At 41.8% G+C, this 229,087-nt stretch overlaps 1 protein-coding gene across 1 annotated transcript; it reads left to right on the top strand.

Annotated features, from left to right (window-relative positions):
• Positions 1-27,507: 27,507 nt before the first annotated feature.
• AFF2 (ALF transcription elongation factor 2) lies at positions 27,508-185,792 on the top strand. The gene is made up of 17 exons (XM_046672537.1): positions 27,508-27,591; positions 32,689-32,725; positions 33,011-33,044; positions 74,515-74,611; positions 91,471-91,508; positions 139,282-139,441; positions 141,278-142,294; positions 143,858-143,979; positions 147,875-148,097; positions 153,359-153,648; positions 154,719-154,782; positions 158,225-158,361; positions 166,176-166,247; positions 166,596-166,689; positions 169,012-169,064; positions 175,278-175,468; positions 179,912-185,792. The coding sequence occupies exons 1-17, from the start codon at positions 27,508-27,510 to the stop codon at positions 180,031-180,033; spliced, it is 2,835 nt and encodes a 944-aa protein (XP_046528493.1). The 3' UTR covers positions 180,034-185,792.
• Positions 185,793-229,087: the final 43,295 nt, after the last annotated feature.

The raw sequence follows: 229,087 nt of genomic DNA, 5'->3' as shown, positions 1-229,087 counted from the left end.
ACCTCCTGAGGCCCCAGAAAATATAGTAAATTATCTCATTTATTTGCCCAACTAGATAAAATGCGATCACTGTTTCTTCCTTTTTAGTTTTAGTTCCATGTAAGATTCTAGACAAAGAGTCCTTTCCTGTACTTGGCTTAAAATGGCAAGTGTTAAATTCCTTCAATCTCCTAATCTCACCAAGCTTCTGTCCCATTCTCTTTCCTTCTGAATCTTTCTTTTGAGGTCTGGACAGAGGCTCGCTACCTTCTTTAGGGAACTTTGCCTGTTCAAGCATCCTGCCCTAAATCTTTGCCTTTCTGCTCTAGGGAATCTCAAGTCAACTTCTCTGCTGCCTCCTGCTACACTGTTGATAGCACATGGGTATGGAGATTGTGGCCTGTAACAAGGGGGTAAGATGTGGGAGGGTGGATGGGAGGAGAGGAGGAGAGAGGAGAATGATGGTAAGTTGTGGGAAATGTTACTAATGGAAGTGAATTTGTGTATGAGAAGGGCATGGAGGCAGCACAAAGTTGCAAAAGGTGGCAATAATCTCTCCCAAAGTAAAGGATGAAACCAAAAGGAAAAACCAAAGCCCAGCCAGACAAATGCATCTCCTATATCTGGCTGTCGGCATCATAAGGCAATATGGTACAGTCATGTGTTGTTTAACGACGGAGGTACATTCTGAGAAATGTGTCGCTTGGTGATTTTGTCATTGTGTGAACATCATAGAGTGTACTTATACAAACCTAGATGGTATATCCTACACACCTGGGCTACATGGTACTAATCTTATGGGATCATCACCGTATATGCAGTCCATCGTTGACTGAAACATCGTTACATGGTGTGTGACTGTATATGAAGAACAGGAGTAAAGGGAGTGAGTTCCAGTCCCGGCTCTACCTTTGTCACTTCTGTGATTTGGACAGATGACTTCATATCTCTGAATCTCCCTTCCTTGTCTGTAAAAGAGAACAACAATACCTGTCCTAATTCCCTTATAAGCTGCCAAGCTGTATATAAATGCTCATTATTATGATAAATGATGATCAGTGTGGCCATGAGAAAACCATGCAGGCTTTCTGTTGGGGAAAGAAAACAATCTGTGTGCCAGTGAAAATTCTGTACCCCCTTTCCTCACTTACCAAAGTCACCCCAACTGCCCTTGAGACTCTCCCTAGTAAGTGCCTTCTCAGCAGCCCAGTGTTTGAAGCAAACCCTATGAAAATGCTGCTAAAGGAATAATAAAGATCAGAGAGCTGTTTACCATTGAGTCGACTGGCCACTTGTTTTCACCTGTTGTGGATATTTGTGCACCTTTTTCAGCCCAAGAACATTGTTATCGACTATTAAAGAGATGAGTCCTACCACTCTGATCAGAGGCTAGACTATATGAATTAGGGATATACTGGCTACTTTTGTAAGAAGAGTGCCCAGGAACCCCTCAGTCGTCTCTCCCTGGAATCCAACGGTTTGGGTGGAGGGTGGGCGGCTGTTGTGAAATCCACAAGTGTGATGACCCTGGAGACCCAGTTGCTTGCTCTTTCCATTGGGTAGAGATAGGTCACACACACCAAATACACAAAATCCTTGCTAGCGCTTTGGCTGCCTTCCATAAAGAAAGCTGACACTGACAGAAACTTCTTACTCTCGTCTCCACAGTAGTCTTGCTTTTCCAAATGAAGTCAGTGGTCTTTTCTTAAGTCCCAAAGAAGTGCCAGACCCATTTCAAAATCACCCCCTAATTTGTCAAACTTGGAATTGTCTACTTGAGAGCAGCCTGGCGCTGGTGCCTAGGTGGTTCACACAGTGACTAAGCGAGGGGAGCCGGTGAACACCTGTCAGAAGCTGGCGACTCCAGTCTCCTAGAGAAGCCACTTAGAAAAACAACAGAATGTCGCTTAAAGATGGGAAGAAGCAAGTTGCCTTAACAAGCTCATAAAAGATAGCACCCTTTGAGAAAGTAACAACAGTCCTTCTGTCGTTCTTGAAAGAGAACCTGGGGAAATGTCTTTTTGTTTTGTTTTGCTTTTGAAGGGCTATAGATCCTATAGAATTCTGTTTTGTCTTTTTCCACAGCAACATTAATGAATGGGCTTTCCTTTATTGAAGAGTGACATGTTTCATTCCCCATGCTTAGAATAAAAATAAGCTTTCTGAAATTTATGTCCAAATTTTATGACTAATTCTTAAATTTTTATAGACCACCTTACACGGCACAACAGGGTGCTTGCTGGACATCTTTGTTATCACATGTTTGTGTTCCTGTTGCTTTGTGGCTCTCAGAGCCCCGTGGATGGTTCCACAGTAGCTCTGTTTGTTGCCTTCCTCCCCACCTGCCTCCTTCTTAGGGGCGAAGTAGCTGTTCTCTTTCTCTCTGCCTCTCTCTGACCCCCTCAGTGCTTTTCAAGCTAAGCAGAGTCAAGAGCGAGGTCATCTTCTCTCCTTCACTGAGTGGAGCTGCTGGGTGGAGCTACATGGAGGAAGGAGCTCTAGCCCAGGAGCAGGAAGAGCTGGCCTCCGATGGCTTATGACATTCCGCCACTTCCTAGCTGTGTGGCTTTTCAATCTCTTCATCTAGAAAACAGAGGGTAATCATTCACCCTTCCAGCCCACCACCCCTTGCAGTGAAGGAAGCTTTGAAGTGTGCACAGTGTTTGTGTGTGTGACATGGAGATGTCAGGCTCTTTGCTCTCCCAACTCTCCCACCTCCCTGAGCTCGCCTTTTTGTCCCTCTACAGGCAAACGCGTGCAAAACCACTTCATCTCCCATTGGGACAGACTTCTTTTATTAACCAAGTACAGCACAACTGGCCTTTCGCCACCCCCAACCCCTCAGTCCCCAGGCAAAGGAAATACTTTTGCCTAATGCTTTTTTATTTTGTCCCCCTTTTTCCAAACGCTGTTCAAATTCAAACCAGTTGGCTTTCTTTGAAAGTTCCTCTCACCATTCTCTGATAAGGGGCTTGGCTCCCTTCAGAGCAGTGCTTCCACTTCTCTTTCTTTGCAGTCCTGGATCTCAGAGTAGCCTGGAGCCCAACTTGTCTGGTCTTCTAGGGCTGACTCGACCTGAGCTGGCGACCTTACTTCCCTGTAGCATGTGACTGCCTTTCAAAGAACTTGAACATCATTATCTTATTTTATAGGAAACATGGTAGTCCCTTATTATTTCAGGAAATTGAGGCCTGGAGACATTATAAATGACCTGCAACCAAGGGTGAGGCTCGTGTATGGCAGAAGCAGAAATAGAACCTGTTCTTTGTTTTGCACAACACCTGTCAACCACCCTATTGCCAACCTGTAGTGAGAGTCTCTGGATTTAAAAAACAATGCCTTACATGCCAGCTGACTCACTGCTAGCAACTTTAACTGAGAATATCAGCAAACCAACATAATTTGAGCAGGTCTTAGGAATTAATTCTTTCTTCCTGACATTCTTTTTTTTCCTTTTGGTGAGGAAGATTGGCCCTGAGCTAACACCTGTGCCAATCCTCCTCTCTTTTGTATGTGGGATGCTGCCACAGCGTGGCCTGATGAGCGGTGTGTAGGTCCACACTCAGGATCCAAACCTGCGAACCCCAGGCTGCTGAAGCAGAGTGTGCGAAATTAACTACTATGTCACCGGGCCAGTCCCTTCTTCCTGCCATTCTGAATACTTTCAAATCTCATTTCACATAATGAAAAAAAACCACACATTACTGCTACTAGTAAAAGAATTAATAGTAGTAGTGGGCCACTTACTGTGTGCCTGGAAGAGTAGTTAGCACATTATCTCATTTACACGTCACAACAACCCTGAAAGATTGTATGATTAGTTACATCTTACCGAACAGGAAAGAGTGAAACCAGAGAGGTTAGAAAATTTGCCCCCAGGTCTCTGACAACCGTCATGCTATCCATTACTCCTGTTCCTGTTGGCTTACCTGAATCCATCCTTATTTCACAAGCTCAACTCTACTTTATGATTAACATTGTAATGGCATCAACAAACAATTCATTTCAGCTTCTGTTTTTTTCTTCATTCGTACAAATTCAAATATGCCAAAATAATTTCAAGTCGTTTTTCAAATAGACCAGAATTCGCCAGCGTATAACACCTTCCCACCAACTGCCCTTCTCCCATGAAACAAGCTGCATAAATTCAGATATGTTTGCTACTTGTCAAGTATGTTATTACTTATTAGAAATTTTCCCAATCAGAAACTCGCGGGCAGCAGCCTGCACAGTGCAGCCCAGCCTGTGTAGCCGCCTCCGTCAGCATGCCATTTTTCCTTTAGAGTCAAGCTCCCCTCAAGTACAAACAGAAATGAAAAATAATAACAACTCTGGCCCCAGTGATGGCGCTTTGCAGCTACAATTCATCTGTCATATGAGGGATTCCTAAGCTGCTCATATGTAATAATGTGGGCAGGCGCAGCAGCTTCTTTGCTGAGCTCCACGGGATTTTATGAGTCCTAGAGTAATCATTTCTGGAAGAGTTAAGCCAAGGAGAGCAGCATGCACTAAATGCTACTAGCTAAAGATGGATGTTCAATGATTATTTGCTCTGCAGTCGCATGATTTATTTGTTCCTAGCAAGAATTTACTTAAAAATATCAACAAACTATCAATTAAATCCTTTCTAGAGTCAAAAATGCAGATCGAGCGTTTCTCTTCGATTTGACGCTGAACAGATTGTGTTTCCTAGCAAAGTACCTAGTAGTTGATAATTTCATAGGCCAACATCTGTAAGGGTAATTCACTGGTTAGGAGGGATGCTGAATTTGCTAGCTAGGATTTAGGGAACTTGATTTGATAAACTGTACCCGTCTTACAGATCTCCCCCTGCAGTATGGATCAGGTTGGTAAACACCGGCACGGGCCCCTCTTTCGGATTACGGCATGATCTGTGTTTACAGCATTCGAAATTATGGCAATTCTACTTATTAGGTCTGTGTTTAAGTTTACAGTTTTAGCATGGAAAAACTTACCAAATAATTACAGGACAACCATGTACAGTACTTGCTATTTTTTACTATTAAAGAGGAAACAAATGAAAAAGCCCATCTTAAGAGTGAGAAAAAAATGGATCAGGGAACATAATTGGTCAGACAATTATGTCTGAAAAGAAATTTGATTATATTATCATAACTATGCAGCATAATCAAGCACCTTTCAGTAGAATTTCTTTGATAAATTTAACCAATAATTAGGCAATTGATTTTATATCCTGTCAAATTAATGTCTAAATAATGTTGAAATTGGAAACATGCAAACGATTTTCTATATAGTTGTCTTAAATACTAATCCTTCTGGAATGTTTCAAAAAGCATCTATCCTATTCTGCTGTGGACTTTTAAAATTATAGTTTCTTGAAATAGCAATATAGTGTTCCGTCCAAGAAAGACAACAATTGCTAAATATAATTTAGACTATAATTAATGTTAACATAGATGGAGTCAAATAAATGAACTAACTAATGATTGCACCCTCTGCTATTCTGATGACTAGCTCTTACCTAATGACATTGGGAAATATGTAAATTTGTCACCAGGTGAAAATGCCCTTGACTGGGTAAATTATATGGAGTATTACCTTTTCTGAAGCTAATTCAAAGCACTAATGCACTTAATACGTAGGATACATATGTGAGGTGAGCTATTCATGGAACCAAATTAGCCCATAAGAGATATTACCCCTTATTTGCTTCCCAGTAATCATTTCCTCTTTTCTCAAACACAACCCAACTCGGAAGAAAGATGCTAAATTTAATTATAAGAACTATTACATGCACAATGTAGGTAAGCCATCCAGTGTGCTTCCAAATGCACTTAGAGCCTGTCAAGCAGTTTAAATATTTTCATGTGGAATCTGGGGGTTTGCAGCTAGTATATGATGTGAATTTTAAATGATTATACAGACGTCATTGGGAAAATGAGTAACGTGAGTAACGAGGTGACTGGCCCAGTGAATCATGGGAACCTGTCAAACACGGGATATGTCAGGGAAGAGATGATGTCAAATACCAGTAACTTAGCAACTCAGCATTTAACTGTCCAGGGAGTGAGCAAGAGTAGCCCCTTTAAAATAGCTGAGTAAATATATGAGTCCCTATATATCTTAGGTGTGCTATAAAAATAAGTCTGTTTTCTGTCAACCTGTTTCTTTTTGTGAACATAGTGGTTTATTATTTTCTATTGAATTGAATGAAAGCAGGTGAGAATTTAAGCCACATGTAGAATTTACACCTGCTTTCTGTATCTTGGTGTACAGAGAGGGTAATGAAACAATGTATTGGTTTGCCAAAAAGCAGTCAAGGCTTATCTGAAAGAAGTAATAGCTTCCAACTGGTGTTTGAGAACCAGCCTTTTTGTCCTGACTTTGCTAGCAGACTTGGGTTGGGGAAGAAAAGGGTAATGTAAGCAAGTATAACCATTCCATTTGCATCTGTGTAAAGTGTCCCTGGAAAATAGATCCAGAAAGTGGCTTCTCAGAATCAATTTGGTAGGCATCTTCCTGTTTTGAAATGAAAGAATAAAGCAAGGCTTGCTAATCACCTTCTCTTGTTATTCACCAAAAGCCTTATGGAGAATGAGAAAGAGAAATGTAAACTCCATAATTGATGTAACCAGAAGACATCCATAAGCCAAAATCACAATTTTTTTGTGTGAAGGTCAAACAGGGAAAAATCCAAGAGTTGATTTCCGTGGCCATGGATCTGGGGCATAGGTTACGAAGCACTGAGTTTCAGGATAAGGAGCACACCATGAAAAGCAAAAACAATATTGGAATAATGGGAATGGGTGTGAAGGCTTGTGATGGGAGCTTCCGTGGACCAAGTCTGGCACATACATATCTGAGAAGTGAGAAAGGCAGAATTGAATGAGAAGTTACGTAGCTAATCCTCATTTGTGGAAAGCACTTTGTAGCTGAGGCAGGAATAAGATGCTGCTTTGTGAGCAGCCTGCAGGGCTGATGTCTCTTGATAGACAGAAGTAAAGGCCAGAGCGTTTGGGCATACACTATCGTGTTCAGAAGAGAATCCGTGCTAGTCTGGGATTGAGCCACAGCCTCCATTGCCACAAAGACGTCCTGCAAATAACAGTCCAGGAAGAACTCTTGTTACTAAAAAATTAGTAATAATCAAAAAAGGAATCTCTATGAGAGCTATGCAAATATACAAAAAAGAAGCCTGTAAAAATGTAACAGAAAAAAATGTTGTTAGGGAATAAATTAAAGCTATGACCAACATAGTGGCATGAATTGTTAAAAAAATGAAGCAATTTTACCTAAAAACCAAGAGCCAAACAGTGACACAAGAGCTTAAAGATGCTATTTAAAAAGAAGATAAATCAAGAGCTGCAAACTAAGAAATTATGAATAGAAAATCATTAGAATTAGCACATTTAAGATGTTTTTTCCTAAATAAAAGAGGAACAGCAATAAATAATTTGTTAACCTCATCAAGAATAAAAGAGAAAAGGCAAAAATACATAAAATAAGGAATAATACAGAGAAATAACCTCTCAGATACAGAGAAAATGAAAATAATCGTGTGTGGCAATTTATTCACCCCTGACAGATAAACGTAGGCATGTAAATAAGATGAACAACTTTTCCAGTGAAATATAATTGACTGAAACTGATTCCAGAAGAGGGAAAATCTAAACAGACTTATCACCATCAATGAAATGGAGACGGGTCTCCCCCATTAATGAAATTATCAGTCCCAGTCCCATGGGGTTTCATGGGGCTCTTCAACCAAACCATTAAAGAATAATACAGCTCAGCTGTGCCAGAACATAGACAAAAGAAGAAAAGGTGGCAAAGTATTTTTTAGAAAACCCAAACTAGTACATAATATCGATCCAAAATCTGACAAAAAGATCATACAAAAAAGAAAATTATGGAATAATATAACCTATGAATATTGATGCAGATGTCCTCAATGAAATACAAACAAACAGAATCAGACAGAACTTTAAAGGATATGCGCCATGACCGAGTGAGTTTTACTCCAGGAATGTAAAGCTGGTTAAATATTAACAAATCTATTAGTATAATGCCTTTTATGACTAGAATAAGAGAAAAAACTGCATAATCATCTTCATAGATACTAAAAGACACTTGACAAAATTCAACACTCATTCTTGATAAAATAGAAATAGGTGGAAACATCCTTAATGCGATAAAATATATCCATCTCCACCCAAAAACTACTGTCTCATTTCACAGAGAAACTCTAGAAGCATTCCCATTATAGTTAAGAAAAAAGACTAGATGCTCTTTATTGCCATTATTATTTAATATTATTCTGGAGGTTAGCCAAGGCAATTAAACAAGCTAAGGAAATAAGAGGTATTAAAATGGGAGAGATTGTGTAAGACTATTATTTGTAGATTACATATAGATTGTCTTCCTGAAAACCCCAAGAAAATTAACCACAACATTATTATGAACAATACAACAATTCAGCAAAGTTTCAGCGTGCAAAATAAATATATAGAATTAATCTTTATATGTAAAGTAACCAACTATGAGATATAATGAGCAAAAAGGTTCCATTTATATCTTATGAATTCATTTAACAAGAAATGTGCCAGAACTATGTGAACACACCTAAGTCACTACGAGAGGTGCCAAAGAATATTTAAACGAATGGAAAGGCATACCATTCTTGGATAAGAAGATGATGTCATAAACATTTCTGTCTCCTCTAGGTTAATCTTGGGTCTTTACTCACACCATACAACAATGTTATTTCCAGATGTATTACAGATTAAAAACCAACACAAAAATATTAGAAGTAAATATGGGAGAATTTAAATTTCCAGCCCAAGTTTACTAATAAGCCGGCAGGGTACGGTAGGAGGCAGTCAGGGGAAATTTCAGAGGTTTGAGGAGATTGGAGAAGGTTTGAAATAGTCATTGAAAGGGAGAGAGAGGGCTATCTAAGGAATACAATAAGATTATGAGGCAATGTCAAGAAGCCAGGTGATATTGAAGACATAAAATGTATACAGGCTCCAGTCTGTAGATTGGGTAATTTTCTCCAGCAGTGCTTAGTTCATTACCCAGAGACCACTGACTAATGAGTTGAGGGCAGCCTGGAGGCCTCAAGGTTGAGTAAATTGCCCAAGTCACGTAATCAAGCAACTACTAAGCAGTTGAAACAGGATTGGAACTCAGGTTGGCCTGAATTGAACGTATGCACTAATAATAATATCAAACAGTTACATAGCAATTTTTTGCACCTGGCACCGTTCTAAGGATTTCACATAGAGTGACTTATTAATCACCCTACCCATGTCAGGAAGCAAGTACTCTTATCATCCCCCCAGTACAGATAATGAAATGGAAGTGCTTTGAGTTTAAGCGACTTTCCAAGTTCAACGGCTAACCAGTAGCACAGCCAAGATCTCAACCCAGGCAGTATGGCTTCAGAGTCCACGCCGTTAACCATTATGCATTCTGCCTTTCCCCGTAAAGATGTGGGGCTGAAGGAGTAGGTTCTAAGTGATTATTACAGGGCTCAGCCCCTGACCCAGTGGATAGCAATGAAGCTAGACGTCATTGCTAATAATACCATGTGTCAGAATCAGGAAAACAGCTCACCAGATGGATCAAATCTAATACAATGAAGTTTCATAGGAACGTAACTGCATGGTTATGCACTTGAGTCCACCAATGTTTAGAGGAGACAAGAACAAGTTTAGCAATAATAGATATTGCTGCTCAAAAATATAATAGAAGAAGACAAAAATCTAGAACAGGGATTGGCAAAATTTTCCTGTAAAGCACTAGATTGTAAGTATATTTGTCTTCTTGGGGAGTATAGTCTCTGTCTCAACTACTCAACCCTGTTGTTTGAGCATGAAAACATCCATAGACAATATGTTGAAGAATGCCTGTGACTGTGTTCCAATAAACCTTTATTTAGAAAACCAGGCAGTGGGCCAGATTTGGCCTGTGAGAGGCAGGTTGCTGACTCCTGATCTAGAACACCTGGAACTGAGAAGGGGCTAGAATCCCTCTGCTCTGTTTTACTTAGACCAGCCCCGGCTTGTGGCATTGATTTCTAGCCACACATTTTAACAAATTACATTCAGGAAGATTTATTTATTTACTTCTTTTAGTTACAGTCCTATGAATTTTAACACATGCATAGATTCCTGTAATTACCACTTGTAACAGAATACAAAACAATCCCAATATCCCAAAGAATTCCCTCATATTACCCTTCTGTGATCAGACTGTTCTCCCCACCCCCAGCCCCTAGCAACAACTGATCTGTTCTCTGTCCCTCCAGTGTCGCCTTTTCCAGAATGTCACATAAACAGAATCATGCAGTGTGTAATCTTTCAGTAGTGATTCTTTCACTCAGCATATGCCTTTGAAATTCATTCAGGCTGTTGCATGCAGCAATAATTTATTCCGTTCTATTCCTGAGTAACATTCCATTACATGGATGTACTACAATTTATCTATCCATTCGCTCATTGAAGAACATTTGGGTTGTTTCTAGTTTTTTGGTGATTATGAATGATGTTGCTGCTAATAATAATGTACAGATTTTTGTGTGAACAGTAAGTTTTCACTTATCTGGGGTATATACCTAAGAGTGGGATTGCCGGGTCAAGTGTATGTTTAACCTTATAAAAAAAGTGCTGAATCGTTTTCCAGAGTGGCTGTACCATTTTGTATTCACACTAGCAGTATATGAAAGAACCGGTTGCTCACATCCTTGCTAGCACTTAATCTTGTTTTTTCTTTTTTGAGGAAGATCAGCCCTGAGCTAACATCTGCTACCAATCCTCCTCTTTTTGCTGAGGAAGACTGGCCCTGAGCTAACATCCCTGCCCATCTTCCTCTACTTTATATGTAGGACGCCTACCACAGCATGGCTTTTGCCAAGCGGTGCCATGTCCGCACCCGGGATCCGAACTGGTGAACCCCGGGCCGCCGAAGCGGAACATGCCAACTTAACCACTGCGCCACCGGGCTGGCCCCTGTTATTTTTTATTTAAGCCTTTCTGATAGATGTGTAGTAGTATATCATTGTGGTTTTAAATATTATTTCCCAAATAGCTAATGATGTTGAGCATCTTTTCATATGCTTATTTTCATTTTTGCATATCTTCTGTGATGAAATGTCTGGTCAAATCTTTTGCCCATTTTTAAAATCAGGTTGTTTGTTGCCTTATTGTTGAATTTTGAGAGTTATTTATATATTCTGGGTATAAATCTTTGGTCAGATACGTAATTAGCAAATATTTTCTCCCAGACTGGGCTTGTCCTGTCTTTCCATTTCCTTGATGGTATCCTTCTAAGAGCAAAAGTTCTTCACTTGATGAAATCAAATTTTTCCTTTTTTCCTTTCATGGATTGCGATTTTGGTGTCAAGTCTAAGAACTTGTTGTCTAACCCAAGGTTGTAAATATTTTCTCCCATGTTTTGTTTTGAGCTTTATAGTTTTATGTTTTACATTTAGGTCTTTGATTCGTTTTGAATTAGTTTTGGTATATGGTGTGAGGTATAGGTTGAAGCTTCGTTGTAGGTGAAGTTCACTGTGTTCCAGTGCCATTTGTTGAAAGGACTGTCTTTCTCTTTTGAATTGATTTTGCATTTTTGTAGAAAGTAGATTGACTTTATTTATGTGGGCCTATTTCTAGACTCTGTAGTGGATTCCATTGGTCCATGTCTCCGGCCTTTCACCAATACCGTAATGTCTTGACTACTGTAGCTTTCTAGTAAGTCTTAAAATAGGACAATGTGAATCCTCCAGCTTTGTTCCTTTTCCTTAGAATAGTTTAGCGATGCTAGTTCCCTTTCGTTTCTGTATGAATTTTAGAAACGTGTTGTCTGTATTTACAAATAATCCTGCTTAAATGCTGGTTCATATCGCATTACATCTATCAATGTATAGACCAATTTGGGGAGAATTGATGTTTTTACCTGGTTGCGATTTTCAGTTCATGAACACAGTTTGCTTCTCCATATTTTTAGCTTGGCCACCCTGTTTTTGCAAGGATATTAGTAATCTGTCATTCCATTTTAGGGAATCCATGCTGTGGGGGAGATCCAAACTCCCAGAAAAAGTTCATGAACAAAGTTATTCATTACAACATTATTTGTAAGAGCAAAAAAAGCTACTATATATCCAACGATAGGGGAGTAGTTGAACAAACTCTGATTTATATACTCAGAAAAATAATTGGCCTTTAAAATGGCGGCTTCGAGGGTGGTGTAGCGACATGGAAAAAAAAACCTTACGATATAATCTCAAGTGATATAACCAGAATATAACATTTTATGTACTTAATTTTTATAGCTATGTAAAAATATGAATAAAAAGTAAAGGAAAATATTCTGAACTAATAGTTCTTGTTTTGTTAGAGTGACAGGATTATGGGTGATTTTTTTTCTTTTGTAAATTTTCTCAAGTTTTATAATTTCTATTACTTTCATAAAACATTTTAAGAAGGATGCTGCTGAGCTGAAATGCGTTTAGCGAAGAGTAAGCAGGATAGTGAGTGGATTCAAAGTAGGAATGGCCGAAGACATAGGCTAACCAGACGAAAACTGAACTAGAAGAGGGAGCAAGCCATGGCTGCCTGAGGGACTTACCATTGGAAGCGAGACTCAGAGACCGCATTTGGGCCAGAAGGCCCCAAATGGTGGGACCCAATCCCTGGAGTGCTTTTACACAAGGATAAATATCTGAGCAATACAAGGAAGGATGTTCTAGGGACACATCATGGTTAAGGAAGTGGAGCTTCGCTCTTCTCACCAGCTGAATATTCTTGGGTAACTTAACCCTTCTGGATCTCATTTACAAAATTGGGATAATACTGCTTAATTTTCAGGATTAGTGGGAGGATTGAATGAGCTGATGTATGTGAAACCCCTAGAATAGTCCTTGGAACACTCAATAAGTATCAGATCCTTCCGCTCTTCCCTGTCCTAATTGGTGGATCTGTCAAAGGATATAAGGGAGGTGAGGTCTTTGTCACCAAAAGTACTTAAGCAGAGGTATTGTGCTTCCCCAGCGCCTAGAGGATAAATTCCAAAATCCTTATTTTGGCAGTCAGGGCCTCTCCTGTTTGCCATCACTCCTGCCTACTCATCTCTTGCCACCTTTCCTGGTTATGTGCCCTTTTCTCCATCTTCCTTGGATTTCTTTCCCTTCCTCAGATATGACACACACACACACACACCCCACCACCTCTGTGTGGCACCTCCCTCTGCCTGGAACTGCATCTACCCTTGTCGGCCTGGAGAACTCCTGTTCACACCTTGTGAGAGCCAACACAGAGAGCTTCTTCTCTGAATCCCTAACACTGTCCAAATGAGATGAATCTCTCTCTCTCCTTCTCCTGGGTCCCCTCAGCACTTTATACATCTACACTTGTCACCTTTGTATGTTGGGGGTGCTGCCTCTCATGGCATAATGTGAGGTCCCTAAGAGCAGAGTCTGTGTTACACTCATCTTTCTTTTCCTTTGGCCTAGCCCAAAAGCACCACGCCCTGACATGCACACAAAGGTGACAAGTGTAGATGTATAAAAAGTGCATTGAATAAGTGCACCGTGTTTGTTGAATGACTTAAATTTGCAGAGGAACGGTTAGAGAAAATTATCTCATAGTGTTATTCCCTCCCATGGTAAAATAATTATTTGATTTTCCATGAAGATATTGTAAGTTAATAAGCAGATAATAGTGTTTAGTGAGAATGGTATGCAAATAATAGGCACTATAATGACTCCATTTCTTATTTCTCCAAATAATGTATTTAGCATCACCTTTTGTGCTGTTTCTCTATTGCCAAGTATTATTTAATACCATTGCTGTAGCCTATTTTTAATATTGCCCCTCAAAGTACAATAATGTTGGCCTTATCACTTTAAACACAGCATTGATTAAAGCCCAAAGTGAGGCTCCCTATGCTGCTATAATCAGAGAGAGGAGAGATGATTCAAGTCTCTTGAATAATGTTAAAGGGCCTGATTGGGTCCATTCACTGTGCTTATCATTGCAGTCGTAAGAAAGAGGCTTCCATGAGATGTGTTCTTTCCTCCAGAGTGAGTTTTCCATACCTTTTTGTGGCTCAGCCTGTAGGTTGCTTCCATTAAACACTCTCAGCCTCACAACAAAGGTTGTGTCGAAACAGAGCGTTCCCCCAACGTCGTCCATCCTGGGATGAACACACTGACACAAACAGACTCATCCAGCTTTCCCTGGCAACGTGTTAATTAGAAATTGCTGAATCACAAACTGGAGAACTAAGATCCATCTAAAACTAAGGCAGATGAAAGCTTCCTGGCTGTCTGGAACTCTTGATAGTTTTTTATTCAGTTCCCTTCCAACTCCTCAGTATCTGTTGGAATTGGAGGAACCCCGAGAAGCTTGTCCACCCTCAAACTCTGCAGCTTCTTTCCTGCTCTTTAACCCAGGAGCCCCCAGCATAGCCTCTTTCACCCAGTACTTTTGATCCAAAACTGAGTGACGGTCTGATCTGGAAGCTCCACCCCAATGTTGTCAGAGCCTGGTCTGTGTTACAGAGCGAATACCATTAAGCACTAGCCTGTGGAATAACTGTGGTTAAGAGGAAAGCAATGTGACAATGACACTGGACTGGGCATCAAGAGCCCTCAAAGCTAGTCCTGACCCTTCCACTACCTTATTTTGTGACCCTTGGCTACTCTCTTAACCATTATGTGCTTCAGGTTTTCCATCTGTAAAATTGAAGTGTTGACTGTTTTGTGCTGTCCAATACAGTAACAATAGCCACATAAAGCCAGTTATTTAAATCTAAAGTAATTAAATTTTAATAAAAGTTCAGTTCCTCAGTCCACTAGACACGTTTCAAATGCTCAGTAGCCACGTGTGGCCAGTGGCTATCACTGAACAGTCAAAAATACGATATTTCCACCACTGCAGAAAGTTCTAGTGAACAGAGCTGCCCCTAGATTATCTCTTAAGATCCACTCTAGGTCTTTGTTCTGAGTCTTATCATTAAGTAAAACCAAATCTTGTTCTACCTTTTCAGCTCTGTACCCTTGACCACGTTTAGAGTTTATCTGAATAATTTATTTCCATCCTGAGGCTTTTGTAGAATATATTGGTCAAATGCTACTCCAGTTCTGAGCACTGCCTTTATTGTATAAAAAAAAGAACCAAATATCAGTCTGAGTAGGTAGAGATAAAATGAGTGTTCCCACAAAAGAGAGAAGAGGAGAGAAATTTAAGGCATATACACTTGGCCTGGAGGGCAGTGCAGGGAAGTAAGTGCCCACCCCTAACCCAGAACTCAGGCAGGGTCCCTTCCCTGTGTTCAAAAGGAGTGATAATGCCTTCAGCCCCAGGGAAGGAACAGGTACATGAGACCCTGGAAGGGTCCTTTCCAGAAAAATGGTACTGTAAAAACCCAGTGATCAGATTCACCCTCTCCTCTCCCACCCTTGCACTCTCCCTTTTCTACCCTCTCCAGCTTTTCCGTCTCTTGAGATACTCACCTAAGGTGTATCGTCAAAGGAAGGGTCACAGCCAGCAGTTGGACAGCTCCAGAGACTTTAGATGACGCCTTACTTCGTAGCATAAGTTGCTCACCTGCACTTTGATCTACTATTACAGGGACCCTAGATCTGGATTATTAACCTTAAAATGGTCTAAGTCCTGTGAGCAGCCCTTCATTGGATTGTATTTTGGTGACAAGACACATTGAATATATCTAGACCTCTCCTTAGAGGCAGACTTATGTTCTTTGATTTGCCTCATCCAGGTTGTGTGACCCACACACGTGACAATGAATTGAGAAAGTGGCATGAGTAAGAGCAGTGGTTTCAAAACAATTATAAAGTGGCTCATTCAACCACCAAAATATGATTGGCATACAGAAAGGTGAGAAAGCCTGGTTCCTGCTGAACATTCTGCAGTGTTCCCTTTTAGAGAGCCCATCCTATGGAGAATGGTGGTGGCAAAAGTCCAGCGCGCAAAGCCAGACACCTGGCTGGAGAGCCTTGATCTGTGACATGCTGGCTGCATGACTTTGTGCCCGTGGTTGCTCTTCTGTGAGATTCAGGTATTTGACCCGTGAAATAAGAATAAGAGAAGCAACTTCTCTGGATTCTTGAGTGGATGAAATATGGTAAGATAAATGAAACATTCAGTGAATTCTAACCCCTAAATGCATGCAAGCTTCTATTGGATGTTATTGTGATTTGTCTGATTGTCGTTCAACAATTCCAAGTATTTTCAAAGTGGGACTTTGAATTCCATATTTCATCACTTCAGAGACTCCCAATCTGATTTGGCCGAGGAGTTTAAATTGTCCCTGCAATGGTTTTCTTAATTATTAAATGTGTAAGCTTCTTTCATATCTTTAAGGCAGTACAAGGATTTTTTTTCCTTTTTCATTTTTGACCACTCCATGGTTCACAAGGCACTTTGCAGCTTTTTAAATTGTCACATTCGTTTAATTAGCCCAGAGACCCTGCCACGTTGATTTCTGTCAGCTGTATAACAGTCTCTGTGGGTAGCTTGCAAATCCCTGACCAGGATTTTTTAAAATGATTTTGCACATTTCTTTCCCTTTTCAAAGCAAATGAAGGAGAGACTAGATGAGCAGGAGCCAGTGGAGGGGAGGGGCGGTGTGCTGTTGCACTGGGAAGAAAGATGTGACTAGAGCCCAGTCGAAAACCTCTGCTTGACGGTTGGCTTCTTGACAAGAGATACAAATTGATGGCACACCACAGTCTGCAGCCCACGCCTGAGAGAGGCAGGTTGAGGGGAGAGAGTCTCCCACGTGCTGTTTATTTACCTCGAGCCCAATGTGACCTTTGCTCATTGGAACTGTTCCAGCAGAGGGTTTGACATTGTTCTCTTTGAATCTTCTCTTTGGTGCTTTACTAAATTTATAGCAGGAAGTAAAAGTATCGATCTGGTTACCCCAAGAGATGGTATAGGCTGAAAACAGATATAGGTTTAAAGAGGGTTTAGAGACATCCATGGGCAATGAATTCCCACAGGGCTATTAGGGAAGGTTTGGGTGGGGGGAAGGTGGAGGGCATGCCTTCCTCGTGGCAAGCAAATGCTTTAGAGAACAGGCGTGGGTGCCTCAAAGATGTCAATGGGAGATTCTTAATAAAAGACCCTTTGATAATAGACTCCAAGTGTCATTGTTACCTTTTTATTTAAAAAAATGATTAGGTGGTAAAATGCAAGAATCAGATTGGATTTCTGTTTAGCAAATAGTATATAGTATTTCCATGGTATGATTTCCAAGTATGTGTCATATCAGTAGCTACTCCTAGCTTGTGCCATTTGGCAAGTGGCTGTTTTCACCAAGGCAGAGAGGGCCCTGCCTTCCTGATTTTAACACAGGATTGAAGCTTTATAGCATGCCTATGGGGCTAGGTTTTACGTCCATGCTGCCTGGCCCCTAGAGTGTTCATGTTGAGTTTAGAATGTTCTCTTTCTCCATTAGTCAAGACATGCTTTTAGAAAAAGATATAGCTCTCACTTGTGCTGCTTCTTTGCCACTCTTAATATGGAATAAAGAAGCTATTTATTTCCCATTATTTGAAGTAATTGCAGAAAAAAACTAATCTGGAGAGAGGAGCAACTGTCCAGGCATTCAGGAATACTCAGCCTGTTAGGGGCTTGGAATATTCGGAGGGGGCTTTCTGAATCAGTTTCGCTGGGGCTTAGTCTTGGTTTTGTTGTTGTTAAATTCAGGCAACTGCCAAGAGTTGGATGCCTCTGTTGGTTTATTTTGATTTTTATTGGGGGGGGGGGGGGGATGGGGGGGGGGGGGAACTGGTGTTCAGTAGTTAGAACACCGACACCTTGTGATCGATTTGTTAGTTAATTTCATGTGAATGGAACAAACTAGTTCTGTTTCATCCCCCTGGAGCTGTGATCCGAAGATTCAAAATAGCTGTTTGAGAAGAAAGACAATTCCATGCAAATCATATTGGTTGGAGTTTCAGCTATAGTCGTGGCCTGGTGCCTTATTTTTACTGAGCTTGGGAATAATGAGAGAGCAGAGCTACAGCCAAGTTGTTCACTGGAGGCCTCTTTCCATGAAAATAGATATTACTTCTTTTTTTCTCAGCAATTGAGCCTTTGTTCCTTCTAAAAGCAGTTGTCATGAACTCCTCATTACCATTTTTCTTAATATGATAAGTGTAAACTATAAGGAAGCTATCAAGTTTGAAAAGCTACAGCAGCCCTTAGAAATGGAATCCTAGCGCCTTGTGCCGTCTTTGAAAAGGCTTAGACTGGGGATTGTGAGGAATGTATCATTCTGCCTCCCTTTGCCCAGAGTTGTTGTTCTCTAGTGCCTTTCACGTATAGCATAAGCTGGCTTTATAAATGACTGCTGTGTTGCTGCATCTGCACTGTGTATCTGTCCAGCAATGTGAGAGCATCAAACCCCTTTGGTAATTTCTGAAATATGATAACAAATTGCATGTTACACTTACAAAAAAACAACAACTCTGACAGGTTTATTTTTGTTCTACATTTGAATGGTAACTAATAATTGTCATTATCTTACACTAGTTCCAGTTATGAATACCTTAGCTACCTAGAGCCTGGCCGCACCCTGTTCTTGGACCTAGTCAAGCCACCTGGCTCTTAGATGCCTTGCAGAGAGTAGACACTCAATAAATGTTTTTTGAATGAATGAAATTAAATGTAGATCACTAAAGATGGTGCTGGGGGAGAAGCCAATGAAGATGTACAAGTTTTGTCAAATTGGTTTAGCGGACCTGGAGCTAAAGGAGCAAATTGGAGGTTAACCATAAAGAAATATCTCATGCTACGAGGATATGGCATGTTGTTCCATCCAGTAGAGTGGCTCTGAAAACAAACCTGGCTGTAATATTATGAAAGCCTGGGGAATTGTTTCAAGCCAGCGCATCTTAAATGATGGTCATTTGGATGTAGCTGATGGCAAAATAATTTGAGATAGAAGAGGTAGAAACTCAACAGCGAAGTTAAAAATCACTTTTGAAAGGAGTAATAGTATCGAAATTAGCTTACGAATGAAGGAAACAAGTTCATGGGTTAGAAAGGTAAGAAACGGCCTTCGAGAAACCTCTGATGGCTGAACTGGATCACTGAGCAGAAGCCCTCTACCTAGGTTTCCTTTTTGTTCCAGATCTTTGCAAAACGTTTCTCGATGGCTGGGTCTTACATTTCTTACCCTTGAACTTGTGCTAATTTTGCAATTATCCAAAGGAGGCAGTTTCAATCTGACAACATTTCCTAGAGGGGTGGCCAATCTTCTGTTCTGATTGCTTCAACTAATTGAGACAAATGTCCTGATAAGTGTTGAAGTTTACAAGGCAATCATCTGTTGGAGAGTCAGACCCCATTGGTTAGATGGGCTGTGGCTTCAAGTTGCTGCTGACACAAACATGTGCGGAACTCAGTGGGTCTGGTTGAATTCTGCCCAGTATGTCACTGTGGTGGTCTGTTCCCTGCACATGGCCATACACATCCCTCTTATATTTAGTAGATTTTGGTATATTTAGTAGATGAAATAAAATTGATTGCATCTGGCAATGGCAAGAAGCTGGATTGACTGATTGTCTGAATGAGCACACAGAGAAGCTTCAGGGTCACTGGTCACCATGCTGCACAACTATAAATTAGAATTAAGCTCTTTTAAAGTGGTACCTTGGTTTGAGGGCTGCCAGGATGAAGGCAGCCCGTGTGAGCAGGACTTTTTGCATGTACAGTCCTGGGGCCAATGGAGAAAATTTCCAGATTCCCTGAAACAACTGCCAGCACTAAAGAGTTTTGAATAAAGCGGTCAATTATTTATTTGAAGAAATATTGCCAGGCTTTTTATACCATGTCAATGAAATCATAACTCAGTGTTAGAAACTTTTAAAAAAATTAGCCTTTTTTTTTTCTGGTGGATTGCATTTTGTGTTGGCCCATTGTTGGGAAGTTATGTTTAATGTAACAGTTGATTTTATACTTCTTCCCTTCTAGCACTTGCATAGAAATCAGAGATGCAATCTCAGGAGACTGTCTTGAGAGCATTCCAAACAGAAGAATATTCATTCAATTGAATGACACAAGGTTTTGAGACCACTAGAGAGGCTTGGCGGGAGTATTAGTGATCAAGCCCAGGAAAGACTATGGTTCCACTCTCGTTAGACTTTCCAAGAGCTGAGTAAACAATCAGACAAATTGGGCTGTTCGGTGCCTCACTGTGAGACAGCAGGCTCCCCCCAAGCATTGTCCTGCCGACCATCCCTGAGAGAATGATGAATTTCCTTAGCCAATTTGGTCAGCCATGTTTATATGTCATGTAAAAAAAACAAAAACGAAGACCCATGAACCCTGGTTCAGATTCATTTTTTTTATTGAGGTCGTATTGGCTTATAATTTACCGTAAATTTCAGGTGTACATTATTATTTATCAGTTTCTGTATAGACTGCATCGTGTTCACCACCAATAGTCTAGGTTTTATCCATCACCATGCACATGTGCCCCTTTATCCCTTTTGCCCTCTGCCCACCTCCTTCCCCTCTGGTAGCCACTAATCTGTTCTCCTTATCTGTGTGTTTGTCTTCCACATATGAGTTTTGCATTTTCTCATAAATATCACTGACTTTACAGAGACAAACAATATGATCACATGATTATGTAAGGTAGTACTGTTCCCTCTTCCCCACCTTCTAAAGCAGTAGGCTGCCTGATTGGAAAGCTCACATGATTGGAAATTCCATCTTAGTTTGAGATAAAATTGGTCCCCTGATTAACTTCTACCCATAGGGCTAGTCCCAACCTCTTGGTCCACAAAGCAGGTCCCAAATCTCTTGCATCTGAGAGCCCTTCAGGTATTTGAACGTACCTCTCAGACGTTCCTCAGTCTCCTTTTTCTGTAGACTAAACTTTCCCTGTTCTTTTAAAGTGCCTGTGTCATTCATGTATGTGATGAGCTTCGCACGTGCTTACAGTTCTAGTAGCCATCTCTTTTAAGAAATTGCGGTGTTCCAATGCTCCTGCTGAAACGGGGCATATGAGATGGCACACTCTGTTTCAGTTGTGGTCTGTCCCATACAATGTACTGTCATATAATCAACTATTGCCTTCCACGTTCTGGGTATCATACTTAGCTTAATATCACCTGAATTGGCCTTGGTTCTTTTGGCTGCCAGACCCCCTCAAATTTACTTGGGGCTCAACTAAAATCCTTGAGTTTTTAGTCCATGAATTATAGTCATGTCAGGTGGTCTTTCTCATTCTTCAATTTTACACTTGGTTTGTGGAATATGATTGCAGTTCTCGTATACCTCTGTTAAAATTCATCTTATTGGCTTCAAGCCAGTTTTTCAAGATCTTTCTGAGTTTTAATTACACATAGGTTAGTGTCAGCTGCAATTTTGATAAGCAGACATTCTATATGTTCTTAAGTTATTGATTGAATGAGATAATGTTTCTGAAAGCAATTCTTTCAGCTAAAGAGCCCAATAAAAAGTAAGGCATTATTATCATTATGAAAAATGGTAAATAAGGAAGCTACGAATGACAGAGCCCTGTGGCCTCCCTCTAGAGACTGCCTTCTAAGTTGACGTTGCTTACTCAGCTTATTTAGTGTAGGCTTATTCAACTGCACTGTAAATCCCCCTTAGTACATCATAATGCACCTCATGCATCTCCATCCTTAGCTGTAAGGGTTATACATGAACTTTGGTAAATGCCTTGCTGAGGCCCAGATGTACTATGTCCATGGCAATTTCCCAGTCTGCCAGCTAAGATCTCATTTCCCAAGTGGTATCAATGTTCTCGACTATGGTCTGGCTAGGCTTAAAAAGGCCCTGGAGCCCTAAGTAGACAGCGTGTTTTTGAATGAGTATCTTTAGGGCAAACATTCTGGGAAACATAATGTCCATCCTGGGAGTGCCCAGAGAGGGGAAAGAGAGAAGCCAGTAGCTCTTCCCATGAGCCCCGCTTCCTTGCATGGAGGATTTCATATACAACAGCCAAGTTCGCTGACCCTGGCCCAGGGCTCCATCCTCCAGTCCTTGTCCTCCCAGGGCCTGCCCAAGGAAGGCCTACCAGGAGAAGCAGGCAGGTGCACGTTTCTGCAGGGGCCACACAGCAGTGGGGCTGTGTTCTGGTACGCCACACTGGGAGTAGCAGCCTGTGCAGACCACAGTCAGCATGGGAATCCTTTTACAGCTGACTGCTCTGCTCCCTCCAGGACCCATCCCAGGGCCTGCTCCAGCTCCTGTCCTCCGTTTCCTATTTAACAGCCCTACTGCTGCTGCAGCTAACATACTAATGCCCCTGCCTGGCTTTCCTCTCCTATCAGGGAGGAGCAGAGCCAGGCCAGTTAGCAATTGGTAGTGGATTGAGGGCTAAGGAATGATTTGGTGCTGTTCTTCTGAGGCCCAAGTCCCTGGGCAACCCCTGCTGGGGATCCTAAAGGACCCTTGTCCCTTATTCCCTGGCAGCCCCAATGCCGAATTCCACCCCACCTCCCATTTCTGGTTCTTCAGAATGCTGTCAGGGCCCATGCATACAAACCATTTATTGAAATAAATTAGGTTTTTTTGGTAAATTATTGACACCTCCCCAAACATGGAGGAGGGAGAGCCCTTTAGCTAAAGAAGTAGATTGGACTGTCTAGTGCGCAGACCTCACTCACGTAGACGGGACACATGTACTCAATATTTTCAGGTTTCAATTAGTTTTTGCGAAGGGAGGATGCTGATGTTCCTGCATCTTAGGCCATGGTGGCATGCAAGACTGCCCAGGGTCTATATTTACTTTCCTATTACAGTACTATTTGGGAGTATACTTCCTGGAAGAAAAAGAAAGTAACCTCTTCCCCAAAGGAAGTCAGAGACCAAGGTCAGTTATCATGACTTGGGAGTCAGTTAAGTATAAGTTTCTGTGAAAAATAAACTCTAACCTGATTGTGTGGATTTCTTCTCCATCTATTCAGTCATATTTGTATTTTAAAACTGCTCAGCTGTTCCCACTTATTATATTTCTTAATCCAAGGAATTTGTAAATACTTCCAAAATTGCGGTTATTACATTCCTGGCATTTCAGCAGAGGGAAGGGGGAAAGGTGTCCCTGGCCTCTCTCATCAAGAGCCCGAGTCACAGCCTAAGGAGCCTGTTGGCTAAGCAGGCTCGTGCTGCCAATGCTGGAGCTGAGCTTGTGGGGCTAGTAGCAAGCAGCTTGGTATGAGTACGGCGCTGTACAGTTTCTCAAGCCCTTGCACATGTGCTAGCTCACCTTCCGCTGTGGAGGCCCGGGGGCGGCACAGAAGAGGTAGAAGCAGAGCTTAACAACACTGGCAGCTGGGAGAACCCCTAGAAGCCATCTGAGCCAAATCCCACACCTTACAGGTAGGAAAACTGAGGCTCAGAGAGGGCAAGCAACTTGACAGCGGTCACTCAGGTAGCTTTTGGCAGAAGTCAGATGTGAGTTAAGCCTCTGTACTCTTAGTCCATGGGTCTTTGGGGAATCCCTCTGACTCTAACAACAACAACAACAACACTGAAATACGCAAGATACCACCATTGTTTGTATTTGTTAGGATGGTTATTTGAAAAATTGCTATAGTTATCTTTTCAGTTTGAACCCTTTGAAGTAAAGACCTTAATATTTATGTTATATTATTTGGCCTAAACATGTATTGTTTGAACATCTACTATGTGCCAGGTATAACGTTAGTCTCTGAAGGGGACACACGGACACACACGCACTCATACGTGCACACACACTGCTCCTCTCGCCTCCCCTGTGAAGCCTTTCCCAAGTGAATTCCTTGCACAGTGCATTCCTCCCTGACAGCTTTGCACATTCCCCCCTCAAAGTGGTTAGCATGTCAAGCAGAGTGCGCTCTCCGTGGGCAGGAACTTGACTTTTTATCCTTTCTAGATCCCAGTGACTGGTACATAATGGCTGCCCGATACAAGATAGTAGAACAAAATGCAAGGAATTCCCCAGAGAGACTCTGCTGTTTGCAACCGTGTGGCCTTGGGCAAGTAACTTCACCTCTTTGTGTCTCTGTTTCCTCATCTGACAATTGAGTCTGATGCTAACCCCTGCATCTTTAGTTTGAGGCACAGAAAGACCATGTATGGGCGGGGAGTGCCTGGCGCACTGTAATCACTTGGTAAATCTTAATATTATTATTATTATCATTATTAGTAGTAGTGGTAGTTCTCACACAGAAACTTCAGAGACTAATAATAATATCTCATATGAAGCAGTTACTACGTATTAGACACTGGAGATACACAGTTGAATTAGGCAAGGCTTGGGAGAACATACTAGTAACTTAAAATACCAGCCATTCAAACAGCTCTGTGTTAGGTGAGTATAGGATGCATTTGAGATTAGCAGAGTCTGGAACTCAGACTGTCTTCTGCCCCTCAGCATGTGGGGTGCCCAGCTTCTGTTTCTAAATTGGGCAAAGCAGGGCTCCCCACAAGTTGTCTTGGATTCCTTAGAGTCCTAGCCATGAGCCATAGTATGAATAACACGGTTGGGAAATAATCGTTGGTGGAAAATGGGCCTTATCTGATTTTTCTGAGTTTGACTGGAGTCTTCAGTTCACATTTCTGTAGCATCTGCCCCTTTGTTAGAATTACGTAGAATGCTCTATTCCTTGTGAAACGTATTCTTTGTCAAATAGTGAAAAATAAAGCATCGTTACTTCCTTAGTCCCTTCTCCATTAACCATGTTAGTCAACCTTACAAAGGGGAGGAACATCTGGTATAAAGGAAAGAGTGTGCGCTGGGGAAGCCGTCACCAGGATTCACTTACGACTACCGCGAGGCTGTGCACAGGTGGTCCCACCCTCGGAACCTTCATTACTTCAACCGCCCGGTGGGGATATGAACCCCTGCTTTGTCTCTCTCTCAGGGAGGATCAGAGGAGCAGAGATGAAGCAGTTTCAGACCAACCTCATGTGTGAGTGTGTGCGTGTGTGCGTGTGTGTAGGATTTTGTTGTTAAATGGAGAAGTGCTGCATGGTGTTGAGTACAGGCACTCCGCACTGCAGCCTGTTGTCAAAGCCTTGGCAACACTGTGGAGCAGGTGCTCGTTTCCTGCCTGATGAACAGGCAAAGGATTAGTACAGTTGGATAAGGGTGTATGAGTGTTCTTATCTTGAGAACAGCAAGAACATAAAAATAGATTAATATCCTTTGAGTGTGAATGAAGAGGATAACAATGGAAAATCTGCTATGAGCTTTCCGCACTTTACAGGTCTAACTCATTTTGAGAAGTGAAAGAGCTTGCTCCAATGTTCCTTGCTGACGATATCCTTTCAGGAAATTATATTCCTTTCAACTGCATCTTCCCTACCTTAATCACACGCGTCCATGGTACCATGGAATCAGCCTGCTGTTTCACGAAATCTCGCATTTTCAAATAGAGAGAATCAGTTGTAATTGAAAGCGCAAAAGTGTGTGCAGTTCTGTGGGGATTGGCCAGCAGGGTGGTGCACCCAATGGTAATTCAGGATAATCCGATTCTGCCACAGAGTAAATACAGAAGACCTGGGAGAGAAGGTCCACCTTTGAGAAGTGAGTTTATCCATCCAGGTGGCTGAAACACCTTTTAATAAACCCAGAGGCACACCTCTAAGGCCAGTGGTGAAAAGGAACATAACTCAGGCTCTCATTGATGGAGGCACACTCCCTAGTTGCTGAAAAGAGATAGCGCTCCTCTCCAGGCTGGGGCTTACTGACCCTTGGTTGACTCTGGCTAAATAGGACCTGTATCTTTTAAATGACGGGACTAAATTTTGAGAATACCAGCCTTAATGAGGAAAAACTATCTAAAATTTAGAAGAAACAATTGAGTATTTCAAAGACACAGAGTAATTGGAATTCGGCTTTAAACTGTTGTCACTTAGAGTTAGTTTGGGCCAATTTTGATGAATATATAAGTAGCATTTGTCACGAACGTTATCAACTGCATGCAAATGCGCAACTCAAAAACACTTGGAAATAGTCTCTCTCTTAAGTAGGTTAAGCATCCCCTCTAAATCTTGTATGCATTTTTAATGTACTTACTGCTTCCTTTTAAATAGTGCTAGGTAAAATCCAATCTGTGTCAGCGTTTGTCTGAATCATACTTACAAATTCTGCTTCAGCAGTGCCACCGTGAACGAATCTATAAAGTATCTCCTTGCATTACAGCCCTTCATACATCAAAGACTCTTTTTGAACTGGATAATTACAGAAGGAAAAAAAAAACATGTTTTAGTGCTACCTGAGAGTTCTTATTAATACTATCTTTGAAATGACTAATTATGTTACCCATAAAGATTGCGAAAACGTATTATGTAACTGCCTCATTACAAAGGCCCTTCATAAACTTTGATCCCCTCCACCCCTCCTCAAAGCTCTCCTTTATTTCCGTCATCGCATTGATTTTTTATATTTAATGTTTATATACCAAAATGTTTGATGAACGCAACACATGCTGGCACCCACCTGCTTCACAAACTTTGTCATCCCTCTGGTGCTGGGATGTTGAGCATGTGATTTAATTATCCTTCCTCTTCAGGTCAAGCATGTTGGCCATGAACCCTAAGACTTAAGCAAGATTTGAACAGCACCTCTTTTCAAACTGAGTGTTTGAAAGAACTGAGAAGGTGTGCCTGCTGATAACAGAGAGTAGGAGACTGAGGGGCTTTTCCTACACTGAGACTTGAACTCACAAATACAGTGTGTGTATGGCTGGGCAGGACAGAGCTACCAGTCACACAGTAACCTTCTTTCTGAATGAGAAAGAATTCTCCTCGGCTGCCTCGCCTTTGCATGGAAAAATCAACAGCATGTGCGTAATCTTGCCACTAACTGTTAGGCTACAGCAAGAGAAATGAGTATCAGAGTATCCAGAATGAGGGTGGTGACAGTGCTGCCCTCCCCTGAGCTGGCACATCACACCTGAAACAGGATACCATGAGTTGGAAGAGCCCCAGGCGATCAGGAGTCCCTCCTGGGAGCACCTAAGATAGTGACAGAATGCAGAACTCGAGCATTAGAAGATAAGTTGAAGGTTCCCAACAAATGAATGAACAAGCGGTGGATGTCTCAGCCTGGAGAAAAGCGAACACCAGGCGAGAGCATTGCTGTCTTCCCACAGCTGAAGGCTTGTCATGCAAAAGAAGAGGAGGTGTGTTCTGTGCAGCTCCAAAGTATGATCCATAGGTAGAAGCTCCTGGGAGACAGGCGTTTCACTTCCAGGAAGAATAGTCTGGTCAGGCTGTCAACATGGGACAGGCTGCTTCAAACAGTAGTGAGCTCCATGTCACCAGTGATGTGCAAGTGGGTGCTGGATGGCCCTTTGTATCACAGATAGGCTTCAAGCACCAGTGTGGAGCAGGGGGATGGAACAAATGACTTCAAGTCCCCCTGAAAAAAATTAGGCGAATTAAGTCAGTAAGTATTTATATAGGGCTTACTATGCTTAGTGCTAAGAAGGTGTTTAATTTTCTAAGTGTCCCCAAATAAAATTGCTTTGTTTTTCCTCATCAGGAGATGACCCATCCCTGGCCTACTCCTCTCACTGCCATGCATACTCCTGGAAACCCTGAGCAGAACACATTTTCCATCCCAGGACAGGTCAGTTATCTTCCTTCTTCCATTTCCTTTATCTTATTTCAATTATACTAATCCTCCAATTAGAGTCTTAAAAAAGATGGCCTTGGTGTTCTAGTGCCATAAAATCTAGACTCTCTCTTGCTCCTCAGGATGTTAATATAAATATTTTTCTTGAAAGGGAGTCTTTAAGAGAATATTCACACAGACACTGGCATGTGTATCATACTGCTTAGAGCATTGCCTTTGTGCAAGCCACTGTGCCCAGAGCTGGTGAATCAGAGAGAGGAATGAATTCATCTTAAGAAAGACCAAATAAATGATGTAAGTACAACATCCAAGATTTTTTTAATTAAAAAACCCTGTACTCTTCACTCGAATGGATGGATTTTCGTTTTTGTATATCACCTTCCAGTCCTTGCTCACAAACAGACAAATCTTTGCACACCAACGCATCATATTGACAGAACTTTTTCTTCTACAGGTCTGTTGTCAAATATTTAGTATAAGTTCTTCCTCACCTGCTCCCAGTGTGAATTTTTTCTTATGATCAGTTTTTTAAATGCCTTTTAAAAATGGCTATTCTAATAATACACTTTAGAGTGGAAAATGTCTTCCTTTATTCTTTCTTCCCATCCAGTTAACCATTCATCCATCCATCCATTTATTCAGAAACTGTTTACTGAGGACAGACAATAGACTTAAAGTTAGGAATGAAGAAAAACTCTCTACGTCTTATGAGTTAAAGGACAAAGCAACGTAGAAAGTGTCTTCATAGAGAATATAAGGCTCATAGAAGTATCTAACACTCCCTGGGGCATTGAGGAAGGGTCACAGAGGTGGCAGCATTTGGAGGATGCCTACAACTTTGACAGGTGGAGAAAGCCTCAAAGAGGAACACTGCATGCTGAGGATCAGGATGGGCAAAGGCACAAAGAGATGAGGGATCATGGTGTGATCCATACTGATATGGTCTCGAGTGACTGAATCAGAGTTTGTGTGATGGGGAGTGGAGAGAGGTAAACCCTAGGCCAATAAGCGCATCTTTGTTAAAAGGCCTTGAATACTAACCAAGGAGTTTGGACTTTATTTGTAGAAGGAGAAACGCAATTAGATCCTTTAGTTTTTAGGGTCATGATTTCGACAATAACATTGGCCTAGTGTTTAATCATCCCCTCCCACCTTAGAACGGGGTCAGAACTAAGTGAGCAGCAGCCCTCTCTGTCCCTGTCCAGGTGTGTGTCATTCCCTGCTGTGTCGCCACTCTCCCTGCTTAGGCTGCTCTGGGCTTGGTATCCTTCTCCCTAGCATCCCAACCAAGGGATCCATCCAGCCATTTCAGGCGTTGAATCCAGCACTTGTACAGCAATTGCAGTGTCTCAGCTGTGTTCTCCAATTTTGGAGATAATTTGTGCAAGTCGCAATTTTGACATTTACAGGTGTATACAATAGAACTGGTTATTTAAATAGGCTTTTGTAGTAAGCGCACAATTTGGCATCAGGCATAATTTGCAGGTTCTGCCAATTATCTGTGCTACCATCAACTCCATGATAAAGGTAGAAGCAAGTGAGAGAAAATGGTGAATCCAGGATGGCTACATACTCATTCTCTTGTTTCTCGAGATTCCTGCCAAAATGTTGGTTTGGAAGAAAAGTAAATTTTAAATAACAATAATAACATCAGCAACAGATATAATGCTGTGATGTAGCCTCGCCCTATTCTAAGCACTTAATACATAGTAAATAATTCAGTCCTCACTGCACCCCAAAGAAAGTGGTAATTTGACAGAGGAGGAAACTGAGACACAGAGTAAAGTAAAGTGCTCAGAATCACCCAGTTAATAAATGAGGGAACCAGTCTTCAGATCCAAGTGTTCTGGCGATGTGTTTATCACACAGATTTACAGATGCCCCAGTTCAAATTCCGTCTTCCAAAACATGGGTGTCTCCAGTAAATACGTGTAGCCGAGTTGATTGCCATTTCCTCAGTGATTGCACCACAACTAGGTGACACCACCCTCTTAGAAAGCATCCATTTCTGACATCCGTGGCAGAACTTGCACGGTGAAAAGGGTGCCGTCTTAGGAGCTGCAGACCTGGCTGCTTTTAATCCTGACTCTGCCATTTGCTGGCTGTGTGGTCCTGTTCAAGCTCTTCTGAGCCTCGGTTACCCATCTCTACTGTGTGTGTGTGTGTGTGTGTGTGTGTGCGCGCGCGTGTGCATGTGTATTTGTGTACTATATAATCCCAATGGATTTTTCAGGTGAGTCTATGATTCTTTAAACTTATAAAAACAGATACAGTTGAAAATTCTCAAGTTACTTAAGTTTACTTATCCATCCCAAATTGAAAATATCACATTTTCTTGAAGAAAATTGAAAAACTCACAAGGAAGGAAGTATGTTGCTAAGCAGAATTGAGGGAGCTAGTAATGTCTTCAGGGAAAGTTTAGTAAAGTTTTCACAGAGGTAAATATCCTGCAGAACAGAGGTTGGCAAACTACAGGTTATGGGTTTTTAGATTTTTTAAGTGGTTAAAATTTTCAACAGAAAAAGAGCCTGAATATTATTATGAATATTATGAATAATATGAATGATATGAAATAATATGATATGAAATTCAAATTTCAGCGTCTATAAATCAAGTTTTCTGGAATCCAACCACACTAATTCTGTATTGCCTATGACTGCTATCACCAACAATGGCAGAGTTAAATAGTTATGGCAGTGACTGTATGTCCCCCAAAACCTAAAATATTTACTATCAGGCCTTTTCGAGAAAAAGTTTGCCAACCCCTGCTCTAGAATCTAGATCCTATTGGAGCCTCTGATAGTAGCATTATCATCAAGGCTGTTATTTACAATAGCCTCACATAAACAATTGGGCATCATTATATTCTAGTGCTAAAATTACCTATATGACATGTTTATGAAAGAAATGCAGAGATGAAAATCAGACATTTCTTAAAAATTTGTATTACGTCCATCACCAATTTTTATGTGAACAATGCAGGAGCTTTCCACGACCAGTCTATTTCCAATTGGAGTTGAGTAGGTAAGGAAAATAGGTAATATCCAAAGGTGTTTCATTTGTTTGGAATTCTGGTTTTAAAAAGTCTTACCTAGCTTAACATTAAAAATTGTATCAACAATACATAACGTTAATGACTCAAATTCGGTAAATGACATAACCGTTCAATTTGTTTCATGCATCACTGCCTTGATGCCCTGAACAACTGATTGTTTGGGTCTAAAGTCCAGGATACTTGGATGAAGGTTAAAAATTCTCTCTAGATCTCCGGGACCATGACAAAGACTGGTTGCATGTTTCACTCTCTAATCAGATATTTGGTTTATTTGACTTTGGAACTTGTCATTTGATTCATAAAGGTTTACAAGACTAACCTTACAAGACTATGCAATTGTAATGAAATCCCTTTAAAAAAAATAGCAGGTAGAAATAGTGGTATATAGTTGAGGATATGCAAATGGTCGACCACTCATTTATCTGGAACTCTGGGAAATAAAGTGTTCTGCATAATTGAAATTCTTGGACAACCAGAGGTTATCCTTCCATAGAAATCATGTAATAGGAATTGTTTTGAAATGTAATTAATATTTTTCTGACTTCTTATAAAAATTATACTGAACATGCTTTAGTCTTTCTTGATAGCTTAGACATTATGATAAGCATCAGTTATTGTACTGTGCTGTAATTGTGCCCTCGGGAGCTATTAAGATGGGTAGGAATGCTTGCCCCTATATTAAATGACCATAGACTTTTGTGCTTTTTAAGTTTGGACTTTGCTGTGTCATTTTCTTCGCCCCCTCCCGCTGTCAGTTTTTGTGTCTCAATGTTCCTAGTGGCTGTGCCTCTGGAATTGTTTCCACTTCCTTGCTGTCTATGATTTGTTGAGGGGTGGGAATCAAATAGCTAAGCTTGTTAGAGTCCTTTGCCAAAAGTCAGTTCTCTATCAGTGTGGGTCCAGAAGCCTTTGAGCAGCAAACTGCACGGGTTTTGTGACAGCTCTTTAGCTGAGAGGCCTTTTCCATCTCTTGTGGAGTTTGTGGTTTTCTTCTGGAGTAGTGATCTTGCCAGAAGATTAGTCTCTTGGGCAAAAGAAAACTGCTAAAACGATTGAAAAGTTCACTTTCGATTAAAGCACAGTGTTATGTTTTTGCTTACTTCTTTTAAAGATAAATTATGCTGTGATCCCATTTTTACTCTATAGTGTGGCAAGATTAGGCCTAAAGAGGAGATGACTTGCAGCAGTGATGGATGTAACTAGCTCTTGTGTTTACTTGAGTTTATCGTCTCAAGTTTGGGAACGCTTGCTTTGCAGTCGATATTCTCTCTTCTATCTGTGCAGTGCTGGGTCTGCCCTGTGCGTCATTGTGGTGCTCTGCCCGCTGGTTTTGTCAGGATGCACACAGGTGTGCCACAATCGCAGAAAGCCCAATGTGGGTAAATCCGGATTTCTCAAAACAGTGAATAAATTGTGTGTAGGGTGACTTCCAAATCAAATTTAAGTCCCTTTGAATAATGCACTACACTAGCATATTTCAAATTGATTCTTATATTTCACCAAATTTGTAATGAAGTTTTAAGAACACTCCTCTTGTGAAAATGAGATATATCTATTGCATATTTGTCACAGTTAAGGTAGAAAATTGGAGTTGTTTCTATAAAATGGAACAACTGAGCAAATTTATTAATTACAGTCTTGTTTACACTTCTACAAAAACCATGAGCATTTGTTTGTTTGAACCAAGTCCCCTTTCCTTCCTTAGAGTCCTCATTGCCTAGCTAACTGAGAAATTATACACCTGAATTTCACACGTGTGTCATTTGTTCCCATGTCGCACACATTTCCAGATAGATACCAGTCTTACTTATGATTCTGATGAAATGACTGTTATGGTCACGTTCTAGCAGGTCTGGCTAGCAAACATTTGTCCTTCAAATAGAGCTACAGACAGAAGCCTAATTAATGGAATTGTTAACAGTGGTTTCCCATTTGCAAACATTAGTCAAGTTACATGTGTATCAATAACTGATATACTTTTTGTTCCCCTCCTAGCATTTAACTAATGTTTGTATTGTCTGTGTTCTTCCTTATAGGAATCCCAACATCTGACCCCAGGATTCACCTTACAAAGTAGGTGTTTTTAAGAAATTCTTCTTAGTCCAAACATTCACGTCCTCTCCTCTCTCACTTTCTTCCTTTTCCTACCTAATATCATTAAAACATAAAATAACGGTAACAAAAAGTCATATTGTGATGTATCCAATTAGCTCCTTTTTTTTCCATCTGTTATTCATGGCAGGATGCTTTGAAAAAGTATGACTGGAAGAGCTACATGTTTCAAGACCAATTTAATTCAGCATAATCATTTGACAGTAGAACACATGGATGGTAATTGTGTGTGCCCTTTCTTTTCAGAGTGGAGTGACCCGACCAGCAGAGCTGCTACGAAGTCAGTATCGTTCAAGTCGTGAGTACTTGGGTTTCCAAAACACGCTGCTTCAGGGGCATTTGGCAAGGAAATGGTGCCTCAGTGCTGAGAGAATCTTGTTCTGTCTCCTGCCGCTTGTAAATATGAACCTTGACTAATAATAATATGGACTTGGGTTAGAGGGGAGAATGAGATTCCCCACCATATGCAAGTAAAAGTAAAAAGGAATGAGATCGCCATTAGACTCTCTAATAATGTAGACACAGGCTGGGTCAATACCTGGGATGTGAAAACAACTGTGATTCCTGACTAATTGTTTGAGCATTGTGTAACTTTAGCTACGGGCACCATTATACACAATAGTCAGCCACTACTGACTCGGATGGAGAAAGGACACGTCTAAGCAGCGATGAGTGGACATGAATTGTTGAGTGGATTGCTATGGCCAGTCAGCCTGAGGCCTTGCTGTTTGCAGGTCATCTGGTGACTATATATTAAAGACAAACAAGGGCAGCCAGGAAGAGATGGAATAAGAGATTACATGATGCTAGGTTGAAGTTCAGAAGCCACGGCCCTGCAATTCACTCAGCACTGTCTTCTTTTTTTATTAATGTTAACTGAAGGAGAAGTATGGAGAAACCAATTTCCTCAGATTAACTATTGTAGATTTTGTAATATCCATTTGTCCAAGAGCATATCAAGGGAGTATTTCTCTCACAACTTCTTTCATTCCTAATAATAGAAAATGGAAGTCGACTTTTCTGTGTAATAGTCACATACTTGAAAATTTTCAAAATGAAATAATTTATGACTTTCAAGTGGCCTAATGGCACACTTGAAATGAATTGCTCACCTTTTGGAAGATCACGAATAATTGCATAAAACAACTGGGAATGACTCCCAAATAGACAGAGGCTCTGAGCAAGGCAGTGGCATTTCCATGAGCTTGGTTCTGTGTAGCAGCAAAGCCCCCAAAGCCATGACCCCAGCACTGGTATTCTCATTTGGTTTTCTGGCCTGATCTGTGCCTTCTAATTCACAGTTCAATTTCCACACCCAAGAATTCTCCATTTAAAGAAGCGAAAAAAAAAAAAAATAGGAGAGGGGGATAAAAAACCGTGCCCTGATTTTAGGATCAAATTATATGGAAATCAAAATCATCTTTGATATTGTTCATTTCAGCTTTCCCATTAATCACATTTTGAATTGCCTTTCCTCTCGTTATCCTAGTAAACAATAGATCTTATCCTCCTACGTTGTCCCACTCCCATTGAAAAGTCAATAAAATTCACACACACACACTTGAGCATTTAGGAAATCAATAAAGTTTTCCAAACATGAAAAAATATAAAAATGTGTTTCCCACTATAAAATTCTCTTGCATCTAAAGCAAGAGTATTAGGCTCCAGCTGTGAAATATGCTGATTTCCATATAGACTATAAAACGCAATATTTCAGTAGTTTGTAACTAACAGATATAAACTCACCAATTGTGGTTTGTATTTAGAGGCGGCATTTCCACAGAACAGCACTTCATAGCACAGGGGTATATAGTTTATTCAATAGGACTAAGGTTCGCTATAGGATGCATTGATAAAACTAGACGACAGTGAGTCAATTTTGTGAATGAGCTGCTCACTTTTTAGCTGCTGATCCAAAGTCCAAGCATTGTCCATCAGACTTCAGCTGGAATAAGTTCCCTTCTTATTGATTGATTGGTTGACTTTTTTTTGTGTGTGTGAGGAAGATTGGCCCTGAGCTAACATCTGTGCCAATCTTCCTCTATTTAATATGTGGGACACTGCCACAGCATGGCTTGATGAGCAAATGGTGTGTAGGTCCACGCCCAGGATCCGAACTCACGAACCCCATGCCGCCTAAGCAGAGCACATGAACTTAACCACTACACCATTGGGCTGGCCCCAGGTGCCCTGCTTATGGTAGGATATGGGTTTAACACACGACAGATCAGAGCTATAATGATGATTTTTTAATTTTTAGCTTCCAAATTATTATCAGCTTAGTCATTACTATCATCCTCCAATATTTTACTACAATGCGCTTTTTAAGCCAGCTTCAAGGATTTTCCATTTGGCAGGGTAATCCTCCAGGTGACTAAGAACATTCTGAGTGTAGACAGACTGCTGGTAGCCAGTGGTTGGTGGGAAGCAACCCCTAAGTTAGACCTGCTACAGGAGAGCCACTTTCCCAAGGCCAGCAAATGTCCTGGACACACTCCTGCTGCTTAACTGCAGTAGAGAAAGATGAGAGTCTTATAAAACAGAATCGCCTAATTACTGGGGTGCTTTATTAGTTTCCCCCATCTTGGCTTCTTTTCCCTGCTTGACAAAATATGGATATTCCATTTGAGTCTGGATTGTTTATAAGGACTGTATGCACGGGCACCAGATCTGAAAACACTGGCCCATGTGTGCCTGAGTGCAGGCTGGAAACCAGCCAGGCTCCTTCTGTGCTCTTGACGTTCGCTGCTCTTTCCCAGCCTGACCCCAGCAGTATGACTGGCCTTTTGGAGAACTGGATCTTTCCTCATTCAGATACTCCATTGACATATAGTGCTTTTTATGGGGTCTCCATCCACGGAGTGGCATCCTCCCGGCTCCAGCTGGGACCCTGACTGCCCATGAGGCAAGAGCATTGGACTGGGGGAGTTTCAAGACTTGTGTTTGAGTCTCTGCTCCATATCGGTTATGGTATTTGGGGGAAAGCACTGACCCAGGATTCAGGGCATATGAGTTTAAATCATGGGGGAATTTATTTTTAGTTCAAAGAACACAGATAAAGCCCCCTAAGGGAAATTAAGTAAATTAATTTGCACATGCATATACACATACAGGTGTGTGCACAAACACTTGTCAGAATTCAAATGTAAACAGTTATACTCTTTAATAATTAAACTAAACAGCATAAAATTGCTTTTAACTCTTAATAATTTCTGGAGGAAAGAAGACCCAGCAGTTCTTCTTCCCCTCAACCTGTATGAGTAGGAGCTGTATTACAGTCTTAGATCAGGCCTCACCTGGGTCTTCTAAACCCAATGGATTTTCTAGCCGCCTTTAAAATAGGTCTTTGCCCCGGAGAAGAAGGTGGGGCATGGGTTTATGAAGGCCAAATTCTATTTTCAGGCTGTAGAGTTGTGTATTTGTATAGTAATATCATGTCCATTGTGCTTCTAAAAGATCCATTTATTCCAATTACAAGATTCCAGTATTGAATGGACACACCAGAAATTGGGTTACTTTCTAGTTTCTTAATGAAGCCAGTGACAAGTGATAGAGGAGAAAACTGAAACCAAACCCAAATAACTTGGATTTTCTTTGTTAAGTTGGATTGCTTCATCTATTTGATTATAACATGTTCTCAATTACTTGTCAGTACAGCGGCTTTACAAAAATACGTAACCTTGTTGGTCTTTTTTGAGCCATTCTAAATAGGAACAGATAAGATGTATTCAGTTGCCCCAAGACGCATTTTCTGACAGCATCCGTGAACTCAAGGATATGCATCTAGTCAGTCCTTGACTTTGGCTAATTTTGCGAGTACTGTTGAGAAGATGGCAGCTCCAAATATCCAGTTCTTTTGTTATACTTGGTTGTTAGCATCTGGACTCTGTCCAGTTGGAAACCATCCAGACCCCCTTTTAATCAAGCAGCTCCTGTGTTTTAAGCCAGGCTGTCAAGAATGCCTGGATAGTTTCCATAAAAGCCCAATATAAAGGCACATGTAGCCATAATGCTCTTCTTTCCTTGTCATAAAACCAATTCTTCCAGTCATGGTATTAGCTACAGGCTTGAAAACATCCCAGCCATGGACCCAGAGAGTTGATGAAAGGCCTTATGGAGACAGACTAGTTGTGGACAGCCTCAGTTTCCCTGAACATGACTATATACACACCATGGGGACAAATCCTTGGCTGTAGCAGTAGTTAGGAGGAAAGGAAATTATACTATTACAGGAATGTCAGAAGTCTCAGACAATAATCATTGTGCTACTGAGCATATGTGCCAGGCCCATGCCAGGCACTTTTATATACATCACCCTAGTATGCTCGCCACTGTCCTGGAGGGGCTTCAAATTATTCCCATTTTACAGATGAGAAAAGCAAAGCTAGAGTACAGTCCCTTCCCATGAAGCGTGCATAGTCCAATGGGAAGGCAAACTGCGTACTCATCTTGAATGTACATTTTGGCTCTGAGTACACAGCAGGGTCAGGAAAGTTACACTGTTCCCTGATGGGAAAACCTGAACGGAGCTGAGGGCTGTGGAGGCCCAGAGCCCTCTTTCTTCGCACCAGGCCGCCCTTCCTCATGAGATCTGATGAGTTCAGGGATCTGGCACACCAAATCTGGCCTTTTGAACCTGAACACAACCTTCAAATAGACTTGTAGAGCTTAAGTTGGTGGGAAGGAGTCCCACAAGAAATTATACCTCTCTGTTTTAGATGACACAAGACTGGGTCAAAATTGCTTAAATAAAATTATTTCTAAACTTTTCTCTATGCGGTTTGAAGATTTAATTACCATAGAGAATAGAAAGATTATTCAAATGTTTTCCAAGTTTATTATATCCGGCAATATCATTACATTCATTTTTAGATGAATTTTGAGATTTTCTTTTTATCGGAAAAAAACCCCTCACATTCATTAGAACTCTGACCATCCTTTTACCAAAACTTTCATCATCGAAACCATTTCCTTTGAGAATCTGATTTGAGATTTGAAAACTGCCGTGCCTTATTACAGAGCAATAACCCTCATCTCTAGCAATTTCGTATATTCTTCCCTAAGTAAATGTTTGGTCTGCTACTTAGATACAATTTCGGTAGCAAAGTGACTGTGTAATGAGGCAGGGGAAAAATTACCATTATTTTCTTAATCATATTAATTCTTAATCAGAATACATGCTCTGGTACTTGGAATTGCGAAATGCTACTCATCAGTTTGAGGCATACAGAAGCCAAACTAAACTCTCCTCATAAACTGATCATCTCAGCAACTTTCACTAGTTGCAGCCATTCCAGTTTTCAAACCAAGATGCATGCCAACTCCTGCCTTTAACCTGTCTTGTATGCCCTGCATCTCGGAGCTTGCCAACTTTTCCTAAGGACTTAATATATTTTTGGAAGTTCTCCACCACATCAGGGGCAGCCACCTGGGAGCAGAGAAAACAAAATTTGGCAGCCTGTTCAAGCTGCGAATTAAAGGTAATTCACAGTTTGAAATGAATCAGCATGAGGTCCTTAAGAAGAGTAATCAGACATCAAGAGGATTTTATTTTGAGGACTGTATATTGGCTAATGTGACAACAAGCAATATTGGCATTTGGAATGTTCGCGTCAAGAAGCGCTGAAGCTGCTGGTGCTCCTCAGACGCCAAGACAGAAAACTAGGGCTCCTTCAACGAGAGCTGTGGATTTCCACTTTCATTACAAAAGCTGAAAACATAGATGTTTTTGCTCAGCCAGCATAAATCTTGAACGATCAGATTTGGTTTTTGTGTTGTTGTTCATGTGGCCAAGATTCATGTTTCAGGTGGATTTTGAGACACCTCTGTAATTAGAAGCAAATGTTTCTCTCTCTTTCTCTCGGGGAAAAATCAAGTATCCCTTCTTTTCTATTTGATTGGCATCCATATTTATATTCATTCATTCAAGCTTTCATTCCTTTCAACAAAAATGAATTAGGCTCTATTATGCAAAAGGCCGTGTGTGAGGTTCTGTGGTAGCTCAGGATGAAACCCCACACATCCTTCCTTCAGGGGGCTCACAGGTTAGTGAAGATTAGACGTTGCACTGATAACAGCAGTACCTCACTAACTTGTATTTACTGAGTGCCTACTATGTGCCAGACACTTTCTCTCTTTACAATAAGCCCATTGGAGTCACCCTTCTTACATTCCACAAAGGCAGAGACATTGCGTGGGTTGCCCAAAGGGCCACAGTGACAAAGCCAGAAGAGAATGGACTCCAGAGTGCATAGTCTTAACCCGTACAAAAACATCTCGTGGGCACTTTAGAGGTGGCCCTACTGATTTGGAGTCAGGTGTGATCTTGCCCAGGCATTAGGCCTAAGTGCACTGACCACAATGCAGGCCAAAATGGTCCGTGCCATTTTGAGTTAGATCATGGAAAGTATTAGATCTGAATACTGTCATTGAGTTAGGTCTCATAAATACTGCATGTGCCGATATGGACTCTCTGTGGGCAATTACAGGTCCATCCTCAGCTCAGGGCCCGCAGCCAGATTGTGTCACCATGCCTGGAAGATGCTTCCTTCGAGGAGGCAGAAGGATCTGTGCCTGCAAGGGACTTATACCACCAAGCAAAATCCCTATAAGGTTGATTTCAGTGGGCTATGATGGGAACATCTCTCTCCAGAAATCTCTATTTTGCTATATTCAAGTGAAAAGAAGAGAACTGATATTTAGGTCTGTTTTTATGAGAAGTTCATCCATCACCTTTCATGCTTACCAATGTGATTGATAATTGGAAAGTTGCTTTATATCCTCATGGTGGAATAGTTTTAAAACATGTTCCCAATGTTATCAACCAATGGCTTGTTTCCAAGTTCTCCTCGATGTTTTGAACAGTAACAGCATTATTTTGAAGCAAATAATGCTGGTGGAAAGCACTGAAGTTAATAAGCAAGGGGCCAAAGTTAAAATAATTCCAGTTGTATAATTGAACATAATGTTGTGATAACACACACAGATGCACATGTGCACACACACTCTCTGTGTCCCAGAATATCAGGTCTGTTTAATGCTGTCGCATCTAATGAGATGCACACACACACATGCACACTCTTTTTTCAGTTACTAGATTGTAAAATGCTATGGCCATGGCTACTTTTCATGTGCACAGTGGTTGATTATTATAAAGCACTTTCACACAACGTGTTAGCCTCCTGTGAATGTCACAGCAATCCTGTTAGATAGCCAGGTGAAAAGAAACCAGGCTTAGGGAGGGGAAGATATTTGCCCAGCGTCCCCCGGCTAGGTAGTGGCAGAGCCAGGACTGGAAGCCAGGATTCTGCATTCCCATTAGAACATACTGCTTTGTCCCCAGATTTCCCAGATGGCTGCAGGGCCAGAACTCATCAGTCAGAGCACTGACAAGTCTTCCAGGCCTAGGTGAAGAAAATATAGCAGCAGTGTAGACAAGCCCCATGGATCATTCCTAGAAATTAAAAAGAAAGAAACAAACAAAAACCCAACTCAGACTGGAGCAGATGAGAAGGAATATCCCACCCTGCTTCTACACTATTCATTCTGCTTTTCCATCCTATCAAGCATTTCGCAAACAGCCAGATCCTTTGCTACAATTACATTATCAGGAATGTTATGTTTAAATGGTCTTCTCTTGACACCCTCTCAGAGCTGCTAAAAGCCCTTGCATTTTACTGTGAGTGGGAAGCAGCGTTGGTACAATACCACAGATGCTTGCACCATTACAGCTGTAAAATCATTTGAGAAATCTGACAAATGCCTTTCTTTGCGGTTCGTCTCTCCACTTTAATACTGAGGATCAAAAAAGGAAAAGGTCTCAAACTCTTTGATTGACATCTCCAAATATGCTGCCAAAATGGGACAGAGGGATGGAGTAGGGCGGGCTTGGGGTACAACTAAAATCCTAATGCACAAAATTTCTTTTCTTTGCTACTCTATGAGATTGTGGCACCCAATATCTACCAGTAAAACCCCTAGTGCACTGCCTAGTCCTTAGCTAAGGTTCCGTGGTGCCTGAGAGAGCGAGGAGGGAGAAAGGGGAGTGGAAAGTAACGATTTCCAGAGGAGCCATTCTACAATTCTGCCACTTCCATTTCCTAATTTCAGGAGTGACCTCATTTCTGCATAAGTTGTCCACTTTTGTAATCCCGGATAGGTATCGCAATATTATAACTACATGGGATATTTCCAGATTTTCAAGAGAAAAATCTGAAAAAGTATGGAATCCTCATAACATGTAGGAATTGTCTAGGATATCTAGAATTTGAAAGGATCATTCTGGGTTTCTCCAAAATCACTTTCATGTATCATACAATACAGAGAGAAAGGAAGCAAAGCGACTGTATGTGAGCATTGTGCTTGGCTCATCATCGCTACCACTTCTCAACACCTTCTATATGCTAGGCACTGAGGCAAACGGTTTACAAGCATTAGCTATTTCATCCTCACAACCACTCTGTGAGATGGGCTGTCATCATCATCACCACTCCCATGGCTGTCCTCTCAAGGGCTCAGAGAAGTCACCTAACAAACACCCCAAACACCCCTGGCCGCACAGCCGGTGCCAGTGCTAACACTGGAAACCAGGCCTGCCTGGTGCACTTTGCGCTGTGCCATTTCTCTGGCTCACTCATTTCATCGCCTTCCATCCTCACAGCACCTCTGTAAGATTATACTGATTTCATGGAGAAGGAAATTTCATCTCAGAGCAGTTAAATGACTTGCTCAAGATCACATAGGTAGTTATTGAAGGAGATGGAATTTCATTCTAGGATTCTTGGATTACAAATCCCAAACATTTTTTTTTTTAATTTTTTTTGTGGAAGATTAGCCCTGAGCTAACATCTGCTGCCAATCCTCCTCGTTTTGCTGAGGAAGACTGGCCCTGAGCTCACATCCATGCCCATCTTCCTCTTCTTTATATGTGGGACGCCTACCACAGCATGGCATCGGAGCCTGGAGACAAGAGGAAGGAGTTGTTGTTGCCCCTGAGAGACCTCCACTGCTTGACCTCCACTTCTGGGTGGCTCAGATCTCAGCTCTCTCACTTCCTGTCATGTGACTTGATGAAGTCACTAGGTGCTTTTCTGAGTCTTTGTTTCATCATATATAAAATGGTCTGCAAAATTACTCAGACTCCGTAGTGAATTGTGTTGCCATCAGATGATTATGAATGGGCTTTGCAGTCAATTACTCACGTTACTTCTCTCCCTTCTTTAGGAGTGAGGAAAGTGCTGCCCAGATGGCTTAAGGAGGTGCCCAATCTCATACAACTCGTAGTGTTGTCAAGGCTGAGTTCTGAACTCCTTGACTCCTGGTTGAGTGCTCTGTTTACTAATATCCGCTGTTACATCTCCCGAGTGTTGTATTGATGTGGTTTGAATCAAAGGATCAACTCCCAATGCTAACAGAGAGCAATTGACTTGAAATCAATCACTATGTGCACTGCTCCTCTCCTAGCTAGATTAGGTATCCCCGGCACGTTTCTGGATGTTTCACCATGTTGAGAAGAGTGAGTGCATTTTCCCACCCACCTGCTCACACCCAACGTATCATTATTCGATTTAGTGACAGTTTGAACATTTGTAGAATTTGAAAACTTTTAAAAAAATCACATACGTTTTACAATCTCACTATTTTAGAGAATGGAATTTGAAGTTAGGTCCATGCTTTATCTTTGTGCTTTTTTTGGGGTGCTCTCATATTCTAAGATTGAAGAGGATCTAAAACCGGTGACCTGTCTTGACCTTTACTACTGGACTAAAATTTCAGGTTGCTACTATGGTAACTATTCCTTGAAAATTAGATCCTGACAGTCACTAAGAAATTTGAAAGTGCACTGCTGCCATGAACTTTGAAGAAAGGTTGCTTACAATTGTCAGTGACAGCCTCTTAATTGAAATAATCTGCCTTTCCGTCTGCTAGAAAGAATTTTTGTGTTGGGGGGTGCCCACGAAAAGATTATATCTCGATGGACTTTTTTTTTTTTTTTACATAAAAAATGGCTGTGATTTGAAGCAGAGCAGTTTTCTGCGTGAAATTGAAATCAACCTCAGCTCAATTTATGCTATTCAGAAAGAGCTGTGATATTTAGGGTGGCATGAAGCCAAGATGCACAGTAAAGACGTGAAGATACTTCTGGGGGTCCATCCCGGACAAACCCCAGTGGCCCCAGGGTCCAAATGGCAGCCGCTTTCAAGCTATGGATTGCTGTGCCCAGGGCTCTGTGCAGTAGGAGAATGCAGAGCAGCCACATGACAGACTTTCAGATCAAGAGGGCAAGCAGCCACTGATTTGCCCAGTGGCATAAAGAGCTTGAAATCACACTGATGCTCCCAAAGCCGGGGAAATGAAACAAGCTGTATAGACTATCTCACCTCTGAGGAGGATGAGATGAGGCATTTGAAATCCCAGGGATTCTCCATCTGCCCTTCCTTTTTGCATTTCTCTCTCAAGACTAGTACATCATGGTGAGTCTGGCTTTATAATTAGTTGTGGGCTATGTCTGTGGTTCCATAACACGATTCTCTTTTGATTGGGCTTTTTTTTCTTTTTTGTCAGGCTCATAACAGGATTTTAATGTGTTTCTTATGCAACATATAGAAAATGTCTCTTTAACTCTCTGAAGGGAGCAATTTCAGACCAGAAGTGATGATCTCACTCTGAGAAAGTTGGCATACTCTTTCCCACACAACAGATAGCAAATATTAAGCCCGTTGGACAATATCAGGTAGTTGGGAGTGGGGGATGTGGAGAAGAGGAACTCTCGTCCACCACTGAGGGGTAGCTCTGGCTGAAGACCTGGGGAGGATTGCCTCTCACCTCACTTGAGAGCCTCTTCATTCTGGTTTGGTCAGTCTGTGTGCTGAGGAGACTGGGCTAGTGATGAGTGAATTATAATATTCCTCCAAACCTAAGGAATGCCAGGAAAGCCCAGTAAACACCACCAGTGTTCTACTTGTGAGGACTGTCAAACCTCAGGTCGCAGCACCTTTGGCTCTCCTGACATCATAAGTTCACAAGTGTGTGAACTCCTTAGCGATGGGGTGTTATGGATTCACCTGTGTTTCCTCAGCAACTGGTATGGGACCTGCTACACAATAGATAACCAGAAAATGTTATTGAGTGACTGGTAGGTAATGAAGGAAGGATCCAGAAGGTGTCAGTTTTTCTGAATTAATATTAACATTTTGATATATTTTATTCTTATATTCTCTAATTCATATTAAAAAGGTAGTATTATAAGAAGAAATATAAATGCATGAGTGTGTGTGCATATGTGTGTGTGTGTGTGTGTCTGAGTACAGTTTAGTCATGGAAAACAATCAAGTGGACAGGCTCCAGAGCCAGATTGCCTGGGTTCCACCAGCTCCACCATCTTTTAGTCTGGGTCTTGGGCAAGTTACTTAGCTTATCACTCCATCTCCTCATCTGTAAAACGGAGATAGTAATAGCACTTAGATCATAAGACTGAGCAATTGAAGTACTTATCACAGTGCTCGGTACATAGGAAGTTCTCAATAGACATTAACTATTGTTCTTAATTATGCTTATAATTAGTCCTATCATTATTACTGAGTGCTCGCAGTCAGCACTGACTGTACTACCTTGCAATCTTCAGCCACTTGGGGAGCTTTTCCCTCCAATCCCTGATTTGTCTCAGAGGTTCCCAGTTGAAGCAAGAACTCTCCAGAATGGGCAAACTTGGTCTACATTGAACATTTCCTCTGTTGCCTCACCTCCCTCAGCCCCCAAGGATAGAAATGAAGAATGGCTAAAATGTCTTAAATGCATATGCTTTTGGTACTAGGCACATTCTCCTTCTTGGAGCTTATCACAGCCACAAGTATACGTTTAATTCTATGATTATTTTAAAAAGTAGAAGCCGGGACTTATTAAGTGCCAGGCACTATGCTGAGTGTTTTATATCCACTAGCTGATTGAATATTCACAACCCAGTGAAATGCAGGCACTATTATTACCCACATTTTACACCAGAGGAACTGAGGTTCATGAATTGAAACTAAGCTCTGGAAGCCAGCAGCAGTGGGTTCATGTCTTAAACCTGGCTGATTCCAGTAAGAGACCCCTGAACTCTGGCCTTCCTGCCCTCGCATGGAATGTTGAATGGCAGGATCCACCTGGACTGAGTTGTCTTGGGAAATGGCACCACCTCCTCAGAGATAACAGAGGGCTAGAGCTTGACCAAAGACATTTTCTTCCCTGATTCCCAGGATAGCCTCTCATCTTTTGCAGAATCACCTCTGGAGTAATTTCCCGAGTCATAATTGTAGATTGCTTGGTTCACATATACAGGTTTCCTCCACTATCCAAAAGTTTGCTTTACACCACTTCGCTTTTCTGAAAGACCTACATTAGTACCTGCTTTTGCTAACTGAATTGTTGCTTTTCTGAAAAAAAGCAAAAAGCAAAGTAGCCCTCAGCGTTTGTTCTGCAGGGAGCCATGCGCGCACCAACAGCAGCGAGAGTGGCGCCTCCATGCTCCTTCCCCAGGAATTACGCTCAGTATCTCAGCATCAGGCCGACATAGCCTTGAACTGTGTGAGCATCTGTGCTTTATCTCCATTTATTTTGATAGGTTATTTTTTGGGTCTGGGAATGCTGAAAAAATTTTCCCGTATGTATTAATGGTAATTCTTTCTTTGCTTTATGCCATTTCAGCTCACGAAAGCTTTCATAGGCACTCTCTACTTTCAGATAGTGAGGGAAACCTGTATATGAATAACAGCTTCTGAAATATTATAACAAGGACGCTGGCAGTTTTCTAATCAGGGAGAACAAAATCCTTTTCTGAAGTCCCTTTTTTTTTTTTGCGTGCATAAGGGGATTCCTCTGAATAAGAAAACATGTGAATAAAATTTCATGGACTGGCCCCTGCCGTTCTGTGAAATAAACACTCTATTCCCTTGCCTGGGCGAATCATTCCTGATGCTGCATATCTGCTTCTGTTTCCTTGGTCTAAAAAGACATTTCAGACTCTGCCTTTAATTATGATCAGGCTTGACTATGAATCCCTTGAGAAATAAGCTTGTTTTTGCTGGGAGGGAAGGTAAAATAACATTTAAATAGGTTTTAAAAATAAGAATGAAATCTCAGAAGACACACTATTGTAGAACATACTGTATATCAAAATATATAAGCATGTAGTTGCAACAGTGACTTAGTAAACACATTGCTGAGTGAACTATGAAAAATAATCCACCGAGGTCCTATTTCCCTTACTCCTAAGCACTGAGTTAAGAGAGTATTGCCGTAAAGGAGATATGCACTGTTTAGAAATATTTGTGTGTGTTTTTTTAGAGTATCTCTTTTAGGCCCAATAGACTCATCTTTTCTCTTCCCTTGCTAGGAAAAGTACACTGTAAGGAATTTAGTTAAGTGATATATTAAGTGAAGCTCTAAAACAGTTCTAGAAGATAACAATTCTGAGCAAGGAGATGTCTTTGACAGTTTGATTCTGAATGTGACATAAATTAACTATAAAATAGAATCGAAGAGGTTCAATGAAATCTTTCTGATCTGTCATATAATTTAGAATTTGACACCCATTGTATTTACTACTGGCGCCTTTTTTATTATAAGAGCCTGAAACTGTAGGTAAAATAAATATATCAGTACAAGTAAATGAATTTCCGTGTTCTGGAAAGTGATCTTTCTCTTGACAGCATGAATTATCTTGGTTAAGAGGCCACCTCTGTGGAAGAGCAACTCTCTCAGAGACCATTCTTTGCCTAAAGTTTTACGTTCAGCTCCTAGAAGCCCTGTCCCGAAATTGTAGAGTAATAGGAGGCATACATCCCTCTATTGCTCGTGCTAAAACTTTTAGATCTAAAGTAACTTGACGTGTTAAATCATGTTTCAATTCAGGTTTGTTGTCTTTTAATTCTGTGTAAAAAGTGTTTGATGAGATATGATGAGACAGTTCATTATGCACCTCAGAGCATGTCAAACCATTTCCAGTTTAAAGCCATTAAATAACTTCCCACATTTGAACCTATGGTATAAAACTCTTTTCTTGGTTTAATTCCAATAATGTGAATGGTGCTTACGTGGAAAGGTTTCAAAGCAATGTTTCTCATAAATAACATTTCAGTAGCTCCTCCTTTTCAAAAGAAGGCAAAGGACAAAGCACATGAATCATAATGAAAAAATGGAGAAAATACACACCCCTGGGCCCACTCCATTGCAGTGTAGTTTGGCTGCATGTTGGTTATCACTAAATGATTATAACTCACAATTTTACGTGGGAGAGAAAAAGAAAAGATGTATATAGATGTTTTCCCACTTGAAGCAAGCCTGTCACAAAAATTCTAGCATGTATTTCCAAACACATAAACAGGTAATTTTTCACCCTTAAAAAGAATCCTTCACTTTGAAAATGATTCACCACAGGTTTTCCCTAAATAAGAAGCTCATCTCATGCATTTACAATATGGTTTGATTTTCAAAACATCAATTTACATGCATTTTCCAGAAACAAATCTATTGTGCAAAGTAATGCTTCCTTGTATAGCATAAAAAGGTAAAAATATTTTTTTAAAAAATTGGGGTCCACAGTTTACAGAGTATGCTCATCGTTAATATTAATTATTTATAGTCCAGCAGCTTTTGCTAACACACGTAGAGATGGAGATGCCACAGGCTGCCTCAGAGGTAGTTCCATAATGCTCATTCATAATTAGCGAAATGCCGTATTTCAGCAGCAGTCAATCAAACCCGGCCTTGTTCTTGTTCTCATGGGAACCTAATCCTTCAGTCCCTTCTTTCCCCTTCACTTTGCCTGGTTCATGGACGCATTCCATGAGCTGAAAATCTAACAATAAAATAGTGAGAAAATTAGAGCAGTTTTCATGACTAACATTTGAAATGGAATGTAATGCTTGCTGTGCAGAATATTCACAGCCAACGTGAACTGGACAGATCAGTAGCTGGAGACACGGCCTAGCATCTCTCAGAACGTGAATTCTCTAAAGAACCCTGGCAGCCGGTGTGGAAAGGTTACCAGGAATCATCATTTTGAGTAGAGCAAAATGCCAGTGGAGAGGGAGCCAGGGATGAGCTGTGCAACATCATATGAGATCTGTTCACGCAGGAACTCTGAGCACATCGCGAATACGGAAGACACACCTCCCCGTTTTCTCCGGGATGTTTTCAATAAGGTGCTGGATGGCTTGGCTCTTAAAAACAAGTGTGTTTAATCTGTGTTGAAGAGAGGGTCACACCACACAGGAACATTTGCAGCAATACAGAGATTGACGTTTTGTGGCTTCCCTGTTCTTCTCAGATACTTTCTTTGGGAAACCTGTCTCCCTCTGCATGAAAATTAACAGGCCCTGAAATAAATGCATTTAAAGCCCTCACCCAATAGCTCGACTAAACACAGTTTTGAACTTCCATATGGAATTCAGCTTGAACAGTTTTACCAAAGGTTTTTCTGAGCTGATTATACAGGGTTAATCCTGGGTCTTTTATTTGTACAGCAGTATTTTCAGACTCTTTTTGGAGTGTAGTTGTCTCAGATAATTTCCTGGAAACACATTGAGCTTCTCAATTTTCAAAAGAGAAAGTCCATTTCTGCGTTCAATTGTGACCACCGGGCAAGTCAGCAGGAGAGTCATGAATGTGGCGCTGGGTGATTATTTTGAGAATTTTAGTATATTGATTCTCATCTCCTAATTGAAAATCAGGTTTTTACTCTGCTTTTTAAGAAAATTTCTTATTAGCGTCAACCCACTTTCCTTGGGAGCTTTGGCTGTATGGTCTTATTTATGCCATGCAAATGATGTGAATATTTGAGGCAGATCAATTCAGAGGGAAAGAAAATAACCTCATTTTCCTGTCAATTATGTGGATGTGTAAGGAAAAAGTATTTTAGATATGAAATATCTAGATTTCACCTTTCCTGAGTGCTTTACCATAAAATATTGCCATGGAATACTAATTGTTATTCAGAGAAAAAGGACCTTTATGTTCCAGTATATTTGGGAACCAGTGGGTTAAAAATAACCTAACAAGTCTTGTCATTGTCAGAATTCTTCGAGCCTTTAATATGCTAATGTCCACTGTGTTTCTACAGGAGGGGTGTAGAATATGAAGTGTTTCCCATAAAGTTTTTCCCCAGAATACCTCCCAATATCATGTGGAATCACTTCGGCTGCATCCATCTGGATCCCTCCTTCATTCCAGAGTTCTCTGTGCATAAGTAGACTCAGCTTCAATATCTACCTGAAGTGGAGATGCTCATTATTTTTCTATCTTGCCACTCCACTCCACTTTTCCTTTGTTTGCCCCACCAGATCAGAAAGTATGTTTTAAATTAAATGTCCCTTTTAAGCAGCTTTGTGAAATTACAATTTGTATTTAAAAATCATGGAGGCTTCTTGTTGTATTGATAATATAGAGGGTGTTCTGAAATCCCACCAACTTTCACCCTGAAGATTTCTTTGTGAGGAGCCTTTTGTCCCTGGGTTTTTTTAGCCCGGACCACCTGCAACTTTAAGCTGTCTCCTGGGTACTTGCCTCCGATCCTCCGATCATCTTCCCTCACTGTGAGGAGAAAAGCTGGCTGCATAGAGAGAGAAATGCTGCATACTCACTGAACATTCTTGGGAGATAATTTGCTGCCACGTGTTATAAAACCAGGAACTGGATGTGCTTAAGAGCTTTTTATTAGATATTGCCGAGAGAGATAATAGTCCTATTATCCTGGTGACTTTTGAGACCATTCTGAATGCTAGTATTATTGAGAATGCAGTAATGAAGTCAACTCTCAAATCTAAGCTTGTGGATTGCCCACTTCAAACTGTGTCTTCCCTAGCTGGCAGCTCTGGGCTCCCTTTCCCCTACCCACTGTGGGAATGTGTTTTTGAAATGCAAACTTGCATAATGTTAGATTGAGAAAAAACACAATCAAGAAGATAATTTTTTTTTTTTTAATTTTGAGAAAGAGGTTGCATCACACTCAATCCAGAGTCCAGAGGAAAGGATTTCCCATTTGACCCTGGTTTTCTGTGTGCTGCTTCGCCCTATCAGCACCAGTAAGCAGGAGCTGATGCATTCCCTCCTAAACAGCCACATCGTATTTTCAACAAGACCAAGAATATGTCCTTTATTTAAGCACTTTCTCGATAACGGATCTCCTGTTATGAGGAGCATTTACTAGGTCGTTAAGCTGGTATAAACCCCTACCCTGGGATTCATGGTCTTCTGATCTACGCAATTAAAGATGTTTCTGTTGACATAGTGCTCCATTTAATTTTCATTTTTAGTTACTTTATTGACTTAAACATTAGTTTTGAACACATTTTACCATAAAGAATATAACATACAAGTGATTTATAATTTTCATTATGTTTTATCTCATTCACATTATCCAAGACTTGCTGGTAGATAATTATTGGTTGATGGGATATGAAAGTGCCCAAAACATTGACGGGTAGCAGAGATGAGTTCTGATTACTTGGCTCTTTCTGCCTTCGCCAATTACATATTGCTCTTTGTATTTGTTTCTGACGTATACTCAATATTAGTTAATACACATCTTGTAAAATGTGTAGAGAGAGAGATGGTTCAGTGATTGTACTTGGAATACATTATAACAGCTACTTTATAATATAGAGGAACTCAAATATTGAAATTTTTATTTCTGGGATTAAGTTTTTGCTTTTGGATTTTCTCATGCATCATTATCACCACTTATTTTATGCATGCATATGAGACACATTTTTGCAAATATCATGTTTCTCAGCAAATCAGTAGCATTAAATTAAGAAATTCAACAATAGAAGAATGATCCCCCCCCCCCAAAATAACAAAGATGAAAATACAAAATCCTGAGAGGCTGGCACAAAAGTATGGTTTGTAAGACTGTACAGTCTTCCAGGTTGGAAGTTGTTGGGGAGAGATGGCTGAAAATCACACAGCTAATCTTGTTAAATTCACTGTCCATACATCAAACTCTTCTTTGCATTATCTTGGTTACCTGAACTAGGAAGTGACCATCCAGCTGCGTTTAGTATTTGCAAAATCTGGTTGACTGATTGCCTTTTCACTGGGTTTGAGATCTCAGATTGAAACATCATCCAGGCTGTAGCAAGTTACTTTTTCAAGGACGTTTAAAGGCACACCAGTAAACTTCCAATCTAAATTCATGGTTATTCTTTGAGGAAATACCAAGAGTAGATACAGATGCCCAGCTTATCTTCTCAAGTTGTAAAGTCATCATTTTGTAGGGACACTTTTCACTGTGAGTTGAGCCTTCTCTTGCTGTCCTTCTATTTTTCTTTGTCCACAGGGAGAAAGGGGAGGATGGGATTGATGCTGGAAATCGAGGTGGCAATGTGAGAACGAATGTGTATTTTCATCTACAAAGAGAAGTAGAAATTAGATTCTTAGAAGTCAGAAGATTGTTTTTTTGCCATAAGATAAAGTACTACTGGCAAATCAACCCCAGGTGGACCTGGCCTTGGGGTGGGAGATCCTTATTTTGCTTTTCTTTCACTGCAGCTGAGTTCTGATGAAAGCCAAGAGAGAAAGAAATTGAAAAAGTATCAAACAAGGGCTCAGAGATTTGCTGAGGCTGCACTGTGTGTTCTTTGTTAAGGTCCAGTGCCCTCTGAGCGCATCTTCATCATTTGGTGCATGGCCAATGAGGGATGTTTAACTCAAAGAGAAGCAGGCAGAATACTGATTGAATTCGACTCTGCCAGTTGGCCTACCTTGAAAGCCCAGAGTGGATTGGCTTCAAATGGATAACTGATGCAGTATTTCAAAACTATGTCCAACTCCAACTGGTTGGGGATCCAACTCAGTGACTTCAGATCAGCCAAAAAGGGTGGAAAGGCTTCTCTGCATCTGTCACTTCTGATTTAACAATTGAGAACTAGGAGTCTTGTTGGTGATACGGTTAATATAGACAACGGGTGTTGCCTCTGAGGAGGTGAGCATTGCTGTTTGAGGTGAAGCCCAATGGTTTGACGTTCACCCAAATTCCGCAAACGTGACAGTCTGAATGTATTTCTTTTTCACGAACACGCATCCCAGTGTCCTAGAAACAGGTCTAGATTTATGCAGATTAATATGGCATAGTACAGCAAATTGCTGCTGTGAGATATATTTTAGAATTACTCCCTAGCTCAGGGTAATGGCTAGAATCAAACAAAACATAAAAATAGGTTTACGTAGATTGTTTTATAAATCAGATAAAGCTTTGTGCTACCTACCATTGGAAGTGGACGCTTTTTGCAAGCAACATAAAGGTTGTTCATCTAATACTTTCATTATTTCCAGCAAGAGGAAAACAAAATAGAAACAAGTCCATTGAATTTAGCCACCATTAACTACCATTAACTGTAATTTTTCCTGACAAGCTCTCTCTCATCTAATGATGAGTGAAACATTGGGAAAAGTCATCTGAAAAATTGCATAAATGCTAATGAAATATGCCCTTGTATTTTAAGTGTGCCCAGTTCAGACATTTAAAATAGAGCAATTTATAATGTGTTAGCAGCAAGAGCTCCATCTTGTTTTAAATAAATTTATTTTTCTACTTCTTGTGAGACTCTAACTCACTCTGAGGAGACTCATGACATTTCGCTGCACTAGGCGGGTCACAAATTGAATAATGCAAAATAACGTTATTAGAGAACTGAAGAAAATGATATGTCAATAATGCGTTTTACAGTAAAATTTGATAGTCCTCTAAAGATCAATGAGTGTGTTTGTTTACTTTGAAGTGAAAGGACAAAGGTTTCATAATGGAATCCAGAGAAACACCCGAATTAAAGGGATCTTTGCCAGGTGAAACGAACAGCTCTCCTAGTCTGCGGTGAATTCAGAAAATATACCATATACTTTGCAGTAGGAAGAAATAGCCTAGGTACTGTCTGTGATAACATGTCATTATAAAGCTACCCTGGAATGAATGAAAGTCCTCTCGTGGCCACACAGAATAAAACAAGCTGCGAGTCGTAAGGGTCTTGTCCTGTCCCAAACATGATTGAAAGGGCACTTTATAAAGGGAGAAAGAAACAGCGGGGCACTTCATTTGCATCACCAAACACTAATGATGGAGGCGCTTTTATGGACACACTGTGTACCACGAATAGGTTCAATTAAAAAGAAGCTATTTTACACTGGCCTTTACCCCACCAGGATTTTAAAAAAAGAGACCAAACAAAGACCATTTATCTAGGTAACAATACATTACTTTAAAAACAAAAATGAGGCAGAGCGCAGAATATAGGGTAAGCAAGAAGCGGAGGTCTCCCATGGATTTATCTCGCCACTTCTCAACCAGTGCATCTTAGACCTCACGAAGACATATCTTTATCAAAATAAGAAAAATGTGAATGACGATTAGAGTGTTCAGGAATAGAGTAGCTGACCCTGATGCAGAAGAGCAGGATTCAGAACTTCTTAGGAGTTTAAAATAAAGCTGCATTAGCAGGGACCAAAATGAATTGCCGTCTGAAATTTTCAGCCTTGATAAAATGAGTTGGGGCTTTGAGTTCAATGCCTATGGACAGATGTTCCACAGACAAAAAACGAGGCTCTTAATTGGCACTAATTAGCACCCTTGTTGGCAGGGAGGGATTGACAAGGTTATTTCTATGGCACACCCCCTGCCGACTCCCAGAGCTGTTCTTTCCAGGACAAGGGGAGAGCAGTGTAGGTAAACTTATGCTTTCAGCCTTCAAAGATTGTTTGTGCCCCCAAACAAAGAGAGGCTTCACATTTCTAAGCTGTCAACTTAGTAAGATTCTTTGCCTAGGATATACATTGGCTTTTATTTTTAATTAAATAAAGCATAATTAGTAGGAAACAATCAATATGATAGAGTGACACGCACTTTTTTGTTGGTGTATTTGTCCCTGCTTAAAGAAACAGAAGCAAAAAGAAAAAAAAAACCCAAATGGCTGTATTAAGGATGAGAAAAACAATCTCAGCACATTCTAGATGTTCACACTAGTATAGAATGTCGCCGATGTTTTGTACTGGCACGGATCCCCACAAGCTGCTGTGCGATACATCTTTACAATGCTCTATTTCTGACCACTCCCATCTGTAAAACGGGAAGGACCACCAGCCTCGTAAGAGGGCTCAAGTTTTGCTAAAATGACTGATGGCGGAGAGTTAGTGTGTGATGAAGAAGGAGCCTGTGGCTGCATTCTAATAAATATTAAGCAAAGCTCTGTGGAAATATGCTTTAACTTTCTGCAAATGCTCCTTGCTCTATAATTGCAAGCTTGGGAATTATGCAAAAGTGGTTATTTTTGCATTTATTCAATTTAGTGCTAATAAGGAACTCAAAGAATGGATTAAAGCTGTTTTTAGTAACATGGCAGATTTTCTTATGCTGTAGCATGATGGTGTACATTTCTGAAGAGATAGAGAAGGTATTAAATCTAGATTAAGCACTTTTTTTCTCCAGGAAGACTAAGGGATTAGATCTCCAAAATGAAATAGACCCGAAGAATTCTCATCAACAAGCCCCACGGGTGTGAGAAATCATATCTGGAGTTAGGGAGTCGGACGTCAGTTTCCTTAGAAGCAGAACCTGACATAGGCATTTTCTGAGAACATGCTTCAAAGAAGGAGAAACCTGTCAGGAAGTGAAGAGAGCAGGATAGGGCAGGGAAGACAGCCAGGCAAGGCTCTGGTCCTGACTGGAGCCTGCCTTTGGCCTGATCCCACGGGGGTCCTTTTGTTCCTTGTCAGTTGGTCATTGAATAGGGGCTTCCTGTCCAAGAGCAAGGTGGCTCTCTTTCTGCCAAGGGCAGTTCTCTGGAGAAGAGCCCATCTGGAGGGTCATGGAGGAGGACCCAGAGCAGCTAGAGGACCAGGGCACCAGCCTTGTGACAGGGATGCTGGGAAGGCCCTCCACTACAAGGCCTCGGGCTGGTGGAGCCAGGTAGCTTTCTCCCGAAGCAGAGCCTTTCTGTTACTGAGCAGCTTTCAGAAGAACAAGATTTTATTGAGCAGAATGAAGTCTATCCCTGAATAACAGAATTAAAATATCCTTTAATGATCAGCAACAATATGCACAGAAATGGGCTAAACAGTGTTTTCTTTAATGTGAATAGTTCTAAGTACAAGAAGACAACACATTAATCTGGGTTCTTATTTGTTCGTATGCTATAGAAACGTAGGAGTTGTTGTCAGTTCTGCAGACAAGCTCTTCTCTTTCATACCTGTCCATACTTCCATGGGCCTCATGTGGCGTGCCTTCTGCCTACAGTGCTCTGGAGTCCTTGTCTTGTAATCATCTCTCAGGATCACACACAAACACCCAAGCCTCCCACCAAGAAGTCACTCCACATGTACACAAATACCCCTTGTTCCCAAAGCAATAGGCTTTTCCTGCCCTTCCCCGAGGCCATCTCTCATAGCTTCTCCGATTCCCTAGCCACACCCTACAGCCTAGGGCCCAGACTCCTCCCAGCCCTCACAGACTCTGTGCCCCTCAAGGCATTTCCCTTCTCTCCAAGCACTACCCTGAGTGGAGAAGTACATGCCATCAGGCCCCAGCAGCCCTCCCAGGTTCCTCCTGCATCCTCACCAGGAACACCTGGTGGCATTTTCTCATCAGCCTGCTCTGATGCTGACAGCAGATTCCATTCCAGTTCCATACACTGCCCTGATACATCATGGTACCACCTCCCCACCCCCTACCAGCCGCTTAAAACAACCTCCTCCACATGCCCCAGACCCTAGTTCCCTCCAGGCCCCACTACTCTGCAGATTCCAGACATCCCAGCAATGATTTTCAGAGACTGAGGCCTCTGTTTCCCTCAAAGGATCTTAATCAGGAGAATTACATGGCCTGAGTTATTCCTTCAAAGATCACTGTGACTGAGATGCTGAAGGCTTAAGATAAGGTGGGGATAGAGAAGAAGACAGACTGGGAAGGATGGTCTGCAATCCCATCAAGAGAAGTGAATGACTGACAAGATATGTGAGGTGAGGGACAGGGTAGAAATTTTAAAATTGATGAGGATTATTTTAGGCTGGTTACTTTTAAAAACTGCAGACAGGGAGGAGGCTCTGAGGAGTGGAATTTGATTGCCCTTTGATGAGAGACATTTGCATTTGTGAAGGAAGTCTCCATCTGTAGGGGTGTCTCCCTCTCTGCACCAGGAGGAAGGGCGGATGACCTTATCTCTAGAAACTCTTAATGGGGAAGGCAAGGACTTAAGTTGTTTACTGTCTGGTAACCTCATGTAACTGACCCCCCCCCCCAACATCCTCCTCTGTCTTTAGCTGAAGATAATATTTAAGGTGGTGGCTTCAGCCATTTACTTAATCTGGTTTGATTCTTATATAAAAGTTGTAGGACCACCCAATAACCAGACCCCACCTGCACTGATACCATTTTAACAACTTTTTTAATATATTCTTTCCTTTGTCTTGTAAAGAGATAACTCACATACCTGTGCCTTAAATTTAGCCCTACCCTCAACCCATGTTTGCAGCAGTTCTTTACTGCCCATGGGTCCTGTCCCCATGGCAGCAGCTCTGACTGCCCATGGGTCCTGTCCCCATGCTATTCCACACTATTCTCTGAATAGAAGAGCACTACTGCCGGACCTTGAGAGTCCAAGAAATCTTTCTTTTGACTCCTCGGCTCGCCGACCCCACATCAAATTGACTCCAAGCTTTGTTGCTTGGAAATTGGGGTAGATGGTGACACTATAGAGAGATGTAAAACAAAAGCCTAAGAATGAAGTGCTGGTCCATGCTACAACCTGGATGAACCTCAAAAACCTTACACTAAGTGAGAGAAGCCAGACACAAAGGGACACATTCTGTGTGATTCCATTTATATGAATTGTCCAGAATAGGCAAATCCATAGAGACAGAAAGCAGATTAGAGGTTGCCGGGGGATGAGGGGTGGGAGGGATTGGAGGAGTGATAGATGAAGCATATGGGGGTTTATTTTTGGAGTGCTGAAAATGTCCTGCAACCAGATAACCGAGATTGTTGCACAACATTGTGAATGTACTAAAAAAGCACTGAATAGTACATTTCAAATGGTAAATTTTATGTTATGTGTGTTTTACCACAATGATAGGTAACATTTAATCCAGCTATTGCACTACTGGATATTTACCCAAAGAACATGAAATCAATAATTCAAAAAGATATATGTACCCCTATGTTCATTGGGGCATTATTCACAATAGCCAAAACATGGAAGCAACCCAAGTGCCCAAGTGCCCATCAACTGATGAATGGATAAAGAAAATGTGGTGTATATATATATATATATATATATATATATATAACATGGAATACTACTAAGCCATAAAAAAGACAAAATTGTTCCATTTGCGACAACATGGATGGGCCTTGAGGGTATTATGCTAAGCAAAATGTCAGAGAAAGAGAAATACCATGTGATTTCACTCATATGTGGAAGATGAACAAACACATGGATAGGGAGAACAGATTGGTGGTTACCAGAGGGAAGAGGTTGGGGGTAGGGTCGCACATGTATGGTGACAGATAAAACCTAGACTATTGGTGGAGAGCATGATGCAGTCTATACAGAAACTGAAATATTATAGGGTACACCTGAAAGATACACATTGTGATATGTCAATATGACCTCAATAAAATAGTTTAAAAAAACATAAAATGAATGAATGAGTGGATGGATGTATACTTCAATATAACAAAGCAGGAGGAGGGGGAGGCTACAGGCTAGAGATGATGAGTTTTGGCTTTCCTTGGCTTGAGGCATTTGTGGGTCGTCGTGGTGGAACTGTCTAGTAGAGAGCTGGATTTGTGAGGCTGTGGCTCAGGAGAATGTTCTAGGCTGAAGATATAGGTATGGGAGTCAGGGCAGTGGACGAAGTCACCCGGAAAGAGTGGAAAAACAAGCAAATCAACAGGAAGAGCAGCAGTTGCAGGTGGGTGGGCAAAGGAGGAGAAAGCAGGTAAGACTGTTGGTGTGGAGCAGTTGTAGAGGTGGGACTCAGTTCCTGTATCGCCTTTCTCCCATGCTCCTGGGTGGGCGACCATAAGCCCCATTACTGGCATCTTACATTCTGAGCTTTTCCTTTATGTCATACTCTCTGGCATTTGACCCCTCATGCTGTGTGATTCACTTCTTGTCCTGAGGTCCTCAGTTCAGACTGTGCCCAAAAGGTGACATTTTAAGCTCTCTAGGGAAGAAAAATCATGGTACAGGAATGCTTCAATTCTAAAATATCACACATTTAAAGAGTCTGAATCTGCCCTCAGATGGCATTGTCAGAGGTAACTGGAAACAAAATTCAGCTCTACAACTGGCAAGAACAGAAGTGAAATCAATGAGGTTCACCAAACAAAATGATAATTGATAATCTCTCTTAACAATAAAGACAATATCTTAAATAGGGTGAGGAGTGACTTGGGGTTTGGTTGAGTTTTAGTTTGTTGATGCTGTTTCAACTCAAGAGGCTCAGATGACCCAAGTTTCAGTTATTTTTTACTTTAGAAAATTGGTCCCTGTGACGTCCCCCCATCACCTTAGTTGCTATTTTCTCCTAGCAAACATGTTTCTGTCATACTCTTAAATGTTTCTTTCACCAGGTCATTAGATGGTGAGGCAAGTATATGAAAAGACAACCATTAGGGGTGAATGCATTCCTCCCAATCCATGTATTTGGGGACACTTGGAGTTCAGGTAAAACCTTCTATTAGTTTTTGGGGCTACCATAACAAAGTCCTACAAGCTGGAATGCTTAGAAGAACAGAAATGTGTTGTCTCCCCGCTCTGGAGGCGGGGAGTCTGAGATCAAGGTGTGGGCAAGGTTGCTTCCTTCTGAGGGCTGTGAGGGAAGGATCTGTGCCAGGCCTCTCACCTTGGCTTGTAGGTGGCCATCTTCTCCCTGTGTCTCTTCACATCATCTTCCTTCTATACGTGTCTCTGTGTCCAAATTTCCTCTTTTTATGAAGACACCTGTCATACTAGACTAGGGCCCACCCTAATGACCTCATTTTAATTTGATTACCTCTGTAAAGAACCTGTTTGTAAACAAGGTCGCACATTCTGAGTAGGGCTGGGGGTAGGACTTCAGCATAGGTATTTTGCGGGGAGGGGCACAAGTCAGCCCATAACAAGCCCATTTCTTGAATTTGTCTCTTCTGGATGGCAGCGATTCTAAGGATCTTTGTCAAACGTGCTCCCTCAGATGGCAGATCAGTCGTTCAGTTCTGTCCCATCCCAGACAGTTGGGATTTGGGGACGTGAAATCACCCCCTCAGGAAAGCCACCTTTGAGCTCCTACTTCTCTGCCCTCTCAGAATGACACAGATTCAGGGAGTTGACTCAGGAGGCATCTGCAAGCAGTAATTTCCAGATAACATTGTTACTGCTATTAGCAAGTTAAGAAAAGCCTGCTCAACCACTACTTGGGCAATTGATAAAGTAATGAAACAAACAAACAGATTTACTTTTTCCTGTGGAGACAGAATGTTCTTAGGAAGCAGCCCCCACATTCTTTGTAAGCAGCTCTGCACCATGGATTTTCCAGGCGTCCTTAACCAAGCCCAGCTTCTGACTGGCCTGTTTTCCTGTGGTAGTTCATCCTTTGGCTTTGTGGTGGGATTTTATGCCAAGAGAACCCACTGGAGACTGAGAGACAGATCAGGCTGTTGTCCCACATTCTCTCTCCACTAAATCACAGTTTTCTTTAGAGGGAAGGTGGCTATTGTGAAGCTGTCAAACTGAGGCAAGTTAAATGGGCTGAAGTGAAGTCTCCTATTAACAATAGCAGCTATCTCTGTCAGATGCAAGCTCTGCAGACAGTTACAAGGCAATTTGGCCCTGATAGGTAGGCGATTAAAAATAACAAAAGGCAAGAAGAAAGAGAGGGGAAAATCCCTGTTACCTCATGGTCCAAAAACCAAGGAGGCAGCCAAATATTCCACACTTGAACCCAGCCCCGAGTTAGTGTGGCAGGCCTGGGAACAGGGCATCTTCCGCGAAGCAGCCCTGGATGTTTTCCTTGGCCAGGTCTGGGAATGGAAGGTGGGCGGTGGGGGAGATGGCAGCCAGGTCTGTGTTGAGTTCAAGGTCTGTGTAGATTCTTACTACTGATGATTAGAATTAGAGTGTTACTAGTGGTAAGTGTATGCCGGGGGGTTCCCTCAGCGTGAAAAGGAGCAGTGTGGACATTTTTTACAGTGTCATATCTAAGATTGTGAAGGTTCAACGGTAGACAACCAGAAGAGGATTAGAGGAAAATTCTCTCTCAGCTCAAGGGAACCCCGATTTAAATTGGATTTGTGATCTAATGTTTGCGTTACCACAAGAGCTGCACACCAGCACTGGGCCCTGTTAGGAGCCCAGCTACCTAATCCCAAGGGTCAGGATCTGGAAAATCGATTAGCTAGTGGGGCACCAGGCCTGGCATGGACTCGACAGAGGAGAAACCGCTGCAATCCTAGGCAGCCTGCACGTCAGCCCAGCAAGGACTAACTCCTTTTACCTACCTCGAAACAGGAAAGAGGAGTCCCAGAGTCCCATTCTACCTGTGCTTAGTGAATTGCCTTATAAAGTGATCAATTGAGGACCAAGTCTACGTCCTCACCCCAGCTTCTTCTTTAACTGCTAAAATGAGCCTCCTTCTGTCAGTCCTGACATCCGCTTAGACCAACTCATCCAAATTGTCAGCCCACATTAAACAAATGTCTGCCGGTGGGTTTTATTGGGCGGTGGGGCAGGCGATTTGTCCTGTTGAGAGGGTTTCCTCTGCAGGGACAGATTCCTTGCTTTACTAGCCTCAGGTTTGGAAATACTGAAGTCAGGGAGGGGGAGAGCATCTTCGCTGGAGGGTTCTTGGCTTGGCCCCTGCCCCATCCAGACAGCTGTCTGTTTAATGTAATGTTGTGTCTCTCCTGGAAAAGCCAAAGCGCTTCTCCTCTGGGGAAGCTTCTGCTGGCTCTAAAGCAACTGCAGTTTTAACGTAGGAAAAATGAAAAGAGAAAGAGATTATGTGGGCATAATAACTGTTTTTCTCTCAGCATTTTTCTCTGTAGATGTGAGCTGGAATACATCTGAGACCTTCCGCCAATCTCTGTCACGCAGGGCAGTGAGTGGAGTGGTTAGGGAGACAGGTTTTGGCATCAGGCAGGTGTGGGCTGTCATCCCAGCTCTCCCTCCCCCACTTGGCCAGCTGTGTGACTTCTTTTTAATATTAACTTTATTGAGATTCAGATACCATAAAATTCACCCTTTCAAAATGTACAGTAAAGTGGTTGTTAGTGGTCACAGAGTTGTACAATCATCACCACTATCTAATTCCAGAACATTTTCATCACCCCAAAAGAATCCCTATCCCATTAGCAGTGACTCCCCATTCCCCCTCACCCCAGCCCCTGGCAGCTAGTAATCTACTTTCAATCTCTATAGATTTTTCTATTGTAGACATTTCATATGGATGGAATCTTTCAATATGTGGCATTTTGTGTTTGGCTCCTTTCCCTTAGCATAATGTTTTCAAGGTTCATCCATGTTGTAACATACACCAGTGCTTCATTCCTTTTTATGACTGCATAATATTCTATTGTATGGCTAGATCACATCATCCATTCATGATTTATCCATTCATCAGTTCATGTTTATCCATTCATCATTTCATGGGCATTTCGGTTGTTTCTACTTTATGTCTGTTTCCTGATGGCTAACATTATTGAGCATCTTTTCATCTGTTGACTAGCTCTTTGTACATCTTCCCTGGAGAGATGACTGTTCAGATCCTTTACCCGCTATTTAATTGGGTTACCTATGATTTTCTTGTTGAGTTTCCAGGCTTCTTTACATATTCTGAATTCTAGACTCTTATTAGATATATGAACCACAAATATTTTCTCCCATTCTGTGAATATTCTTCTTAACTTTTCTAAGCCTGAGTTTCCTTGCCTAAAAAGAGACAAAATACAAGTACAACCTCCCAGATTTCTTGGAAAGAGTCAATAAATTGATCCATTAGTGCACTTAGCGAAGTGAATGTCTGGTACACATTAAGCTTACCTTAGGAAGTCTTACTTGTTATTAGCTAGTATTGGCTAACTTAGATGTATCGTGAGACAGAGGCAAGGTGTGAGCCCTCAAGTCATAATTAAACATCTGACAGGTGTGACGTGAAAGGTTCAGAGTGCTTTAATTTTAGGAAAATGTTATTCTTAGAATTCCTGGAGTAGTTTTATTTGGAGTGATTACATTTTTATTCTGAATATGTTTTATAGTTCTAGAAATGAGCTGGTAACTACTGGCCATTATTGAGCTTTTCCACTCTCCATATATCTATATTTACAGCTCTCTCTGTTTCTTTCTCTATCTAGACAGCTAGTTACCCATCTGTCACAAATGTGAGTCTGCAAATAACAGGATAGGAATAGCCTAATGTTGGGGCAAGTATTCCGAATTGGCACTTTTCTTACCTGAAGTCAAATCATGAAAGAGTAGATCTCTGATTTTCCGAGATGTTTACCTACTGTGGGTAAAACCTGCATCGATGGCTCTCTGTTGTTGCTTAAACTGCTTTCTTCAGCAGAGACCTGGTGATTTGCTCTACAGTAATTCTTTTAATGCTGCTTCTGAATGCGTTGATATCCGAATTGGGCTCCCATTTGTCCTAACATAAGTAATAATAGAATTAGTAGCACTTATTAGGCACTTACCATCATACTCTTTTCACGTATTATCTCAGTGACTCTTCACCACAACCATGCAAAAAAGATATCAGCAGCAGTCTCGTTTTAGAGACAGAAAATGGAGGCTCAGAGAGGTCAATCAGCTTGCCTAGATTTCCACAGCTGGTAAATGCAGGAGTCCGGACTGGAACCTAGTCTATCCAACTCCCAAGTCTTTTCTCTTTCCTTTACAGAGTGTCGCCTCTTAGGAGACCTGATTTACCAGAGCCCTTAATCGTCAGGCACCTGGCTTATTTCTATGTTTCAGAATTAGAAACTCAATCCCTTCTAATCTGTTGATAAATGGTAGTACATAACAATTTAGATCTGTATGCCACTCGCTTATCAACAGCGTACCTTCCCCTATCTTGAGAGTCTTCCTAACTCAGAAATCCAGCTTTCCTTTTGCAGTCAATGGCAGTGCTAAAATGATGGCCTTAACGTGTGTTTGGCAGGGTCACAGGGTTAAGAAACACCCTGGCATGTTGGTGAGCCACAGAGAATTCATTTGCAATGAGCTGAAGTTTGGAGAGAGATGACCAAAATGACTCAACGTGGCTGGCTTTCCACGTTAATGTGATTGTGCCATGTGCTATAATTTATAGTGTAAACAAGTTTTCTGCAAAAGCTAAATATATCATGCAACTCATTTAACATGCACAGAAGGAGCCGTTAAATTATTTCAGTCCCATTACTCAAAATGTTCAGAAAATTCCTCTGTATTAGAGCCAGTGTAGGATCGGCTCTGCAGCCAAGTGCATCAACATAAATGTTGAATTCCCGGGGGAAACGCGTGCCTCATACTGTTACTTAGGGAAAATATATGCCTAGACATTGTGGAGCCCCTTCGAAAACAATTCTCATTTTGTTAAAACAATAGGATCAAATTTTCAATCATGTTCCCCAGCATCTCTGCATTTATAAAGCTTGCAGGCAAACGTGAATGTCAAGAAAATGGTGATGTGTTTTTAGAGGATTAATACTTTATGGAACATGGAAGTGGAAACTGAGGTTTTTCACGCCACTTTCTAATTTTGTCTTTACCTACACAGAAAGAATTCCTTGTGGAAGCCATATGTGATGCCTCAAAACTGTTTAAATTGGAGTGATTATCAGAACAAATGGTGTCATTGGATGATATTAGTCTGTTTGTGTGCCTTCTGTCTACCCAGTGAATCAACATTAATACAGATTTTTAGAAACACTTGAAACACAGTCATCTGTGATTTCATTTTTGTTTTAAAATATATGTTTAAAAATTGATCTAACCTTTCTACCTACTAAAACATACCTTTAGATTGACAGTTTCCCATTACATATTCCTTATCCAGAAAGGATTTATCCTTCTCTATCTAGTTTTTAAAGGTTCAGTATCAGGAATGGGTATGAAATTTCGTCAAGTATATTTTTGGCACCTATTGAGATGATCATTTGGTTTTTATATTTATTGATGATGTGATATATAATACAAATAGATTTCTCAATATCAAACTGTTTATGCGCTCCTGGAATCTGGTAGATTAATATTTTATGATATGCAGTTCAGCTGCATTTTATGTGGATTTAAATTTTCCAGATTTAAAGAAGTTGATATAATAATGTTAATAAAGATTTTCTTTGTACTCAAACAATTGATCTGCTTCTACTTCTGGCATGTAAAAGCTATTTGTGGCAAAGGTACAGATCTTTTGCTTTCTGCAGCTTTTGCTTTAACATGAGAACATATTTCTCTACTTTTCGTTGTTTCCAAATAAAATGACATCTGATGTATTCAGGATAATCCAGGCTGAAGTGTCTTGAATCAGTAATCACAATAGATGATAAAGATTGGGTGATTCCTATGTGCTAGGGACTTGAAGTGGGCTATCTCATTTAGTGATTACAGCAATCCTACAAGGTGGTACTACTGTGATCCCTCTTTCGCCAAGGTACTTGGAAGTTTGAGGAATTTGATCCAAGATGACACAGCCAGTGAGGGTTTGAACCTGAGCCTGTCTGACTGCAGAGCAGGTGCAGTCACTACAGTGAGCCCTTCACTGGGCTCAGGAGCCTCATGCAAGTCAGTTGGCTTTGCGAAGAGGAAAGTTACTGGTCTCCAAGGAATCTGAACATTGGCTAGTTCTTACGAATGTGTGTCCTTGGACTCGAGCTATGGCTAGCTTAGCTTGCATTCATCACTCCTAGCAGAGAAACAAGTCCATTATCTATTGTTCTGCTTATGGTAGTGACACTCTAGCTTTTCTTAGAACTTAAATGTGGGCAGCATATTTGACATGAAACATCAATAAATGAGTATGATCATCATGGCACTGGACTCTGAAAAGCAGGGCCAGTAAGGAGTAGTTTTCAACCGAATGGGATGTCTGGTGTTGTAGGGGAACATCTCTGCCATGGCACCGTGGACACTGCAAGTATCCACACAGGCCATGTGGGCCGAGGCTTGAACCAGAGCTAATCTGAGTCTTGGCAGAACACCTAGTGATCCTCCCAGAACAGGAGAGGACAAGAAGCTCTTGAGACTTACTTCAAGGCCATCTCCCACTCGCCCCCCTGTCTCCTCTGGGAGGCTGTCGTGAAACAATTTCCCATCGCCTCCCAGGTTCTGATGAGGTATGGAACATTCTGTTCTACCCCCTGCAGAATAGACTTGCAGCCTATAAAAGCCCTTAACTGAAGTCTAGAATTGGCTCCTCAATAATAGAATATTCCACAACTTGCTCAGCAGTTGTCAGGCCCCTTTTGTTTGGGTGTCATCCCTTTCGGTGTGCAGGACAAGGCTCACGGGGAGCTGGCAACTGTCTTTTGCTATGTAAGTACTAAACTGTCTGAGTCTAAAAGTAAATTGCTGTATCTTTACCGGTTGAATCACTCAGGCCTTGCCCTGTCTTGTATGTGTGTGTGTGACAGGTGGTACCTATGCTCACCTAATAGAATGTGCACAGGAGTCCTCGGCTACGTGTGCTCAAAAAAGTCTTTCCAGCTCGAGGATTGTATAGAGTTGAAACACTGTCAATATGGGTTGTAAGACAATCTACTTTCTTCTACCCTAAACAAAAGTGTGTGTGTGTGTGTGTGTGTGTGTGTGTGTGTGTGGAGGGGTTCATTTTGATGCAGCAGAAAGGACTGAGCATATAAATCAGATGGGATTTTCATAAGCAAGTGAGAAATATAACTGTAAACATTTTAGTTGGGCCTAAATTGTCAAGTTTGACTATTTTCCTTAAGCAATTTGAAATAAAAAGTGAATTCTTTATGCATCAGCATGAAGGAAATCCTATCAGCTGTGTCCATTCAGGTAAGCAGCCCTTCTCCACAACCCTTCTCTAGAAATGGGTGCGAGAAACAGTTTAGAGCACCCCGAGCCAAAGTGCTGTGTTGTTGGCGGCTGAGAATTTGCAGTGCCTCAGCTCTAGCTAAGAATGGGTCCTTGCCCCCGTTGAGTTTCATGTAAGGCACAATGGCTGTCAGCAGGCGCGAGCTGTAGTGCCCTTAACAGCAACTTAATATTTCAGTTGTTTTGAAGAGTTTCCTTAGATGGAGATTAATGGACCAGCTCGATAAAGCAGTTCTTTACCTAATCCTTTAACAATTAGGAGCTGATGTAGAGAGATAAGTAATGAAGTACCCTCTGTGATTGGAAGGTACTTTGGAGGTAACCACAGGGGTTTCTTCTCTCTAATCAGCTGTGGTTGCTCTAAGAAGCTGAAGAGAGGCTAAGAGGAACAACCCCAAAAGGAAGCCTTCATGGCAAGAAATCTGCCTTTCCTCATCAATTGGAAATGGAGCTAACCAGGTCTGTCTTCAGAGACAAAGGCTGAGTACTAGAGACATTCCTTCTGCCGGGTAGCAAAGCTCCTAGTGCTGGTATCAGAGCCTTGGGAGAATGAAGAGACATTCATCAATATAGACAGGCAGCCTAGTGTGAGGGAATGTGTGCATGCTGTGGAGTTTGGTAGAATTCGTGATATAAATTCAGTGCCCTCGGAATGGCTAAGAAGACTTTGAGTGCCAGGATCATTAATGTCCCAGTGCAGTTGATTCTAATTCCAGCATGTCTCTAGACTCTGTTCCTTTCTCTTCCCCATCCTCACTGTCTATGTTCTGGCCCAGACCACCACACTCTATTACCTGGACTGCTGCAATGGTGGTCTAAGTGGTTCCCTTGCTATCTTCTTCTTTCAGTCAATCTGTATTCTTTGGTCCCAGAGATCTCCACTTCTCACTCTCCATGTCCCTCCCCTGCTTAAAACCTTTGGTTGATTCCCTCCCTAATGTTCTTTAAAAAAAGGCATAGCCCAGTCTCATCCCAACCTACCTCGTTAGACTCATCCCTTTTCGCTAGCACCTACAGGGAGTGTACTCCAGTCAGATCAAGCGTCCCACTCTTCCTGAAACCTCAAGACTTTTGGTACCTCTGTTCCTTGTCCTTACACTGCTCTTTCCTTTCTTTCTCCGTGGCAGTTCATTCTGCCTTCAAGGCATTGCTTTAAGCCTACTGCTTCTGGGTAGCCTTCGGTAGACTTAGCCATTCCTTCTTTGAGTCCCTTCTTACATGCCTCTAACATTGCATTACCATGGTTCGTTTATGAAGTCTTTGTCCTTGCTAAAGTGCAAACTTATTAGGGGAAGGGACCATCTTATGGTTATAATTGCTTCCCCAGGGCTGAGCACAGTCATGGCAACTAATAATGACGGTAACAGTAACTATAGAGTGCTTACTAACCATTTTACATACATAATCTCATTTAATCTTCATACCAACCTTCTGAAATGGGTACTATTATTGATTCCATCTTACAGATTAGAAAACTGAAGCTATGATATGTTAAGTAACTTGCCCAAGTCCACACTCAGTAAGTTTCAGAGCTGGGGTTCAAATTCAGCACAGCCCAACTCAAAACCTGTGCTCTTAAGTGCTGCAGTACTGACTCACTCACAAATACAGGCCCAGTAAACGGTCTCGAATGAATCCCTATCACTCCACTTGGGTGACTTTCCATATCACCCACTATGACTCAAAGGACATTTGTTCAAGATGACTCGTACAGTCCTATTTCAGTATGAGTATCAACTATTGAGATGCATGCTTGGGATTGTTTTCAAGACAAAAGATTCTCTTTTCCGCTTTGGAATTATCCCAGCATTTGTTTACAGGTCCGTGCTGGTCCACTGGGTTGTGATCTTCTCTGGGGAAATCCACTCTTATGTGTTTTCCCCCACACACCCCTGAAAAATGATACAATAGTGTTTTGGTGTGTGTAACATTCTTGAAAGCCATCTGAATTCTATTAGGTAGTTTGTCATTTGCATGATAAGTTGAGTTCTCACATTGGGAAAAAAAATGACACAACCCAGAGAAATATACCAAGAAAATGAAAATCACATTCAAAATAATGACCATGGAACAGAAAATTGGTATTGTACTGAATTTATGTGAGCAATTCTAAGGAAGTCCAAGGTTGAAGAGGTGGCAGTTTGATACAAGTCAATAGTAACATACATCAAGGCTCATGCTATTAGCTTTGGCTTATGTATGCAAATAGATGTAAATCCGTATTTACCACATGTATGTCTAGAATAGGGACATTTGCTGTTTTCTTTTTTCCTACTATTCCCTTTTATGTATTCACCACTCTGGCCAAACAGACTATTTGGCATTTCCTGGATCACTAAGACAGATATTTTTATTTCCATTGCACAGAAGAGTAAACTGAGATGCAGAGAAGTTCAGTGACTAAAACTCAGGTTCTCTAACTGAATCCTATGCAACGTCCATGGAGCCACAACCACCTCCCAAAAATAAGCCTTGACTAGATGCGCTGTTTTCACACTATGTTCTTCTAATCCCTGGGGCACTCCAGAGGTCCCCCACCCTGGCTGTGACCAAAGCAGCACTGCTTTAATCTCTTTTTGATTTGGGGTTCCTGGTAAGATTTCATCTGGCACGGTTAAGATTCTGGGCTTCAAGAGAGTTTGAAAACCATTGGCTTAAAGCTGGGGTCAGCAAACTGTTTTATGTAAAGGCCCAGCTAGTAAATATTTCAGGCTTTTCGGGCCATATGTTCTTTGTTACAGCTACTGAACCTGGCCATTGTAGCACAAAAACATAGCCGATATGTAAACGAAAGGGAGTGGCTATGTCCCAATACCATTTTCTTTATGTATAATGAACTTTGAATTCCATATAATTTTCATACGTCATGAAATATTATTCTTTTGACTTTTGTCTCAATGATTTAAAACTGTGAAAACTATTGTTAACTCTTGGGCAGTACCAGCACCGAGGGAGGGCTGGTTTGGACTGAGGGCCACAGTTTGCCTACCCCTGGACTAGGTAGTCCCTAAGGGAATTCCCAGTTCTCTTTGCTAAGGAAGCAGGATAACCTTATGAGATATCTATTTTCTGAAACTCCTGGAAGGCCATCACCTACACAAGACACTCCTTCTTTGGGCTGCATGCCCCTGTTAGGGTGCACCATCTAGTGTAGACCCAGGCTGTGGGCCCACTGGGCCAGAGGGCCCTACTAGATCTTGGAGATTAATCCCTATAGAATATAGTCTAGATCTTCAAACTGTTTATCACTGCCACAGCCCTCAGACTGGGATTTTCCAGGATTCCCAGTGGGGTGGTCATGGAATCAGACTTTTAAGTTAAAACCTTGAGAAAATTAAATGCAGTTTCTGCCGAGATAAAAGCCTGAGCACCTTTACCTCAGGGAACCAGAATGAATGCTTTGAAAAATATCACTGCCTCTTCCTCATCGCCTGCCTTACTACCAACAAATGATTCAATGCTGCAGAGACTACAAAGCACTAAGTAGGAAAATATATAATTCCCTGCGTAATTCTAAACCAGTCATGTTTCATTCCTCCCAGCCTACTTTATGAAGAGGAAGTGCCCTTTAAGGAGTCAGTAGGGCTAAGTTACTATTCTAGAAGAGGGCTCACAGTAAGGCACTGCCTCATGAGGAGGCACAAGTCTTTGGCCTCCAACTGACTCTCTGGGATGCCCAGCCCAGCTCAGCTGTGTTACCCATTTGGAGCCATAAAAAACTTACTCTGATTGCTATCAGCTCTGGATACTTATGAAGACAATGGCAAATTATGCCGGTCCCCTGAAGACTCCAAAATACTTGAGACAGAGGCTGTGGTTCCTAATTTTTGTTTAGAGCATAAAACCTGAGTGAAACAGCCTCCTCACCCACGCACAATGGAGACAGCAGCACTGGCTCTGTCTCCAACACCATTCCAAGTCCAGTCTCCCAGTGTGGACTATAGAGAACAAAGCTCAGGCTACCAGACAGAAGCTAGAGGAAAACACAGGGAAATTCCTACCTGGCAGAACTTTCTAACAATTAAAGCTATTGAACAATAGAAGGGTATGGCCTGCTACCCATCTGACAATGGTGTATGGCCGTATGTTGGGGATGTTGTAGATACCTCCCCTGGGTGACAAGGTGAGATAGAAAATACTTACAGGCACTTCCATCTAAGAGCCAGGGTCCATCTCAGTATCAGTCACCAACATTGCAGCTATTTCCATAGATACCTAGAAGCTGGAATCCAGCCAATATCAAGTGGGGCACCTGATAAGCTATCTGCCCAGAAGGGCACCATTTTGTAATTCACAAAAAGGCGCAGGTAGGTCTGCAAGCCCTGAGAACCATTCAGAGTTCTTAAAGTTGCTTCTGAGCAAGGATTCCGAATCAACTAACAACCTCTGAAGACCAGCCTTGTATACAAATCTTAGAGCCAGGTATATATTGGAACTGCCTCCTGAGTCAGACTCAAAGACAAGGTGCTCAAGGTGAGCACAACTTCCAGTGGGAGCCATCCCTGACCCATTCTTCTGGACTGCAGGTCACTCCACAGATAGAAGAAGCAGGACATCAGGGCCACTCTTATGTTTTTAAGGCTCTCACTTGGAATTGTCTAGGTGTTTCCTCTTGCAACAGGCTTTCAAATCTCCAGGGGATTTTAAGTACTCTGGGAGGACCTCAGGAAACCCAAAACAGCCGTAATGAGTTTAGAACATTCTAGAAGGATAAATCTAAGCCCTGAAGCTTTCCAAACTCCTTAAGGATCTATGAACTTCTCTTCATCTGGTCAAGGGCTTCCAAAGATGATTTCTAGTTGATACCTCTGCCAGTCTTTGGGTCACCACCAGAGTGTTTTTATTGTTCCAACCTCTACAGCACTATTTCTCAGGTAATGATAATAACAACAATAGCCATACTATCCATGATGAAAACAATAGCTACCTATATTGACTCCTAGACAATTTGTATAAACTTTCTTCTTCTAATCCTTCTAAAAATTCTCCAAAGTATGTATTATTTTTGCTAATTTTAACATGAGAAAAAGTTGAGATTCGAAGAGTTTTATTAGCTAGTTCAAGAGAGCAAACCCATTCGAAAATCCTATATTTGAACTCAGGTCTGTCTGGCTCTCAAGCCCTTGCCCTTAAGCCCATGCTGCTCAGCTAAAGGCTTCATTTCCATAGAACCTTCTGTAGTGATATTTCAAGTCCTCTATTTTTTCCTCTTCAAATCACCATGTAACGTGGCAAGGTTTCTGTAATTTTAAGATTGCAACTCACATGAGGCCTGTCATATCAACGTGTCCTAGGTTATCCCAGTGCAAAGAGCCCTCTGAGGCCACCAGGTCTGTTTTGATCTAGGTGCAAAGTGAAAGAACACCTGTTGTCCTTTCTTAAGATCTCACACAGGCAGGCACACATTTATATGAGCATGTTTTTTTCACATTTTGGGATACCAGTGTGTGATGAATTTGTCTATGGAATTATAACCTCATGAAAGGAGATTACCATTTTTCTGCTGAGACTACCTTAACTGCAATGGGTGTGAATGGTGCTGCTATAATAATTAAATCCCAAATCTTTCATAATCCCATGGTTTCCCTAGAGTAATGTTCGGCATTAGCTGTGGATGGAAATGCAAACAAGCACATGTATATTCAATAATAAAGCTTAATAGGTCAGGGAAGGAACAGAATGAAATGAATGCCTAACACCTCCAGAGGTAACTCATGGTAGTTTGCCTTCCTAGTAACTTCCTTGACTTGTGTTTACTGAGACTTGAATATATCCGTCAAATTGCAATTTATTAACAACCAAATCATTACCAAGCTTGTTGCAGGGGTTGTGTTTAGGGTCAATCACTATGTAGCTTGGCTGCCCATTTCCAGAATTGGACGTGGGGAGGCCTTTCATCTCCATGTTAAAATCACATGGAGATGATTGGAGAGTAAAATCACTGCTGAGTCCAGGCCTCTGTGCTCTGGCTCTGGATGGGCTGGTTCTACCTGACGGAGAGCAGCCTGAAGACTATGAGCCTATTCTAGATCCAGCTTTGAGATGCCATGAGACACTTCCCAAGTCACCATGACTTACCTTCAGATTGCTTGGCAAATAAAATGAGAAGAACAAAAGCTCATGAAGACTTTGCTTTTGATTACTTCTTACTAGTGTTAAAGATGTACATTATTTCTAATGGAGATGACATATTTCCACACTAATCACGATGCCCTGCATTGAATTTGTGCTTTCATAAAGCAATTCACACGCATTCGCTCATGTTATGCTCACCACCACCATCCCCCAGTGCAAGAGTTTAATTATTGTCCCATGTTACAGATAAGGGACACATCATGAGGCTCAGAGACAGTCAATGACTTACTTAAGATATCAGAGTTTATGATTAGCCAGCCAAAATATCTTGACTCCATGTCAGTATGTTTTGTTCTGTGTTTTTTGTTGTAGTTGTTGCTGTTGATTTTGTTAAATACACCATCCTTTGTAAGTTACACCCTCTAGGAAAACATTATATACTCAAGTTCTGGCTGGAGATGGTCTGAGTTCCATGTTTGCCTCCATGATTTCCTAGCTGTGTGATCATGAGCAAATTCCGTTACCTCTCTAACCATCAATGTTTCCATCTGGAAAATGGGGCTGATAATAGCACTTCCTTCATTGGGTCCAAATTACGTGCTGCTGGTAAAATTCTTAGCACCTTCCCTGACACAGAAATGGATCCTCTAAATGATAGTAATCATTTATTTTGCTGACCACTTACATATAAATTGCCACATAGACGTTGCCTACCTGTATTGAGACAGACACACACACACGCACACAGGAGAGTGAAGCCCTTTATGACCAGCATAGGTAGATTTTGAATATTTGAATTCTACAGCTTATGAGATTGATACAGTTTTCACTTACCACAATGTGTTGTAAAGAATTATTTGTTCACAGTCATAAGCCTGCCACTGCAAAAGAAATGCGAAGATACATTTTGTCTCCTTCTCTAAGATCTTCAAAACATCCATTAGTCTCTTGAAGGACAGTCATAAATCCTGCAAATTCAGTTTATCTGAAACCAACTCTAACAGTTGTCCTTCCACCAATCATCCTTTATATCAGTCTTCAGTTTTCAGACCTCAGTGAACACTTCCTGGTCCTATGTGGCTGAATATGAAAGTGGAGGAGCTATGCTTTCTTTGGAGAGTTATTGGATACCCACTCTGACCTGAACATCTTTCTAACATTTGAACATAACCTCTAAGATAACTTGTTCCCATATTTATCAAATTAGAAGCTAACTTTTTCCTTCCAGCTTCCCTTCTGGGAAAAATACACAGGTGGGAATCAGAAGATGGGAGTTTTAGGACTGGTTCTAGCACTAACTACCTGTGTGACCTTGAGCAAAGCACTTAGCTTCTCTGAACCTTTCTTTCTTTGTCTGCAAAATGAGGGTGGTGGACTGTATCATTTCTGAGAAGATGGTGTAAAGAACACGGAGGTGAATAAGTTGCAACTCCTGCCCATGTGGGAGCTGGGGTCTGGTGGAGGAGACACTCAGGGGAAAGCAGTGCTGTGATCCAGCTGGAGCTGGGAGTGGGGCAGAGAGAAAGGGTGTTCTTTCTGAGATGGGAGTTCTGTCTCAAAAGCTTTTGTGGAAGAGGTAGGATCTGACTGAGCTATGGAGGAAAAACAGGGTTTCTAGAGTTCAAGAAGGGAGTGTTAGGCTGGGAGCTGAGCGTGATGCTGAGTGTGGAAGCCAGAAGGAGCACAGCAAGCTCAGAAAATGGGAATCAGTCCAGAGAGGCTGGGGCTGCCCCCAGTTGGCACATGGGGATGAGATTTAAAGTTGTATTTAATAAACAAAAATACAAACACCAAGTGGTCTTTGAAGGCTGTGTAACTGGAATTTTCAGATAATAAGTCACTCTTCCTGTTGTAGCTTAGATTTGGAGATAGAGCGGGTGGCACAGGAATTAATATCCCTGTAGAAACAAAAGGCTCTGTGTGCTCGATAAACAATTTTGAAAGTGCTAGTTCATCACCAAAATTCAGACCACTCGTATTTTTCAGGTACCTTGCCTTAGGAGAGAAAGATTTCTTATCTGCATCATGGACTTACATCTCTTGGACCAAATTTTACAGGAAGTGATAGGTCATATATCAAAAGGTTAATGACTAGCCATTTCTTGCCCAGCTATTTTGTGGCCATTGAGCTGCCACAGTGCAAAGGACACTGAAAGGTGGTGGAAGTTCACTGGGCCTTTTGCCTCTGTCATCCCGAGAGCCCGAGTAGACTTTGACAACAGCTTCTACATCTAGGGCTGTGATCAGGCCTCTATTCTTTCCTGGGAGACTTGGAGCATCTTTTCCCATAGAGTCAATGCCACATCCTACCTCTGCAGTGATTGATCAGTACATTTATTACACTTTCAGTAGTAAAAATATATAGACTCCAGTCATCTCTGGAGATGCTGAAATAGTCCTTTTTTCCCCTTGATTTAGAGGAAAGTAGAGAGGGAAGAAGTGTGCAGAGTATGACATAAATATAAGAGCTCAAATATCTAATTAGCTGAAAGAATCTTGGTTCCCTCTGCACCTTTGACAGAATTGCAGCTGTCAGATTGTAGCTCCAATATTTTATCCTTGTTGCAAGATGTATCTGAGGGTGATTTAGAAAAGATGCTTTCTAACACGAACACCACTCTGCTTTTTTTGTAGGATGCTTGAGGACGACCTGAAACTGAGCAGTGACGAAGACGACCTCGAGCCTGTGAAGCCCTTGGCCACTCAGTGCACTGCCACTGAGCTCTACCAGGTAGGAACAGTTTAGCTCTTGGGTTGGGATCTAAAGGGAGGGAGCTAAAGGGACTGGGTGGTTTTGCCATCCTCAGGCCTACCCTCTGCTTCGTCTCTGGGCAATGGAGAGAGGGAGGAAGGAAATATAGGTATAGTGTTCTGGAACAGGTTGAATCAACTCACACTCTCATTAAAGCTACAGTAGGACACTGAACTCTTGCAAACTGCTTTCACCCCCTCCCTTCACTCCCTCCTTGCCAAACGCACATACTGGTCGTCAATAAGCAATAGAGATTGTCTTTCCCTCTCTTGGACTAAGTATTGTCTTGGCTGAGGCGTAACTTTCCTTTAGTGACTCCAGTGTGAGGTTTAGAGCCCACACTCGTTAATTAATTAGGGTATAAATGTGACTGCGCTATTCACCTTTCCCAGGTGCACCACTTCAGAACACAGCTGAGCATCAGTACCCAGCATCTTGCAGCTTACATGAACCTGCAGTCAAAAAGCATTTGGCAAAAACTTTCTGTTGCCCTGTCTTCTTTCATTCTGCATTATAAGTATTTACAATACTTACCACAAAATTAGATGACAGGAATATGTGTTTTCAGCATTTCTAACGAGCCTAGACTCCTTGGTTTGAAAAGGCCAAGCATCGTTTATGAATCACGAGGATGGCAATGTAGTGTGTGGTGTCAATGGTACTTGTGTATTTTCTCTGTGACAGAGAACTGTCCCACATGTGGGGTCCTTCTGGGGGTGCTTATAACCTCAAATAAGGAACACAGAAGGATTGCCATTTTTTAAAGCCAATACCTGACCAAGTTCTTTCTGTGACAAAGTCTGCCAAGTTATAAAACTGAAACCAGGCTATTTTAAGGAAAGCTCGTGCACTGGTGTTTCAAAGTAGTTAACAAATATGGAAATCCATATTCACTAAATATTTTGTAAGGAGCCTGCAAAGAAAGGCTTAGGAAAAACTCTCAAGACTCACCTACTCCTTTCTCATCTACAGTTGTTTAGCACACTAGAACTCCTACCATTCGATATAATTTTAAAATTGAATACATCTTCAATGTCATGTGGTCAATACTTTTCTCTCCTTTACTTTCTTCAGTTTATTCTGCTTGTATTTTTGATAATATGTAAAAATTGCCTCTTTGCAACTTTGGTGGTTTATCAAGAACAAGCACAGTTGTCTCCCAGGGGCTTGCTGTACATTTCCTGAATGCAAGTGGCCCCTCTCCTATTTGAGTCATGGGCTACAGTGCAAATGTAAAATGCACAGTTAGATTCCAGTGTCTGCCATTCCTGCTTTCTGCATTTAATACACCAATGACAAGAGCATTGTATTGGTAGATAAAACCAAAAAACAAATTCTAGATCATTGATTTTGACAGATGCAACACTGCTTTTTAATGGAAATGTTTAAAGCAGTAATCAACAATAAGTGAAAGTAGATTTTGCACATTGACTTCCTCTCTATGTGAGTACGTAAATGCAGTCTGCTTTTTAGCTTCTTAAGTTGTTATTTTCTGTATTTTCCTGAATAAGGGGCATCAGGTGTGTTGACCGGAATCATCCGGGTGTTTAGGATGTATGTGGTGGCTCTGTGTAAGTGCTGAGATCCTCGGATAATCCCAAGTGGTGAGTGGGAAGCTTTCCATGGCCTGTTGCCCTTAGACCAGTCATGCTTTCCTCAACGAAGCTTCTCATTTGAAGGGAAGGTTGAATTGGGAGACCTAAGGTAAGGCAGAATGACAACTTATTCTCCCTATCTGGGTCCAGGAAGCAAGAAGTGGGCACAAGGTTATAAATATTTGCAAATAAACTCTCCTTGTAGAGTTTGAGGACTAGGTAAAAGGCTGGAAGGCTAAAGGCCATGAGAGAACGCTTATGCAACAGCAGAGGTGACTGTGACGGCAATGTTTGGTGAGCTCTGGCTTTATTACGTATGCCCAATATTCTTTTTCAAAGATGTGTGGATTTGAATCATTTTCTTTTTCTTATTGTGGTAAATTCATATAACATAAAATTCGCCATTTTAAAGTGTACAATTCAGTGGTATTTAGTACTTTCACAAGGTTGTATATTCATCACCAGTTCCAGAACATTTTCATCACCCCAAAAGGCAGCCCCACACCCACTAAGCAGTTACTCCCCATTTCCTGCTCCCTCCTAGCCCCTGACAACAACTAATCTACTTTCTGTCTCTGTGGATTTACCTATTTCATATAAATGGAATCATACAATATGTGATCTTTTGTATCTGGCTTCTTTCACTTAGCATAATGTTTTCTAGGTTCGCCCATGTTGTCACTTCACGGATGCAGTCCTTCATTCCTTTTTATGGCTAAATAATATTCCCTTGTGTGGATTTACTACTTTCCGTTTATCCATTCATCAATTGATGGACATTTTGGTTGTTTCCAACTTTTGGCTATTGCGAATAATGCTGCTACGGACATTTATGTATAAGTTTTTGTTTGAACACCTGTTTGCAATTTTTTGGGTACATACCTAGGAGTAGAATTGTTGAGTCATGTAGTAATTTTATGTTTAACTTAATGAAAAACCACCAAAATCACTTTCTTTACAGGTGAGACAACATAGTGCCACATAGATAACGTGATACTATTCTCTCATCTTATAAATGGGACCATCATACCTGCAGCTACATCAGGATGAATGCTGAGAGCTCCCATTTATGGAGCCACCTTTGCTCTACACCAGACATTGTTAGGTGCTCTGTCTCATTCAAACCTTGCAGCAAACCTTAGAGATAAGTTAGGGTCTTGTGTCTGAGCTACGGAATTGCAAAATTATTCTGTTTGTGGCAGGACAGTTAGGGGGAATGCATACGAACAAATGCCTTGCTGATGTGTCCAAGGGGCCAAACCGCACCATTGGTTTGAGGCAATGTTACTTAGAAATTTTCTCAGAACCCGGCAGCTACATTTGTGTAGACATAGTCCAACTAAAAAGCTATTAGCTTTCTGGAGACATCCTCGATCATCTCATCCATACTCACTGCACCTGGAGTCACCTAAGGAGAGCTAAATTGTGAGTACACACCAGTCTTATCCAAAAAGCTCCTAAGACCTTATCCCAAGAGAATGCATTTCAAATGCCCGTATGAAAATGAAAAACAGGATCAAGTAGTGTCAGTTTCTAATTTGACATTTCAGTCCCAAGCCTCTCATAATCAGAACGACCTGTCCTTTCCCTGCCCCACCACTGGCACCTTCCACAGCAGTGTTAGCCTTGCTGAGCAGGTCCTATGCACAAATACCAGTAGAGCAATTAAGATGTGTTTAAATGCAAAGTATAATTCCTGCAAATGGAAAACTGCTGCATGTGGCCAGAATGGGAGAATTATAATATACAAATTAAAGATGCCAAATGGCAGGCCATAGAGACTCAGGGATATAAGAAAACGTTTTTAACAAAAGATTTTACCTTCTAGTGACTCTTTGAAGTCAGAGATACACAATCACACATGCACATGGTTTCAGTGAAAAAGCAAAAGTGGTTGTACCCTAAAAATATTTGTTAAATGTTTATGCATTCTCTCCACATCCCCCATTGCATTTTGCTTTCTTGGTTTGGCCTATTTGGGAAGTAGCTATGTCCGTGCTGTCTTGTAAGGTGGTGTGGCAGTGCTGGCACAGAGTAGGATGGTGAGCAAGAGCATAGGTGTGTAGTCAAATGGATTTGAATCCTAGCTCTGCCACTTGCTGGGTGACTTTGTGCTAAAGTCCTAAGTGTCTATAAAATGGAGGTAACAGTGGCACCTACTTCATTGGGTCACAGTGAGGATTCAGTGATTAAGTAAATGAATACAGGCAAAGTCATTTGACACTGTAGTTGGCACATAGTAAGTGCTCACCACTTTCCATGATGATCATCATCATTGTTACTACTACCAGGAACAATCTAAAATGTCTCATAGTCTTTGAGATGCTAGATACATTACTTTCCCTTTTCTTGTAAGAAATGGGATGTTAAAGAGAGCTGCTGAATTAACTACCTGGAACACAGCCAGTATGTGGCAAACTTGAATGAAAAGATTCTGTCTTGTCCTAACGGGTATTAGCTGTGTGTTTCTGGCCATGAGGAATTGTAAGTATAGCCATTAAAGCATGGTTTTTGGAAAAGAGAATCCTGGGCTTCAATCCAAGCTCTATCATATACTAGCTGCATGACATTGGACAAGTCGCCCAACATCTCTAAATCTCAGATCTCTCACCAATAAACTAGGATAAACCAATCTTGTTTAACTCCTAGGAGTATTGTGAAGATCAAATGAAGAGCATGCATAAGAACATGCTTTGAAAACCACAAGCACTACACAAATGGGTGGTTATTCTTCCTTATGGCCCTTTTGAACATTAATGAACCACCTGCTTTTGGATCCATTGTTAAAGAGATGTTGCCCTTCATTTTGGCCTTGATGTCCATAGGGATCTCCTAACAACTAGATTGAATGTCCTAACTACATCCCAAAGGCATCCCCTGGATGTGAATGACCCTTCCTCCCCTCTGAGCCGTGACAAGTTTTAAACCAGACATCCTAGGAAGAAAGGCCTGGTTGCCAACGACACTGTACTAAGTCCTCCAGGAAAATGACACGTCTCTAAAAAACAGTTTTTCTTCAAAGGACTCTCCATGGGTGGAGAGTTGAGTCATCCTTTTTGATTGCAGTTCTTTCTCTTTCTGAGCTCTCACTCTGCCCTGGAGAAAGTCTGTACTCACCTTGGTTTTCTCTCAGGAGCTCACCCTGAATGGGAAATAAATAATCATTTGAAGTTGATATTGGACGTTGGCATGTTCCAGAACAGTGTTTGAATTGGACGCAGTGTTTTGTACTTAGTGTCTGCATAAACATATGCATTGCAGTATCTTCTTTTTTTAGGTTGGATATCCATAGCATGATTGGGATGTGCGGGCTTCAGGATGTCCATTAGCCAGCTGACTGCGTTTTTACTTCTCAGCTGCTGCTCTTGGCATCATACATACAAAACCCAGCCCTGGCCTTCCCCATACAACACTTATTGAATTGCCATTTTCAAGCCATCCAGATCAGGCAGTGATGCTGGGATGAGTCCACTGGGGTTCGGCCAGAGAGTGGCATGCTCCAGTAGGACAGGCATCTTGGGAGTGTGTAGGTGTAGGGTAGGGCTCTCTGAATGCTCTCACCTCATAGCACTGAACCTTCAGTTTTCCTTTTGGACAAATTTTTTTCCTTACGTTTCTCGGGATTAAAAGAACCCTTGAAAATGAGGGGTTAAACCTGGAATCAATTTCCATTTACAGCTGAGAAGCAGTTATTGATGCTGTGCTTGGAGTTCAATAAAAGACCTAAAGATATAGACCTTGTGCTTCTCTTTCAATATAAGCAGCCTAATCAGTCTCAAATGTTTTTTTTAACAAAGAAATTGTATTGACAGGGTTATCAAAATTGCTGTCTTTAAAGTTTTAAGCTATCCACAATTTGCCCTATTCCAAAGGCTTCTAGAATGTGTGGTAGCCAAACTCCAGAGCTCCCTCGAGCACACATTCATAGAACCAGGTAAACATCTGCTTAATGTTGCCTTGAGTGATATCGTGATGTTTCATTTACACAGCTCTAAGCATGTAGTCTGTTACTAGGCTCTGGTGGCTGGATGGTCTGTGATGCCAGGGTTCTGAAGCTGGGTGAGACCTGTGCATGGCTCTCCCAGGCCCTAATCATCTCAGATTGGCATCAGAAGCAGCAGACTTTAGACATATAAAGGCCATAAAAGAAATAGGCGTTGTTAGAAACCACCTTCAAGGCATTTTAATATTAATACCATCTTGTTATTATGTAAATTAGACTGAAACCTTAGATGACTTCATTTAGCCCAGGTAGAAGTTCAGAAAATGGGTACTATGACTGGAAAGGTTTAATTGGTGACCAGGCTCAGCTAAAGGACTCTAGATAATGCTTGGAGTGGTGTCGGTGCTTTAAAAGCAGAGTTGAACAATTCAAATTTTCTTTGAGCACAAAGGCATTCTAATGACTTGTGTCTGTATATATTGTTGTAAGTGTCCCCACTTTTATTTTACCCAGTCTTCTCCCTTTTTCTGCCAAAGGATTGCCCTGGTACCCTTAGATATGTGCACTTAATTCAAAGCATGTTACTGGGCATGTGTGGACTTTTCAACTAGATGCTAGTGGCAGAGCTGCACCTCAAACATGTTAACATGTGCAGAAAAATATTGTCTTCTTAGCTCTTCTCCTCCACTTCATAATTTTCTTTTTTGTCTGAAGATCACTAATTACCTCATACACAAAACAGCTTGCTTTTAATGCAGGTTTACATTTGGTTTTATATTTGATCCAATTTTGTTTGTTTGTTTTTGTTGTTATTGTTGGACCAGCTCACTAGCTAGGTTGTTACTCGATAATTGCAAATGAGATGAAATTCCATGGTAGCAGAAAATCTGAACTTTCTAACGGCTTTGGGATGTGTTCCTTCTACCTATAACGCATACTGAACTTTCAAAACCTACCAGCCAAGTTAAATGCAAGCCCACTTTTGTGTTTAAGGTTTGCTAATGAAAACGATGCAATAAATTTACTCCTGCTATCAGCTGGCTCTTTTGAAGTTGACGTGCTGTAGTGAATGCATTTGTTGTGACGTAGTGAATGCATTTGTTGTGACGACAGAAACTCCTCTCTGCTGTAATTGTTTCTATGTTTTAGCCACAGTTCTCCTTCACTGTGCTAGATAAGTTGTTACCTCCCAAGCTTTCTCAACCAGAGAGGTCAGCCTGTCAGAGATATAGAAACAGCAGATGGATTAGGATGAAACCAGGTGCAAAATAACTTTGATAGACTCTTTTAATGTAAACAGTTTTTCTGTCATTGCCTTTTGTTGAAATCCCCCACAATATGATCGAGTTTGGGTTGTTAAGGCTACAGAATGTAGCTGAATAAAATCGGTACATTATCATACCCTAACTATCCAGCAATTAGAGAATGAGAGGACATTTTAATTTATTCATTAAAGACAGGAAAGTAAATAGGATAACATATAAGGTTAATAGAATAACATTGGCCTTCATATTCCCAAGATTGTGTTTCCCATTTGGCTCTATTAGCATAGCGACTAGATTAATAAGAAACTGCTTAGGGCTTGTATGATGTGATTGTTAATATGCTCCAGGCAAGTCTGTGACTGTTTAGAAACTTGCATGCTGAATTTTTTCATTGTAATTAGGTCTTCTACTTTTGGTACCAAATATTTTGACTTGTAATCTCCATAGATTGCCTTTTTATTGTAATCTCAATAAAATGCTTTGAGCACATAGAGATGCAGAGAAGCACAACGTTTTTACATGTTGTGCTCGTCACAGCTGATGACCAGATACTGGCTAATGTCCACTACAATTTGTGAAATATCCATCTATGAGCATTTCAATTGCAAAGCCAATGGCTATTTTGCTTAGCTTAACACTTTTCTCAAATGCCCTTAAATCAGATATTGGTGAGGGTGTGCTGCTTGCCCCAAGATCCACACAGAAACAAATGGGTATGATCTGTTATTTCAATATGGATAACTCTCATATAGGACAGGGATAACCACAGCCTTTTGTCCACAAAGAACATGTGGCATATCTGTGGCTATGTAAAGAGGGTGGTAGGGAGAGTAGCAGCCACCTCTGGGAAGCTGGGGATCACTCAGTTGATTTGAATTGAGGTGCTGGAAGGCAGAGGCATCACCATGTTGCCCTTGTTGCTGCCCCTTGGCTGGAGGAAGTGGCTAGACAGCGTTGGTCCTCCCTCCAGTCTCACGCCACTCCTTGTTTGTTCCAAACCTATTCTTTTCCTTAGGCTCCTCCATCACCCCAATTTGGGTCCCAAATCCGTTGTTGGAGCCTGGAAGTTCTGTCTTGGAGTCATTAGCTAACAAACCCCGGACAGGGTACCACGTGTACCGAAGTTTATTGGAAGTTTCCAAGTCTTGAGTTTAATTAGGGTTCTAGTACATACGAGAGCAATATGAACATCTCCAGTAAAAGCTGTGTAATAAAACACTTTGCCAGACTGAAAATATAAGATTTTGAGATTTATACGCTGGCTTTGAAAAATTTACTGGGGCTTGGTTTAGGGCCCAGGAATGCTTTACTTGTCCCCCGAATCCCTGCCTGCTGCTGGAGGAGCTAGCAGACAGGCTGCAAACACCCAAGCACTTGTCCTGGATGAAAAACAGAGTCTGTCCTAGTCCTAGTTCTAGTTAATTTTTGCTATTTATTTAGCAAGAGCAAAGAGCACAAGCAGTGTGAGTACACAGAAGACGTGTCCAGATTTGAGATTAGCTACCAATCCACAATTAACCATTCAAAGGTCAAGTGAATGTGCGGATAAAAGCAGCAGACCTTTCCAGAATGAATGGGATGGCATACGCTTATTTCACAGAGTCTTGTAGGAGTCTTTGGAATATTAGATATAAACATTTATAAACTTGCTCATAAATCTTGTTTTTTGCTAATGAAGGTGGACTCAGGTTTCATATTTAGCCCTGAATCATGTATGTATGTATATCTGAAATATTTGTTTGTGTATTAAAATATAGAATAGCAGGGGGCCAGCCCCGTGGCTGAGTGGTTAAGTTCGCGCACTCCGCTGTGGCGGCCCAGGGTTTCGCTGGTTCGGACCCTGGGCTCGGACATGGCACCGCTCGTCAGGCTACGTTGAGGTGTTGTCCCACGTGCCACAACTAGAAGGACCTGCAACTAAGATATACAATTATGTACGGGAGCGGTTTTGGGGAGATAAAGGAGAAAAAAAAAAGAAGATTGGCAACAGTTGTTAGCTCAGGTGCCAATCTTTAAAAAAATATATAGAGAGACTAGCAGGCCTTAAAGTGACCATAGAGAGTCTTTACTCTAGCTGTCTACATTTGCCAATAAGGACACCGAGGCATGGAGAAGTCAGTTGGCATTTGGCATTGTGAGATTGTACAGAATATATATATTGGTCTCTGCCCTCAGTTACCGGCACAGAGCTCCTAAGTCCCTTGTAATTTCCTCACTGATAAGAGCACTAGGAGCATCTTTTGTTCTAATATTTGGTCTTTGGCTCTGTTTCCTGACACAGGGTACTAAATCCCGTGGAATTTCCTGGGTGATAGGAGCATCTTTTGTTCTAATAAGGCGACTCTGAGTGGGGTCCTGATTGGGCACTGGTCACCAGAAAGACCAAGCCAGAATTAGAAGCTTGGAACTTTCAGTCCTGTCTGTCCCCACCCCCTACTTCTCTAGAGAGGGGAGAGGGGCTGGGAATGGAGTTAATAATTAATCAGGCATACCTATGTGAAGAAGCCTCTATAAAAACCCAACAGTATGGGATTTGGAGAGCTTCCAGGCTGGTGAACACATCCATGTACCGGGAGGGCGACCGCACCCTAACTCCCTGAGGACAGGAGCTCTTATGCTTGGGACCCTCCCAGACCTTGCCCCATGTATCTCTTCATCTGGCTGTTCATCTGTATCCTTTATCATATCCTTTGATAAACTGGTAAACGTTAAGTAACTGGTTTTCTGAGTTCTGTGAGCCACTCTGGCAAATTAATCCAACCCAAGGAGGGGGCCATGGGACCCTCTGACTTACAGCTGATTGGTCAGAGGCACAGATGACAACTCAGACTTGCAACTGGTATCTCAAGGGGAGGAGGAGACAGTCTTGTGGGACTGAAACCTTAACCTGTGATCTGACACTATCGCCAGATAGATAGTGTCCAAACTGAGTTAAATTGTAGGACCCCCGGCTGGTGTCACAGAATTGCTGGGTTGGAAAAAAGCCCACACATCAGAAGTGTTGTGAGTATGGTAGCAGTGTGAGAGTAGGTGGAAGACTACTGTTTTTTCTAATACAGGTATGTGGTTCAAGGTGGATGCAGCATCCTCATCCAGAGAAGAACGTGCTCTAAAGACAGAAAGCCTGAACACACTAGTTTGCTAAAGCTAAAGATGCATCATCAATATTCGCTCTCATGTAGGTTTTGGAATACTTACTTGATTGAGTACCTACTATGTGCTAAGAATACTCTTCCCATTTTCCTGGTTACACATGGTAGGGAGAGAGCCTCTATTAGGTATTGATTGTCTCCTATCAAAGGACACACGTCATTTTGTGATGGGTGCCCGCCTAGCATCTGGGGAAAGAGGGATCAGATTGGCTGATTTGAAAATTCAACTGAATTCACAAACACCAGGGGAACAGAGTAACTGAGTGCCACTTACATTTGCCCTTCTAATGGGAAGAGTAAATAACTCAAGCCAATACTGAAATGTTCTACCTGGTGTTTCCATATTTACTCCACTTAGAGAATGATTAGTGTCAGCAGATGATTCTTGCGAGTGAAACATACATCTTCGCCAAAGACAGTGCATTTTTCATTAAGTTACAATATGCCAAAACTTTAGTTATAAACAAAATTGCCAGTTGACAAATGGATCTTGCTGAAGGGTTTTCTATCCAGCAAAATAGAAGCCTTGAAGGGAGCAAGCCTTAATGGGATGCATGCACTTCTAAATCCTGTTGTCACATCATCTTTGGACCAGACACTCAAAAAACTCCTACTCGTTGCCATTTTAGTGAAATACACACGCAGGGACAAATAGGACCCGCTATGAGGCCGATGTTCAGCTGGCATTGGCAGGGTCTTGAAAGGCAGAGTGGGTAAAGTTGATTAAGTAATTCACTGAGTAATGGGAAGCCATGAAGGGTTCTGAGAAAAAGTGACATGATCAAAGTGGAGCATAAAATGGGGTAAGAAAAGGGAGACCAGCGGACCAGTGAAGAGGCAGTGGCCGTTGTCTGGGTGAGAAGTAATAAGGATCAAGCTCGGCCGTAGCTGCAGGAAGAATGAGAAAAGCACAGCCTTCTGCCAGAAAGCGGGATGGGAAATTTACCCTGCCGGTGCTCTGGACTCCCTCCTCTTTGGGGTGTGAATATGACCTCACATGCAGTTGCAGGACAGATCCAGATGCACATGGTCCTGGAGCTCGGCTTTTCCTTCAGAGGCCACTTTTATCCTCTGCACAGAATTTGAGACCCTCCGGTACTCTTTCAAACCCAGGGCAGTGTTCAGGCCTCTCAGACTCCACAATTATCCCCAATTTGTTTATCTACCCTATGTTTATTAAGTGACTGTTAGGTGCAACACACAATTCTCTCCACCTGGAACACATTTCCTCCAATCTCTGCCTGTCAAAATTCTGTTCCTGCCCCCGTTATGTCTAGCACAGCCCTACTTCACATATGCATAGAAAACAATGAATTAAATTAAAATGGGAGAAAACCAATACTCTATGGATAGGGAACATGTTTTTGCTTCCTACAGGTTCGATGTTCAAATACAGAACGTTTCCACATTTCCTTCCAGGCACCTATCCAGAAGGTTAAATATCATGGGTAGTGTTTTCCTAAAGATTGCAGTCCCTGGATGTAAGGTCAGAAATTCAGGCAGGCATCCAGGTGTTGCAAAATGCTGAGTGACATTTTCTCCTCTTAATCTGCAATCCTGGCTGTGCATGCATGCTGCCAGCTGAAATCCTAGCCTATAGAATATAATATAGCCTCTTACTATTTTACTCATTCCAGTGAAATCTATTTAAATGCTGTAATTAACCCATTCATTTTTATATTTGGGCAAGTGCTCTCAGTATATGTCTCTTTAATTGATTTAACCAATTCTGTAGGTATTGATTTTAGACCATCTGAATACCCTAATGATGAGTTCATTTGTTAATAGAGGAGTTTCTCTTCTGAACTTAGGCAATCGATGCAATTTACCAATACATGCCGCTAGATTAAGATATGGCTGTGTCTTGTAGAATAGTGCTGTCAAAAGTGAAAAAAAAGTTAAAACATAGAAACACAAAACCAATGCAACCAATTGTCCTTCTGTCTTGTTCCATAATGCCTAATATCCAGTTATTTGAAATTATCTGAATGATTCACTTTTCACTTTTTATCAAGAAATGTATTGTATAGACCCTGCTTGAGTGTATCTATTAGTATAGTGCCAGGAAAAAACATATAAGCAGGAAATGTAGAAGCCATATAGAGCAATGCTAATAGAGTCACATTTTCTGCTTGACTGACAGCATTATTATTGATTAAGGAAGAAAACAGTACCTGAATCTGTAGCCTTGCTACAATATCTCTAGGCCATCCAAGGGCTCACTTTGACAGTCTCAATGAACAGGAAACATATTACATTGAGTTTATTTTCCGTAAATCTCAGAGTGGGGGCGAGTAATGTCATAGTCTTGATATAACTATTCAGAGCATGCTCCTTAAAAGCCCAAAAATATTCTCTAAAATTTTTTATAAATATATATATGTGTCTATTGGGACTAGAATAACAGTTAATGATATGTAATCACTGGGTCAGAATTTAAAAGAAGTTCGATCAGTACATAAAAGATGACTAGAAAGTTTCCTAAGTGCCTCATATGTGCATTTTCTCCCTCAAGAAATATGATGTAATGTATGCCGTGGAGGTTGCGACTCAATAGATGACCACATTCTCTCCTTCTTTCTTTCTTTCCTTCTTTCTCTCTATTTTTTCATGATAGCTCTACATTTTATGGTTCACTTAGTTGAGTATGGTCCCCAAGTCACTTCAGCTTCAGTGCAGCAAAAGGATTCTCTACATAACAGAAAGACAAGGCCCTTCTTATTTTAGGAAGATAGATTTAATGAGTGAGCAACTATGAGTATGCCCTTAGCCATATCATTCCTCCTGAGGAGATAAATTTGCTGCTTAGCAGGATACCACGAATAGTACAATGCTGGTAACGAGAGAAGAGTCAGCTCTTAAACACTCCTTGAGTGAGAGAAGTGCCTTCTTCTGTGGCATATACTTTCTGGAGATACATATCATGGAGGAGGCTCACCAGGGGTAGCATCTTCAGGACTTCCCAACCTCCAGGTCAAATGTTAGTGAAAAAGTGAAGGACCCTCCTGATAGAGTGAGGTGTGAGAGGCAGGACTGCTAATGGAAGAGTCACCTGGAGAAGAGGGATACTTCTTAGGCTTCCTTGTGGAGAGAGAGAGAGAGAGAGGTTTGAGTGCACGTACGCGTGCTTGTGCCCCCACAGCGCCTCAGGTGCCCTGACCCCTCTACCATCAACACTAGCCCCTAAGAAGGTTCAGGGCAGAGGCCTGCGTGAAGGTATAGGACCCTCTCTACTGCTGGGCTAGGTCTGTCAGGATCTCAACACATCGAAGTCTTCCTCGCGTAGGACTGCCCAGACAGAAGCATTCTATTCACTCCAGAACTACTCCTGATATGGAGAGAGGAAAAGAGTGACTCCTATAATCCTCATTGGAACAACTACATAGGTTTGATGCTGCAACCTGGTCAGGAAGCCCATGAACTCTCTGGCTGTAAAAGTTTATATGCCAATGCCAGTGTGGAAAGCAGTCACAATCAAGATGCACCGTGTTTGCATAGTGTGCTCTGTTTTCTAGAGCACTGTCATGGATGTTGGCTACTCACAACCACTCTTGATTTAGACAGAGCAGGACTGATTATCTTCATTTTTAAAAGGAGGAAGCTGAAGCTCAGAGGTGTCAGACACCTTGCTAATGTCGTGATAACGGTAAGTGGCAAAGCTGGGAGTGGGACACAGGTTTCTGGATTTCTAGCACAGACTCTTCCCACCCTAGCCCGTCGCCTCTGATTACACCATATTGGAGTCTATTCTTTTTAACATTTTAATATATTTTATCATCCTTTCTTATACTAGAGCTTCCTTAATGGCAAGATAACTATTATGTTAGGGAAACATGGCACAAAATAAGTAGAATATAGGCTTTAAAAAGCATATAGGCATTACAAATTAAAGCAGCATAAGTGTTAACTATGTAGCCTCTATTTTCCAATCAGTTCAAATTACTTTAATGTATGTTTTTCAACTCAAAATTAGCTGTAATCCCAATATGTAACCCTCTTCGTGCTTGGTGAATTACACTATATCATGTCATTTTGATTCCCTTCCTTTTGCGGAATATCTCACATTCTGGCACATGTAGCTGGAATTTGGGATTGTCTTTTCATGTCCTATAATTTCAAAAGAGGAATTTTCTCTTGTATGTTTTGTAGATTAATTCTTATGCCTTAAAGGCATATATATTTTGCGCACAAATAATTCACTTAACCTTTCTTCAAGTTCTCTTAATTTAATAATTCCCAATAGCATGCTTAAAACAAAGACAAAGGGGCTGCCCTGTGGCCGAGTGGTTAAGTTTGTGCCCAGGATCCCAAGAGTTTTGCCGGTTCGGATCCTGGGCGTGGACCTAGCACTGCTCATCAAGCCACGCTGAGGCGGCGTCCCACAGAGCAGGTATAGAAGGACCTACAACTAGAATATACAACTATGTGCTGGGGGGTTTTGGGGAGAAGAAGGAAAAAAAAAGAAGGGTTGGCAACAGATTTTAGCTCAGGGCCAATCTTTAAAAAGATAAAAATAAAAAATAAAAGACAAATTACAGTGAAAGTGAAGAACACAAATTGTGAGCTGTGTTTTGTGTCTGGCAGAGACTCCCTGCAACCATTTAGTTTAGAGATTAAAGGTACTGAGCACACAGGAGGATAACATGAGCACATCTGACTCGAGCTGTTGGTACTCTGGAATGATCCCGAGTTAATTTCCAAAGAAAAGAGAACCTTTTAGCACAGATATTTTCAATCAATAGCCAAGCAACCTGGAAAAATTAATTTGAAGGAAGTTATTTTCCTATAATGGCTGTATAAAAAGACATATGTTTCAAAGAAACTGGCCTTGAACGAAATCATGTTCCTCCTGAGCAGAGAAAAATAACTGGGTCTAGTTGGCAATCCCGGAGCACAGCGAAGAGAGGGCATTTTCAAAAAACATGTCGTTGAATCAGAGCTAGGTTAAGCAATGTCGCTTTGATTTCGCCCCTCCCCATCTTCTGCCAGTGGCATGCTCATACTGTTACATCCAGCGTGCTTTAAAAGGAAACCACTTGAACACCATGCCCATTACTTTATGATAACCTAAGTCTTCTAGAACAGACTTGTTTGGAGTTTCAGGGATCAAGACAGGTGGATCCATGTGATTTCCACAATGACATGTCTTCAGCACACTACCACATCCTATTCCAAACCAGCCAGGATTGGGGGAGAAAAGTGCCAGAAAAGGCAGACTAGTGAAGGTGGATGTCCACCCACCACTCCTCACCAGCATCCCTCTCTTCCTTTCAGCATCCTTTACAGGAACTGCATTCATAACCTAAACACATGTGAGACATGACTCGGGCCAGCTAGACACATATTCCTTGTTTTATCGTTTTCATCTGTTACCTCATTCTCTAGCTTTCTTGCTATTCTCCACTTGCCAAAATTGAACCTCAGGCACAGATGGTGAGAAAATGATTTTTGCCTACTGAGCCAAAAAAAAGTGCCCAAATATTAATGAGTATTTATCTAGCAACAGAACCTGAGACTTAATAGACATGAGAAGGACTTGGATTTCCAACAGTAATGTCTAAACTTGGGAAGTGTTTCATTTATTTTAAAAAATTGCTTCAAAGTGCATTGAGTTGTTGTTATGCATATAAGGGTTCAGTATGCTTATGCACTGGTCACCCAGAATGTCAAGTCCAATGTTAGATTGTAAATTGTCTCTGTTACAAGTGGTTGCCTTTGCATTCTAATTTACAACAGTATTGTCTTCCTCTCTTAGCCCTCACCCACCTCCAGGATTCACAAATATAAAGGTCTCCAAATGGATACTTTTATTTAAAAGAGTCTGAAGAACCCTGAGGTTGTCAAACCACTGCTTCAACACTCCCCATGTTAAGCATTATTTCTACAGCCTGAAAAAGTCTAGGGAAGTACAAATTTGGTTCTGATTACATAATTATGCTACAGAAGTATGAAAAAAAAAATCATCACTAAACCCCTCCAGGTGCTTAAACAGTTTGATATACTGTAGCCATGCTGCCATCAGCGCCCCCAGCTGTGTTGCTTAGCAACATTTTAATTCCAGAAGAATCGAAGGAGATGCAATCCCTGTGGAGAGGGAAACAGAAATAAGAGGGCTGTTGACAGATGATCTGAGTTGTTTCTTCTAATATACTGTGAAGATCACTAGCTCTTTTCATGAATGATAAATGGACGGTACACAGATCAATGGGTTCAGCAATAAACTGGAACCAGGCTCCATGTCTAAGGCGACGCAGGCCGAGAGGCCCAGAGATTTCCTCATTTCGATGATTTGGTGTGTGTTTTCTTAAAGGTTCCATGGGAAAAAATTGATCCATGCAGTCGGCCATCCCTTGCCCTTTTGTGGTGTCTGCTAATAAAAATGATTTTAGAAATGGATACTTTGGCCTTTCTATCACTGTGCAGGTGCAGCCAGGTGTCAATAGTAACACAGGGTAAACGGTTCCCCACCACAAATCTAAAACTCCATATGCCCATGACCATTCACTCCCTCCACACCAACCTCCTCGCCTTGTCATAAGAGCCCCACTAGGCTCACACAATGGGTGAGGTTAGAGTGAAAGGCGGGCAGAGGAGAATTGAGCTGTGAACCTAAGGGCCCCACTCTCATGGGCACAGCTGAACTTTCCAGCAGCCCCGACAGTGCCCGCCTGTGTCTGAAAGCTACTCTTGGACAGGCACCCACGTTTCTCAGGAGAGAAAATTTGTTTTCTGCGTCTCCTGTCTGCTTACCTCCAGCAGCCTGCTTCCGTTAGCTCCTTATGTTTCTGAAGAGCATTTTATATTGCTTATTGTTTTGGTAACTAGTTGCAAAGATTATGCCTGCTCATGTTGTCTAATTGCCTTTTTTTCCTTCTGTTTACAGGCTGTTGAAAAGGCAAAACCTAAGAATAATCCTGTGAAGTAAGTTATTTTTTTATTCGTTGGAAATTTTAATTTTAATGGACTCCATGCATGTGAAAAAATAAGGTCACAAAAGAGACTTGGATTTTGAGTTAATCTCTATTCATGACAATTTAAAAATGAAAACAAGCAAAAAAAAATACCCCAATAAGCAAAGACCAGCTTTTATTTTTTGCTGTGGTCCTGATGCGGAAGTGCCCCAAGTTGTGCCCAGTTTACATAAATTAATCTGTGCCATCCGTGAATAGCTGCCAAATACTATTACAGTCATATTCAATGCATAGTACTTCAAGCCTTTGGGTTTTGCACATGCTAAAAAGATTACATTTTTAATTGCAAACCTTGGACCTATGACAGAGACGTAAATGGCTGAAAATGTGCCAAGTGATTTCCAGCCACGTGGGGAGGTTTGACACCTTGGCATCAAGGCCTTGCTACTCTGTTAATGAAAATCTCATAAAAATATATTTAACTAAACGTCTTTCTAGCTAACAGAGAGCTATTTCCAAGCCATTTTGTGGGATACTCTTAAATTATAAACAAGCCACACAGCACTGTTTTAAATATAGTACATCTTAGACGTTCTGTCTTTTCCAGAAGGGAGACTTTCAAATTAAGAAGGATGTCCGTCTTGTCATTTGGGTTTGTGACATCTGATTGCAGTGTTATGATGCATACCAGTCCCGCCAGCCATGTGGCCTAGGGAAGACCTGCTCTATTTGCTGGGTTATTATCAGTCTAGAAATATCACATCTCTAGGAACTACGTGTTGCTTTATGCCAGCTGACTTCCATCATAGTGGGTACCAAATGCAGAAATGGGGAGTGCATTGATTTTTAATAGTGTTCCTGGGAGAATGGATCGGTTAATACCAATGACAAGAAGACTGCTTGTGTTTATGTTTGTAAAAGAATTAATTTTTCCAAGTCACCCGGGTAGTGGTTAGCACACCATTAAATCCAAGCTCTAATTCACTTTTCCAAAAGGTTTTGTGAACTTTGTTTGTAAATTTGATTTTTCTTAGACCACAGAATGTTCGTTATTGGGCTCCTGCAGCCTCTGGAGGTGCGTCTGTAGTCTGGACATGTGGTATGCTGTAGTCATCCCATGGGAGTATTTTTAGTTGCTGAGTTTTTGTCTGGTTGTTTGGTTGGGGTTGAAATCTCCTCTGCAGCCTAATTTCTTTTCTGTCTATGCCCAGAAGGCTTCTCTACTGCAAGCCCGTGGCAGGCAAGCTCCACGGATTAGAGGAGGGCCCTAATGAGGCCAAGGCCAGGATTTCCAGTCCTTGAGTGGGCCATTAGTGATCTTCATTTCCCCAGTCCAACTGCACCCCTCCCTCTAGTCCACCTGCATACAGATGTATGCCCCAGGTCACAAGGCATGGGGCAAGGGCTGGAGGAGTGTAAATCTAGGCCCTCAGTGGGACAAACATCTCCAAGTTCAAGCCCTCTCGATAGGAAGTGAGTCCTAAGCTCCATCTTGACGTGCACAAGGTGACCCACTGGCAGTGTGTGGGGTTGCATTAAGTCGCACTCTCATGAGCTGGACGTGGGACCAGTTTTCTCTCTGCTCGTTGTGAGGATTCAACACTACAGATAATTCTATTTTTTTTATGAGCTCTTCTTAATTCACAGTGCAGACTCAATCTAATGTCTAGCCCTTTAAGGAACATTACAAAGAGAAAACAGGAAAACTAGAAGAGCCAAAGGATTAGTGCTAGAATATGAAGCTTTTTATTTCTAAATATATTCGAAAATCTGCTTGGTAATAAGCCTAAGTCACAATCAACTGGTAGATGTTTAGAAATGTCTTGTAATTAAATTAGGTACTGTTCTCAGTGTGAGTTTGGGTGTCCTGTTGCATTTGGGCTCACGAAACCTAACTCACTTGCCCAGCCACAACCATCTGGGCACTTTAAGAAGAGAGGCCTCTTCAAGACCTTGGCTCAGGGACAGAAATTCCAGAGCCTGGTTCAATTACACTGCCTGACAGCAGAGCAGAAGCGGAGTTCTTAAAAGTTTTATGTACAGTGGTCCTTTTTCCGTTTCTGATGTCTGTCAGAGAATTCCACTTACACAGTGCACTGAGACCCCAGATAAAGTAAGGATTCAATACATGTTTTCTGAATGAATGAACAAGTAAACAAATTGGACACATCCCAGAAAACAGTCCTTTCAGGAACCTGGCCTGCAGGCTTAATAGGACTGGTGGCTTTACTCTAGTAGAGTGTCAGATCAGAAGAGCCTGTGTGTTGTAACTGACCAAGTCATCTAGTCTCTTATTCTTGACTTACGCCACACGTCAAATGTTCCCATGTTGCTCTGGTTCCTTCTAGCTACTTTGCCTCCGACCAGTTACTGGTTTGATCTCATATGCAAGAATTAACATTTGCTTGTTGGTTGGAAAGCGTGTACAGTCTTGGTGGAAAAGTAGAGGTCTGGAGGCATCCTTTACACCTAAAGTATGAACACAGATTGGTAAAGATGATCATATGTGTGATTGGATGCAGAGTTTGGCAAATGGTTGGGGAAGAAATCAAAAGAAAAGGAATATTTCATGACAAGTGAAAATTATATGAGATTTAAATTTCAATGTCTATAAAAAAGTTTTATTCGCACAGCTACGGTCGTTTGTTTCCGTATTGTCTGTGGCTGCTTTTGTGCTACAATGGCAGAGTTGAGTAGTTGTGAAAGAGGCTGTGCAAACCACAAAAACAAAAATATTTACTATTTGGCCTCTTACATAAAAACTTTGCTAACCCTTACTCTAGTTGATCATGTAGAAAAAGGCACAGATGTAAGCTTTTCCATGACTGTGATGGTTCAACTATCAACGCTTTCTCTTTTTATCCTTTAAAACATCGAGTAGGTGTTCACCAAGCCCTTATTGTGTGTTCTGGGCTTTCTGGGGCTGATATACCACCTAATTCTCATTCAGAGCAAAGAGACCACTCTTAATTCACTATCTTTGAAAATCATTATGGATGTGAGATCATTGACAGGGCAGTGATGCCTCAGAAACCAGTGAACAAACACATAGCTAGAGCATACTGCTAGTCTTCCAAGTTGTGTGTGGATGGATATATTGCAAAAGTCACGTGCATTTTCTAAAATTCTGTAACTTCTCAAGATCTAAATAAGGCTAAATAAACTTTCAACTAGAGTGGTGGTAAATGATTCACAATTTCCATGTAGTTTGTATATTTTCCTCTCTAAAGGTTCACCTCCCCCTCCCTATTTCTCAACCACTTGTTCAATTTATTTTTAATACCTTCATGGTTGTAAGCTTCTTTCATCACCATAGGGAGACTGTGGTACGCGTTAATTACACTCCATATAAAGGAGAAATTAAATATATGCTTAGTGAATGTAAGCACGTAATGTACCTGGATACGCTAATGACTTTACCTTGAAACATTAAATATTACCTCTGAGGATAAGAATCAAAATTGAATGTTCTTAAGATCAGTGATCAGGACAAGAGATGCCCATGTATTTCTCAGTCTGTTGGAACCATGCCGGTATCAAAGCTTGATTAGTATGTTCAAACTGTGGCTCTTTAATGTGTCAGAGAGACTTTCACTTGTATATTAATGTTCTGCAGCAATTATCTCCAAGCTTTCATTGTGACAACAAGGCCTGAGAGATGTACAGATTTTTTCTACCATATGTGACTTATCACATACATTTTTTTAAAAGCACGTTTCTGTTATTAAGACATATGTGATAGTACACTTCTGCAAATGTGAATTGCTTTTGGCTAAAAGCCATGCACTAATAAGTTGAGTTGAATCTAACCGAGGTTGACATCTGTTACCAAAAGAGAGGTAGAGAGAGAGAGAGAGAGAGACAGGGAAAGAGAGAGAGACAGAGAGAGAGGGAAACAGCAAGCAGTCATCAAGCATAAAATTTTTCCTTGCTTTTTTACACTTTAACAATGTTAAATAACGTGCTTGTTGTCTTTCACAAATCAGGATCAGAATTCACCCTGCTTAGGAAATTACAGCTTTATTTAGGAACCAACTCATCTTATAGATACGGTGGTTTCATTATTGAAAATGACAAATAGCCATAAAGACTTTCCTGCCCGTGATGTTTGTGTATTATTCATTTATTCCTCCAATGAATATGTATTGAGGATCTACAGCATTCTGGGAACTGTGATAGATGCTGAGGGAATTAAAAATAAATCTGACACAGGTCTTACCCTCGAGGAGTTTAGAGTCCAGTAGGAGAGAGAAAATCAGTTTGTAAAGAACTAAGTACAAGATAGAGATACATTTGTTAAGTAGGGGACAGATAAAGTATGAGGGAAGCTCTAAGGACAGAAAGTACTTCTCGTTGTCACTATTGCAGAAGGGGGCTGGGGAAGGAGACATTTGTACCAGGACTTTAAAGACTGCTGGTTTGAGACACTGGTATTGAGGTGGCAGGTAGTCAAAGGTCATTTGAGGCCAGAAGAAATGATGGTTTAGGGCCGTTGAGGCTTATCCAGATGAAAGAGATTAGCTTGGCATAGAGTCAAATAGCATTTAAGAGCTCTAGCTTGTTACTGTGAATCATCAATTAATCTCCAAATTATTAAACATAAACAAAGAATCCATGGACCTGGGATCTAGTCCTGAATTTGACACAAGGTTATGATATGAATTGGGCGTGTTCTTTCCTTGCTACAGACCTCAGCTAGATTATTTATATGGTTCTTCCACCTCTTAAAAGAAAGCCAAAGCTTGAAATCCTGATTTATAATTCTGTTTATTTTAGGAAATATTTGATGTTAACATTTGATATAGATGCATACATGCACATACATTATAAACGTTGCATATATTATACATATGTATTTATACATACACATATGTACACATACACACGTGATACCTTTTCCCATCATTTCTGCCTTGTGCATTTGTGAAATGAGGGTCAAGAAACCACATCATCAGAGTTTTAAAGAGACATGTTAGATAGGAGAACACTGTGGCTCCAAGGACATTGGGTTGAGCCTTTTAAATGACCCCTTATGACCAAAGGTAATTTTGCGGATGGAGTCTGTATCTCGTGTGATGCCCTTGGACACATGCATATCACAGACCTGTAGAATGTCACTGAAATCACGACATTCCCTCAGAATGATAAGGCGATGGACTCTGTACTGTGTTCTGCCAAACACTTGTCTTGTGGGATTATCTCTTTCAGGAAGAAAAGGCTCCAGCACCAAAGGGGTTTGGCATACACTACCACATCGCTTTCCTAGAGCGCCCCTTTGCATATTCGCATAATGCAGGCTCCAAGAAGTCCTGTCGAAAGAGGCCTGCTGAACTTGGTCTTATCCAAGGTTTCCCACATGTGTTTGACCAGAGAACACCTTTAATCGGCATGGTATTTCATGGGCCATGGGATTGGATGCTCGAATCCGTGTAAAATAAAATGACCACATGGAGACCTGGCCTCTGTAGGCAGTTTGAAAGTCTAGGACCTAATAACTTACATTCAGTCTCTAACAAGAGTATTCGAAGTGAGCAGATTATTTAAAAAGTCAACCATGGAAAAGAAAGAAATCCCTCAAGTCTGAAGTGATAAAATATCTCCTCTGTCTCTTTTACAGTGTCACACTCTAAATGATTTTTATGACTTGCAAATGACCTAAGGAGAAGTCCTCAATGAGGGTAAGGGCCATTTAGAGTTAAGTCTCTCTGAATGAGATACATGAAGCCCAGCGGTCCCCAGTGAGCCTCATCAGAGCAGTAGATGAGATGCCTGGCCCGCTCATTTCATGACAATGAGGCACCCAGACCACTGCGCTCCCTACCATGTTAACAAAAGTATAGTCAAACTCTAATCAGCCCTGACCATTTTAAGGGTAGTTAAAGGAAAGATAACTCTCTCTAAATAGCTGTGTAAAATAAACTGTGCTCTTTGTATTGTCCATATAACTATAATCAACTGCAGAAGGTTCCAGCATTCATCCTCACAGCTAATGAAACTTGCACAAATTTCTGGATACCCTCCCTTTTGTTCATAATTGGAGTTGCATCATCTGGGCAATCTCAGATGAGACAACTGAAACCTAGAGAGCAGACTGCCCAGAACACCACAATTCCAGAAATTCTCTCCACTTTGGACCCACTGCCTCATTCTCATCACCTCTTCAGACATACTTGTTCACTTTCAATGTGTATAAATTTGTTGTCAGTTTTTAAAATCATATTATCCAACTTTATGTAACAGGTTTTTTCTTAGAATATGGCATGAAATGTTCCAAAAATTAATGAATTGGCAGGTTTGCAGACACTTTAAAAATTATGCCAACTTTGATTATCTTAGCTTTATAAGGAAGAGTTTCCTCAAAACTTCAGGCAAGTTGGTTTGTCACTCATTTGCCATCACTCATCTTTCCAAAAGCTTTATGAGAACTTTTTTTCTTTAGGTGATGAGTTAACACTCTAATAACCATGATAATGAAACAGAAATAGAAAGCACCCATTTATTGGTGAAGCTGAGGGACCCCAAACAAGCCAGCAAATGTGGAATCAAACCATTGTAAAGGAAATTAAGCCACTTTTTTAGCAACAACCTTTATAAATACCTCTTTATCCAGTTCTTTATGAAGTATTGCCTTACTTTCTAAGTCTGTGCTTTTTAGCATTTGCCGCTTAGACAAGAACGGGTGACTCTGTTTAATCCATTCATACAAATCAACTCAGTTTTTGGTACACAAGAGTTAGACCTAGAATTTTATTTTAACATTGCCATTCAGTAATCTTCCCCAAAACCAGTGAAAACTCAGAATCAAATAGCTGATCTGCTAGAAATGCAAACAAGCCGTGCACATGTGTTCTTTTAATAACCATGAATTGTGCGCCTAATGTATGCCAGGCTCAGTTGATAGGGCAGTGAATAAGATCGAGTCTCTACCCTGAAAGTCCTCACCCTCTGGTAGGGGAACAAACACATCATTGCACTACAGAAAAGACAGGCTCTGCAACCGAAGCATGTGCAGCATTCAGTGAGGCACAGATGAAGGAGCGAGCTCCTGCTTGGAGTGGGCTCTCCCCAGCTCAGCAGGAGGCCCCCAGTGAACGGTGGAGACGAAGCCATTGAAGAGAGCAGAACAACACTTGCGAAAGGCACGACGAGAAGAAAGCAGATGCTGTGTTGTGAGCAATGTCTGGTAGGTAGAGGCAGCTAAGAAGAGGGGGCATTTTTCACAGTAGCAGGAAATGCCAAATTTGTGAATTGCAAGAGAGACAACAAGGGAAAGAGTAGCTGCGTGTGCCAGGATACCTAAAGCATCACATTGCCAAAGACTGGGGCTCCACTTTTGACATTAAGAGGAGAGCAGTGCAATGTAAACAAAACTAAGAAAATGCTAAAACGGATTCTTTTGTTCTAGAAAGTTAAAGGTTAGAGTTAGGGAGGGATTATAAGGTACCCTTTGTAAACTGTTTGCAGAGAAATAGACATATCAAATGCTTTCTGATTATATCTGGCTAATCCTCCCCTGTGGACTTTTATGTAAATCTCAGCTCAGGTAGGGCTCCTCAAAGCATCAAGCTGTTCCCTTGTGGCTTTATCGACCCTTGATTGTTTCTTATTTATTAAAAATTTTACTTTGTATAGTTCTTTTCACATTATTCAAGCATCTAGGATACACTAAGATATAGTATTTTAGGACACATAAGACTGTTATTCTAGCTTCATTTTTCTGAATTCATTTCACAGACACAAAAATTATTTCTGAACATATTTTTATCAGCCACGAACATAAGCACAATAGGGGCATTTTTATTTCTGCGGAAATGATGCATGCCCCCATGGTAATCATAGGCAGGGCTCCAAACAGTCAATCAGTCCTCCATCAACCGCAGAGCTTGTTCAAAGTCAGGAGCCCCGGGTCATAAGTTATTGTTTAGTTGACTACTAGTCTTGGGGGACAGAGGACTATAGAAATGACTCACTGTGGCCAAGGACTGAAATAGAAAACAAGTAGTTTCTGCTTTATTAAAGCTTTTGCCTAAACCAACAGCAGTTATCTAGAGAACATTCTTTTAAAAAGGCAATTCATTCTTCCACAATAAAATGTTTCCATTTGTAGAATTTACAGCGTGGCAGGAGATTACATGTCGTTATAATCCAGTTGTTATATACACGTGCATTTATATACACATCGTTATAATCCAGTTTTTAGATGCACATGTATTTATATACTCCATATATCAATATACCCTCATGCTCCATAGTAATTTAAATCCAAGATAGAATTGTTGCTGGAGATGGGCAGGCAGAGGCAGGTATAATTATACAAGTTCTCAGATCTTTTTCTCAGTGTCCATTTCTCTCTTCTCACCACTCCCTAATATTTTGACTGCTTTCCACCTTCTCTCAGCACCAGATTCCAAGAAGTGGGTTCCATGTAGTTGGGGAAGATATTTCAGAAAACTCTTGTGGCTTTTTGCTTATGTCTTAGCAGCTTCAGGGAGTGTATGACTGTACCTCCATGGAAGCCCTGTGAATTAGTGGCAGAGCAAGCCCAGGACAGCCAAGGGACTCCTTCATACTCATTCACCTCTGCATTATCAAACCCTGCAGTGTGAGTTGCCAGGAATCTGCTAATAATAGTATCTACATGTAGAAGCACACCTTATTCATCTTTCCCACTAGCTGGAGATATGTATCACTACCCGCATTGGCAAAGTGAAAGTTTAACTTGCCTCAAACTATGACGCAAGGGTTTACTAAGCAAATTAGACATGCTGGCAAACTTGCTTTAAAGATATGTGTAGATGTGTATACACGCTTTCTACACATATTTATGTACACTCATATATAATTTAAATCCCACCTCTTTCCAAAAAATGGATTTGACATGATTGAAACAAGATTGTACAGGACGATTTTAAAGGAAACCGAGACCCTACTATTTTGTAGCACTGCAGAAACATCTTTTTGCGCATGTGATGCAACTAGAAAGTGCTATGTGTTTTTAAATCCACCCAAATGACAGCTGTCCTACAATGACAGAACTGAGCACAGTGAGGCCCTTCTGCTGTGACGCTGTTGTGGTGCAGAGCCTTTTGGGGGATCTTCTGGGAGTTCCATCACACATGTGTGAGGTTCTCCTGCTGATCCTTAGGGGTGGGTGGTAGGCCTTTGAATATGGGTTTAACTTTTGAAGACTAGTCCAAGACAGTGACTCAGAGCCATGGATGTTGAAAAAGTGGTCAATCAAGGCAATTAATGTGGGTATTGTTTCAAAATAATAGTGATTTTCTCTTGCAGCTAGTGAATGCCCTGAAGAGGAATTTTACCAAGGCTTAGTGCAAGAGCAACATCATTGGACCAGCACCCTATGCACAAAAGCAACCCCACCAACATATACATCCCTCTCCCCTTTAGCCTACTTTACTTTTCCTCTTTAGCAGTTATCATCACACTGTATCTGTCTGTCTGTCTATCAATCGATCTATCCATTTATCTATCATCTATGTTTTGAAGCGTCACCTCCCACAAGAATGTAAGATCCATATGAGCGAGAACTTTGCTTTATTCACTGCTGTAACTCCAGCACCTCAAACAGTACCTGTCATGTAGTAGGAGCTCAGTATTTGTTGAATGAATGAATGCAGGCATCTAAGGATATGACTCTGAAGTTCAGCCATCATAGTTGAGTATGAGCATGAGTTTAGTCTTAGAGAAAGCCTGATTTTGCACTGCCCTTTGGACAGTCACTGAAGACCTTATTAGCTCTCATGTGAGTTACTGACTTTTCCTGGAAAGGAACCAAGTGTTCTTTTAAAATAGTCTATATTCCATATTGGTTTTATTCTGAGGCATTATAACGTTAGTTTGACTGTCTTAATAGAGCTAGAATTTGACCTCACAGATGATTCCTTTGGTCTATACCCATCTTCTTACTCAGGGTATATTCCCACTCTTGGTTTGGAAGGGAAGGCACAGGGGGAAAGATGTCAGCCTCCCTGTAGGTGGGGCTTGTGCATGGGCAGTTGCATTTGATGTCATTAGGCATTTTCAAGAAGGAAAGAAGGCATATTTTTGTCACTGTGGGACAAGGAAACAGAAAGGTCATTAAGTTAACAGCTGACAACACATGCTATTTCCTGTGTTTCAAAGGCCATCTTGATGCTCAGAATTTAACAGGATGGGACTCATAGTAGCCAATGCTAAAACATGCACACTTGCCCTCTTCCTCAGAGGTGGGGAGTCTGAGAAGCACCTCATCTCCCCTTTCTCTTTCTCACCATACTCCACCGTCACAGCATGAAGCCTTGGTGACTTTCCCCATTGGCCCATAGTCTCAGAAGTTGGATGCTTCCAGAGTGGGCAGCTCTAAGGGAACTGGTCCTTAAACAAGGCTTGACACACAGAGTCACAGACATTTCTAGTCACAAGGGTTTAGGCAACAACTCTGCGGAGCAGTAAAACTAAACAAGCTTTCTTTCATTTCATGTTACTTTCACGAATATGTAAATAATTAAATCCTTTGGTCGCATATCAGTGATGGGGTTAAAAAAATTCCTCACTTTATATCGATGTGTATGAAAGAGACTAAAAAACAAGACCATGTTTCAGGAAATAATACTGCTACAAGGTTAATTTTGCCTCATACAACGTTTCCTAGAATTGGATTGCCTGATCTCCTCCCTTGAGGATTGCTCTTATGCTTGCAATAATCGAGGCTGATTTTATTGGAAAATCACCTCTGGACGAGGAGCATACTCCAGAGGAAGCTTTTCATGGGATGGAACTGGTTACCGGTGCCAGTGGCACGTTATCCAGGCCGGTGATATTTGAGTTCCCAATCTTTCTGTTCATTCAGGCAGCACATTCATTAGCAATCCTTCAGGCAGGGTAGCATAACTAGACATATTAAGGAAATTTATTTGGAATTGTTTTGGGGACTTACTGGCTAACAGGTCAGTAATCAAACTTTTAACATGCACATTAAATATTTTATTAGAAGTGGCAGGACTCACTGTAGTTTTTACTTCAAATGCTTATCATAAAACTATTTTGCGTAATGATCTAGGACCTCAAAGATCCTGGATGGAAGACAGGGCAGAATTATGGAGGGTAGGGTGAGAGGAGAGAGGATGGTGAGACTGGGTAGTGAGGCTCTCACACTACCTTTGTAGGCATGGCTCATCCATCAATCATTCCATGCTTGTTGACTTTTTTAATTATAAAAAGAATCCAGAGTTATCTTGACAGCACAGTGCAGCACAAGTAACCAGGAGACCCGAGTTCAGAAATGTACCCCAGCTCTCAAACTCCACCAAGTGGAAACTGAGAAAATTATAGATAGGATACATTGAGTCTCTAGGAGGGAGGAAGGGAAGGAAGAAACTGATAGACAAGCCACACTTCAGGGAGCTCAGGTAACCTTGGAGTGACATTGATTCTGGAGGCTAGAGGAAAGGTACTCAAAAGCTGATTTGATTCATGAACACAGGAGAGTTTGGGGGTGGCAGAAAGGATGGTTTTATGAACAAGAGAGGCAAACAGCAGAGGGGCTGCTCATCAAAGTATATACTGCATCTCAGCCCTCAAGCTTCTTAGGCAAAGCCTACAATTAGGAAGGAGAGAGCAGATTCTCCTGTTGTGTACCTGTTAAAAGTCTCTCTGCTTAGGCCACTCATCAGAACACAAGAAAGCTTGATCAGCGACGATGTGCCTAATGCCTACTTCCAGGTTTGTAATAATTCAGACATTAAGTGTAAAAGCCACAATGTCAGGCTGTGCTGGATGGTGGTACCCTTCTTTTATGAATTTGATGCCTAGATTATTACTCTTATTTACTTTAACCAAGAGAGGGAAAGTAAAACAATTCCCAGGCTCCAGCAGTCGCACAAAGCTTTTTAACTACTGATGTAAGTGGCATATGGCTTAATACTTGGGTTTCCAGCAATCAAAAGGCAACCTTGTGCAATATCACCGGAGCTCAGTTCCCAGTGGGCATAACGGAGATGATTAGATATATTGAGTTCTTTGTGTCATTCAAAGAAAGCAGAATCTCATACACGTTAGTGTTAGCTTCCTCTCACTTCATTTCAATTTTCAATAACCAGTGTCATCGCATGTAACAGTTTCTTCATAATGAAAATTCATGTCGAATTGGATTTGTCTTTCAAGTGAAAGCATATTGTGAAGCCTTCTGAAATCTGATCCTTGAAATATTTTTACTGCTACAAAAATCATAAATATACCTAAAATTCCCCAAACCAAGAATAAGGCAACAAATGAATAATAGAAACAAAATTGCTATGTTTGAAAAAAAGATTATATTTCTACTTTTGATATTGGACAGGCCTGGGGAAAGACATGCTCTGGTTAATCAAAATAATTTCGTTAACAGAACTATCACATATAGAGACAGCAATTTTCAAGCAGTTGGAAGAGATTGAATATCCTCAGCAAGAAACAATGCCAGGCATAATCTGATCCTTCTTTGGTGATTCAGAAAGACCATAAAAAATTAACACTATGAATGGTTCTCATCGTGCCATCTACACATGAATCCTAGTTGCTCAAATGTTCTGGGTGCTTACTATTGGTGGGAATGTAAATTGGTGCAGCCACTGTGGAAACAGTATGAAGGTTCCTCAAAAAATTAAAAATAGAACTACCATATGATCCAGCAACCTCACCTCTTGGAATATATCCAAAGAAAATGAAAACATTATGTCAAAGAGATATCTGCACCCCTGTGGTCATTGCAGCGTTGTTGACAATAGCTAAGACATGGAAACGACCTAAGCATTTCTCGACAGATGAATGGATAAAGAAAATGCAATACACACACAGACACACACACACAGAGACACACACATACACACACACACACTGGAATATTATTCAGCCACAAAAAAGAAGGAAATCTTACCATTTGTGACAACAAGGATGAACCTTGAAATCATCATGCTAAGTGAAATAAGACAGACAGAGAACGTCAAATACTGTATGATCTCACTTATATGTGGAATCTAAAAAATCCGAACTCATAGAGACAGAGAGTAGATTGGTAGTTGCCAGGGGCTGGGGTGTGGGGGAAATGGGTAAAAGTGGTCACAGGGTACAAACTTCCAGTTATAACATGAATAAGTTCTGGAGATGTAATGCACAACAGGGTGACTATAGTTAACAGAGCTGAATTGTATGCTTGAAAGTTGCTGAGAGAATAGATCTTAAAAGTTCTCACCACACACACACATACAAAATGGTGACTATGTGAGGTGATGGATGTGTTAACTAACCTTATTGTGGTAATCAGTTTGCGATATAGTGTATCACGTTATATACCTCAAACTTACATAATGTTATATGTCAATTATATCTCCATAAGGACGGAGAAAAAGTTCTAGGTGCTTAGATGCACTCATGCTCAGTCTCATTCCTCAAAGTGTCCAGCTCTGTTCCTGGATTTGGTAATTTTGTGTTAAATCACCCCTTTGTTCTACCCACTTCCTACTGCCTCAACAAAACTCTACTCAATCTCACATTGATGTGAAAAGCATTATGGTAGTGTCTGCACAAATTCTCCAATGTCCAGATAAGTCAAGTGTCACCTAGACAGTTTGTCTACTAATTCTCCAACATGAGAATCATTGAATTAGGGTGGTTTGCAATAGGTTATCATGAACAGAACTTCCCCACAGCTTTTAATGGCACCTAGTCCAGAAATGCAGATATAATGATCCTTGTAATCCTTGGGGTGGCAGGGCCCAGGAGCCCTGGAGTCTCTTGACTGCAAGCCATGCTGTTTCAGTCCTCTCCTATGCGGACCAAGATGTGGAAATGGTTAGGAAACACTGATTCTGGGGATTCGAGTATTGTGCATCCATGTTCAATTGTTTAAGACTAAAATTCTTCAAAGCAAGGTAACGTATTCAGACAGTGAAAGCTTCAAGGTCATGGTTCTCTCCTCCTTCAGCCAATTTGATGGGCTAAGATAGCATTTCCCCAAGTGTGTTCTATGGATAGTGTTTTAAAGGATGTTAATCGATGTTATGCAGGAGACAAAGCAAACAAACATGTGCATGTGGGGGTGTGCGTCTGGCGAAGAGTGGTCAAAGAAATATGGGCAAGGCTGAGTTAAAAAAGATTTCTTCTAAGTTGAATTTTGAGTCCTTAATATTCTGTGTACATTTGCATCTCTAAGAGGAGGAATGGTTTATTGCAGTGTTTCCCAAACTTACATGACGTAGAAGCCTTTCGTTTATGGAATATCTGAATCTACTTTGAGACGTGCTGGAATAAGTAAAGCTGGATTGCACTAATGATGTCAGCTCATCAGTGGGTTAAGCAAAGTAATGCTCATTTGAGACTACCTCCCCTGAGCCAGAAACAAAAGGTTGTTTAGACTTGAGATATAATTCACGTACCATACAGTACACTGATTTAAAGTACACAATGCAATGCCTTTTAGTATATTCACAGATTTTTGCAACGAGTACCAAAATCAATGTTAGAATATTTCCAACACCCCAAAAGGAAACCCTGTGCCCATTAAGCAGTCACTCTCCCTTCTGCCCTCCACCAAGCTCTTACCACTAATCTACTTTCTGTCTCTATTGATTTGTCTATTTTGGGCATTTCACATAAATAGAATAATACAACAGGTGGTCCTATGTGTCTGGCTTCTTTCCCTTAGCGTAATGTTTTCAAGGTTCCTCCATGTTGTAGCATGAATCAGTACTTCATTCATTTTTATGGCTGAATAATACTCCATTTTATGGATAGATCACATCGTGTTTGTCTGTTCATCAATGCGGGATATTTGGGTTGTTTTAACCTTTTGGATATTGTGAATAGTGCTGCTATGAACATTGGTGCACAAGTTTTTGTGTGGATGTGTGTTTCCAATTCTTTTAGGTATGTACCTAGGAGTGGAATTGCTGTATCATATGGTAACTCTTTTAGCCTTTTGAGAACCTACCAGGCTATGTTCTACAGTGGCTGCACCATTTACATTCTCACTAGCAGTGCGTGAGGCTTTCAATTTCTTGACAACATCACTAACACTTGTTATCTGTCTTTTTGATTATTGCCATCCTGGTGGGTGTGAAGTAGGATTTCCTTGTGGTTGCAATTTGCATTTACCTGATGACTCATGATGTTATGCTTCTTTTCACGTGCTTATTGGCCAATTTTATATCTTATTTGGAGAAATACCTATTCATAATCTGTGTCTTTTCATCATTGAGTTGTAATGATTCTTTATAAATTCTAGATACAAGTTCCTTACCAGCTATATGATTTGCAAAAATTTTCTCCTGTTCTGTGGGTTGTCTTATAACTTTCTTGATGATGTCCTTTGAAGCAGAAAAGTTTCTAGTTTTGATGAAATCCAACTTATCTGTTTTTTTCCTTTTGTTGCTCGTGCTTTTGGTGTCATATCTGAGAACCCATTGTCTAACCTAAGGTCTTAAGGGTTTGCGCCTATGATTTCTTCCAAGAGTTTTAGGTCTTAGGTCTTATTATTAGGTCTTTGATCCATTTTGAGTTGATTTTTATATATGGTGTGAGGTAGAGGTCCAACTTCATTCTTTTTCATGTAAAAACTCAGTTGTCCCAGCACCGTTTCTTGAAAAGACTATTCTTTCCCCATTGAATTGTCCTGACATCTTTGTCAAAAATCAGTTGATCATAAATGTGAGGGTTTATTTCTGGACTCATTTCTGTTCCATTTATCTATATATCTGTCCTTATTCCAATACCACACTGTCTTGATTGCGATAGATTTATAGTAGGTTTTGAAATTGGGAAGTGTGATTTCTCCAACTTTGTTCTTCTTTTTCAAGATTGTTTTGGCTATTCTGGTCCCAATTACACATTTTTTAACGTCTCTTTACTTGTGTAGACACAGCCTTTTGGTTTAGAAGGCAACCTTTGAGTAGATATTTGGACTTTGTATGTGTGACACAAAGACAAAAGCTTTAGCTCAATACAGAAATGGATGTTTCCAATTCTGAATCCAAGAGCCCCAAGAGAATGGGATTAGGCATCAGATCTCAAATCTGTTCAATAGTCTTTGGGTTAAGGTATGATCAAGGTCCTTTCCGAGTCTGTGTGTTTGCACTCAGAAATTCCTGGGATTTGTATTTCCTCTATAACCATGCTGCAGACTGTGAGTCCCCGTAGCCTCCATAGTGAATGAGAACCACCAGCTGACTCTAAGTAGGGAATGTCACCAGGGAAAAAAGTCTTCCTTTTTCTACATTCCAAATGCATACTGAGAAGGAATTTAATAGCATTTTGAGTATATTGAGAGACATTGCAACAAAAGTGATTTATAACTTAATATGTTTAATGCTTAGAATAAAATCACTCTATTGTGTGGATCCTTCTTAAAAACATCTAACATCTTGTGGATTGGTAAGCTGGTGTTAAGTATGAATGGTGTTCTTTAATTCTGTAAACTGTTCATTCTACTTAAAAAACAGGGGGGCGGTGTGGCTATTGTATCACATAACCGAAGCTTCCCGGTCCATGTTCTTACTTCTTGGCAGTTTTTATAATTTTATGAAATATTTTAATATGACAAAGTCACTTCAATTACACAGCCATTATAAGTTTTGCCAAGGTTGAGTATGGATCGTTTTGTGTTCATTAGAGCACAAAATTAGAATTTTCATTGCTGCAACTGTAAACAGTGTTTGGCTCAAAGGAATCAAGCGTTTTCTCATAAAATCTTGGATAACTGATAATTGGTATTTTCCCTGTTTTCCAGCATATTTTAATTCTTTGAAACTATTTTTTGTTTTCCCTCTCTAGGTATATTTCTTTTGGCCTGGAAGTTGAATAAGTGATTCTCTTCCAAAGGGATGGCATTGCACATGGTGCATGAACTAGTGGGCACGGAGAGAACCGTCCCCAGAGTCAGGAGAAAGAGAATAAATTATTTCTTTAATTTTCTCAGCTTTAGTTGGCTGAAAGTCTGGCAGTTAGACCTGAGTAAGTCTGGAAAAACCATCTGGCACACCTACATCTGTTCTCACATTTGCCAATCAGGATTTATCAAAAATCAATGGCTCAAAAACATGAAGCTCTTAAGAGGTGTTAATTTGTGGCTAAAGAATAATTCGAATGTTGCACCATTTGGTCTTCATGGAGTATAGTTTTGGTTTTTGGGAATTCAGTGAATCTGTTTCATCTTTATATTCTCTGGAAAAAGAAAAGAAATAGAAAGTAGTTCATATCTCAGGACCTTCTTTTCCCTCCCTTTGTCTTTTCAGATGCTGGAATGACTTTGCCAAGGGGGTTTAGATACCTTGGTGCTGTTTGTTGGACACTCTGACATCCCTACTCTCTTCCCAGTTATTCGGATGTTCTCAGCAGAACACCGATACTTGATTCTAAATCATTTCCCACTTACTATCCCTGTTTTCCAACCTTCTGCCCGCCACTCAATGTCGGTCGTCTATGAAGAACCCCTCCCGTCCCACTCCCTCCCCACCAGCAAAGAAGAGGAGCATTCATTATTCATTGCAATGCTTCCTCTTTGCCAAGGTATATTTTCTTGCTTCAAACTCAAAACAGCTCATTGGCGTGTGGGAATCCAACAGCCACGGGCAGAGGAACAAGTTTATTATGGGAAGCACATGACTCTGCCAGATTTCACTGACAGATTTTGAAGCCAGAGCAAGCAATTGGCTGGCACTCTTCATGCATTAATGTCCTTTGGCCCTCACCATGCTCATTGTTACACAGGTGCCCTTTATAAAGTACACAGACATTTTTAAGATAATAAAACAAATAATGCCATTCACATACCAACAACTGTGGGGAGTTTATGCCTCAAAAGAATATCCATACCACCCTGGACCATATGTAATAGACTAAATGATAGTTTGAGACAATTATAGATTGCTTTTATCAGACGTTGTAGATTTGAGGGTTAGAATGGTTTGCTTTTGTCCTTATATGCCTAGTACAAGGAGCTTTGTCCCTGAATTGCCAAAAGCACCTTATTAAAAGGTGGCTTCCCTAATAAAGCCATTCCTCAATATTACCTCTAAGATCAGCTTTGTGATGGGAGATCTAAGTGCGTGAATATTAGACTCTACTGCTGTTTGCTGAAATCTGGAAATTGAAACATAGCAAACCACGTCTAACTCACTAGTAAGTAAAAACAAAACGCGTGTGATAGATAAAATATGGACATGTGTTAAAAATCGCAGTGTGCATTAGCAGAGTTGAATAGGGTCCCATAGATAGAGCATAGAGAATTGAAAACTCCTTCAACTCCTATGAAAACACATGATTGTTTGCTCATAGGATATACATAGTCTTTGCCTAGAAGGGTTTTCTTCTCTGCCAGGGAATCCACAGTGTACCAAATATTCCCTCTCACAGGATCCCACATCACTTTCCAAATCCCACCAAACGCTTCCCTGGTTACATGTGTTCATGAGGCTGGTGAGTATCTAGACCTTAGAAGGAGGAGGACTGTTTGCATGTGTTTTTTACGGAAAAAGAAAGTTCGGGGTGATTCTCTGGGGCTGTTTATCTTTTGTGAAAAAGTAGAATATGTCAAAATGGAGCCACAGCTTAGACTTTGGCAGGTAACAGCAGATAAATGGGGCCTAATTAAATTTAAGACTTCAGCTCTATTGACATAGATAATAACATTAGAAATGACCACAAGATTTTAGATTTTTCTATAAAAAGTGAATTGAATCTCACCTTTATACAGATGGATGAGCCTCAAATCCTCTTAGAGTGGAAGGGCAAATATGGGAACTCAAAATATAAAAGTCTTGTACTGTGTGCACTTTGATTTGTTTCAGGGACATAATTAATGACCAAAGATAGTGATTAAACCTACCAGCTAATGAAAAGAGAATAGTGAGACTTGTAAAAATCTACCATGTGTGTGTTTTTAGCAAACATCAATTTTCTGTCACTGAAGGCAAACCTGTTTAGCTTCAGGGTCCTTACCTACATCTTCTGCCTTCCATCTAGATGAACAATGCTTAATTTTTATGGGATTATGAACATGGAAATAATTTGGACAATTAGTACCTCTTCCAGGGAAAGCATTCTGCATGATTTGATGCACTTGAATGGAAATGTGCTGAGCCCCTACTCTGCAAGACACTATAGGGGATGCCAAAATGAGGACGCCAACACCCGCCCACAGGGGCATTAGAGTTTAGTTGTGGGGTCGGAGGGAGTTCAGATATACAGATGCTTCCACTTCCAGATAGATGCCGACCCAAGTGTGATGCAGAATAATTTTTAAAAAATATTAGAATCAACTCAACACCCCCCTCCCCCGCGACACACACACACAAATCCTGCTGGTTCCAACAAGCTTTGGGTAAGGTGGGTTTACGCCGCTTATGAGTTCTAATGTCTGTGCTCTCCATCTATCTCAGATTTTACCAGGAGGTTCCTCAAATGCTGAATATCAGCAAACAATCCAGGCAGATCTACTCCACAAGTAAATGCATATAACAGGACACTTGCACACACATCCAGATCTAACCATTCCACAGATAGTGAGAAACAGTAGGTCCACATGATATTAGATTGGATTATTTTAGTAATTTGCTTTTAAGAGTAACTGTCCAGTTTGCCTCCATTTCCTCCTGAATCAAATGAAAGAGGGAAATGCATGAGCTCCAAGGCTCCAGGTGGCTCCAATCCTGTCTAATCCATGAATCCTTTCTCCTAATGTACAGCTTCCTCTCAGTGAACAGCCATAGAGATAAATTTGAGAATATTCAGTTGTTTTATCCCCAATTTTAAAGATATTATCCTAAGGACACGATGTTATCATCTCTATATTTAGAAAAGTAATTTTACGTTTTAACCTGTTTATAAAGAGTCAGTACCTAGCACACAGTAGGCATTTAATATTTGTTTAGATGAGTGGATGCAAGAAATATTGAAGGTAACCTCAGCCTTTAGGACAGCATTTCCACAGTATATCACACACACATTTGTCCCAAGGGATGCTAATAGGTCACGTCCATAGCAAAATGCTGGCTGCTAGCACTGGCCTCAGGAGTCCAGGCTGTCTACCTGGCTTTTGAAGAACGAGTTTTATAAGAGGCACAGTCTGGAGAAGTGAGGAGCACAGGCTCTAGTGTCTGAGTTCGAATCCCAGCCCTGCCCCTTCCCCACTGGGTAGCTTTGGACAGATTACTTCCCCTCTCTTTGCCTCCTTTTCCTCAACTGTAAAATGGGGATAATGATAGAACCTGCTTCATAAGGTGTGATGGCGACTACATGAGTTACTATGCGTAAGGCACTTGGAGTAGTGTAGTTATACAAGTGTTTGCTATGATGTTTGTCCCTGTATTGGAAGGCTTACCAGCTGGGTTCAGTGGGAAGAGCTCTGGGCCAGGTATCAGAAGACAGGGATTTGCAATCTGGCTAGCTTTGTGGCCTTGGGCCGTTTTCTTAACTTTTCTCAGCCTTAGTTTCCCTATTTCTAGGATGGGATAATGCCTCTTGTAATGTGTCTAAAAATCCCTGGCAGATGGTAAGTGCTTGGATAAACGTCTGCTGAGTCTGCTGGATGCAGGTTCTTAGAGAAGTTGCCACAAAAGCAAGCCACAATTCAGCTGAGCAGATATTTCTAGGATTTTCCTTGCCTTGTCTTGCAGCTCTACTGCTTCTCATGTACTGTGCAATATGTAAAAAGTCCAACGGTGGGGCTGCATCAATGCTGTACTGGAAGTTCCATTTTAGTTCTAAGCTTGCTATGTCATAGAAGAAAATACCAAAGTATGTGTTCATGTCCTTTGCCAAAAGCAGCCTAGCCACATCAAAGCCTGACAATTCTATTTATTTGGTCTCTTCTGAGATGAAAAGAGTGAGTGGACATTCTCCCACTCTGCATCACACTGGTTGCATGAGCTCCCCACTACTGACATTGGCCAAATGGTATAATTCAGGAGGAGGACAATGCCGCCCCACAAGGCACATCACCTTTTCTGTGCAAAGCAGAAAGGGAAGTCATCAAAGTTCCTGTGAGTCACTCTTGTTGAGGATGTATGGGGAAATCAATTTCGTTGCAGAGCTGAGATGGAAGTAGCCATGAATGCCATGGTTTCTAAATGAAGACGTAGCATATGGAGAACATAGAGTAGAATATATAGCTCATAATTATAGAGGATATGCGCTAGAGTCCATCTTGGTGGTGTTTGCAGCAATCCACTCCTTCCCACATCAAAGCATTGCCAAATTGCAATGACCTCCTCGCCATTTTCCCGGCGATTGAACCTTGCACACCACTTCAATCCATATTCATTGATTTTTGTAGTTCAAATGGAAGCTTATTGGTGGATCTATTTGGGTGATCTCTTAGGATAAAAGCCTTGCTGTCACATGGAAAGTGCAGCTTATGAATTCTTCCCTGATGCTCTAATTGAAAAGTATACAAAGCATTCAGCTGGTGCCTTCCTCGCAACTCTGTTTCTTCCCAGATTATTTAAGATTCTCCAACTCTGAGATCTAAGGCCTCGTTTTCTCCTGTGATTCTGTTTGAGATTTTTTGTTTATGAATCCTAATCATCGGCTTACCTTTTGGTGCCAGTTTGAGTAATGTTAGGGGTTTTTTTACAGTATGCTTGAGACTTACACTTTTCAATTTATCCAGAGGACTAATAGATTCTGGAAGGAAGAGAAATTGGGACCTTGTACATAGACATTTCTAATAACAACTAATGCTGTAGCTGGAGAATTCTTTAGAGAAAGGGAGTATGGCTGAGGCCAGGTTCAAGGCAGGAAATACGTCTTGGCAGAGACCTGCCTGACAGCAGCCGGACTGCTAAGCTTCATAATTTCCCTATTTAAATAAATAACTCTGTTACTGCAAATCATTCTTCCTTTTCTACTTTCTTCTCTCCCCTTTCTCTCTTTTATTGTTTTCTCTTTCCTTCGTACTCTGTGCCTGCCTCCCTCTGTCTTACTTTTTCCCTCACAGCCCTGGCTTCTCTTTCATTTCCTTTTTCTCTGTCTCACATTCTTATATTCTTCTCACCTGGACTCAAATGTAGCCTCGTTCTCATTACACTATGACTTATAGAATGAAAACAAAAATGACTGAAGGCTGGACTAGAGGTAAGGGGTCTCCAATTAGTCTCGCATTTGGTTATTATTTCCAGCACTAAACAGCAATTCAACCAAAGGCAAAGAGAGACCGTGCATTCCGCATTCCAGCCAGATGTTGGCTTCTTTCGTGAAGGGTCATGAAAAACGTTTATAATGAAAGCACTGCCAAACCCCCTACTTTAGTAGACTAAACAAATGATATTATAATATTTTTATGTATTCACTATTAAATTTCACTTCATTTGAATGTAACAGCATTGGGGAAAGAACTACTAAATATACCATATTGCCATTTTTCAGGTGGTATTTCATTCTGCTGAGTTTAGGAGATGAATGCAAAGATGATTAGGGATTCTCCTTGTAATCCAGATCATCCGAGTGGTATCCAACATCTCCTCAGTGGAAGCTCAGGCTCTGTTTTTCATAAGCTTCCCTCTCTGTTCATATACAATACTGTATCTTGAATGTAAACCTATCATCAGGTCTAGCAAATCAATACCATAAGGGTGTGAAATGGTCCCCAGAACTCTCCACAAGGGCATTTCACAGTGAAAGCAATTGAAAAAGAAGCTGCAATGGAATATCTTATGAGATAGCCATTTAGATCACAAAAGGGCCATAAAAGTCACAAGCAGTTTGTGTGAAGCAAGGTTCATAATATAACTGTACAGGACTTGCTGGGAAGAAAGAGGAAAATTGCAAACCAATTTGTGGTTATAGCTTTTTCTGTCAATTCTATTGGGATTTAAAACTTGTAAAAGGTAGAAACTTCTGCCAGCTTATATTATGTAGAGAGTGTGATAACTATAATCTGAGCAACCAAACACCGATTATTTGAAGCCAATAAAGTCTTTTTATTAACTTCAAAGCAATTAGTGTTTCTTGGGTTAATTTAGCCACAGAAAAGGAAGGTGCCACCCAACATCATTTATCAGTAACAAATTTGGGAATCATCCCAGGATGTTTGATTTACATCTTTCAAAGAATAGTTTTACAAATAATGGATGGATAGTTGTGAAATAGAGTAAGTGAAAGAGTGGGCTTGCTTTTGAGATCCCATACAGACTCCAAGATTGCAAGATGGCATACAGAGGCAGGCCGTGCTTGGTATTTCATACTAGCAGACAACCTGCCTCGTCCATCGTTTCAGGCTCTGCAGACCCAGCCTGCCTTCTGAAAGCGATCTCAGCAGTAATTGCCGTGTATACTGAGCGCCTGCTGGGCATGACACGTTATACATGTCTCATCTTTAATCAGTTCAGCAACTCTGCAATGCCTTATTCTCTTTCTACAGATGAGGAAATTGAGGTTTAGAAATGTTAATTAGCAGTGGTTGAGAATCCAACCTAGAGTTGCTTGGGTTCCCCATCTGGCATCTTGCTGGGACAACAGGCTCCTCCTCCACTTGATGAGTCAGGTGATGGCCAGAGCCACACACCTTACATGTTTTTCTGCTTGGGTCACTCTTGGCATTACCACATTGAAATTTAATCTTCAAGTTCTCCCAGACTGGAGACAGGAGCTGACGGATCTCCTGGATATGTACTATTCTGCATTTCTTGCACTAGCTCTAAATTAATCCCCCCAAAGAGTAAGAAAACTAACTGGATTACAATTGCAAGTCTTTTAGCATGACTTTATGATTCACTGTTGATCACAAGCTAATGCACAGCCAGGCTACCTAGGTCTATATTTCCATCTGAGCAATAAAAGTAGTTTCTGGTTTCCCTTCAGTTAACATTTCTCTAAAGAGCAGCACTCCATTAATGAAGATACATGAAATGAAATTCCATCTCGGCTGTATTCAATCCAATTTCTTCATCAAATGAAAAGCAGCACTACCTCTTTTAATATCATTAGAAAACCTGACACCTCATAATTATCTTTAGGTTGTAGTGCAGCTGAGGCAAGAGTCCTAGTATTTTTGTACCACTTGTGATTCACTGAAGTACTTTCTTCATATGGCAAAACAAATTCCACCTGATGCCCTTGTCATCTGTCTCCATCTAAGGTAGCCTTTCTGAGGCCAGACAGAAATGTCTGTTTCTGTGTTCTGCAGAATTCCCCAGTCATCCTGATTCCATGACTGAAGGGCACTCTCTGTAGATGGCTCACTAGTCTTCACTTAGCTGGGAGCCAGCCCACAAGCCGGGACCCAGTGGGTGTTATCCCCGTTCCTCGCCTAAAAAAGCAAAGATGAAAAGAAACTCAGATTCATGGTAGTCCAGAAGAGTTCTGGAAGTTCCCAGCCAGGGCTCACAGCCAGCTTCTGACAGACCCTACAAAATGAGTCAAGCCCAAGTGCATGGAAGTAGGAGGGCATCCACCACCTGGACCACTTACAGGCACCAAGTCAGCACACCTTGCCTGGGTGTGCCATGCATTGTCACAGCCTCAGGCAGAGCTATGACATGAGAAACCGTGTGTCAGACAGATCCAGGCCATCCTGACACTGCTACATACTAGCTCTGTGGCCTTGAACTTGTCAGTTTCCTTCAGGGGCATCAGTTTCTTCACTGGTAAATGGGGATAATAATCTCTGCACTAGCTCCTTCACAAGGTTACTTCAAGGAACAACAGAGAATGTTCTTTGTCCAAATGATGTGTAAGCTATAAGGAGCTATAAACTAACATGAGATTATTCTCACCATGCATTGGCGAAAGGACTGGATAAAATGTCAAACCTCGACATGTTCTGGCCTACAATAGACATTAGAGAGTGTCTTGTGAATCACCTGCAAAACCTTTCACCTTGAACACATCAGCAACTCTCAGCAAAGGGGGAGCCAAAGCAAAAATGGAGGCCCTGGTGGGGTTGGAGTCATGCAGGGTACTTGCCATATCTATGCTGGAATGGAACTACTCAGGAGCGCTGTGCCCCCAAGCCAGCCTGGACCATTGTGGCCTGTGTGAAGTTCACTGTCCCAGCATTCCTTCTCCAGCCTGGAAACTGGTTTGCCTCAAATAGCCAGGCCCAATTAGCAGCAGTGCCTTGCCCTCAGGTCACCAAGTCTCCAAATACTCTGTCCTCCATCCTCATTCACTACTGGCATTCTAACCTTCGAATTTCAATTGCATTGGTCCCAAACCATGTACATACATCACAAATAAAGCAAGAACTCTTTGGAGCCTCTGGCTAGTGGAACTGGGAAATTGTCTATCATCTTGCTAATCGCTTACCTGCAGCTGATGGGAGTTTAAATAACACAGTGCTCCTGGTCCTGTGGCCACTAAGGCAGTACTATTTTGGCAGCTGCTGCTGGCTGACTTCAGATAGGGACTCTTGGGATGAGTGATATTTTTGCGAGCTGCAAATGCCTCTGAGTAATGGGTTTCATTCATTTCATCAAAGACTGCATGCATTTTAAAGTGCTTCTGCTAAGATGAGCATTTAAGAATTCATATGCAAGCCATGTTTGTGATTTGCATTCTCAACACTGTTATTTCACAGTATCTGCCTATTGCAGTGCATTGATATTTTAAATAATATCTCTGCTTCTTAGAATAAAAAGAAAAAATGTGAGGTTTATAATAGCCATTATAACCCATTTATCAGAGGAGTACAGTTATAAATAGTACTTTTCCAATTAATTGGTAACCTTAGTCATTATATAAACACAAATCTCACCAAGCTGGCATCTTCTAATTTGCATGTCTTGCACCACTTTTGTCGTCTATAATGACTGATGCTGTTGAAATAAATTTATTAACATGACTCAGAAAGATAAAGGTAAATTATCTTGTTTTCCCTTATGATTGTTAGTAAGATGAAGACTGATATGCCTGATTTTATTCTGCTCCGAGTATTGTGTCACACTTGTAGTGGGGGTGGGTTCTCTTTCTGAAAGCACATTAGGAAGTTGAGTCTCTTGACTGGCCCAGTGCTGGAGGACTAACTCAGAACACTGTTATAGGAGGCATCCACTCCAAAAGGAAAGGAGTGGCAATCAGAATCTGTTCATCCTTAAACCCAACCATTTTTGTCATTCATTTGCTATTGACATGTAACTGGGGCTTTATTTGTATCTTTGCCACTGTTGCTGCTACTGCTGATACCAGGAAACATGACTTAGGCCAATGTCAGCCTCAGTAAGGCAGATGTGTAGTAGACTCTGCTGGGAGCTAAGAGACTAGCACTCTCTCACCAAATCTGCCCACAACTCAGCATGTCCCTTCACTCTCTGGGCCCCAGTTTATTCTGCTGTTAAGGGAAAGGGATGGATAAGACATTCTCCAAGTCCAACTCTCAAAATTTCCATGTGGAATGTTATGAGTTTGGGTTTGCTTCCGAGGATGAGTCATATGGGACTGAAGGTACAGCTCAGTTTGAGATTGGGTATGGCCTGGGGCAACTTAATCTCCTAAGAATTTTCCAGATTAGAAACAAGTGAGGGCTGCTCTTGGTTTCTCAGGAGCTTCACTGTAAACTCCAGGCCTGCTTAGCAGCCATTAATCTTCTTTGTGTTTGGGAAGAATGTGGTGCATGCGCAGCCACCACTCTCTTTGTTGTTCCCTTCTGCATAAGAGAAAGAGCTCCGGAGACAGGCTGACCTGGAGTTGACTACTAGCTCTTCCAATTATTAGCTGTGTGATCTTAGGCAAGCTTACTTAAGCTTCCCGAGCCTCAGTGTGTAGGAAGCTGGGTCCAGCTACACTCTAAGGAGCCTTCCTTTCCCACCCTCAACATCAAACTCAAACACTCTCTCCCTCCAATTGGGTTCAACTGGGTTCCAACACTGTTCCCATCTCTTCAGAGAATTAGTGTGAGGACTGAGGTAACTTGTGTCAGGTATTCAGTCCCTGGCACAGAGTGGTTGCTCAATAAATGGCATTCTTATTCCTATCATCTGCTGTTAGTGGTTTACTTTGTCAGTCATTGAATCCATCAGCCTTATCTTAATTTACAAAACACACACTTTTACATTTATTCATATTCATTCATGCATTCATGCATCAAATATTTATCAAATACGTACTAGATGCCAGGCAGTGTTCTAGAGCTAGAGATAGAGCAGGAAACAAAACAGTCCAAAGCTCTGCCCTAGTGGAGTTTACATTCTATTGGGTGGAGACAGACAACAAACAACATAAATATTTAATGATAAAATATGTTGGAAGGCGATAAGTGTTATGGAGAAAAATCAGGGGATACTGCTCAAGAGGGATGGGGTGGAGTTGCAGTTTTAAACAGGGTAGTCACGGTAGGGCTTACTGAGAGCTGGCATCTGAGCAAAGACCTACAGGAAATGAAGGAATAAGCTCTGCAGAGATTTGGGGGAAGGCTATTCTAGGAAGAAGAATAGCACATGCAAAGGCCCTGAGGCAGGAGTGTCCCTGTTGTGCCGAGAAACAGTAAAGATAGTTCAGTTGAACCAGAATAAGGGTGAGAATGTTAGGAGAGGAGGTCAGAGTGTTCCCTGAGAATCATTGTATAAGAGATAGTAGACCGTTGGAAAGACTTTGGCTTTGAGTCTGAGTTGGGAACCACTGGAGGATTTTGAGCAGAGGAGAGACCTGATCTGATTTATGTCATGATAGAATCACACTATGGCTATTGAGAAATGCCTGTGGAGGTCAGGGGTGGAAGCAGAAAAAACAGTAAGGAGAGCTTTGCTATAATCCAAGTGAGAGTGGTGGTGGGTTGGACTAGGTAGTGGTGGTGAGGGCAGTGAAGAGTGGATGGATTAGAGATATATTCTGAAGGGAGAACAGATAAGATTTGCTGGCGAGCTGATTGGAGACAGGAAAAAAATACGGAAGTCAAGAATGATTCCAAAAGTTTTAGCCTGTGAGTCCAAGATTTTTAGCCTAAGCACTTGGAAAAATGTTACTGCTATTAACTGCATAATTCATTATAATTATTATTAACAGCATAACAATGAGACCATATGGAAATATTTGGATAATATTTTCCATTAAATGGACCAGGAGGATGTTAGTTGCTTATTATCTTTCTAACACCAATAATGAAGGGGAAATGTCCAAAATACATAAAGACATTTCTCTTAAGCCAGCAACTCTTAAATTTGGACATACATCAGATGCACCTATGAAGCTTGTTAAGAAATCTAGGTATGAGGTCACTTCTTGAGACCTATGGATCAGACTTCCTGCTTTGAGCATAGGTACACTATACAACTACACACACCATGTTGTCACTGTTAGGTTTTTAGACCATTGAATCAGTCAAATGCCTGGCTTGTGGCCGAATACTAATCAGCTTTCAAAATAAAAGACCTGGTTGTTTTAAATACAGTATTTTCCCTCTCTGGATTGTCTGTATTCATCAGTTACTGTTCCCACCAAAGCCAATTGGCTGCCGCCGATCTCATCAGGATGGAGGGTTAGGAGGTTGATTGGCTCACTCACATCACCTTTAGTTCACTGAACATACTGCTGATTGGCCTCAGTTCCTCTTCTGACAGTTCGGAGACATGGGTTAATAAATCCCCAAGGTCGTCTCCAGCTATATGATTCTACGATACTATGATGTGGCTCTGTTATTATGAAATTGCTGTTTGAAGGCCATTTGCCTCTTAAAACTGGGTATTTGCAAAACCGGAAACCTAAATGATGGTGATGGGTATTGTATTTAAATTATATATCGAATTAATCCCAAGTCAATTCAATATAGCATAGTAGTAAAAGCTCGTAGCCTTTGGAATCAGAAAGACCCTCATTCAAATCTTGAAGCAAGTTGCTTCACCTCGCTAAACCTCGGTTTTCTCACCTGTAAAATGAGGATACTAACAGTATGCACACATAGAGCCATTGTGAGGATTATGTAAGATTTCATGAAAAGTGGTTGACACAGGACCTGGCACACAGCATGAGCCTAATAAAATAGTAGCTACCATCATCATCATCATCGTTATTAATTGAAGAATAACTAGTAAACATTAGGCATTTTCAGTTGTCAGTAGAGAAGACAGCAAATAATTACACGAAAGCATATTTTTAAAGATTTTAGTACATGTTCTCCAGTATATCTGTCTGAAAATACACATATGGATGGGAGATTGGCTGAAATAGAGCAGAACTTTTCACAGTGTGTTTTGGCAAAACAAACAAATGGAAAAATAACCAAAAAGTGGGATTGTTTCTTCCTAGCCACTGACTGGCTATGAGACCTTGGACAAGTCATGGCACACATTAAGAACTCAATAAAATTAATTAGTAGTAGTATTATCATTATTACATATAATGTGAGTGGTAATGGTGGTAAACAAAGATTTTGCTGGTAAAAGAATGTTGGACAAAAGATGTATATATATTGTTTCCTAATAACTTGGGCAGGTCTTATACTCAGGCATCAAACTCAGAAGAGAGAGGAACCTAACCTATTTTGAAATTAGATTTATATGAGACTTTCTCTTTATAAGCTACAGATCGTTGATAGGCTAACAATGAGTTTAATTTCTTTGCGATTTGAAACTATGTATATAATCTATGTGTTCTTACACAATTCCAAGCCCAAATTTCTTATTCCTGCTGTCCTCCTCTATCTCGATAGCTCATTTTCAGAGGTAATGCTTTTGGCACTCTCTGCTCTCGGGGACAAGCTGTGTCCACATCACCTCCTCCTGGACCTTCCTGCAGCTCTCTTGGCAGACGCCGCCCACCGCTACTCTGTGATCTTTGGTGAAACTGCCTCCTCCCAAGGCTGGAAGGGCGATGAGGACTTTGAGCCAGTGCAGAGCCCCGGCTCTGTCCCTGCCATGTAATCAGAAGCTTGCCTGCAATTTGAGTATTTCACAATAATTGCCATGTTTTCAATAAGAATGATAAAAAGGCAGATATAAAGGCAAATATCAAGGCCTCTGGCTGACAAAAGCAGATTTCAGAGAGAAATGTGAAAGTAGCAACTTACTTCAGCAATAAAGAGAGTATATTTTATAGTCCAGGGTTTTTTTCGTTTTGTAAAATCATGACTTTCTAGAAAATGACATCCCAGAAGATATTTATCAAAGCAGGAAAGCTGTGGAAAGGAGTACCTCGCATTCACTTTAATATTTCGCCTTTTCTTTTGACATTTTCTTGCCTAGAGATCTAATTCCATTAAATATGTACATTTTTTTGGCTGGAAGTCTTCTTCAAGTATCTTTCAGATAAATCTTAAAAGTACATAAGGTCTGTAGGGCAGCTTTTTTTAAGTGCAAATGAGACACACAGCAGAATATTGTCTATGAGGGTTTCCAAATTATTTATACTCCTGCAGAGCTTTACCTTGCACTTCTGTGATAATGATAAGGGAAAAGGTGAGGTTCCAGTGCACCTTCCATGGAGCACTGTCAAGCCACATTAGTCATATTTAATATCTGACATACAGGGACTTACTTTGGCTGATCGGTACTTTGACTGGCTTTATTAAGCATTGTCATGGCTGTAAGTTTGCGTGATGGACAAGGTAAATAGAAGGGTCACAAAGTGTCAGGTTCGCAGTGCGCTGGGTAATATTCCATTATGCCTTTCCACATGGACATGAGTTGATTACTCTGCTTCGCCATTAGACTTCTCCAGGACCTTGGAGTGTGAGTGTTTGCTAAGGCGGAAGAATTATATTCCGGATTCTATAAACACTATGGGTGAATTGGGGTGTCTCCTAGTAGACCTTTCAAACCTAAAACCTTGCGTCCATAATTTCTTCCCTTGATTGTAGGTTTCATTCCCTACATCTCCAGCTGTTTCCTGCAGTCGTATGAAAGCAAACTCCCACCATGAGGATTCACAAACACAGGATTTTAGAATGTCACCTCATGGCTAGTCATTGTGGGTGGCGTGGGCGAGCTGCATTTGGAGGGAACCAGAGTTGGAGCTGGATTAGGGGTAATCTAGATTTGTTTTCTGCTGTGCAACAGAACTACCGCTTTGCTACTACATGTTTTCTAGGTGTTCTCCTTATAGCAGGTAAGACCTCCGTGAAACAAGAGAAAGTGCAAAGTCACTGAATAATTAAAGTTAGTCATAGCACCGAGAAACTACTGCAGCCTGGAATATTCAGGTTGGCGTGTGACAATACTCAGAAGCTCAGGACTGCAGTGCAGGCTCCAGCATCCTCAGGCAAGTCAGCTCAATTGATGGCTGCTGGCCTGTGGCCCTCTGGGACAGGAGAGGAGACCACAGTTATGGGTAGCTTTTCCTTCGCATTCTGAAAGCAGGAAACGAGTCTCTGTTATTATAAGGTTCTCTGCTTTCAGAGGACCCATCTGAAGACAATGAGACTGAGAGGAGATCTTAAATGTTCTTACCACACACATACACACACATGCGCACACACACTAAGTGTAATTATGTGAGGTGATGGAGGTGTTAACTAACCTCATTGTGGTAATCATTGCACAATATATATCAAGTCATCACGTTGTACGCCTTAAACCCACACAGTGTTATATGTCAATTATATCTCAACAAGGCTGGAAAAAAATAAAGACAAGGAGATTAGACATTAGAAAGAGAAATGTGAGAACCCAGGAGAAAGGGCAAAAGAAAGCACAAAAAATCTCCTAGTCCTAAATGCAAATAAACCGTACCCCTAGTCCATTCTAGACAGTTGATTTGTCAAAGATATCTTCCCATGGGATGAGCTGGTTCTTCTTTTCTCTCTGCCTGGTCTTACAGCTCTGTGTCTTCTCTTGTCATTGGATAGTTGCCATAGCTTGACTCAACTAATTTTCCTATCACTGAAGACAAGGATGTGAAGTTACTACATGGTAGAGGAGATGGTGGGAATGAAGGGAGAGCACAAAATCTGTTGCTTTTGCAAAATTGTCATCGAAAGGATAGCCAGAACATAAATGATACTGTTTTGGCTTCAAAAGGGTAAGCAGGTGTCTTCGAAGTCCCAAATGAGCTGTGTACAAGCTTGTACAAACAAGCGCAGAATCAGGCCTGTTTGTTATTCACACAAACAGAGTTTAAACCATCTGAATCCCACAGTTCCCAGAATTCAGATGGTGCACAATGGTCCATAATGAGCAGCACCTGTGCTTACCTCAATTACCAGACAGTTCTGAACAACGGCGGAAAGGGCTTACTAGAATTTTTTTCAATAATAGATTTAGTTATGTCTTTCATAATTGGATTCAAAAGCTCAAAATTTCATTTTGCAACTTGTTCATAAAATTTGTATGAAAAAGTCTGGCATTTATTCAAAAGAAATAGTCTATGAAGGAAAAATTGCAAAACAGCCAACCGCTGGTAACTAAGCAGCCAAATTATAGTCCAAGTACTTGGCAAATACACCATCTTTTTATTATTTCAGTAATTGAATTTCTGTTAAAGCGTGGAGCATAATTTAACATGAGGAATTTATTTATAATACAATAGTGTTTCAGTAATAAATGCATTATTATTGTCACTTTTAATGGAGTCTTATGTATTCCCTCTGAGACTGTGTGGCAGACTTTGAGACAGCCACTGCACCAGTGTTGTTTGTAGACAATTGAATTAATTGGAGACAGGGTCATTAACTCGACCTGAATACCTCTGATTGCTTCTGTAAATAAGGTTAGAGAGCAAATGGCTAATCTTCGTTGTCATTATAGATTCCTCTTACATTTTCACACTGCCTTGTATATTAAGATCATTTACTAAGCAGCTTTTCAGATTCTCCTCGTATTTACAGTATTGTCTTGTGTGGCACATAACCATAATTGTATCAGACTTATATTACATTCTCCACATCTTTATAAAACACGATACTAGAAAAGAACCTATGTTGAATCACAACTCATAAAAACCATCAGACCAATAAATGAATACACCACAGTGTATAAACCATCATATTAAAGGAAAGTAATATCACAGAGCAAAAGTTGCTTTGGTCTCCTCTTTCAGATTCATGTACAATTTGGAAACACAATTAACACAGGATGGACGCCCAAAGATGCAGTCTCTAAAGAAAGAGCACAGCAAGGGAAGCATTGATTAAAATCTCTTATGTTTCGGTTGATGCCATGCCCCTTCTTGCCCTTCTGTAACAACATTAACAACATGCAAATTAGAGGAGGTTGGGTTCTTTCTCCTTGCTCATTCTGGAATGTAGTTAACTGAGACTTATTTGAAATATAGATATTAAAAACTTAAATCTTTGACTTGTATTGTTATTTTTCATGGCATTAGCCTGTTATAGGCATACAAGATATTTAGAGGGGATTTGGAAAAAGAAATTCTCCTGTTATAATGACTCAAATAATTCAAAAAGACATATACTGAAACATTTCTAAAAGTGGACTTTTTCAAGTGATTTTCTAATACAATTAAGAAATAAAGGACCACTAAAAATAGACAGTATTACGTTAAATAATGAGACTTTTACAAGTAAGATACCAGAACAAGACAGAAGAAGACGAGGGAGGAGGAGAGAGAAGAGGGAAGAAGGAAAGAAAGGCAATTCTATGCTTTGTTGTTTTTCTTGACAAGATAAAAAAAACTACGGAAATCATCAAAGAGATCATCACTACTAGATCTACGCTAGCTCACCTATACTACTGGAAGAGTAGGTCCGTTCCATCTAAACCACAGCGCCAGCATCAGGAATTTATCACTGTGCTACCAACAACTGGAGGCATATCAGGAGTTTTTTCCAAGTTTATTGTGATGTGATTGACGAACAAAAATTTTATGTATTTAAGGTGTACAATGTGGTGTTTTGATATACATATATATTGTGAAATGAATACCACAATCAAGCTAATTAACACATCCATCACCTCACACAGTTACCTTCTCTTTTTGTGATGAAAACGCTTGAGATCCACTGTCGTAGCAAATTTTGAGTATATAATACGTTATTAACTATGGTCACCATGCTGTACATTAGGTCTCCAGAACTTATTCATCTTATAACTTAAAGTTTGTACCCTTTGACCAACCTCTCCCCTTTTCTCCCACCCCCTCAGCCCCTGGTAACCACCATTCTACTCTCTTGTTATTATGAGTTGGATATTTTTTTTCAGATTCCATATGTAAGTAAGAGCATACAGTATCTTTCTTTGTGTCTGGCTCATTTCACTTAGCATAATGTCCTCCAAGTTCATCTATGTTGTTGCAAATGGCAGAATTTCCTTCTTTTTTAAGGCTGAATAATATTCTATTACGTATATATGTGTATATGTCACATGTCCTTTATCCATTCATCTCTTCACACTTAGGTTGTTTCCATATATGGCAAGCTCCTCAGTTTTCACAAGTTTCATGCCAACTGAAAGAGTTCACATTTCCCTTTGATATTTAATGCCATGTCCGACAGATAGAAAAGAAACCACCCTTTCACTTCTTTCAAATTTTTTGCCTTCTTGTATTCGTATTTGTAAGACTAACCTTCATGTGTATGATGAGAACTTGTGTAATGTTTGACTCTCATACATGTAAACAAGCATATTTGTGTGATATTAAAACACAGCTAGAACCCAAGTGGGGATTAACGTAAACGTTGGACAGCAACAATATCTTCTGGTTTTTCTGATGACCACAAATGTCATTTACTTAACCTCAAAAGGCATTTTTAGTTGTCTGTTTTTTAAATCTTTTTTATTCTAAATTCTGCCCTTTTTTGGAATTGCTAAATTTCCAAAATTCTCTACACGACAAATGCCTCCACATGACAAATTCCTCTTAATGACAAAACCAAACACCCTGACCTTATTACTACTAGCTTGTTTGTCATTATCACAGATCCTCCTAATTTTTGGAGAAATGCCTAAGTTTGTTTCCATTTCTTTCTAGGTCAGCTTTTAAGTGGCTCTGTGTTCATTTGTAATACAGGATTGCCATTCTTGCTGCTGTTGATCTAGATTCAAGCGTAAGCCCTGACCTTCCATCTATAGGAGTCAACGTTGAATAAGGCTGCCTGTACTTAACCATCTTATTACTGGTGGCCGTGATCAGACTTTTCCTCTTGACGTCAAAAGTGAATTGGGTGCAAGATCAAACGTGCTCCCCAAGTATGAGGAAAGTGTGGTCCCCTCTTCTTCTCTCATTTGCACTTGATCTCCTTTAAATTAGCATTGATGAGAAGGGAGACTGTTCGCTGGAAGGCAAGATATTCAGGCAGATAGCATTGCAGGATTAAAGATCCAGTATTTCCTTTGCTGTCATTCAAAATAGCAGGTGTAGGAAATTCTGTTTAAAATAGCCGGGCTTTTTGACTTAGAGGGCTTCTACAGAGAAGACTTAAGATGGCAGCTTTAAATATGACATTGATAGTCTTACGCAAAGAATGGGAGTGAATTCTTGTAGAAACTGTCATTTTTCCTGCCTGTTTATTAATGGTCGTTGTGATTTATAGTAAACGCTGGGGAGGATTTTCAGGCCCGTTTGTCTTGGGAAGGGAACACCTTCTTGTTCTTAATGTGAGTGTGTCATAATTAGCAACGCATGCAGGCTAGGAGATTTAGTTCTGTCTCTTGTGAACGCCCTTCACCCTCATATTTAATCCCAAATTGATTGAATATTTTTTCTTCCATGAGGAAATTAATTATGGCACTAGAAAAATCATCAACTAGAAAGGGAGTTAATATCAGGCACGATGTAGACTGGGCTGGTTAATGTATCAAAATGATATGATGAGAGTAGCTCACATTTCACACAAATCGGAATAATGGAATCATCATTTTAATTAGAAATAGGAGGTCTGTGTGTATGTAGCACTCATTTTCAGTAAGAGTCACACCATTTATTTCTTATGTTCACGCATTTATGTGCACTTCACGACCCACCAACAGCTATTGCTCTAAATACCAATTACATTAAAAATATCCATCCAAGTAAGTTGCATTTTGTCAGCGTAACTGAAGCTGAAGAAAGAATCAGGCATTGTGATGGGCCAGCACCCACACAACCAGTTGAAAGGTCACAAATCCATCATCAGGCAACTTATTTGCTTAATTATTTTCATCAAATTAACTTATGATTCAGAATGTATTGGTGTTAGGTAGGCTGGCCTAAGTACTGACTTGTGTTAAGAGTCAGCAATACATAGACATTTCATAGTTAAGTAGTGTTCTTTTACCAGGTGACCTTGTTTGTGCTGATTTTCTATTCATTAGGAGGCCATTTGTAGTATTTTTTCATAACACGAAAATTATATACAAATTACCATGCTAGTCACCCTAGGATACACAAAATGACTGTGCAATCTGGCCCTTGCCATCAAGGAATGTACAATTTAGTTGAGCAGGCAAAAGGTTAGCACAATGAAATAATTCAAGAATAATTAAGTGATGAACTGTGATGCAGTTAGCAAAAAGACATTGGAACAGGGAGGTATCTGTGAGAATTAAAGTCATGGGAGAAGACCTCATGTTATTTGAATTTGAGCTTAAAAGATCAAGATTTAAGCAGGCGGAAGAGAGGGGAAAAAGTGTCACTCTAGACAGAACAAACAGGATAAGCAAAGGCACGGAAGCCGTGTGGAAGCAGGGAGGAGACAAAAGTGGCAGGTGTGTTGGGAATAGAGGGAAATCAAAACTGGGACTAAAGTGATGGAGACAGAGCTTGGAAAATCTTAAAGAAGAGTACATCTATGTGTAAGGAAGGCATTGTGGATTCTGCAACCAAGAGATCTCATGTTGTGTATGGTAGCTGGGACCAAGTGCAAAATAAGTCAAAGCTCTTATTCTAACAGAGAGCTAAGGCCAAGGAGAATTAGGAAAGAATATCTGCTTTGTAATGGAGAGTGGGCGGGACAGGGGTCAATGATGGCAATTGAGACAGCAGTTTCAGTGGATCAAAAAGTTACAAAGCCTGGGGCCAGCCTGGTGGTGCAGCAGTTAAGTGCGCATGTTCCGCTTCAGTGGGCTGGGGTTCGCCGGTTCGGATCCTGGGTGTGGACATGGCACCACTTGGCAAGCCATGCTGTGGTAGGCGTCCCACATATAAAGTAGAGGAAGATGGGCATGGATGTTAGCTCAGGGCCAGTCTTCCTCAGCAAAAAGAGGAGGATTGGCAGCAGATGTTAGCTCAGGGCTAATCTTCCTCAAAAAAAAAAAAAACACAAAAAACAAAACAAAAAAATTGCAAAGCCCGATTACTGGGCTTATAGAAATTTCCAGTGGTAAAGAAGTGGAACTGGCACGTGTTGACCACATCCTTAAGAAGGTTCATGGTGGAGGACAGTCAGCCACTGTTTTCTGGTTAGGAACCTGTGGCTTGTTCCCACCCAGAAGGGCTATCTGAGCAACTTCTACTCCTCATGGCTATGTTATGTTACCGCCTCTTTCTTGTGTTAGGCTTAGACACTGCAATTTTGCAAGTTTCAACTTTTGCCCTTCACTTCGGTATTTTAATGCTCGTGTTTACAATATATTTCAGACATGGTTTTGAAGACACATTCAGTAAAGAAACTATATGAGTTTTATTTTAGAAATTGTGTACGTGACTTTGAATGCCATTTTTTGAATATCTGGTATTCCACATACAGGAACTTTTTTTTAGGTATTTTATAATTTAAAAAAACTTTATTTTAAAAGCACACATATCAATATTCATAAATGTATCATTGGAAGAATTAAAAGAAACTAGTAATAGTGGAAAACTTTGGAAAACTGGACGCCGTGACGGTAGGGGGTCGGAAGATATACTGTTCATTGTATCCCTTTCTTTATCTTTTGAATTTAGTACCATGTTTATTATCTATTTAAAAAATAGAATTTCTGAATAAACACTATGACGTGAAACATAAAGAATATTTAAATTTCCCCTATTTAATCTTCACAAACTCTTAATTTATGTGGAAAGAGTTATCAGCTATGAGCTGTAAATCTTTTCCTCTAGCCTCAGTGAGGTTTGTCATTTGAATGAGTCAAATGCAAAAAGGTTTTCCCAGCATAAAGGGTTGATGGCTTTCAGTGTTTTCAATACCAAATTCTTGCAGCCTGCCTCATTAGGTCACTTGAAGGAAACGTTGGGATTAATTCTGTGTTTCTTTTGCCTTTTGACATGATTACAAGAGTGGATTTTGTCCTGGATGCTTGGTTCTTTGTATTTCCTCGAGCTAGACCCCAGCTACATGACTTTGGTCCTAGAGCTTCATGGGTAAAGTGGAGAGGATACCTGTTCTGTCTATACCCCCTCCCCCAGTGTTCTTATAGCAATCAAATGAGGTCATGGGAGTGAACATGCTGCAACATTATCAAGTGCTCTGCACTCAAAAAGTATTTTGGTCTTGTTGATCCAATGATGGTGATATCCTATTAGGACATAAGGCCATAGACAGCAGGCAGTGGAGGCGCCCAGGGACAGTTCTCCCAGAGATCTATAGAGAAGTCTTCTTTATAGCTTTACTCTGGGGTGTCTTAAGTGCACCAAGCATTTCACAGTGTGTGTGGGGTTGATAAAGCCTCTGGCCTTGGAAGCTTACCCTCTAAATCAAGTGTTTGTGATACATCAGGTAACAAATCAGACATGAAGGGGAGCAGACAATACTGATAAGGAGATTGGCGTTGAGAGACATCAAAGAAGAAATGTAGTCTAGGGAGAGATTGGAAGAGGAACGCCCACTTCCCAAGTCGAGAGGCAGCTCTAAGCATGATGGGCGACAGAAAGAAGACATCAAGCAACGAAAAAGGCAGAGGCTTGTGCTAAGCAGCTCTGAGCCCAGCATGTCTCCAGCCTGCTTTGTACTCTCCTAGGGAATCTGCTTGCCCACTGACTGGGCTCTCGTGACAGGAAGTTGGGCCTCATCTCGAGACCAGTTCTGTAGACACGGTGGGGAGGTTCCTGCATGGAAGCAGCTTCCAGGTTGAAGTCACTTGGTCGAGGTACATCCCCTGCTCCACCTAGGATTCATGACTGATGTAATTCTTTACTGAAAGGCTTTGACCTTCCAATAGATTGTTATAGATTCCTGGCATCTGGCCCTCTCTGGTTCCTTGTGAATGTGAGCTGCCAGTCATTCATCCTCTGCTTTGGTGGAGAGAGGGCTCACAGGAGTCGGCGTTCACGTCCCCTTGCTTCCCATTTTTTAACGGACTTTAAAGGAAAACGGACAACAATACTTGGTCGTATATGACTTTTTCCACTTGTTTATCTGTTTGATTGAAACAGCTCTGGTAGCAGAAAAGTCAGTGTGGCTTTTAATCATTTCCAGAAAAATTTAAATAAATCGGTTTCTTCTCCCAAATGCAAATTGCCATGCTCTCAAGGCATGAACGGCCTGTTAGCCGGCATTGACCGGCCCTGCTGGGAGCACGCCAGCATCCTCCACAGTGCCCTACTGCAGGGGGCTGAATCCAGATGCCTCGTTTCTTTTCATTTTTCTTTGAAACTGCATATTGAAGATTGATCCCTTAGTGTCCTTAAAACTAGTTTTCAACTTGATATCATTTGGTACTAAGTCTCAGTATTCTCAGCGTAAAATGGAAGTAGTAAGAGTGTCTCACTCATTGGGCTGTCGTGAGGATTAAAAGAGAAAATTCAGGGACAGTGCTGAACCTGGTTCCTGGCACACAGAGCACGCTCCAGACATCGTAGCTAAGACTAGCACTGCCATTATGAATTATGCTCTAGGTCCTGCCGTGGCCATTTATACAGTCTAATACTGCCCTGACCCTTGGCTGGGACAGTGGCAAGCCACCTCTGACCCTCGCAGTGATCCATAGGACACATTCAGAGGAAAGAATCACACATTTGATCAACTACTGGTGCAAGCAGGTAGCTTCAGGAGAGTCCTAAGCTGAAGGCAGTGCTTATCAGAGGGAATCTGATAAAACCTCTCTGGAAACAATTGCCTAAAGAAAGCTTGAACTTGACCAGGTTAGAGTAAAAATGACGTAAGGCAGTCAATTTTCTCTGTTGCTAAAAAAGGACAGGATAATTATAGAACAATGAAACTCACAGTTGATCTCAAAACTGTTTTAGCCTTTACTTTCAAATCCACCACCTTATTTTTTTTCCCCAGCAGCTTACATCTGAACAGCCCATGTAGGTTTTCGTCTTGCTACTCATTGTGGTCCACCGACCGGGAGTATCTGCATCAGTGGGACTGTGTTAGAAATGCAGAACTCAGGGGTCCAGCCCTGTGGCCTAGTGGTTAAAGTTCTGTGCACTCCAGTTCGGCAGCCCAGGATCGTGGGTTCGAATCTCGGGCACAGACCTACTCTACTCATCAGCCATGCTGTGGAGACATCCCGCCTACAAAGTAGAGGAAGACTGGCACAGATGTTAGCTAAGGGCTAATCTTCCTCAAGCAAGAAAAAAACAAAAGAGGAAGATTGGCAACAGATGTTAGCTCAGGGGTGAATCTTCCTCACCAAAAAAGAAAAACAAAAAAGAAATGCAGAGCTCAGACCTGTTCCAGGCCTACCTAATTAGAATCGGCATGCTAATAGGATCTCCAAGTGATTCATACACACATTAAAGTTTGAGAAGCACTGGTTAACAGAGTTCTCTCACCTAAATTACCTCACTCAGTCGTCTTATAAGCTTATGTGATGTATTAGCCCCATTTTACAGATGAGGAAACTGAAACCCTTATGTTAAGAGCTTAGCCTTAGCTCACACAATAATAAAGTATCCAAGGCAACACTCAAAAGGAGATTATCTGGTTTCCAATCTCACGCTCTTCCCACCGTACTAAAACTACCACTTTAAAAGCAGTAGGGGAAATGTAACTATTCAGATATGTGAAATAGACTAAAAATGGGAGAAAGGATGCAGGCAGGAAAGGAAGATAAGGGTCTGGGTTTGCTCAGTCCACCCAAAGGGTAACGAAGCTGGGATTGATTGTGAGTCAGATCTAATTGTGAAAAGCCATTGCCAAAATCACTCGGCATTATCGCCTCACAAAGGAGATAGGTGTCAGTTAAGTTAGGAGAAACAGGCACTAACTGCTGTTGATCAAAAAATGTGATCAGCCCGTCATTTCCAGTTATCAAGAAGGTTCTAAGTGGTCATCTTGCAGCTTTTCTGGAAGATACAACCTCTTTCATCGCACATTGCTTTGGCAGTAATCTAATAGTGCCTCCCTGATGCTGAGCTCTGCCTCCCAGAGATCCTGTGATTACATTGGTCACCCAAATTACACAGGACGACTTCCCCATCTCCAGATCCAGAATTTATACATATCTGCAAAATCCCCTTTGCCACGTGAGGTGCCATATTCATCGGTTCCAGGGATTAGGAAGTGGACATCTTTGGGGGTCATTATTTTGCCGACCACAGATCTCTTCAGTCAATCAGAACCGTAAACAATGTCGTGTATGGTAACTTGCCCAGGAAAATGAATATGAGTGGATAGGTGTGCCTCTTCTTATTGCTCCTTGCAAATAAATGAGCAGACTCCATTTCAAATACCAGCATAAGACAAAAGGACAAATACCTGGTATACACGTGTTGGACAAAGATTATCTCCTCAAAGCCACACCAGGGTGTGGTCTGGATTACAACTGGACAGTGATTTACTATCCACTCATCAATAGCATCAGTGAAGGGGCCTGCCCCGTGGCTGAGTGGTCAAGTTCATGTACTCAGCTTTGGTGGCCCAGGGTTCACCAGTTCGGATCCTGGGCACGGACGTGGCACCGCTCATCAAGCCATGGTGTGGCAGCATCTCACATAGAGGAACTAGAATGACCTACAACTAGGATATACAACTATGTACTGGGGCTTTGGGGAGGGAAAAAAAAAGAGGAAGATTGGCAGCAGATGTTAGCTCAAGGCCAATCTCCTCACCAAAAAAAAAAAAAAAAGAAGAAGGACACAGCTGAAGTGGTTAAAAAAAATAGCATCAGTGCATTAACACAGAACATACTTTATTCTGAGTTCCTTGTGATCATATTGGGATATGAAGCATTTTACTTTCTGACTGTGTTTGGGGACCATCCCAGGGAGGAGGACGAACTGCTGGGGATACCCTCCCCCTACTTTCTACCCTATCCCTTGTTTCTACCAGAGCAACTCTGCTGTTATGTGTTTTATGTATTATGCTTCTGCATACACTTTCTATTGGACAGTTGGTCTAAATGTATTTTCTAGAGTGGGTGGGGTAGATTTCAAAATTACTGACTCAAACAAAAAGGGCTTCCTCCCATCCTCTAGCTGGGATAGGTTCAGTGTTCAGAGTGTCTGCCTCTGGTGGCCTGGTGTGGTGAGGCAGACATATTATTCCAGTTCTGGAAGCCAGAGTTCAGAGAAGAAAATGAAGAAGAGAGGTAAGATCAGCTATAAATGTTGATTCCTTTGCATCAGGGCCATCCTTTTACAACTTAATGATGAAATCAAAAACATTTGATTTCATGGAAGCATTTGAAATTATCTTGTAGAGAGACATCTGATCCCTGTAAAGCTGGAAAAGGGTCGTGTTGATGAAATTTGTACAAGTCTCAACTAAAGACAAGGGTTTAATACAGGACTCCTTCATCAAACATCTCATGCTATATGTCTTTGGCAAGTTCTGGGACTTGTGAAATATGTTGCCAAGATCGAAACCCCATGGACTTGCTTGTCGAATCCTTCCCATGTACATTTCCAAGTACAATGTTGTTACCCATTCTCGAACATTTCTTTTTTGATGTCCACACAGCTTGATTGAGCAGAGTGGCCAATTCATCATCCCTGTTTATCTCTTGAGACAGGAATTTACAGTTAAATTAGGATTGGAGTCAGAGAGCACCAATGCAGATGTTTGGCTTTCTGGAAGCTGTTAATCTGAATTAGTGAAAAGTCTGGTTTATGAAATAGCCCTCCAGAAATACAGCTTTAATCTTCTAAGGTTCATATAAGAGCTCTATGACTGATAAAGTGTTGTGAAGAGCAGGTCACTTCAGACCCACCTTAAGGAGTGGGTTGGATTGTACAAATGTCTCCTCACACCTTTTCTCTATGGTCCATAAACAGTCTTCCTTAAAATCCCCCCTACACTTTAGTTTTGTAAGGATCATAATCTTTGAATTGGAAGACACCTTAAAGATCATCCAACCCACTTTGGTCCCACACTAAGAATCCCTCTCCCGCAGCCTTGATTGCCGTCTCTCTGGTCACTTAAGGGTATCGAGCTCACTGGCCTACGAAGTAGTGCCTTCTTTCTGTGGCCAAGCATAGATTTTTGAAAATCTTTCCTGATGTTGAGGTGAAATCTTCCTGACTAGATCTCTAATTCATTGGCACTAGTTTTACCTTGGCAGGCCCTCAGAACAAGCCCGCTCCCTTTCCCACAGGACAGACCTTCAGGTTTTTTGAAGACTGTCGTCATATGAACCACCCTCCTCCCCACCCCAGAGTCTTCTCCAGGCAAAGTAGTCCCAGTTCCTTCATATGGCTTCCAGGCTATCTTATGGTATCACAAATTGAGCCCTCTTTTGCAGAAGAGGTCTTGTCAGTATAAGCAAAGAGAGACTGTCATGTCTAGAGATTAAGGTTCCTAAACTACCACTTAAAACCCATCTTTCCCCCCTGGTTCTCTCAAGTCTTCCACACCAGGGCCAACCTTGTCTGGAGAAGGCATCCTAAATGCTTTCCAAACGTCTCTCCCACTGGCCTGCTCTTTGGTCCTCTTCCCCAGCCCTAGATTTCCTCAGTAGGGTCATTGACTTGCTAAGCCAACTTCTTTGCCCTCAGTCTGGCCCATGACCATGAAGATCTACCAAATAGGGATAGGACTAAAATGACGCTTTGCTCCTCTCAGTAAAGACTGCTTGCTTTGAGGAACACAAAGCAAAATCTGATCTTTGAAAAGGTTGAGCAGTTGCCTTTGAAGTTGTTACAAACATGGGTCCTTTGAGAAGTTTTATTACATCAGGGGTGAAGTGATAGAATACACTTTGAATATTTACAGACTTTGGAGTAGATGGTTTACTATATTAAATTTTAATGATTTTTAGTATCACACATTATCTTTGTTGTAACCACTAGCATTCTTTTTAAAAGCAGTTTATCAAAATAGGAGAGAAATGGTGTGTGGGAAATAATTCGAATGCAGTTTGGTGAATCAAGAATGTACAAATTGCACGTTAGTCCTTCATCTCCTAGGCAGAATCAAGTATTGCATGGGCTAGTTTCACTCTTAGCCACTTTAATATACATTTGGAAAGTAAACCAGCGACGTATGAAAATAAATGTAGCAGAAGTGGGAATTTAACTAGCTGAACAACTAACGGGTTTCAGGAAAAACTGAAAGTCCAATATTGTGATGATTTGCCAGCTTGAAAGTTCTACGGTAGATTCTAGATAAGAACATGGCCTTAGGCCAATCTTTCTGATATTGTTGTTTGTTCTGCCTGTGAAGACAGTGTTTTGGTTTTGTACTCACTTTTTGTCCCTGGGAGTGGCCCCAGCTGGGTGCAAGGTGGGCCCACAGGAGGTAAGGGTCAGACTCAGATGTGTGGCTTACATTCCTCAGCAGACTGAGTGCAGCCAGATTCTCCAGCAACATCGGGAATAGCAGACAGATAGTAGAGGCATAGGAGGTACTGGGGAGAGCATTTTGTTTCCATTTTAAACAACTGTTATTCCCTCCCACAAATGCTGGCTCTCCCTGTTTCCGACTGTGCAACTGCCTGGAGAAAGCAGTTCTTTCTCACAAAGATGCTGAAGTCCTTCACCCCCATTTTGAGTTCTCATGGTGTCCTCTCTGAATTCGAGTTCACCTTCGCTCTCATCCCCAAATGTGTATGTCTATCAGTGTGGGTATGAAAAGCTAATGAACCTCTTCCTGTTCTTTCTATACTAGTTTCCCCTAAGTGGTCATTGTCAATGTTGACTGGTCAGGGGGCCGTTCCTGAGAACACAGCAATAGATTAGTTGTAAGAAGTCTTAGGGAAAATGATTTCGGGTATCATTTTATTGGGTCTCAGTCAAGGGTACTCTAGATTTGAAATAGCCTTTATTTTGTATCTATAGATCTATATTTACTTATACATATACTTATAGTCAATTTTTATATATGGTTTCTGTCCACATACACAATTTCTTAATCACACAATTCTGAAATTCAAAAAGTCCTGAAAACTGTTATTTTCAGTAACTTTGAGATGCACTTATTTGATGACAAAACCTGACCTAAACTGATGTGCAAATATGTATTTAAAGTATTTATTCCTCTTACTGTGAATATTACTGCAGCAATATTAACAAATTTTATTAAGGGATGCTTCCCCAGATCCCACTGGGGGTATTATATATATGGAATATTCACCAAATTACTTTTTTAAAATTAAAAAAAGAATCTGAATATCACAATTCCTTTGCCCTCCAAAGGGCTTTGGATCAGGAACACCTGTATAAAACACACACCTACAAGTTTCCCACTAAGTCTGTGAAGGCTTTGTTTTGATTTAGGAAGAATAAGTTGATTCTGGTAAATAAAACACTTGTGCCTTATGTATATCACTCCAATGCATTCGCTTTTGAAGGAATAATCCCTGGGATTGTTTTGTTTCTTACAGAAGCTGCTCAAAAATAATCCAGTAGACAGACCTCTCTACAGAAATATTCCAAAGTAAATCTAAACTCTAGTTTGGTAACATTAGCAGGACTAGAGTCTTACGAGAAGCCAGAAATGAATGCATAGATGAAAGAAAACTAGGAAACAGCCTTTTCACTTGAAAATGATAAATGTATGAGAGCTATATCTCCTCTCTCCATCCACCAGCCAGTAGTCTCAGTATTGCAGATGCTCTGTGCTGTATCTGAAACTTTACTTGTGGAGAATTGAGGCCAACTTAGCATAGTCTTTGGATTAGTCTTAATAAATATGTTCCCTCAGTCTTTATTTAGTAACCAAAGAGAAAAACAATTGATTAGATTTAGAGGGTACTTTGCATAAATATGGAGCGGTTACTGACATTAAGGAGAGATCTGCAAAGGCATGCAGGGAAATGAGGGCACTGACTTGTAGATCCTTGCCCCCAGTGTCAGACACATGTGCACACACATGCACACACATGCACATGCACAGACACTCAAACACACTCACACATGCACAGGCACACACAGACACACGTGCGTGCACAGAGACACACGCACACACAGACACACACACACACACATATTTTCCCAAGGAATATTGTCCCCTATTTCTTCTGCTTCCCCTAAACTCTTGATGTATTTGGCAGAGAAATGTACTTGCAGACAGCGTTTACTTAGCAGATAGCATTTTAAAATGAGCTTTTGCTATATGAAAGAAAATACCTACCTGGGAGATTAAAGGGGCAGTCTTTAGGGACGCAAGGCACATGTAATGAAAAGGCTCTCTGCATTGGATAGTGACTGACGAGGAGCCCATGCTGGCTTGAAAGGGATCCTATGCCTTCTCAAGCAGCAGCTGAGTGTGGCTCCAGCTCAGCAGGCAAGAGCTATAATGTTGGAGAAGAATAGGCTCTGATGAGGGCATGGGGTGGGGCCAGGCAAGGAATAATGCTCTATGCTTCCAGAGTCTTGGGCAGAGAGGTCTTTGAGGTCCTTCTTTCTCTGGTTTGAAGGCGAGGCCACACGACCAGATGCCCTCCAGGGCCAGGACTGGGCTCACCTGACTGAGCCGAGGGGGGGACCCAGGCCAGGAGCTGGGAGTGTGAGAGGTAGCGAGGTTTGGATGGCCAGCCAGGAGGATAGGTGGGCCAGCACCGCACAGCAGTGAATATGCTCTGGCCCCCAGCCCACCCCTCACCACAATTAAACCTGTCTCCAAAGAGGCGATTGGGCTGATGAGACAGAGGGAGATGAGAACCCTTCCCTAAGTTTAGAGCTCCATTTCTGAGTGAAAGCAGAGCAAAACTCAGTCCAAAGAGGCAATGAGTCAAAGGACAGAAAGGCGATGACATACCCCTGCATGCCAAGAGGCAGCCGAGGTTGATTTGTTGTGGGGCACAGAGAGCAAACGATTAGTAGGAGGAATATTGATTATCAATAAAGGCAGAGTAGCAAATGGTGTCAATTTTCAAATGCTTTGCTTGGTCAGCTTTACAAATTTAAAATCAATCATTAGAGATGGTTGGTCCTTTATAATCATACCTCCTGGTAAGAGTTTCACAAAAGAGTTCACACAAATACGGTGGAGGAGGCCTGGACGTGCATCCTTTCATCCCCTTATTCTTACAGTCAATTCTGGTCGCCTTGGTGCTGGGCACTGGGCACCCGGCAGTGAATATGCTTTGCACAGCCCCTGCCCTTTGAGGGAGCTTGGAGGCCGTGGTTCTAGTCTCGCTTCTCAACTAGCTGTGAAGCAGATGCAAACCCCTCCCCTTCTGTGGAACTCAGTTTCCTTTAAAATGAGGGTTGATTCCCCTCTTCATGGTGAGAGGACTATACCATGTGTATAGCTAAGATCAGAGCCCCTTGACAAACCTGTGGGTTTCTGAACAAGATGGCAACAGAAAATGAACAATTACCTTAATTGAAAAAAAAAAAAAAAACGGGACCATTAAGAATATAAGACTGTGTGTCTGTAAATGCATCCGGAAGGCATGCAACCTTGGCTTAAAGTTTTCATACGGAGGGTGGGAGGCAAGGCTTTCCTGGGAGGGAAGGCAGCGTGCTGGAACCCAAAGTACTTGGACACGCACAGACCTGGTTCTAATGAAATGTTTGACTTTGGGCCTCTGGCTCCAGAGCTTCACATTTCCCATCTGCAAAATGGGACGGTAGGCTTCACTCTGCCTCTGTCTCCCAGATCAGAGGTCCTTAGGCTGAACTAGGCTCTTTGCCAGCTGGTTTGAGACTGAATGAGGCAATGAATGATGTTGTTTTTCTTTCAGCCCGCTCTTGGCTCCACCTCAGCCCCCACCTGCGGTGCAAGCCAGCGGGGGATCCGGCAGCTCCAGTGACTCAGAGAGCAGCTCCGAGTCAGATTCAGACACTGAAAGCAGCACCACTGACAGCGAATCCAATGAGGCGCCTCGTGCAGCCACTCCAGAGGTGGGTGAAGTGGCCAGGGCCCCAACAGCAATTTGCTTCTCACCGAGGTAGCACCCCCAACGTGTCACAGGCACACACACACTTTCAGCACAATAATTACTTTAGCACAATAAATACTTCAGAAAAGTATTCAGATAATTGATAGCATTTTTTATTCCTCTAAAACATAGATTCACAGTCTCTAACAGACAGTCTCTAACAGACAGACATTTCCTGCTATGTGACTGATTTGCTGTGTGACTCAGCTGCTCGGATTCTCAAGCTTCCTCACATGTATCACTGGAGTAGCAATGACTGGGCTAGCAGCTTCTTGTTTGAGAGAACCCGTGAAGCCAGTCAGGAACCACTTCTGGGCCCAGGAACACCACCCCTTGCTCTAGGTTGAATCGATGAATTGCCACTTGGCAAGTAAGACCCAAGAAGTGTGATGCTTGAAAGGTCACCTTGTTTTTTTTTTTTTAATTTCTGTTTGCATCCTTTGAGTGTGTTTGATAATAAATCATGAAAACATTTAACGTAGCCCCGTAAAATACCAAAATTATAATTTTGAAATAAAAAGTGTGCCTTTGTTTTCCCATCCTCTCTGAGTCCCCGCTAGCTCCTCAGTTCCCCCGAGCCTGCGCCTTGTACAGCCAGCAGATGCTTCCAGGGCTCCTTACACACTTGTTTTTCAGGAATCAGAAAAGAATAATAGAAGAAGATGCAGCACTAGTGTTGCTGCTATTAATAATAGCTGATCCTTCTTGAACGTGGATCATGTGCCAGGGGCTATGAGATGCTCTTGCATGTTCTCATTTCATCCTCATAACAACCCTATGGGGTCCTTGATATTACCCCCATTTTACAGATGAGAAAATAAGGTTCTGAGAGGTTAAGGATGCACTTTGCCGGGATCTCACAGGTAGACAGTGGTAGAGCCACAACTGAAATAAGGCTCTATGTGTGACCAGAGCCAGTGCCCGTAACCCCAGAGTTCTGCTGCCAACAGTGGCAGCTGATGGTTTCCTCAACCCTTACCTGCTATTGCCCTGAGCAGGCTGGAATCACAGCTAGTCAAGTGTTTTAAATTCTGTCACCCTCTATTGGCTGGTGCCATAAGCCTCAGCTGATGGCTTTCAAAAGAAGAGCAGTTCTAATAAAAATGATGGCTCTTTTAGTTCAACAGGCCGAATTCAGAGTTGGAAATCAAGCACCTGAATTGTACGCATCATTTCCATGGCTTAATAGCGAACGCTAATGTCTGCATGCATGTCCCCATAAATTGGTTATTGCCCATACACCGAGGAAAGTGCAGTGGTTTTTTGGAAGTCAAATCTTTTCATCCTTCAGTAAAAATACAAAAAGCCTGTTCTTTTGCAGTGAATTACAGCATCGTATAGGAGGCACTGGCACTTCGGCAGATAGAAGGCCTTTCCTTTTGAATTACACTTGAGGCACGCTTACATTTCTTTTCAGGACCAGAGATCATTACCTCTGCCTCCTGGTGAGAGGTTGAGTAATGAGCCCCACCAAAGGATTTGGGGAACAGGTTTCCCTCCCAGGCCTCTCTGCTCACTCTCTGGAAAAACTCTCTCTGAGTAATTCTTTCCTTTCTGGCCAGAGTGGAGGATATTTTCAGAGGAGTGGAAATTAGTTTAAATAAGTAGATCGGGGCTTGTTTGTGGAGCATTTGGAGATCTAGGTAAGTTCATTTACGTGGATTATGTATATGTGTTTGTAAACGTGTGGTCACTTAACATCCAAAGCTTCCATCAGCAAACAGCCAGTGCACCGAGGGGCCTCCTGAATTCTTCCCAAATGTCAAATTCATTCTTGCTGCTGTTTCTCAATCTGCAGCCTGAGCCACCCTCAACCAACAAGTGGCAGTTGGATAAATGGCTTAACAAAGTGACATCCCAGAACAAATCGTTTATTTGTGGCCAAAATGAAACACCCATGGAGACAATATCAGTGCCTCCTCCAATCATCCAACCAATGGAAGTCCAGGTTAAAGTGAAGACCAACCCCAGCCAAGTCTTGGCTGAACCCAAAGAGAGGCCTCTCCTCAGTCTCATCAGGGAGAAAGCCCGTCCACGGCCCACTCAGAAAAATCCAGAAACAAAGGCTTTGAAGCATAAGTTGTCAGCAACTATTGAGACAGTTTCTCAAAGGACAATTGGGAAAAAACAGCCCAAAAAGGTCGAGAAGAACACCAGCATTGATGAGTTTACCTGGCCCAAACCAAATATTACCAGCAGCACTCCCAAAGAAAAAGAAAGTGTGGAGCTACCTGACCCACCAAGAGGCCGCAACAAAGCCACTGCCCACAAACCCATCCCTAGGAAAGAACCAAGGCCTAACATCCCCTTGGCCTCCGAGAAGAAGAAGTATAGAGGGCCTGGCAGGATCGTGCCAAAGTCCCGGGAATTCATTGAAACGGATTCGTCTACGTCTGATTCCAACACAGATCAGGAAGAGACCCTGCAGATCAAAGTCCTGCCTCCTTGTATTGCTCCTGGGGGCAATACTGCCAAATCCAAGGAAACATGTGGTGCCAGCCTGACCCTCAGCACCTTAATCAGTGGCAGCAGCAGCAACAACAGCAACAACTTATCCATCAATAATGAGGAGCCAACTTTTTCACCCATCCCTGTCATGCACACTGAGCTTCTCTCCCCTCTACGAGATCACGAGAATCTGAAAAATCTCTGGGTGAAAATTGACCTTGACTTGCTGTCTAGAGTACCTGGCCACAACTCACTCCAAGCAGCACCAGCCAAGCCAGACCACAAGGAGACTGCCTCAAAACCCAAGCGTCAGACTGCTGCTGCAGCTGCAGAAAAACCCGCCCCTAAGGGCAAGCGTAAGCACAAGGTAAGCTGTCTGATATGGTCTGCCAAGTGCTCATGAACATTGGCTGTGTGTTGGCTAACTTGATCTTGAGTCTCGTTTTCAAGGAGGCCAATGGCAGTGGATTGCAGTCTTTGGTGAAGGCAGTGACGCTTTCCATGGGAAATGCAGTATTTGATATGACCAGGGAGAAAGTGTGAGGAATGATCAGGGTTTGGCAGCCGATATCAAGAGTATCCAATATGGTACATGAGGCATTATGAGGTGTAGGGAAAAAGAAGATGAAGACAGTCTCCTTCCCAAGGCAGCCAATCCCTGGGGTCAGCTCCTTAAGCTGCTTCTGCTTTCACGGACTCATGGGTCATTACTTTGTAGTCCCCCATCCCAACACCAGCAGAGCACCCAAGAGCTCCAGAGGTCAATACATCCTCTGGGCCTTGATAATTTCTCTGGACAAACATCAGCATCTTTGCAACCCAGTTGCACTTTGATTATCCTGGCTCCCACTTGACATGTATTCTGCCCAGCCCACTGGGTCCCCTGACCTGTGTGGTCAGCTTGGCTTGTGAAAATCTCACCTGAAAGAGGTTACGGCAGAATTCCAGGGCTACAATCAGAAGGTGAAACCCAGAATGGCCTCTTCCATTTCAAATACATCTAGCGAAGTGAGTTTGTATCTAATAGGCTTCTCTTGTATCTCCAGATCTTGTGGTAGTTTTTTAAAGTAACATTATCTCACGGGATATGTGGGTAATATTGTTTTTAATGGCTGCCATAGTGGCTAGATGAGATTCCTAATCCTTGACCCGTTTTTCCTGACCCTTAACAGAAGAGACTTAAGAAAGGTCAGAAAGGGCTCAGATTGCTCATTAGGGAGCAGTCCTCCCTGTGGCCAGGCCATACTGCTGAATGGGATACTGCGAGGATGATTTGTGTCTTCACTCCGCTTTACTGATTCAAAAACAGAGGGTATTATCTCTGTGCTGTGCACCCACTTGTTCAATAAGAATATTCCAAAATAGGGACCGAAGTCTGGGCCCTTGCCCTTTCACTGTTTCCCCACTCTTAGCGATGACAACAATACAACCAGGGGTAAAAGTGGACTTTCAGAACCAGCACATGCAAAGGTGCAAAGGCGTGCCTTGCACATGGTTAATTTCCTTGCATGTTGTTGATTGTGTAAGTGACCTTTATATGTTACCCACCATCCCCATGCTGCTGGAGCAGGATTTATGCCAGGTTAGAGTTGCAATGATAGTTTCTAAACTACTCATTTTGGAGGGCACTGTTGATGGGAGAAGTGTCCGAAAATTATAGACTTTCTTTACTTTGGGTATGAGATTCCTGCGCCACCCATTCTTTAATCAGAGGTTCACATCACAGCTCAACTCTCTCAAATGCCAGCTTCTTGGTAGGCGGAGGCTAGGCAAGGCTGATTGCTTGTCTGTCTGATCAAAGGTGCACATTGAACCCCATTACCTAATCTAGAAGTTAAAATAGAAGCAAACTGTCCACCTTGCTCGTTGTTTTTAAATGTCTGCGTGTGCCATGTATTTCAAACTCTGTGTATTTTGTTTCCTGTTAAAGCCAACAGAAGTTGCAGAGAAAATCCCTGAGAAAAAGCAACGCCTGGAGGAGGCTGCCACTGTCTGCCTGCTCCCCCCCTGCATCTCGCCAGCCCCACCCCACAAGCCTCCCAACACTAAAGAGTGAGTGTGCCCTGTCTTTGTATGATACTTCGGTTGTTCAGACTCTCAAAAATCCCAATTGAAGCCTTTTGGGTTGGTCCTGTCCCAGAGAAATGGTAGGTAAAAAACTAGACTTGCTTAGACCAGTCCTGACGGCTGTCCCTGGCCGCTGGTCTACGAAGGGTGGATAAGGGGCTGAATACAGGCTGCCAGATTTTGGGTGACACCATGAGCTTTTTAGCAATGTTTCTTTACTCCAACTCAGACTGATCACCAAAATCAGCCAAAGTGAACTATTAGCACTAAGTGAAGTGTAAAAGGAAGTAAATGAATTAAAAAGGGCAGCATCGAGAGACACCTATCCCTTGAACCAGATCACCTGCTTCTGGGCAACTTCCAGTTCTGATGGTGATTAAAGAATTTCCCTGGTGATTCAACAACTTGGCCTTGACAGGATGACCCAGCTGCTGCGTCCTCTTTTGTGTCATTACTTAACCATAATGCAAAGCTTGAGGACCAATAACTACATTTTGAACTCCTCAGAGGCCCAGGGAATGACACATCTAGGGAGGCCACAGAGATGAGCTGTCTGGGAGTGACCCTCCCGCTGGACAGTTCTGTGTTGGGGAAAGCCAATCGGCTGGCACCTCCTCTCCTTTCTCCTTCTTTGCAGAATGTGCCAGAATCAGGCAGGAGGCCTCCTTGTCTCCTCCTCACTCAAATGGCCCCAGCCTTCCCTGGAGAAGTCTTGCCCTCTGTTTCTACCAAGCATGGGACCGGATTCTTCCATCTTATAAATATCAGTTAACTAATGATCGTGTCAGCTACTGGAACCAATCCGTATGGATAATTATTGCAATAAATTCATTCAACATTAGAGATTACTTCCATCAAAGACCAGTTTTGGAGCCTATTAGCAGCCCAGAGCAGAGAGGCAATCTGGCTAACTGCTGCTAACAATTGATTTCACAGATTACTGTTTAACATCAGTGATATGGCATCAATCTGCCACAGATAGGATGTGGGAAATAAGTTATCAGCTCACATTTGTTTGGATCCTTGTGGTTTCAAGATGAAATGTAGGAAAAGACCAATTACCACTAGATGTGCTGGATAGAATAAGGAGCTTTGGGCCCTGGACTGCCCCTCTCCCTGAAAACCTGCTGCTCTTGTGACATGCATCTGTATTTCCTGGTATAACTTTGATCTGAAACATCCCTTCACCTACTTGGAGTTGTCAGAACTAGAAACTCTTCCAGTGGAGCAAGCTGACCTTCTTCACCCAAGGGTGGGCCAGGCATGTGGGGGCACATGCTTCTTCCCCAGTGGTCAAACATCATCATTCCAGGGCCCTCCTCCTCTCCACGAGGATGGACTACAATGGCATCACTGTAGTGGTAGTACCTCCCAGCTCCCAGGCTTTGACCAATTCAGGCCACCTGGAAGCAAAAGGGAAAGGCAGGGGACAGTGGGGCATTGCCACATCATCAGTCTCCATTGCTAGTCTCCTTAAGCAACCCAATAACTTGTCACTTTTCCTGTTTCATGGGAGAGAGATGATCAAGTCTTAAGTCGATGTCCGATAATTTGAATTTGTTCTCATAAAACGGTGTTTTTAACTCATCGTCTTTATAGTCTTTCTGCCTTTGTAGTAGATAGGAAAGCAGTGTTTACCCAGTAGCACTTATCATTCAGGAAGGACCTGAATCAGGTTCTTATGCTCATCCAACAAATCCAAGTCTGCGAAACAATCTCTAGGGTTGAGGGAGAACAAAGCAAGGACGGGCCTCTCAGAGGTCTTCTCCCGGGAACACTCTCCTCAAGCTTTGTCTGCTCATTTGTGCTTTGTTCACCCTTCAAACGAAATGCTTGGAAATTTCTATGAGACAACCTTCACTTTTCTAAATGAATATTCTAAACCTAGCAAAGAATGCCACACCAGACTATGATAGCTGGAGTTCCCCGTGGTCCAACAGAAGGGCCCTGCTGAGTTCCTCCCTGTTCTTTGGAACTTGAGCCATCAGCAGGGCCTCTGAGGCATTGAGTGGGGGTGTTGATGCAATTTTCTTGTCTGCTGTCCTCCTCTGGCCTACTACAAGAGGTGTCCAAAGTAGCAAAAACTATTCTTATAGTAAGAAGCCATAGCAGTGATAGAGTGATCTCTAGAAAATGCTCCATAGATGTCTTTCACCAAGGAAGTCATTAGAGGCCCCATGGTTCTAGGTCACTACCAAATAAGTGGAAAGGGGGCCGGCCAGGTAACTGATGCCCGCTGCACAGAATGTACTGTACTGTGTACAATGTACTGTGTACAATGGCAGATGGGAAGACCCAACGTGACTAGAGTAACCAATGGCAAATCAACTGCCTCTGGGAAACAGCTCTTCCCCTGGTAGTCCCCTCTACCTCCTTAGGCAGCTCAGGTAGAAGAGCCAATGAACCATTCACCTCCTATAAATGCCGCAGCAATGCTTGAAATCTCTCTGTGTAAATTCCCAAAAGTTCAATGCCTCTGTAATGATTACACCTAGTGCAGACTGATGTTTGCAGAGCTTCCCCATGGATACAAATCTTAATCCACATGTTCACCATTATTTTAATCAGGCATCACAACTATCTTAAAATGGTTTTACATGTCAAAGCACTTTAAAAATCCATTAGCAAATATTTTTAAATTAATTTTAACCAATTAAGGTAATAGCAGAAACAGTTAAGTTTTTTAAAGTTTTGCTGCATGACAAAAGTTGACATAGAGCCATATTTGTGAAACAAGAGGTGGAGATGACAAGTATTATTGTGATTGGCAAATTTAGGCAACACAGCAGAAGTGGGACAAGGAGACTACATTGACTTCTACCGTCTCAGGAAATCAAACCACTTGAATGCTTGTTCATCTTTGATTTGTTGCTTTGAGATATTGTAAATCTATATTCCTAGACACTGACTGAAATTGACCAAGAGGAAAACATAAATTCTTGTTGACTTAATTTGCTATTGAAAATTGTAGTCAATAATCATGAAAAGTAAATGGCTGCACAGTGCAATATTAGTTGTCTAAGAAAAGATTAAAATTCAAGTAATCTTCATTGATTAGTCTAAGACAGTAACTAAAATGAAAATCCATGACCCAATTACCATGTTAAGCAGCTCGCATAAGGTTTTAGTTGTTCTGTTTTATCTGAAGTCTCAGTCTATTTGATGGTGCCCATTTAGTGGACAGATAAATCAGTTTGAAAGCACAAGAGTACTTCCAGGACTGCAGATGTCTTGTGGCGATATGACAAAATATTTTTCAAATGGAGTTTTGTAAAGTGAAGTGCATCAGTACCTCAGCATAGTGACTTAAAGTCGGGGGCTCATTATGCCTTGGTGTTGCGGTAGAACATTTTGAACATACAATTCACAATGCATCACCAAAGTATTTAGTGCATTATTTATTTCTAAGTCATGTATAAACATAGTATTTCTTGAGAAAATATCCTTCCATTAATTGTCTATTGTACCATTTGTTGCATGATTGTGCAGTTAAGACCTAGGGCAAAATAAGTAGGTAACGTCCTAAAAAATGATAGGATTAAAGTCTGCATTGGAGTTTCCATAAAAATCTAATTAACAGTAATCTTGAAAGGTTGCAAATATCACACTGTAGCACACTCCATTAGACATTTATATTTATCATGGAGTTCTGCTTCAAAGACGTGTTTCTTCTTGGATGCATATGTTTGCATTTATCTGTAGAGAAGGATAGCTCTCTATAGATATCTATGTATATATGCATTTTTGTATATACTCTTTATCAGAGGTAAAAGGCCATCAACTAAAATATTACTTTAGCTGAAAGTAACCAGCATTGTGGGAAAAATCAGAGCAAAGAGAGACCAAACTTGATGACACCCTACTCTTTTTGTTTACACAGAAATAATTCATCCAGGAGAGCAAATAGAAGGAAAGAAGAAAAGCTGTTCCCTCCTCCACTTTCCCCACTTCCAGAGGACCCTCCACGCCGCAGAAACATCAGTGGCAATAATGGTCCCTTCAGTCAAGACAAAAACATCCCTATGATTGGACAGATCACCTCTACCAAACCTAAGAGGAGTGAAGGCAAATTCTGTGCTACTTTCAAAGGGATATCCGTAAATGTAAGCATGTTAGAAGAAATAATTCTCAGGTAGAAGTAAGTTGACTCAGCTTATCTAACTGAACTTGACCACATGAGGATGTTGCCAGGGGCATGGGAGAAAGAGACAGAGAGAAAATATAAGTATGTGTGTACAAACAAACTCTCCATTATTTCAAATCTCGATGATTCTAATTTAGGATGAATTTTTCATTCCAGTCTTACGTCTCCAAACAGATTATTATATAGAGATTCAGGGCCTTGGGCATCCTTTGGTCTAGTCCCTTCATATCTTGGGGGTGGGAGACACTTCCAAGATACTGACCACAGCATCTGGCACGTGGTAGGCACCCATCATTAAGTGAATGAAAGAACAAATGGATGTGACTGCCCAAGGTCTCTGAACTGGGGTTGGAACTCCAAGTTACATCTTTCCACCACCCAGCTTAGCAGGTGTGAATTGTTTTTAAAAATAATGACTAAAAAGGACAGAATTTAAAAGGTGACTCTGTTGCTAAAATCACACAATTGTGGTTCTAAGCCCACTAAAGGATTATCTAGTCCTTTGGATTTTTTGCACTGCTGCAGAATTAGATAGATAATTGAGAATTTATATCATTTTTCACATCCACGCTCAATGTCTTTTCATCTGTCTCAGGTATAGGTACATGAACTATGTACACCACCAGCAATAGTGCCACTAGTGAATATTAATGACAAATTTTCCACCTTCCCATGTAAATGCATGTATATGCAGATGTAGCATCTATATGTATCTGGTCTTCTTTAAATGTAATATAAAAAACAGTGAATTTTCAAATGTCTGGTGCCAACGTGGTAGACCCTGAACCAAAAGTACCCATTTAACACCCCATGAAATGCCATGAGGCCTCTGAGCTTTAAGTATCCCAGTTTCTAGTCCTCCGTCATCTGAGATGACATACATGTCTAGGTAAATTTCATCACTGATATAAAGAAATTGCTTTATTATGAAGTCATTTCCTATTTGAAATTCGTGTTTGTGTGCACACACATAATATTTGCATTCATGTTTAAAGATACTGACTCTAATGTTAGGAATTTAGCCATCTATTCTAAACAGTAATTACAATACCAATCCTATTTTTCATACTGAATATAATTAATATTATAAACTCCAACTGATGCTCTCTTCTATTGAAAGCTTTTGGAGGGCGTATACCATATCTAGGCAGTTTTCTTTGTACAGTGCCTAGTATATAGTCACAAATAATTAGCTGCTTAATATGGATGTTATTATGACAATGATAATGCTTTCAAGAATCTGCAAAGTCATTTCCACAAGAGTTAAAAACTACTAGGGAAACCTGATAAATATGATGACATTTGTACCTAGGAATGGATCATCCTTCTTAAGGAAATTAATGGAGTTCCCCACTGATAGGATTGAGCACCCATTGCCTCTTCTTTGGCCATTCTTTCTTTCTGTTAATGGCTTGAAATCCAGGTATATTTTTATCCTAGCCTGAGAGTTAAGAGACTTGATGCAGAGTGCTAACACTATAGCAAATTTGCTCTGTGACCTTGGCAAATTATGAAACCTCTCTGAGTCCATAAAATGAATGGATTTGACTAGATGGTCTATAAGGCTTCTTCCAACTCCAAAAGTGTTTTCAATTTTGTGCTCTCTTCTCTATTCCATTTATGCATGGAATCCTGTTTATTGACTCAAGGGATGGGTGAGTGTGGACAGAGGACATGTTTATATAACTTACGTGATCATGGCTGAATGCAGCATTTCCAATCAGATGTGCCAGAATTGACATCAGTGCCACGTGTGTGGTGGACGTGGTGTTTCAGGGTTCTTGTCACATATCTTGACCATATAGACAAGAGGCACTATCTTGGCTGACTCCACCATTTGGTCTGGGCCATCTAGCTCTGGCAGTAGAAACACGGAGCTGGCTTGGAGTTTCAGAAGACTTTGATTTTTTTATGTGTTTGGGTTGAATAAAATCCATGATAATCTTTAAACTATTTTCTCCATATTCATCATAATAATTTTTAGATATGCAGCCTCTTAGCACATTTATCTTAGTAAGCTCTTGGTGGTAAGAATTTTTGATAATCAGAAGGTCCAGGGTCAAGTAGAAAAAATAGACTTTCATGGATACAAGAAATGTTCACATTTGGCTTCTATCTTTAAAGTGACCTTTTTGATTAAAACAAGCATGCATGCATTCATTCAACAAATAACTGAGAGCACTGGGCTGTGGGGCAAGGCGGAAGGGGTAGGGGTAGCAGTGTCATAAATCGGAGATGGCTCCAGTATTCAAAGAACTATCAATCTGGGGCCACCCGTGGCTGAGCGGTTGAGTTTGCACACTCTACTTCGGTGGCCCAGGGTTTTGCTGGTTCGGATCCTGGGCACGGACATGGCACTGCTCATCAGGCCACACTGAGGTGGCATCCCACATGGCACAACCAGAGGCATTCACAACTAGAATATACAACTAGGTACTGGGGGGGCTTTGGGGAGAAGAAGAAGAAAAAAAAAGAACTCTCAATCTAAGGTGAGCAATGTGACAGGTACTCAAAGAACTAGAATATAAAATAGCTCATGATTGGAGTCACAGAGAAAGGATCAAGACAGACCCTTCAGATCTCCAAAGGGACCAAGGAGAATTAAAGCACTTCTGGCCGTAGACATAAGGCAGCTTTCCTGGAGGAGAAGGTATTTGTTGAGCTGAGCCTTAATAGAGAGTAGAGTTTAGAAATGAAGGGAAGTGATCAAACAAATGTGGTCTATCCATTCAATAGAATGTTATTCAGCCTTGAAAAGGAAGGAAATTCTGACATGTGCTAGAGTATGGATGAACCTTGAGGACATTATGCTAAGTGAGATAAGATAGTCACAAGTGGACAGATAATGTATGATTCCACTTATATGAGGTATCTAGAGTAGTCACATTCATAGAGACAGAAGGTAGAAGGGTAGTTGCCAGGGGCTAGGTGGAGGAGGCAATGGGGAGTTGCTCAATGGGGATAGAGTTTCAGTTTTGCAAGGTGAAAGTGTTCTGGAGGTTGGTTGCACAACGATGTGAATGTGCTTAGCACTACTAAACTGCACACTTAAAAATGGTTGAGATGGTAAATTTGATGTTATATGTATTTTACCACAATTTTGAAAATTAAAAAAAGAGTAAATTATCACAAGGTGAGAAAAAAGGTAACAAAAGGAAGGCTTTTTCAAGCCTGAGACTCTGCACAAACCAAAGCAGGAAAGTGAAGAAAGCGGACAGTGTTCCGTTTGGTGAAAGGTCCATGAGAGGGAGTAGTGGGAGAAGAGGCAGAAAGCTGCAGCCAGATCACGGAGGGCCTTCCATGCCAGCAGAGGAGCTCGGCCTCGAGTTTGCGTTTGGGTTCAAGGCCAGGAAACATGTGGAGCTTTGTTTAGGAAGCTCACGCTGGGAGGCAGCACATTGAGGGTGGATTGAAAAAGCTAGCTTGGAGGTTGGGAGTCTGGCCAGGAAGCTCTTTGATTGTTTCAGTCAGAAGCCACGAAGGCCTATCCTTGGAGGCTTCAGAGTAGGAAGGGACAGATTTGAGAGCTGTTGGGGAGATACAATGAATAGGACTCTGTAATTAATTGGATAAGGGTAATAGAGAAGAAGAAAGTAAAGATGAAATAGTGCAAGGATTTTCAAAAAGAGTTTTAGGAACATTATCCTTTTTTGAAATGAAATTTACAGAACTTCTTATATAAAGCTGATTAAAGCAGAGCAGCTCAGATGGAAGGCAAGACAGAGAGTGCGCGGGTTCCAATGCTTCTCACCCAGGGATAACCCCAACGCCCTTACTGACGTGGAGAAGTCCAGCCTTGGTGACAGGGAAGATTATCTTGCCATTAACAGAAAGTGGGAACTGTTTTGGTTATCAATTTGGTTTCAAGGAAATTTGAGGGACTCATGGGCCATCTTGGTGCAACTATCCAGAGTTGGTCACTGTAGGTCTGGAGCTTTGGGAGGGAGGGTAAGATTGAGGTTTCCATTTGGGAGTTATCTGCTTATTGTTGGATCTGTGCCAGTGCATACAGGATTGGCAAATCCTGTCAAGGTCAAGAAGGAAGAGAGCTGAGGAATGAATCTGGGGGATACCAACCTTAGGGAGATACCAACTCAGAAGAGCAGAGGAAGGAAGAAGCACCATGGCAAGTATGGTCAGACATAGAACAGTCAGGATCATCCCACAGTTGCCAGATGGGGAGGGCAGAGTCTGCCATGGAACACAGCCCATGGTCTCGTGACATATACTGTCACTTAATTACAAATCTTTTTTTTTCTCCCCAAAGCCCCCCAGTATATAGTTCTATGTTTTAGTTGTGGGTTCTTCTAGTTGTGGCATGTGGGACACCGCCTCATCATGGCCTGATGAGCGGTGCCATGTCCATGCCCGGGATCCAAACCGGCAAAACCCTGGGCCGCCGAAGCAGAGCGCGTGAACTTAACCACTTGGCCATGGGGCCTGCCCCTAATTACAAATCTTACCACCAACTTTCTTCAGCTGGATCCCATTATTTATTTCCCATTATTTCTTTGGCAATGACAGTTCAGAGTGAAACTCGGAAGTCTCTTACTCATTTGATTTTTGACCTGGTGGAAATGAACTTTCACCATCCCAAGACTTCAAAATGAGGAGGCACTCATGTGGCATTCACTTAGCCGGAAAACAGTCAAGCTCCTCACATGAGGAAAAGGGCAGCTTCAGCCTTGGTCCCAGGGTGCTGACTGCTGCAGTACAATGCCTGGTTTGCTGGTACTTGCTGCACTGGATCTGGTATTGTGTAGAATGACCTGAGTACTTTACCTATGCTAGTGAAAGTTTCTGGGCTGGTTCCTTTATCAAATATATATATGTCAGAGTCATATCTCTCTCTCTCTCCCTCCCCCTCTGCCTCTCCCTCTCTCTCTCTCTCTATCCTTCCATCACGTTCCCCTTCCTCCCCTTCCCCTCACACATCCCCTACTGGATTTAGACCTTTGCAAATGGCTGTCTTCATGGGATGATGAGGCTATGTAATCACAGCACCTGACTAGTTTGGTGTTTGGTATCATCATAAAACATAAGCTCGTGATTCACGGAGTTCATAAAATATACCAGGGTCAACTACTTATCCTCAAGATGTGTGCATTGTGTTCTCTTCTCTTGCCTTGTTTCCTAGTGTGCTTGACAGTCATAGTATTTATGAAAAGATGTTCTCAAAAGCTGGACCTAATGGAAGCTATTTGTCCTCCTTTTTCCCAGGAGGGAGACACTCCAAAAAAGGCAGTTTCTGCCACCATCACTGTCAACAACACTGCTATTGCCACTGCCACTGTCACTGCTACTGCCATTGTCACCGCCACTGTCACAGCCACGGCCACTGCCACTGCCACTACCACAACCACTACCACTACCATTTCCACCACCACCTCTACCATCACTACTGGCCTCATGGATAGCAGTCACCTGGAGATGACGTCCTGGGCGGCCTTGCCTCTTCTGTCCAGCAGCACCACCAATGTCCGGAGACCCAAGCTCACTTTTGATGACTCGTATGTTGTCCTCCAGATTATCATGGACACAGTTTGGGAGTGGTGAATGGGGGGTGGGGGCAGTAGGGCTTTTCTAGCACCATGCATGTGTCACCCCACATAAGACCTCAGCAGCAGCTCCTATAGCCTTGAAAGTATATCCTTCCTCCCTGACATACCTCTATCCCCACAAAGAAACATCTTTGGCCCATTTTAATCACAGAGCTCTGTTACTGTTTCCAAAAGCAGATGCTTAATGCTAGATTGTTTTGTCCACTTTTTTCTTCTGTGACCTCAGAAGTTTGTGCCAACAAAGAGATTTACAGCTAGGTGTTGGTAGATCTGTTTGGACAACTGGAATGGTTGGGGTTGGAGGATGTGGTTATTTATCCTAGTGGGCCATTATGCACTTCAGATTTCATTTACAGGATTATTTCAAGGTTGGTTATTATAGAAATGATAACATTCACTTTCCCTTTTAGAGGCATTGTACAGTAGTCCCCCCTTATCCATGGGGAATATGTTCCAAGACCCCTAGTGGATGCCTGAAATTGTGGATAGTACCAAGCCCTATATACTCTATGTTTTTTTTTTTTCCTATACACACATACTTATGATAAACTTTAATTTATAAATTAGGCACGGTAAGAGATTAAAGGTGCTTTGGGGCCATTACTAAGTAAAATAAGGGTGACTTGAACACAAGCACTGCGATACCGTGACAGTTGATCTGATAAGCAAGATGGCTGCTAAGTGACCAGTGGGCAGGTAGCATGTACAGTGTGGATACACTGGAGAAAGGGATGATTCAGGTTCCCGGTGAGATGAAGTGAGACAGTATGAGATTTTATCACTCTACTCTGAACGGTGTGCAGTTTAAAACTTATGAATTGTTTATTTCTGGAATTTTCCATTTAGTATTTTCAGACTGTGGTTGACTGTGGGTAACTGAAACTGCAGAAAGCAAAACCATGAATAAGAGGGGACTACTGCATAGGAATGGATTTATAGCAAAAACATTTTTGGCTATTCAGTCGTTTAATGAAAAGAGGAAACAATGATTTCTGAAAGAGTTCGTTTTGTTTGTTTAGGGTTCACAATGCTGATTATTACATGCAAGAGGCTAAGAAGCTGAAGCACAAAGCTGACGCACTGGTAGGTTTCCTTCCTCTCATTGCTTTCCTCCCATTAAGGTATTATGGTTTGAAGGAAAACAAAGAAGGCACCTTACAACTAAGTCAAACTTTCTCATTGCTGCTCTGACATAGGGAGATCAGAGATGATTAATTCCTTAGCACTGTAATTCCCAAAGGCCTTTGCACTGTGTTGACCCAACAGTATTTGTTTTCCCACTGTTCTTTCCCTTACCCCAGCTTCAGAAGCTAAATGGCATATACTATTGTTGTTGTCTTTCAAGTGAATTTGAAATGACTTTTGAAACTGCCCTGGAGGAGGCGGGAGCTCCCAGTGATTCCAGTAAACCAGAACTGATGTGAGCAGGGAGAGGGTTGATGAGAGCTGGTTAAGTGGCCTCAAAAATTGGCTTTGGAAAACTCGGGTCTGTAGAAAAATTCAGCTCTTTGCTGCATTTAATTGTAGGTTTCCAGAGTGAGGCCCACAGGCAGGCTAGGACTCTGCACAGAGAAAGGAAGTTCTGTCATCTGGATTTCCCAGGACACTTGGCCCCGCTGTCTATAAGGGTTTTGGCCACCATGATCAGCGATGAGGTCAACATGTTGAGTTGTTTGACTTGATTGATCCTCGTAACAAGGGGTCTCAGCCACATGTTACAATCGTTTGAGAAGCTTTAAAAATAACCCTGATGCCCAGGCCACACTCCGGACAAATGGAATCAGAAATTCCTGAGACCGGGACCCAGGCATGGGTATAAAAGCTCCCAGGTGATTCCCAACACCAGTCAAGATTGAGAACTACTGCCCTCCATAAGGCCCTAAATTCAGGCTCCTCGCCTTTGACTAAAGCCCAGCACACTTAGAAGTCTCAGTTCAACCCCACTGTGTTAAAAACAATATCCTCCATCATTGTATTGTGTCCAGCCAAGAATTAGCTGTCACGTGGTGTTTGACACCGGGAGGCCTGTCATGGAGTACCACGGCAGTCTCTGCACTATGACTTGTGTGTGGCCCTTGCATCTGCCACTTCCCTACTTTCTGTCATTTTCTCACTGTGGTCCAAATTGCTCAGCTATTGTCTTCAGCTAACCTTTCTAGGGTGTGAACTGTCCCTTGGAAACACTTATCCCCTGTTCCTATAGACAAAAATGACAATGCAGGCTGGGTGCCAGCTCCACTAGAGATGCTAGAAAGACTGTGCCTGTGACGACTGTGTGGGCAGCCAGAGATTTGGAAGGCATTGGGTAGGTGCTGCTGACTTGAAGACCGAAGATTTTCTCTAAATGTCTTCAACTCTGCAGCACTGCAGAAGGGCTCTGGAGTTTGTCCTCTGTCAAAATCAGGGCAATGGAGCTCATAGATGTTCTCTTGACAACCTGCTCCATGAGCTGATGAAGACCGGGATGCACATGTGAGACCGTGGCAGTGAAATGTTAGAAGAACTGAGAAAAATCAGAGCCATGGAGATACATACATATGATTAAAAATCAACATCACTCTCTATCTTCCAGGGTTGTGTTTATGTGTCCCCCCAAAACCACTTTCGGTCTAATCTATTTAGAGAATGCATATTCAATTGGGGAGTTTCTGCACCCATGGGGGGCAAAAATTGGTTTTGGGGAGGTGAGGTGAAAAAGTCTTAGATATTGCAATGGTGTGCAACTCTCCAAATGGCCACGGTACACAAAGACATAATCAGTGTATCTTTGGTATTAAAGTTTCAGTGGGGGTGTGTGAAAAAAATATCTAAAAAAGCTCCCTTGGTGGTGGGTATGGGGTAGCGATAATGAAAAAACAAAAAAAGGCTGAGAAAAACTCATTTAGAGGAATATATATTTGCTAGGCTTATGTCTATACCAGTGCTGGAAGCCTTGTAGTTCAAGCCCTTAACCTTACATATGGGGAACCTGAGGCCCACGAAGAGGATATGACCTGCCCGCTAATTGCCACTATGGCCATGTAATCTTCTCTCTTGACCTCAGTTTCTCTTTTTGGAAAAAGAGAGGTTCGGGCTAGGAGATCTTTAAGGATCCTTCCAGCTATGGTTTTGTGAATGAAAAGTCATTTTCAAAAATCAGGATGTAAAGATTAGTTTCCACTTGAACAGCCAGTCAGAATGAGATGACCTAAGGAAATTATCTTGTAAGGCAAGAGAAGAGGGCAATAGTTTGCATATACACACATGAGTTTTCATAAAATCACTTTGAATTTGGTTGAAACCGATATTTTTTCCACAACAGCTTACAGAAAGGAAGCCACAGAATTCCTGCAGTACATAAAAGCTGAAGAATATTTATTGTAAAGAGAGTCATTTACAACAAGAGATTCTGCAGGGCCTGTAACTCATCATTTTATAGTTGCACTTAATCCTTTGCTAGAGACAGCTACTCTACCATTTTGAGAATTGAAACCTTCACAGTTGCATAGCAAATATTTTGATAAAAGGTATACAAGGAAATTAAAATAGCTAAATCTGCGTTATGTTGGTTCTTTAACATAAAATTCCATATTAGTGGAATTCTTACATCCAGCTATCAAAAATTGAAAATGTTAAATACTGTTATAAAATACTCACTATAAAAATGTCATATATAATATTCATTACACATAAAAAAGAAATCAGTATGTCTAAGTCAGTTTAATCGTGACCATTATCAGGGCTAAAACCTTTTGCAATAAAATTTTACTAAACTAAAATATTTAGTAGTGCTATATTTTTTTACTTTTTGACACACTATTTCAGACCATCATTTACAATGAAAGTGATGTGATTATTGTCAACAGTCACACTGCAGCTTCACATTTTTCATGACAATAGCATCCATTTGTTACTCTTCTCCTGGGGCTGGGCTTGATGTGCCCGCGAAGAGTTCCAGGTGAAGACTGTGTGCATCTGTTGTCCGCAAGGCTTATGGAAAGCATAGTTTCACTGCAAGCTCTGTGTGTAGGACACTGCAAGGACCAGGCTAATACATTTAGTGAATTGAAACCAGTGAAGGCAGTGATTTTCATTCTGGTCCACCAAAAAGATCATAACAACAACAATAATACCATAACTATGATAATACCAACATACATGATACTTTGGCTGCATTTTTCTCTTCTCAACGAGCCTCAGTGTCATTACAATAGAACCTTAAATCAGCTACATCATTGTCAATACAAATTCATACATTATCCCCACTCTATATCTGAGTTTCTCAACACTGGCATTTTTGTCATCATGGGCAGGGTAATTCTCCACTGTGGGGCTGTCTCGTGCATTGTGGGATGTTTAGCAGCATCTTGTGGCCTCTGCCCACCAGATACCCCCTGTCCCTAGTGGTGACAACCAAAAATGTCTCCAGACATCGCCAAATGTTCCGTGGGGGAGGGGTGCAAAATTGCCCCAGGTTGAGAACCACTCCTTTCTATGTGGGAGAAAAGAGAGAACATCATGTTGACGAGCGATCTTCCTGTTTCAGTTCGAGAAATTTGGCAAAGCCGTGAATTATGCGGATGCAGCTCTGTCCTTCACCGAATGTGGCAATGCGATGGAGCGCGACCCTCTGGAAGCAAAGTCTCCGTATACCATGTACTCCGAGACTGTGGAGCTCCTCAGGTTAATGGCCTTTCTGCAGCCATCTTCCTAGGCTCATTTCAGTCACAATTAGAAGCTGCTATGTTTTTTAAAAATATCATTTCCACATAGTAATGATTTGTCCAAGGCATTTTCTTCTTAGAAGTCATCATAATTAGTTCTTGCCATTTTATTAGTGTCATGGAAAATTTATAATTGATGGACACTGCTTTTATAAATTATCCCCTTCAGAGGTTATAATGCGAATGTTGTAATTTGCAATATTCATAAGATTAAAAGGGAAACATAGTGGGTGGAAGTATAATAATTTCACCGTTTGGCATCAACACTTGTCTTTTCAGTGCAGTTCTATAATTCAAAAGAAGTGGTGCTATCAGGATTTCTGTTACAAACCAGGTTTTCTAAGAATTTCTGCCTTGGTTATTAAAAAGGGAGGGAGCACTGTTCCAACACAAAGTTGGTGTTTAAGGCCGCAGGTGTGGAGTAGAGTTTCCATGCATCTGGAATTTAAGGGAAATGGGCAAAGTGGTAGCAGGGGGCGGGGTAGAGATGAGACTATGAAAAGGTGTATTAACTGCACAGATTATTGGTTTCATTTGCATTTTAAATGAAATTTTCTGGCCTGTTGGTCATGGTGGAGTAGAATTTGTGGGTAATCAAAAAAATTCCTGGAAGAAAGAGAAAGAGAAGAAATAATATCCATTCTAATGTTTTTCCGTAACCTGCAGATATTTGTAAAATAATTTAATCCACCTCTGAATAGTGGCTAAGCACCATCATTCTCTGGATGAACTACATAATTGCTTTTGATTGAGTGAGTGCCTCTTCACCTGAGAGGCCCTTATATCCCGGTCACCTCCGGCTCGATTAACTGATTAATCAATAATGCCAGGCCTGGTTTTTACTGTTGCTGTATCTGCATAAACTGTTACAAATCTGAGCACACTTGTACCTAAACCTTCAGACAAACATTGGACAAATTTAGCATGCATGTTTTCCCAGGAAGCATTCCAAAAGATCAAAACAATTTTTTCTTAAAAAAACAACTATGTTCACATGGAATCAGAAGATTAAGTTAAAATCACAAAAGTAGGGAGATTATGAGGAAAGCTCCAGCCTTGCCTTACCAGTGAGCCATCTATGGCTTTTCGCTGCTCTGAGATGAAGTGTCTCTCCAACTTACTTCACGTACTGTGAAAGCTATCACCCCCGTTCTGTAGCTTTCAAGGGGAAATTGATTTCTCAGTGTCTATTCAAGGCTGTCTGCAATTGTCAAAGATGCACAAGATGAAGATTCTGATAAAAATGATAAGGATTCAAAATTGAAGGGAAACATTAATGAAAAAACATGAAGAACATCAATGCCCGCTATTCATCCCAAAATGCAAAATAAAATAAGGCACTTTTTAAATTAACAAGAAAATGTAAAGATGTTAATACCTAGTGTTAGCACACACACAAAAATAGTGGTGAACTAGGACTCTTCTATGCTGGTGATGGGGGTGGAAATTGGTCATTATGACTTGAGAGCAGTTTAGCACTGTGTAGGGAAACCTACGCAAGTGACCATCTATATCTTTTGAGGCAGTAAGACAACTTCCGGAAATTTGAATTTCCTGTACTGAAGAAAATAATTGTATGAGTAGAACGAGTTATCTGTACAGTGTTCAGTTTGGCATATATTATAGCACACAATTAGTAGCACACCAAATAGTCAATAATAGAAGAGTAATTAATTACATCGTAGTACACTCAACCGACTACTTTGCTGCCATTGAAATGCAATAATGATGGAGACTATGTAGCTGCATGGAAATGTTTATAATATGTTGTTAAAGTAAAAGCAAGCTACAGAATTATATACACACGACATTCCTGCCCATGAAAAGCATGTTTCTGCATGTGGACCAACCTGAAAGGGAAATGAGATCAGAGCTGTTAATAGGGGGGTAAAATTATGGGTGTTTAACTTCTCTCTATATCTTTCTTTTTCATTAATTTTCTTTTAGGAAAACACACGGTCTCTTAAAATTACAAAGCAAGGGGCCAGCCTGGTGGCATAGTGGTTAAGTTCATACACTCCGCTTTGGCGACCCAGGGTTCACTGGTTTGGATCCTGGGCATGGACCTACGTGCCACTTATCAAGCCATGCTGAGGTGGCGTCCCACATATAAAGCACAGGAAGATAGGCATGGATGTTAGCTCAAGGCCAATCTTCCTCAAATATATATATATATATATATACATATATATATATATATATGTATATATATACATATATATGTAAAAGCAAGACATCACATTTCATTTTTGGTAAAAATGCAATGTGAATCATTGAGTAGTACTCATTTCCATTAAAAAACCTTCTTTTTTCTTAATTGTTCACAAAAAAATTCTTTTTTTTAAGCACAGTTTTGTTTTGTTTTTTTCATTACATGATAGTTTACTCCCCATAGGAGTATGTTTCAGTGGAACCTGGTGAAAGTCAATGGAGAATTTATGGACATTCACTTTAAAGTCGATAGTTTTGGGGGCCGGCCCAGTAGCGCAGCAGTTAAGTTTGCACGTCCCGCTTCGGCGGCTCAGGGTTTGCCAGTTCGAATGCCGGGTGCAGACATGGCACCACTTGGCAAGCCATGCTGTGGTAGGCGTCCCACATATAAAGTAGAGGAAGATGGGAACGGATGTTAGCTCAGGGCCAGGCTTCCTCAGCAAAAAGAGGAGGATTGGCAGCAGTTATCTCAGGGCTAATCTTCCTCAAAAAAAAAAAGTCGATAGTTTTCAACTTTATTTTGAGTTAATTGTAAATTCACATGCAGTTGTAAGAAATGATACAGAAGGTTCCTGTGTACCCTTCACCCAGTTTCTCCCAACAGTAACATCTTGCATAACTGTAGTACAGTCCTACAACCAGGACATGGACATTGATATAATCCATGGACTTTATTCAGATTTCACCAGTTTTGTTTTTGTTTTTTTCAGATTTCACCAATTTTACATGCACTCCTTTGTGTGTCTCCTCTCTCTATATATATATCTATGTATATATATAAATATATAGTTTTGGGTTTTTTAATTTTTTTAATTTTTTATTTTTTTAAGTTTTTATTGAGATTATGATAGTTTACAACCTTGTGAAATTTCAGTTGTACATTATTGTTTGTCAGTCGTGTTGTAGGTACACCCCTTCACCCTTTGTGCCCACCCCTCACCCCACCTTTTCCCTGGTAACTACTAATCTACTCTCTTTGTTTACGTGTTTAACTTACACATATGAGTGAAGTCATACAGAGATTGTCTTTCTCTATCTGGCTCATTTCACTTAACATAATACCCTCAAGGTCCATCCATGTTGCTGTGAATGGGATGATTTTATCCTTTTTATGGCTGAGTAGTATTCCATTGTATGTATATATACCATATCTTCTTTATCCAATCATCAGTTGATGGGCACTTAGGTTGCTTCCACGTTTTGGCTGTTGTAAATAATGCTGCAATGAACATAAGGGTGCATGGGGCTTTTGGAATTGCTGATTTCAAGCTCTTTGGATAGATACCCAGTAGCGGGATGGCTGGGTCACATGGTATTTCTATTTTTAATTTTTTGAGAAATCTCCATACTGTTTTCCATAGTGGCTGCACCAATTTGCATTCTCACCAGAAGTGTATGAGGGTTCCTTTTTCTCCACAACCTCTCCAACATTTGTTACTTTTTGTTTTGGTTATTTCTGCCATTCTAACGGGTGTAAGGTGCTATCTTAGTATAGTTTTAATTTGCATTTCCCTGATGATCAGTGATGATGAGGATCTTTTCGTGTGCCTATTGGCCATCCGTATATCTTCTTTGGAGAAGCCATTTTTTGATTGGGTGGTTTGATTTTTTGTTGTTGAGTTGTGTGAGTTCTTTATATAGTATGGAGATTAACCCTTTGTCAGATATAAGACTTGCAAATATTTTTTCCCAATTGGTGGGTTGTTTTTTTGTTTCAATCCTGTTTTCCCTTGCCTTGAAGAAGCTGTTTAGTCTGATGAAGTCCCATTTGTTTATTCTTTCTATTGTTCCCTTGTCTGAGAAGTCATGGTGTCCAAAAAGATCCTTTTGATGCTGATGTCAAAGAGTGGACTGACTATATTTTCTTCTAGAAGCCTTATGGTTCCAGCTCTTACCTTTAGGCCTTTGATCCATTTTGAGTTTATTTTTGGTGAATGGTGAAAAAGAATGGTCAATTTTCATTCTTTTAAATGTGGCTGTCCAGTTTTCCCAGCACAATTTGTTGAAGAAACTTTCTTTTCTCCGTTGTATGCCCTCAGCTATTTGTTGAAGATTAGCTGTCCATAGATGTGTGGTTCTATTTCTAGGCTTTCAATTTTGTTCCATTGATCTGTGTGCCTGTTTCTGTACCAGTACCATGCTGTTTTGATTACTGTAGCTTTGTAGTATGTTTTGAAGTGAGGGATTGTGATGCCTCCAGCTTTGTTCGTTTTTCTCAGGATTGCTTTATCGATTCAGGGTCTTTTGTTGCCCCATATGAATTCTAGGATTCTTTGTTCAATTTCTGTAAAGAATGTCATTGGGATTCTGATTGGGATAGCATTGAATCTGAAGATTGCTTTAGGTGTTATGGACATTTTCACTATGTTTATTCTTCCAATCTACGTGCATGTAATGTCTTTCCATCTCTTTATGTCGTCATCAATTTCTTTCAGGAAAGTCTTGTAGTTTTCGTTGCATAGGTCTTTCACTTCCTTGGTTAAATTTACCCCAAGGTATTTTATTATTTTTGTTGTGATTGTGAATGGGATTGTGTTCTCGAGTTCTTTTTCTGTTAGTTAGTTGTTAGAGTATAGAAATTCTACTGATTTATGTATGTTGATTTTATACCCTGCAGCTTAGCTGTAGTGGTTGATTATTTCTAATAGTTTTCCAATGGATTCTTTAGGGTTTTCTATATATAAGATCATGTTGTCTGCAAACAGCGAGAGTTTCACTTCTTCATTCCCCATTTGGATTCCTTTTATTTCTTTTTCCTGCCTAATTGCTCTTGCCAAAACCTCCAGTACTATGTTGAATAAGAGTGGTGATAGCGGGCACCCTTGTCTTGTTCCTGTTCTCAGAGGGATGGCATTCAGTTTTTGCCCATTGAGTATGATGTTGACTATGTGTTTGTCATATATAGCCTTTATTATGTTGAGGTACTTTCCTTCTGTACCCATTTTATTGAGAGTTTTCATCATAAATGGATGTTGGATCTTGTCGAATGTTTTCTCTGCGTCTATTGAGATGATCATATGGTTTTTGTTTCTCATTTTGTTAATGTGGTGTATCACGTTGATTGACTTGCGGATGTTGAACCATCCCTGTGTCCCTGGTATAAATCCCACTTGACCATGGTTTGTGATCTTTTTAATGTATTGATGTATTTGGTTTTCCAGAATTTTGTTGGGGATTTTTGCATCTATGTTCATCATTGATATTGGCCTGTAGTTTTCCTTCTTTGTGTTGTCCTTGTCAGGTTTTGGGATCAGGGTGATGTTGGCTTCATAGAATATGTTAGGGAGTGCTCCATCTTCCGCAATTTTCTGGAATAGTTTGAGAAGGATAGGTATTACATCGTCTTTGAATGTTTGGTAGAATTCTCCAGAGAAGCTGTCTGGTCCTGGACTTTTATTTTTGGGGAGGTTTTTGATTACAGTTTTAATTTCTTCACTTGTGATTGCTATATTCAGATTCTCTAATTTCTTCCTAATTCAGTTTTGGGAGGTCATAAGAGTCTAAGAATTTATCTATTTTTTCTAGATTGTCCAATTTGTTGGAATATAGTTTTTCACAGTATTCTCTTACAATCTTTTGTATTTCTGTGGTATCTGTTATGACTTCTTCTCTTTCATTTCTAATTTTATTTATTTGAGTCTTCTCTCTTTTCTTCTTAGTGAGTCTGGCTAAGGGTTTGTCAATTTTGTTTATATTCTCAAAGAACCAACTCTTTGTTTCATTGATCCTTTCTACTGTCTTTTTTGTTTCAATTTCACTTATTTCTGCTCTAATTTTTATTATTTCCCTCCTTCTACTGACTTTTTATTTTTTCTTTTTTGAGGAAGAGTTGCCCTGAGCTAAAATCTGCTGCCAATCCTCCTCTTTTTGCTGAGGAAGACTGGCCCTGAGCTCACATCTGTGCTCATCTTCCTCTACTTTATACATGGGATGCCTACCATAGCATGGCTTGCTGAGCAGTACCATGTCCGCACCTGGGATCTGAACCGGCAAACACTGGGCTATAGAAGTGGAATGTGTGCACTTAACTGCTGTGCCGCCAGGCCAGCCCCTAAATATATAGTTTTTTTATGTTTTCTGTAAAGTTATGTCTGTGTATAGTTTTTCTTTTGAGAGAAGTTTCAGTTGGGAATAAAACGAGCTAAAGCAACTATGTCTTCTGGTCCATTTAGGCAATTGAAGCTCCACTATCAAATCACTTCCAAAGTGGTTGCAATTAGAGGGTGGCTGTGATATGAACATAGTTTTTAGTAGTATAATATTATGTTGCAGATATTTTTATTACTCTTTCCCCGACAGCATGCTGGCTACAGAGAAAGAGACCCATTTTCTTCATTCAAGTAATTATAGTTGCTCTGAGCCTTGGGAATCTGCAACAGAAATGTATGTGTGAAAACAAGTGGGGCACCACAATGACTTGACATTTCAGTGATCCAATTGTCAAAGATAGTTAGATTTATTACATAATAAAAATCCTGTTGCTTAATATTGCAACAAGAGGAGGCACTCACATCAAGTGCACAGACCCTTTTGTTGGAAAATGTTCACTCAACAGAACTGGAACAATAACCAGGAAGCAGGGTGGATAGAACATGTCAAGGAGCCGCAGAGTCTTGGGGGGCGAGCCCAGGGGTGCTGGTGTTCTGGGAAGGCTGCTGAACATGAGGAGTACATGGTACAAGCACAGCGTCGCTGCAGGCTCTCCGTCACCTTTTCATAAATGAGAACTAGCCCAGGATGCCTGCACACTTTCAACCTCCTTCTGCAACACTGAACTCCGTTACTTATTCCACCACAAGTACCTGTGAAATTGCATTAAAGCTCAGACAATGATTTTATGCAATGAATTGATTTTCAAGAGTCTAAATGCCCAGAATGGAATGTGCTCAGCTAGAAGAATAAAATGGAAACTACTCAACCTTCGATCACCCCAGTGTGGAACAGTAACAATTAAAGAGAATGGAAAGACAAAATATACAAGCACCATAAATTAAGGGCGCATAGACCTTCAAATGCTGTGACATCGACCTTCCCTTTAAAAATAACAAAACCGCTTTCCATAGAAATATATTCTAAACCTGAGCCATTAGAAAAGCCTTTTTAACTGTCTGATTGCAGCCTCCCCATGCTCATGTCAGACGTAGTTGTGTATTATTTACCTCATCTGTCATAAACTCCACTGAGACTGACATTTGTGTCCATCTCTCATTGAAAAGCAATAATGTTTAGCTAGCATGTTCCTAGAAACAGTGTTTCGTCAGCATTTATATACACACCAAACTAAGGGTAATTCCACAGCACTGTCCTAGAATGTGGGCTCCGGTTTTAGCTGACTTCTCCAGAGTTAACTTCTGTATGTCACATCAGTGCTATTGTGGCTCTCTCTGATCATCATTTTGTCTATGTTTTCAGGAAAGCATGCTTTTGCCCACATGCCCTTATCAGGCCTCCTGCCCAGAGCAGAGGTGGGGTTAATGCACTCAGGAGTGAGAATACCAGTGACTTTGGGGCTTTCTGAAGGGTAATACAGATTCCACGTGAGCTTGTCCTTTCTCTTCAAAGGTATGCAATGAGACTGAAGAACTTTGCAAGCCCCTTGGCTTCAGAAGGGGACAAAAAGCTGGCAGTATTATGGTAAGTCTCATGGAGGCTACAAGGAAACAGCTGAAATGTCGCAGAAGGATTTGGAAACTCCAGATCAACTTAAGCTGCTTACCCCAGATCATTATTCTTGTTTTCCATTAAACTATTAAAGGATAACTAATGGATTTCTTCAGTCGCTGACTAAACATTTACTCTCCTAATTTACACCCTTATCAAGATGGGATTTTAATGCTTACCCCTTTACTTAATTTTTTTTCTTTTACTTATGTTCCTCAATAACCATAGGAGAGTAACCACAAAATATAAATCAGCATTTTTTATAGTTTATAGGTTTCATTAAGCACTGGCATTAACATAATCCTTTCCTCATCACCACAGCTACCGATGTTTATCACTTCTCTACTTGCGGATGTTTAAACTGAAGAAGGACCATGCTATGAAGTACTCCAGATCACTGATGGAATATTTTAAGGTAATCTTTATTTTGTATAATTTATAGGTGCCGGGTAAATGAAATCTCTAATGAGACATAGCAGGCATGTTAGTAAATGTCAAGATTGTTGTTGCCAAAGGCTTAACCTCCCTCATCCTGGCTGCCCATAGTCCTCCCACCTCTGCTTGGGGCTCAGTGGAGAGCTTAGGTTTGATTTGATTCCAGGGAGAGAAGGTACACTTGTGCAATCCCCTGATTATTCTCCAGACTGACCAAATGGCCCTTGGCAGTCAGGGGGCTTATGCCTTCTGTCCCACTCTGCACAGTGGACCCACCAGGGGACACAGCTTGTGGCTGTGGCTATGGTCAGTCTCATGTCAAAGGAGAAGCCAACCCAGAGATTTCTCAGCAGTGAGAGAAGTCACTGTGGCCACTCTGGGCTCTGGAAGGATAGTCACACCCATGGGAGTCCTTTGGTTATGGAGAGTCTTGGAGTGTAGTGATTGTACTTTAAGACAACTGAATGCTTTGGTTACCAAAATAAACACATAAACAACAAATAAACAAATAAATCCATCGTTTAGGGAGCTGAAGTTTTTTTTAATTTTCAAGCAAGAAAAGATATTTCAACTGCAAAAATGCAATGCCAAAATTTGGGAATGAGCCTAGATGAAAACTGCAAGCAGCAGCCTGGTGCTAGGCAGGGCCACTGTACCAGTTGTCACTGGCTTGATCCATGGGCCTTCTGCTACCTCTGTCCCCCAACACTGGTCATGACCTAGAGTTGAGAAGACTCAGGGCTCCTTCTGCTGGGCAGATCTCAAAAGAAAAAGACAATTTTATTATTATTATTAAATTTTTTACCAAGTGCATGAGACTGCTTGGCCAAATTGCACCAAAGCAGTTGTTTGAAATGAACCAAATCTTGACCTTACATCAAACATCCAAACCCAGCGTGTGGTGGTGCACAGCTATACGAGGACACCGACAGTAGGGAAAAAGAGTGAGTTCGCCAGCTATTACATGTTGTGGCCATAATGCCATAAAGCTACTGCTCATGTAGGTGGACAGGGTCAACTACAACAGCTGCCCATCCCTTCGTATGTCTGCAGTCTCAACCTATGCTCTAGAAGGGTGGTTCTTGAACTTGAGTGGGCATCTGAATCCTCTGGAGGGCTTGAGAAAGCCGAATGCTGGATCTTATCCCCATAGTGTCTTGATTCTGTAGGCCTGGGACAGGGCCCGAGAATTGGCATTTCTAACAAGTTCCCGGGTGCTGCTGATGCTGTTGGTCTTGTGAGAGAGCCAGTGCTCTAGTATCTGTCCTCTTTGGCCTGTCCTGTGTAGCTTTCAGGGCATTGCAAAATACCAAACAGATGTTGCATAACTCACTCCTCCAGCAACGCGTTTAGCTTCTTTGAGGTTAAAAACTGGAGTCTGCAGAATGCACCTTGGGTATGAGTCTCTGCTGCTCCAGAGAAATGGCGCATTCTCATTGGGCTTCTGAAAATGCAGATGCTCTTGCTAGCACCCCTTTTGCAAAGGGGGCTGGGCCGGAACCCAAGAGGCATAGGAGGAGCATAACTGGGGTGTGACTGTGAAGAGGCAGGCCTGAGTCGGGCTCAGTAACACAGGCGTCCTAGCCTAGTGCTGTTTGGGCTCCAACATGGTGAGGTCAATGTCCTATTGTAGTGGCACTGAGTGTCAGACTTCCCTGTGCTTCACGAGGATACAGGAGGCCCATTCTTTAAACCAGCCCAGTGGCATCAGAGGGAAAAAGAATTTTTAGTGCTCCATCGCAACGCAGCCCTGGACCAGTTGTACTGCTAAACAGGGAAAACTGTCAGCCATGAGGATTTGTATGTAAAGATAGCAAATCAAGGTTATTCATGAAAAAACAAACCAAAAGATGCTGCTTGCTCCTGGCACATTCCTGGGACATCAGAAATTACAGCCCACCCTGCATCCCAGGGAAAAAGTTTGCAACTGGAGCAAAAGGTGAAAAGCTTGTCTGTACTCTGAAGAGCTTCTTTTGCAGAATAAATTTCAGATGAGGATAATTAAACCACTTCTTGGCAAACCGAGTCTGATTTCGCTGGGCCTCTTAGTGTATAAGATCTTTCATCAAGTGACTTTCATGGTCCTGATTGGAGCCCACTAATTATCCTAACCAGCTATTTTCATCGAGTATGCGTCGTGGTGTGCTGACGTGCACATACACACCAGCTCTGCTAGGGAAACAGGAGGCATCCCGAAATGCTGCAATCAATATTAATGTCCTCGAAATCACACTTCCATCTGTTTCTGAATTAATAAAACACAAAATAGATGTCCTTATTTCTCTCTCTCTCTCTTTTTTAGCAAAATGCTTCAAAAGTCACTCAGATACCATCTCCATGGGTAGGCAATGGAAAGTAAGTATCTTATGAAAATTGCTTTTACATGAAAATCAGTGATTTAATATACCCTAAATATTTTGCATTGACAGTTAGGAAATGAAGGCTCAGATCTGAGACTACAGTTATTTTTGTGCACACAAAATTCTGGTCAGGTTTCAGCTAATGGCGGGACAGAAAAGTTTAACATGATGTGATTCCAAATTTCTTCAACTTGAAGCCAAATTATGGGCATAAAAATATCTGTTAATGAGATGGCAAGCACCATGCCATTTCAGAGAGGCAGGGTAAAGTGAACTCCACTGCAGTGATTTTTCAATGATTCATTCAGTAATGAAAGACCAATGAAATAGTCATTGATATATGGTAAGTGCTGTTTAATAAAACCAAAGGCATAATAATGCTAAAAATGTGAAGGCACTTAGTCAGCCAATTATCTGAGCCTTCATGATGATTTTTATATTAATACTAAAATACCCTGACCTAAAATATGAAAGCATCTACTATAATGCTGATCTAAGGCTCAATGAACTTAGCAGCTCTTGCGGCCATATTTAGAGCTGTATGTGCTTGGGCCAGCTCAGTAGGGTGAGAGTCAGGAAACCATTGACCTGGGCCTGAGACTGTCCTTAGCTCCCAGGGGTAAGCTAAGTGAGCCCCTTCCTCTCTGTGGGCTTGTTTCTCCATCCCTGAAATGAAAGGGTTGGACCCGATGACTTCTGGGGCCCATCCGAAGAGATGTTCCTTTTAAGAGGGAGCTTTGGAATCCTACTTCTGTCTCAGCCATGAACTGGCTATGTGCCTGTGCTTACTTGCTTGAGCATCAGTTTCTCCTCTGATCCTAATACCTCCCTCACCACCCCAAGCCCACTTCCCACCAGTAGTGAGAAGGGAAACTAGATGACTGTAGATTATACTTTTGCAAAGAGCTGCTTTTACCATTTTTCACCATTTCAAAATTCTTGCATCTCTGATCAAAACACTTTCTTCAAGAGTTAGTAGTCTCCTCTGCCACTTTATAAATAACTACAAAGCACACTCCCAAAGCAGTGGGATGATGAACTCTACTTTGAGATCATAAAAACATTCAGAGGGAGGGAACACATCTATTAAAACCAATGTGTTAACTCAATTACTGTATTGAAAGGAAGTACAGTTTAAATTGTTGAATTAGGTCTTACGCTTATATTGATGAACAAAAGTGAAAGAACGCTTCTCTCCGGAAGTTCAGAAAATACAAATAACCAGTGAAAGGCCCAGAGAAAGCTATTTTCTCTGAGCACAGAGTAGAGCAAGGGCAAGTTCAGGTAAGCAACCATTAAAATCACTGGGAAAAAAAAATTGTCTTTTAATTCTGAAACGAAAGAACTGAAACACATCCTAAGCTTGTGAAGTCACATTACAACCTTCCTGAAATGATTTTTTAAGCACCTTCTGTCTGAAGAAAGCATCCTCCCTTGGGCAGGCCATAGAGCTTTGGAATGAGGCGACTCAAAATGGTCGCCCAGGGTTCCATCCCGTTCATTCAGCAGACACTTTGGGTGTATTCTATACAAGGGGCTGAAGACACAGCTGAATTCTTTGCGACACCTGCACTCCAGAAACACACAGTCCAGGGGAGGGAGGTGACAGGTATGAACAAAGCTCTGTGGAAGCCCAAGTGAAAGAGAGCTTGGACCTCCCTTGGTGGTAAGGGAGGGCTTCTTGTCTGCAAGCAAGACTATAGCCTGATTTCCCCAGTGGATGAGGCTGGCCGGCCCCACACGGGGCCTCTCACAGCACCTTCCAGAAGCAGCACCCTCTGACTTTGAGGGCTAGGGGAATAAAGTATAACAAAGCAGCTGGAAGAAGAAGAAAAATCTGCTCAGTATAGAGCAGGAGTTGGCAAACTTTTTCTGTAAAGGGCTAGATAGTGCAGATTTGGGGTTTTGCCAGCCAAGAGGCAAAACTGAGGCTATTATAGAGAAAGAACATAAATGAGAAAACAAACTTCCATAAAAACTTTGCTGATGAAATTAAAAATATAACAACTAAGTACAATTTTTATAACATAAGTCTACTAAGGAGAAAAATGGAGTTTTATTTAAATAACATTTTGCTTAATTGAGGTTCAAAGTTAGTGTTCCTTTTCATCAAATTGATTGCAAATGCTTATCTTTTCAAACCATTTGTAGCTCACAGGCCATACAGAAGCAGGTAGTGGGCTAGATTTTCTGACCCCTGATATAGAGTCATGGAAGCCACATTGTGGAGTGTTTTCAAGGGCTGAACAAGAATCTCAAATGTCACACAGAGAGAATAAGAAGAAAGAAGGCTGGGAAGGCTATGGAATTGTGACAGAAGGAGGCCACTGGAGGCCTTGAGAAGAGCTGTTTCAGGAGACAGGCGGATGTGGCTGCCATATTGAAAGGGTTAGAAGAAAAGGGTTATCTCCACTTGTTTGAGACGTTGGCTAGTAAGAGGATTATGAAGATTCTGGTGGTCACTGGAGGGAACATCCACATCAAGCAAAACTTCTCCCCAAGTTTAGGGAGGGCTGTACCTGTGTGAAGATAGATGAGATACCTATGGGCCTGGGGAGAACAGTGGCAAGAATCTGCTGTGGACACAAGTGTGAAGGTAGAGGTGGACACGCACATCAGGTGAAATCTTTAGTAGGATGGAAGACTTTGAGGTAACACGGTGGAAGGGAAGGAAAATGGATTTTGGAGGAAAACAGACCTGCTTTTCAAACCCTGGCTCTTCAGCTGATTTGCTGTGTGGCCCTCAGAAAGGAGCTGAATTTCTCTGAGCCCTTTTGTCACCTCTGAAACAGTAGCAGGAGATACTCAACCACAGAGCTGTCCTGAGGCTTAGGGATAAGATCAGTGAAGCCCAGAGCACCGTGCTTGGTGCACAGTAACTTTATCAAACAGTGGCTACTTCCACTGCCACGGTTTTTGTTATCATTGTTACCTTTTTGAGTTGGAAAGCACAAGTGATCCGGCCCCTAGAACTCCCACCCCTCTTCATCTATACCTCGCTTTTGGCCCTTACCCTAGATTGCCAGAAATTAATGAATTCTGCTGCCCTATCAGAGTATTAGCTCTTTTCAATAGGGCCATCCGTTCTTTCATTCACCAAATATTGCGTGGCTACTATGTATGAGACGCTCTGCCAGGCGCTTTACAAACATGTCCCCTCTCCTTGTGCTATACGTTGTTCTCCTTCTTACCTCTCCAGAGCACTTTATATGTAGTGGGTACTGAATAATAATAGAGGGATGGCTGGAAGGCAATTTACTCATTTCCTTAACTGGTGTTCATTAAGTACATAGTATGTGCAGCAGGCACTGTTCTAAATGTTGGGGTACAACACTGGATGAAGTGGACAAAAGTCCCTGTCCTCATCGAGTCACATTTTGTTGGAGGAGAAAGACCGCAAAAAATGTGCAGTATGCTAGATGATGATAAATGTCATAGAGCAAATTGAAAGAAGGAAGGAGACGGAAAGAGCTGCTGGGAATTGGGGAGGGAGCAGGGGAACAATCTTGACTAGGGACATTAGAGAAGGACTATGGGAGAGTGAGCCACGCAGATACTTGGGGGAAGGGCATTCCAAGCAGAGGAACAGCAACCACCTCTGGAGTCGGAAACTAATCAGTCAGAAGAACAGCAAAGGCATGAGTGTTGCTGGAAGGTGAGAGAGGACGTGGGTTGGACGAAGGTGGAAGTGGTGAGAAGCGTGTGCTTGTGTGTGCATGCTCATTTGCATGTGCCATAGACAGGAAGAAAAGGATGAGATCTGCAAATAGACTCACAGAAAGAGCGTAGGCTGGGGAACACCAAGCAGTGGGGAGAGACAGGTGGAGTCAGAGGCATACCGAGATGAGCGCTGCATCCACCCTCTCTTAGCCAGTCACAATTCCTTCGGCAGGTTTGAATGTTTTCATTTCGTTAGTACGATGTGGTGTGCAGGCATGCTGTTCAGGAGGTAGCTCACAGAACCTCGTGTGAGATCAGTAATGACCGAAAGCAAACCCATGCCCTAGCTCCCTTTGCCTCTGCTACCAAGGATTTGAAAGAAAGGAAACTGGAAGTGGAAGGGTAAGAAAGCCCCTCAATAGCACTTCAGTGTTATAAACTAAGAAGGCCTTTTCAAGATGGACGAGGTGAACAGAGGTGATTTGTTTCCCCTTGTGACTTCTGGACATGAGTGGAAATCACCGAATCTAACCTTTTCTTCCAGTGGAGGAAAGGCCCAGTGAGCGGAAAGGACGTGCTCAGGAGCACACAGCAGTCTTAAGGCAGGGCCGGGGCTAGAGTCCAGGTCTCCTGGGATTCCAGTACTTTGTTCCCAGCACCACACAGTCCCCCTTTCAACATTTGTGACACCTGACAGCTTTGCAATTTTCTCTAGAGATTACAAATGAGAACCTATTCCTTTCTTGCCTTAAATTGACATTTGAGAGTTAATGACCTCCACTGGGGAAAATGCCTAGAAAATAGCATTTGCAATCTGCCATGACAAGGAAATCCAGCATTCACTGCTTTTCTTTTGTCATTAGCTAACCCTTCTGTGCCTAGGTCCCTTAGCTTGGACATATCCCTGCCCTACCCCTGGCTTGAGAATAAGTCTTTCTATCAAAACATCTCAGAAATTATAAAGAGAGCTGGTAAACCTTCATACCCTCTTACACCAGACAAGTGCAGAGCAAGTGTGAGGATCCTCTTTCCCCTTCATACCAGAACATACCAGAAGATATCCTCTGTTTGTAGAAGCTCTCACGCGGCTGTAGCACAGCCTGCATGAGTCTCGAGGCGAGTATATCAGTTTGAATTGTTCCCAGATCGGATCAGCAGCACTTCAGCATTTTGGTGTGTTGTGATTGCTCTTCCCCCAGAGCCTCTGTGGATGCTGCCTGTCGGGTGCACATCCGTTCTGCGAGCAGGGGCTGGCTCTGAGGAATACAGCCACCCTGGAAATCCAGGGTTGCCAATAGCAGCAGCTGGTAAAGGGGAGGGGAGTGAGAGAGGGTTCCTTGAGGTGTGCGGGTATATTCAGAGGAATGAGGAGGAGGTTTCTTCAAACAGGGACACTCAGGGAGTCTCAAACATAGCTTTACCCCATTTCTTTTACTCCCCCAAAATGTCCAGTCATAATCAAGTGGTGCATTTGCCTGGGCACTTGTTCCAAGTCTGGCTGAAAGAGGATAGGGAGGCCAGGAGTGCACATGGACCTTGCCCAGGCGCACTGGAAGCCACCCATGCCTATGGGACTGTCCCTGGGCAAGCCTGCAGCAGACCAACCTAAGTCCAGGCCCTCCACGCTATGTGCAGCCAGCAGGTGACTCCTTGTCGCTGACATTAAAGAATTAACCAAAAATATATCTCCAAACGCTAGTACTGCCCGAAGTAGGAACTCTGACAACTTCTCTTTATAAAGCAGCGTGCAGGTGAATGGTCGACAATTAGCAGCCATCCCTGTTAGCATGTCTTAAAAAATCCTAGAGATCTTCAGAATCTTACTTTTTCTACCCTCTCTAATACTGCTCCTTGGGGGGCTTTTAAGAATTGCGTTTTACGTATGGTGGTGACTCTATTTGGAGCAAACTGTCATTGTGGTTTCCACAAAACACTTTGATAATAGACCGATATTGCACGTCAAGTATTTTCTAACTGCCAATAGCCATTTTGGCAGCAGGTAGAGAAATCATCATAGGTCTGAGCTCTTTCTTTCTCTGAAACATCACAACACTTGTTGTATATATTCAAAGTAAGAGCTACAGTTGTGGGTAGAATTAATGCCAGAGAAAAATTCACTCAGTAATCTCTGGTATTTTAAAACCAAAGTAGCAGCGCACGTGGAATCATCAATGGGTGTCAAAAGCAGTGAGACTTCTGTGTTGAACGTTAGAGAAAGAGAAGGATGGCTCCTTCTACAGCCTGGCACTGTAGCCCTGTGTGGATTGGTCAGGTGAGGCAGGAATGGGGTGATAATAAGCTCTCTCTACCATGGGGCCTCTGGAGAAAGCTACTGTGTTGGCGAAAGCTGTAGGATGTCCTTTGAGGAGAGTCAGTGGGATGTGGGAACAAGCTCCACTCCACTTGGGCTTCTTAAATGTTCACCATGCTAAACCTCGCTCTGGGAAATGGTGTTCTCATGAGGTCCCAGTGTGATAAGAGAGGCCTAGAGCCCTGCTGTCACTCTTCCCAACCAGCCTAATGAGGCCTGTCTCTTCCCACTCCCCAGGAACACTCCGTCCCCGGTGTCTCTCAACAACGTCTCTCCCATCAACGCAATGGGGAACTGTAACAACGGCCCAGTGACCATCCCTCAGCGCATTCACCACATGGCCGCCAGCCACGTCAACATCACTAGCAACGTGTTACGGGGATACGAACACTGGGACATGGCCGACAAACTGACAAGAGAGAACAAAGGTATGCTCACCTGCTCTCCCCATTGCCCACAGACCATGGTGGAGTCAATTGTGCTTTGAAGGACTGAGTTTTCTATGGTGGCTTTATCTTTCTGTCTCTCTGATTTCCAGGACTTAGATGAGGGAAGAGGGGGTTAACTCAGGGCTGACACAGTGACCGATTTTTGCTAAGAGAATGAAAAAGACCTGGGATTTAGTTCTCCTTTAAAGCTTAAACTAATTGGAACTGTGATGTGTTGACAAATGACTGTTTCAGATTTTCACTCAATGCTAAGGATCCACACAGAGAAACAGAGGCAAAGGAAAAAGGAATGATTTGCAAATTTGCAAATTCATTAAGATCCTATTGGTTTCTGTTTTCAATTTTAATCTTTTTTTTTTTTTTTTTTGGAGAGGTGAGGTTAAACTAAGGCCTTATACCTTCAATATAATCATCAGCTCCTGTGAGTCCATGATAATGCAGCTTGCGTTCAGAAGCAAGGACCAAAGCTCAGCTAGCATTTTTCACACTCTGACAGCTGGGATGAAGGATCAGGGTCCTGTTCATGGTAACACGTGAGGTTTGCCACAAAACAAATGCAAGGAGGACCCAGCTTCGCCAGAGTGTCCTTGGTGACTCATGCTATCATCTGCGACCCAAGCTGTCATCTAGGTTCAAAATGAAGCCTCTCTATCCTAATGAAGGTGGAAAGTAAAAATAAACCACACTTTTGCTCTGGCCATTCATTTGACTTGGCTGATTCTGGCCCAGCAGTTACAGACAGCCCTGCTCCAGGCAACATGGGGATGGAGGTGGGCCTTTCAGAATCAGACTGCAAAGAGGTGACCAGCAGTTTAGAGCAGTTAGAGCTGTCTGACAGGAGCAGGGAGGCACGGGCATCCTGCACGGTCTGGGGGCTGCTGCTGGGACACCATGTGGTACAAGTCGCATGGCGTGGGCTTGGATGCTGCTAGGTCCCGAGCCGTGATCGGGCTTTCCTGGAATCAGGTTGGAGCTGGAGCTGCAGGCCACCTAGATGCAGGTGGCAGGTCCCACGGCTTGGTCAAAAAGGACTTACTGGGTCTCCTGGCCCAACTCTTCTTCCTAGCCTCAGAGTCCTCACAGCCCAGGCAGCTCTCCTCTCGTTTCCACTCCGGCCCTAGGGTTCTGGCCTGCTTCTCTTCTCTCTGAAAAGCTGCTGTGCTAGTCTCCAGAGTGCTTCTCTCCAGTGCCTGACTATGGAATGAGGCCTCTCCTCCTTGCTGCCCCTTCACTACTGCATTGCTGAGCATGTGGGGAAGCAGGCCCGTTGAAGTAGGAAGGCTGCAGATTTTGAAACCTGATCATTTAAGTTTGAATCCTGCCTGGGTCATGCACTGGCTGGGCAGCCTCAGGCAAGTTACTTAAATCCGTGAGCTACTTCCTAGCTCCCATCTCTATAATGAGTGTAATAATAATATGACAATGGTGATGAAACTACCCAGAAAGATGGTAGCAATGGGTTGAATGAAATAATAATTGTAAAGCACCTACCATAAAATATCAGGTGCAAGGTAGAAATCCTACAAATATTTATTCTCTTTCCTTACTCCATATTATTATATATCTATACAACTCAAAGATTCTGCGGCTATCAAAGCACATTCCATAATTTGAGACTCTCAACCCAGCTATAAACTTACACTGACTTCTGGGACTATTTGCATGTATTGGTTACATGTGTTTGTGCAGCAGTTTCTATATGCCAGGCACCGCACTATGCGCTTTCTCATTCATTGTCTCATTTATCCCCATTTGTAGATGAAGAAACTGAGGCTCAGTGAGGTTAGGAAACTCACCCGTGATATCACTGCTCTTACTGTTTGAAGCATGAATTGAATCTACAGCTGTCTGATTCCAGAGTCTGAAATCTTAACCAATAGACTACACTGCCCATCTAGAGAGCAAGATTAATAACGGGTCCTCAGAGACCTTCAGTGAGCGCCTGCCCTCAGTTACCTGAGTAATGGGCATTTCTTAACTTGTCTACTTTTCTAGGCTTCTGGAAATCCAAAGACAACTGGCCCAGACAACCAGCCCCATCCAAGAGTTCTAGAACTACAAGCAAAGGCATAAGCATCTTAAGGCTTGCCCAGCTTTTCTGCCTCCACCACTATCTCATTTTGTATTGGTAACTGGAGGGCAACTCAGTATTTATGGATTTTTTCATAATGGCATCCATTTTTAAAATCTGTTAAAGTAATTCCTTCCAAATTAACCACAGAACTTTCCAGGAGCAATGTGGTGGCTGTGCTGATGTTCAAATGAGTTGGTGCTAATCTTATCCCTGGCAGAGTGTGTCAAGGAGTTGTTAAATTCCCTGCCTAATATTGAATCAAAAAACTCCATCACTCTACCAGCAGAAATAGAATGTATTCTGCTAATATTGTCATTGGGATTTTCAGCGGACTAAAGAAAGGACCTAGTTTGGAATCTTCTGTTTACAACCTTGAGTTTCACACACTTGTCATTTCTGAACTGCTTAGAGTTGGGGATTCTTCCCACATCTTTCCTATCCACATAGAAATGGGGAAACCGAGAAGCTTCCTTTTTGCTTGGTACCCCACATCCCACTGGAGACAGCCATGTACTTGTACCTTTTTCCACCCAGTTATGCAAAGATGGGTGAGGTTCTCTCTCCCAGTGGAAGGTCTCCACCCCACCCTGTACCTGCCCATCCATGCAGCTGCAGATGGCTTATTGAAGAAGATTCTGGTGCTAAAATAGGCCAGTGGGGCTGATGCTCCCCCTCTGGCCTGTGGTCTAGAAGCCCTGTTCCCTACCTCCCCAGCTGCTTACTTGAAGCAGTTATTAAAACTGTGACCTGGGTATCTAGTTAAGTATGCTGCAGCAGGCTTTGTACAGAATACCCAGGGGAGATCCTGGCTCACATTTGCTCAACAATGACTAGGCCCTTTAACATTTTCCTTAATATTGTATTACATAAGAAAGTATTTTAGATGCCAAAAATAATTTACTCCTTTATCAGCAGAAATTGTTTTTATTGCATAGTAAAGGTTAAAAAGTATCACATAATCAAATGAAGTTGATACCTAGAGAAGGAGCCCATATGTTATACATAACATGAAGAATAAATGCATTGTTTAGTGAAATACCATCTGCTGGGCAATCAGGCACATGTAACCCATGCATGAAAATTGCTTTCCAAGAAGGCAGGAGAGCATCCCAACCACTTTAAAGTGGACTCCAGCACACTCTCACCAGATTCCTCGCCGCCAACTGGCACAGGCGTGGTTCCTCATGGCTGAGGCTGCCTCCTCTGTCAGGAGCTAACGAGGAGGATGCCTGAGAGCCCTCTCACAACCAAGATCCAGGGAGTGCCAGACAATTCAATTCTGATGTGAAAAGGGGACGTCTAGCTAGTTTCTTGACATCATATAGTTTTCCCACATACCCCCCACCCTACGCCAAAGCACACAGTCTAAAACTCCAGTCACATTGGTTAGCAGTGTGGCCTCAGTGCTGCCCCTTCCCCAAGTCAGCTGGAGGGGGATCAGCCTGGCATTCTGGCCATCCACGTCCTGGGGGCGGTGAGACTTGTTACATGACAGATACTTGCAGCTTGTTTTCCTTCCCTAAAGTAATTGGTAATAAGACCTACCAAATCAGATGCCTTCTAGACATTTATTTGGCCTTAGATGCTGATGGCTATAATTGCTGTCCAGGTTCACTGGCTGTGTCTACATCATGCCAAGAAAAATCGGTAGACTCAGTTCATTTGGACAAAAGGAAAAGAAATTATTTTCAATTCAATAACATATAGAATGACAAACAGCTTGATATCATATAGATCATGGCTCCCTACCATTTTGTGTATAAGAATCCCTTTCTAAATATAAATTTATAATATATAAAAATATAAATTCAATATATAGTATAAAAATATATTTAAATGCATTTTATTTTATATACACAATTTTGTGTGTATATTTTAATATATAAATATTATCTATCTTTATTATATAAATATATAGAAAAATGTGTTTTTGTATATAATATATGCATATTGTGATATACGTGTGTGTGTATCTCACAAACTTCCACAGGATTGTAATGTACTTTGAGAATCTGCTGTCTGAGAAAATCTATAATTATTTGAAAACACTTAGTATGAATTAACAGATTTAAATGAATTTGTGCCTTATTAATCACAAGAACACTTCCAAACATTATTTATGCTGCGGAGTTTTGGGAGCTAACTAAAGACTAAAATAACAGTGCTCGACATACATATGGCGTTTTGACCCCCTAGTGGATACTCTGTAACTTTTTATTGAATGAATGAACAAACAGTGAATAACTTTTCCAGTGTCCATGTGGTTGTGTTAAGGCAGCTTAAGCAAGCTGGTGCACATTTCCATGATATCATTTAAAGACCTGACCAAGGTCTGCTCTGACTTTCAGAATTCTTTGGCGATCTGGACACGTTGATGGGGCCTCTGACCCAGCACAGCAGCATGACCAATCTTGTCCGCTACGTTCGCCAGGGACTGTGTTGGCTGCGCATCGATGCCCATTTGTTGTAGTGGGTGCTGCCCTATCTCCAACATCACCACCCATCACTCTACCTCTACCAGAGCACCGACGGTCACTGGTGGAACTCCACTCATTTGGGAAAGTTCTCTTTGATTATGTTTGTTTTTATGCTTCTTTTGATAGCTGTGAAAAACAGAAGTCATTGTAAGTGGACACTACAACTTGAGAACAATGTATGTTTTATTACTTAGTCATTTTTCAGTATTTTATATGCATTTCTCAGATCCCACCATCCTTATGTGCTTGATGGAATGACACAGTCCCTACAGTATTGTTTTCAGTCCACACTACCCAAAACACAGAATGGAAAGGACTTGTGATGATAACAGGTTCCTGAGAAATGAAATGTGGTGTCTTACATATAAATATGAGAACTTAGACATAGAGGGCCTGCAAAGATTCAAATTTTAAGCAATAACCATTCCCCAAACTGTACTTTTATGTCCAGAAAAGAACATATCTCAGAATCCATTGTTAAACTTTTGTGGTTCCCACAGACTCAGTCTTCAGGTGAGAATTTTCATTGTCAAAACCCACTGGTTAGATGTTGTAGCAACATCATAAAATCAAGAGTATTAAGAAAGTAAATGAGCATAGCAATGCCACTCTTAAGATGATACTGTGGCATGCAACTAGAGGACTTTTTGTTAGCATCCCTTCCCTGATTTCCTATTTTTAAAATTTTAATGATGAGGAATGGCAACATTTATTTCGACAACTTAAAGACATCAGCTGGCATAAATATTTTTGAACTCCATGACTTGAAGCGTAAATCCTCACCTGTGATTCTCTTTGTAAAGCTCTCTCTTTGTGTAAAGCTCTCCTTTTCAGGGGCAGTTTAGTGGGTGCATGCCCTAGTAGCCAAAACGCTACACTCCAGTGTTAGAGGTAAGAGTTAGGAGAGGTCTGGAAAATGTCCGAGGAATTTACACTGCTGCCTCTTTTGCAGTTGGTAGGTGGGTCCATAACTGGCAGGATTTCTTTTATTGTATTTTGCTCAAATCTCTGGAACAAAAGTTATCACTACCTAGAAGTAATAATATGCAGTTTGCTTCCTAGTGGCTTTAAAATCTGGACTTGCCCAATTATTCTCATTTTCTATTTTACAGGGTTTCGTTTCTTCTTCTTTCTTTTTTCTTTCTTTACTTTTCCTTTTTCTTTTTTTTTTTTTGTCTCATTAGCTTTTGACTGAAATGCAATCAATTTTATTCAAGTCTCTATTAGCATGAATCATTTCACGAAAATTCCAAAGAAAACTCCAAACTCTCTGCATAATATCTAGCCTTTTAACAAAAATGGGTCTTAGGGTAATGCTTCACTCTAAGGTGCTTTGAAAAAGCCCTAAATTTAGATTGGGAACAGTTTACATAATTGGGAGACATTTCCACATCAGTTGTGACTATCCCCAAAGTCGCAATGATCCTCTACATTCATTTTATGTCCATAAACATCAAATGTAAATATCATCTTTGGTGTTCCAGCTCACCAGAAGAATCTCCCACATGTAGTAAACACTATCCATACATTAGTTCCTTGTAATTACCTGCCAGTATTTAATTCCAGGTAGCCTTTAATCTGCTGAGTTATTGAATTCTGTTCACTGTTATGACCAGATAAATAATAGATATATGCACATGAAAGATGCAAACTTGTATGATTTTTAAGCAGGTCATGCAAGTCTGTGACAGGAACAGCAAGGGATCACTCTGCACTCTCATTGTCAAGGTTGGATATATCCCCAGTTGCAAAAGAGCCAGACTTCAGCTCTGCTCCGGTCATCTGTGAGTTTAAGGCTCTTTGTTGTATAATAAGGTTGTGGAAGTCGTACTCCAATGGCTGAGGCCACGTTGTTAAGATGACTGCTGGGAGCATCCCAGCAGCTCAACCCAGCACTTTTTATGCTCCCACTGTGGTTGAGCTTTACGTTTGCAGTCTCAGCAACAACACTCACACGTGCAGACACACACACAGACAAATGAAACCTGAGAGAATCTTTTCTGAGCCTCTTAAATGAGGGAAATTATAATATGAAAGACTCTGAACACCCAAGGTGGGTGTCACATATAAAAATTAAGCTGATGGCTTTGCAGTGACTCAAGTTCTCTGTTTGTTTTCCATGGCTTACCAGGTAGAGTGCCTGACTATTACCATATAATGAAGCCCACTGGCTTGACTTGTAAGTTCAACCTAGACCACGATCCTAGACCATCATGGATTTAGGAGTAGATTCTTCTTGAAATTCAATCTCCAGAAACTAGACATTAGAATGCTAGGGGCAGTTTCCCAGGGAAACAAGCATGTAGCCCTGATGAAAGTCTTGTAGCTCTAGTTTCAGCGAGTCGTTATATCTACTTTACATACAACAGAGAGGCGGCAGAAAATCTGCTGTTGCCTGATGTCACCTCTGGTGGCTGAGTGTGAAGTGTGTGCCAAATCAGCAGCACGATTATCAAATCTGACAGTCGAGCTCAGGATCGCCACTTGATTATTTAGTAGACCCATTTGTAAAGCAGCTTAGAAACCAATTAAACATGGAGGATGAATTGCCTTCCTGTCCCTGGAGATGAGACGTCTTTCAGTTTCATGATTAAGGATTGTTGCTGTTTTCTAGGCACTCTATTCATCACGTTGTAAATGGTGATGTGTGTCATAGGTGTGCAGCTATTTGAAGGACTGAGATATTTTGTCAAGTAAATCTCTTCAGTGTACCAGTTTGTGGGAGGGATACAGGACACGTGGATGGCAGTGAGAGATCCTGCCTCGAGACCTTGATGGAGGCTTGGTGAGATGCATCTCAATGAGCACGTGGAGGTAGGGTAATGGGCAGAGTAATGGGCAGCTCCACCTGCGCGAGGACACAGAGGCTCTCAGCCCTGCAACGTGACCCAGGTAGGGCCACCACTATGCCTTCCTTTGTCACCCAAGCTCCAACCACAGAGAGTTTGACAAATTTGTGTTATGGTGTTGGCTTGGCTTTGTATTTTTAATTAACTTTGGATTTTTTAGTGGTTTTGTCATATTACTGTCTGAGTTTGGTAGGTAGGATTAATTTGAAAAGAGTATACTAGTGTGGTCCTCGGGGTAGAATTTAGCCGTAAGCATGTTGTTAGCCAGCCTGTAGACTGTTAATTGCTTAATAATCTCATTGGGAAAGTACTAGTAGTTTTATATTTGGATGACATAATTGGAAAAGCAGATTAGCTGCTGCTAACTTTGAAAAGAATTGAGGTTGGGATGCCTTTTTTCCGTGTAATGACATTAAAAGATTCAAATCTTCAGTCACTAAAACCAAGTTGCTAAATTAGAAAACGTTGGCTAAAACGTATTTTGTTGAGTTTCCAAATGGATGGATTTTCATTTGGACATCACATCACTAAATGCATTGGATTTGGTCTGCATTGGAAAGACTTGTTCTATCGTATCTTTCCCAAAGCTATCTAATTCGGATTTTGTTTTATTCAAATTTGCATCCCGGAGGTTGAAATTGGAGTATGAAGTTCGAAAGCATTTTGAAGGCAGAATCGATTTAGCTGTGAGGGTGAAGCTCTCACGTACTTCTCAACAGACATGATAAAATTCACCTGCGTGAGCTGGCAGGTGGGAGAACCAAACTGGATCGCTGGGTAGGACTACTCAGTAAGGCAATGAACTGCTTGCTTAGAGAAGCATCGCTATCCCCATTGAGAAAATGTGTGGCGAGATGATATAGCTACACAATGTCGAGTGAATGGGTCGACTCAGTGCCCCCAAATTCAATTCTGTGGGGAAAACATATTGAGCCAGTTGTCACTGCTCTGTTGCGCGACTGGCAGACTAAATTCTTCGTCGTTATCGTTGTTGTTGTTGTTGTTGTTTCTCATTTCCACTCGCACAGCCTTATTCTCATAATTAAACTCTGATTCATTTTCTCTTTGGTGTTAGCAAACTCCAACAACAGAAATGGCATCTGTGTATTGATAATCAGCATTTACCCTGGCAGGAGGTTAATCGGATAGGCTGGTCTCAGACATTAATCCTACCATCTGATATTTTCAGGGAAAGAAAAAGTATTAATTCCCTTTCCATTCTCCTCCTCACAAATCTAGAAGCCCTCTTTACCAAGATCATCACATTTTCCTCTGTAATCCACCAACTCAAAAGAAAATTGCATTGAGGGGAGGGTGGAGGGGGGTGAGGGTGGGGGGTGGAGGGGAAGGAAGCCCTTCCAGGCCAGGCCGCAGTTCTTGCCCCTTTCTGCTTCTGACATGAGATGTTAATGCATGATTCATCAGGCTCACATTGGGTTAGGGGACACTGAACTGCTTTTCCAATCCATGATCAATCATCGTTCTTCTAAGAGATTGGAGTTTTGCTGTTTCATTAACTGTGCAGTGTAGACTAATGGTGTTTAATAAAATCATTCAAAATTTCAAACTCTTTTGCCAGTGACCTCAATTTTGTTGGCTCTTTGATTTGTACCAGACTTTGAAGAGGGAAGGGGGAAGCAAAGGAAGCCTGCTACCAGGTCCCAGGCAGGAGGCTGCAGTGGCAAACCCAGTGACTGCCATTGCTTGCTAGTGAGCAGCGGCATGCAGAACAGCTGTGGGAAACCTCCTGAAGAATGCCCCAGTGGATGCTTTCAGCTGGAGAGAGCTTGTTCCTACTGAGGGACTCATTGTTCTCAAGCCTCTGCAGCAGGAAGCCAGCTGCCATATCTGGAGCTTAAGAATTGCAAGTGCTTTACCTATTTGGTTTGGCCTGCATCACTCATGTGGCTACCAAATAGGAGAAGTGTCTCTGAGAGTAGAGCCCCGCGGGGTGACAGTGGAGATTCAAATGCATCCCTGATGCTCATTCCCTTCTGTGGTTCTGCAGTACTTGTGAAATCAGGGGAAGAGGAGCCCCTGGGCAGGAAGCAGAATTGGAGAAACTCCCAAAGAGCCTGAGTTGGTGCCACATTGCCCAGATGAAGAGCTAGCTTCTCTTTTGGTCAGCCTGGCAAACAACCAGTTGTGTACTGGTGAAATGTTTAACAGCCAGCTCTCTGAGAATAGAAAGCACTTGATTTGTAGTATTTGCCAATTTCCGTGGTATAAATACTCCCACCATGGCTGATTTCAAGCTACTAATTATGATGTCACTGAACACAGAGTTGGAAAGAGATGCATGCAAAGTTGGAAGACTGGACAAGCCAGTTCCAATGCACTACTTGAATGCAGCCAGTTAAAGAGGGTTCAGATTTCACATTGATGTTCATGTGCACACACACACTCGTGTGCATGCACACACATACACTTCAATGATAAACTATTACATCATTTTCAAATATAAATCAATCCTCTATGAATGTAGATAGCTTATGATGAGACCCTAGAGGTATGGGTTTTAAGCAGGAGATAGCAGAAAAGAATGAAGCTCTCTTAAGCCCAAAGCACAGATGGATCAATGGGGGTGGTTTGGTCATCTCTATATCTTGAAGGTAAAATGGAAGTGAGATAAGCACTTAGAAAACCCTCATGATTGGTTTAAAATAAGGATAGGTAAGTGTAATTTTATTATTATTATATTTTTAAATGTCCAAGTAGTATTTCTAACTTGTAAATGTAACTTGGATAAATTATTTACTATTGCTCCTTCTAATGACAGCCTTTGTATCATTAGGAAACATTAGGGTCTCTATGGAGAATAGCACAATCCAAAATAAATTGTCTTGTTTTCTTGCAATATGGAAACTCAATAATTCTCCCATCTCCCTGCTGTTGTTCAGAAGGTTTTTACTTTAGTTATTAGGGATAGAAGTTATTATTTAACATGCGCTTTTAGTTAAAAGTATCTACTTACTGTCCTAGCTCTGAATTCAAACCAGAATGTCTCCTGTATCAATTACATGTTTAATATTCAGAAATGGTTATCCAAACCAAAATAATTCCCTTTTCTACCCAATATAAAGAAAACCAAGGTCACTAACAAGAAGACATAAACTTTAGTATATTTTCTAAGAGAATGAGTTTTTCATTAAAGACACACACACACACACACACACACACACCCTTTTTTATTAGAACTTCTCATCATAAATCATCCTGAGGGTAGAATAGAGTCTCCAAGTTCCCGTTCTCCCATCCTATGCATCTTCTACAGTTAATAAGAGGTTTGTATCTGGAAAGGTTGAAGAACTTGCCCTAAAATCCTATTTTTCTTCGACTATTTCCATGTTTTGTTCAAGCCTGTGTTCATGGTTGAATGTTAGCCCTGGAGGAGATTCATGTCTTATTCTTTCTTTCTGGCCTTTCTCTCTTTTGCCTCCACAGTCCTTTCTGTGGCCAGCACAGTAACAGGGTTTGTGGGGGGGAGGGGTCCTCTGTCCCCTCGTGGTGTTTCTGCAACGTTTGTCCTGCCTGGAGAATGGTAACATCTGGGTCTGGTTTAATTGGCATCACCCTCACACAGGGACTCACAGTGGCCCTAGGCAATGGACCAGTTTGCATGGATACGGAGAGCTAGAAATATGTTCATCATCATCCGGTGATTTGCTATTTCAAAACCATCCTCACTAATCAATCACATTCACCCACAAATATTACAAATGAGATTGATTCTATATCAAGACTACTTGTCAAATAGTTTTCTTCCTGGGTGATTCTGCTCTGGATATTTTAGAGAGAAAAATGTCTGAGATGAAATCCCTCACATTTATTCAATTCTACAAATGGCTATTTTATTCCTGTTTTCATCAGAGTAGTGCTTCTGAAAATCGTTTGATGTAGTGTTGTCTTCGGATAAAATAATACGTCAAAAGTGAGTGCAGTAGAGATACCATGATCAGAATGCTTCTTGGACTGAGAAGATACTTAAATTCTTCCCCTTGGCACACTTGGTTAGTTGAGCGACAAATTCTTAGGATCCTCCAGAGACTGGTTTCTTTTCTGTTCTTGTGGTGGTCGTGGCTGTGGCTGTGGTTGTTGTTGTTACTTGTTTCTCTGTCTGTCTGTCTCTCTCTCTCTTTGGCTCTGGCTTTCGCTTTCCTGCTCGGGCTCTTTCTCTCTCTAAACAAATGAATAGTTGAATTAAATGTGAGCTTCTGAATTGTACTTGTTCACACTTTTGAGACATAACAGATTAATAAAATAGATGTGTTCTGATTTAAAACATGCCACCTGGAAAGGCATGCTGTATTATTAAACCATGATATTATAATAACTGCATTATTATATGGCAGTATAAATATTAGTCTGTTGAATTCATTTGTCCAATTGTATAACTTTGTGGAGCAGTGTTTTGACCTTTACAACATAATTTTGGAGCAAGTGGAGTGGTTGCAGGCAGATGAGACAGTTTCTATCAGGATTTTTCGATGAACTTTAGTTGGAGGCCTGGCAATGGCAAACATCTTCGGATGTTGCTGTAACCATTATAAACATGAAGAATAAATTTCTGTTCAAGAAATTTCCCAGAACACTTCAGTCAAGGTATTTTTTTAGATTCATCTTTTTCCTTTTATTTTGCTTTCTCCTTTTCCTTTTTTTTCAAAGAGTTTATTATCGGATGAAGAAATATTTTCACTGATTGCAATGTGTATTTCTTCTCTCTCTCTTTTTCTCTCTCTCTGTCTCTCACGTTAAAATACTGAAATCTGGAGTCTTTGGTAAATCTGCATTAGACCAATGTATAGACCAGGAGTGAAATCTAACTCTATAGAGATATTGATGGGTTTTCGAAGAGGAACACTCCATGTTCGGTGGGCCCTTCCATACCCCACACTGACAAACGGTAAGAAGGACAGAGGGAGTATTTGCAGAAGGGCACTTTTATAATAGCCTCTGAGACCTAATGCAGTTTAACAGATGACTCCACCCATTTTTCCACTAAGTCATTGACTGATACTTGAAAAATACCCCTGAGACTTGCCAGGGGTGTCTTCTGCCTGGTCTACAGTGTGTGTGTTTGCTTTGTACCTAAGAGGCACATTTGTGTCTTCTGTGCTCATTTGAAGTATTTCCTAACATTCCCATTAGCCTGTATATAAGAACCAGAAAATTAATCCCAACATGTTGTAAATGAAGATGTGACTCTATAAACCTTTCTCTTGTTCTTGAAAAAAAGAAGACATTTTCATGCATATTTTAAACAGAAACTTTGTATATTTAAGTGTCATAGAAAATATTTATTGAGTAACCAGGATGCAAATGGGAATTTAATTGTCATCATATGTTTTGTATGGGGGGTGCTCACCAATGCCGTGTCACTGGACCGTTGTGGCAGGCCATAACTGCAGGAGTAGGACACGTCGCCCGTGTGTGTGTGTGTGTGTGCGCGCGCATGTGCGACATGTCTGGCTTATTGTTTTTCATGGGATTTTAGCTTTCCCTTCTTGAAAAACATTCTGTCATAGTTCCAGGAGGCCATGGCTACATTGCTATATGACGGCAGTGATTTGAAACGAAAACTCCTTTCCTCTTGGAAGCTTTTATCATAATATTATGGTTCAACCACATGGATTCCATTGGCCTTTGTGAGGAAAGAGGCTCTGTTCAAATCCAATTGAGTTTCCAAGAGAAAACTATAGGTCAATACGCATGGGAGGGAAGATGGAGGCCACGTCAGCTGCAACATATGAGCTGAGTTGAGCCCCCAGGGTTGGAGTGAGCTTGCCTTGAACTGCACTCAAATCCCTAGGCCAATGTCCTGGCCTGGTCTTCCTCCATGTCAGTAAACAAGCAGAATGATCAGAAATAGCCTGGCCTGGTTCCTGAGAAGAAAACTTCCTGAGGCCCTGCCCCCAGTGGAAGACCCTTTTCCACATTGGTGGGACCCCCCAGGTGGCCATTGAAATGCCATGATAATTAATAAAGTGCCCCCTTTGTTTTACCATTATCCAATTAGTCTTTTGAACCACTTTTGCTTGGGTGCAGATTTCCAATATTCATACTCATTGCAGATTCACCGTCACTGTTCTTAACAAGCGTGATCCTCTCATCAGAATTTCAGTAAGTTCAGATGTTCTGTATAGACCAAGGTAACTGTTTTAACATCAAGCAATGAATGAAATGGTATCTGATTCCTAAAACCTGGTTTCATGTGCTTTATATGTATAAAACTGTATCTGCCTGTGTTGCTTTGCATTTCAAATGTGTGGCGCACAAGCGTTTTGTTGGTGCTTTGTTCTCAGTACAGTAACTCTGTGTACAAACATTTTAATGTAGTTTTGTTGTTTTCCAACATGATGTCTCTGTAAAAAATGATATTGGCTGAGCTGGTGCGTTGGTTTCTCTCATAGAGGCATTAACTATACTGCCAATGCATTGAATTATTTAAAAATGCGAAATAAAATTTTTATGAAAATCTCATTTTAGACATGTAGATTATTCCGCTTACAGACTTTCCAGCCATAAGTACCTTGTTACCACTTCTTTCGCATTATAATACATAGTCAATGCTCCCACCTACCTCAACATCTCTGAAGGCCATCAAGAAAATAAGTCACAGAGCCAATTCATTTTATAAGAGAGAGCCTTGGACCATCATTCAAAGCCCACTTAAGAGAAAATTGTCAAATATTTAATGATCTGAGTTCCTAGTACACAGCACAAAAAAGCTTGCAAAGTATAAACTTATAACTGTAGTAGTTGCTGAGAGAGGAGACAGAAGAAATTACAAAACTAGACTAAAAACTTACAGGTACAGCCAACTGTGGCCATTTAGCACAGGGGCACGCAGCCACTGGCCTGGTCATAGTAATGATTAAAAGTCATCAGGAAAAGATTAAGTTATCTTAAGTATACCTTTTTTACTGAGGCAGAAGAGCATGCCATATATTTTGGAACTATTTCCTTCGCAGTGTTAAACATGTTCCAGACAGTGAAAGAGAAGGTTTCAGGAATCTGGAAATTTCATTTCTATGGAATGTATGCTCCAGCTATGCATAGGGAGAAATCGCAATGCTAAGACACTATACAGGACAAAACACTTGTAAGTGAGCAACATTAGCAATCAGCTTAGCTGAATTTCCTGTGAACAAATCAACTACGTTTTGCTTGGCCTGATATTTTGAAACTGCATAATCATAGTTCATGCGTGAACAACAATGTAGCTAAATGTGGCTGAAACAATCACTAAGAATTCTAAATCCTTTCCAAAATTTGAAGCCTACAATATTGGTAAATATGAACATTTTTCTTACAAGATAATAAAGAAATATTTGATCTGAGTAAATAGAGCTAAATCAATTATAAATTTATTCTCAAGCAACCAAGTTGTTTTCTATTTCTCTCAAAAACCTGATGCCATAACTCGTGATCATGCCTCGGTAAAAGTATGTATGCGTGCAGAGAAGAACTGGGAAGAAATATGCAGAATGACATTTTTAAAAATTAGAGTGCTGGGATTATGCTAATTGATCAGCTTCTGCAGCATTTACTATGTGCCAGGCACTGTTCTAGCACTTTCTTATATATTAACTTATGCAATCCTCCTATCTATGATATAGGTACTATTATATCACTCTTCTATAGATGACAAAACAGAGGCATAGAGAGGTTAAGCAGCTTGCCTAAGGTTACACAGCCAGGATTTGGACAGTGTGGCCCCAAAGACCTTGATCTTAAACATTGCCCTCTACTTCTCACTATTGTGCATAATGCTATTGCTGCTATAGCATCATTTCATTTTAGAAACAAAAGTAAAGAAGGGTCTTGAGCCCTCAGGGAGGGATGTCCTCTTGATCCTTCCAGAGGACTCTAAAGGAAAGGCATTGGGCCAGGCTTCAAGAAATGCCTCTTTGCATGAAGGCTGAGAGTAGGGCCCAAGTGAAATTAGCAAGTCAGTAAAGGTTCGGTGAGGTGGGACCCCTTATTCTTGGAAGCAGCCAATAGAAGAGATTGTACCACCTTCTCGGCCCAGCTGGACACTCCTGCTGGTGTGATGGTCAAGCCTTGGATTGGCAGAGCTTTAAATCAGTTCACTTCGAAGACAGGCCCAATGTGGCTTAACTCCTTGCCTCTGACATGCAGACACTGGTTCAGAAGGGAAGCAGAGCATTCCAGGGGAGAGAGTGCCCTAGGCTTTGAGGCAGGATTTTAGAGCAGGCGCTTGCCGCCTGACTTAAAGGAAATACTTAACCTTTCAGTGCCCCACTTCCTTCCTCTACAAAATGGAGTTGATAATACCAGTCTTCTCCCTGCTTCCAAGAGATGAGCGAGATGTCATAAAGACCAGTATTTCTCATCCTACATCCCCTCTTGACAACTGAGGAATGTGTTGCCCCAAATAATTTCCCCTGACATACTGCCATTATGAAGGCCAGTAGTCTCCATCCTCCGAGGGTATTAGAGTAGTGAGGGCACCTGCAAGTCTGCACTGCTGGCAGGGGATATGCCACAAGGGGGTAGGCGGTGGCAGAGTGTACCACATGGAGGGCTAGGAGTGCACTGAGCCTCATGCTTTGGAGAGAGAACATATTTAGCTTTGTGAATTTCTCCAGGAAACACATTTTGGGCTTGGGTGGGCTATTTTGTCCCCCGCTCCCCTTTTTTAGAAAATAAAATAAAATAGTAGAACCTTTAGCTGTGATATAAGAGGGATCACTTTAGTTTGTTAAGGGGAATTTTGCCCACACATTTCAGGTATACGCATTAGAAATTGACATGCATTCTCAGGGCCCTGTGTAACTGTGTATAGGTATGTCCAGATTGTGAGCTGGGGGCTATTGGAACTGACAGTCACAGGACCTAGTGTGTGACTTCAGCAGGCTAGTGGGGGCCAGGAAATGATCAAGCCCTGTCTTTCCAGCCCTGTGCCTCTCCACCTTTCATCCTACTCACTTTCCCGAGGGTGATGGGAGAAAGATTTTGAGAGTAAAAAGGGAACAGGAGGTAATGTGCTTCTAGTCCTCTAGAGAAAACATCCCACAGGAATCCAAGCTCAGAGTATGCTTCTCCAGGGAAAGATTTCCTTTCACACTTTTGTAACTCTCCAGGTGTTTCCCAGTTAGCACGAACCACAATTCACTTGAACTTATTGTCATTTCACAAATAAGGGAGGCCCTGCAGCAGGCCAGACATGTGAATGAAAACCCAAAGAGGAGGGCTGCATCTCTCTGGAAACATTATCTTGGGCAGGGCTGGACCTAGGCAGAGGATGATGGTGGTGAGCTGAGATTCTCCAAGAATTCCTGACTCTGTGGACCCAGCATAACCCAGGGAGCAGGCAGGAAGCTTCCCTCACAGAATTTTGTTTAGAAAGACCCTCTGTAAGCCCTAGTTGGTTGAAGCATTTGCAGTACAGAGAACTCCGGACGAAGCAGAGGGGGCAAGCTTCCCAGGTCTCCTGGTGGTATATAAATGGTAAATGATGGCCTCTGTGCATTGGTCCCATGCTGTTTACTTTTTCACAGTAGGCCAGGACTCGTTAGCTCAAAAGCCCACTAGCAAAGACCTCAAAACTTTACACATCCATTTGTTTTAAATAGAGTCCAGATAAACAGATTTTTACCCATTTAGAGCCTGCCTGCTTCGCATACCTCATGAAACTTTGCCCAACATCTGCTAGCTATAGATAAGGTAAACTCTGGGGCTACAAAGGCCCCAAGCCTCCGCGGCCCCTCAGAGCTGTCTGGCTCAGCAACTCCCCATGGTGCTGCTGAGCACCATCACCTAGACACTTTAGGGCACTCTCTGACCCCCTTTCCCTGGAATTCTCTCCCTCTTCTGGATGGAGGCCACTGGCTCTCTTCTTGTGAGGGACACCTCTACCCCCACCTGCAAACCTGCCAAAGTGCCACGCAAATAAAGCTGGTTATGTGCTACTGCCACCTCGTGGTCATATCTTTTCCCTCCGTCAGCCCCCAAATCCCTCAAACTCACTACACCCAGGCAGCAAAACAGGCGCTGAAGGATCCGCTGACAGGGAGGGGTAGCAGGCTCCGTTTGGGGTCCTCTTCTAGCAGTCCCCAAGCACACCAGAGACCCCCTAAACTGGCCAAGTCGTGGCCTTGACTCACTGAACAAGTCCTGTGATAGCCACCAAACACACTAAAGCAAATCCTCACTAGGAAAGAGTCGCTCCCCCAAGGTCCCCCTGGGGCTCCATTGTCACTCAGGCCCAGCTTCTGCTCTAGTGGCTGCCTCCCCAGGCCCCATGCTTCAGCCAGCTGGTAGCCAGCATCTGCCCTTGCTCTGGACTTAAGGCCCAGTTCATCTCTCAGCCTCTGACACAGGGCACCTCATCCTTGGCTGAGCTCAATATCTTACCAATTTCTTTTTTCTTTTGGTGAGGAAGATTGGTGCTGAGCTAACATCTGTGCCAATCTTCCTCTAGTTTTGTATGTGGGATGCTGCTGCAACATGGCTTGATTAGCAGTGTGTAGGTCCATGCCTGGGATCCGAACCCGTGAACCCCAGACCGCCAAAGCAGAGCGTGTAAACTTAACCACTACTCCACCGGGCCAGCCCAATATCTTACCAATTCTTGGGGGCTACTCCAAGCAATTCTGATCTAGTTGATTTGAGGACTGCTCTCCCACCCCAACCTCCCAGGTGGGTAGTTGCTAAAGCTCTCCAGGTGATTCCATTGCAGTCAGGATTAAGAATCATTTTTCTAGCCAAAATTCCTCCAGCTGGGGCTGTACCTCATCTCTTACCCCACCCTCCACTCAGTCTGACCTTGGTAGACTGGATCCTTGTGTATGGCTGAATTTCTGGGTCCATAGCCTGTCTCTGGCAGGGCATCAAAGGTCATTGAAAAACCAGTAGATATTTGGGCTTGGGACCTCTTATCTAAACCCCATGGTGTCCTCCTGGGCTCCCCGAATATTCTTAAAATCCCTGTGGAATCTGTTACCAAGAGAAACAATCAACCACAAAACAGTTACTAACCCAACTGTCAAGTACACATTGTACCCCCTTATGAGTTAAGACATGCCTTAGAGTATAACCTTTAGTTGGGGGCAAAGAGGAGGCTTTGGTTGGCATCTGAGCTCTGCATGAACTCCCTGGTGACTGTCCCTTCTCTGGACCTCAGTGTCCCATTGGTACAATGAGAATGACGACAGCTTTGCTTGATGCCCAGTGGAAGCTACGATTGCGGCATGGCATACAGTGTCTGACAGAGGAACTAATATGAGACCTTGGCTGGTTCTTCTCCCCAGGGATGGAGGAGACTCAAAATGTGCCCTCCTTTCCTGCCCATCCGCCCCCAAGGTCCGAGGCATTACCCAAAGAAACTTCTGAAAGCAGACACATTTTTTTTTTCCCTGAGGAAGATTCACCCCGAGCTAACATCTGTGGCCAATCTTCCTCCTTTTTGTATGTGGGTTGCTGCCACAGCATGGCCACCGATGAGTGGTGTAGGTCAGTGCCCAGGAACTGAACCTAGGCAGCTGAAGTGGAGCACAACAAACTTAACCACTAAACCACAGGGCCGGCCCCCAGACGCTTTCTTTTAAGCCCCTGATTCATCCTAACACTTTTGTGTAGTTTGCATTGTATTCCATAGACTCCATGGATTCTATGTATCAATATAGAAATTACCTTTTTCACCCTAAAACTTTTAAATTCACGCTCCATGAAGATGTTCCTTGCTCATTCATGGCTCAGCAACCTCTCAGCATATTTCCTTGACCTGCATACCCTCTAAGGTCCTTTTTAGTTCAAATGCACTATCAGTTTACATCTGAACATAGCTTTCAAATCCTGCACTTTCGCTTCATCACCCTGGCCACTGCCTCAGTTGATGTTCTCATTGTCCTAATGTGGACAACCTCAACAGTGGACCAACTAGCCTCTCGGCCTCCCTTAGGTTGTTGGTAGAACTCATTTCTTTGCAGCTATAGAACTCATGTTACCTTGCTTCATCAAGGCTAGCAGGAGAGGGAGTCTGTCCTCTAGACCTTCTTTTAAAGGACTTACCTGATTAGGTCAGGCCCACCCAGGATAATCTCCATTTTTATTAACTTAAATAAAACTGATTAGGGGCCTTAATTACTTCTGCAAGATACTGGCACCTTTTCCATATACTGTAGCCTAGTCATACAAGTGACATTCATTCTATTCACACATCCTGCCCACACTTAAGGGAGCTTACACAGGCCATGTACATTGGAGATGGGAATCTTGCGGGCCATCTTAGAATTCTCTAGGCACCACAAGACTTCACCTCCTATGTAGCAGACTCTTCCCCCTCCCCATGATCTCTGGAGCAGTAGACAGAGCTTCTTGAACTGTGGCCCTGCCACCAGCCTAGTCCTTTTCTCCCTGCCTTAGTTTCTCCAAGCAAAAATGATTGAAGCAATTCTTACTCTGTGCTGCTTAGGGGAACATAATAAATTAATGGATTAATTGTGTTAAGCTAATTAGTCAGATGAAAGGTGCTATCGAAATGCAAATTATTATTATTTTGAAATCTTGTGGCTGTCATTACAAACTTTGCACTTAGTTATTAGGCACTGTGCCTTTGCCATCTATCGGCCCTCAGTTCAATAACAATGCTCGTATTTTGCTTCAAACCATTAATTTCAAAATAACCACCTTGGTGCTCATGATGTGCTGATGGGGAATTATCTGCCCTGGGAACTTGCCAGCAAGAATTATAAAAAGAGATTTGCATTAGCTGAAGCTCAAAGAGGAGAACCAATGAGAAAGCCGGAGGAACATATTCCCACTGGTTGCCTCTCTTGCCTTCCAGGGATTGCAGAATGATATGGTGGGCTGGCTTCCAGCATCTCCCACAGCCCCAAGGGGCCCGAGTCTCTTGATGGGTGGGGTATAACACAACAGTTCTTCCCTTTTGACTGCAGCTGCAGCTGCCCCAAGATGATTTGGGGCTTCCTGCTTTGGGAGGCTGCGAAGGGCAACTTCCCTTCCTGGTCCCCACTTCCTGGGCCCTCCTGGAAGATCTGAGCCCAGCTCCCCGGATAGCATTACACTCTGCAAGGGGCCAAGCCTTATTCATCTGAGCCTCCCTCTCGAGTCTCTGCATTCTTCTGTCCCTTCCCCTTGGGCTATGTATACCCTCCTGAGCTGTTTCCTCGCAACGCCCCCCTCATGCTGGTCATATGAGATCTCTGTTCCACTGGCTTAGCCTTTATCCCTTAGGGAAGACTCCACTCCATCCCCAGCCCTACCTAGTCCTCCTGAGTCCATTCTCCTCTGATCACTCCCCAAGGCCCAACCCAGCCTCTGCCTCCATAGCCCACCATGGGAGTCAATGGATAAATAGCAGGAGAGAGGATCGAGTAGGTGGGAGGGAAAGGAAAGCAGCCTTAATCTAGAGACACCCAAGCCTGAGGGCTCGTGTCTGGCCCCGTACCGTTGGGTGAGTCCAGCTCTCCACCAGTTGCAAGAGACTCCTATGCAGCCATTGGCAACAGGGCTGTGCAGCTCAGCCACCACCCTCCCAGGCACAGGATGATTGGATTTGAATGTGCAGGGTTGCAGGAGTAAGCTGGGAAGGGACCTGTTATTCTCCTTAGCTCTGACCCGGAAAACAATTCTAAATGCTTGCCATTAAGACATCTGAGAAACTTCTGTCCCTGGGTCAGTGGCCTATAGTTGTGGATTGGATTGTGTCTTCCCCGAAATTCATACATTGGAGTCCTAACCTCCAACACCTCAGAGTGTGACCTTATTTTGAGGCAGAGTCTTTACAGAATTAATCAAGCTAAAATGGGGTCAGTAAGGTGGGCACTAACCCAATATTACTAGTGTCCTTACAAAAAGGGGAAATTTGGAGATGAGACTCATGTCCAGGGAGAACGCCACGTGAACGTGAACATCTGCAAGCCAGGAAGAGATCCTTCCGTCCTTCGCAGCCCTCGGGACCCAACACTACCAACGCCTTGATCTTGAACTTCTGGCCTCCAGAACTGTGAGACAGTACATTTCTGTTGCTGAAGCCACCCAGTCTGTGGGAGTTTGTTATGGCAGCCCCAGCAAATGAATATACCTGTCCTCATCCATCCATTCAGTATATAGTCATTATGTGCACAGTATGAGGTTCTGGGGCCTCTTAGGGGACAAAACCAAACCCTCCCCACCTTCATGGAGCTTATGGGCCAGTGGGAGAGAGAGCCATTCAGCAGATAGTCACACAAATAAATATGAAATTGCAATGAAGGTGAATACTGTGAAGAAACGTTGCCTGGTGCTGTAGGAGCCTGTAATGGGAGTATGGCAGGTCAAGGAAGGCTTCACTGAAGAGGTGGCAAGTGAGTGAAATCTGAGAGTAGAGATGGCAGAGAGGGAAGAGTGGTTAAGGCCTAGGAAGCAGCAGTGCCAAGGCCCTGTGCTCAGACTCTCAGAGGGCTCTCAAACATGCCCATCAGCCTCACAGCCCATGCAGCAGTGCCATTTAGCCCTCGCCAGCTCTGGGACGTCACCCCTAAAGGACCCTCACTGGACTGTACCTATTGCCAGGGGAGAGAGAATTCACATGCGAAGAAATCCTGGGAGCTAAGGCAAGAACAGCATGCCCACACACTATCTTCAGTTCTCAGCTCCCTAGGGCCATGAGACATGCACTAAAGACAGCAGACGTCTTACCTGGCAGAGCCATGAGGAGGCTGACTTTGGCTTGAATCACCACTCTGCCACCTACCAGCCAAGTCGTCTCAAACACATCACTTAACCTTTCTGAGTCTTGATTTCCTCATCTGTAAAATGAAGATAATAAAGATGCCTCCCAGTATTGAACCTATATAAAGGGTATAGTACGGGAGAAATACTCAATAATAAGTACTATTATTATTAACAGCCATCCTACACCCACCCCACCTGCCACGCTCACATTTGGAATGGTTATTTTTTCTGGAAATGGAGAATGGCAGAGAGACCTTAACCATAAGAGTAAACATCCTTAGATTCATAGCCGACTACAGGTGGTGCAGCGTGACAAGTCAGTCAGGCAAGTTGGGCCCCTGAGGAGAGGGCACCTTCCCCCAGGGCAAAGGCCAGTGGGATGAGGATGTGGTAACCAAGAGGAGGAGGCAGGGCCAGGCTCCCTCCCCGGGGCACCAGGGAGCTGCTCCCTAGACCTGTCCTCAACCCAAACTGGTCTTGGCCTACCACCTCTGGCCATGTGGCGGTATTTCCTTCCTGCTTTTCAGGGACTATAATTTATGGCTCGGCAAACTCTGACTTCTTTGTAGCGGAGCCATTGTGTTTGTTAGCATAATCATTTCTCAGAAAGGATGTCAATAAAGGCTGGGGAGTGAAACACAAAACCCCCCACAACCCCAACTGCTAAATAATTTCTGGAATGAGTTGTCAGGAACCTTTTATTTACTGATTTTGCGCATTTCATTTATTTCTGGCACGGGGCCAACCTTCCTGACAGTTAAGATTTATTGATTTAATTGCCTAGGGTAACCATGCAATAAAATCATCTCAAAGATAAATTTTCATGGCACTGTGCAGCATGGAGGTAATTTTTCAAATGCTATGGCTATATTTCTGCAGGTTACAGGTGCAAAATTTGCTTAAAGCAGGGATGTCTCATTATTGCGGCTCAGGAGCATCGGGGGCCAGCTCTCTGGTGGAAATTTTTTAGAAAGAGAAAGAGCAAGCAAGAGAGAGAGAAAGAGAGAGGAGAGAAGAGAGAGAAAAAGAGAGAGAGAGGTAGAGAGAGGGAGAAGAGAACACAGCCCTTTCAGGAAAGAAATGATATTGCCTTAATTGGTTCATATATTCAATGCCCATGAGAAAGTGGGGCTTCACTTTAATTAGGAGTGGGCTTGGAGGTTATTTACAGTGTTCTGAGGAATCATTTGTTTCCAGCTGTGCGGCGCTTTGTACCGCATGAGCCTCACAAGGTAAGATGATTGCCACTTGTGACATTCGCGTTTATTGCTTCTTTAGATCTTTTTATTTACCCTGTTAAAGTGCTCATTATGGCTCTGAACAACAGGTAAATGAAAAACCCTGATTAACTCCCAGGTTAATGGTAACATTTCGAGAAGTCAGAAATAGCATAAACTTTTAACAATGTGAAATCTTCTTATCTCTCTTGATTTATTTTACAGTGTTTTTGCTTTGATTGCAGGTTTCAGATGGTGCTGTTTAATAGCTTATTAAACTTGCAGCCTAGCAGGTTTGCTGTTTGGATAACATTTTATTTTTGCTCAGGTGTAAACTTTTGAAGCAGGTAGGGATTTTTTTTTTTTTACCTTGTTGAGTTCCATTGCCTAGGATCTGGGCAGTTTTCTTAGATGCTCTTCATGCAACTCAGGACCTGGTCTGAAGCTGGTCTGAAACTATTGTCCTTGAAACCTCATCCTTGCCTATAGAGGACAGGGGTGACAACCTGGCATGGGGGGAGGGAGGTCGCCGCAGGCTGTTCAGGTGAACCTGGATGAGAAGCCAAGGACCATGCGCTGTATTTGAATCCCAGTCCCAGCCCCCCCATTGCTCAGATGGGGAAACAGAGGCCCAGGAAGTTAGGAGCAGATATAGATCTAAAATGGCTCTTCAGACGTTCCTGGCAGATCTTCCCATTTCCTCCTACCCATGCTGCCCGTTTCCCATTGCTCAGTCATACAGTCCAGCTACACATCCTTCCGGCAACTCATCACCCTCTCTGTACTTCAGTTTCACTGTTTTCAGAGTAAGAGTGTTGGAGTAGATGCTCCCTAAGTGCTCACCAAGCTCTGACAGTCTACAGATCCAAGACATGTCCACATCTAGCCAGTCTCACCTCCATCACCTGGCCATTAGTACAACCGAACCATCTTCCCCCTGAACTGTTGGACCTCATGAATTCAATATCCACACTTTCCAACTGCCCAGACTCACGTTGTCCACTGTTTTACGGCTACGTATTCTCTTCCAATGGAGTGGGCTTTGCATAGTTCATAGACTGTGATTTGCAGAACTACAACAAAGTGAAATTAGACAATGACTAAAGAGGCAGCAATGAGAATGTGAAATAAGATGAAGTGGTGAGTCCAGCTGACCACGTGGGCTGTTGACCTGCCATAGCAATGGCTGGATGGAAACTAATCCAATGAGGAGGGTGCCCATGGCAGTGTATCTGAGGCTCAGCAGCAGGATTGGTTGCTAGGCACAGGGTCTGTGTGTGTGTGCACATTATCCCACACAAATGTGTGAAGACCCAGGGTCCTCTGAAGGAGGGAATGTGAAGAATGAGTGATGATGTGAGCATTGAGAGGATCAGATCTAAACCTGGCTCAGGTAACCTGACTGGCACCTGCTTGGCAAACTTGAAGGTTCAGAGCTCTCCATCCTTGCACTGTAGTAACAGCCTCCTATCTTCTCTCTGCCTCTGCTCTTGCCCCCATCAATATACTCTGTCCACACAGCAGTCAGAGACATCTTTCTAACATGCGAATCTGACCGTGCCATTCCCCCATTTAAAATCCTTAAAGGACTCCCCATCAGCCCAGGATATTACACCAGGATAAAGTCCAGAAGACTTAGCACGACTTGACAAGGCCTGGATGACCTGGCTCCTGCCTTGCTCTCCAGCTGTCTCCTCCCTCCTGGTGCAGCCAATTACCAACTCCTTTAGAGCGTCAGTGAATGGGCCAGCAATCAACCTAGGTGCCCAAATTACACACACACACACACTCACACACACACATATACACACACTATCCTTGATTTTCTCCTTTCCATAATCATTCCTACCCAATCCATCAAGAAGTCCTGTCAACTCTATCCATAGAAGCTGTCTCCTTCTCTCCACTTCCATTGCCTCCACCCTAGTCCGAGCTACCTTCATCTCTCACCTGCATGTTAGCTATTGAAGACTCTTAGAAATCTCTAGAAAAGGAAAGCTGTTTAACTACAATTAACCCTCGGGGTTTCCAGATATATTCCACAATGGCTTTTATTGGACAACTAGTAACCTCACTCATTCAGCAACTATTTATTAAGTGATTTCTTTGTGCTGTGAATTGTCTAGGTGTTGAGAATATATCATTGAAAACAAAAAGGCGAAGTCTCTGCCCTTATGGAGCTTATGTTCCAGTGAAGAAGACAGGCAGTGCACAAAATAAACTCATATATCTAGAACACAGGTAGTAAGTGCACTAAGGTCAGGCAAGAGGATGACTGGGGAGGGTTGGCACTAGATAGGAGTACAGACAGTCCATCCATCATGAGAGAAGGGAAGGCAATACACACTGGCACACACACCTTAGAATGAAATGTTCCAATGTTCTAAGAAACATTGTTCGGGAAATGCTACCTAGAGGATAAATGCCTAACTCAAGAAACTCCTTGTCCCAGCTGAGTCTCTCATAGATCTTAGCTCTTGCCAACACCCCCACCTGTCCCTCCAACATACTCTCATACCCTCCTCCACTCCAGCCACGCCCAACCACTTTCCATTTTCCCAAAAAATACTTTGTGATCTCCTTTGCCCACACTATTTTCTTTACCTAGAAATGCCTATCCCTCCATCTTTGCCTGGTAAAATCTGATTCATTTTTGTGTCCCTGGTCTCCTTCTTCCTGTCAATTAGCACAAGGCCTTGTCTGGAGTTGATGCCCTGAAAGTGACGGTTAACTTGAATTGTTCTACCTTTCCCCTTGTCTAGTTAATGCTTCCCTTCCCGGAGCTGCAGCACAGTCCCTATTTTTCAAAAGAGAAAACTAAGCTTCCCCAGAACGCTGCCCATGCCAATAGGCTGTCATGTCCCATTTGAACACAAAATGATATCTTAAGGCCTCTGGCCATGTGGAGCCCAAAATCTCCCTCGGAGGAAGTCCTATCTGAGACATGGGAAGCTCAGAGTTACTCAGACCCCTCCCCTCCGCAAATCCTCAGTTTGAGGGCCCAGCCAAAACCAGCACATCTGAATTGCTAGTCCTTTCTGCTCTTTCACGGGTTACCACAAAGTGGCATGTGAAAGCAATCAAGGTCCTTCCTCAGGCAAATAAGACAATGGCCAATAAAGGGCCAGCTCATGCCAGGTGAAGGGTTTGGGGACCACAGAAGGGTAAGGCAGAAAGTTGATCCCCAGTTAGGATTTCTGGGAGCTTGTTAGGACCCAGTTAGTCCAAGGTGAGGGGTGGAGAAATGAATATCCTCCTCATATGGAAGACATTAAGATTATAAAGCAGGAAGTTCATGGTGGGAAGGATATTAGAAAGCACACACTTGTACTAATTTGGAAATAGTCAGTTGGAAGAATGTGCAGGAATGGGGCAGATCTGGCAGTGCTCTCTGGCCTAGAAAGCTGGGGACAGATTCCTCAATTGATCAAGATCCTATGGGTGTCAGGCATACTTCTGCTGCTCCCCCATCAAACAGCAGCCCAAATTCCAAATGCACCAAAGGATTTATGGCTCTGCATTAACATTTTAAATCCACTGGGACGTTCATGTCTCTCCAATTAGAAAAATTCCCATTGTCTGGGGTGCCAGGCTCTGGCCTGGCAGAACCACTAAGGATCTTTCCATTGTAGTGGCCTATCTACACCTTCATGGAAAGGATGACTAGGTTCTTTGGCTTGTATATGTAGGAGATTGACCAACATATTTGGCCTATTGCACACGACAATGGCCATTACAGAGTGCATGTGATGCATGTAAATTCAGGCCAGAAGGGATTAAATAAACCAAGCTGGCAGTTTAAAGCCCTTTCTGTTGCTGAGTGGGTTCCACTCATAGGCATGTGCCCACCCAGACTCTGATGCCTTCATGAGCCTGGTTGGTATGGTGGCGGCAGCCAGGACAATACACATTTCCCTTTGAATTGTGTCATTGCTATGAAGCCAAGCAAAATACATTATTTGAAGTTTCTTTGTCCTGTAACAATCCTTCCCCAGTGTATCCATGAGTCAGCCTGGCCAACTGGATCAGCTTGAGAGAAGCCAGGGGCATAAGCCCTGACAGCTGGTCCTGCAGCTTAAGCAACACTTTTGAAGGAGCTGGAGTGGATCTTCAGGTACAATCTCATTATTTAGTTCCACTCAGGTCTGGCTTCATATTGAATCGAACTGCTCTACCTGACTTCCAAGCCCCCATCTTCTTTGAAGCTATTCAGTGTCTTATCCACTAATGCCTGCATGAGCTCAACAGTCGCTGGACACCAGCTGTATGCCAGCCACCATGCAGGGCATGGAGAATACAAAAATGAACGCAACAGGTTCCCCTCCTCAAAGGAAGACAGACAAGAAGCCCCCACAAAACCTGTGCTAAGTGATCTGTGGATGTTAATGTAGACATAGCCACGTGCCTCACCCTTTCCTCCATATCAGTAGATCTCAAACTTTTTGGTCTTGGGACCATTTTATATTCTTAAAAATCATTGAGGACCCCAGAGAGATTGCATGTGTGTGGGTTTTGTCTATAACTATCTACCATGTTAGAAATTAAAACTGAGAATTTTAAAAAGTATTAATGTGTTAATTCACTTTAAAATAAAATAAATCCAGTACATGGTAACACAAATAACATTTTTTAAGAAAAGTAACTATATTTTCCAAAATAAAAACAATTTAGTGAGAAAAGTTGCCTTGTTTTACATTTTTGTAGCATTTTAATATCGTTTTAATGAAAGATAGCTGCATTCTCATATCCACTTTTGCATTGAATCTGTTATAATATGTTGTTATAGTTAAATTATATGAAGAAAATGCACATAGATTTGATTTGGAAAAATGAAAGCTATTTTAATAGACTTCTCAGATAATTGTGGATATTCTTCTTTAATACAACATGAAAATCTCAAAAAGAGGAAGTTTTTTTTAAAGGTTAGTAACAATAAAGATCTGAAACCATATCAATGACCATTTTGTACTCCGCTGTATTAAAATCTATTGGTCTCTCTTCTACTTTAAATGGATCTTTTAAGCAGTCATAATTTTGTAACACTGTGTAGTAGTCATTTGGAAAATACTGGTGCCTTGAGTTATGTCACTCTTCCAAATGATTGCACCTTTCATTATGCAATACCTAAAAGTCATGTTTATTACTATCACCATCAATCTGATGGGAAAAGTCTCTAAGTAGTGGGACTCTGTCAAGCTCACAGTTGTGGATCCAAGATTTCCAAAGTTTGAATTTTTGCTTAAAAGCTCAGATTTTTTTCATTAGAAACAAATTGCTGTCAGTTGTTTTACTTGAAGTGACAGGCTTACTTTGTTCACTTTTGAGAAAATATCTACTAAATGCCCAAGTCTAAATAACCATTCTCCATCCCTCATTCTTTTAAGTAAAAATGGAGTCCTGTGGAAAAAACAAGAGTCAGCCAGTTCAGCTCACAACTCCAATGCCCAAGTGGTTTTCTTCGAGTCTCCCATCACAGCACGATGTGTAACAAATGCTTTACACATAGTTTCCACTTTGTCGTAGAGAATATTAAAAAGACATACACTCAAGGTTTGAGCTTTAATAAAATTAGTTATTGTCTTTCTACTTCATCAAGGACATTCTTATGTGAAACTGACATTTTTTTTGCTAACTGCAAGCGCGTGGCAGTGAAGAATACACAAACTACTAGTATGGTTTGGGGCCACTGGCTTGATTCCTGCTCAGGCGCCAGCAGTTTGACCCACTGTTGCTTTTGTACTATCACTGCAAATGTCAACCCAGTGACAAAGGCAAGTGACACAAATAAGTCTGACCTCATAGACTCCCCAAAAGGATCTCGGGACTCCTATGGGTCCATGGACCACACTTCAAGAATCACTGTTCTACTTCATTTTCATGCCACTCCCTTTAAAATAGTTAACCAGGCTTCCTAGACTCTGGGACCTGTGTCCTTGTGTCTGCAAATTTTGTGAGGACAGAGTTCCACTCATAGCTGTGTCCCTGTCACCTGCGTCTGGTACATGGTACGCCCTCCTTTAATATTTGCTGAATGAATGGATAAAATGAATGAATGAATGAATTGCTCGGGAGTGGAGCTGAATATACCGCGCTATGAAAGGTTCACCAAGAGCTGGCCACTCTGCTCTCTAGCTATTTCTCTACCATTCTGGTGTCTGCATACGTGAGAGTGGACTACGCCTGTCATGGAAGAGTGGTTCTTTCAGCATGAGATGAGCGAAGGCTGCATCTGCCGAGCCTGCTCGGCTGGGAGTGTTTGCAGAAGTCCGAAAATCACTCACTCAATGGAACCTTGGTGGGGAAAATGAAAATTCCACCCTGTTTCTGGCAAAGGCCGATTCATTTTTCATTTTAAGATGTTGATGATGCCGGCCTAATGAGGTCTGACTGACGGAGGAGATGGTACCGGGGATACCCTCAGGGAGAAAAGCCTGCGCCTAAAGGGCGGGTTGGCGTGAACCACGATGGGGCACAGCAAATAGCTCTTCTGAGCCACTCTACAGAGAGCTGTGGACAGGAGAGCCACATTTGAAGACAAATTCCATGCTTAAAAGATAGCTCACAGAGATCACAGAAGCAGCAGGAGCCGTGTGCAGGAGAGATGGCAACCCACAGGAAAACGCTCCTGTTTCGAGCTGCATGTAAATGTGTGCAGTGATCGTGACTGTTGGGAAACACATAGGTCACACCTGCTGGTATGGGAGACCCTTATGTCTTGTTCACTGTGGCCTAGCACAGTGCCTGGCCAACAGTGGACCCCTACCTATATAAACAATTTAAGGAAAACATATATAACAAAATGTATGGACCTGTGTGAGGTATAGGGATTTGTCGCTGAAGATTTAGCACAATAGGGAGAAAGGAAGGGACTTCCCTGTGTGTTTACTGACCCATCAGTGCAAGTGAAGGCTCATGTAGGATTCAGGCGCCATTCAGGTCCAGGAACCATCTCTTCATGTTCCTTATTGTCCAATGCACCAAACATGGATAATTTCATATCTCTCACGGAGAGGAAATGGAAGTAGTGCTGTTGTTTCTCACATGCTGTGACTCTTCAGAACCTGCTTGTATCGGAACAATCTAGATCTTCTTGGCTCTGCAGGTCCCTGATACCATTAACCTCATGCTGGCTACACCATTACTCGTGACACTGCCATTATCCTTCAGGCCACTCGTGGACATGGGCTTGGCTTCCCATTGACTCTTAGCATTGTCACTGTGTTTCACTGAAGGTGACCACCAGTGCAAGCCTCCCCCAGAGTATGCAGGAACGTGTGAGTGATAAGTTTTTTTCTGGTCACACTCAATTTACTGTTTGGCATTTTATAGCATAAATGCAGAAGATGCATCTTTCAACCATGTCCTCTCTTGAGCTTCCTAGGATGTAATCCCTGTGTTCCTAGACTAGGATCTCCTTCCATGTTGACTGCATCCCTGCATTCCACACACTGCCACCAGAAGGGAGGATAATTGAGGGACCATCAATGAAGCAAGAAGAGTAGTTCCGTTCATGTAAGGAATGAACATGACATCACCATATGATTGAAAGCAAAAGAGGACATTTATCAGAAAGGTCCATGGAAGAATGAGGCAACAGTCACCTCCATATGACTTCTTGACAAGTGGTACAGACCCACAGAAGGAATGGTGTCCTGGGTGCCAGTAACAGGGGCCACAGCAAGGAGAGGATTCCTGCCACTACTCCCTATCCTCAGGTGCTACAGACTGGAGGTGGGCTGTGGTCAGAACACAGACAGGCAAGGCCCCATACACAGGCCCATACATGCAACTCAAGCCCAAGGATTGGTGGTAGACTAACAGGGGCTCAGAGCCCTGAACTCATCCTGTGTCAGTCGTGAATGAGAGTCGCATCAAATCAGCATGTCAGCACTATTCTTGCAAACCAATCTTGTACAATGTCATGAGAGAAATGCCACACAACACACTGAAACAACCCATAGGTATGAGTCTGGGAGCTCCCCGGGGCATCTGTTTGATCCCAAGGTCAAGAGTGAGGGCACCACAGGGAAATAGTCTGAGAGTACCCAGAGAGGAGAAATGGAGACTGAGACATACACGCGTCCCTGTCCAGGCTCAGGGTGCCCTGCTCAGATGGCACTGCCAGTCCAGCTGGTCTCTGTCACTGGAAGGGAACTTAAAACTTTTCAAGGAAGACCTTTATAGTGATCAGGACCTAGTCCAGGCCTGGAACACTGTGCCTAAATGACATTGCTGGCCCTGGCTAGTCCCATGCACCAGAGGGGAGGTCTTAGATAATTTTGGAAGGTATCCCAAAGGAGGGGACCTCCTGAGGAATGAGAAAGAGGACATGCTTGTTCATGCCTGAGGGTGGTATTACAGCAAGAGGCTGTATTTCCAGGCTCTCCTTAAATCTAGGTGGAGTTATAAGACTAGTTCTCACCAAGAGAATGAGTAGAATTGAAGTGTGCTGCTTCCAGGGTAAGCTAGCTAGAGAGCAGGTATGACTTTTCTGCTTTTGTTTCCACTTCTACCAGCTGGAAACAGAGTTCTCTGAGGCCTTAGTGGTGGCACAGCCACAAGAGAGAATGACTCTGGGTCCCTGGATCACCATGTGGAGTAAAGGCTGCCAACTAAATATCTTCACAGTGCACTGCTACCTGAATGGGAAACAAACTTGATTGTGTTTGGCTACTGACATTTGGGAGGTTTATTTGTTAGTGAACCAAGTATTATCCAAAATGTGCAGCCCACATTTACATGGGCTTACATTAAAAATAGAGCTGATACACTGTTAAAGCTCTCCAAAGTTGTCTTCTAGCATCCCGATTACCAGTGACCTTATTAAGCCTGAAGTAGCTCATGATTCAATGGGACTGCAGCACATGAAGATACCAAATACCTAGTGGTCACAGCTCAGAGAAAAAGAATGAGCAAGAGGGATCTGTCTGTCTTTTGGGCATTTTTGCATTTCTAGCTGTACTCTGCAAAACTGACTCTGCTCTTCTAGGTTCTGACTGCTGAGTCTGACCTCTCCACAAAATTCTCCTAAAGTCCAGGAGCCATTTTAGAAATAGGGAACCTAGGATAATGGGGGTTAACTCTGGGGCCAAAGAAATAAATGGAGAGAGGTATTGAGGTTGATTTGCATTCCCTGAATTTATTACGCAAAGCTTTGATTGACTACATGATTTCCTGGTCCTTCATAGTCTCCATTTTTCCGTGAAATATAGCATATAGAACACTAATAATGGATGATATTGATTTAATGGAGGATTTTCATGAGGAACAGATTTTTATGAGATGCAACAGTACTTATTTGAAACATATTGACATTTTTAGTGGTTGACAGCATACGTGCTGAGCAGCTTCCAGATTTACAGGATGCAGGCTTGTAATAGGAAAGAAGACAGTGAAGATCATTAAGAATCCTAAATTAAATTGGGAATATTTAAGAACTGTAAAGTTTTAGTCAGAAAGTAGCTGTCAAGAGGGCGCCAGGTATTAATTCTGGAATTTCCAGCCACAGCAATCATGCCTTGGAAAACAATAGAAAGGACAATTCATTTTTAGCTGTTTTAACACAGGAACTCATCCCAATAGGAAATGTCTTGGCTTTACTCCAACCCTGGAAGTTTCCAGCAAGTGTGATCACTTCTTTTGTGGTTACCCAGCTATCAGAGCCCAAGAAACACTGCAGAGCTAAATGATGGAGTTATATGAGCAAGACAGAGAGATAGAGACAGCGTGAAAAGCAGCATCTTTATCACAATTGGGTTGTCAGCTTCTAGATGTATCACTAGTCCCTTGGGGCTGGAGTATTGTCAGCCACTTGTCTTTATACATCCCTCCAAGCAATCATTCAGTAAGTCTAACTCAATGATGTACACATAGTAGGAATCAAATGTCACTTCTTCACTGACTCATTCATTCATTAAATACATATTCTCTGAGGCCTGCTCTGTGCTAGGCCTTGGGGATACAGAAAGAGATAAACAAGGCCTGACCAAAAGCCTCTGATTTCACAGTATAGCAGGGGAGACATACATCTAGATAACCACAAGTTTGAGCAAGATGAATAGAAGTATATTGTTGTAGAATAATATTTAATGGCATGTGGAAATGTTTGAGATATACTAGATTATAAAAAAGGAGAGATAACACTCTTTCAATATTATGCAAAAATAATAATGCAAGCATGTTTTTGCAAAGAAACAATTGGATACTTCTACTCAAGATGGCATTGTAGGTTCAGACTTTGAGCCTTGTCCTGCCACATCACCCTTTCTCCCACCTGCCTTCCCTTCGCATTCTCCAGACACACCAATGTGAGGTGAAATGTAGAGAGAAAATTAAAAAGAAAACATAGCCACATTCCACAACAAAATAATATCTCTTGACTTAAAATGGTACTGTAAAACAAAGTAGTAAGCAGGGATGAAGGGTCCAAGAGAGCCTGCAGGGCACCAATTTTGAAAACAACCAGAAGTGTCTAGGAGTTCAGTGTCTGATGGGTAATGGGGCACAGGAATATACCACACGCTATGGAAAAAGAGGCAAGAAATGCCTGAAATGATGGGCTGGAATAGGGTTCCCCCACTGCAAATGGAGGCTGAAACCAGCTGTGACTCACTGTACCTGGAGCTACTGCTTATGTAAAGCTGCACTGACCGTCCAGGCACGTGGGAAGAAACAGACCAAACTGCTCATCTAGGCCTTGGGCCAGCCTGCTGACGGTCTTATGGTTGGATCTGTGATAATCCCAGTATCACGGAGAAGAGGGGAGTTCTATGCCGGACTGTGGGCCCAGGAGGCTGGATGAAGGCAGGTGCAAAATCATTAGATGAGGACTTTCAAATAAGCATGTTTATAAGCCTCAAAGAGAGAAAGGAAGGGGCAACTAATAAAATGAGCAATAAGTTATGAAACAAAAATATGGAGAAATCAAATGATTAGAAATTTAAGATACTGGAAATTATATACACATATAAACATACTGGAAATTACATATACACACATAAATATATAACAAACATAAATATATGTGTGTGTATGTCATTTCCAGTATTTCTAATTTCAAATTGTTCTATCGCTCCATATTTTGTTTGTATAGAGAGAGACAGAGACAGAGACAGAGAGACACACACAGTGAGAGATCGAAATAAAACTCAATAGATGGGAAGGAATTAAGAGTCAAAGAGTAAATTAGTAAATTGGAGGATAATACTGAAGGACTCATCTAAAAATCAGCACAGAGAGACAAAGACAGTAAAAAAAATATGAAAAAAAGTATAAGAAAGAAAAAGTTAGGAGGCATAAAGTATAGGTTTAGAAATTCCAACATACCTGTCTTAAGAATTACGGAAGTAAAGAAATGGTAGAAAAGAAATATTTGAAGAGTTAATAGCTTAGAATTTTCCAGAACTTTAAAGAAGGATGTGAAAGTATATCAAATAAATTTCGCATGGATTATTGATTTAGATGTTAAAGGAAAACTTGTAAAAAGTAAAATAGTGCAGTAACATAAGAGAATATCTTCATGACCTTGGGGTAGACTAAGATGTCTTAAACAGGAGGAAAAATCACTAACGCTAAAGGGAAAGATTGTGGTTTGGGCTACGTTAAAATTAAGAACTTCTGTTCATCCAAAGATACAATTAATAAATTGAAAAAGCGAGAAACAAAGTAGAAAATATATTTGTGATAAATATAAGTGATAAAGACCTTGTATGCAGAATATTTAAATAATTCCTCCAATTCAATAAGAAAAAGACATTTTTTAGAAAAATGGGAAAAGGACTTGAGTAGACACTTCATAAGAGAAGTTATCCAAATGGCCAATAAACATATGAAAGGTGCTCAACCTCATTAATCATCAGAGAAATTCAAATTAAAACCACAGTAAGATATTAACCACACACCCGCCAAACTGGTTTAAAAAAAAAGAAGATGAACAATACTATCATGTGTGGATCAGCATGTAAAACAACCAGAACTCTCAAACACTAGTGGGAGGAGTATAAATTGGTACAGCTATATTGGAAACTTGTCAGTATCTACTAAGGCTGAATACGTGCATACCTTATGATCCAACAATTATACTCTTAGCTAAAAACAACAGAAAAGTATATATAGTACACCAAAAGATATGCACCCGAATGTTCATAGCAGCACTATTTTTAAGGCCCAAATGTCCATCAACAGTACAAATCAATAAATTATGCTGTATTTATATAATAGAATGAATGGTCTGCTTCTACATGGAGCAACATGGATGAATGTCTCAAACAGTGGCAAACAGAAGGAAATCAGTAGATAATGTACAATTCCATGTATATAAACTTCAAAAAGTAGGCAAATTAATCTAGGGTAGTAGAAGTTAGACTTGTGGTTACCTTTGAGGAGGAGGGTGTGGAAAGTGATTGGGAGGGTGCAAGGGCTTCTGGGTGCCGATAGTGCTGTATTGCTTGATCTAGATGGCACTCACATGGATGTATTCACTTTGTGAAAATTCTTCAAACCACACCCCTAGGATTTGTGCACATTTCTGCATGTGAAGATTTATAATGGACAAGAGACTTCTAAAGTCTCCAGGATATACTGCTGGTGAAAAATATCAAGGTAGGGAGAAAAAGTTTATATGTTCTCATTTATCTAGAAAGGAGGAAGATATGAATACACACACACACACACACACACACACACACACACACACACACCTGTGTGTCTTTCTTATACCCCCCCCCCCAAGAAAGGGAAGAATAGCCATAAATTTTTTTAAATGCCTGCTCATAGGGAAAGAGGGGACACAGGATGAGAGTAAATGGGTAAAAGCCATATCTGTTAGAGTATATTTGGATTGTATACTAGACTTGGAATGATATAAACATTTTACATAATTGTAACGCAAAGTAAAATGAAAATGAAAACAAAACCCATTCTTACAAGCTGAAAATGAATTTAAGCAAATAAAATGAATTGTGTATTGAGTTAGTGGCAGAACCACACAGAAAGGAATTATTCCAAGTGGCAGTCATTTGACTGTTCATCCCTAGTGGGATATACTCTAGGACAGAAAAAGCCAACCAAATAACAACAGCAGCAAACTAACCTAAGCCACCCAAACCAAACACCCTAGAACAACAAAAGAAAACAAACAAGAAAAAAAATCCTTAAACTGTTTTCGGTAATCATATTGGTAATAAAAAATTGGTATTGTTCTGAATCAATTATATATCTATCAATAGATAGATAAGACAAATAAGGAATTATGTTAATGTCACCAGCAATTAGGATTTTCAGCAGGAGAAGAAAGAAATAGAAACATAATACTGAAGAAATTAACTATAAAATATACAATACTGGTTTTGAATTGGAAGTATTAGCATAAATTCATAATGTACTTGGATCCTGATCTGAATAAACCAAGTATAAAACATTATAAGACAATTTGAATGTAAATTTGAACCATGACTGATTATTTGATGATATCATGGAATTATCATTTTAGGTGTGAAATATTCTGTAATAAAAGTTTTTAAAAGTGTACTTAAAGTGACAACTAGCATAAATAAAATCAAATTCTTACCCGCCATACCCATACACATCATAATAAATCTCATGTTCTGATATGGAGGAAAAAGAGAAAATCTTAAACACTGCCATAAAGGCAGTGTATTACTTTTCTATTGCTGCATAACAAATTACTCCAAAGCTTACTGGCCTAAAACAACAATCATTTATCATCTCACAGTTTCAGTGGATTAGGAATTCGAGTGCAGCTTAGCTGGCTGACTCTGCCTCAAGGTCTGTCACAGGCTGCAATAAAGGCATCAGCTGGGACAACAATGTCATCTGAAGGCCCAACTGAGGGAGGATTGGCTTCCAAGCTCACTCATGTGAAGTTAACAGGATTCAGTTTCTCACTGGTTATTGGACTGGGCCACAGGGCTTTTCTAGGTGTTGGCTGGAGGGCTTCCTTGGTTCCTTGCCGTGTATGCCTCTCCAAAGGGAAGCTCACAACATGGCAGCTGACTTCATGAGAGCAACCAAGTGGGAGGGAAACAGGGGCCATCCAAGATGGAAACCAGAATTTTTCTGTAACCTAACCTTGGAAGCGAAATCACATCACTTTTGTCATACTCCATTCATTAGAAGAAAGTAACTAGGCCCAGTCCACACTAAAGGGCAGAGGACTATACAAGGGGACACACAGCAATAGGTTGAGATCATGAAGCACCATTCATTTTATAGGTGGCCTACCACTGGCAGATTACTGATAAAGAAACAAAAAGTATATCGGCAGATTTTTCATCAGCAATAATGGATTCTAAATGATAATGGGAGAATATCTTCAAAATGCTGAAGGAAAATAACCAACAATCTAGAATTTTATTCCAAGATAAATTTGGTATAATAAGAAAGATGTTTCTTCAAAAGTCAATGAATAGTAAATATTTATTTTAAAAAAATCATAGCTCTGGAGTAGGCAAAATTATTCATTATATATAGAATTGTATATCAAGTTAAACTAGTATAGCATTCAAGACTAAAGGTAAGATAAAACACGGGTTTTTCCATACAAAAAATAAGAGAGCTTACCGCCACTACTAAAGGATACACTTCAGTGGCATGAATAAAAGTGACCCAAGAAGGAAAGAGTGGGATTCATGAAGCACCAGAAATGATATGAAGTAGTAAAACCTGTCACGTCAGAGTGAAAAGGAAGTCAAAAAGATGTCATGAAGAGATGACTGTACAGTGACAAAGGAACATCATCAATCTGATTCAGCACTTTTAACGACATCAGACAGCAATTGTCAGCACAACTTACGGGAGGAAGAAATCGACGGGCTCGATAAGTCACACAGCTCGCACATAATGCAGGGCAGAGCTTCTCGAAGGGAGAAGTTCCACATTCCCTTCCTGGAAGGGGCATTTGGGAAGTTGGAAGCCATTGATATAAAATCTCACTGGAATTATTCCATAAAAGGTGGTAAATATTAGCTTGAGAAAGTTTTGCTTCCTTATAGATATTTCACTATGATCTTCCCCTCCAGCTCCATCAAGAGGAAACCAGGACGGAATCAACATTTTCTGAGTGAGAGAGGCTTATGGAGAGGCCAGAGGAGGAAAAAAATTAAGTACAAATGAAGAGGGAGACCAGAAAGCTGGGACTCTTGAATGCTCAATCAAGATAACGTATTTTTAGACTTAAGAAAAGAAAAAACAGGAGGAGAAAAGATTGTAAAGATATACTTCCAAATGCTTACAATGGTTATCTCTGGAAAATGTGATTACTGGTGATTTTTCTTTTGTTTCTTTTTTATGTATTTTCGTAAGTTTCTATGGTAATGACATATATTTTGTAATAATAAAAGAAGATGTCTCTTCAAAAATGAAAGAAAAGTAAATTGCAAAAACGACCTTCGTCTTTCCAGAGTCCTGAGGGTTTGTCGTAGTGTGTTGGGGATAGAGTTATTGAACATGGAAATATTGTAACCTTAGCTCAACCCCCCCCCCCCCCCAACATCAGTTTAGGATAACCAATTGCGTCTGTCTTCCTGTGGGAGTCATCAGTGCTGCTCACTCGACGTTCCTGGCTCTCTGTCTTCTAGAGCACATGGTAGGATTGCACTTTCCTATTCTCCCTATTCTTGGAAGTTAGATTTGGTTATGTGACTTGATTTACCCATGAAATATGAGTGCAAGGCACACATGTCACTTCTGGGCGCAATTCACTGAGTTGTCTTCCTCTTACTGAGGAAATGATGAGATCACACACTGAACTGAAACCTCCTCTGGCCTGAGTCTCAGAAGGGCTGAGACGAGCAGAGTCCCTCTGCTGACCCATGTCAGACACATAGCAGGAGCAAGAACCAGACCTTTGCTGTGTCACACCACTCAGATTTGGGATTGTTTGTTACTGCAGCACAAGGGCATTCTGTTCATCGCAGCATTCAGAGATCCTCCTGAGGGATCTGTCCAGGTGATGCTCTATTGTTGTTAGGGTTTCTCATTTTTCTCCTGACAAATTTGAGATCCAAATGAACTGGAGCAGAGAATAGGCCTCCTCTAACATCTTTCAAATGATAAGCTTAAAAGCAACTGATGACTTCACCTTATACTTTTTACACTTCGTGTCTAGAAGATTTGCTCCAATGGCCAGGGCCTCAGAAGGATCTGTTCCTATTATTTACTCATGAAATGTCTCCAGTACTCACAGAGAAAAAACATCTCAGGATGGCTGCACATTAAGGCCTCTTTTTCCTTCACACAAATGGCTAATTGCCTTGGAATCCTAGAGGCAGTGCAAGGCAGAAGGGAGAGGAAGAATAAAAGAAAATTGCTTTAAATGGGCTAAATATACCTATGAAGAAAAAAGAGCAAATTTTCCTACAAGGCAAGTGCATCAATTAAACCTTTCAATGGGGAGATCTTACTTATGCTCTCGGCCTTAGCCTGGAATATATATTACGGAACTCTATTTATTCCTCTAATTAATATAAATGAGCGGTTACCATAGCAATTATTGCATTATATGATGCACATAAAACTCTGGCTATGCTTAGAGCTAGGGTCAACATTTTAAATCACTCTTGACTCATCATGAATCAAATGTCCCTTTCTGGATATTCTAATGTGTGAAGGTTGAGCATTTATTAGTAATAATGGAATGTAGAATTAATGCAACACTTTATATCTTCAAAATACTTTAACTGTATTAACTAGCTAAACTCCACAGTGTCTCCTTTGTGAGTGTATGTCTCACCCATCTCTCAAACCAAGATGAGGCCGGCCCACTCCCAGAGAGGGGAATGGCCCTCTTTTCGATGGTTTGGAAATCCAAGGCGTAGAATTTTATTGCTTGTCATGGGAATGATATAAGAAGAAAAGAGTTTATGTTGAACCAGAATTCAGACACATATTTGGTATGTGCCTGAGAAGAGTCTGAGGAAATGTGAGAAGCCTGGAGCAGCCAGGTGGCTGGTGGAGGGGCAGGAGGGCGCTGGGGGAGGGAGTTGACCTGGAGTACAGCCTGATGGCCTGGGGCAGGCAGGGACAGGGATGAATGCCCCTCTGATGTGCATCTCTCAGCATCCTTTCTATGGTAGATCCATTCACTGGCACCGGAGGCCCACACAGTGCTCACTGAGTTGCCTCTGCTCTGGGCAGGCTCTGATTCCTTTCTGTGGTCTCTGCAGCAACTGGCACAGACCCTGGGACCGAGGAGGTGGTTAGTCAGGGCTGGCTTCACGGGCACTTGGCCAGGGTAGCTGCCCAGGGCTCTGAGCTCAGAAGGGCTCTGGGCTTGGTTTAATGTTCTGTGGTCACTGTCTTGAAGTTCTAAATACTTATCTTTGCCTTTAAGTTTTGTAAGTGAAGTCTAGTGGGAGAGGAAGACTGGGAGCCTCGGCGCACCTCCCACCCCACTCATCTCCCTGGACTGAGTTCTTGGCTACCTGTTCCCCTGACTCTGGTACTCCTGGGCAGCACCTGGCCTCTCCCTCAATGCCACCTGCCAGAGACCCACTGCTGCCCTCTGGCCCTGGCAGGGGCCTGGCTACAGGCATGGGAAGGGTCGGAGTTAGGCACACAAGCACTGCCAAGTATAAGGGTGGGACCTGGCCATGGCCCTCCATTCCCCAGACTGGAAGCATCACCACACATTCAGCAACAAGGCAGAGGTGAGTCATATCTACGCTGGTCTAGGTATAGAGTGTGTCCTGGGGTGGAGGTCTCCTGTATGCCATGGATTGAGATGGTAGTCTGCTAGGAAAGAGAAATCCCTGGCTTGACTTTCCTCAAGGCCTCAGCTGGGACACTGTGTGACTACCTGGCAGCTGGAGGGAGGAGGAATCTGGCAACTGGTAGGCTTCACGGGGCCCCCTGGGCACCTTTGAGAGTCTATACTTGCTTTGCAAGTATCTCTGTGCTCAAGTGAATGTGACATTAAATAGCAAATAAAAATCACCAGGATAGGTCCAGAGAGAGACAGTGGAAGAAAGGAAAGAAGTCTTAGATTTTTGTAACTTTATCGGCACCTTTTCCCTGACTTTTGAACAAGGGGCCTCATATTTTAATTTTGCACTAGGTCTCAAAACTTCTGTGGCTCGCCCTGTCCTCAGTAGAGGTCTGTTCATACTAGGAGCTAGTGTTAACTGACAATCGCTCTGGCTTGGCACTGTGCTAGGTGGTTTGCATGCACCATCTCATCTAAGCCTTGAGACAGCCTTAGGAAGTAGATGTTGCTTCTTAATCCCTCTATAACTTACAAGTTTTGGGTCTAAGTTACTTAGCTTCTATACACCTCAGTTTTCTCATCTGTAAAATGGGCCATATTAGATTGAACTATATGAAATTGCCATTTTGTAGGTCAGAAATGGTCAAATATTGGTAATTTTGTGTGATTCAGGTTAATATAACATTCCTCATAGGAGTGCAGGGAAGATTCAATGATATAGCACAGGAAAAGGAGTGAGAAGAGTACCCAGCTCATAACAAGCCCCCAACTAATGTTCACTACTCAGCTTTCATTAATAGCCATGATCTTATTTGTAGTATAAGAATCTTCTGTTTATACAAAACTGGGACTCCCACAAGTTAAGTGACACAGCCAGAAAGTGATGGGTCCAAGATGGGAACCTAGGCCTTCACTACTGGGGTTTCATCGCCTTGCTTCCCAGGGCTATTCAGAGAAAGCACTGGGTTCTTCCCATCCTGGTGCGACCTTGGCCTAAGGAAGTGTGTCCTGTCTCTGTGGCAGATCCAGAGTTTGGAATCCAGCCTTACTGCTGTCCCTCGAATCACGTGGTAATTGCTTTTTCCTCATCTCTAAAATGAGAGAAATTTCTCTGACCCGAAAATGCAGTGTATTTGCAAGCATTGAGGGTGGGAGGGCAGCTTGCCAGAAAGATATTGTTTAAAGAGAATGAGTGATTTCCTGTATTTGTATCCAGTCTTCCAAGGACAGATACATCTCAAAATTCGTCCTCTCTGATGGCTTCCTTCTTGGAGGACTCATCAGGATTATAACTGCAATTGATTTCTTTTTATTAGCTGAGGATGAACTGAAAAAGGGTAAAGGTTCATTTTGGATAAATCCTCAAAAGTTCGGAAAGCTCCCAAGACTCCCGATGAACTTTCTTAATCTCTCTATAGCTTTGTGTTCTGTGTCATTATCCATGTTTGTGAAGGGTAAACTGCTCTTGCCTTCTTCATCTCTGTCACTGCCGATACTGGCTGGTCCCAGAAGCACTGCCGCCCTCCAGTGAGAGCGCAGCGCTTCTCCCTCCCGGCCCACACACAAGGTCGGCACTGTCTGCGCACACACAGAGGCGGCTCTGCCCTGAGGATGCCAGGCCTAAGAGTGGATTTCATTCAACTCACAGAGCCCATAGACAGGGGCCAGTGGGGAAAAACTCTTGAAATTAAGGAGATTTCAAGAATGAAAGGACTTTTGAAAACGAATGTGGTACTAAATCTTCCTAGTATGACCTAAGTAATGGTCACCATTTCTCTTACTCACGAGGAGCGAACAGAAACGTCTTTTCCACTCTCATTTCCAAGAATTTCCTGACATGATTCTTCCAGCAGTCTTGCTGAGGAATTTTGAGAATAGTTTTCTAATCTAGCCTCAGTCCTACGACAACACAGCCCCCAACAAACAGGAAGAGAAGGTAGGTAAAATGACTTTGAAATGCTTCATGGAGAATTCTGTCCTTTCACACAAGGCAGTCACAGGGTTGTGAAAGCTCACCACACCATGTGAGTCAGGAGCCCTGGTTTCACGCTCTGGCTCTGGCACTCACCCCAGAGACACCTTGACCATTTTCTGGGTCTCAGCTTCTCCATCAGGGAAGTGAGAGTTTGGACAAAGTCTCTACAGAGTCCTTCAGTTTCAACATCTTAATTTAAACCTTTTAGTGGCAATAATATTCATAACAATTATATAATGATGCCACCTATTATTAAGAATTTATCATGTGCAATGCCACTTAGTAGCTGTGTGAATTAAGGACAAGTTACTTCAGTTCTTTGTACTTCACTTTCCTCATTTGCAAAATGGGGATAATAGGACTCACCTCCCACATAGGGTTGTCATGAGAATTAAATGAGTTAAACCAGGTAAAATCCTATATGCTTGCCACAGAGGAAGGCCTCAAGAAATGTTATGTGTCATTATTACGATGTTCTGGACATCATGTTAGGTATTGTATTCAAATTTAGATTCTCTCTGTCTCTCCTCCAATGCCAAAATCACTGCTCAAATTAATTAATCTGGAGATGGGGAAATAAAGTGCCTGCAGGGTAACAGAGGGGTAGCAAAACCAGTGAAAAATGGGATTATTTTAACTACGTGTAAAAAAGCAGAATTTTTAACTAAACATTTTTAATGTCTTTATTATTTAATCTATACTCAAGTGTCTACATGAACTGATAGAGTCCTCACAAAAATTCCGGGGGTCCATGTCTCTCAGTTGGGGATAGTTGACCAAGATGATGTCAGTTGACTTTCACTCTCTAACTTCTTTGGAGGGACTGAGACAGGTCTGGGTAGAGAAGAAAGTGCACAAGAGGCCTGGGTCTTCATTCCAGCTCTACTAGTTTCTAGCTTTGTGCCTGGGAACAAGGGTTCTCTTCTCTGAACCTTGGTTTCTCTGGCTATAAAATGAGGAGTGGATCAACCAGAGAGTCTTACAGGCCAGTCCTGCCACCATAGGATTAAATACTTCTAAACAAAATTTTGTTCATAAACTTGTGTTGATGGCTCCGACGACTTTAAGGAAATTACTACCTTCCTGAATAAAATAAAGTTTATACCACTGTGGTTGGCAATCCCTGCTATGGACTGAACATTTGTATCCTGCCAAATTCATATGTTGAAGCCCTAATCCCCAGTGTGATGGTATTAGGAGCTGAGGCCTTTGAGAGGTAATTAGGTCATGAGGGTGGAGCGCTTATGGTGGGATTAGTGCCCTTATAGAAGAGACACCAAAGAGATGATCTCTCTCTTTTCCCTATGAGGATACAAGAACGCAGCCATTTACAAACCAAGAAGAGGGCTTTCACCAGAACCCAACCACGCTGGCACCCTGATCTTGGGCATCTAGCTTCCAGAACTATGAGAAATAAATTTCTTTCTTTAAACCCACCCAGTCTATGATATTTTTGTTATAGCAGCCTGAGCAGACTAAGAAAATCCTCATGCCAGAGGGAGACTCTTCAAGCGAGAAGGGTGACGCTCCAAGCTGTGTCTTATACCCCAATCTATCAAACAGCGCCATTCATATGACCTCCTCGCTGATTCCTGACATGGCTGGCACCCTGGCCTTGTTAGAGGCACAGAGTGGGCATGGCGGCGGCGGTGGGCCCATCCTGTTATCCATCATTCCAGCTACAGTGTGGACATAGAACCCTGCCCTTTATTACTTTATAGCATAACAGAGACAGCTGGAGCATTTAAATAAGAATTTACAGGACTTTGCTAAGGACTCAGGAATAAAAACTGGAAAATTAACCAAGGTAGGCAAGGATCTAGATAAGTGTCTTGCAAACTTTGTTTTATTCTCTAGAGAATGCCTTGGCCCTGTCCCATCCTAGCTCCTGGCCTACCTACAATCTCCACAAAAGCAATCTTGGGAAGCACCCTGGCGTACTAACTCAGAGATCTGCACTCCCTAAACAGTAGACTCAAAACTGTCAGTTAAAGGGAAGTTAGATCCCCTTACCCTCTCCTGCCTTCCTCGAGGCACCCTATCTAGTTATAATTGTCGAAGAGTCCACCTTTTCTAGGGATAGACACTGGGAGTCTGAGCATAGCACAGCTACCATGGACTACCCAGACAACTTGAACTTGACTGGAATGTAACACAGTAATGGCAACACTTATAGCTACACTCAGAGCTAACATACCTGAGTGCCTATTATTCCCCAAGCCCTGTTCTAAGCATTTTATATGTACTAAGTTACTTCTCACGATAAGTCTTTGAAGTTGGTACTATTATCCTCATTTAACAGATGAGAAAAGTGAGGCCCAGAGAGGCGAAGTAGCTTGCCCAAGGTCACAAAGCAAATTATAACAGAGCTGGGATTCAAGCCCGGACAGTCTGACCCCAGAGCCCACACTATGACCCTGTTTAACTGTTCTGCAGTGCTGTGAGATGCACCCAGAAACAGCATAGAGCTAAGCATGCTCTCAGATGAATTAGAGAGACCAATCCTCAATATGGAGCACTGGGCTCAGATCTAGTAGGTGCTAGAAATATAGCCACCTTGCCTCGGGAAGCTCACAGGCTAGAGGAGAGAGACAGACATGTAGACAAAGAACAACAATATAATGCCATGCGGCACAGAGGGAACAATCACTGCCTCCTCCTGGAGGGTTTACAGAGCAGTTCCTCAAAAATTAAAGAATTGTAGAATTACCTTATGATCCAGCAATTCCACTTCTGGGTATATACCAAGAAGTGTTGAAAGTAAGATCTCAAAGAGATATTTGAACATCTATGTTCATAGAAGCATTATTTACAATACTCAAGAGGTAGAAGCAACCCAAGTGTGTGTCAATGAATGAATGGATAAATAAAATGTGGTCTATACATACAGTGTAATATTCAGCCTTAAAAAAAGAAGGAAATTCTGTCACATGGTACAACATGGATGAATCTTGAGGACATTATGCTAAGTGAAATAACTCAGTCACAAAATGACAAATATTGTATGATTTCACATATATGAGGTACCTAGATTAGTCAGATTCATGGAGACAGAATGGTTTCCAGGGACTATGGGGAGGGGGAATGGGGAATTGTTGCACGATGGGAATAGTGTTTCATCTTTGCAAGATGAAAAAGTTCTGGAGACTGGTTGCAAACAATGCTAATATACCTAACATTACTCAACCATATACTTTTATGGGGCATCGGAATTGGCCACCCCAAAATATGTCTCTTTGACTTGATTATTTTTAAGGAAGAAAGACTCTAAAAGAAACTCTGAGCATCCCCCAACTGCCTAAAAGAATTTAAGATAAAAGGCCTGTCCCAGGAAGGAGCTATCACCATGGATAACTTTATGTGTGCTAGATAGAAAGGCACCTGGAAAGACCCATTTTTCTCAAAGTTAGATGGCCCAGCAAACACTTGTTTACCACACATTTGCTTTTCCATCTCCATGTAAATGGCCTTCCTCCCCTTTGAAGTCCCAAACCACTACCACCAACATTCTCCTTTGTCCTCAGCTGAAGATGGTATTTAAAGTGGTGGCTTCAGCCATTTTGGAAAGTTACTCAGATTTCCTGGTTTTCTCCCATGTATACATGTTACCAACCTTTGTTTGATTTTCTCCTGTTACTCTGACTCATGTCAATTTAATTCTTAGATCAGCCAAAAGAACCTAAAGTGTAGAGGAAATAGTTCTTCCTCCCCCATACTTTGAAATGGTTAAGATGGTAAATTTTATGTTATGTGTTTCTTACCACAATTTGAAAAGAACATCCACATAAACCATGTCAGTTGTGCTATAATCCTAATCAAATATAACAATAATGTTGAAGTGACGTTCACAGTATTGCTGATTCCTAATGGATCTTTGTTCACACTGATGTTACTTTGATTTCTAAGCAAAATATGAAATGGCAGCCAGATGCACCTGGCATCTACCAATGAATCCCACTTTGCCCCTTTCTCTGTTTCTAAAAGACTTTTTCCTATGTTAGCACATTATTAGCAACATAACATGCCAATTGCTTAATTGGGAAGACATAGCCATGACATAATGCTCAATGTGTTCAATAACCATAACAGTATTTATTCTGCATGAGATAAATATCATTAGAGTCTTGTAACAGGCCTCAAACATGGAAGCTATTGCCTTCCCATTTAAACTGAAAAGAGAAGCCTACAATCCGTGCTGTGTATTAAACAATAAAAGCCCTTGAAAGGCAAATACTGGCCCCAAGCAGTGAAGACTAGGATGCCCCAGTGGTTGGGTACAGCAAGCCTTGATCCAATTCAGTGTCTAGTTAAGGCGTCTTTGGAATGAATGGGGCCCGGGGAGGTTTCTGCAGTACTCAGCAGAGAGAAGCTCCATCCAACCCGAGAGAAGCTCCATCCAACCCTCCCATTGGACGGATATGCCATTCTTCATGTACTCACTGCAGCCGGGGGGGGCGGGGGGTCTTGACAGAACACCTGGTTGAGCTCCTATTCTCAGCAAGGGTGTAGTCCTGTTGGGGAAGACAGTAATGTGCAGTGTTTGAGAGTACAGCTTCTGGAGCCCAAGAGGCCTGGATTCAAATTCCAGCCCTTCCACTTACTGGTAGGGTGATATTAGAAAACTCATTTTCCTCTGAGTTTCAACTTCCTCATCTGTAAAAGACGGAGAATAACAGTAGTGGGCTCATAGAGTTGTTTTGAGAATTAATGGAAGGATACACGTAAAGCACTTAGCACAGTACCTGGAATTCATTACATCTTTAATACTGACAAGAGATTTTCACATATTGAGGTATATGGGGTAACTATTCGGGTTCAAAACTGATTTGGCTTGAACTAAAGAAGCCTGACTCATGGCCTATCAAACATGCATTGTACATCTGCTTTAACCCTTAAAGTAAAGAATATACTCCCTTAAAATAAGAATGCAGACTGCCTCCCCTATGCCCTATTGGTAACGCATGGATTAGCCCCTTTGCTGACATCAGGGTCATGTTGACCTTCTAATTTGCAACTAAAAGCCTCTTTGAAACTTTGATGAAAATGTATCCTGGGTGTGTTTAATGTGTGTTCTTTGTTCTAAAAAGATATAAGACTTTACTGAAAACCACTCTTCTCTGGAGTGCTTTCTAAGGCCTTCCCAGGTTATAATCTTCTCTCTGGCTCAAGAAAAACTCACCTTATTTCTCCCTTATCTATAGAATGGTGATTGGTTATATTGCGTGGACTATACATTATTGCTATTGTTATTATTGTTATTGTTATTTTAATATGGTGCTCAAAAAAGGGAATGCTCAGTGACCTTCCTGAAGTAGTTTTCTAGCTTAAACTTCCTGGAAGGGTAAAAGGTGTCTTCAGTGATTGTTACGCTTGGACATGGCTCAGTCAGTCAAAAGTAGATCCTGGAGACTCAAGGGGCTATAGCCTGGTATTGGCCAGGACCACTGCTGAGTCTGCCCCTTGGTCTTCCCATTAGCCCTGCTGCTCTGTACTTAGTAGGCCCCAATAAATGTAGCTGAAAGATGTCAGAGCAAGCACTGCCATGGCTCAGTCCAGGGATTTCTGCAGCATAAGCTCAGCCCTCAACCACTACACCTCCTCACCACCACCACAGCATTTGCCAAGTTGCTTGTCTTGGAGCCGGTAGTAGAAAGACCCAAAACCCAAGGTCTCTCTCCTAGAGCCAGTGCAGGTGTTTCTTAATTAACCTTGAATGACCAGACCACCAAAGAGGGATGCCTTCATTACCTGCTAGAGCTCAATCCCTCCTCACAGAATTACTAGGGCTTCCCCAGACCAGTTGGCCAGTTGTTTGAGGGCCTATGAAGGTAGGAAATGGTAACCAGCATACCCACTGGCTAACATAGGCTCCAGGCTCCACCTGGAATAGACCAGGTCTTAATTATTTTTAATACTCTTAAATACCATCTTTAATTCCTAAAGCATTAATCACATGCCAGGCACAGTTCTAAGCATTGTACATATGTTTGTTTAATGCTCACAAACAACCCTCTGAAGAAGATGCTCAAAGAGGTCAAGACTTCCGACTACCTTCCTAGACCTTAGCTAGAATGAGGCTCCTGTAGCTGCTTAGTTCCTCAAAGGGCCAAATGACCCTGATGTAGGAGATGCTCATGTGTAGTCATCTTCCCGGTCCAAACAAACTGCCCTCTGCTTGTGAATTGAGGTCAGCTGAGGTTAAGGTACACAAAAGAATCAAGAGAGGTGTTACTTTTGAGATGAGTTATGGAAATGATCTGAAGCCCTAGCACCTAGTGTACGTCCCAGCCTATAATAGAATACTGAGATAGTATGTGTGGCACACGTGAATAAACGAATGAAGCATATTAAGTTTTTTCAGCAAAGATTTATGTGAAATGATCCATGCTTTGGTCCGAAAGTTTGTGTCCTCCCAAAATGCACATGGTGAAATCTTAACCCCCAATGCGATGGCGTTAGGAGGTGGGGCCTTTGGGGGGTGCTTAGGTCATGAGGGTGGAGCCCCCAGGAATGAATGTCCCACAGAGATCACATGCCCCTTCCACCGTGCAAGGCTATAATGAGAAATGGCCGTCTGTAACCCAGAAGTGGGCTCTCACCAAAAGGTGACCATGCTGGCACCCTGACCTGGGACTTCCAGGCTTTAGAACTGTGAGAAATAAATGTCTGCTCTTTATAAGCCACCCAGTCTGTAATATTTTGTTATAGTAGGCTGATTGGACTGACAATCCAATAGCCAAATAAACAAACAGAAGTATATTGGGAAGAAGAGCTTTTCACTTCTACTTTGCAGGACCCAGAGCCCAGGACACAGAGAAAGAATTCCATTGCTTCCCAAACTTCTGCTGTGCCCTGAAATGGAAATGGGAGAGGAACCGAGGACTCAGGAGCAGAGGAGCACGATGCTTGGGGCAGCCAGGACAGTAAAGATGGAAGTTAGTTCTCACCACTCAAGCCAGAAGAGTACCCTGGCCACTCTGTCTGTCCCCTGAGCTATTGAAAGTGAACTTTGGAGATGGCTGCAGGCCTCCCAGGGTCTTGCATCTGGCCAGAACCCCACTGAAGGCCTCATCTTAACGCTACTTCCCAGGGAAGTGCCTTCACCAGCAACTTAGCCCAGCCCTGCACTATTAGCTTCAGATAATCTGGGCAATGCAGATTTGTCATCCTTCATCCAGCACTTTAGTCGGATCCCCAGGAAAGAGCTTTGAATCCTGGTTTCAGTAAACATCTTCTCTCTAATCTGTAAGCTATTTATCAAATATGAATGTGCTTTTTGAAATGAGTAACTCATTTCCCTGGCGTTTTTGTTCCAAAAATAATTGGAAGTGACAATACAAAGAATTACACATGGCGTTGAATCATCATAAAATAAATATAAAGTTGGAACTGCCCTTGGAGGCTCGCTCTCTTGTGCAGCTTCCTCTCCAAGGAGGCACGGGTACTTCCATAGGCAGATCTGTGTTCCATTATTGATTAGCTTTTAGACTCTTGTTACATATTAGATTAGGATGGCTCTGTGAATAGAGAATGAATAGTCCAACCACACACACAAACATCTTAGGAAAGAGTGTCAATGTGATTTTTTAAAAAAGGAAACCTCATTTGGGCAAAATTGGAGAAAATGACAGACTCCATTAAGCCCACGCTCTAGGTGACTTCTCATATTTGTATTCTGTGCTTTGCAGACTGAAGCTACAGATCACTTTTACCCAATTTGGCATGTAGGCGTGTGTGTGTGTGTGTGTGTGTGTGTGTGTGTGTGCGCACACGCATACATCAACCACTTTGGGCAGCAATTTGAAACAACCACATCAGAAGACATTCTAAAGGAGAATGCATGATGTATGCTATGAGACTGTTCTTTAAGATTAGGCCATTAAAACTCCCAAGTTTCATGGCTGGCCCAGTGGCGCAGCGGTTAAGTTTGCACGTTCCGTTTCTCAGAGGCCCGGGGTTAGCTGGTTCAGATCCCGGGTGCGGACATGGCACCGCTTGGCCAAAGCCATGCTGTGGTAGGTGTCCCACATACAAAGTAGAGGAAGATGGCCATGGATGTTAGCTCAGGGCCAGTCTTCCTCAGCAAAAAGAGGAGGATTGGCAGATGTTAGCCCAGGGCTAATCTTCCTCAAAAAAAAACCTCTAAAATTGATGTTTAAGAGGAGTTTCAAGATCAAATATTCTAAATTTAACCAAAAACATTTGGCAGCACACTCTTCTGCTTCTTTTCCCTCTCCTGCTCTCTCTGAATTTTCCTTTCTTGTTCCTTTAAGTGTATCTACCTCAGAAACTGCATGGGTAAGGGACCAGTGAGCCTTGGAAAGCTGTGTTGGTTCTGATGGTCCTGTTACTGCCTACAAACATAGGTTCTTTACCTGCCACACAAGAGGGGCCAAATAAAAACTGGAATGCCAGGCTTATGGCAATGAAAGTGTTTTTATTTCCGATGACATCAGCTGGGAGACAAGAGTGAGCCCTCAAATTTGTCTCGTTTCATCTCGTCTCCCAAGAAGAGAGGACGTGAGGGGTTTTAAAGGTTTGTGAGAAATGTGGCTGCTTGTAGAAAGGCAGGGGAGTGAGTGGCCTTGATGCTCGGAGCTTTCCCACCAGCCTGCGTTCAGCCTTGGGAGGAGCAGATGATAAGGAATCCAGGTGGCTGTCCTTGGCTGTGTCTGTCTCCATGGCAGATAGTGGATTCTGGAGCCAGGGAGCCAGGGAGCCAGGGAGCAAGCAGGGAACGAGTGCTTTGGTTTTAACCCCATATATGCTGGGTTTGATGTAGTGGAACTGATATCAGGGCCAACATCAGTCCAAAGTCAAAACAACGAACTGGATGTAGGCCTTTTTATTCAGAGCATTTCTTTGGCATTATCCCAACCAAAAATCCTGCTTGCTAGACTGAATTCCACTTTATTCATGCTAGAATTTATTACTACTGGGTGAGAGGCACACACTATATCCCCTTATGCTGCAAGTGTTGTCCTCTCATAGCGAAAATAACTTTCCTGACCAGGCACTTGTTGATCAATTTCTGAGCTCATATTGATTTGTATTGCTGCTAATAAGTTACCGCAAGTTTATTGGCTTAAAACAATGTGAACTTATTATCGTACATTTCCAGAGGTTAGAAGTCAAACATGGGTCTCATTAGGCTAAGACCAAGGGGTTGGCAGGGCTGTGCTCCTTTCCGGAGGCTCTAGGGGAAAATCTGTTTTCTTCTTCTTTCTAGCTTCTAGAGACTGTCTGCATTCCTTGGCTTATGGCCCACTCCTCCACCTTCCAAGTCAACAATGTCACATCTCTCTGACCCTTCTTTCATGATGACATCTCTTTCTGAATCAGGAAAGGTTCTCTGCTTCTAATGACTCAGGATCAGAGTTGGTCCAACTGGATAATCTCCTCATCTCAAGGTCTTTAACTTTAATCATATTTGCAAAGTCCCTTTAGCCACGTAAGGTAACATATTCACAGGTTCTGAATTTAGGACATAGATATCTTCGGGGGCCATTATTCTGCCTTCCACAGAGCTCCATCATTTTTGTTGTTTTTCTTACTGGTAGCGATGCTAGGAGAACCTCCTCATTTCCAATGGACTTGAAAAGAACAACATGGCTTACTCAATCCAAGAAAATTGAGGAAGAGCCTCTACTCTTTTGCCCATCATGGTGGTTATTGAGATGCTTATTGGCCACAGCCTAGCAGCAAGGTGAGAAGCTCATCTAGTTGACCCCGATGGGCTGTTGCACTCAGGCCCTTTGGTGTTTAGGGTCCATGATACAACCTGGCTACTTAATAGCTCTTCCTTCCTAAGATGAGAAATTATTTCTGCGTGGGTGGACATTTTCAACTTCCATAAAATTGTATTTTTAAATTTGTCTATTGTTCACAGATATAAAGTTATGTGTATGTTTAACATAAAAACCACATTTTCTTTTGCCAAATTAGGACATATCATGCTTTTGCCTTTGCTTGATAAATACCCTTTTCCATTTAAATGCCTACTAAATAGCAATGTGATTGTACAGAGTGAAGGAAATGCAAAACTCAGCTGAGATGCCATAATCACCTTTAAGTCAAATTACTAGGCTTTCATTGAATCGTGACTCCACGGCAGTTAAAACAAATGTAGATGGCTGATGTTGAGCAGGAGATCAACTGCATTTTTTAGCACAGAGATGTAATGTATTCGCCCCCTAAAAAGGTGTATTTCACAATACAAATTGGTTAACAGGTGAGAGGAGAGGCAGTAATTCCCAGTTAGGCTCAGCACGGGAGTTGGTACAGGCGCTGCAACCCACATAGACAAATCCAGGCTGCCAAGTCCAGAGGATTGGTAATGCCTTGTAAATTTGGGCAGTCAGACTGTATAATTCAGGCTGAAAAAATAATCCTCTTCTCCTTCATTTCCTGTGTAGTTAAGGAAAACACTGACTTAGTTGCCTGTATAATTACAGGCCTGGAGGCCTGGCCTCAGGCTGTCTACACAAGTGCCAATAAAATAACCTGAAAGGTAAAATACATCAGACAATCAGCTGGTGGCCTTGTCAAACAACTGGTTTTAATGATTTCCTCCACACCCAC

Source organism: Equus quagga, chromosome 10 (assembly GCF_021613505.1).
Source record: "Equus quagga isolate Etosha38 chromosome 10, UCLA_HA_Equagga_1.0, whole genome shotgun sequence".
NCBI lineage: Eukaryota > Metazoa > Chordata > Mammalia > Perissodactyla > Equidae > Equus > Equus quagga.
This window is presented reverse-complemented; position numbering and strand designations above follow the sequence as displayed.

Coding starts and splice junctions, on each gene's coding strand:
- AFF2 (XM_046672537.1), top strand. CDS start 27,508: ATGACCCATCCCTGGCCTACTCCTCTCACTGCCATGCATACTCCTGGA. Junction 32,726..33,010: donor CCCAGGATTCACCTTACAAA/GTAGGTGTTTTT, acceptor CTTTCTTTTCAG/AGTGGAGTGACCCGACCAGC. Junction 33,045..74,514: donor ACCAGCAGAGCTGCTACGAA/GTCAGTATCGTT, acceptor CTTTTTTTGTAG/GATGCTTGAGGACGACCTGA.